The sequence below is a fragment of the Cupressus sempervirens genome, chromosome 8 (assembly GCF_028749045.1).
Source record: "Cupressus sempervirens isolate cs-2001-9-10 chromosome 8, ASM2874904v1, whole genome shotgun sequence".
In the NCBI taxonomy this organism is placed as follows: Eukaryota; Viridiplantae; Streptophyta; class Pinopsida; order Cupressales; family Cupressaceae; genus Cupressus; species Cupressus sempervirens.
The window spans coordinates 703,354,127-703,642,484 of record NC_143125.1 but is presented as its reverse complement, the minus strand read 5'-3'; positions in this window follow the sequence as shown (position 1 = coordinate 703,642,484).

Below are 288,358 nucleotides of genomic sequence, written 5' to 3'. Positions count from 1 at the left end.
TGCATCTTTGTCACCAATTATCTATTTAGCAGGGTGATGTCTCTTCACATATTTGGATAATCTTGGTTCTATCCTTATTTCCATGATTGATCTTTCAGATTTAGGGTCACTATGCACATCGTTGTTAGGTAGTTCTACATCTCTTTCATGTGTACTAATTTCAGAGTCAGAATGTGCATTTTCTTCATTATGCAACTTGGCTTCTGAATGCAGCTTGACATTACTTGGTTGTGACTCAACTGAAATTGATATTTTTTGTTGAATCCCAATTTTATTGATAGCATCCTCGTCAATAGGCATTCCTTCATAAGAATACACAAAGGTTCTATATTTATCTAATCTCTTTGGTTCTTCAACTTGAACTTCTATATGCTCATCAAAGTTTACATTTGCACTTTCCACAATTTTGTTAGTGTTAGTATTTAAACACTTATATGCTTTATTTCTAGTGGACTAACCAAGGAATATACCTTCATCACTTTTTGCATCAAATTTTCCATTTCTAGTATTTTCAAGGATAAAGCATTTGCAACCAAATACTTTGAAATGCTTTACATTGGGTGAGTGACCATACCATAATTCAAAAGGTGTTGCATTTGTACCTTTCTTGACTTGTATTCGGTTTAGTGTGTGAATAACTATACTTATAGCTTCCCTCCAATATTTCAAAGCAATAGTCTTTTCCATCATTAATGTTCTGGCATAGTCAATCATAGATCTATTTCTTCTCTTAGCAATTCCATTATGTGAGGGAGTTCTAAGAGCTGATGTTTGTCTCTTGATTCCTTTGTCATTGCAAAATATCTCAAATTCATTTGATGTGAATTCTCCACCTCTATCTAATCTCAGGAATTTCAAACTCTTTCATGTTTCCTTTTCAACTCTAGCCACATACCACTTAAACTTTTGAAAAGCATCAGATTTTTTCTTTAAGAACATAACAGTCATCATCCTAGAATAGTCATAAAAAAAAAATTATATATTTATCTCCTTCATAGCTTTGCACTTCTATTGGACCACATAAATCAGTATGGACTAACTCAAGTACTTCTTTAGATGTATAGTTTTTACTCTTGAAACTTGACTTAGTCATCTTTCCTAGTTGACATTGTTTGCACATGATGTTGTCAGGCTTCTTCAGTTTAGGTAAACCTTTGACTTTCTTCATTTTGCTGATATTGACTAGATTATCAAAGTTGACATGACATAGCCTTTTATGCCATAACCACACATCATCAAATTTTTCAAAAAAACAAGAAGCATTTTCCATATCAAGATAAACACAAGTTACTTCTTGTTTGATCTCCTTTTCCTATCAATTTACCATTAGTATCATAGATATTTGCAGTTTTGTTTCCAAATTCTACTTTGCACCCTACATTGCATAACTGCGAGACACTCAGAAAATTGTAGTTTAGTACTTCAACATAGTATGCATTATCACATGAAATTTTCTCTGTAAGCTTAATGGAGCCTTTTCCTTTGATTTGACATGGAGCATCATTTCATTTCCAAATCGAACACTATTTCCATCATACTGAATAAAGTTAACAAACTTACTTTTGTCTCCTATCATGTGATGTAAGTACCCACTATTTATGATCCATCTGTCATTCTTGTTCATGCATATTACCAGTGTTGTAGGCTCTTCTTCATCAGACTAGTCCTTCATGGCCACATAAACAACTTCATCATCATTATCATCAAAATCCTCTTCAGCAATACAACACTTCTTTCCTTTGTCTTTGTAATCTCTCTTATCATCTTCTCTTCTATTCTCATACTTGCTAGCTTCCTTGTAATCCTTTTTTTATGTAAACCTTGCAGAAATATGTCCTAATTCATTGCAATTGAAACAAATGATAGGCAACTTACCCTTGAATTTTCCTTTGCCTCTATGAAATCTTCTAGCAAGTAATGCTTTCAATTGTTCCACATCTTCCTCATCAGTGCTACTATCATTGGATACATATTTCATCTTTCTTCCCTTCTTTGATTTCACCTGTTTAATATATTTTAGTGATAGCTTGGCCTTGGAAGCAAATTCAAGATTCTTGGGTCTATAGTTATCAAATTTAGATAACTCAAATGTAGTAAGTCTACCCACTATACCTTCAAAATTTAGATTGTTTCTCAGTACACATCTTAGCTCTTGTATAGCTGATACTCTAGTAGCATAGATAGGGAGCAAGGTTCTTAAGAACTTACTATTAACAATATCATCATCTAATTGACCATTCAAACATCTTATTGCACTTACCACTTCCTTTATTCTAGAGGCATACTAAGCAACATTCTCACTTTCCTCCATTTTCATGTCATCAAACTTTCCTTTGAGGCATTCTCTTTTAACTCTTTGGACATCCTGATCTCCTCCATAAATGTCTGATAGGGATTTCCACATCTTGAATGCAGTGTTACATCCTTTGATATCATCAAATTTAGTGTAGTTGAGTGCAGAAGCAATCTCCAACATTGTTTGATTGTGCTCCTATTTTTTCTTCAAATCTTCTACAGTAAGAGTACCATTTGGATCAACATGTTCAGTAACAATTGAATTTTGGGTATAATCACCTATGGATCCAAGATGCAGCTTCATCAAAATTTTCTATGCAACAAAGTCATCTTTGTTGATCTTGGGAACTTCTCTCTTAGGCATTTTGATCTTTTCTACTTCTAGTTCCTTTAAACTAAATCAGCAACAAGGCTTTGATACAAATTGTTGGAAATGTTTTTGAATAACTGAGAGGGTGGGGGGGGGAGGGGGGGGGGGGGGGGGGGGGGTGGGGGTGAATCAGTTATCCAAGGTCTAAATGCCCTAATAATACATTTTCACTAATTATAGTGATCCCATTAAACTATTCATGCATCCAAGCTTAAAACAACCATCTTAGCAAGTTACAACAAATCAACATGCAGGAATAAATCATGCAAGATCAATGTATGACACAGTGATTTACATGGAAACCCAATTTCAAAAAAACCACCAGTAACATGCTACTCAATTTTCAATCTTCTAAAGTGATTCCATGGTAAAGGCCTACCCTATTAAAGGCTTACAACTCACTATTAAATGTGACCTTGTTAGAGGATTTCACCACACTGTTAGGAATGGGCCTGGTCAAAGGACTTTGGAACATTCATTTGGAATGTCACCCTGTTAAAGGATTTACATGGCTATTAAACCAACATAAGTCCATAGGATTTATACTAACTGTTACAATTGCGAGAGAGTAACAATAAGGGCTTTTGGTCTAATACAACTCACAACATATCTTGCAGATTTTAGATCATACTTTAGTTCAATCCTTTGCTTGGCTCTGACAGCTTGTCTTCCTCTCAAGTTCTGTCTCCTTGAGTCTTCTTTATCATCATATATTGTTTGAACATATCAATCTAAAGTTCTTTATAAAATTATATATATATATATACTTTTACGATATTTAGGTGATTAAATAATATCATGTCAAAACTCATGAGCTTTATTAGATGGGGTTTGGTTAATGCTAGGAGCAAGAGATATGGATGAAAATTGGATGGATTTGATGAATGGGAGGATTTCAATGATGGTAGGAGATGGAAGAGGTTCTATAAGAATGTTGTTAGTGTCATACGAATTAAGAAAGAATATTTTAAAGCCAACATATTATTGTACTTTTAAGAATATTTTAAAAACTTTATCTTGGGTGTTCTTGCTCCTAGCCTTGCACCTCTAGAAGAACGAGTACTCTATGGTGTTCTTGTAATACTTTTTATGCCCTACATTGCATATTGTTCACATATCAATCTAGAGTGATCTATAATATTTTTACTTTTACAATATTGAGGTGATTAAATAATATCATGTGAAAACTCAAACAAACAAATCTATGTATCCTGTCTATTGAAGACCATCACCATCAAATCATTTGTAAGTATGAAATCCCAACTTCTATTTGAATAACAAGTATGAACATAATGTACAAATTTATAATATGACACTCCATCCTGAGATGCGTCTATATCCATCCCATTACACATGTGCTAACAACTAAAACAAAATTGTTGATTAGGCCCTAAAGAATATAATGATGCATGTGATGATGATGCAAGTGGCACAAATGAGGATGACACTAGTGGTGTAGGTGACACAATAAGAGATGACACTAGTGGTGTAGTTAACACAAGAGGAGATGACACTAGTGGTCTAGGTGACACAAGTGGAGATGATATTGGTGATGTAAGTGATGTTGATGGAGCTATCATAGGTTGTGATGACCAAGGTTCCATAGGTGATGATATGGAGTTTTCATATTCCATAATTATCCTAAAGGTGTATCTAATGATGGTTTATGTTCCATAGGTGAATGGAAACCACCTAACTATGATCCATGCTCAATGAGAACATCTATCAATGATGCAGCTGCATGAAGAGTCTATAAATGAATAGACTCCTTTACAATTGATGGGAGCACAACACAAGGCATGATTTTTCATGATGTACACCACTAATAATGTTGTGGTACTACCTGACAAGTCCCATATCTATCCTATGTAAGGTCTCTCCCTCTACCCTAGAACTGACAGATGTTAAAGTAACTTGTCTTCTCACCAAGGATAAACTCACAATATAGATTTCTCAAAAATATAGAGGTACCTCATAATTATTACATGGTGGTAGGTCAAACACCATATACCACCTATCCCAAAAACATGATATCATACTAGTATGAGTGAACCAATGAATATAAATTTTTTTGGTTGTGTGTAATAGTGAGTTGCTAGATATAAGACCAGTGAAAAGAGAACGTATAGTACCTTTCTTTATGTCTTTATCTTTCACTTGTTGATATGATAACCCATCAACATAAAATGCACAACACCTATCCCTCCATGTATCCATTTTGTAACCTCCCTAGACACTTCATTTGCATTTTGGGCCATTTATTCAAGTATATTCACTAGGGTTAAGTGGTGAGAAAGTGTAGATGATCGCAACCTATTGACCATTTGGGTAACAATAGAAATATTTTGTATAAGGTAGTTTATGAGGACCTCTTATTTAGTAGTTAAATGATGTAATTGTATGCACAAAGGTTTTATAGGAGGTAGTGGTTGTTGAATGGGAACATTGCATGGAGGGTTTTGTGGTTGTATCACTATGGGTGGAGGATTTTGTGGATGTGTCACTATGGGTGGAGGGTTTTGTAGTTGTGTCACAATGGGTGGAGTGTTTTGTGTTTGTGTCATGACAGGTGGAGGGTTTTATTGTATAGGAGGTGGTCTTATATCTCTCCCTCATTTTCTTGGATTCCTTGATGCATCTATTATTGATCTCAAAATTGGTTTTGACAATTGAATATCAACACACTTAAGACATTTACTTAATTTATGCTGATCTAGTAATACACACTGAGTATAACCTATAAATACAAGACTATGCCAAGTTGTAATGAGTGTTGAGTCACACATGTGCCAAGTAATAGACCATACCAAGTGATTCAAGTGCCGAGTAAATAGTATATGCGAAGCAGTTCAAGTGCCAAGTCAAAAATAGAATTACAATGTGTGCCAAGCATCAGTAACTTCAAGTGCCAAGTAACACATACTGGACATATTATTTTGTGATTGCACAAACAACTATGTAAACCATTTTCAAGCTGACATAAGGTTAAATTTCAATTCTTTAAAGATAAGGATGAATATATTTGTAGAATCCCTATGTATTTACATGTAACCAATCAAAATATAGGAAGGATTAAGTGGAAAAAGGAATGAATCTCAACTATAGATTCATACCTAACCCTAAGCCACCAAAGTCCTTATAAGGAAGATGAAGCCCCAACAATTATAATGAAGTGAGAGAAAATGCTATAGGAGGTAACACAGGGGTGAATGATTGAATTTGTTTATAGAGCATCAAGGTGACTTAGCAGTGAGAGTGAATTGCAGAATTAGTTGGAGGAGAACAAAGAATAGAAGGATACAAAAATTTTCATATTAGATTAGAGAAGATCAGGGACACTATACAAATTTTATCTATAATTAGGTAGCCAAATCCAATCATAAGATCTATGCTAAAACATCCTAACAGGTAATTTTAGTTAAATCTCCCAGGTGGAGTAGTTTTAACAGACTATTGTAAATCTTTTAACAGGGTGATATTCCAAGTGGATGTTTTGAATTCCTTTATCTAGGTACACTTCTAATAGGGTATTGAAATCCTCTAACAAAGCGGGACTTAATATTCTTTGTAAGCCTTTAACAGTGCACACCTTTTACAGGGTAGATCATGTTTCATGGTCAAACCATTGTAACCTTAATTGGCTACACTTTATTACTATTGTAGTGAAGATTTATTGGTGTCATCCCCACACCAGTTTTACCTTCTCTTTGGAAGGATTATGGGTAATCATATCTGGTGTTAAGTGTATGTGTTCAATTTCTTACATGTGTTAGATGCATTTACTTTTCATGTTATTTTTAGTTCATCTATTACATGCATCTAATGAATGGTGAAAGTTTTAATAGGTGAAGTTTGAACTTTCAATTCACACCCCCCCCCCCCCCCTTATAAGTATATGTTTTCCATTTGTAATTCCAACAATTGGTATCATAGCCAAGTTCTCATAATAAGAAGTTATGCAACTTAGACAAAAGATCTTGAAATGGAAGTCTACAAATTGGGAAAGACCATTGAGAACTAGGAGATCGAAATGCATCTTATGCTACATCAACTAAATAAAGTCAGAGATGCTTTGAAAAGTTCCCTAAAAAGAAGGAAAGGGATTTCCATAGTAGAAAATGCCACACAATACAAAGATATTGGCACCACAAAGCTATTTGTATATGGTAACTCCAATGAATTTGATGAAGAAATTGCAAACTTAATGGATAAAAACAAAGCACAAGTTAAAGAAATTAGAAATCTGAAGTTGGAGCAAGAATCACAAGCTATACTGCGATGTGAAGTGACTGAACAAAAGAAGAAAGCTATAGAAGATAAGGCCGTGATTGAAGAAGACAAAATAATTTTGGCAAAAAAATTGGAAGAAAAGTCAATAGAGCTATCTAGGATCTCAAACATGCAATTGGATACCTTGAGCCAAATGATGAATGCTCATCATTAGTTGAATGTCAAGGACATTGAGATAACTACATTGAAGTTGTAGAATAAACAACTATAGAATGACCTAGAAAGAGGAAATAAATTTTCTAAAAGTTTCAAGAAGCCAAATGAAGTCATCAAGTACTTTGAGAAATTACTAAAATTCCCTAAGATCTAATAGAGATACATCAAGATTGGGCTACACAAGCATTGAAGAAGGAGAATCATCCAAAGCTATTGAGGAAAGGAAAAACAAAGGTAAGAACTCCAAATCCTTGTGGAAAGAAAGGGCATACCTCTAATGTGTGTAAGAGAAAGAATACAAATCAGAATGCTAAGCCTAAGCACATGGTCCACTATCATAAGTGCAATAAACAAGGTCATCAGACACATGAATGTAGAACTAGAACCATGCATACACAAAAATTTGAAGGATATTGCTACAACTATCAAAAGTATGGACATAAAGCCTTTGAGTGCAGATCCAAGTACACATGTCATAAAGCAAGCCAACAAAAGTAAGAAGCTCTAGGAATTCTTATAACTAGGATTAAAATACAAGATATAGCTATCACTATTGTTAGGAATATGGACATGTACTTGAAAAATCTATTAGGACTCACTTTATTGGTAACTACAAGATGTGGTTGAGTCAAACTACATGCTTTAGCTATTTGAAGATAGGTCACATCAGTAAACATTGTCCAACTTTTTCCAAGGCACCAAGTTGTGAATTTGATAAAGGTAAAGGAAAGGTCGATGTTGAACACATCAAGAATGAGATGAATAAGACATGGAAAAAGAAAGTGAAGAAGGGATCACTTTACCCAATGGGTCAAGTGGTCACACCTCGTCAAACTAAGAAAACAAGAGGTATGTGGGACTGATACTTAAAGTGTTGCATTATACATTACTTCCAAAAGAATTGAGTAATAAAATGATTACATTAGCATGAATGAAGATGCCAAGTATTGTGAAAATCCAAGTTAAATCTTTAAGTTTTCATGTTGCTACCAAGCATGAAAAGTTCTCTATGTATGTTGAGTAAAATAGTAGTTAGTGGCAAGCTATTATTTGAGGCCAAGCCTACAGTAGCTGCCAAGTGACGGTCATGTCAGTAGATGCCAAGTAAAATAGAATTCATGTTGATGTTGAGTTTACATCTGTACAAGCATTAAGCATTAAATGCAAAATTTTGAAAGGGTATAAGGTTGATTTTCACTCATATTTTCATCATTTCAAATTTTAAGAGATTACAAAGAGAGTAGAAGGTGACTCAAGAACCAAGGTCGAAGCATTTGCATAGATTCTAGCGATGATCCAACACAAGTTCAATGAATTTACAAGGTATTCTTCATAAGCCTAGTCATGTAGTTTAAAAATTTTTAAACCCTAGCTTGTCAAATGGCATCTAGTTCAAGGAATGTAGAGGGTCAAGAAGTTCTAAATGTTCAATTAGTTAGCAATGAAATAAAGCAACCAAATTTTAGAGCAATTCCAGACATTGCATATAAAAAAAACCTGTTAGGTTCACATTCTATGATTCCCCCGAAGGTAATAATGGCCCAAGACATCAAAAAATGCTATAACTAGAAGATAAGAGGAATAGGAGACATGGAAATTAGGTAAGCCTATGCAAAATTGTGTGAGAATGTCATTTTGAAAGAATAATTTAAGATTGTTGAAAGGAAGGGTTTGACCCATGCCCTAAATTTTCCCACAATGTTTAAAACTAAATGGATCAAGATAGTGTTGAGCATAATATATGATGGATGATTATGGCTAGAAGATGGTCCCATAAAAATTTCAAAGAGAATATTTCATAGGGTAACTAGTTTTCCAAACCTAGATCGATCGAAGACTCTACGAAGTGAGTCAAAGGAGGTTATTGAGAAAAATATAGGAGCAAAATGAAATAAACATGTAATAACTATTGGTACCATCATAGACCCACTACTTAACTTTTCTATAAGGGTAATTTATCATAAGTTTTTTCAATCAAGAAGATTGAACAACATACCCTACATTGTAGTAGATGTGGGCTACAAAATTGTGAAGAGGGATCATACCTATGATCTAGCTAAATCACAATTACAAAAAATAATGGAGAACCTAGGTGCCATTAGAAAAACCAAGAGCGCATAGTGTAATCTTGGAGAAATCCTAGTTTGCATATTTTTCTATGTTCATAACACATTTCCATCTTTTGGCAAGGTGAGTAGGAAGACAAATAAATGTGTTGTAGTTTAAGTCAATGAATACATTGAGAAAATGGGAGATAACTTTGAGACTATCATGACTAGCTATTTTGAAGACTTCAAGAAGTCTATGACACAGAGGATTAGAATACTAGTTTCTTTGGTTGAATAGTACTACAATGACATATACTTTCTTGTTGATATTGACTATACATATGTACAAGCTACTGTACCTAGGGTAAGATGGCTAAGACCCTTAGGCTATGAGATTAATGTTGATGAAGCCTCAACTACCATCACTATACTTCTTTCTAAAGAAATTGATAAGTTAGCCAAAATCTTTGGCAACTATGATGTTATGAAATCCAAAGTTGAAATGGAGTTGAAGATAGCCTCCACATTGAAGAAGAAAGAGAAATTGGTGAATAAAATAAAGGCCCAATTTGGTGAAGGTATAGGTGAAGAAGGAGAAGATGATGAAAAGGATGAAGAGGAAGAATCAGAACAAGCTCAAGAACCTCTTACATTAACCAAAGGATTGGGAGAAGACAAGGATGAAGAAGAGGAAGAAGGTGCCAAGGAAGTAGAGGAAGCACTAGTACAAGTAGAACCTAAGAAGGGAAAGGCCAAGGAACAACCTATGGCAAGGACAAAGGCAAATAAGATTGCTAAGCCAAGCCTAGCAAAGCCAAAAACACCAACAACTAGGGCAAGCACACGTGCCACTACACAAAAGACCAAGGAGAAAGCCATAGAAAAGGCTAAGGCTACAAAACAAGAAGGCCCAAAGTAGAAGAAACAAAGAAGGAAATACATTGGACAACCAAAAACTAATGATGAGAGGAAAAAATCAAAGGATACAAGCCAATTTAGAGTCGTAAGTTATCCACCAAAATCTAATCTTGAAAATATCTATGAAAATGTTAGAAATAATGTAGATTTAACTAGTTTAAAAAGTATTGATTTTGAAAAACTTGGTAGAGAAGACCAAAATTTGATTGAAGAATCAATATATGAAATTATATCTAAGTTCAAGAACACCCCACTAAGATTAGATAATATAATATCAAAGGAATTATATACTATTTTTGAAAATAAATGGCATTATTATTTAAACCTAAAGAAACAAATTAGAGAATCTATTGTAGCCTAGGTAATGCTATAATTGACTAAAGGGAAATTTATCAAGGCCAACAAGAAATATGGTGGAAGGTTTGCACTAAAATATAGGGCATTAAACATTCTTTAGAAAAATATTGAACATGTTGTGAAGAAATCCACTTAAATGTGGAAATTGATTTATGGATTGATAACTGTCAAACAAGGAGAAGAAGATCCCTTTAAGGAAAGAAATAATGGTGATGATAATAATGATAAGGAGGATAACAAAGAGAAAGATAAAGAAAAGGATAATATTAAGGAGGAGATACAAAAGAAGATGAAGACATGGCTACAGCTGAAGAGCAGTAAGAAGAATAGAGTGTGCAAGACACACAAATGCCAACTGTAAGCCATCCTCATGACACTAGTATACATGTAAAAACCATAACTATTAAGGATTTTATTGATAGTTTAGCTCAGAACATCAATCCTTTAAATACAAAAGATCTAAAGAAGATTCTTGGCCAATCAACACTACAAGCAAGATTATGTGAAAACCCAGTATTGGTCAGTGTAGATGAGCTTTAGAAGGTAGTAGCTAACATCATAAGGGATAAGGTGAATACACAAGAATTACCTTTTACCATCCCTTTAACTACTAGTGCTCAACCTTTAATACAAAAAATAGTAGACATATCTACTAAGGTTGACACAACTATTAAATAAGACACAATTGAGTAGGAGTAGACTAAAAAAGAAGAGGAAAAGGAGACAACAATAGAGAAAACATGATAGATAGACACATCCATACCTATAGCACAACAATAAAGTGCAACTCCAATCATTATGATTAATGGGAGCAGATTTGAAGAGAGAAACCATACACCAAAGGAAAAGGAGCAAGAAGCTATTCAAGCATTGGTAACATTACCAACATTAAGCACTCCTAAAAAAATTCTTCAGAAGCAAGGCACATAGGGTATACTACTATAGATTTCATCACCAAGCTAAAGCTCTACAAAAGTTGACAAGGTAACTCACTATGGTGATGTAACTTTATATGAAGAAATAGTGATACCTTAGTTTGATTATGTAACAATGACACTAGGAAAAATGAACATGTTTCAACAAGCTTTAGAAAAGAAGAAACACCAAGAAATACTTGGAAAGGAATTTAGGCAAAGCCAAGCATTACAAGACATCAAGGAAATATTCTTAGATGCATTCAGCCTACCTACACCTGAAAAATCAAAGCTTCTATTGGAACAATTGTCAAAAAAATTTGAGAAGGTTAATAATGAAGATGTTGACACTAGTGAAAAACTTCTTGAGTGGTTAGAGAAGAAATTCTAGAGTAAAGTGAACAAGAAAATATTTGGTGAGATTGTACTTACTCAAGATTTACTAGCCACAAAGGTTGAAGATGTGAAGAAGGTATTGGAGAATATTTTCTCATTGTACAATAAACTGTGTGACCCAACACTCTTCACTCAAGAAACAAGACATATAATTTTGAGCCTAGGGAGAAATCTCAATGTATTAGGTATGCAACTACCTCAAAACCTAGCTCAGATTGAGAAGCATTTTCATGCATTGCTTCAATTACAAAGTCAACTAGCTACATTAATAGTAGAAGAGGCTAATATAAGAGCCAAGTTGTCAAAAATTCAAGCCTCCCTCACCCCACATATGGAAATACTCCATAAAGAGCTAGGATATGAAGAACCTTTGTTAAAGAAAGATCCTCATCTTTCTACATCAAATGGACTAGCTCACCTAGTAGCCAAGCTATAAATCCAACTTCAAGTCACTAGATGTTGCATGTGACAATTGAGATGTAGCTCTAAAGATAATCATGGAAATCCACACATCTTTTTTGCACAAATATACTCTAAGCGTATGGACCCTTTGGCATAAGTGTCAAAAAGGGGGAGAGAAAATAATAAAAAAGAGGGGAGATAAAGAAGTAAGGGGGAGACATATTCTAGAAAGAAAGAAAAGAAAAAGGTGGATATAAAAGAACAAAAAGGGGAGAGAAAGATAAAACAAAGGGGGAGAAAATAGAGTAAACAAGGAAGATAAAGCAAGAAGAGAATAATGAAAGGGGGAGAGACATAATTGAATTAAATAGAGAAATGAAGAAGCATGAACAAAGGGGAGCTAAATCAGTTTTTGACCCCAGTGATATACATTTTGAGGAACACAATGCAAAAACCTAAATAGAGTAGAGCACATATTAGATGATAGAGCATCAATTGCAAATACATTGAAGGTAAAGACTATTAGTCAGTAGAGACAAACCCACTCAGAATGGAGAATAGGTTTTTGATACAAAACAACACATTAACTTAGGGGGAGTAATAAATGTTGAGTTATATAGGTTATTGCAAAATTTTGAAAATTTTGAAGTTTTGTATATAAGCTAAGTTGTGGATATGTTATACTCGAGAAGATTAGATTGATTATGTATAGTTAAGTGTTTTTGAAACTAATGTCAAAGGGGGAGATTGTTGATCTTAGAATTGGTTTTGAGAATTTAGTGTCAACACACTTAAGAAATTTAGTTAGTTTATGCCAAACTACTAATACATGTTGAGTATAACATGTAAATACAAGACTATGCTGAATTGCAATGAGTGTTGAGTCACTTATGTGCCAAGTCACTCAAGTCTTGAGTAGACAGACCATGACAAGTGATTCAAGTGATGAGAAAATAGTAGATGCTAAGTAGTTCAAGTTCTAAGTCAAAAACATAATTATAGTATGTGCCAAGCATCAATAACTTCAAGTGTCAAATAACATAGATTGGACATATTTTTTTGTGATTGCACAAACAAATATGTAAACTATTTTCAAGATGACATAAGGTTAGATTTCAATTCTTTAAAGATAAGGACAAATCTATTTGTAGAATCCCTATGTATTTACATCAGCCAATCAAAAAATAGGAAGGATTAAGCAACAAAAATAATGAATCTCAGCCATAGATTCATACCTAACCCTAAGCCACCAAAGTCCTTATAAGGAAGATGAAGTCTCATCAATTATAATGAAGTAAGAGATAATTTTACAAGAGGTTAAAAAGGGGTGAATGATTGAATTTGTTTACAAAGCATTCAAGGTGACTTAGCAACGAGAGTAAATTATAGGATTAGTTGAAGAAGAACAAAGAAAAAAAGGATACAAAAATTGTCATAATAGATCAGAGAGGATCAAGAAGGACACTGTATAGATTCAATCTTTAATCAAGAAAATAGAGCCAATAATAAGATCTATGCTGAAACATCCTAACAAGTGATTTTAGTTAAATCTCCTAGGTGGAGTAGTCCTAAAAAGTAGTTGTAAATCCTTTAATAGGGTGACATTCCAAGTGGATGTTTTGAAGTCCTTTAGACAAGAACACTTCTAATGGGGTGTTTAAATCCTCTTACAAGGTGGGACTTAATAGTCTTTGTGAGCCTTTAATAGCATAGGCCTTTCACAGGGCAAATCATGTTTCATGGTCAAACCATTGTAACCTTAATTGGCTACACTTTATTATTGCAGTAGTGAAGATTTTTGGGTGGCATACCCACCCAAGTTTTACCTTCTCTTTGGAGGGTTTTTGGGTAATCATATCTAGTGTTTAGTGCATGTGTTTAATTTCTTATATGTGTTAGATGCATTTACTTTTCATGTTGTTTTCAGTTCATATATTATATGCATCTAATGAATGGTGAAAGTTTTAATAACTAAAGTTTGAACTTCTGATTCACCCCCCCCCCCCCCCCCCCCCCCAAAATTATATGTTTCCCATTTGTAATTCCAACATCTATATTAAAAAAAATTAATTTAATTTAAAAACCTATAAATTACAAAACTACATTATAAAATTTGATGGAAAATTACATAAACGATAAATAAAATGAAGACCTACCTCATTTGTGGGGCACCATGGATGGAAATACAATAAAAAATAGATTTTTTTTCCTAAACCCAATCGAGTTTTAACCTTTTCCTCTGCACTCCATGTTGTTGTTACCATTTTAGGGTACAAAAATGCCCTCAAATGTTGATAGTAGATAGAACTATATACTTTACAAAAATTGATCAGGTTTTGTAAAACCTAATCATGTAAAACCCAATCAAGTTTTACAAAACCTAATTGGTTTTTTCAAAGTATAATGGCCAGGCTTGGATACCAAGCCTAGCCCACATTTCACTTTTAAATAACTCAATTAGGTTATTGAAAAATTTTCTTTTTTTAGGGTGTCTGATTTTTTGTACATGCACTCACCCAATCCATGACAATAATTTTTTAATTGTTGATCAGATGATGGAGTTATTAGCTAAAATGTAGATAGCTTTGCACACTACCAAAGTTTTACAAGAGAATTGGAACAAAACCATGTCCACAATTTTGAAGGCATATAGTGATTTCCTCTCAAATTTAGGTTTTACCTTGTAAATATGCATTTTTGTCATTTGTGTCAAAATCAAGGGGGAAATGATTATATATATATATATATATATATATATATATATATATATATACAAAATAGAAATATATGTACAATTTTGAAAAATAAAAAATAGAGTCAGAGTCTACCAAGTTGTTAGCACAATAGTGAAAACTAAGTTGCAGACCCAAGCATATTGATAGGGGGAGCTTTGACTTATATTTTTGAGTATTTAGAATTTTGGTATGATAAGTGTTTTTGTCACTAGTCCTTAAGAGGGAGATTGTTGACCTTATGGTCAAATCAATTGTTAATTAGTACCTAAACACTTAATCATTTGGTTGGTTACATTGCTACTGAGCTTCAGAGAGCCTACCAAACTTCATAGTTAGAAAGTAGTATAAGCCGAGCTTCATAGAGTCTACCAAGCTTCCCAAAAAAAAGATGGTGTTAACTAAGCTAGCAATGTCTATAGATCTAGTCATGTTAACCAAGTAGAAGGAAGGTAGTGTTGAGTGAGCTACAGTATCAATGAAGCCCTTTAGTGTCTACCGAGTTTTCTAGTATTTTCCAAGTCATTAGTGCTAACTAAGTTTTTGTCTAATCCCAAGTGATCAATGTGGACCAAGCACCAGTTTCAACCATGTGCTAGAGCTTGTTGATTTGACAATGTTTCTAAGTGTCAGGATATCACCTAAGTGGTCTTTAGAACTTGAGTATCAACATTGAGCCATTCTAAAGATTGTTTGAATTTGGTGTTGTATCTAACTCTAGAAGGTAATTAATTGGATTGATATATATATATATATATATATATATCTTGTGTGATCCAAATGTGTATGTGTAAAAAGTAAGAAGAATAATGTATGTTAATTAGAAGACAAGGGCTACAAGTAGTATATGGAAAATAAGAGTCTTATCGATCAAAAAAAAAAGATTAATTTACATCAAAGGAATCTCATTCAAAAACCAAGTTATAGATCAGAGATCTACTACTAGTTCATCCTAATAGGTGTATTACTAAAATCCTCTAACTATAGACACCTAAAAATCCTTTAGAAAATGAAGTATTTTTATTTTCTGAAAAAAATCCCTGATGACATCATCATTAATTAATTAATTAATTAATTAATTTTTATGCCAATAAATCCCTTTATCTTAATTAAAAATATTTAATTAAGGAATCCCTCCCAAAAATGTTTAAATATTATTTAAACATTATTTCCTTATTTATTAATTATTTAATTAATAAATTGACCAAAAATCCCAAAATAAATTATTTATTTATTTTTTGCCCAAAACTTGGCCAATTTCCTTAAGACCACTAACCTCTTCCAGAATATTCTAATCCTTCTTTAATTTCGATTAAAGGCTAATCCCATCATTTCCTAAACCTAATCCCAACTCAAAATATTTAATTAAGATTAAATATTAATCCTCATGTTTATTAAAAATATTTTAATAAATATCTCCTCAACCCAAACCCTTGAAATAAATAGAACTTTATTTATTTCCTAAAAAACCTTATTTATCCTCATCCTAGAAGCCTAGACTCTTCTAGAAGATGTCAATTCTAATCCTAATCCCCTCTCTAACCTTGTCACATTCCCTAAACAAGGTTAGCCAACTCCTAAGCTAATCCTAATACCTCTTCTAATCATGTACACAACTTAAGCAAGGGTTAAGACTTGCTAACCCAAGCCAAAGTCAACAATCTCATCATCCTCCCAACCATCTTTATTTATGACCCAACCATCTCTATTTGACCCAACCATCCCCATTTATGGCTCAACCTCCCTCATTACTCCTTTGACCAACCCATATCCTACCCTCTCACACCCAATCACCCTGTGACATGTGTCACCTACTAATTGGCTTTAAAAAAGCACAATCCATGTGCTCCCCTTTGAGTGCATCCTAGCCCTCCCTCACCATCTTTCCATCCTTGCATCCTGACCATCCATCCTTCCACCCCTTGGACTATAAATAGAAGCCTCTCTCTTCACTAAAATCATCCACTTTTGAAGCAAATTTATAATGCTATTTTGAGAGCCTAAAAACTACCAAAATACTATTATAATGCTGAAAACCCTCCATACCTTCATTGTCGAATCATTCATTCACACTCATATTTGATTATCACTCATCCATTTGGAGCTTGAGGACATCGTGAGCATACATCCACTATCCATTAGGGACATAGCTTCATCATCATGAGAAGCACTTGAGGAGTTTACCATCTTTGGTCTACTTTCCTCAATTTTGTCTTCTTTGGTCCTATCTTAAGTGTTTATTTGTTTTTAGTATTGAGAATGCTTTTTATAGATTAGTGTTCATTTTACTCTACTAAAATAGGTGATACACTAACAAGGTGGACTTATCAATCTTGTTCAAAATCTCCTAACTAAGTGCCTACCTAATTATATTGTATAAATCCTTTCACAAGGTGGACCTAATAGTCCTTATTACTCATAACAAGGTAGAACACAAGAAGTGATCAATTGTAAGCTTTAACAAGGTAACTTTATATTGTAGTACTAAAGCTTATAGGTATCATCACCACCCTAGTTTTGCTTTCTATTTGCAAGTTTTCTAGGTTACCAAATATTGTGTTAAGTGTAATGAATTTTTATTGCTTTTAGTCTTTCATGTATGCAATTAGATCAGATTAGATTCTAAAGGTTTAATTGGTGAATTGAAGGAAAAAGTTTTATTAGTTTTGTTGGTGTTTTTACACTACCAAGAAACAAAGTATTTGATACCAAGATGGTAAAGATCAAAATAACCTAAGGATTACCTGTTTCCCATGATTAGCTAGATGGTCTTCAAATCTGGACCCAACTTCAAAAAAATCATAAAGATTTTCTACTTTTTTGGCTCTACAAAACCAAGGTGAGTGCACCTAAGGGATAAAAAGACTTTAGAGTTTGATACTATCTTAACATTCCATTCATTCCCTACAATAGATTGGTCACAATTCTTCTAAGATCTACAAGTAATTTTGGGTAACAATAGCTAACTTAAATACATAGATTAAATGTAAACAAGTATTGACTAGCAATGCTATTCTTCATAATTTTAAAATAAAATAGATTTTGATTTTAAGATTGTGCTTAATGCTTATCCATGATTTCTTCATATGTAGATTGAACTAATTGATCAATGCCTCATCCATTAGGATTCAGAGTCTAACGAACCTTTTGACCTAATTGACTGCATTATAATCAATATTATCAGCAAATCTCACTAAAAATCATTCTTACACAAATCCCTCTTACTGCCTAGAGATCCTATCATATTCATTAAAGTATTTACTTAATACATTGAATTAAAAGAAATAATGAATTCATATACAACCTATTCTGGTTGCATTCAATTAAGAAAGGCTTTACCCCTACAACCTGTAATACCTCAAAATTGGCTCATTGCCATGATCGCCAATTCTAGTCTATTTTAATCAATCCTAAGTCCTATGTCACTCGGCAATTCTAGTTCTAATTTTTGCTACTTGACCTAAGTGTTAAATGTAGAAAACCCTAATCTGCATTAATCATGCTATTTATTTAATACCTATAGTATTGACTCATATTAGTCACATTGAACCTATTGATTAAGATTTAATTTAATTTAAATTATTTATAATTTAATTAAATTAAATTATCTCCTAAGGTAATGTACTAAGGAATTAAAAATATTTAATTTAATAACTATGCTTATTTTAATTAATTGAATGTAATTATTCAATTGAATAGAAAAGGCATTTATGAGGTCATATCTCATTTCATTAAATTGGATATCTTTCCCAATTCTATTTCTCAGTTCAAAATAGAAATTCTCAGTTAACTACTTCTCAAATTAGAAGTGACTTAATTTACTCACTCTCACACTAAAGTGAATTTGAGTTAACTATTTCTTGCACTCAGCATCTCATTCAGTTAACTGCATCTGTATTGGGAATCTTCCACTTTGAATAAATCTTGGCTTTAGTCCTAACCATTGATCTAAGTTGATCTCAATTGTTGATGGATTCTAGGAATTCTATTTAAGAGACTCTTAATTGCTCATTACAGAGGTTGGAATTTTTATGCTATTGAATTTTTGTAAAATTGAATACTCACTTTCATAGCTTTATATGTGTTTTTGTTTAAATATCTTAGTATCATTTAGATTAAACAATGCATACATCTAATTTATTTTTATTTTATACTTCAATAGAATAGATTGCATTTCATATCGATTAATTGTGCACCAATATTTTGCATAAACCCTTCATTCTAGAAAGGTTTGGTTGCATGCATCTCACTCTGAGAGCTCATAGGTAAAATCCTTCTAGATAGAAGGCAACGGGTCACATTGTCAGGTGTCTTGGATAAACAACTCCATGTTTATTCCAGGATGATTCTGCATGTAATGACTATGTTGAAGTGTGTGTGAAGTTCAAAGGCCCACAAATTCATGCATAAATTTTTGGTGCCCACTATGGGGCCAAGAAAAAAATTTTTTCTAGCCTCATTAATCTAAATTTTTGTCATTCTCATTACTATGTTGTACTGGTCCATATAGATTTCTGAATTTTTGGGTGAGAAATTTCATTTTTGCACAAACATTTGAGAGTCTCACATGTTGCTCTCCACTTTCTCACATGAAAAAGTGCCTTATTTTGAAAATCTTCATGCAACACCTCATTTTCTCATGTGGGTTTGTGAAAGATCTTGCACGAACCTACACAAGATTTCGGGTGATGTTTTAAAAAAACCTAGTTAATTTGTCATTTTTTAGCATGCTATTCATTAATGTTTACTGATATGGTTTTCTTTAGAGCATCATTATTCTATTTTTCGAGTTCTCTATAGCTTGACAATTGTCTGTAGGATTTTTGACAAAGATTCCTTATACAAACTCTCCAAACATGAACTGACTATTTATTTGCAAGGCAATTGTCAAAGATACATTTGTCGAAGAACAACATTAAAACCCACTAAACAATGTGTCTTCTTTCATGCTTTCTAAACATAGTCTAATTTGGGCTTGTGAACTTTTTAGGGTGCAAGATAGAAGAATAAGGGATTATGCTCTTCACCACTTGGAGGTCATGACCAAGGGTGAATCAGAAACCTAGATCCTTCTGAAAGATGACATTTTGAGGGAGGCAAGCAACTTAGTGATTCTCTAGTGCTAATCCTTTTCTATGATGATATGATGGTTTTCTTTTAAGGTGATCAAAATATTTAGGAAGGATGAGTCTATATTGATTAAGCTAAGTCAATAATTAACATGTTCTACATGTTTGGGTGAGAAACTAAGGTAGAGGAGTATGCTCTTTCCCCTTGAGGGAAATCAAAAACTTTGACCCTTATGTTCGAACCACCAGTCCAAGTCAATCCTTTAGAGGGCCTACTAGAGTGATCCAACCTCTGAGAATAATCCAAGTGAGCACACTCCTTTCACTGAAGATTCCAACTCACTATAATTAAGGTGCTTTATAGAGAAAAAGACTTTGAAGCCAAATTAATTTCTTTCCCTTGATTATTGATATCACTTATCAAGGGGAAGCTCTTTCTGTTGCACTAGGTAGAACTAGCCCCAGTCTTGCTAAGCAATTGTGTGCACTCTTAGATGCTAGTGTGGGATGCTAGTCTCAAATCCACTTGTGGAACCACTGGGGATTAATACAAATAGAAGCCAGGTAAAAATGTTTTAGTTAGAAGCTACCTGGTTCACAGCAGAAAGGAGGCATAATCTTTGTGTAAGGAGGGGGAAGAATCTCTCCTATAGAACTCACCATAGGCATGTTACTAGGAATCGGAAGGTGGTATACACGCTTGACCCCTACCACAAGGGTGTTCATTTAGCATATATGTTATTGAGACCTTTGAATACACCAAAAACATGGCTACCTTCTAGGGGGTGACATAGCTATGTGAGGTGCATGCACGTGCATAAGTTATGGGAAAAAGGTTTTTCCTTCTCTACCATTTTTTGTTTCTAGGGATAAAGCATGTTTGTTATCAAGTCCTAAACATGTTCAACCTTGCATAAACAAACTAAAGATTAAGACTCCCCCCATCCCTTTGAGTTTCTTTTCCCTTAGTGAGATTGTATTTGACTAGTGATTGCTTCCCACATCTTATTGAAAACACTTTGTCTTATTCAAAACTCAACGTCACTATCAAAAATCTAGAAATTAACCCTACAATTTGTTTGTTATCTGTCGAACAAACCTTCAATCTATCTGGAATAGTCCAAAACTATCAAAATCTCTTCGAAATCCAAGTCCATGTCAAAATTTCTCGCAAAGTGTAGCAACATTTAATGCAATTAATCACATCTTAACTCAGCCCTGTCCATATCCTCATATGAGAACTTTCATAGATTTGCATGAGATCTTGCTAATTGTCTTTTGCCAAACTTGTGATTGTTTTGCACTGCCTGGAGCACATTTTTGTACGAGTTTTTATTGCTATTTTGAGATTTTGCACCATCTTGTGTACTTTCTCATGCACCTCCTAGAGGATCTTTGTGTGAGAACTTGAATCAAATCTATCAAATTACCTTGTTTGAACAACTTGCGATCCATGTCTAGTGTGTTTCTTGCATTGAGTTTTCTCTTCTCTATCTATAAATGGTCCCAAATAGTGACATTTCATTTCACTAATGACTTTTGGTCTACACTTTAACTAGTCTCGTCTCTTATTAACTTGTTTCTATTTCCTAATGTTTGTTATACTCTGTGTCATGGTGGTCATAATCCTTGGTTGTTCTAGCCTTCACTTAGACTACTTGTATCTTAGTATACAACACTCTTTCCTTTTTCTTTTTGAGACTATGTTTTAGCATGATTCCTATCTTAGTTCTTGCTACTTGTTGTTGTCTATGACTATCACAACAAGAAGTGGCAAAGTGTTTTATCATCTTAGACTTATGTGAGGTTTCTCTAAGGGTCATAATCACAGAAAAGGTTGCCTTTCATTTCATACACGGTCTGCATTTGGTTCATTTAGTGAGGGATCTTCATGATCTCCCTCAACTCTCAAGTCACCTCGAGTCTAGCAAACATTCTCCATAAACTTACAACAAACCAAGAACCTAAACATACTAAAACTAAACACATTCCTACAATGGATGATCATGAACTTGAACATGGTAGTCACAATAGGCATCAAGAACCACTTAGGAATGACAAAGAGAAAGACCATGACATAGATGAGGAACAAGAAGAGGTGGAAATATTTCCTGAACAAATAGCAAAGTGCTGAAAATATTAAAAAATTCAAAAGGTCATGGAAGTCCTACTCAATGAAGAGAAAGAAAAGTATTTTCTCAAACTTGCACAAGAGGGAGCTAAGCTACCCTCTCATTTCAATGTGGAAACCATCATCACACTTGAAGAGGAAAATAAGACTTCAAAACTCCAAAAACAATTGAAAATCATGCAAAACCAACTGGCTCAGATGATGCATGAGGAAGAAAAACCTACTAAAACATACACCTTAGATGGTCTTTGTCCATTTCCATTTGACAAGAGCATAGACATGCCTCCTTTCCCAAAAGGGGCAGAACTACCTAAGTACGAAAAATACTTTGAAACCACCAATCCCCAAGATCACTTGTGAGAATTTGGTGCATTGTCCATGGAGTTTATGCATAACTAGACATATCTCATGTGTTTATTCCCTAGAACTCTAGGTGATTACGCTTTGGAGTGGTTCTCACACTTGCCTCTTGGTATCAAAACATTTGATGAAATAGCTAACTTGTTTGTCCAACAATAATCTCATAACATTCAACATCCTATTAATATTCAAGATTTATGTAACCTTAAGTAGAAGGTTGGTGAGCCCTCCCTCACATTCCTCCAAAGGTGGAGACAACTGTACACTATATATTCATGCAAGATTTTAGAAATGGAAAACCTTGACATTTTCACTAATAATCTCCTACTTGATTTTAGCTATAGAGTCCAACTTCAAGGTCCATGTACCTTTGAAGACATGATCACATAGGCCATCCACATAGAGGAATTGATGGTCAAGAAGGGTGAACTCATTCTTTAGAAGGACACAAAACAAGGCTCCACCTCCAACAAGGACAAAACCAAGTATGTCAACAAGAACTGAGAAATTGTACATGATGGGGTTGTTGACAATGTCACTCCTAAACCTACTAAGGAAGCCTTTAATCTCATAGATGTTCTCAATGTGGCAAAAAATGGTAAGAAACCTCCTCCTGACAACAAGACATTGAGGAAAAAACTAAGAAACTCATGGGCCACATGCCCTAAGTGAGATTATACACCCTTAGGTGAACCTTTGGATGTGGTTTACAAAACCTTGTTACAAAATAAGCTCATTTCACCACTAGACAACTCTTGCCCTTGTGAAATGCAACCATGTCCTCCATGGTGGAATGAAACTACATTCTATGAGTACTACCATAATAAGGGACACAAAACTAGCAACTACATAAACTTGCACCACAAAGTTTAGGACATGATTGATGCTAGTGACATTGTGGTAGATGGACATAACAAGAACTCAGATCACAAGGCCTTCAAAGAGCCCTTCCTAGCCTATGAAAATGGGGAAAGTTCAAAACCAAATCCTAACAACAAGGTCAACCATACATATTCTAACAAAGATGATGAGATAATCAATATAGTTGAAACTATAGGTTTTGAATACTGTGATGTCATTACCATTAAGGGCAAGCAGGAGATTTTGGACAATCATCTACAAATAACTTTGTTCCCATAGAAATAGGAACACACAAAGGTCTACAATCTTCCATGCTAAACATGTCCAACACAAACTTCACATACTTACTTTGACTCAACCAAAGTTTTCTATTAGACCTGTCTCTATTGATTTCCATACCCAAGATGTACCTTGCTATCCCAAGATCTTTCATCTCAAACTGTGCTAACAATTGAGATTTAAAATTAGAAATCATACCCTTGCCCTTCCTAAATAGCAACATATCATCAACATATAATGCAACAATAAGAAGGCAATCATCTCGAACACTAAAATAAATACAATGATCTAATTTTGATCTTACAAATTGAATTGAAAACACAAAGGCATCAAACTTAAGGTACCACATCCTAGGAGATTGCTTCAAACTATGCATAAAGACTTTTTTAACCTGCAAACTCAAGATTCTTTACCTTTAACAATGTAGTGCTCAGGCTGTGACATATAAATTTCTTCCTCCAAGTCACCATGAAGGAAAGCTATCTTCACATCCATCTATTCTATCTCTAAATCATATGATGCAGCAAGAGATAATAGAAATTTAGTGGATGTCAACTTTACAATAGGAGAGAATATTTCACCATAATCTATTCCCTCTACCTGTGAATACCCTTTTGCAACCAATCTAGCTTTGTACCTTTTGACACTGCCATCTACATGAAATTTCTTCTTGAACACCCATTTATAGCCAACAGATTTTCTCCCTTTAGGAAAAGGTACAAGGACCCATGTTTTGTTTTTCTCTAATGAAGCCATCTCATCATCCATAGCCTCAATCTAGGAACCTACATCTTCCATGCCCAAATCCTCTTTCACAGATATAGGCTCATCAATGTTAGTAATCAAAGTAAAAGCACAACTAGAATCTAACATAGAGTAACTAAACCTTTCTAGCTACTTTCTTTCTCTCATGGATCTCCTCAAGAGCTATGGTTGAGGTTTTTCTTCCTCTTCTTTTGAACTATCAAAGCTATTAGAGCTCTCCTCATCATTAGACCCAACATGGTCTCTTTGTTTAGTCTTCTCAAGGGTAGGAGGCAATTGAACAACATCTTTTTCCTTTTCTTTTTCAACTTGTTGTAGCACAATATGAGAAGATGTTAGCTCTCTAAAAATAACATTTTTGCTATACAACACCTTACTAGTCACAGGATTCGAAAGCTTGTATCCTTTCACACTAGCACTGTATCTGATGAAAATACATTTAACAACTTTGTTTTCCAACTTAGATATTTCTCCTTTGGAACATGTGCATAAGCTTCACAACAAAAAACATGAAGATGTCTAATTGAAGGCTTCTTACCAAACCACACCTCCATGGGTGTCTTACCAACAAGGGCTGATGTAGGAGATATGTTAACCAAATAGAAAGCAGTCGCCACAACTTCAGCCCAAAACTTTTGTTCAAGACTAGCTCCACTAAGCATACTCCTAGCCTTCTCCATTAGTTTTATGTTCTTTTTGTAACTCCATTTTATTGTGGGGTATAAGGAGTTGTCTTTTGCCTCTCGATGCCTCGTTCTTTATAGAACTATTCAAACTCTGCTAAGCAAAACCCACCACCATTATCAGTTCTCACACACTTAATCTTCTTACTAGTCTGATTCTCTATGAGAGCTTTAAATTTTTTGAATCGACTAAAGACTTTTATCTTACTTTCTAGGAAATAAACCCATATCCTTCTACTGTAATCATCTATAAAAGATACAAAAAATATAGACATGGAGATTGAAGGAACTTTAATAGGACCAAAAACATCAAAATGAATAAGATCCGAAATATTAGAAGATTTGTGAGAGCTAGAGTAAAATTGAACACAATTTTCTTTACCATAAACACAGTGTTCACAAAAGTCAAACTTGAGATTACAATCATTTAACCCCTCAATGAGGTTCTTTTTTTTCAAGGTTCTAAGACCCTTCTCACCAATGTGGCCAAATCTCATATGCCACAACATTGTCTTTTCTGTAGGAAGCTTTCCTTCCAAAATGTTTGCGCCCTTAGGTACACTTGTTGCACTACCATCAGAACCACTAACCATAGTCTTCTTTACTACTTTTTCAGATGGTGGGGATGAAGTAATAGCTGTTCTCTTCTTTGAAATAGAAGAACTATTACACTGAGAAATGCATGCATCAAGCTGAAACAAAGTACCTCTCCTAGTACCCTTAGGAAGCACCATAGATCCTCTCATCATCTTACATCCATCTTTAGAAAAAACAACTTGCACACCTACATCATTTAGCATACTTACAGATAATAGATTTCATGTTAAACTTGAAATGTGCATAACTCCATTGATTTCCTTTACTCGTCCATCAGGAAATTTGATAGTGACCCTTCCACATCCAACTATCTTTAAGTGAGAATCATCACCCAAGTACACCTTTCCACCATCAAACTCTTCATATTTTGAGAACCAGTTTTGATTAGAGGTCATGTGAAAAGATGCACTCGAGTCAACCAACCACACATCATTAGATGCATGGGCTACTAAAGCTACAATAAATGCATCACCATCTTCTTGAGATCTTTCTGATGCTGAATCTAAACCTTTCTTCTTCTTCTTCAGCTCTTTGCAATCTTTACGAAAGTGCCTAGGTTTATCACAGTTCCAACATTTTTCCTTGGACTTATTGGAAGTCTTTGACTTCCCATGGGATTTGGATCTACCCTTATTGTCAAACTTATTGTCATTTTTCTTCCCTCTTTTTTTGGATCTCCCACGAGCAACAAGGGCTTCTTTTTTTGAAACAGGAGCCTTTCTCCGCATCTCCTCTGATAGTAGTGAAGACACCACATCATCCATTTTGAAAGTGACTAACGTGCTTCCGAGAGCCATCACAAGATGGTCCCATGAATCTGGTAAAGAACAAGAAAGTGTGTAGCAACTATCCTCCTCCTCTAACTTGACACCAGCTGATGTCAACTGTGTAGCTAGTAGATTAAATGCATTTAAATGATCTATTAAGGATCCATCTTCCTCATTTTGTAGAGAGTACAACTTCTTCCTCAGAAACAACTTCTTCACCAAAGATTTGGCCTAATACACGGCCCCAAGTCTTTCCCAAAAACTATATGTGGTTTTCTCATCTAGAACATTCATAAGGACTGCATCGGTTAAATAGAGTCTTATGAGACCCCTAGCTTTATGATCTTTGATATCCCAATCTTCTTGAGCTATAGTTTCTGGTCTCGTAGCATTTGAAGTCACTTCCCATAGGTCATGATCTTCCAACATGTCTTCCATCTTGAGTTTCCACAACTCAAAATTAGTGCCATTAAATTTCTCCACCTCCATTCTTTCATATGTTGAACTCACCATCTCAATCTGCAAATAAGATTTAGGATGCTCTACACAAGACTCCCACTCAACTTGAGATTAGCTCAAAAAACCCTACCCAACAACTAGGATCAAAAGTTGATCAAGCTCTGATACCACTTGTAAGGAAACTCAAGTGCGGTAATGACTTCCTACACTAATCTCTTAAGAGAAGTATGGTACAAATCCTTTTAAAATATTTTACACTTACAAATCCAATATCATGTAAACAATAATATTTCAGCCAAGTATGCATACAAAAAGTAGATAGAAAAAGAAACACATAACACAAAGATTTTTCGGTGGGGGAAAACCTTTCGGTAAAACAACCCCACCCCTCCAGAACTTGCACAATGTATTATCTTCAACAAAAGGTTACAATACACTTGCAATGCAAGTTCAACAATGACAATAGAAGACTCTAGCAGCACCTCAGTAGCTACACACTCTCCTTTTCATCTCTCTTGCATTTACAACATGCAATACTACTTTTATGAACATCTTAAGACCCAAAAAATTGCCCATAAAGGAGTTGGGTATTTTTCATGGCTCAACCACCAAGAACCATGCACAATGCCACATGTACATGCACTATCAAGAAAAGGGCATCCATCCCTTGAATAGGCAATGATAGCTTGTCATAGAATCTGCCAAAAATAGAGGTCACAAGAGAAGTGTAAGGGAATTCGTCATACCAAACTATTTTTGGCATATTCTCTTACACACACCAACCACTCATTCTTGGGTGCTCAAATAGGCCCCATGTCATAAGATACTCTTACACCTATCATAGCTTATTCCTTAAATAGCTCTTATGCATCATAGGAATCCATCATAACCATTTCAGCCATGATCTCCTTCACACACTTCAAGATGCCGACACATGTAAGTGATCAACATGCCAACTAGACATGTACAGTCACATTTACATATTATTTGCAAAAATACATTTACAAAACAAATAATAATAAGAATAGGAATTATACAAGGTTGAGACACCTTATTCCTAACACTTGTGAAGTATTTCCATGTGTGGGATCAACATGGATTGGGTGCTAATCAATGCAACTTGAATATTTTCATTTTGAGTAGGTAGAGCTACCAACTGAACCTAGGAATTCATTAAATTCCTAAAATGCCTCTGACTTAGAGCTAGAGAATGACGTAAAGTTGTACCTATTTTCTTCATATCTCCCTCCAAATTGTCAATATGGCATTGCACTTCTTGTGTGAATAGAGTTGTACCACACAACTTAGTGTAAAGTGAGAAAATATTCTCTAAGACTTTCTTTACACTATCAATCTTGGTTGCTAACTCAACCTAAATAATGCAATAGCACTTGATATCTTTTCATTTACCTTTCCTTGAAATTTTCTCTCAAACCATTCAAGTAATTTTACACTAGAATCCAAGTCTACATCACTGATTTATTCCATGATGTTTACCTATTGCTCCATGATAGGCTTTTCTTCTTCAAGTGATGACAAGCCAAATGCTTCAAGAAATATGTCCTTGATGTCTTGCAATTCTTGCTTCTTCCTAAGATCCCTTCTGAGTAGTTCTTGTTCCTTTTTCCTTGTAATTGCATTCTTTAGTATGCCCATTTTTTTAATAGTGATAGTTGAAAGGTCAAACTTTGGTAGAACAATCACTTCATCCAAGTTTACATCACCAAATTATGTAACTTCATCTATCATGGATGTGTTAGGACTAAGCCTTGATGAATGTAGTGGGGTAGTTTCTACACTCGACCTATGAAGTACTTGACTCAGAGTAGTAGTAGCTAGCAAAGCAACCAGGGTTTGTATAGCTAATTGCTCCTCAGGCTATTTAGTCAAGTATGATTCTTTAGTCCTCTTCTCTTCTTTCCTTTTAATTATAATTGCACCTTGAACTTGTGATGTAGGTGAAATAGTATCTGCTTGACTTGTTGGAACTTATGTTGTGTCCTATTCTTCTGTAGCAACTTATGGTACTAACACAGTGTATCCCAATTTTCTGATGTTGGTCATGGATGGCTCCTTTATTTGATACACTATAAGGGGTAATTTAGGTTGTATCATAGTAAATTAAGGGTTTTTTAATATGTTTTCTATTTCCACCTCTGTAGATGTCTTCCCTACCTTAGTAAGTTCATCTACACTCACCAATATTGGATGACTACATAATTGTGCTTTGGTGGTGGTGTCTTGCAATATTTCTTGCATGTCCTCTTCTATTAGTGGATTGATGTTCTAAGTCATATTTTCATAAACATCCTTGATCTTTATAGTTTTAGTGTCTTCTTGTGTCACATGTTGTGGACTAGCACTTGGCATCTATATAATTTGCTCTATTTGTTGCTCATCTTCAATTGTAACCTATGCATTGGCATTTTTCTTAGTGCCTTCCACACGTGCAAATGTTTTAGTGTCAACTATAGTAACCTCATTTACTTCTTCATCATCTTTTCCATCACCTACCTCAACGTGTGTCTACTCAATTTCCTTAAGTCTTGTCAGCCGATAAATTACCTTCCATATTTGGGTACTCTATTGAACAACATCTTCAGTTTTATTCTAAAAGATATGAAGTGGTTGGTACATTCGAGAAAATCTTCCTACATAATTTTTGATGGAATTAGTCATCTTAGATTTATCTACATTTGGCATCACTCTTGTAAGTGTAGTCTCTCTTATATTTCTCTTTGTTATTAGACTATATTTCCATCTTTGCTCAACTCTATCATATAATTTTTTTGGTAAAGATTTGGAAATCTAAATTGGAGTCCTCTTGAATGTTGCTATCATGGCATATACTGACTCTTCTATGTTATCCATATCTAACTTTCCAAGATTATCAAATTTAATATGTGAAATTCATCTTAAATCTACATTATTCTTTATATTTCCACATAGATTATCCAAATCAAAAGAAGGACTATGACTTACCACTTTGAATTGGCTATTATCATTATATTTTTTCCTCTCCTCATCTAATCTAGCTAGAGTAACATACTTTCTCCTTGGTCTCTTCATAGACTCATCATCTTGTGTAGCTTTTATGGCCATCATCTCTTTTGGCTTTTCCATATCTTGAACTTTCTTAGCAATACCTCTTTTCTTGGTTCGAGTAGCTAGAACTCTAGGCTTAGGTTTTACAACCTTTTTTGGTTTGTTGACTGTTAGAGCTTTAGCTTTCCTCTTCTTCTTCTTTGTGCCTATAGGTGCTTCATTGGCTTCTTCTCCCTCGACACCTTCTTCAAGCTTCAATTCCTCTTCATCTTGATCTTCTCCTTGACCTTGTGCTATGGACAATGGTGCTTGAGAAGGAACATCTTATTCTTCATCATCTTCCTCTGCTCCTTCACCAAATTTTTCTTTAAGCTTCTTGACCATTTTCTTCTTCTTTCACTATTGTTGTCTTCAAGTCCATAGTTATCTTTGATTTTGCAACATCATAATTTCCAAAGGCAGTAGCCTTAGTCTACTTCTTATGTAAGAAAATTTGTAATTGTTGCAAATACCTCATCTACATTGATCTCATATCCTTGAGGTCTTAACCATCTTGCCCTTGGAACTGCAGCCTATAAATATGTAATGTCAGTATCAACTAGAAAGAAAACATCATTAAAATGTTTCTCAACTAGTGACACTAGAATCCTGTGTCTTTATTTCATAGACTTCTTAAAGTCCTCAAAATAACTAGTCATAATAGACTAAAAATTTTCTCCCATTTTCTCAATCAACTCACCTATTTGTACTTTAATAGACTTTTTTTTCTTCCATGCAATTTTTCCAAAGGAATGAAATCTATTCTACACATAGAAAAATATACATACATGTATTGATCCAAACTTGCATTGTGGACTCTTGGTTTTCCTTATGGCTCCCAAGTTTTCTGATAATTTTTGCAACTGTAGCTTGACAAGGTCATAAGTATGATTCTTCTTTGCTATCATATATCCCATGGCAACAAAAATACAAGTTATATTGTCCATCCTACTTGATTGAAAGAATTTGTGTGAAATAATCTTTATTGCAAAATCAATTAAGTGGTTTGTAATGGTATCAGTTGTCATTCTTCTTTTTTTCACACTGCCCCTATGTTTTTCTCAATAACCTCTTTTGCATCACTTCTCATGGTTTTGGTCATGTATAGGGTTGAATACCTAGTTACCCTCTACACAATCTTCTTAGTGATCTTGCTTGGTCCATTTTCTAACCAAATAGAATTTTCATGAATTATGCTCAAGACAATCTTTCTCCATTGTTTTAAAGATGTTTCAAAATTCTATGGCACGGGTTAACCCTTTTCTCTCTACAATATTGTATCCCTTCTTTAGTACTCCATTTTCATACAATTTTCCATATAGGTATTTGATTGCCATATCTCCTATGCTACCCACCGTGTATGTGTAACAACATCTCACATATTGAATCTTTAAGACTTGTGGTAGTATCATGGATAAAACATTAGATGGGTGTTGTTTATAAGAAATGTTAGGAATGGCCTTGAAAATTATTTGTTTAATTTCATTACTAATACATTGAACATCTAAAACTTCCTTTCCATCTTTGACCTTAGTAGGAGAAGAACTAGACACCATTTTAATACTTAGGGTTTGCACAAATTCAAAATAGTGTATCTCGGCACATAATAAATACCTTCTCAAATATTATCAATGGTGTCAAATAGTGGTTGAATTCACTTTGTAAAAACATGGAATGATATCTTCAATTCACCTTGAGCTCTTTGTGCTCTCTCCTATTTTGAATGATGTCAAATGAGTCAAAAATCAATCAAATAGACCTTAAAACTTTGTAATTAATGCTTAGTACTCACAAAACTATAAGCTCGGCTTTAATAGAAATTTCAACTCACTTAGCTTCCATGAATTTTCCTTTACACTTGGAGACCATTACAAGCTCGATCAATACTATCACTTATGATAGCTTGTCATTAACTATATTTTACTCGACAACCATAGTGAAACTTTTCATGCTCAACAGTAACATGAAAACTAACAAAACTTAAAGATTTCTTCCAGATTCTTAACAACACTTTGCATCTTCCTTCCTAGAAATATAATCTTTTTAGAACAAAAACCTTGGAAATATGTATAGTATGTCTTTTATGTATCAGTCCCACACATACCACTTGATTGCTTAATTGGAGGTGGTATGATCACCTGACCCATTGAGTGAAGTGATCCCATATGAACTTGATGTGTTTCAATCTTCCTTTCCCTTTCATGTCTTGTTCATCTCATCTTTGACATTTTCGACATCTACCTTTCCTTTTCCTTTGTTGAATTTATTGCTAGGTGCCTTTGACCTTGTTGGACAATTCCTACTTATGTAACTAGTCTTCAAATAGCTAAAACATGTAGTCTGACTCAACCATATTTTATAGTCACTTTTGAAATGTGTTATATTGCAATTTTCAAAAACATTTCCATACTATTTACAATAGTGACAACTATACCTATTATTATAATCTCAATTATAAGATTTTTCATTGTGCTTTAGCTTTGTCTTCTTGTTTGATGATAATTTGGGCTTGGATCTGCATTTATGTGTTGTATGTCCATACTTCTAACAGTTATTGCAGTATCCTTCAAATCTTTCTATGCTTATGGTCTTGGCTTTGCATTCATGTTTTTGATGTCCTTGTTTATTGCATTTGTGGTAGTGACCCATGAACTTCTTCTTAGGATTCTGATTTTTAGTCTTGCTCCTATAAAGATTGGCACTATGACCTATCTTACAATAATTATGAAAAGTAGGTTTTGAGTTCTTACCATTTGCATTCCTTTGTTCACCACTTTTAGATGATTCTCCTTCTTCAATACTAGTAGGAGATCTCATCAATTGCTTAAAATACTTGATGGCTTTGCTAGGTTTGTTAAAACTTTTAGAAAACTCCTTTTCTCTTTCTAGATCATTTCTCTATTGTTCGTTTTGCAACTTCAGTGTTGTGATCTTAATATCTTTACCATTCAATTCATGATTTGAAATCGTCATTTGATTCAATGTTTCCAATTACATGTGAGAAATTCTACTCACCTTTGATGTTTTCTCTTTCATTCTATTGGTTAGAATCCTTTTGTCATCATCAATCATGACTTTTTCCTCTCTAACTTTCTTTTTCTACTCAGTCATCTTACATAGAAATATTGATTGGACTTCTCATTCTATCTTGAGATTTCTAACCTCTTTAGTTAGGGTTCCATTCTTTTCCATCAGATCTACAAATGTTATTTCAAATTCACTTGTGTTTCTATCTACTAATAATTTAGTAGTGTAAATATCTTGGTAATGTGTGTCATTCTCTTCAATAAATACCATTTTCCTTATTTTTAATGATCGCTTTAGCTCATCTCTTGCTTCATTCAGCTAATGTAGTTCAAGTTGCATTTCAATCTTTTGGTTCTCGATAGTCTTTCACAACCTGTACACTTCCATCTGCATGAACTTTCCTCAAAGCTACAAAGATCTGTTGATATATGATTGAAAAGATCATTTGAGTAGAAAGATTTTTGAAAGAAGATTGTGTGTTTTCAATCATTATTTTTTCATTGATGTCAAACCTACTATATGATGGTAAGACAATTGCTTATATGTTTCAAAGACTATCACTTATTTGATTAATGAGGAAGATTTGAACAACAAGATGTAATAAAAATATTTAGAGGAAGGGTTGAGTTATGATTATGTATTGAAGTGTAAGAATTAGTTAAGACAGTGATAACATAATGTATTGATGATCTACTTTAGATTACAAAATATTTCACTACACTTAGAAAGATCAAAAGAATAAGGTTGGACAAAGTTCATTTGTTAAGCTTGACCAAGTTTATAGAAGGTGCTAAGAAAAGTTAGTGCAAACCAAGAAAAAAGTCATTTGGAGCTAACTAAAAGTAAATTTGAGTGGATGTTAAGCAAGATAGTAGATGCTGAGTGACTTTTATTTGATACTGAGCACCAATAAAATCTAGTTGTTGGTGAGTGATTTTACAATAGATTTTGAGTACCACAATATGTGTTGAGCATCAGTAAATTGTTAATGTTGAGCTGCTACATTATGAAAAAGATTGAAGATTCACCAAATAAAAGCCGACAAGTTTATTTTCTTGGAACTTACAAATCAGGTGGAAGATGAGATTGACGAGCTATAGGTACAAAATATTATGTATTGGAGGCAAAGTCAAATGGATTCTAAGAGAAGTTTGAAGAAAAGATAAGATATGGGGTAGATACATTATATCCTACCTAATCCATTGAAAACCCTAATTTTTGTGATGGATAATGAGTAGGAAAAAGAGTTCTAATTTCCTATATGTAGGGATATTTAGTCATGAGGTAGAGAGGTTAGAGAGTTTTGAATGCAAAAATCTAACAAGGAGAAAGAAGAGGGTTTGCTTCATCAAATGACTCAAGACAAGAAGTTTGCAATGGCAAACTAAGCAAGAAGGCTTAAAGTGGATGAATGCTTGAAGGGTGAACAAGTTGTTAGAGCTGTAAAGATTGTAAGCCAAGTAGAGTTGAGTATTGAATAGTGTTCTATAATCTACAAGTAAGGTTGTAAGTTGTATTAGATCAAAGCTCTACTATTACTTTCTAACAACTATATCAAATTAGGGTAAATCCTTTGGAGAAAGGTTGACTTAATAATCATTGGAAAATCCTTTAATAGGGTGGTATTCAAGTGAATGGCCTAAAGTCCTCTAATAAGGCTCACTTTTAATAGGGTGATTGAAATCTCTTAACTGGGTCAAACTTAATAGTGTGTGTTGTAACCGTTAATAAGGTTGGCCTTTAACATGGCATCACTTTAAAAGAGTGAAAAAAGAGTAGCATGTTATTGGTGGTTTTTCCCAAATTGGGTTTTCACGTTAAATCATTGTGTCAAGTGTGCTAATGGATATGTTGTGTTTTATTCTTTACATTTCTACATGTTAATTTAATAGTAACATATTAGTTTTGGTTAACACACAATGAATGCATGCATGGTTAAGATTGATATATGGGTTCACTAAATTTTGAAAAGTTTTATTTTGTACATCTGGATCTTGAATAATCGATTCACCTCCCCAGTTATTCTAAAAGAATTCCAAAAATTGGTATCAGAGTGTGGTTTCTTAAGAGGATTAGTTTTAAGGTACTAAAAGCATAAAGATCAAGATGTCAAAAAGGGAGGTACCCAAGCTAAACAGAGATAACTTTCCTACATGGCAAAGTTTATGAAGCTACACCTTGGAGGATTTGGAGATTATGTACAATCTTGCATTTTAGTAGCACATATTGATCCAATAGGAGCCCTAACTATTGAAGATTTGAAGAAAATAAAAGATCACAATCAAGGTATGTTGGAAATTGCCTCTACCCTTAGCTATGCTAAGTTTGATGATATCAAAGACCTTAAAAGTACAAATCAAATGTGGGATGCCCTAGACACCATCTATGGAGGAGACAAAAATGTTCAAAGAGCCAAGTCATTGAGCCTCAGAGGTAAGTTTGATGACATGAGAATGGAAGAAGGTGAAAACATTGCTCAATATGTTGCTAGAATAAAAGAAGTTGTTAGTGCAATAAATGGTGTGAATGGTAAAATAGATGATGAAACTATGCTAAGTAAAGTCTTGAGAAAAAATTTCCTGTGTATGCCATTAGATTGTCTAAAATCCAAGAGTTAAGATGTATGCCAAGAAATGATCTAATCCTTGAAGGTTTGGTAGGAAGACTCACTACTTTTGAGTTATATAATTTTGATTATTATAGACTAGAGAGTATTGAATCAGCTATCAAAGAAAAATTGTTATTGAAGGATTCTAAGGAGGTGAAGCCAAAGAAGAAGAAAAGAAAAATAAAGTATGCATCTAGTGACAGTAGTATAGATGAGGAAGACATTGAAAATTTGGAAGCATTACCAGCTAGAAGATTTCATAGAGGAAAAGGTAAATTCAAAGGTAAGCTACCTATCATTTGTTTTAACTGCAAAGAAGTTGGCCATATTATAGCAAGATGTACACAGAAGAAGAACTACAGAGAATGGAACAAGCACAAAAAAAAATAGAAGATGATGGAAGAGACTATAGAGATAAATGCAAGAAGTCATGCTACATTGATGATGAACATGACTCTGATGAAAATGATGATAAAGTGGTATATTTTGCAATGAAGGATGAATCAAATGAGGATGAGGCTACTGCACTTATGACTTGTGTGAACAAGAATAAAAAATGGATCACTGACAGTGGATGCTCACATCACATGACTAGAGACAAAAGTAATTTCATTACCTTAACCTATTATGATCAAAATAGTGTAAGATTTGGTAATGATGAACCATGTTTAATAAAAGGAAAAAGGTCTATCAAACTCACACACAAGATATCATGTGACAATGCTTATTATGTTGAAGGATTAAATTATAACTTGTAGTTGTGTCATGATTGAATAATTTGAGGTGCAAATTTGAGTTTGAAAATAAATTAGCCAAGATATATGATACAAATAGAAACTTGATTGGAAAAGGTGATCAAACTAGGAGTAATCTATTCTATTTGGATATAGAAGATGCTACTTGTCTTATCGCAAAATTTAATGATGTATGGATTTGGCACAAAAGAATATGTCATGTTAACTTTGATAATCTGATTAGTATCAGTAACATGAAAAAAGTTAGAGGTTTTTCTAAGTTGAAGAAACCCAAAAATCTAATGTGCAAACAGTGTTAGCTAGGCAAGATGACCAAGTCAAGCTTTAAAAGAAAAGCTTATACCTCTAAGGAAATACTTGAAATTTTTTATACTAACTTGTGTGGACCTATTGAACTGAAAAGCTAGAAAGGAGATAGTTATATAATGTTTCTTTTTTATGATTATTTTATAGTGATGACACCCATGTTTCTAAAACAAAAATTAGATGCTTTACAAATGTTTAAATGGTACTATGCAAGAGTTGAGAAAGAAACAAGTAAGAATCTGAAATGCTTGAGATCAGATGGAGGAGGTGAATTCACTTCACATGAGTTTGAGATATTATGTAATGATAAAGGAATCAAGAGATAGACATCTACACCTAGGACCCCTCCACAAAATGGAATTGCTAAAAGAAGAAACAGGTCTATAATGGATTGTGCCAAAACACTCATGATGGAGAAAAATGTTGCTCTAAAATACATGAGAGAAGCTATAAGTACTACTATATACACGTTGAACCATATTCAAGTAAAGAAAGGTACTCACTCTACACATTTTGAACTATGGTATGGTAATCCATCCAATGTGAAATATTTTAAGGTATTTGGAAGCAAATGATATATTCTTAAAGATGTTAGAACTGGAAAGTTTGATGCAAAGATCAAAGAAGGTATATTCTTTGGTTACTCCACAAGAAGTAAAGCTTACAAGTGTTTAAATACTAACACTAACAAAATTGTGGAAAGTGCAAATGTGAGTTTTGATGAGTTTATAGAAGCATATGAGGCTGAACCTACAAAAGAAGTAGAAGATTACAAGACACTTGTATACTATTATGAAGGAATCCCTACTAAATAAGATGCTATAAATCATGCAACAAACCAATAGCAAGTTTCAACAACTACTGAGTCACATCCTATGAATGTCAAGTTGCATTTAGATGCCTAGTTGTAGAACGAGAAAAATGCACAATCTAACTCTAAGATTAGAACACATGAAAGAGATGCACATAGTGATAGTGAAGCTAAGAGATAGAATGCAACCACAAGAACTAAGCCTAGACTATCCAAATATGTCAAAAGACACCATCTTGAAGATCAAATAATTGGAGACAAAGATGCAAGGCCAATGACAAGGAATAGATTGAGAAGTGAATCATGCTTGTTAAGCATGAAGGAACCTAAGCTAGTGAGAGATGCATTGGAAGATGATGAGTGGTACAAGGAAATGGAAGAGGAAATTCAATAGATAGAAAAGAACAAGACTTGAAGTCTATTTCCTAGACTAGAAGACAAGAATCTGATTGGCACAAAATGGGTATTTAGAAACAAGCTAGATGAGAATGGTGAAGTGAAGAAACAAAGAAAGACTAGTTCTCAAAGGGTATGCACAAGAAGAAGGAATAGACTATGGTGAAACAGTTGCCCCTATTGCAAGAATGGAAGGAGTAAGAATTCTACTTGCTGATGCTACATACAAAGGTTTCAAAGTTTATCAGATAGATGTTAAGTCTACATTTTTGAATGGCATATTAGAAGAAGAGGTCTACATAGAACAGCCATAAGGATTTGTTGATAAAAGTAATAAGAACATGTTATGTACACTGCACAAAGCCCTATATGGATTGAAACAAGCACCAAGAGCATGATATTAGAGACTTCATACTTATCTTGTTAAGATTGGATTTGAAAGGATGGATGATAACAACAATTTGTACATGAAGATAGATAAAGAAAAAGGTATACTATTATCTAAAATATTTTTTGATGACATCATATTTGGAGGACAAGATGCCTTGTGTAAATATTTTGAAAATTAGATGAAGCAAGAGTTTGAAATGTCAATGTTTGGTGAGATCAAATTCTTTGTTGATTTACAAGTCTATCAAATAAACTATAGTGTATATATCACTCATTCAAAATATGTCAAGGAGATATTGAAGACATTTGCACTTGAGGATTTAAAACTAGTAAGTACACCTATGGTGACAACACTCAAGCTATCAAAGAATGATGATTTAGCTAAGGTCAATCAAACATTATACAGATCCATGATTGGCAAGCTATAATGTGTAGTACACAAAAAACTTGATATTGCATTAGCTATATGGATAGTTGCTAGATTCTTTGCTAATCCTAGAGAGGATCACTTGATGGCTATGAAAAGGATAATGAAATATTTGAAAGGAACGAAAGATTATGGTTTATACTACAAGAAGAATGAAAATTTTGAACTAAAAGCCTACATTGATGCTGATTGGGCTGGAAATATTGATGATAGAAAGAGCACCAGTGGAGGAGCATTTTTCTTAGGTAGAAGACTTGTTACATGGATAAGAAAGAAGCAAAGTTATACTTCCAATTTAATGCTAAAGTAGAGTATGTTGCTACTGCTATTAATTGCACAAAAATTGTATGGATCAAACAGTTACTAAAGGGAATGAAGGAAGAGATCACTGAACCAGTGACACTTTATTGTGATAATACAAGTGCTATAAATATATCAAATAATCCTATAATGAATACAAAGACAAAGCACATTGCAATAAAGTATCATTATGTAAGGGAGTTTGGTTCAAGACAAAGAGGTGAAGATAGAATATATCAACACAAAGGAGAAAATTGCCAATATCTTCACCAAAGCATTACCTAAGGATTCTTATGAGTATTTGAGAGGTAAACTAGGGGTGATACCCCTATCAAAGGCTATGTAAAAGACAAAGGGAATACCCAGCATCAAACAAGTTGACATTCATTTCATACAATTGATGCAATGGATCTTGCTTTAGGAACTAACTAAAGTAATTACAGAGATGGAATTACAAATCAGTCACAAGAAAGGTGATAGAGGGAGAGAATTGAAGAGCCTACAAAAGCCTATGTTTTCATATACCAAAGATGCCAAGTGTTGAGTATATTTCTTTGGCATTGTTTTAAAAGAGGGAGAAATTACATTAAACTAATCAAGTGCATACTGATCAAGAGGGAGATGATCAAAACAAAAAATCAAGGGAGAAAGTACATTAGCAAAAGAGGAACAATGAAGTGAGATTACATAATTAGAAGATCAAAAGACTGAAAGAAAAAGAGAGAGATATTCTAATATTCTACTAATCCATGACAAAGGAGAATCAGAAAAGAAGGAACTCAGAGGGAGAAGTTTTGAGTTATATTTTGTAACCTAAGAGGGAGTTGTTGATAGAGGGAGAAGTTTTATTCACAAGATTCATTTTTGGTATTGACTTACTATTTTGATCCAATTAGTTTGATGGAACAAGATGTTTATCATTTGTTTGATTGGTTGATTAGTTTGGTTTTCCAGTAATGCCAAACAAGGAGACTATTGATATACAATTGAAAAGATCATTTGAGTAGAAAGACTGCTAAAAGAAGATGGTGTGCTTTCAATCATTGTTTTGTCACTGATGTCAAACCCACTATACACTGGTAAGACAATTGCTTATATGTTTCAAACACTATCACTTTGTTGATTGATGAGGAGGATTTGATCAACAAGATGTAACCAAAGTACCTAGAGGAAAGGTTGAGTTATGATTATGTATTGAAGTGTAAGAATCAGTTAAGATAGTGATAACATAATGTAATGATGATCTACTTGAGGTTACAAAATGATTGGCTACAATTAGAAAGATTAGAAGAATAAGGTTGGACAAAGTTCTTTTGCTAAGCTTGACCAAGTTGATAGAAGGTGCTGATCAAAGTTAATGCAAGCCGAGAAAAAGGTCAGTTGGAGCGAAGTGAAAGTAAATTCTAGTGGATGTCAAGCAAGTTATTAGGTGTTGAGCAAGATAGTAGATGCCGAGTGATTTTCATTTGATACCAAGCACCGGTAAAATCTAGTTGATGTCGAGTGATTTTACAATAGATGTCAAGTAACATAATATTTCTCAAGCATCAGTAAATTGTTAATGTTGAGCTATTGCATTATGAAAAAGATTGAAGATTTTCCAAATAAAAGCTGACAAGTTTGTTTTCTTGGAACTTGAAAATTAGGAGGATGATAAGATTGATGACCTGGAGGCATAGAATCTTATGTAAACTATTTTGGAGGTGAATTCAAATAGATTCTAGGAGAAGTTTCTAGAAAAAATAAGATATGGGGTAGGTACATTGTATCCTACCTAATCAATCAAAAACACTAATTTTTGTGATGGATAATAAGTGGGAAAAAGAGTTCTAATTTCCTATATGTAGTGATATTTGGTCATGAAGCAGAGAGGTGAGAGAGTATTGAATGCAAAAATATGACAAGGAGAAAGAAGACGGATTGCTTCATCAAGGGAACCAAGAGAAGAAGTCTACAATGGTGAACTAAGCAAGAAGGGTTGAAGAGGATGAATACTTGAAGGGTGAAAAAGCTATCAAAGCTACAAAGATTGGAAGCCAAAAAGACTTGAGGACTAAATAGTGATATATAATCTACAAGTAGGATTGTAAGTTGTATTAGATCAAAGCTCTACTATTACTTTCTAACAATTGTATCAAATTAGGGTAAATCCTTTGGAGAAAGGTTGACTTAACAGTCATTGGAAAATCTTTTAATAGAGTGGCATTCCAAGTGAATGGCCTAAAGTCCTCTAACAAGGTTCACTTTTAATAGGATGATTTAAATTCCTTAACTAGGTCACATTTACCAGTGTGTGTTGTAACCTTTAACAAGGTTGACCTTTAATAGGGCATCACATCAGAAGAGTGAAAAAGGAGTAGCATATTATGAGTGGTTTTTCCCAAATTGGCTTTTCATGTTAAATCATTGTGTCGAGTGTGCTGATGGATATGTTATGTTTTATGCTTTACATTTCTGCATGTTAATTTAATAGTAACATATCAGTTTTGGTTAACATACAATGAATACATGCATGTTTAAAATTGATATATGGATTCATTGAATTGTAAAAATTTTTATTTTGTACATCTGGACCTTGAATAAATGATTCACCCCCCCTCTCAGTTATTCTAAAATAATTTTAGAAAGATTTACTTTCCAAAGAACTATGCTTTGATACCAACTATTGGAAATATAGTAGGGAAAGTAACCTAAAACTGCAACCTTAAAATCATTCACCACACATCCATCTCACAATCTATATATGTAAACTAAAATACCAAATTAAGCATATACATCCATAGCATGAAAGTAAATAAACATTCAACACATGTATGACACAAGATATTTGGTTACCTAAAAACTCTCTAAGGAGAAGGTAAAATTGGGGTGGGGATGACACCCACAAATCTCCACTACTATAGTAATAAAGTGCATCTAATGAACGTCACAATGTTTTGATCATGAAACATGATCTACCTTGTGAAAGGGTTGCCTTATTAAAGGATTACAATATTGTTAGATCTTACCCTATTAAAGGATTTCAATACCCAGTTAGAAGTGTGACTGGTAAAAGAACTTTGACTTATAATGAAGTAAGCACTCTATTAAAGGATTTTTAATATCCTATTAAGACTACTCTATTAAGATATTTAACTGATTCACATATTAGAATGTCTCAACAATGATCCTTCAGATAGCACTTTGTTTCTTGATGATATATCACCTCTTTCTTGATGTGTACTTGATCCTCCATAATTAGATGTACCTTTGTTGTCTTCTAATTCCTTTCCTCTGTTCTCCTCTAACTAATTTTGCAATGTATCTAAATTCACAATTCCTTAGTCACCATGAATGCTCTATTTATGGATGGAAAACTTTACTTATTTTCTCCTTCCACATTCATAAAAAATTTAGAGTTTTTCCTCCTTAAGAAGACCTAGATGACCAAGGGTTAGGTATGAATCAATGATTGTGATTCATCCATATTTCCACTTAAAATTTCACCTCTTTTAAATGGCTACATGTAATGCATAGGGATTCTTAATTAAGATTTTTCCTTATCATCTAAGATCACAAAAAATCGTTAAGTCAACTCAAAAATAGTTTACATAGAATTTTGTACCATTACAAACAACTATGTCAAAACTGTATTACTCGGCACTTTAAGTCTCTGATGCTCAGCAGCAACCACAACTTCAATATTGTAACTCAACCTCTAAATAACTCAACATCCATTGATCACTTAGCATCCAACTAACTTAGCACTTACTATCTACTTGGCACTTGAGTGACTTGACACTTAGTAGTTACTTGACACTTACTAAAAATCTCTCGCTTGACATATACTATCTGAAAGCTTATGCTCAACATGTATTACTTGTTTGGCATGAACTAAGTAAATGACTCAAGTATATTGTCACTCATATGTCAAAATCAGTCTAAGATTAACAAGATACTGATTCTTAGGTGCACAAGTTTGTGTTCTATCTTGCTACTTTTGCACTAATTCTCTATTTGCAAGTTTAGAGCAACAAACTCTAATTTGTATTTATTTTTGTATTGAAAGTGATCCTCTAGTTGTAGTTATAAAGTTGTGAGCTTTTATCATCTTTTATAATTAGGTTATTCATATATGTGAACTATTGCTTCTATTATTTACTTTCTTAATGCTTCATGTGGTGAATATTGTTAGTGTAAATAATTATTATTTACACTTTACTTAAGTTCACATAGGATAAATACTTTATTTTATTATTTATTAGGTTATACACTTAGGAGTTTGTGTACTCATATGAGTTTTCACTTTGACAACATAGGAGTAAGCAACTCTATTTTAGCACATGGTGTCTACAACACTTGAGTTTTCATAATTAACTGAGTTGTCATGTTTACAAAATAGTTATTTGCACATGTAATTATGCGCATGGTGCATACAACATAATTTTATGTGACACACTTTGTAGGCTTATCCTCTCATCATCGCACTAACTCATATGCTTAATGGAGGATAATCCACTCCTAGTGGACATGTGTTTGGTTGTAAGACTTATTAGTGCGTTGACTCCTAGTTAGTCTAGAGGCATTTATATATAGGCACTCCTAGTGTGATATTATATCAATTAAATATCATATTCTTATTCTAATCATACTATGTTGTTCTATTTTGTGCTAGTTATTGTGCTTCTTGGTCATGGGTGATTTTTCCCTAAAAAAAAATTCTTACATCGTATTAGAGCCATAGAGGCATCATTTCATAGCCATTGGAGACCATTCTTTCTTCACCTCTCTGAGGACACTTTAATTGGGATCTGAAGTATCCACAGTTATTTGGAGCATCTATAGCCAAAACAGACCTCACCATTGCATCCAGAGCATTAATTTAGTGAAATTTGACTATAAATTTTCCTATGTTGGGCCATAGTCAAATTTGAGGAAAAATTTATTTGCAGATTGGCACCTGAAGGCCCAATTTGTAGTATTCAATATGGTCATTTTTTAGGTGGTCAAATCTTGGCCCCTACAGGTAGAATATTTCTTAGAATTTGGCATATTCCATTACAATCCAAATCACATAACCTAGTGGTTCACATCATATTCAAGTGAATATTCTACATAATATGATGGTTACACAAATTTTGGCCAACGCACTACTCACTAGCCAAACACTTTGTTGACGCTCAAAATTGCATTCTCATTTTGAGCATCTATTTCAATTTTGATTCAAATCAAGCCCCATAAATGATGTGTACCCAGCTATACCTTGGCCTAAGAGGCATTCAATGCTTCTGGCACCTTCTATTTAGCCTATCTAAGCATTCCATGAAGTTAAATCATCATTCTAAATCATTTTTTTAAGTCTCGTTAAGAGCTAGCCAAAATTCACATTTTCAAGGGACAAAAGAGCTAGCATAGACCATACTTCAGAGGCTATGCCCATGAATTGAAACCAAGAAGCCTCATACCAAGAACTTGAATGCCATTTCATGGTTAGAAGTCTACAAAGTTATAAACAAGCCGCAACCTGGTCTTCTACAATAGTTCCTTCGAGTAGATAGCACCATGAATCAGTTCCCCAAATCTACATACAGATCTCTTATTCTTGAATTTGATTTGTTCAAAATAATAAAAATTAGCTTGGATCTTTTGATAAGGGTTCATCGGGACCTTGGAAGAAGACGTAGAGCAATATTTTGTATGAAAGGGCATCCCATATGCAAAGACATTTATCCCACATCAGTTGTGGGGTAGGCCATTTTAGTCTTTAAATATTAAAACACACACCATGTGTTATGTCTAAATAAAGATGCCTTTTGAAGAGATGTGGTTGCACGTGGGTCCCAATTGATAGTTGGAGGTGATGTCACCCAAATTTTAACTGAACAAGCAAACAAGAACCTGATTACATCAACAAATTTAAGCCATTGAAAAATCTAAAATTTGGCTATTCGCTACCTCGCTAGCTAGAAAATCATAGAAATCTAGCTAACGACATAGCGAGTCATCAAAAAACCTCCAAATCTGGCAAGACAATCGCAGGTCCCATGTGGGAGTGATGTGGTAGTGTCAACGAACCAAAATTTGACAAGTGGCAGCCAGAAGGATGATGAGAGCTGATGTGGAATTCAAGTGCTGAGATCATGACACATGGTGGATCTTGCGATCGTTGCTAACTCACTATAGGAAAGTTGTAGGGAAGTTAGTATAGCAACATAGCAAGTGCCTAGGTGGTGGGACTAGCTGGAAATGAAGTGGCGATGAGGTGGCACCATAGGTCCAAGTAAATATTGATGCATAGGATGTTGCCATGTGTCCAGATCAATGGATGGTGCAATTCTACAAGAAGAAGATGCTTGCCAGTTAATAAAGCATGAATGTGAGCATGTGACACATGGCATTGGGCCTAGAGTAGATGGTGACATGGCAAATGATGTAGATTGAGTGACTAATTAGGAAGTGCCACCTAGTGGCTAGTTGTATCATCAAAGAGTGAATTTTAGAGGCTTAAGCCATTACGACAAAGGCTTGAGTATAAGGCATAAAATAAAGGCTTCCAATGGTATGCTAGTCCCTACATAGACGTAAACAAAATTTTTGAGATTTTTGGCACTACGAGTAGGATTTAACTAATATTAATTTATTAATTAAAAATATTTCAAGATGGGTCCAAGCCAATAGGGACCTACCATGTGGCATCATAAGAGGGAAAGTATAGAACATATAAGTGATTCTTGATCATCAGATCACCTCAAATCAATAGTCGTCACTAGCTTGCTATAGAAAGGTGCTCAGAGGATATGCATAGTGAGGTAGCGAGTTGATGACATGTGTCCTTAGTCATCCGTGGGCCTAGTCTGAAGCACCAACATTTAAAGGAATAGTATAGATGGAAGCATTTTATTAGGTTGAGTGCTAGCATGTTAAGAAGAAGGTGGGTCAGCCCACTTTTCATTCTATAATCATTGATCTTGTCTTGATCAATGGTTGGTGCTTACCGACAATTTTAAGGTGTAGGAAATTTAAGGAATGCAGGTAAGTGGTAATGAGATATGTGGCCCACTATTAAGGATATAGATTTGTTGCCTTTTGAATTAGAACCACTCGATGTGGTGAAAATCTACGAGTAAAATTTAAAGCTGATTGCAATTTGGAGATAATAGCTATTGAGAGTTAGATGTGGCATGGAGCTCAAAGCCAAGGCACAAATTTTTCATCCAGTGATCTGGAGAATTGTGATAGGATTATACAGAGGGGAGGTGCAAATTTAATGTTGTAGATGAAATTGCAATCAGATTTGGATACATTTTCATCTAATTTAACTCCTTCAACCTTTGTAAGGATGAATTGAATGTTTTGGAGGTAGTAGCAATTTTTTTTTTCCTGGCAACTACACAAGTTGATCTTCATGGAAAAGTAGATATGACAAGTAAACATCAAATTTTTGGATCAATAGTGTAGATTGTAAGCTTTCTTGATATTCCCTCATGAGATATTTGCATATTTTAAGTGGAGATATATCAGATTTTTTGGCACCATTTATGGTTTTCAAAGTGTAGGTAGATGAGGAAGTTCAGTTTCAACAACTCTAGATTGAAGACTCTTTTAGTGGGATAAATGTCAATTCCAGATTACAATTCCTGAAAGATTTTCTCTCCTATATATCTTCCTCTTCTGCTTATTGTAAGGGTTCCAATCCTTTGAATTTTTTATGAGGATTGTGAGACCAGCCTAGTTCCAATTTTTAGGACTTGTGAGACCACAAGGTTGGCTCTAGTTTTTAGAGTTGTGATATCGATTTTCCTAGTGTTCCTCTATTATGAAAAACATATTGTATTCCTTTTGAGGCATTCCATATTACACATTCATTCTTTGTGTATTTTCTAAGTTTTGATATGCAGATTATGCATTGGTTTCAAGGAAATTAATGCAAAGAGTTTAACCTTCTTAGTTTCATTTTAATTCTCATCTCCTTCTTCTGTTATCTATAGTGTTTTGTGTTTGAGAACAAAGAGCTTGAACTTAGTTGCAATCCCTTAAGGTTGTATATCAGAATAGATTTTGTATTGGAACAAAGAGCCAAGTAAATGCTTATTTATACTGATAGGGTTACATGTTACACCAGGAGGATATTATCATAAGTACGAGAGTTGTTATGAAGATTGATGTCTGTTTGCAAGTCAAATAGATAAATTAGATGCCTAAATATATGAGTATGCTTTAGGTATCCATCTGCATGTTAAGGTTTAGTTGATGCCCAATGGATAAGGGACTGGCCAGCTTGAAGGATGCATGTTCTCTGTTGTTGCATACTAGGGTTATGCTGAGAAAATCAAATCTTTAAATCAAAATCAAATTTAAATCATCTTTACATTTTATGTTGAAGAGCTATAATAGCATGCCCTCACTCAACTTATGAGATTCATAGATTTGCATTTAGTTGTTGTAGATCTATTTTGTTTCATGAATTGTTAGGAGATAAAAGGGTCATAATCTACTTTGTTAGATCCAGGGACATGTTTTGCACTAGTACCATATTAATTGGATCTAAAGGTTCACCCACCTAGGTCTAGTAGAGCCTGAAGTGAAGAAGGATTTATTCTTATAGTTGGCCTTAGACTACAGTTAGGTGCATTCATCATAGGAATTTGCTAGCCTTAGATGCATCTGTTTGCTTTCTTGGTTATTTCCAAAACTATTAAATCAAGAGCCAACACACTTCACAACATGGGTGGCTTTATGTTTGTTTAACCCCCATGGACTTTTGTATTTAAAACACCCGCAAGGTGTTCCCATAGTGCATGTGGGATAATACCGCCCCTCACTGGCAATTGTAACCCTCTTGCTAACATTGTTAAAATATTCATGCTAGCCATGTTTCAAACTATTCTCCTACCATTTTTTCACCACTCACTAGCCATGTCAAAGCTTGCACCATCTATCTCGACTTCTAGTGATTGTCTCACTGAATAGGTTTCTAGTGACTGCACTGAGCACGCTTTTTCATCACCATAATCTCTTTGTTAGCTCATGTCATGTTTCCTCCTCCAACAAGGCCATGTCTATGCCCTCCATACAATGCTATTTGCTGATGTCGTGCCAATTAGCACCCCTACAACCTAAACACATCAGCAAGGACCTAAGACACATATCTTCCCACTCACCCAACATGTCAGGTGCCAAGTAGACCTCCACATCAGCTCACCTGGTTATAGTCCAATTCAACCTACCACATGTCTAATCAACCTAGCATGTAAGTAGCCAGCTCATCATACACATTAGCTATATCTATACAAAACACATCATAATTCGTATGGTTCGTACAACTAGTCATCTACCACATCATCTAGGGATTGCCTTTTTGTTGACGTCAGCCAGTCATGCAATTAAAATTGATGGCTATTTGACTATCACCTACAAGTCAAATTACACTACTATGATAGCCATTTGAATGTCAAATTTAACCTCATAGTTTTTTGATCAAATCCCTCTCCTGATTTAGTTTTGATTTGATAGTCCCACTTTGGGAAGCCATATCTCAAATATTCAAGCTCCAAGTCAGGTGCAATTTTTTTGATTTTGGGTAGAATTTCCTAAATTTTTTAGTGGTGCTATTATTTTCTAGTTTTAGTTCACAGATTTATCAGAAATTGTAGTTTTTGGTGACTATACCTATCCAATCCTGCATTTTTCAACTTCAATTGCTCTATACAGGATCATCTGGACTCCAAATTAGGTTTCATTTGTTTGAAAGTGAATAATTTTTTGTCTGCTTTCTAGATCTGTAATCAAATTATAGTCTTGTGTGGAGAAAAATACCACTTTCAAAATTAGGTCCTTTTTTGCATTGTAATGCTTTGATAAAACTTTAGAATTGTTGTATATCTAAGATACATTGTAAAGTTCTAGAATTGAACTCCAAAAGGAGGTTGTAAAAAAAAAATTAGAAGACCACTAAGGCTGAAATTAGCAAGTGGCTATTGTAATCGCACTAAGTATAAAGTACCAAAATCTTTCATTTGGGGGGGGTGTCTATTGGTGTTGTGTTCCTCTTTTCCTATTGTTATCTTTCATTTCTTGCATCATGGGAAATCTTAAGATTCCAAAATTAACACCACATAACTATGCCACACGGTCTATTAAAGCATGGTGTCAATTGTTGCACAATGAAGTTTCTCAATATGTAGATGATTGTCTTCCTAAACCAATAGGTGATAAAGTATCTCAAAGTAATATCAAAGCTTGGGTAGAGGTAGATAGGAAAGCCCTAAGTGTTATTATGTCTAGGGTTGAAGACAAGATCCTCTATCATGTCATGAAGTATAATACATCCAAGGAAAATTGGGATGCCGTCAAAAACCTGTATGGTAAAGTGATTGAGGAGGATGTTTACAAAATTGAAGATAAGCTTGTCTTCCTAGATCCTAAGACCTTTTATTCTATATAGGATTTTATCACTAAGGTGAATGAAATAAGAACAAAGCTTGATCATTGTGGTAGTTCTATTAAATATGACAGGTTGATCTATCTCATTCATAATAAGCTACCATCTGAGTACTCCACATTTGTTTCTTCTTTCAACACCACAAAGACTACCTTAGGAGCTTCCTATAAGAAAATCACTTTTGATGATTATGCTCAATGATTAGAGCATGAAAAAAATCATGAACAAACTAAGTTGACAGCAATGGGAATTTTCAAGTCTTCAAAGTCGAAGGCATTGGTGGCTAATAATGAGGGTTCTCAAAATTCAGCTAGTCAAAGTTCAAACAAAGGAAAGGGAAAAAAGAAGTGGAAGAATAAAAAAATAGAGGGTACAAAAAGGTCAACACCAACATCAAATCAACAAAAAGCGACATCTTCCCCAAATACAAACAAAAAGGGGGACACTACTCAAGAGAAGGAAAACTGTGCCTATTGTAAGAAGACGGGTCATGATGAACATCAATGTTATCACAAGTAGATTGATGAGTTGAAGAACATCATGAAGAAACACAATGTTCCACTACCTAATGCTTATAAGGAGAAAGGATCTTCATGTTTAGATTCTAAGGTCAAAGGGCATGCTTTACTCATAAATATTGTTAGTCAGAGAGAATGGATCATTGATTCTAGTGCCACACATCACATGGGTGTGTCAAAGTGAGATTTTTCTTCCATCACACATTTAGAGGTACCACACATCTTTCTAGGTGATGATACTAAGGTGGAAGTTGAAGGTAAAGGTGAAGTTGAGATGAACAATGGAGTGTTCAAGGATATTCTATATGTTACTAATCTTACCTCCAACCTTCTTTCAGTCTACGAAATGACTCATTATGGAGGTGGAAATAAAGTTGAATTTCTTCTAGATTTAGTGTTAGTGAAAAGCATTAAGGATGACTCTATGATCACAATAGGTGAAGCAAATCATGATTTAAGGCTTTACACTTTCTCCTCCTTTGTGTCAAAATCTAATGCACAAGCCTTGTTATTACATTCAAATGTAGAAAGCAAACTGTGGCATAAGAGATTTCAATATCTCAACTACAAATATCTTCAACACCTTAGCAAAAAGAAAATGGCCAGTTGTCTACCTCAAGTCTAGTTTAGAAGATGTTTTTTTAGGTTGCTCACTTGGAAAACATCTAGAAAAATTGTATGAAAAGGGGAAGTCTTGGAGAGCATAATGTGTTCTTGAATTAGTCCATAGTGATGTGGCAAGATTATTTCCATTGCCATCATTTGGCAAGGGTCTCTATGTACTCACCTTCATAGATAACTACTCTCACTTTACTTGGGTTTTCTTCATGGCTCATAAGAGTGAAGAGTTTGAAAAATTTCTCAACTTCAAGGCTCAAGTGGAAAAGTAGTCAGGGAAAGCCATCAAAGTTCTTCAAACAGATAATGGGTGGGAGTATGTGAACACAAGACTTATAGACTTTTACACTCAAGAGGGAATTGAACTTCAACATTCACTACCATATATGCCATAGCAGAATGGTGTTTCTGAAAGAAAAAATAGAACTCTCAAAGAGATGACCACTTGCATTCTACTAAGCAAGTCTCTTGATCAAGTCTTCTAGGTCGAAGCTATGAATTGCGCTAACTATATATAGAATTGAAGTCCTCATAAAGCTTTGGATGGTGTAACTCCTTTTGATGCATGGACTAGTAGGAAATCTACAATTAAGCACTTTAGAGTCTTTGGTTGTCCAGCATGGGCAAGAATATCTCCATAGAAATACAAGGCATTAGAAGCTCAAAGAAAACCTTGCATCTTTGTTGGATATGCAAACTCACATAAAGCCTACAAGTTAATGGATCCAGAGACACATGATATATTATATGAGAGGAGAGCACATTTTGAAGAAAGTTGTCCAAGATTTACTTCTTCAACTCCTCCTTCTTCCTCCTTTATTGAAGAGAGTGATAGTGAAAATAGTGACTTGGAAGATGTTCATCCTTGACCAACATAGTAGCATCAACTAGTTCAAATTGAAGATACTCCCACTACATCTTATTCCACTAGACCTAGATGGGCTAAGAAGACATTGGATGAAACAGGCCCATTGGTAGGGAATCCTTCAAATTCAAGGAGGACAAGATAATAGCACAACTCACTTCCACATGCTTATATATATTGTAGTTGCTTCAGATCCACAATCATACAAAGAAGAATTAGGTATTCTAGAATGCAATAGAGCAATAAAGGAAGAATATAACTCTCTCATGAGAAATGATACATGGGACTTAAGTCTCTCTTCCTAAGGGAAGAAAATTGGATCAGTGTAAATGGATCTATCTGACCAAATTCACAGTAGGTGGAAGTGTTGATAAAAATAAGGCTTGACTCATTACAAAAGGTTTTTCTTAGGTACCTAGCATTGATTACATTGAGACCTTTACACCAATGGAAAATATGAATTCCATTTGTTTGATACTAGCTAAAGCAGTAACTTAGCAATGGGTTGTTCATCAAATGCATCTGAAAAGCACATTTTTGAATGGGTATCTTCATAAGGAGATATATATGGAGCAGCCATAGGGATTCATACAAGATACTACCTTGGTTTACAAATTGAAGAAATCTATCTATGGACTTAAACAAGCTCCAAGAGCTTGGTATGTCAAGATGAATTCTTTTCTTCTCTCAACAGGGTTCACCAGATGTCATTCTAATCTGAATGTCCACATTCTTTAGAGGGATGATTCACATTTTCTTCTTGTGCTTTATGTTGATGACTTGATCATTATAGAGAGCACAACATCCATTATTGGTAGTGTTAAGGCTACCTTGCAGGATAGGTTTTCAATGAGAGACTTGGGTCTACTACAGTATTTCCTTGGTATAGAGATACATTAGTCTTCATTAGGGATAACATTATCAAAACCCAAGTATGCTCTTGAGCTACTTGCTCAGTTTCACATGAGTGACCGGAAGGCTTCATCGACCCCATTCCTTTTAGGTGTTAAGTTAGAAACAAAGCATTCCACTCCACTTGTTGATGTGACTTTGTATAGATAGTTGGTTGGAAAACTTATCTACTTTACACATACATGCCCTGACATCTCATTTTTAGCTGACATGGTTTCTCACTTCATGCAAGAGCCACATGAACTTCATTGGAAGGTAGCCAAATAAATCTTGCACTATATCCAAGGTACACATACACATGGGATACACTATGCAACTGGTACTGAACTTCACTTAGTGGGATATATAGACTTAGACTATGTAGGGGACCTTGATTCTCGCAAGTCTACTTTAGGATATATTTTTCATCTTGGTTTTGGTCCCATTCATTGGTAGAGTAAAAAGTAGAACACCATTTCTCTCTCATTGATTGAGGCTGAGTATCAAGGAGCTATGACTATGATTATAGAAGCTATTTGGTTGCAGCAGATTCTAAAGGAGTTTTCTTTTGATCTACCCAAACCCATAGTCATCCATTGTGATAACCAAAGTGCTATTGAAATATCAAAACATTCAGTGCAACATCAATGCACCAAACATATTGAGGTTTACATGCACTACATTAGAGATTTTATTCATGAGCAGGGCATTGCATTGTAGTATTATCCCATATAGTAGTAGGTAGCTAACATCTTCACCAAGCCCTTCACAGAGGTCAAGTATATTCATTTGAGAGATCTCTTCAGGGTGAGGGATTTTTCACAAGAGGGGGTCACATAATCCTTCTCTTCTATATTGTACATATCTCTCTTTTTGGGGGAGGGTTTTTCCCATGATTTTTTTCCCTCTTTCTCCATTTTCAAAGATATTTTATTACATTTCAACATTACATTTGTACTTGGGTACCTAACATGGCCTAGTATCCAAGACCCATTATGAATTTAATCATAGCTTTTGTGAGCTTAAGTGCATTCCCCTATGTTGCACTTAAAGGGGGGTGTTTTTGTAAATAATTATTATTTACACTTTACTTAAGTTTACTTAGGATAAATTCATTATTTTAGTATTTATTAGGTTAGACACTTATGATTTTGCATACTCATATGAGTTGTCATGTTGATAACATAGGAGTAAGAAAGTCTATTTTAGCAAATGGTGTCTACAACATAATTTTATGTGACACACTTTTGTAGGCTTATCCTCATCATCGCACTAACTCTTATGCTTAATGGAGGATAATCCACTCCTAGTGGACATGTGCTTGGTTGTAAGACTTATCAATGTGTTGACTCCTAGTCAGTCTAGAGGCCTTTATGTTACTCCGTTGGTCTATTATGTGCTAGTTATTATGCTTCTTGGTCTTGTGTGATTTCTCTATAAGGAAAATTCTTACAAATATACTAGTTAAGTTATACTAGTTTGTTTAAAATGTTGATTTGACCCCCTCTAAACATTTGAATAGTGAGAACATCAAATCAAAAAAGATCTATTCAAATCCAATTGTCGATCTTGTTACTATCCAAAATCTAATATTACTGGATACTTATTGAATGTAGTTCCAATTTTGGTTATATTTGTAAATGTGTGTTCATCCTCATTGTTATAGTTATAAATAATTTAAAATGCTCCAAATTAAGAACTTAACTTATTTAATCCATTTTACATTTTGATCAAAGGATGAGTTTGTACAAATCTTCATAATTAATTTGGTTTTATATTTTCATGAATTAAAATACTCATTTGTATGATATGACATAAAATATCTTACAATTGATTCATTGGCATATGCAATCAAACAAGGTTAATAATCTAGTATTTTTAGTCATATTCATACTAGCACATGTAAATAAAATAGCAATCATTCCAAAATTTGTGTGGATAATAAAAGCTATTTATTAATATGTAATTAAATATCACTAACCTGATTGAAAACCCATAATTTAATAGAAAAAATTGTTGTCCAATAATCTACTTTTTAATAGTTCACAATTGGTCTTTATTTGAGTACCTTTTCCAACTGCTATTCTTAGGGAAATGGACTAGTTGAGTCATCCAATAAGAATCTGATCAAGATAATGAAAAGAACCATAGATGATAACTCAAGGTGTTGGCATCAAAAGTTGAACACAACTCTATGGGCTGATAGGATAACACCTAAGAGAGTCATAGGAAATTCTCCTTTCATGTTGGTTTATGGAAGAGAAGCTAGGCTTCCTACATCCTTCGAATTTCCTGCTCTTGAATTGGGTCATCAACTTGAGTTAAATGAAGATGATGCTATGATAGTAAGAATAATAGAATTGATGGAGTTAGAAGAGAAGAGACACCAAGAAATGCAAACCTTGGAAACACATCAACAACAAATGAAAAGGTCATTTCACAAGAAGCCTAAAGTAAGGAATTTTGAGGAAGGTGATCTTATGCTAAAATGGGATGTAAACAGAGAAAAACTAAGGAGACATTCAAATTTTAATGCAATATGGACTAGTTCCTATGTGATAATAAGTTGCAAGCAATCAAATTCTTTCCAATTAAGTAAACCTTATTGTTAAATTTTGCATATTCCAGTCAATGGAATATATCTTAAAGCTTATTTTTGATAAAGATGAATTTTCTTGTATATAGTTAGAGTAGTATCCTCTTTTTTTTCCCTATTTTCCAAGAAGTGCAAGGTGCACATGGTATTGTTCCTCAGGAATGACTAGTTTTGAAGAATTTTTTATGCAGAAGGCAGAGGCAAAATTTTTTGAGCTTTACAATTACAGGGAGTCATAGTTCTTTAATATTTCTAGTTTTATAGAATGGATCTTCATCTTTTTATAACTCTAGGGTCCAATGGATGCTAAAGGTCACTGGTTGTATGCATAGTAGGCTTGCATCCCCCCTGAATTGCCAGAATTGTTAGTTATTTTTGCCTTCCCACCAAACTAAAAGTTTTGAATTTGAATACCCTTAATTTTCATATATTTGAAATATTTAAATATTAGGGCATGTGGAAAATACATTTTAAAATGACCTTAGGATATATCTCATTTCCTAAGTGATCACATATCTTATATTTCAGTGGGCCTATATCTTGGTCATCATTTGATCTTCCATGATCTACAACTATCACTTTTTCAATTCCTAGAAGTGTGTAGACTTTATTCTATGTGACAAGGAGACAACATGCCACATAACATCATGGTCCCCTTCCTCTTTAGTTAGTGTAGTCATCAACAAGATTTTTATCCATCATCAAATCTAGCAACATCAAAGATCATCACTATGTTTCTATGCAAAAATGTACATCCTTTTGTCAAAGTGAGATAGTGATAATGGGACACATGGAAAGTGGGTCCTATTTATTTTTTTAGTCATGGGTGAGGTGGACAAGGTGTTAGATGAACTGGAAAAGGGAAACATTCTCATTGGTCCAAGTACTGACAGGGTTAATGTATCTTTGAGACTGCCAAATGAAGTAAGATCTACAGTTGTTGCTTTGTTGTTATGTAGAGTTGCTCAATCTTTATTTCCTATGACATAGTGATAGGTTGATATGTATCTGGGTAGTGTCAGTTTAAAGTTAACAATCACAATAACATCATATTTGAGTTACAATTTTATAGAGCAATGATGGTTAAGTCTTAGAAGGTGGTGTGGTTAAGGTGATGGGGCTATCAAACTTATGAAGACCTTGTGAACTAGTGAAAGGAAATTTTAGGAACACAAAAAAAGGGGGAAAAGGGAAAAAATGTAGAAAAACTGAGTTTAGAACCTCCACACCGAGGAGTACCAAATCCACATAGATCAAGGAGCAAACACTCAAGTGCATAAACAAAAAGATGCCATGATCAAGAAGGAGATACATCTATCAATCTAAAACTATAGTAGAAAAGAATGTACTAAAACCAACATTGCAGTGTATAGAAATAACATCATAATAAATGAACAACCAAACTAAGTACATGGTTCCTCCCAACCATCAATAGCATCATAAGACCATCATGGATCCTAGCCATACCCCATGCATAACATCCTAATCTACCGATCAAATCGTTGGTACTATTGTAATAGGGACATCACTAATAAACATGCTAATAACCAAAAGCATAAGGAAATCTAACATGCTAGTAGTAAAGTATAAGATAATCCTACTAGTAGATAGCATCACCTATCACATGCTAATCAACATAATAAGAAAATCTAACATGCTAACCAATAAGCGATAAGCAATAGATAATCCCATACAACAATTCACATCATCAAGTCATATGCTAAACATCATAATATGGGAATGCATCAAATAAACTAACATTAGCTAAACATAATATCCAAGCATTCCAATGAAAGCATGCTCTAGAACTTGAAGCATCAAGTGAAGACATCTAGCAATAGTCGCACTAGGATAAGAGACTATCTGTATACATTGCTCCCTAGTAGTGGTAGAGGTAGCTATGCTCCCAACCATGTGGCACCTATAGGTCCACACCTACCATGTTGATGGAGATAAAGATCCAACCACAAACACACAAAAAAACATCCATGGCTAACACTCATGCCAAATAGTATGATGGTTGTAACCAAGAACCTAAGACAATGCAAGGAGTATAGGTCCTAGTTAGGCACTCAATAGGCTACTAAGTAGGGGCTGACATTATGGAGAGTCACTTGGCATCGACAAGCCCAAGCTTGGATTATGTGTGGAAACTCTCGCAAGGTACTTCCCTCTCAAGGTACTCCCTTGGAACCATCACATGAAGTTTTATTATCTTAAGTTTTATTACCATTAACACATTTTCTTTAGTTATCACTTAATCAAGCTCCTCTCTACCATACCCATGGCATCATGATCACCAGGCTATGAGATAGAAGCCCCCTCCATATGCTACCCTACCCTACCCATGTTCATCCAATGATAAGTGCCCATGGGTATGCATACTCCTATCCCAACCCCAATGATCATAACTTTTGGAAGTACCACAGAAGGTTGGGCCTCGCAAGTCACCCGACAAATATATGTTCATGTACTTATGTGTGGCACACCACCATCATGAAGATCAAAACACAAGGACAAGATGAGAACATAATGTAAAAGATAACACCCAACTAAAAGCAACACAAGAAGGATAGGTTCTACACAAATCCCAAAGCCAATAAAACCATACATCATGAAATCACTCAACCAGCCTCAATCCAGGAGTGTGGATTCTTCATGAATCCCAATGATGCAACAAGACCAAACATCATGAACTCACTCAACCAACCTCAATCCAGGAGCATAGATTCTACACAAATCTTAGTGTCTATGAAACAATAACAAAGGTCCAAAAGAAATGATAAAAACTAGGTATAAAATCACTCAACCAACCAAAGTGTCAGGAGTATGGATGCAAAATGCATCCCAATGCAACATAAAAGTGTAATAGTGGTCTAACTAATATCCAAATAGATCATCAAGGTCTACGACCCACATTGTGCCAAGAAAATCTGAGAAAATAGGGTGGCATGCAAAACGAGGCAAAAACCCCCAAAACTTCAAAAACTTCAAAGTTAAAACCCATTTGGGCTTTGGGAAAAAAAACCCCAAAAATCCAAAAATAATCAAGTTCAGACATCGTATACAAAAATAGCCATCATAACAATGTAAAACTCCAAACCCTCATTCCAAAAAATAGGGAAATGTTCATACCTACCCAACTAGGTAGAACTAGCATACAAAAATGGAGGGGAACACTAGTTCTCAGCCTCCAAAAAAATGACTACCAAAAATAGAAGCAAAAATGGAGTAGAAACAATAAAATAGGAAAGCCCTACCTCACAGGAAAAAGGGCAAAATGGGAATCTGAACCATAAAATAAATAACCCATAGAAGTAGCTAAAAATCATGGCAATCCAAGGTTTCCCTGAGTTGGATCCAATGAGCCCAACCTCGTGATGATCCCACACCCATAGCTCCCACAATGAACAAATTAGTAAATCCTCATGAAGAGGATTTTTGATTTTACTCTCCAACTTTCTAATTCACAAGTGAGAAGTGAGGAATTAAATTCCTTTTTTGATACTTATTCACTTTTCAAATGAATAATTGATTAGGGAAAATAACTAGCCAACCTAGTTAAACCCTGAATCGACCCAAACAAAAACAAGCTATTCTTAAAAATAGGAATTCATCTATGGAAAAGCTGGCAAAAATCAAATTAAATTAATTAAAAGCCCAAAGACCCAAAAACACCTAAATTTCTTTAACAACTTTCATGATAATGCGAACTTCTAAATGCATAGACATGCTTACTAGTCTAATCACATAATGCAAATGAGTTCGGATTTAATAATCACTGAAAGGTTTAATAAAATAATTAAAATAAGGATACGTCGACCATACAAGGATGACATTGGTAAAATATGAATGGTTGAACCACTAACTCCATGTGCTACTGCCATGGATATAAATCTTGCACACTAAACAACACAATCAAGTGCAATTGCATATAATAACATAGCAAAAGAAATAAATGCATTAAATCACCTAATTTAACCATTTATTTAATTATATTAAAATAATCTATTTACATCACTCACATTCACATAAAGCATAACAATGTAGGAATGAAGTAAATAACCATAGCATTAAATCCATCACCTAACATAATAAGAGGTATGTCCAAATACCAAATAACCAACTATCATCATAAAATACTCTGTCATCGCAAAATGGCATCATCATGCAAAATGATCAACTGAACAACATAGCAGTCTAAAATCTATAATATTGAAATCAAAGTGTAACATCTGACCCTTAGGTCCTCTCAAATATAAACATCACATAAGTAACAGATATCTCTCAGATCAAAATATAACAAGGTAAATGTCTGTAGCACATAACCAAAGAATCCAACATAGACAATCTATTTCTAATACTTAAGCATTTAATAATGATTGTTTAAGAAACATTAAAAAGGCATTTAAAACACATAAGTGAACACAGTCATAAACATGACTATCCACTACTATAGGAACCTAGTCTAGTGTAGCATCATAATAGTACATAGTGAAATCTTTGCACACATCTCAAGGTAATCATGGAACAACCTCATGATACCACATCAATCCTAGTAAGCACTAGCACAAACCTCAGTGAACCATAAATCATATCATAATCTCCTAAATCAGTCAAAGCATAATCAAAGCAACTGATGAAGAAACATAAATCCAAACACCTCAATGGTGTAGACCACTCATGGTCACAATCATGATCCATCACAACAAAATATCAACAAGGTTTCATCCATTAGGATAACTAAAAAAAGTCAAATGGGAGATGCACTAAAAATGTTTTGATTATATGGAGATGCATGGTTAAGGACATGTTCCATAACGTGTCTTCTTAGCAAGGTCAAGTGTGTGTAATCTAAGTTGAATATATACATAAGTTATATGTTATTTATAGATAGAAGTGATGAGATAGAGTGCCTGGAAAGTAGTTTCTAATGATCCTATTATATCTTCTAACAAAGATATAATCTGGAGATGTGCAGTTATATAGGGATAAAGAAAATCTTGATGATGACATCACTAAGTGCATAAGACTTGAAGTTGTACATGTGAAAATTTCTATAGACTTTGGGCAAAAAGTTCTATATGGTTACCAAATAATTAATTATCTTATTGTTATCCTATTATAGAAACCCTCAAGGTTAACTCAAGGAACTTTTTTGGGGACTTGGTATAAAGGAAAAATTATTTGACTTGTTTGTAATGATGAAGATGTATGTGAAGTAATCAAAGAAGTGTGAATTAGAACAAAGTATTTGGTAAATACAAGTGATCCAAGGGATTATTAGATGCAAAGTTCATGATCTAGTATTCAGATCAAAAGGAGCATAGGTCTAGTTGATAGGATAGAAAAAGAGGAAGGAGTAGTACAATACAATTATATTATTCTATAAAGAATAATATAGAGATCACTTGGACAATGGGTCCATCTAACATCCACAACTCCTAATAGGGTTCCAAAGTCTCCTAACAAGGACATATATGTACTAAATATATTTCATAGACTCCTAACATGGTACATCCTCTGAATATTTATATTAGTACATAATCTTGTGGGTAATATCCCCATCGAGGGTATCCCTAGATAACATATCTGGTGTTATTGTGCATGAGTTTCTAGTTGTGGTTTCTGATTATATTGATCATATAGTTAAGATTTAATAAGGTTGATAATTGTGATAAAAGTTGGATAACTAATTCAACCCCTATTAGAGTGTCAAGTCCTTGAAGAGAAAGCTTAAAACCTTTGGGAGATTAGTGACAAGTCATTTCAAAATAGATAGTCACAAGTCTGATGGATTAAATTTTGAGACCCAGAAGATGGAGATTCTTGGTGAGTTATCAAATTTGTGTAAAGAAAAGAGCATCAAGTTTCTAGATCTAGAATTCTTTTGTTGCATAAAAAAGAATAGTAGAACAAGTAAAGATAGATCTATATTTGAAGAAGATAATAAGATCAAAGAAGGTATTGATCTTCTTATGAAAAGGAAGCCATGAGGTATAGAAATTTTTTGTTTGTTGGACATGTAAAGAGTTTGGTCATTTTTTCTCTAGATGTCCTAAGAGAGTAAGAAGAAGATAAGAAGATCAAAGTAGCACAAGGAAATTTTTAATCTTATTGGTACACCAATGATAACTGGTCACAAGTTATCTAGAAAAGATGAGACATGTACAATTGAGCAGAAGAAATATATGATAGATCAAGTGATTTCACTCTATGTGCTTATACTAATATAGATTGGGCAAGATGTATGGATAATAGAAAAAGAACCAATGGTGGAGCATTGTTTCTTGGAGGAAGATTGGTTTCTTGGCTAATTAAAAATCAAGATTGTATTTCACAAAGTATAGCTTAGATAGAGTATGTAGCAAAAACAAATAATTGCAATCAAGTCATATGGATGAAGTAGATGCTGAAGGGTATTGGGATAGAATTATTAGAACATGTTGTCATATATTGTGATAATTCAAGTATAATAAGTATGTCTAAGAATCATGCATTTCATTCTAAGACTAAGCATATATCCAATGATAATAAAACCTACATATGGGGTCAACCATGTCACTGAGATATTAAATAATTTAGGTCAAAATCCAAGGCTAATCGCTTATTATTTTACACATAATTGGTCCCAAATTCTGATCCAATCGCCAATGTAATCTACATTTAAAACACAATTATTTTAAAATTTTTGCCAACGTTTCTATAATGTTTTCTTATTGGACAATATTATTTCGCCCTTAAAATAAGATAATATTTTCCCTTGAGTTGAGCATCACCTACAATTTTGTTAACATATGTCTCTAACTATCCTCGTTTAGCCAACTATTTTATGTTTTGGTCTTTGGGACACATGCCCTAATTCTGGAAAGATTCAAATTTGATGGTTTGCCATTTAAAATTGGGCCTGAAATAGAGCTAAAGCCATTGATCTATATTGTATCAATGGTCCAAATTAATTCCTTTCACCATAAAATGACAACATTAAAAGTGATGACGACCAAGTTGGCAATAAAAAAGGGCACATTATTAATTGAATCTTAATGGATTAGCATACTACAAGTACATTGTATAATGTACACTTGGCATGTAGACCATGGACCACTTGTGACTATAAATTCACCAAAAAAATAAATAATCTCTCTTTGGAAACTGACATATTATCCAATTATATTAATATTTTGTGTTATATGAAATAATTAATTCGCCTCTTACATTATAAAAATATTTATGACCAACAAAAAGAATCGCCTACATTTATTTGCATACCAAAAAAACAAATTTAATTTGCCATAGTTATTATTAAATTTTGATACGGAAAGGAAAATTTCGCCAATAGAAAATAAATTTCTCCCTTTTCTCGAATGAAAAAATCATCATCAATTAGAGATTTTTCATGCATATAAAATGTTGAATTCACCAGCATTTTACATATTTTTCTCAAGAGGGGTTTCTTAAAGTTATCCCTTCATATATCTATTAAGTATTATGTTTTGAGATGGAAGGTAGCAAAAAAAGAAACCAAATTGGAGTATGTTAGTACTAAAGAAAAGATTGCAGATGTCTTTACAAAGCCCTTACCTAAAGATAAATTTAACTACCTAAGATGTATGTTTGGGGTTATGCCTCTACCTACTTTAGATTAGATGATGTAGAGATTTCATTAGCCCTTTGCTATAGAGAACTATTGTTTGACTAGACTGAATGTTGATGCTTCCTATATGTGGGAGTATTTGTGATGAGAAGAGTCGTCAAGGACTCTTGGTAATTGGTCTTGTAATAGTGTCTTTGGACACTTGAGCTAGTTGAAGACTTGGAGTAGAGAATTCAAATAGTAAGTGCTTTTTCATTGATGATGATGGGGGAGATATGTACATGAAAAAAATCTCTACTTTATTAGGGAGATTTAGAAAGATTCATGCAAGGAGAAGGAATATCTCTATGGGGAGATATATGGTATGAAGATTCCTGATGTATGGGGGACAAGCTGAGAGTTGTTTAGTGTGTGAACATCTGATGCTAATCCTTGAAGATGTAGAATAGAGAAGTGTTCCAAAGGATCTCAAATTTGATTGATGAAGAGGATTTGGAAAGATGAGAGTAGTAACAAAAACAACAAAGTATTGTTTTGAATTCTTGGAACCTAGATGATTTTCATCTATGTTGCCATAAATTTCAAAGGGGCAGATTGTTAACATGAATGCTCATGGTATTCCTTTGGGGGAGTATCCTAAGAATTGCTAGAACACTTGGGGAGATTGTTAGGATGATTGACATGTTTTATTTGAATGAACATGTTTGTCATTGATGTCAACATAGCAGTAATTCTTTGAAGATTGGTAGAATAGCAAAAAGAGATTATTTTCATATAGACAATGTTTTGATTTAAAGATGTGCAGTTAAGGACATGTTCCATACTGTGTCCTAATAGCAAGGTTGAGCGCACATAATCTAAGTTGAAGATATAAAAAAGTTATATGTTATTTACAAAGAATTGTGCAAAGACATAGTGTCTGGAAAGAAGTTTTTGATGATCCTATGATATCTTATAATAGATATATAATCTAGAGATGCATAGTTATATAGTTATAAAGGAAAGCTTGATGATGATGTCAGTGAGTGTACAAGCCTTAAAGTCACACGTGTGAGAATTTGTATACAGTGTGAGCCAACATTGCTATATGGTTACGAAATAAATAATTATCTTATCATGGTCTTATTATAATTAATTGGGAATGCCTAAAGGATGACTGAAGGAGATTTTTTGGGGACTTTTTTATAAAGGAAATTATTTTCCTTGTTTGTAATGATGAAGATGCATGTAAAGTAATCAAAGAAGTGTGAATAAGAGTACAGTATTTGGTAAATGCAAGTAAGTGATCCAAGGGATTATTGAATGCAAATTTTATGATCTAGTAGTGATATCAAAAGGAGCATAGGTCTGGTTGACATGATAGAGAAAGAGGAAGGAGAAATATAGTACAATTCTATTATTTTGCAAGGAATAATAAAAAGATCATTTGGACAGTGGGTTCATTGGTCATTCCCTTGAAGTTGTTTGGATATTGGGTCCATCTACCTTCTACAACTCCTAATAGGGTTGGCATAACTTTGAATAGGGTTGGAATATCCTAACAGTGATTCAAAGTCTCATAATAAGGACTAATTTGTATTGAATTTATTTCACATACTCCTAATAGGGTCCATCCTCTAACAAGGAATATTTATATTAGTACATCATCTTGTGGGTACCATTCCCACTAGGATTTTTCCTTTAATCAAGGGCTTACCTAATTAACATATCTGGTTTTATTGTGCATGAGTATTTGGTTGTGGTTTCTTATTATATTTTTCATATGATTAAGATTTAATAAGGTTGATAATTGTGATAATAGTTGGATAATTGATTCATCTCCCCTCGCTCTTAGATATATTGGTGGACTATATATTATAACACAAGATATTCATGAGGATGAACCTACAATAAATTATTTAATTCAAATTTTTAAAAATGTTAATAATGAGGATATAGAGGCTATTGAAAAATTGATAAAATGGTCTAGGAAGATATTTGAGCACAAAGATTTGGAGAAAGTTTCAATAGAGATAACAATAAAATAGGTTGAACTTTCCAATCTTGTAAATGACTTAGAAGGAGTTTTGCAAAATGTTTATTCTTTATATAGGAATATATGTGATGTAGAATTCTTTACAAAAGAAAAGAAACAATTGGATGATAGACTTCAAGCATAGTTGAAGTTAGTAGAACATTCATTGAGTATGGATGCAAGTTTCACCTCTACTCACTTTTAAAAATTAACTTATACCCAAGGGAAGTTAGCAAAATTGATGAATAAAGATGGTCAAGTAACATCAAAATTGATTTCTATTAAATCAATACTCCTACCTCATTTGGAGGTAATGCAGAAGGAACTAAAAACTACAAAATATTTAGTAGAGAGAGATCCTCATCTCTCCATTGTTGACACTTTTATTTCTCTAGCTGCTAAGCTAGAAATAAAAATTCATGCTTCAAAATCTATTAGATCTAGGTAGGACAATACTCTATCTATGATCCTCCATATTCATAAACTATTTTGGACAACTTCTACACATGTTTAGATAATAAAGGAGTAATTTAAGGAGTTAATCATTCATTTTGTCAAAGATCATTGATCCCTAGGAAGATGGTGTATCCAATTAGAAAAAAGGGAATGGTTAAGTGGAAAAAGGGATGAATCTAGATCATTTATCCTAATCTAGAAGGTTCATCAATTGGTTGTTTAAGGAAGGGAACAACCTTAAATCAATATAGACATGAAGAGAGATGAAGATATAGTGAAGGAGGATATGTTTCGATGTTAATAGAGAAGAAACTAGATAGAGAAACCTAGAAGAGCAGTGAAGAATTATTATTTTTATCATATAGAAGATCAAGTTGAATTGGAAAGAGGAGATCTATAATCTAGTATCAGAGAGCTAATTGAAGAATCAGGTATTGGTACATTCTAGAAAGTGAATTAGGGTAAATCTCTTAATAGAGTCATCTTAACATGCCTATGCAATGCTTACAATTTCATTGTAATTTTTAAATCCTTTGATCAAGGTAGACTGGATAATTGTTGTAAGCTCTAAGTATGATAGACCCCTCAAATGGTAGATCACTAGAAGTGATAAAACATTATAGCCTTAACATGTACATTTTATTGTTGTAGTAGTCAAGATTTGTGGGTGTCGTCCCCACCCTAGTTTTACCTTCACCTTGAAGGAGGTAACCAAATTGTGTGTGCTATGTGTTTACATTTACTTTCATGTTTATGGATGTGATGCACACTTAGATCTATTTCAACATTACAATTTATATATATATGGTTTATGATCTAGAGATGAGATGGGTTAAAGGTGAGTACAATTGATTTGTTACTTGTTTCAAGTAGTTAAAAGTTTTTGTAGATCTTGATTCATCCCCCACCCTTAGTATCTTACATTCCTAATAGACTTCCAACAAGATGTTCTTTGGATAATGTGACTACATATTTGTGAAGTCGCTTTAGTAATAATAGATGTGGCATTAGGTTCTGTAGCATGTTAGTGATTCCTCTCCCTCATTCCTTCCCCCCCTTCCCACCTCTCTAATGAAGAGGCTTAAATGAACCCTCAATATTTTAGACCAATAAGAAATTGTAACTTCAAATATCCACAAATTTCTCAATGTTCCCAAACATTGAGTATGCTTCTTTGAAGGACACAAGTTGTGCCCTAAACCTAAATTAACCTTTACAATGGATCCTAGGGTCCCAAAACACCTTAATTTACTTAAATAAACCACCTTTCAAAACCCAAATTTCAACCTTGTACCCAAACTTCAAACTAGGTACCCAAACAAGCCTATTCCCTTAACTAGACCTCAAAAACTAGTTTTTTTCCCTTTTCTTCAAATTTTCACAAAACAACCCAAAATTTAATGATGGGTTAGGATATAGATTTCTAATTTACTCAACATATTTAAAAACTAGATAGATTTTTTTTGGAACATCAAACCCAAAATATAGTGCTTTCACTTTCCCAACTAGGCCTAAAGTGATCAATTTACAAAGCAACTATAAGATTTACTTATCCCCTGATTTAGAAAAATTGTAAAGTCACTCCTTTTTTCTAAAAAGAAGGATATTTAAGGTCTTAAGTCCCCAAACAATATGACAGTGAGTGAACCCCAAAACCCCCCTCAAATGGGCTTAAAACTAGGGCCCTCTCAAAATGACTCAAAACTCACTTCCCAAACTCCTCCTTCAGGATTCACCACTAATTTCTCATATAATTTTTTTATTTTACATAAAATAATACCATCCTTTAGATGGATATGCTACTTCTATACTTATGACATCAAATTCAATACAATTTCATGCACCCAAACACTCCCAACTTGCCCAGTTGAACGATCATTTGCATTCTCAAAATTTTTCCTAGAATGGTATTCATAATTATATATGTGATACATGTTAATAATCCACCTCCAAGTCATAGTTATAATAGATAGGGGATGGTTACATCATTTTGCTTCCAGGAAACAATGTGAAAATGACTATCTACAACACTTTGTCTAAATAAATGAACACTTCAAAATGTAACCTTGATAAATTGGATCAAAATAACATCAAATACATCATCTAATACATGAAAATGATCAAAGAAATAATTAAATACAATGAACTAGTCCGAATATGCAAGAAACTATGAGTTTTTATTGCATTTTCAAAATGAAGTCTATACAAATGCTTCATCAATCCGTACTTCTTCTTCTTCCAAGCATTCAAGGATATTTTTATGATTCTTGGAAACTTCCACAACTTAAAACAAGTGGTTACAAAGTGTTTTAAGCCCCTAAAATCATTTTCCCTCCTAAATGCACCTAATTGTTGGATTTCAAATATTTGAATTTCTAACTTTTGTTTAATTATATTTTATCAAATTAACTCCTCTAATTGCATGGATTTAATCCTTAATTACTCATAGGACCTAATTGACTCCTCAAATCAACTTAGATCCCTTGTTGGCATTATTGATCACCCATACATTATTTTTTGTTCTAAATCCTTTATTAGGACTTCTAGGAATTTTTACATTTAAACCAAATTGCTCATTACATAATTTCATTATTGGTTTCAAGATTTTCTTATTAACATTCAAAGATGATTTTGATCCTCTGACTCCATTTGGTTTCAAGGTCGATTTATACCCCCCCACCTGTGTGTGTGTGTGTGTGTGTGTGTGTGTGTGTGTGTGTGTGTTGTATTATGATTCTATATTTTAGTTTTTTTATGTATTTAATAATTTTAATCTATCTAGATGAGTTGACTATATATGTGGCTATGTATTTAATAATTATCTCTTATCTGATTGAGTTCATTCTATATTTTGGTGTAGATTCTTTTGGCATATGACTTTGTTGAAGTTTTTAATTACCTTAGCTAACTTGAGTTGTAATATCTCTTTGACATGGTTGATCTTGTTGCAATCTAATGGTCTATATTGTTTGTAAGTACTATCTGTTCTTTGAAAAAATGAAAGGTGGGGAGCAAGTACATGGTGTGTGAACTAGTGAGGATCTATAATAGAGTTCAATATAGTGCCAGAGAAGAAAAGCCATTAAATATGTACCACTAAGGTTGAAAATGTTGTGCATATCAATTGTATTAGTATGAGAATCTCTCTTTATCTATGTAGAGAGTTGTGTGTTCCTTGTCCCTGAGATGGTGATTCTTAGGTGCACAAATTTGTGTTGTATCTTGCTAGTTTGGCATTAATTCTCTATTTGCAAGTTTAGAGCAGCAAACTCTAATTCTTATTTATTTTTCTATTGATAGTGATCCTCTAGCTATTGTTATGAAGTTGTGAGCTTTTATCATCTTTTCTAATTAGGTAATTTATATCAATGAGTTATTATTTTATGGACAAGTGATGAAAATCATTTTTCCTAATTTGGATTTTCCACATAAATTTGTATTCATGTGGACTATTGGTTCTATTATTTACTTGCTTAATGCTTCATGTGGTGAATATACTAGTTAAGTTATACTATTATTTTTTACCTAGTCGCTGCCAAAAATCTAATATTATTGGATATTTATTGAATGTAGTTCTGACTTAGGTTATATTTTTTAATGTGTGTTCATCCTCATTGTTATAGTTTAAAATAATTTAAAATGCTCAAATTTAGCACTTAACTTATTTAATCTAGTTTACATTTTGTTCAAAGGATGAGTTTAGATAAATCTTCATAATTAATTTGGTTTTATATATTCATGAATTAAAATACTCATTTGCATGATATGACATAAAATATCTTACAATTGATTTATCGGCATATGCAATCAAACAAGGTTAATAATCTAGTATCTTTAATCATATCCATACTAGCGCATGTAAATCAACTAGCAATCATTCCAAAATTTGTATGGATAACAATAGCTCTTTATTAATATGTATTTAAATATCACTAACTTGGTTTAAAACCCTTTATTTAATAGAAAATATTGTTCTACAATAATCTACATTTTAATAGTTCACATGGTAGGATATAGATACCATAGAGGTTGAATTCATATAAATGGAATAAATTTGTAATCAAGAATCTAATTTGAAATTCTAATGTTGATCTAGTGCAAAGAAACAAAAAAATCTCTCTATTTTAATTAAACTATGTTACTATCTATAACATCTTCAAATTCTAAAACATATAAATCTTGTTACTTCTAACAAAAATACAATTAATATGCAATCACAAAGCTAAGTAATCTCTTTCTTAATTTATTATTATTAATAAAATGATTATTCATTTCATTTGATGTTTCATGGTCTAATCTATTATAATCCATTTAAACTATTCCCTACATTTCCATCCTTAAATTAATTTATTGCATGCATGCAGGGGTTTAGGCCATGCATTATTTATTCATTAATTAGCTCAAAAACCTTGTTTTTATGAAAAGTTCATATAAAACTCATACAAGGGTTATCAATTATAATGTAGTGTTATCAATATTTTTAAAGAAGGTGTCTCAAAGAGATTTTAGTCGATTTTTCAGTACTGATTTAAGATATTAATGATCATGTGTGGTGGCTTTTAAGATATTATCCTTAGCAAGACATGATATCTAATAAATTAGCTCAAATCATTGAATACCATAACAGCATTCCACTATGTAGCGAAATAGAAGTTTCTTTGAATGATTGTAACGCCTCCATCAAACTAAACAAACTGAAATAACAAGAAATAATAGCCATAAATTCTTCATACTTGTTTCAATGCTTCTTGGAAGTGAACATGTGTAAGAAGCTCCTATTGAAAGAATGACTGCACGGGGCAATTAGGGTGATATTACACTGTGCCAAATGACTAGAGCTCCTGCCAAAAGCTTGTACAGTGAAATTTGTAAGCTACACAAATGGCAAAATGTCCTTGGCAAAGGGATGTTGTGAGTACGAATGTCCTTGGATGTCTTTCAAGGATAGGCTTGGTCTTGTTTGATTGTACCAACGTTCTGATAAACGTACTGTTGCATTGTATTGTAAACCACACATGAGAAGGCGCATTAGAAAGGGAAAGAGGGACCATATTTAGCTCCACATCTTCATTCTCGGCCCCCGCTCCAACATTCAGAAAAGTAGGGATTGATATTTGGCTTTATGTTTTTCTGATACCTTTGTACAGCCCCACAAAACATTAATACCAATTCGAATCACAAAACACTTATCTTGACTTCACATTAAGGGACCCAAAATGGGTAAAGTTGTTGACGATTTTGAAAAGATTTGCAGCTTTCAATAGATGTGTGAAATCCACTTTGTTAGAGAAACGGATTGTACAAAAGGTTTGTCTGTAACTTTGTGAATGGTTGCACCTCAAATCTCCTTGGCATTAAAGTGGTTTTGGAGGCAGCAGTGACACCCGTGTACCCACTTTTCGAGGCACCATTCATCACTAAAATCAAACTAGTTGCCTTATTTGGTCAGAGCGAAAATGGTATTTTTAGGGTTTTGCTTGAAATGATAGATTACCGTATATATGGGATTGGCCTGCAAGAAAGAAAACAAGTTAAAAAGCCAAGCACCTTTTCTCCTTAATAGACAAAATGATGTGAATTTTGAAAGTAAATCTGCAATCTTTTTTTTAGTTCGTACGGCTTGCATTGTGAATCTAGAGGCAATCTTGTTCATGGTACCATACTTACACATTTACCTAATTAGGATGGTTGAAACAAGTTTGAACTAATAGTCTTACAAATCTCAAGTATTATTCTTAGATCCAAACAAAAACCAATCAATGACAACTATTACATGGTTTTATATTAATTTCTTTAGGTAGATTGTCCAATCTTTATAAGGTTTAAATTTTAATTTGTTTAAGTGTCCTAAATTATAAACTAATAAGTGATCTCTATTGAATAAGTCAATGTAATTTTGTATGGACCACCAAAATAATTAAAGGCATGTTGATTTAAGTCAGATCAATTTTGAGTTGACTCTAAAATGTTAAGGTTTTGCATTTTGTCTCATTTCTCTATAAATACAAACACCCAACTACTCTAACTTTGTCATTGATACAATTAGGTTAGAGGATCATGGTGTGATATCCTTTACAATTATAATTAGTGTTTAGTGGAGTAACTTGTAGTATAATTGGCATTCTCTAAAACTACAAATATATAATATTACATTTCAATTTTTGGTTTGAGATATTTCAATGCCCTCTAAACTGTGTAAAGATTGTTTTTGAATTTTGTGTAAGTTTTAAGTGAATATTTTTCTTTTGAAATGAAGATCATTATACCAAAAGGTTGAAGGTCAATAAGTTGGGTATAATTGGTTTAAAGGTGACTATATGTTCCTTCTTTACACCATCTACAAAGGTTTAAACCTTTCGAGGTGTGATATAAATATTATAAATATTAAGGACACATATATACTAAGGTTGGGGGAGAGATTGATATTAGTATATGAATAAATTAATTTATGAGCTAATTAGTCATTATCATCCTTACCATATCTCACATTATCATTAAACCATCTATGTATGTATGATAAACATAATGATGCATCAACACACAAGAACACCAAATATATATGGAAATAGATGAGTAAAAAAACATGATGAGAGAACTACATGGATACCTTCGAAATCCATCTTGAACATGATAAAATGAGCTTATAATATGTTTTAGCTACCAACCCTATAGGAATTACAAAAAAGATGGACAATGCAATATCTAATCAAATTTGCATGCACCAATGTATGTATGATACCAATCTTGTAGTACAAACAAGTGAGCAAAAAAATAGATTATGAGAAACCAATATTATTACGAAAAATATATTAAAGGTATGTCATGCAGAACTTCAAAGCATAACCTTCAAAATCCCCCTATTTTAATCAACTTTACACCAAAAACACAAAACATATGATACAAAATCCATGTATCTCTCTAAATTAAGTAGAGTTTACAAAAAATTCACCTCTTGTTCAATAACCACAAGATATACTCATTGTAATGAATCTAGTTATCATTATATATGCATTCCAATGTTAAAGTGATTCTCAAGTTAACCTAGAACATATTTACAATGTATGTGTGTCACTCACAAGAATAGTTTTTAAACCAAGCATGCAATCATCTTGGTCCTTAATTCACCATGTTGTCTATGCATTACCTAAAACTTACTCAACTAGTCTTGAATAACCCCTTAATAATTTTTATCTAGCTAGTGCATGTTGTTATTTTTTATGATATCTATTAGAATCATTAACACTATTAGCAACCTAGGGCAAGGGAGGTCAGATAATTAGGGCTAGAGGAACACCTAACTATCAAACCAACTTGTTGAGTAAACACAACATAATCAAAACATAGAGAACAACACCAAGGAGAGAGAAACGATTGTATATGAGCAATGTTAGTATGCTAATAGAAACCAAATTTAAATAAAGCTTCTACAAACTAAACAAAATTCATAAACTTCAAGATAGACTAAGATGAGCTCTCAATTGAGAATATGAGCCATTAATGGACTCTCTCAATAAGAAGCTCTCTTGTTGAGTGGCTTTGTCTAAATAGATAGGATGTATGCTCAAGCTTATGCTTCAAAAATGGCTTCAAATGGAGTTGGAATTTGGGTGTGAGTGTATGGTTTTGATGTAAAATGGCTTCTTAAAATGGCATTATGACTTTACTTCATGGATTGTGTTGTTTTGCAAAGGGGAAGGATCCAATTTATAGGCAAGAGGCTTGAGGGATTAAGGGCTAAGATTCAAGGATGAGAAAAAGCTCATGGAGGGCTCAGATTGCATGAGAGGAGAGCACATGGACTGTGCTTCCTTACAGCCAATCAGGGAGTGACACATGTCACAAGGTGAGAGGATGGAGGAAAGGGGAAGGATGAGTCAACAAAGGAGGCTCAAGGGATAAAATCTTCATAAAGACCCTCATAATGGCTTATAAGAGCAATAAAAGGGCTTGGAAGAGTCATTTATGGCCTAGTGGGCTTCATAAAGTTTTATGGTTGGGATATTTTGAAGGAGATGAGAGGAATTTTGACTTCAGCTTGATTAGGAAGGTTTTAAGCTTGCTTAGGCTTGTGCAAATGATTAGAGGATGGATTAGGATGGTTTAGGATTAGTTTAGGGATAGGCAAGTGGATGGCATTTAATGAGGGTGGGTGAAGGAGGAGATATTTGTTAACTTTGGCTTGGGTTAGTAAGTCTTAACCCATGTTTAGAGAATGTGACAAGGTTAGGAGGGGATTAGGATTAGGTTTAAAGACATCTTCTAGAAGAGTCTAGACTTTGGATGAGGATAAAGACTTTCTAGAATAGTCTAGAACTTCCTAGGATGAGGATGAAGACTTTCTAGAAGAGTCTAGAACTTCTTAGGATGAGGATAAATTAGATTTTTAGGAAATAAATAAAGTTTTATTTATTTCAAGGGTTTGGGTTGAGGAGATATTTATTAAAACTTTTTTAATAAACATGAGGATTAATATTTAATCTTAATTAAATATTTTGAGTTGGGAGTAGGGGTAGGAAATGATGAGATTAGCCTTTAATCAAAATTAAAGAAGGATTAGAAGATTTTGGAAGAGGTTAGTGGTCTTAAGGAAATTGGCCAAGTTTTGGGCAAAAAATAAATTTTTTATTTATTTTGGGGTTTTTGGTCAATTTATTAATTAAATAATTAATAAATAAGAAAATAATGTTTAAATAAGATTTAAACATTTTTGGGAGGGATTCCTTAATTAAATATTTTTAATTAAGATAAAGGGATTTAATGGCATAAAAATAAATAAATAAATTAAATAATTAATTAATTAATAAATGATGATGTCATCAGGAATTTTTCAGAAAATAAAAATACTTTATTTTCTAAAGGTTTTTAGGTGTCTACAACGATAATATCTTATAGATTCATCAAATGAATTGAAAACATGCCCAATTGTGAGTTCTTCTGGATTGGGGCCAAAAAAATGATTTACAAATCATAAATCAAGATCTATAACCTCACTATTGATCTAAATCTATACTTGACCCTTTTGACTAATTGCTTCTCTAAAGAATCACTCACACTCACTACAACACTCTTAACCTAAGCCTAGACATCTTGAATTATACTTGCCAAAAAAACTTACAAAATATTCTAGATATTCAAATTAGAGAAGGTCAACCACATAACAGTTTGCACACATTCCAATGCATGATGTGTATATTAAATTTAGGAGTAAAAATTAAATACAAAGGTCACTCAAAAAGGAACTAACACATAGAGAAACTCGACCAAAGAAAGACTTAGACAACTGAGCATCAGGCACAATGACCACTGAGAAAGATTGACCAATATAGTACTCAAAAAATACTAAAGCTCAAAACACAATGGAGCTCAGCATGAATAATAACTTGACACACACTAGAACTTGGCATGAATAACAACTCAACTCTCACAAGAACTAAGCATGAGTAGAAACATGGCACATGCTGACAAAAACCCAAAACTTTGAGAAGGATAGAAAGACAAGCCAAGATGCTCCTGCATCAGATGAGTAGGGTTGAAAAGAGATGATTCCCCTAAATCATGAAGGTATCACAATCCAAGTTGAATCCAACTCAGATTTAGAAATCCATGTAGCATCTTCAATTGGCATGTTCTTCCACTTTACCAAATACTCAAAGTAATTGTTTCCTCTTATTTTCTTGCCAACTCTTTGGTCCAATATCTATTCAATCTTATTCATAGGATAATCACTTGGTACAACAACTTCATCACCTAACTTATGATACTCATATAAATCAGCAACATTGAATATAGGAGATATATCCATGTCATCAGGTAACTCAACTATTGGAAGATTGGGAAGATTGTTGGAAGCATGAATGCTGATGATATTCCTATGGGGGAGTACTACTATGATGATATGTTAAATTCATGACTAAGTTTGTCATTGATGTCAACAAAGAAACTTTCTATGGTATCTGACAAAAGAACAACGAAAAGATCAAGTTGGTACAGATGGCTAGTTGAGCAATATAACCACCTGAGGTTATGGGAGATACTTCTAAGTATCTGGTATATGTAGATAACATTGGAAGAAGAAAGGATAAGTCTAGAAGAAGTTAATATAATTTTTGGTGATTTTTGTTATGAGATAGAGTTTACAAAGGCATGCTATGGTAAACTTGTTATACCTCTTAGCAAAGTTGATATCTTGAGGATCGAGGTTGAGGACATAGAGAAGACATGTTGAATATGACATGGCTATGCTTGATCATCATAATATTGTGTGTACAAAAAGTTATTCAAGTTGCAAGGTGGAAGATTAATGTTATTGCTAAGTGTAATGTGTTCTTAATGTGATCCTATAATAATTAATTGAGAAGGTCTAATAGCCAACTCAGGAAATTTTTCTATGGACTCAATATAAAGGAGGGACATTTTCCTTTATCATGTAATGTTGATGAGATGGTTTTATGATTGATGATAAGCAGTAGAGAGTATGGAATGCGAAGTTGAGCAGAGAAATGTGGAAGTGGAGGAAACTTCATTACCGAGGTTTTGCTGAGTGATCCAAGGTTTGGTATTTAGATCTAGGGTTCCTGATCTAATCTAAAAGGTCTAATAGTGATTGGTCTAGTTGATAGGATAGAGGAAAGAACAGAGAAAAGGAGAAGACAATAGTAAATTACATTTTTGTGCAGTGATATCTTCTTGTAGTTGAAATTGCATGTTTGGCTAGTGGTCTCTTCTTGCATAAATTGTACCACAACTCCTAATAGGGTTGGAATCTCCTAATAGGGATTCAAAGTCTCCTAAAAAGGACTCATTGTAGTAAATATTGTAATAGACTCCTAATAGGGTCCATCCTCTAACAAGGAATATTTATGTTAGTACATCATCTTGTGGGCATCACTCCCCTTAGGGTTTTCACTCTGATCAAGGGTTTCTCTAGTCAACATATCTAGTGTAATTGTCTATGTGTATTTTATTATGGTTGTTGTTTACTTTGGATGAATGGTTAAGTTTGGTTAAAGAAGATAAATGTTTTAATTTTTGGATAACTGATTCACCCCTCGCCCCACCCCACCCTTCATTATCTTGGTGGACTATTGTTTCTAACAATTGGTATCAGAGCCTCAGGTCCTTGGATGAAAAGTTTAACAACTTTGGGAGATCCATAGAAAACGTATTTAGAGAAGATAGTCCTACATCTAATAGAAGAAATTTTGACACCTGAGTGATGGAAATTCTTGGTGAGTTATCAGATTTGTGTAAAGAGTAAAGTATTGATTTTATAGATTTAGAATCCTTCTATTGTATACAATGGAACAATAGCACAATCGAAGATAGATTCAGATTAGAAGAAGACATGAAGATAGAGAAAGGTATTAATCTACTTACAAAGAGAGAACCTAAAGGTATGGAAATTTTTTCTTGTTGGATATGTAATGAGTTTGGTCATTATGCATCTACATGCCCTATGAGAATAAAAAAATCTAGAAAGAGTTTTCTTTCTAATGAAGATGAAGAATTTAAACCAAGTATGGAAAGATTCTTGAAAGATTGTGAAAATGAGCTTGAATTGATTAAAGAAAGGGAAGTAGTAGAAGAGATAGCTTTGGTAACTATTGTTGATCCTAAGGCTAACTGTGAAAATGTGGAAGTTATCATTAGCAATGATTTATAAAATGGAAATCAGATTGAAGAGAAAAGATTCAATCCTAGAGTAGAAGAAAGAGTTTGAGTTAAAGAACCCTGAACCGAATGACATTATAGAGAGAAGGAACATGCTAGTTATAGAACTTGCAAGAGCTATGTTAGCTGAGAATGATGTATCCAAGGAATTTTTGAGAGAAGTTGTGAATATGACAGTCTACACTATGAATAGAGTGCAAGTTAGGAAAGACATGTTATGAACTATGGTTTGGTCACTCACCTATAGTTAAGTATTTTAGAATATTTGGAAGTAAGTGTTAGATAAAGAGAGATGATGACATTCATAATTTTGATGCTAGAAGTGATGAAGGTATGTTTCTTGGTTATTCATTGAAAAGAAAGGCTTATAGATGTTAAAATTAGAGAACTAAGACTATTATGGAAAGTGCAAAAGTAAGAATTGATGAGAAAATCAGAATACAAGAGAGAATAATTGATTACAATTTAGATGATGATGTTGTTACTAAGTCAAGGAATGATGAGGTACTTCTAGAGACTAACAATGATTTGCAGAATGAAGGAGAGCCAAGGTAGGAACAAGGCTCAGAATCTTTAGTAGATCCAAGAGTTGAGATAACAACTCCTACTTCAAGAAAGAACACGATAAAGAATCACCCATTGAACAGATCATCAGAAGTAAAGACAAAGGTGTGATGAAAAGAAGTAGAGTAAATGAAGAACAATGCTTGATATCTCAAGTTGAGCCTAAGAATTTAGATGAAGCATGTAAAGATGATTGTTGGAAACAACCTATGAAAGAAAATTGGATTAGATAGAAAAGAATGAGACATGGGAATTGGTTTGTAGACCAGTAGACAAGAATGTGATAGGAACTAAATGGGTATTTAGGAACAAGATGAATGAGGAAGGATAAATTGTAAGAAACAAACAAATATTGGTATGTAAAGGTTACTCACAACAAGAAGGGATAGATTATCAGGAGACTTATACTCCATTGGCTAGAGTAGAAGCAGTAAGATTATTCTTAGCCTATGCAGTACAAAAGAAATTCAAAGTATATTAGATGGATGTCAAGTTAGCATTTCTAAATGAAGAATTTGAAGAAGAGGTATACATTGAGCAGCTTGAAGGATGTCCTTTGAGAGATGAAAAGGACATAGTGTGCAGACTAAGGAAAGCATTGTATGGATTAAAGTAAGCACCCAAAACTTGGTATGCAAGGTTAGACAAACATTTGACAAAACTTGGATATAGCAAAGGTATGGCAGATAGTAATTTGTATTGGAAAGAAACTAATGATAGTTTGATGATTTTGGTTATGTTTTTTGATGACATTATATTTGGAGGAAATGATGAAGAAAGTAACAATTATGTAGAAGAAATATAGAAGGAATTTGAAATGAGTATGATAGGACAGATGAAATATTTCCTAAGATTGCAGATTGTACAGAATAAGGAAGGAATGTTTATTTCTTAGACTAAGTACTTGAAGGATTTATTGAAAAGGTTTGGTTTGGAAATATGCAAACCCATTGGAACACCTATGGTAACTAGGCACAAGTTATCTATGAAGGATGAGACACCTAATGTTGAGTAGAAGTACAAATCTATGATCAGAGAATTGTAATATCTGACTCACATAAGGCCGGATATAGTAAATATAGCTAGAATTATTGCAAGACTCTAGGCTAATCCTAGAGAAGCACATTATGTAGTAGTAAAAATGATATTTAGATATTTGAAAGGAACATTAGAGTATAGATTGTGGTATGACAGATCTAATGATTTCACTCTACATGCTTATACTAATGCAGATTGGATAGGCAATATGGATGACAAAAAGAGCACTAGTGGAGGAGATTATTTTCTTGGAGGAAGATTGGTTTCTTGGTTAAGCAAGAAGTAGGATTGTACATCTCAAAGTACAATAGAAGTAGAGTATGTTGTAGCAAAAAATAATTGCAATCAAGTCATTTGGATGAAGCAAATGTTGAAGGATATATAGATAGAAATTAGTGAACCTGTTGTTATACATTGTGACAACACAAGCACAGTAAATATGTCTATGAATCTAGTGTTGCATTCAAGGACTAAGCACATTTCTATTAAGTATCATATGTTCAGAGAATAAGCTGTAGAAAAGGAAAATAGATTAGAGTATGTGAGCACTAAAGAGAAGATTGCAGATATATTCACTAAGCGTCTTCCCAAAGATAATTTTGAGTATTTGTGAGGTATGCTTAGGGTTATGCCCCTTCCTACATCAAAGTAGAAGATGCAAGAGTGCATTAGTCTATGGTCAAAAAGCACCATTGTTTGTTTGGACTGAATGCTGATGATTACTATATGGGGGAGTACTTGTGATAGACAGAGTCATCTAGGACTCTTGTTGGATGTTCTTTTGAACAATTTATTTTGACACTCAAGCTAGTAAGTATCAATTTTTGCAGACTTTGATGTAGTAGAGTAGGTTAACTTTGACATTGATGTCAATGGGGGAGAAGTTTGGCATGAAAAATAGTATGCTAAGGAAGAGTTCAGCATAAGCACAGCATGTGGAATAATAGTTTGGTATAGAGCACATTGAGGTATATCAATGGGGGAGAATGATTGATGAAGAGGATTTGAAGATGAACAATCTTTTATTGGTATTCTTGGAACTAGATGTTTTTCATCTATGTTTCCATCAATGCCAAAGGAGGATATTGTTGGAAGATTGGGAAGATTGTTGGAAGCATGAATACTGATGATATTCCTACGGGGGAGTACTACTATGATGATATGTTACATTCATGACTGAGTTTGTCATTGATGTCAAAATAGAAATTTTATGTGGTATCTGATAGAAGAACAACACAAAGACCAAGTTGGTATAGATGGCTAATTGAGAATTATAACCACTTGAGGTTATGGGAGATACTTTTAAGTATCTGGTATATGCAGTTAATGTTAGAAGAAGAAAGGATAATTCTAGAAGAAGTTATGTAAGCTTTCGTGATGTCTATTCTGAGATAGAGTTTACAAAGGCCTATTCTGGTAAACTTGTTATATCTCTTAGCAGATTTGATATCTTGAGGATCAAGGTTGAGGACATAGAGAAGACATGTTGAGGATGGTGTGGCTAAGCTCACTCATCATAATATTGCATGTACAGAAAGTTATTCAAGTTGCAAGTTGAAAGATTAATGTTACCACTAAGTGTAACATGTTCTTAATGTGGTCCTATAATAATTAATTGAGAAGGTCTAGCAACCAACTTAGGGAATTGTTTTATGGAATTGGTATAAAGGAAAAACATTTTCCTTTATCATGTAATGTTGATGAGATGGTTTTATGATCGATGATAAGAAGTAGAGAGTGTGGAATGTGAAGTTGGGCAGAGCAGTATAGAAGTGAGGGAAACTTCATTGTCAAGGTTTTGCTGAGTGATTTGAGGTTTGGTATTTGGATCTGAGGTTCCTAACCTCATCTACAAGGTCTAATAGTGATTAGTCTAGTTGATAGGATGGAGGAAAGAATAGAGGAAAGGAGAAGATAAGAGTAAATTACTTGTTTGAGTAGTGAGTTCTTCTTGTACTTGAAATTGCATGTTTGGGTAGTGGGCTCTTCTTGCATACATTATACCACAACTCCTAATAGGGTTGGAATCTCCTAATAGGGACGCATTGTACTAAATGTTGTAATAGACTCCTAACAGGGTCCATCCTCTAACAAAGAATATTTATATCAGTACATCATCTTGTGGGCATCATTTCCACTGGGGTTTTCCCCTTGATCAAGGCCTTTCCTAGTCAACATATCTGGTGTAATTGTCTATGTGTATTTTATTATGGTTGTTGTTTACTTTGGATGAATGGTTAAGTTTGGTAAAAGAAGATAAATGTTTCAATTTTTGGATACCTAATTCACCCCCACCACCCCTCTTAGTCATCTTGGTGGACTATTGTTTCTAACATCAACATTATATGCATTACAACTATCAAACTTCCTCAAGATTCAACTAGGACAAAACTTCTTCATTTTCAACTTATTGTATGTACCAACATGAAATCTACCTCTTTTAAAATAAACCATCACCTCATCACTAACTTCAACATGCTATCTTCTATATTTATCAACATTTTTCTTATACTTATGATTACTTTGTTCGAACCTCAATTTTACTACCTCATGCAATGACCTCGTGACATCATCAAACACTTCTCTTTCAAAAATTCTCTTCTATCACTAGTAATATGCCTTAAATCTTATATACATGTAAATTGCATTCTATTAAAAATCTAAAAAGATATTTTCTGAGTATGCCTATTCACATAATTATTATATGAAGACTTGGCTTGTGCTAATAACATATCCTAGTTACTCAATTTATCCCCAACTAAGTATTTAAGAAAATTACCCAAGCTTCTTGATGAAGGGTGCTCCAATTAATATCATAAAAAATAATAGAAATAACGAACAACATAAATTTCTAGAACAAAATATGGACTTCTTATTATCTCCACAAATGCAAAATTACATAATGACAATATGCAAACCCACATGGGCACCTTCCTTGCAATAGTCTACATGAAGGAGCTATGACTATCACCCAGAACTTTCCTAGATAAACTATGGGCCTTCCTTACATAGCCATTTTTAACCGCTTAGGAAGGTTCTAGAGAATAAGCCCTAACCCTTGAGGTCAACCAACCTCATATTATATTATTTCATTATACTTTATTACATATGACCGAATCAAGACAATTGCAAATTAAATTTTTGGAAGGGTCCACTTGTGGAGACCATAACTAGAAAATCATTGACTTGATGGGCTATTACAAACCCATTATGGAATCCTTGTCTAATGTTCTATAGGGGTTAGTCATGCAAGCATTCATTAAATAAGGTTTCACCTCACTGTGGATCCATTTATGTCTTCTTCACTAGACCTAAATTTTGGATAGTCAAATTCATACAAAAATATGTAATAATTACACCAATACATATGACATGAGAATAAAACTCAATTGGCAGACTGATATGTCTGATGATCTCCATATGTGATATTAAAATAATCTGATCACATGGTACCAACTTACTAAAAAATAGAAAACTCTCACAAATAACAACTTTATATAGTCATATCCCTTTATTGAAAACACAAAAACTACAAAACTAGAAATAGAAATATTTATGGGTGATACACGATTGCCCTTACTCCCAGAGTAATTTGAGAAGTGACCCTACCATGTCTTAGGTAATCAAAGGAAAACCAAGACAACCAACCTCCTCCCCTACTAGCCATGGTGAGTCCTCCATTGGCCTCCCTTTCCATTTTATGAGATACTCCTCATATATTTTGTTCCTTGTGCTTCTTTCCACATGATTGTCTAGTATCTCCTCAATCTCCTTTATAGCTCAAGTAGATGATGTCAAAATAATCCACTAAGCTTCTACAACTCCATCTCCATCACCACCCTCATAATATTCTATCAAATCTGAAATACTAAACACTGGTGAAATTTTTAATTCAATAGGAAACTCTACTTCATTGGCATTTCTAGAATCATGTGTTTTCACTATCTTGCATGGTCCAAACTTCTTCATTTTAAGCTTATTATATGTACCCACTAGAAATCTCTCCTTCCTCAAATGAACCATGAGTTCATCACCAATCTGAAATTCCTTATACCTCCTTTTCACATCAGCCTTAGCCTTATAATGTGTATTCACCTTTGTAATGTACTTCTTCACCTCCTCATGGATGTTCTTCAAATGTTCAACAAAATCCTCTACTTCAGCACTACTTATCTCTCCTTTATCCATCTATCTCAAGTCAAAAGCATTTTTGGGACTCCTTCCATATACAATCTATGGAATGGAAATTTACCAGTACTCTTTTTGATAGAATTATTGTATGCAAATTCTACCTATAGTAAAATTAGATCCTAACCTCTTGGTTTATCTCCAACCAAGCATCTTAGTAAATTCCCCAAACTATGATTCACAACTTCTGTTTGCCCATTAGTTTGTGGATGGTGTGATGAACTAAAATCCAAATCTATCTTTTATTTCTTCCACAATGTATATGATAAATACCCAATAAACTTGGTATCTTAGTCAGAAACAAAATCTTTGGCAAACCATGTAGTCTCACCACTTCTCTAAAAAATAACTCTGTAACATGAACATCATTGGTCTTCTTGCAAGGAATGAAATGTGCTATCTTTGAAAATATGTCAACCACCACAAATATAGAATCATGCCATTATTGTGTCCTTGGTTACCCATAAAAAAAATCCATAGGTAATGACTGATACAACCTAATATTGTGCTTCACTCCCTTTGTCATCTAACAGAATCTGCAACTCTATAAATACTTCTTAATATCTTTCTACAACTATGGCCAATAATAGTTATGAGCAACCAAAGTAATGGTTTTAGTGCTACCAAAGTGTACAACTAGCCCTCCACTATGCTTCTCCTTCATGAGATTATCTCTCATGGAACTTTTGGGAATGTACTACTACCTTCCCTTGAACATAATACCATCTTGGATTATAAAATCAAACCACTTTTTCCTATCAAGTGTAACATGTTCCATACAAGCCTTCCAAGCCTCACAAAAATCAAGATCCTCTATATAAAAATTATTTAGTTCCTTTAACCTAACCATCTCAATCAACATTTTAGTCAGCAAAATTTGTGTTCTACTAAAAGAATTAGTAACTCTGTTAGACTTTCTGCTCCTCTATTTCAAAACAACTACATAACTCTTCAAAAACTCAACCAATTTTAAATGCCTTTGATTTAATTATCCTTGATTATTCAAATATTACATATCTTAATGATTAGTATACAAAAAAAATTCCTTAGGGAGAATATAGTGTCTACACCTCTTCAATGCCTGAAATAGAGCATAAAAAACTTGATCATAAACATAATACCTCATTTTGGCATCATTCATTTCACATAGAAATAAGAAACATCTCTACCTTCTTAACTCAAAACAACTCCTATTGCACTACAAATAGCATCATAGTCTACTTGAAACACCTTGTTAAAATCTGGAAGTGCTAAAATAGGTTGTTCGATAATTTTTTTCTTCAACAGGTTAAAAATCTTATCTTCTCCAACAATACACTTAAACTAGTTTCTATCCCCTCTCATTTTTCAGTCAAGGGAGATACATATTTCTAAAACCTTTGATAAAATTTCCACAAAAATAAACCAATCCATGGAAAGATATTACCTCTATTGCACTCGTTGGAGTGGGTCATTTGAGGATATCCTTCACTTTCTTAGGGTCTATTTTTAGTCCTACTAATACAAGAAATGTCAAGTACACTAACTCCTTCAGAAAACTACTTTTCTTCAAATTTATTAGAAACTTCTCCTCCCTCAACTTATCAAACACCTCACAAATCTATATCAAATGATCCTCCAATGTCTTACTAAAAATCAAAATATCATCTAGGTATACATTAATGGAAAACTTACCAAGAAAATCATTCAATACCTCATTCATAAGCCTCATGAAAGTTTTTGGTTCATTGGTTGTCCCAAGAGGCATGCCTAACCACTCATACTATCCTTCCCTTGTCTTGAAGGCATTCTTCCTCTCATCTCCTTCTTTGATGTGAATCTAATGGTAGCCACTCTTCAAATCTATCTTTGTGAAATATATAACTCCACTCAAACAACCCATAATATCATCCATTCTGTTGGAAAATTACAATATGAAAGGTAAACTCTGGGGGGGGGGGGGGGGGGGATTCAATGCTTCAAACATTTACTCATAAAAGCATTCACCATACATCCATCTCACAAATTAACAAGTAAACTAAAATACAATATAAATCATATACAACTAAAGTAAGTAAACAAGTAAGCATTCACACATGTACGACACAAAATATGATTACTCAAAAATCCTCCAATGAGAAGGTAAAAATGGGGTGGGATGATACCCACAAATCTTCACTACTATAGTAATAATGTGTATCCAATTAAGGTTACAATGTTGTATCATGAAACATGATCTACCCTATAAATATTTTGCCCTATTAAAAGCTTACAAAGACTATTAGGTCTTACCCTATTACAGGATTTCAACACTCTATTAGAAATGTGCCTAAATAAAGGACTTCAACTCATAATTAAATAAGCACATTGTTAGATGATTTCAATATATCCTATTAGGACTATTCTATTAAGAGATTTAATTGATTCACCTATTAGAATGTCTTAGCAATGATCCCGTGATTAGAACTCTATTTCTTGATGATAGATCACCTCTATACTGATGTGTACTTGATCCTTTTTTATTAGATGTCTCTCTATTGTCTATTATTTTCTTTCTTTGTTCTCTTTTAACTTATTCTACAATGTAACTTAAATCATAATACCTTGGTCACCATGAATGTCTTGTTTGCACATGAAAACTCTCTTTCAATTATCCTTAATCATTCATAAAAAAGTTTAGGGTTTGTCCTCCTTAAGAAGACCTAGGCGACTAAGGATTAGGTATGAGTCAACGATTGTGACTTACCCATATTTCTACTTAAACCTTCCCAATTTTTTATTGGATGCATGTAATACATAGGGATTCACACTTAAGATTCATCCTTATCAACACAAGATCATAAATCAATCCTTAACTTGGCTCAAAAATTAGTTTACATAATAGTTTGTGTCAATACAAACAACTATGTCAAAATTGTGTTAATCATCATCTAAAGTCCCTGGTGCTTAGCACAAGCTATGAATTCAATGTTGTGACTCAGCATCTGAGTGCATTAGCATGAACTACTTGCTCAACTCCTAAATCACTAAGCACATACAATCTACTTGGTACTTGAATGACTCAGTACATAAGTGACTCAATACTTGGTATGCTCTAACTTACATATTGTGCTCAACATTTTTTACTTGTTTGGCATGAACTAAGTAAATGACTTAAGTGTATAGACACTCACTTGTCAAAACCAATTTTAGATTAACATTTTCCCCCTTTGACATGAGTGTCAAAAACACTTGGTCATGCATTAATGATCGTATCCTCATGAGCATAAGATAGATATTTATTTAGCTTCTATACAAAATTTCAAAATATCAAAATTTTGCAACACATGACTTGTACATCAAAATTTATAAATCCCCATTAGTTGAATTTTTAGTTCAGTTTTGTATTCAATATCAAAATCTTTCTTCTACTAAGTAGATTTCCATCAATTGATATTCTTTCTCTATGCCTATCTGAATTGATGCATGCTTTAGTTCTTCTCTTATTCCCACTTTTTTCTTACTCCCCCTTGATTATAGATGTCTCTTTTCTATGCTTGCTTGCTCACTTCCCCATTGCTCTTACTCCCCCTTTTTGACACTAATGTCAATGGGTCATACACTAATAGTGTATTTTTCCAAAACATATTTATGGACCTCAATTATAATCCTAAGAGTGGCATCCCAATTACCACAAGCTACCTCTAAAGACTTGATTTGTATGGCTAGATTGGCAGCAAGGTTTTCTAAGCTATCTAATGTAGAAAGATGGGAGTCTTTCTTCATAAGTGTTTTTGCATAGCCTAGTTCCTTGTGTAATATCTCCATGTAAGTGTTTCTGCATAACCTAGTTCCTTTGTCTTGGGTGTCAAACTTGTCTCTTTAGTCTTGTCCTTTTCTTCCTATATAGTTCTAGTTGCACCTTGATCTTGTGTTGGAGGTGCAGGTGTATCTACCTGATGTGTTTAGACTTGAGTGCCATCATTCTTTGGTATTTCTATCTTGTCTCCTCCAACTTTCTCATCCTTTTCTTTTTAGTTTCTAGTACATTCACTAAGACTAGAATGTCTTACATTTGTGTACGAATAGTGAAACTTGATGTCTCCTTCCTTTGATATATCACTAGAGGTTGTGAAGGCTATAAACTTGTGACTTGAGGAGTGATTATAGATGTTTCTTGTGTTTTCACTTCCTCCATTGCAGTTATTGTTTCTATCTTCTAGATTTTATCTATAGTCACTAGTACAGGGTTGTCACACAGTTTGGCCTGAAAAGTGGATTGGAAAAGTATCCTTTTTAGATCATCCTCTATAATGGGATTGATATTCTAAGCAATAGTCTCAGAAACATGCTTTACTTTGACAATTTCAATATTTTCACTTATCTCATGTAGAGGGCTAGCACTTGGTATTTGTGTATCTTGTACATTGTTCTATTTGTTGCTCTTCCTCTGCTACTACATGGTTGTTTGTATTCATATGTGTGCCTCCCTCAACTATGCCTTGTTTAGTTTCATCTTTTTCGTCCTCTCCTACCTCAAAAGGTGTTTGGTCAACATCTCTTCATGTTGATAGTCCATATGTTAACTTCCACATCTATTTGGACTTTTGTGCAACATCCTCTAAGTTGTTTTGTAATATGCTAAATGCCCTATATTTTAGTACAAATCTTAAAACATACTTTTTAATGGCTTTAGAAATTTCACCTCTACTAAGTTATGGTATAAATTGAGCAAGGGATGTCTTACTAATTTGATTTTTAGTGTTTAAACAATAATGCCATTTTTGCTCAACTCTATCATATAAAATTTTAGGTATGGAGTTGGAAAGTTCTAGAGGTACCTTTTTAAATGTATCCATCATGGCATATACTACCTCTTTAACTTGGTTCTTCTCAATCTTCCCAAGATTGTCAAACTCAATGTGAGAGAAACTTGATAAATTAGCATTTTTTCTAATGTTCTCACATAAATTATCTAAATCTGAAGAGGGAGTGTGACTCACCACTTGAAATTAGATGTTGTCATCCGATTCAGTCTTCTCTTCATCATACTTAGCTTGTGCCACATACTTCCTCCTTAGTCTCTTTTGAGTTTCAAATTTCTTCTCCTTAGGCTTGGCTACTTCTTTATCCTTTTGTATAGTGACTCTAATACTAGCCCTTGTGGTAGGTGTTGTGGGTTGGGGGTGATTAGGTTTACCAACCTTCTTTGGTTTGTTCACTACTTGAGCCTTTTACTTTCTCTTTTTATTCTTAGTAGTTGTAGGTGCTTCATTGGCTTCTTCTTCCTTGGCAGCTTCTATAGTTTCTACCTCCTCTTCTTGCTAGTCTTCTTCCTGACCTTGTATCAATGCCACTGGTGCTTAAGCTTGTGTATCCTCTTCTTCTTGTTCATCTTCCTCTTCTTCTTCCTTAGCTCCTTCACCAAATTTTTCTTTCAATTTCTTTACTAGTTTGTTCTTCTTTCTTATCACTGAAGTACTCTTCAATTCCATAGTGACATTTGGTTTGGCCAAGTCATAATTTCCAAATAATGTTGCTTCTTTTTCCACTTCTACTACAACTAATGTTGTGATTTTTGTAGAGGCCTCATCAACATTTATTTCATATCCTTATGGCCTTACCCATCTCACCCTAGGAATTTTTGCTTGTAAATATGTGAAATCAGTATCAATTAGGAAGAAAACATCATTAAAATGTTTCTCCACTAGTAAGATTGGTATCCTTAATCTTTTCTTCACTATTTGTTTAAAATCTTCAAAATAACTTATCATTATAGTTTCAAAGTTATCACCTAATTGCTCAATAAATTCATTTATTTGAACTACAATAGGTCTATTCACCTTCAATGCAACCCTAACAAAAGTAAGAAATGTATTCTACACATACAAGAAAATAAATACAAGAATAGATCCAAATTTTCATTGTGCACTTTTGGTCTTTCTTATAGCTCCCAAATTCTCAATCAATTGTTGCAACTGTAACTCGACAAGATCATAAGTATAATCCTTCTTCACAATTTTGTAATCCATATCAATTGCAATGTAGGGTACACTGTTTAATCTACTAGATTGATAAAACTTGTGTGCTATTCTATGGTTTCATAATAGATGAAGATAATCACACCAATGTCTCTCTCAAGGATACTATATCTATTCTAAAGATTACCTACTCCATCATGAAATACACTTGAATTGTCAACCTAGGGATAGAGGACTTGAAATGGGTAAGCACTATATGTATACTAAGTTCCTTTAAGAGTCTTAACACCTATGTTGTAGGAAACTAAAATGCATGTAAAGAATCTATACTATCATTAAAAAATAGTAAACACACTTGGGATAACAATAGATAATTGTAGAAAGCTTTGGAAAATAAACCTAAACTAATTAACAACTCAAAACATCCACCATGATCATTTTTTGCAAGTGTTGCAGGAACTTTCATAGTAACAATGCTATAGGACTAATATAGTAAATCAATCTTGAAAATAGGAAATGTCAAATAATGAATCTACTCTACCTATATCTATTCCACCTCCCAAGTGGACCCCCTTGGTCAATTTCAAATAACTATTAACACAATGAGTATTCCAAAATCACTCTTTCATTAGAATCCTTCTTTGATTACATCAACTGAATAATTCATGAAGAACAGAAAAAGAGTAACTTCTAAATTTTAAACTAGCATCATTTATATTCTCATTAACTTACTAAGAAAATCCAAATCCATTATATAGAAGATTGGATACTTATTAAAAATATGACATAAAAGTCTTGAACAAACATCGCCAGAAAAGAAGGCAAAAGATCAACCATGATATAGTACATTTATTACTAAGCAATAGAATAACAACTTGTAGGAAATATAGCAAGTTGTGTCTCCTAAATTTTCTAGAATAATAACTTTTCTGTAGGTGCGGCTTATCCATAGGAACTGAATTGCACTTTCCTTGCCATGATCGCTCTCCATCATCCTCTTCCTTTAATGTAGTAATCACCACCCTTTGTGTCGCTCTTCATTTTCCTAAAAGTTAGAAACATCTGGAACATATATGCAAGATAACATTCCTACTCTTATTCAATTATTAGAACATAGCTTAAGATATTTATATGAAATACTACATTCTATGTATAATATTAAGCAAAGTATGTCATAGACACTAGCCATAGGTTTAGTAAGTTCTATCTGTCTCTAGCATAAGTTGACAAGATATTTACACAAATTTTTTGGAAATGTTTTTGATAAAACACAAAGAGTAAGTCCAAACTATGAGAACTATATCAAAATTAATACACTAATATCCCTCATCATCTACCCCCCACTATTCAAATGATTGTCCTCAAGCATTATACTTCCTTGCCATAGCTCTAAAGTCTCCCATTGTAGTTTTCCCTTTCTTTCCACTTCTAAAAGTGTAGAAGAGTCCTCTGGTGCACTTCCAATGTTCACCCATGTGTTCCTCAATCAATGGATCTAGTCTAGTAGCATCATTACCATAAAGAGGCCAAAGAAGGGTAGGAGGTTGAAAAGCCAATGACATCCATAGTTTCTTTCTGATTTGTCTTCCTAGTTGTATATACTTGGCCACCCTATTAATAGCTACCTTATAATTGATAGAGCTATGTGGTTCTACCTTTTTGAAAGCTTCTAGTAGTTTGTTCCATTGGTTTCTTAGCCCTGCAATAGCTCTTTGGTGTGTAAATTTTGGAAGTGTCTGGTAATCTCTATAAACCTTTTCTCTTTCTGCAAACACTTTCTCCCTGATCACTGGTTTTAGTTTCCCATAGGTTAGTCTGAACCAGTCTCTTAGAAGGTCATCATGCTTGTGTGATTAAGCCCATAGTGGTAATGGTTTAGATTTCTCAAGATCTTTATATACATTTAACTACCTATCATAGTTTGTCTCATTGTGCATCTAGGACATTAAAGCTTTCAGGTGAACATCCCCTATGTAAAGTAGAGGGTTCCACTCTATCTCATGTGAAATTATGTAAATAAAGTTCACACAACAAATTGTTTTGCCATGAAGGAAAATTCTGATACATATTGTAGAAATCTTAAGCATTTTTAAATTCACAGTCAACATCCCTTATTGTCAGCATTAGTTTAAATAGCGGAAACTGCTCTCTTAGGCAAATGAAATACACCCTTTGTGGTGGCCTACATGCCATTACCTAGTTAGCTAACTTTAAAGCCTTATTCAATTATTGTTTCTATTTCTCAAGTTTCTCTTTTAGTGACTCAATTTCCTCATCTTTATCAAATATTACTTTATGCATTTGGTCTCTTTCTTGCCTCCACAAGGCCTTTTGAAAAATGAGGTGATTGTACAAACCAAATAATATAGATTGAAATGTAGATGAAGGGAATTCTTCAGCCATATATTTCTTCTTTTGTTCCTTAGCAATTTTCTAGAAGTAATGGTTATACCAAGAGGATCTATAAGACATGATAGAAACTTTAGAATATATAGGGATTGGTGGTGAAGTAGGTTGATCATTTTCAAGGGATTTTTCTAAGAAAATAGTAGGTTGACTCACACATTTCCTAATTTTCATGTGGCATTTCATTAATAGGCTCATTTTCATTTGTTTCCACATTTTGGGGTTCCAATCGTACAAGAGAGTCATCTGGAATATTCTCAACCACTAATTTTGTATTAGATTTGGAAATTGAGCATTTAGGTTTTTAGTGGAAACTGGGGATACTTGACCTCGCATAGGAGGGCTTTGACTTATAGGAACCTCTTTAACTTCTACTATTTTGCAAGTCCACTTTGGTTTAGGTGCTATTGGAATAGACATTGTAGTAGTGCTTGTTGTAGGAATAGACCTTTTTCTCTTTGTCACTTTAACAAAAGGGTTTTGGGCTTTCTTTTCATGATTAGGGCTCTCTTTACCAACCTTAGGCTTGCCTTTGTCTCTGGAAGAGGTAGGTATATCACCCTTTGAAATAAGCTGAATAGGTTTATCAAGAGAGAGTAATGCTAGTTCTTTCTCTATTTCAATTGGATTCTAACTAGGCTTTGTAATTTCTTCCTCATTCCCTAAATTTTGTAGAATAGGGTTGGCTTGAGGCTACAAGGTTTTAATTTCAACAAATTTCATCCACAATATAGTGGAGGAATCCCTAAGAGACCTTTCAACTCAAAGGTTGATGAGGGCATGATGAGAAATAGAATTTGCATTTCCTTTCAGAGTTCTTTAGTGTTAATACACAACATATTATAAAGGAAATTGGGGACATTAACTTGAATGTTATGTCTTACACAACTGAGGAGATTAAAATGGTGAGTGTGCAAGTTTTAAAACCTACCTCCAAAGGTCAAATAATTGATGATAGAGGTTTCCAATTCTAGATATGGAGCTAGGGGAGAGAGTCTTTTACACCCTTGCTTTGAAATTTCCAGTAGAGGGTCACCTGACTGAGAGAACTGCACCTACGATGACCTGGCATCATGTTTATTTAGATAATGCTCCCCATTAGCTAGTAGTCCTATGACTTCTACTATTTTCTCCCCAGTAGAAATTATTGTTAATACTCATAATGTGGCTTCCCCTTCATCAAATGTCCTCATAAAATCCATTTCTACTTCTTCACTGAACTTAGTTAATTGCAAGAAGTAGCCAAGCCATCCACAGGCATTAAATCATTAAACTACTTCCATGTCTACAAGTAAAATACTATAAATTATTGGCTCATGTCTTAGCAACTATCCTTCCATCTTCAAAATTCCTAGCCTCCAATTTCTCTATTCTCACCACCCTGATAAGTTTTACCCCTTTAACACTTCTACAAATACCCTCTTCTTAGAATTTCAAATTGATCTTTCTGAGAAATGTTGACACCACATTCTCTTAACAAGACTCCATTATGTTTGGCATGTAAAGTAATGATGCAATTGATTATGAAAGATATCAAGGTTTAACTATAATTTTTCTCATAATAAATCATAGTCCTTTTCAGTCATGTCAAACATGGGAGATTTTTCCCAAAATCATAATAAAAGGTATGCCAGATATAAAAAGATTTTAAAATTAAAACTAGATTGCCACCAAAGTACAACCTATAACATGGACATGACTAGGGTGACATGGAGATGAAATTTGGAAATTAATACACTTTCTTGGCCTCCCACTAAATTTTGACAAGTGTCCACACTTAAAAATTTTGGCATAGGAATAAGAAATTGGTTTAAGGCTTGTACGATACATTTAATCTAGTGTTATATATAAATATCAAAACCTATGCACTAAAAATGAATAAAGAGTAAAAATATTATACCTGAAAAATTTAAAGTGTACTTCCACATGAAAATTGATGAGATGGCAAAGTCTAGTGATCGTAGAAAAGGTGTTGATGATATGTTTTATTGAAAGCGATAAAAATAGAATTTGTGGGTGATGTGGAGTGTGAGTGGATGATAGATAACGAAATGAGATGAGTTGATATGAAGAAAAAGAAAATTGAATGAAAGAATGGGCCTTAGATTAAATGAGGTCTTATTATGAGTGCTCATTAAAGGCTTGTCATGGTATGGCTATAGGAAGAAGGTTTGCACCCTTTGCTTAAGGAACTGTGCCTATAGGAGCTAGTAAACTATTTGGTTGGAACTACTATGGGAACTCATCTTTGGTTTGTGGTTTTTTATAGATGCACAACCTATGGCCATTTACAAGAAATTTTAACTAGATAGGATCAATGGTTGTTAGTTTAATTGCTCCATTCTCGAATACATACTGAATTTCATAAGGCCCTAGCCACTGAGTCTGCAACTTCCCTGGATTCTCTTTGAAATAAGAATTGTAAAGGAGAGCACAATCTCCCAATTGGAATTGTATATTATTGATATGTTCATCATGCCACTTCTTTTGCTACTGTTGAATGATCTTTATTCTTTCCAAAGTTGTCTTTCTCATTTTATCAAGTGAGTTCAAGTGGAGAAGTCTCTCTTCTTATGTTGTAGGAAGATTGATGTTTAATTCTAAAGTAGTGTGTAGTGTTTTATGTTCAAATTCAATAGGAAACATTGCTACTTTTCCATACACAAGTTCAAATGGAGTGAATCTAGTTGTTGTCTTCCATGTAGTTCTATATGCCTAGGTAGCTTCAGTTAACCTGCTACTCTAATCCTTCCTCTATTTTTGTACTGTTTTGGTCAGAATGGCCTCAATTTCTCTGTTGGTAACCTCTACTTGCCCATTTTTCTGAAGGTGATAAGGACTAGATTTTTGGTGCCTTATGTTGTATTCTTTCATAAGTTTAGTGATCAAGTTTGATGTGAACTAGGTGCCTTGATCTATGAAATTTCTCTAGGAACTACATAGCATGTGAATATTTCCTCATATAAGAATTTATCTACTTTCTCATCTCTTGCATTCTTCATTTCCCTGACTTCCACCCATTTAGTTAAATAATCTGTACATACTAAGATGTAGGATTTTCCATTTGATGGTGAGTCAATTGGACCTATGAAGTTCATGCCCCACTAGTCAAAGGGTATTACAACAATTTGTGGATTGAGTGGCATCTCATCTGACCTAGTTGGTCAGCCCATCCTTTAACATTCGTCACACTTGGTTGTATAATTTTTTGCATCCTTATGTAATGTTGACCAATAATATCTAGTTGTAAGTACCTTCAGTGCTGTTCATTTTCCTATAAATTGACCTCCACATGGTTCATCATGATAGTCATATAGTATGTCATATATCTCATCCTCCTTGACACATCTCCTCATGAGTTGATCTAGTCTAGTATAGAAGAGATTGTTACCTATCCATGAATAATGAATTTTTTTCTTTACTAGCTTCCTCCTATCTTTGTGAGAGAAGTGTGGGGGCATTCTATTTGTAGCAAGATAGTTTTCTATGTCTACATACCATGGTGTATGGGTTGCTATGTGGAACAAATACTCATTTGGAAAGGAATCTTCAATTCGAGTCATATCTTCATCAATAATGTGCAGTCTAGACAAATAATCAGCAACTACATTGGACTTCCCTAGCTTATCAACAATGGTAATATCAAACTCATACAACAACAAGAGCCATCTTGCTAATCTACCAATTATAGCAAGTTTTTTCATTAAGTAATTCATAGTTGACTGGTCAACATGAACAAAAATAGGATATCTAGTTACATAATGTCTGAATCTATTCCATGCATAAACTACAACTAAAAGTTATTTCTTAGATACTATGTAGTTTAGTTTAGGACCATGGAGGCTTTTACTAATATAATAGATTGCATTTTCAAGGTTAGCAAGATTTTGTCCTAATATAGTACCTACAACATAGTCTAATGCATTAGTATAGATATGAAATAGAATTAGCCAATCTAGTCCCTTCAGAACTAGTGTTGTGGTGTGGAGTTTCTTAAGCTACATGAAGACTTCATTGCATGTGGGTGTAAAAATAAATTCAGCTTCTTTAGTCAAAACTGTATATAAAGGACTAGCTATTTTACTAAAATCTTTTATGAAATGCCTATAATAGCTAGCATGACCTAAGAAAGATCTTACATCATTTGGTTTTGTAGGTATGGGAAATGTTAGAATTACCTCTATCTTAGTTGGGTCCACTTGTATCCATGCAACTAATATAAAATGACCAAGCACCACTCCTTCCTACATGAGCATGAAACATTTCTCACTATTGAGTGATAGATTATGTTCTTTACAATGTACAAGAACCTTTTCAAGATTAATCAAGGCTTCCTCAAAGGGGACTCCAAATGTTGTGAAATCATCCATGTATATTTCAATGTAGTCATGCGATATATTAGCAAAAATGTTGATTACAACTCTTTGAAATGTCATAGGAGCATTACATGGACCAAATGGAAAGATAGAATATGCAAAAGTACCACATGGGCATGTAAATGTGATTTTATCTTAATCTTCTGGAGCTATACGTATTTGATTATAACCACTGTACCCATCAAGAAAAGAAAAATATTTTTTACTAGCTTGAGTGTCTAGAACTTGATGAATAAAGGGTAAAGGAAAGTGGTCCTTCTTGGTTGCCTTATTCAATTCTCTATAATCTACACAAATTGGCCATTTCCCTCCATTTTTAGGTACTATAACCAGAGGTGAGACCCATCTAATAGCATATATAGAGTATATAAAACCAACATCAAGCAACTTTTGCAGTTCAATTTTAGCTATTTCCATGAGTGCTAGATTAATCCTTCGATGGGTTTGACAGAGTGGTAGGCATCCTTCATTGATATATATTCTATGAGTGCACAATGTAGGACTTAACCCTTTCATATCCTCATTGTCCCATGCAAAAGATTTTTCATGTTTTTGAAGAAGCTCTGTTAACTATTTCATCTGTATGGGAGGTAGTTTGTTATTGTTAAAGTATCAGATTGAAAAACTTATATTATTTAGAATAACTGCTCAAGGCAAAGATATAATATAATACTGAAGATATCCGCTACTCTGTAATGTATTCTTTAAGACTTATATTACTTATGTGTTTGCTGTGTATTAGAAAGTTAGTGGTTTACAATATCTTATATGTCCATGGCTTTGTTTAGGAGTCATGACTGATAGCCGTGACTCATATTTGAGTCATGTCTATTGGACATCACTTCACATAAACTAATGTTTGACAAACATCGAGACACATAACTAATGTGATAATGCCAATATCTAAATTCATCAATGAAGGAGATTATAATATAACGATGATAGGTGATTAGATTATTTGCAACTTGTTTATGTATTCATATATATATATATATATATATATATATATATATATATATATATATATATATATATATATATATATATATATATATATATATATATATATATATATATATATATATATATATATATATATATATATATATATGTAAGTATATTAAATATCTCAACTATATAGAATAACATGAATCGATATAAGAGTTATTAATAACTCTTCAACTAATCTATACATTAACAGTTATTGACATGGAGATTATGACCCGTTGAAAACTCAATAGTAGTTGTGAGATCAACCATAGCAACTTCAAAGATTGAACTTATATCTAGTTCACATGATGAAAGTTGATGGATAATGTCTGGCTCCTTGGGTAGAAAACAATTCTCATTACATTCCTCATATGTAGTTAGTTCCAACACAAAATTGACAGATGCATCCTTTTCTACCACACACTTGTATTATTAAGAATACTCTAAATTACCAAATCCTCCTCCTACAAATTTAGAAAAGATTGTGTATGTAACATCATAAGCTTTTCTATAGATTTTAATTCTTCCTCTCCATCACCTAAATCTGGCCATATAGGTGTGCTTAAATCTAGTTGGGGTTGTGCTAGAGGATACAAGAAAAATTTCTTTATTGCCTATCCATCTAATATGGTCATACTCCGTGACCTATAAATTATATTTGTATTGGTTGTACCTAACCACGATTATCCTAAAATGATAAGGTAACTAGCTAAGTTGACTTTTGGGGACATAATCATGAAATCTAAAAGGTACTAAAGAGAGTCTAGGGTTACTACTACATCTTCTATCATCCCATTAGGAGTGATAGTAAAACTATCTACAAGTTGCAAAATTGTTTGAGTAGCCATTAAACCTTCTATATTCATCTTTTTCATAGTATCCTTGGTCATAATATTTATAACAGCACCAAGATCAATCAAGACATTTTTAATAGACTGACCATTTATAATCACATTCATAATTGGACTTCCTGGATCAGAATATTTATAAATAACCAATTTTCCTATCATAATATTAACCAATTGTCCTATAATGTGGACTGTGATTGAATCCTTTGTCTTTCTCCCAAGATTTTTCAAATAGCCTTCTCTAATGGCTTTGCCATAAATAGGAACATCTTTAATAGGTTGGAACAAAGGAATATGGACATGTATGTTCTTTAACTCATCAATTATGTCAAAGGACTATTCCTCTAATTGTGCAGGTTTACTTTGTATGAGCTTTTGTAGAAAAGGAGGTTCAACTACTATTTGAATTTGAGCTGAGCTAGTTACATTGGTTGGGTCAACCATTTTGTGATAGAGAATTTTTTGCTACTCATGTTGCAGGAATATTTGGTATTTTAGTTATAAGAGGTAGTCCAAGCATTGGCCGGGTTGTACCAAATCTCAAATGTATATTGACAACATTTAGAGCATAAGCAGGATATTTCTAAGCATCAATAGAATACATGCGTTGTTGTGGTTGTGTAGGAAACTTAGTCTGCTTTTGAGGTCTAAAACTTGTAGGTGGTGGCATCAGTGTAGGCATATTTATTGGAGGTGGTAAAGGTAGATATCCAACATTGTTAGGCCATTGTCAAGGCCCTCTCCATTGGTTTGTAGACTACCAATTCCCTTGGGGTGGTTGCTATTGGTTTGGGAACTACGACCATTGAGGTTTTTGTGGATTATTTTGCTAAGCACTATTCCAATTAAGTTGACTATATTGTGGAAGACCTTGGACACTTTGGTTTTGCCATTGATTACCTTATGGATTTGAATTTTGTAAATAGTCTTGAGGAATATCTTGATGTGGGGCACATGTTTAGAATTGAGCAATGAAGAATACTTGCTCATCCTCTCCTTCTATCTTGAGGTACTCCATTGGAAGATGCTAGTTCTCCACAGTAGTGACCACTTTCAATTGACAATCTTTCTTCTTCATTTAGTAGTGTGGATAGTACTCACCTAACTACACCTTAGCCTTTTCATGATTATTCATTGCATTCATTGTGTTGATATGTGTAGCAACATCATTTATGATGTCTTTCTTGAAATTTGAGAGTATATATTAGATATCTCAAGCTTTGAAATACCCTAGCTAATCCCTTTAGTGGCTGTGGACCACTATCCTCTATCTTTCTTCATAGTTGACCTTGAGTAGTTAAGATAGAATTTCTTTAGGTCATCCTAAGAGGATTGATATAGATCACTACCATCCATCAAGTCTAGTGCTTCTAGACAATTATCGTTTACCTCTCTCAAGAAGATTAGTTTCTGTGAATCCTTTGCTAGTACATGCCGAGGGTTCTTTTGCAGTGTATACAAGAAACATGAAACATAGTCTTCCAATGTTTCATCATCCTTTTGTGATATTCTAAAGGTATCATCTCCTCTTGGATCACTTCATTTGCAAAAGTCTTTGTATTTCTCTAGAAATAGAGTTTGCATTTCATCCCAGGTATTTGTTGCATTGGCTCCTAAGCTCATGAACCATTGTAAGGCTAATTCTTTTAGTGTTCTTGGAAACAACTTGAGCTTATGAACATCAGTGTTATAGTCAAAGCTATGACAAAGTATGTCAAACTCAAATAAGAAAGTATTAGAATCCTCAATTACAAGGCCATAAAAATTTAGAAGAGTAGTTGTGGGTTTATTTTTGAAATTAGAAATTGTTATGAGTCTTGAGAGAGGGAATGGAAAAGTAGGTTGTGCCATTACTAGAGGTGTTTGATTATGGGGTTGCTACTAAAAAGAAGTGTTGGGTACAATATTGTTAACAATAGGTGGATTTGGACCAGAACTATTAAGAAAGCTAGGAAAAAATTCAGCAAAAGGCTAAAGACCACTTGTGTCCAAGGTTTTTGCTCTAGAGGAAGATCCTTTAGGAAAATTAGGGCTTGCATCCTCAAAAGGAAACTCAACTTCTTCTTCAATTTCTTCATTCAAATTAATAGACTCCCATGAAAGAAATATACCATATTCATCTCATTTTATTCCTCTTTGATGCATGCAATTGAATTGGTGACTTGTTAATCAAGCCCACAACTTTGCATTTTTTAGCTAACAAACTAATCTGAAAATAAAGGACTCATGAAGGTTCCTAGTTTGACACCATCCTTGGAAACGACACCAAAAATGTATAGTTTCATAATAGATGAAGATAATCACACCATTTTCTCTCTCAATGATACTATATCTTTTATGAAGAATACGTACTCCATCATGAAATACACTTGAATTGCCAACCCAGGGATGTAGGACTTGAAATGAGTTAGCACAGTATGTGTGCTAAGTTCCTTTAAGAGTCTTAACACCTATGTTGTTGAAAGTAAAATGCATGAAAATAATCTATATTACCATTAAAAAATATTAAACACACATTTTCTAAGAATAGATAACTATAGAAATCTTCAAAAAATGAACCTAAACTAGTTAACAACTCAAAACATCCACCATGATCATTTTCTATAAGTGCTGTAGGAATTTTCACACTAACAATGTTGTATTACCAATATAGTAAATCTATCTTGAAAATAGGAAATTGCAAAGAATGAATCTACTCTACCTAAATCTATTCCACCTCCCAAGTGGGCCTCCTTGGTTTTAAATAACTATGAACACAACAAGTATTCCAAAATCACTCTTTCATTAAAATCCTTCTTTGATTACATCAACTGAATAATTCATGAAGAACATAAAAATAGTAACTTTTTAATCTTAAACCAACATTTTCTATATTATCATTAGCTTACTAAGAAAATCCAAATCCATTATATAGAGGATTGGATGCTTATTAAAAACATGACATGAAAGTGTTGAACAAACATCGCCAAAAAAGAAGGCGAAAGATCAACTATGCCATAGTACATTTATTACTAAGCAACATAATAACAACTTGTAGGAAATATAGCAAGTTGTGTCTCCTAGATTTTCTAGAATTGTAACTTCTCTATAGGCATGGCTTATCCATAGGAACTGAACTATGCTTTCCTTGCCATGATCAGTCTCCATCATCCTCTTCCTTTAATGCAGTAATCACCACCCTTTGCATTGCTCTTCATTTTCTTGAAAATTAGAAACATCCAAAACATATATGCAAGATAACATTCCTACTCTTATTTAGATATTAGAACATAGCTTAAGATATTTATATGAAATAATTCATTTAATGTATAATATTAAGAAAATTATGTCATACACACTACCCATAGGTTTAGTAAGTTCTAGCTATCTCTAGCATAAGTTGACAAGATATTTATAAAAATGTTTTGGAAATTTTTTTGACAAAGCACAAAGAGTAAGTCCAAACTATGAGAACTATATCAAAATTAAGACATTAATATGCCTCATCAGCTATGACCCTTACTATAAAAGCTATCAGAGGATATGTGATAGTATCAATTGTCATTCCTCTTTTATTCCACACAAACCCTGTTCTTTGTTCAATTATATCCTTTAATTCACTTCTCATGGTCTTTGTCTAATCTAGGGTTGGATACCTTATTACTCTATGAAAAATCTTCCTAGTGATTTTTACTGGCCCATTTTCTAACAATACAAAGTTATCATGAATTCTACTCAAAAAAAAAATTATCCACTTTGTCTTGAATATGTTGGGGAAACCTAGGGCACGAGTTATCCCTTTCTTCTCAATAATTTTAAACTCTTCCTTCAGCACTTTTTTTCACATAGTTTTACATATCACCTATGATTGGACAATTTTTCATGTGTAACAATTCCTAATATCCTAAATCATCAAAACTTGCAGTGGTATCATGGATAATGCACTGGAGGGATGCTAGTTATATGTTATATCTGGGATAGCCCTAAAAGTAGGTTGTTTGATTTCATTACTTATCAATTGAACATTTATAACTCCTTTTCCCTAGATACACCTTGGCTGCTAATGAACTAGATGCCATTACATGAAATGAGGGTTTGTGGAATTTAAAATTGTGTAGCACGACACATAGTACATACCTTGTGAATCTTGTTGGAATGATGTTGAACAACCTTTTAAATGTCTTGTAAACACTCAAATAAAATTATCTACATCACCTTTAGTTCTTCATGTTCTTCTTCACATTTGAATAATGTTAAATGAAAAGAAATTGATCAAATAGCCCTTAAAACACTGCATTTAATGCTATGTTCTTACATAGCTATAAGTTTGGCTTCAATTGAATTTTTGGCTCACATGACATCCATGTGTTTTCCACACGCTTGGAAACCACTATGATCTTGGTCTTAACTAATAGCCTTGTTATCTTGACATCAACTAACATTTTACTTGGCAGCCATATGAAACTTTTTACACTCAGCAATAACATGAAAACTAACAAAACTTAAAGATTTATTCTTGATTCCTAACAATAGTTTTCATCTTTATTCATGCATATGTAATCTTTTGAAAACTAAATCTTTGGAACTAATGTATCATATATCCTTTTAAATATCAGTCCCACATACCTCTAGATTTCTTAATTTGATGAGGCATGATCACCTGATCCATTGAGTGAAGTGATCCCATCTACACTTAATGTGTTGTAACCTTCCTTTCTCTTCTATGCCTTTTTCATCTCATCTCTAAAATTCTCAACATCTTCCTTTCCTTTTCCCTTATTAAACTCACAACTTGGTTCTTTTGACCTTGTTGGACAATATAGTCTTATGTGACCAGTTTTCAAACAACTAAAACATGTGGTTTGACTCAACCATCTTTTGTAATCACTTTGAGTTCTAATAAAATTTTCAAGAACATGTCCATACTCTTGATAGTAGTGACAACTATACCTTGTATTATAATCCAAATTATAAGACTTTCCAATGTTCTTTACTTCTATTTTCTTATTTGATGACCACTTGGGTTTGGATCTACATTAAAAAGTTTTATGCCCATACTTCTAATAGTTATAAAATTATCCTTCAAATCTTTGAGTGTACATGGTCTTGGTTTTTCATTCATGTGCTTGATGACCTCTTTTTTGTACTTATGGTAGTGACCTATGTTCTTTTTCTTAACATTCTAATTTATAGTTTTTCTCCTATAAACATTAGCAGTATGTCCTTTCTTACCATAATTATGACAAGTAGGTTTGGAGTTCTTACCTTTGTTACTTCTTTCTTCAGCACGTTTGGATGATTCTCCTTCTTCAATACTAGTCCATCCTAGTCCAAATGTATCGTTGTTAGATCTAGGGGATATCATCAATTGTTCAAAGTAATTGATGGCTTCACTAGGTTTATTGAAACTTTCAACAAACTCCTTTTCCCTTTTCAGATCATTGCTCAACTATTCATTCTACAACTTCAGTGTTGTGATCTCAATGTCTTTATTATTTATTTCATGATTAGAAATAATGACTTGATTCATTATTTCCAATTACATGTGAGAAATCTTATTTATCTCTAATGATTACTCTTCTAGTCTATTGTTCAAAAGTCTTTTGCCATCTTCTATCATGACTTTTTCTTCCATGGCTTTCTTTTTCTATTTGGTCACCTCACATAGTAATATGGCTTGTGATTCTTTCTCTATATTAAAATTTTTGATTGCTTTAGCTAGAGTTCTAATCTTTTCCATTAGATCTACAACTACTGCATCAAATTGTTTAGGGTTTCCATTTGCAAATAGTTTAGTAGTGTCCATCTTTTGGTATTGTGTGCCATTTTCCTCAATAACAATTTCCTTCCTTCTTCTCAATCATTTCTTTAGATCTTCTCTCACTTCATTCAAATGACGTAGAATGAGTTGTATTTCAATCTCCTAGTTCTAAAAATGTTCACCATACATCCATCTCATAATTTAACAAGTAGACTAACATACCATATAAATCATATACATCTAAAGTATTTAAACAAGTAAGCATTCACACATGTATGACACAAGATATGATTACCTAGAAATCCTCCAATGAGAAGGTAAAAATGGGGTGGGGATGACACCCACAAATCTTTACTACTATAGTAATAAAGTGTATCTAATGAAGGTTACAATGTTTGATCATGAAACATGATCTACCTTATGAAAGGTCTACCCTGTTAAAATCTCACAAAGACTATTAGGTCTTGCCGTGTTAAATGATTTCAACACCCTATTAGAAGTGTGCCTGATTAGAGGACTAAAACTCACCATTAAGTAAGCACCTTGTTAGAAGATTTCAATATAGCCTTTTAGGACTATTCGATTAAGAGATTTAATCAATTCACCTATTAGAATGTCTTAGCAATGATCCTGTGATTAGAACTCTATTTCTTGATGATAGATCAGCTCTATATTGACATGTACTTGATCCTTTCTGATTAGATGTCTCTCTGCTATCCACTATTTCCTTCCTCTATTATCCTTTAACTAATTCTATAATGTAACTCAAATCATAATACCTTGGTCACCATGAATGTCCTCTTTTCCCATGCAAACTCTCCTTCAATTCTCCTAGATCATTCATAAATTTTTTTATGGTTTATCCTCCTTAAGAAGACCTAGGTGACTTAAGATTAGGTATGAATCAATAGTTGTGATTTACCCATATTACCACTTAAACCTTCCCTTTTTCTGATTCGATACATGTAATACACAGGGATTCATATTTAAGATTCATCCTTATCAAGAAAAGATTGTAAATCAATCCTTAAGTTGGCTCAAAAAATGGTTTACATAGTAGTTTGTGCTAATACAGACAACTATGTCAAAACTATGTTACTCAACATCTAAAGTCCCTGGTTCTCAGCACTAGCTATGACTTTAATGCTATCACTCACAATCTAAGTGACTCAGCATGCACTATTTGCTTGGCTCTTGAATCACTTAGCACATACTATCTGCTCGACACTTGAATGACTTGACACTCACTATATACTTAGCATGCTCTAACTTACATGTTGTGCTCAACATATGTTACTTGTTTGGCATGAACTAAGTAAATGACTTAAGTGTATAGACACTCACTTGCCAAAATCAATATGAGATTAACACATTTGTGGAAATGGAAATCTATACTCAATTACAATCTTGTTGATATCTCTAGAATCTATACCATCCTCCATTTTCTATTCTTCTTTGGTGCTAATATTGCTGGTACAACACATGGACTTGGAGTCTCTCAAATAAACCCCTTCTACAACAACCCATGAACTTGTCTATTCAACTCCTCACTCTCTACTAGTTTCATCCCATGTATTTTCTTATTTGTAAATTTGACTCCTTGAATAAAGTCTATCTGCTAATTGATCTTCCTCACTAGGAGTAATCCATTAGGGACATTATCCAACATAATATCAAGAAGCTCTCCCAAAAAATCTACAACTTTTGTAGTTACCTCCTTGACTTCCTCTTTACCATCTTTTGGGATTACCAAGAAACACACATGCTCATGCCCCATACTATTGAGAAACTCATTTCCATCAACAAAACATATATTTGTAGCACTACATACCTTCTCTTCTTTCTCCTTCAACAAATTCAACTTGTGTTTCAATCCATCTTTTGTCAGAACAAAGGTATTTATATGTCCATCATGTACACCATTCATGTCAAACAAACATGGTCTACCCAACAACATATGACATATGTTCATAGATATGATATCACAAAACACCTAATCTTGGTAGCTTCTAATCTTAAACTTCACTAAGCATTTCTCATTGATCGTGAACTTGTGGTCATCCTGCACCTAGTAAATATGGTATGGACATAGGTGTTTCTACCTCTTGATACTTAATCTTGTGACCATCATCACTAATACCAAATTTTTAGTTCTTCTACCATTAATGATCACCTTGCAATACTTATCTTCACATTTTTACCTAGTGCAAAACAAGCTCTTACTTTGATCAGGTTCACTCTCACCACTCAACATGACTCTTTTTTTAACTAGGACTTATCCTCTTTCAACATCTATAGAATGTGATTATTTAACACCATCAACATGTGCCACTCTATTCTAGCCTTTTGTTCTTCTATGATTTTTTCCTAAGTGCTCAATGCCCTTCTTCTTTGCAATGCAAATATTTTCTATGGAAGCCTCCTCTTCCAACTCCTTGCCCTCTTCCTCTTCCTCTCTGATCTCTATTATTCTAATAATAGAAATAATTTGAAATATTTTTCCTTTGGATGCTACTACTATACTTATCCTTGATCTATTGATAATCATTTCAGCCTCTATGAGACTGTTTGCTAGATCTCCTACCTCAACCTCTTCTGTTATTTTTGTTATCAAATTTCTTGTTCAAATTTTCCTCATCTCTTAGGGAAAACTTGTATGCCTTTTCAATAATGTTCATTTTGACTAGACTAGATTCCTCTTGTATACTTGGCTGCAACCTATTAAGGTAATGGGAAACTTTCTCCTTATCAGCTTATACAAGGCTTCTTCTGAGGAGAACTCAATATAACTCCTCAATATACTCCTAAACAAATATCCTCTCTTGCTTCAACTCATGCAATTTCTTTAGAAGATCAAACTCATAATCCACAAGAATGAATTGTCACTTCAAATTAGCTATCATCTCATCCCATCTAGTGATTTTGTCCATTCCTCTTTTATTTCACTCCAACTAAATCTCTTGCCACTACATCTTTGCATGACCCTTTATTTTGTTGTTTAAAAATTTGACCCTATCTAGATCTTCAATATCTTCATAATCAAAGTATTACCCTAACTCATTGATCCAATTAATCATTTCCTCTAGGTTAACATTTCTTGAATATGTTGGAACCTCAAATAAGGTCTTCTTCCAATCTTAGAAATGACCTGAAAAAACATCTCTTCGTATAGGTTCAAAATGAGATCTTCTTCAACATTTGATTCTTCTTCTTCTTCATCATCTCCACTTTCATCTCTCATGACAAGATTTATCCCCCCTACTCATCTATTTTTCCAATGCTTGTATTTGCCTCTAGAGGGCTCTAAAATTTTTAGGTGTAACACATGTAGCTCTTTAACCAAGCTCTCTTCATGGAGCCATTTTCACACTTCAACCAATACATATGATATGACAATAAAAAATGAACTAGTAGACATATATGTCTAAGGTGAACCTCCACATATGAGATTATAAAAATTTGAGCACATAGTACCAACTTACTAAAATTAGCAAGCTCCCACAAATAATAACACTGCACAAGAATAACCCTTATTAAAAACACAAAAACAAGAAAAATGGAAATATTTTTGGGTGATGCAAGAATGCCCTTACACCCAAGATTCTCTTGCATCACTTGTATTCACAAACTCTATCTATCCATCTATCTGTTGATGAAATGTAGAACAATACTTTAACTTAGTATCAATTTTCTTCCACAATGTCTTGTACAAATAACCAACAAACATGCTATCTCATTCAAAGATAATGTTTCTTGACAATCCATGCAATCAAACAACCTTTTTGAAGAAAAAGCTCTACAACATGCATTGCATCTAATGTCTTCTAACATGGTATGAAATGAGTCATTTTATAAAATCTATCCCCAACAACAAATATGGAATTATATCCTCTTGTTGTCTTAGGTAGGCCAAGAACAAAATCCATACAAATGACACTTCAATTTTTCTTAGGAACATAAATAGGTGTATATAAACCAATATTCTAACTTAATACTTTTATAACTTGAGAAATTCCACAAATCTTTACAAAAATTTTAACATCCTTATACATGTGTGGCTAATAATAACTATCTTTAAGAAAACTCAATGTCTCATTAATACCAAAGTATTCAACCAATCCACCATAATATTTTTCCTTAATCAAATTAGCTCTCATAGAACCTCTTGGTATACACAACTAAATTCCTTTGAAAAAAATACCTTCTTGATTAAAATAATCATCAATATTGCTCATTTGATTTGATAGATTTAGTGCTCTACACTCTCCCCATGCTTTAAAAAAAAAAAAATAGTGTCATACGACTCCATCTCATTAAATCCAAGAACTTCAACCTTCATCTTGGTCAACAAAGAACATCTTCTTCTTGATACATCTACAGTATGATTAGTGTTAACCATATTTGCCTCCCTCCCAAATATTTAAATTCAAACATCTAGGCCCACCCAATGGTCACTTCCATATTTAAATATTCAAATGATAATGGAAATATGAAATAAACATATAATAAATATTTAATATACCTTATATATGCCTAATTTTATTTCATAGACCCCACAACTTTCTCTATTGTTAGATCTTGCATAGATCTACGACAGTTGCTTTCCAACATTATTAACATTTCCAAACTTTAATGAATGCAGGGAAGTGACTTTGCACCATGTGGCATGTGGATCCTATTTCTTATGGGTCGTAGACAAGGTAGAAGGTGTGCTAGGGTTGATTTAGCATATGGAAATCTTTTGGTTCATCAAAGTTCTAACATATTTTAGAGGGTGGACCACATGTTTCTAGACCATCAGATCAAAGATGATCAATGACATGCACTTTTTTGCTTTATCAAGATGCAAGGCTTTTAAGGAATGTGGGCAAGTGACTTTCCACCATGTGGACTTCATGATGTCACGTCCCTATTAGAGTTACAAAAGGAAGTATGTTAGAATAGCATTGAGATGTCAGGGTGCACTTGCAATTTGGTGTCTTTTCATTAGCCAAGATGCTAACTTGGATACGAGGTGGGCCAATTTATGTTTTCACCATGAGATTGAAGATGATCTATGATTGGTGGTTCCCCAATTTTTGAAGTTGTGAGGATTTTAAACAATATAAGGAAGTGGCATTTCAATGTGTGGCCATGTGGGGTTAGTTACTTTGAAGGTTGACATGTCTACAAAGGTGGATGTTGAGTGTTTAGTGGGCCCAAAGGTTTTAACGGAAAGCACAATAATAACTAGGGTCTTTCATGATCATCAATCTTGTGAAGATTGATGATTATCACTTTCCCACATTATAGAAATGACTTACAAAGACGTATCCTTGCAAGCCTCATTGGAGGCTAAAAAGCTAGTGATGATAGTTGACTTTTTAGTTTCATAAGTAGAAAATTGTTAAGTTTGAAAAGGTGGAAAGGGTTATATGATGAAGCAGTCAACCTATGAAGACTTTGCAAGCCGGAAGAATGAAATATGATTATTGGTCCACACAACACTTTATTATTGCAAGATTCATCCTGACTGGTAACCTTCTTGATTTGTTGAACCAAGAATAAGCAAAGATATGGTTTCTTGCACAATCTAATGTTTTCAATTGATTGTAACTACTCTAGAGTTATTGTTGTGCTAGAAATGATGCAATAGTGTCCCTTCCACTACCTAATTATCCATTTTGAGATATTTTGGCATCAATTGACATTATTTCTATCAATTGAAGGTTACTCCAGTCAAAATTTCCATAATTTTATTGTCTTTGCAAGTGTATTGGATCAGATCTTTTGCTTGGATTATCTTAATTGTTCTCAAAAGACTTAATAACAGTGGTTGTGGAGTAACTTTCATTTGAAGCTATCTCTATTATACTTGAACTATAAGAGCAAGGTTGTAATTATTTTCTTAGGGTCAACTCTTCACTATTTTCCTTGGCATTTCTCTGACATGCTCATTGTAAATTCCCTCTTCCTTTGGACCTAATGACATTCTGCCTTATCTCCTTTAGCCATTGATGACTGTGCAAGATCTATTTGCCTCTCTTCAATGTTTTGTGGCTATCTACAATTTGCATAATTGTATATCATTTGACCTATGAATGATATATAAGTGAATTCTCTCTTCCTTATATTATTCATTTTGGTTGTCTGATCTACATGTGATTATTGGATTTAAACATGTCTAAATCTTTATATTTTTAATGCCATAATATATAATTTAACTATGCATGTATAGACAAATATTGGTTTGAACACTCTATTTTGGTGCATTTCCTCCTTAGAGTAGATTAGGTAGTTTTCTTTCATGTATTCCTTCTCCCTTTTCTTCTCCATCTATAGTTTAGGTGTATCGTGATAGCAAAGGAAGCTAGGCTTCTCCTGAGACTCAACCTCATAGTTCAAGTCCCACAGCTTGGAGGTTGTTTCCATGCTTCACAAGGTTTTCCTTAGGTAAAAAATTTGGACAATGGTGCAAGCTTTTGTGACAATAGTTAGTGGATCCACTTTTATGCTTTATCACAAATGTGAAACTTTGAAAGTACCCAATCCACTTCATATGTCTTAGATTCAATTTATGTTGGCTTCTTAGGTACTATAAATCCTTATTGTTAGCATAAAACCCAATTTTTTTAGGAAGAAAAATATGTCTCTACTTCTTCAAGGCTTGAACAATAGCATATAATTCTTGATCATACACAAAATATTTCCTCTCAGTGTCATTCAACTTCTCAATAAAGAAAGAAATAGGTTTACCTTCTTGACTCAACACAACTCTACTTGCACTACAACTTGCATCCAATGAAATTTGAAATACCTTATTGAAATTAGGTAAATCAAATACAAGTAAAAAAAAGTCTCAAAAATCTTATTAGAACCATGTGTCCATTTGAAATCATTTCTATCTCCTCTTATAGTTTCAGTCATAGTATTGCAAACATAACTAAAATTTTGAATGAACTTTCTATAGAGACTAGTCAAACCATGAAATGATCTTACCTCACCAACATTCTTAGGTGTAGGCCATTCAAGAATTACTTTAAACTTCTTAGGATCTATCTTCAAACCATCAATTAAAATCACACATCCCACATACACAATCTCCTCTTGCATGAATGAACAACTCTTCAAATTAATCAATAATATATCATCTTTTAATCTCAGCAGCACTTCTCTAATGTGTTTTAGATGTTCTTCCTTAGTCTTACCAAATATTAGAATGTCATCCAAATAAACAATCACAAAATTTCCCTAGAATCTCTCTAGAATCTCATGTAAGTACTTAGATCATTAGTCAAATTGAAAGGAATAAATAACCATTCATACAAACCATATTTTATTTTCAAACTAGTATTCCACTCATCACCCTCTCTAATTTTGATATGATGATAGCCACTCTTCAAATAAATATTGATAAAGTATTTTTCTCCACTCAAATAATCCATTATGTCATCCATCATTGGCATAGGAAACCTTTATTTGACTAGTATCTTGTTAATGGCTCTAGAATTAGTGCACATTCTCCATTCTCCAGTCTTTTGAGGTGCCAATATAGCAGGTATAACACATTAACCCAAGCTTTCTCTGATCAAACCTTTCTACAATAACTCTGATACTTTCTTGTTGAGTTCTTCATTCTTGGTAGGTGTCAATATATATGGTTCTTTTTTAGAAAAATCTCTCTTGAAATCAGATCCATACAATGACTTATACTTCTTGATAGAGGTAAACCATTAGGTATATCTTCTACAACAATCTCCTTATACTCATTAAGAAATTTTTTAATTTCTACTGGCACTTAGTTAACATTGTCATATTTTTCTGTCACTTGGTCAATAAAATCCTCTATCACTCAGTTAATACCACCCTCTACCATTTAGTCAATACTACCACAACTCAATCCTCTAGGAATAATATAAATTTTTGTATGCTCTTCTTCATGTCTTCTTCAAATTGTTTACCATTAACCATTTAAACTCTAACAATAGTTCAATTAGCCTCATGTAAAACTTTAATCAAAGGCAATCATGTTTTATTTATTTATTATATAGTCAAGCAAACCATGCAATTCGTCATACTACCAAGGTCCCGCCAATAAAATATTGTCTTTGTCTTCATTTTCCACTCAGTTTTACCCCTATTTGGTACTTTATTGTTAGATCTGGTATTTTTTTGCATAAGATATACCTATGCTTATAGGAATTCTCCTGCCTCTACCTCTTTTTCTTTTCTCATGCTTGTTTTCCAAGATCTCCTCAACTTTCAAGGCATATTAGTATGCTTCTTCCATACTGTTCAATTTCACAAAATTGATCTCATCTTGAATTACAGATCTGAAACCATTCAAGTACCTTGCAAATTTCTCAACTCGTCATCAATATTTCAATATCTAATTTCAAATCTATAGAATTCCTTAGCATACTCCTTCATACTCATGTCATTTTGTCTCAATTTTTGAATCTTCCTCAATACTAATAGATTCACTAAATAATCAACAAGTAGGAGCTTCTTCTTCAATTTATTCACCATCCTCAACCAAATTCTTATCCTTTCTTTTTTCTTCCTTTGTCTATTAATTTTTAAATGCTCGCAACAAAGTGAGGCATGACCTTTCTATTTGAATAATTTAAAATAATTCAATACTCAACAAATACATGTGCATGCATTGACTAGATCATCCAATATATCAAACCTTATTATATATTACTATCCTAAGTCAAATGAACTTTGCATAAATTTAAACATGAATTCCTCAAATTCAATCACACAATTTGATACAAGGATTTTATGTGGAAACCCAATTTGGGAAAAATAACCAATAACATGCTACCAGTAATGCCTCGCCTAGAGATCCTTGGAACACAAGGATAAAACATGCACTGAATATTTTTTTTTAAAGATAAGTTACTAAGAAACATCATAAAGTAACCATGTGCAAGAGTGAAGCATCAATAAAAGGTGATGAGAGTAGGGAACATGGCAAGACTCACATGTTCACCTACACCAACAAAAGTCTTACAAACACTTCCAAAGAACTCCAAGCTCTAAACTTCACCTCACAAACCAAGACCACACAAATCATGAGAATATACTAAGGGGACTTTCTCTTTCAATCCCAAAGTAAAAGCTCCTAGCATGGTTAGACATACAAGTCCATATCCACTAAATATATCATAATCATGAATCACAAGTAGAGACCAACAATGGTCATGTAGAATATGAGGGCTCAAAGTTACATCCACTCATCTACTAGACACAATGTTAAAAGTTAAATGTTAGTTCCTAAAATTTTCTAAGTCTGAATTCCTAAAGCCCTAAAATTTCCTAGTGTCTTTATCTTAACTCAGAGAGGTCTAGAACCAATCTTAAATGAAAAGTCATAAAAATTGAAATTTAAATGATATATTTTAAACCCCATAAAAATATTGTTTAAAATAGGAAAGGTGTGAAATCCAACAAGGTGTCCAAAACCAACTTTCAAAGTTTCCTAGGCCAATGCTAAATGTTCCATATTTCTTGCATGAGGAAGTATGTCAATCTCCAGTTTCAAGTGAGGAACTGCATCACTACACATGAGGAAGTGCATTACTCTATGCAAGGAAGTGCATTACTCCATGCAAGGATTCACATCACATTTTGTGGGGAAGTACACACTCCATGCGAGGAAGTACATTCTTGTATGAGGGAGAATGTAAATCTACATGAGATAATACATTCTTGCATGAGGAACTACCTTTCTCATGTGAGGATTTCCAATAGCACAATAACGAGACAAGATGAAAAAGCATCAAAACATAAAACCTCCACACTGAGGAGTACTAGATCCACGTAAATCAAGGAATGATCACTCAAGAGAATAGAAGAGAACAAAAATATTTAACATCTAATCCAAAATGTCTAATGTAATCATACGAAAAGAACATCACAATGTATATACATGGTTCATAAACCAAACATCATATAAATAAATCATAAACATCTAAGCACCAACACAATCAAAACTCATGCGTAGTTCCTCCTAGCCATAATAGCATCATGAGACCTCAAAGCCCCTAGCCATCCCCCAAACATAACATCCCAATCTTCCAACTAGATAGTCAGAGCTATCTTATGAGGTAATTACTACTACAAAAGTGACTAACATCATAAGAACAAGAATATCTAACATGCTAATCCATCAAAGCATAGATACTCCAACTAGTAGTGAATCACATTATCTAACCATATGCTACAACATCATAATAAAGGAATGCACCAATGAAACTAACATCATCTAACATGGTATCCATACATTCCAATGAAATCATAAATCACGAGGAAGCATACTTTGAAAACACAAAATGCCAAGAGAACATCAAGCATCAGTCTCAATTGGAAAATAGACCATCTCTATACACCAGTCCCTAGTAGTTGTATAGGTAGCTACATCTCCCAATCACATAAAACTCATAGATCCACTCCCACCATGTTGATGGAGATAATGACCAACCAAAAAAATGCATAAAGAAAACATACATGGCTAACACTCATCCTAAACAATAAAGATGATTGACACGAAGATCACGAGACAATGCAAGTATAATAGTTTGTGGTCAGACACTAAATGGGTCAACTATGTAGGAACTTGCTAGAGGGTAAATCATTTGACATTACATAGCCCAAGCTAGTATCATGTGACTAAAACTCTGTAATGGAAGGCACACAAATTGTATCCTTAGACTAACATTGGGTGCTCACATATCACACAAATCCTAATGATGCAACAAAACCAAACATTATGAACTTACTCAACTAACCTCAATCTAATAGTATGGATCCTACATGAATCCTAGCATCCATGAAATAACAATAAGGGTTTTATTAGAAACAATAGCACTGGATACAAAATCACTCACCTAAACACAAAGTCGGGAGTACATATGTGCATTGCAAACATAAAGATGCAACAATGGTCAGATTGACATCCTATGGATAATCTAAATCTATGACCAACACCATGACAAAAAAATTGAGAAAAATGGACCATACTCAAATCAACATGAAAACCTCAAAACTCAAAACTTTAAAATTAGAACTCATTTGGTCTTCGGACAAAATAGCTAAGAATATCAAACAAAATCTAGGTTTGGAGCCTATATGCAAAAACAACTAGCATTATGGTGCAAAACCCCAAACCCCCATCCTAGAAAATAGGGAAATGCTCATACCCTCCCAATCGAGTAGAGTTAGTATACAAAAATGAAGGGGAACACTAGTTCTCAACCTCCTAACAAATGACTACTAATGATGAAAGCAGAACCAAAGCTAAAATAATAAAATGGGAGAGCCCTACTTTGTAGCCAAAAAGGAAAATACAAAAACATGATCAATAAAATATAAACATCATGGAAACTACTGAAAGTTGCAACAATCCAAGGTCTCCTCAAGTTGGATCCAATGTGACCAATCTTGTGATGATCCCATGCCTATAGCTTCCACAACTAAGAAAACAACATTACCTCTTGAAGAGGATTTTGGGCTTTACTCTCAAACTTTCTAATTCAAAAGTGAGATGTCAAGAATAAAATTCATTTTTGGATACTTATGCACTTTTTGAGTGAATAATGGATTAGGGTAAATAACTAGGTCACCTAGTTAAACCCTAAATCCACCCAAATGAAAATAGGCTACTCTAGGTAATTGGAATTCAACTATGGCAAAGTTGCTAGGAATAAAATAAAATAAATAAAGCCCTAAATTCCCTTACACCAAATCAAATAATTGCTTGTTACTTTCACAACAAATGTGAACCTCTAAATGCACAAACATGTTCATGGGTCTAATCACATAATCAAAATAAGTCCAAATTTATTAAATCACTTAAAGGTTTAATTTAAATAATTAAATAAGATACGTTAACCATACAAGGACAAAATTGGCTAGATATGAATAGTTGAATCACTAACTCCATGTGGCACTGTCGAGTATAGAAATCCTACACACTAAACAACACGATCAAGTAAAATTACATATAATAATACAAAAAAGTGATAAATTCATTAGATTACACTAATTAACCATTTTACATAAATTACCAAAATGAACAAGGTAAATATCCATAGCACATAATCAATGAATTCAAAATAGACAATTCATTTATAATTATTTAAGCATTTTATAATGGTTTTTTAAACAACATAAAAAAGGAACTTAAAACACATAAGAAAACAAAGTAATATGCATGACTAACCATTACCACATCAACCTAGTCCAGTGTAGTAGGATAATAATACACAATGCAATCTCTGCACATATATCAGGGTAATCACAAAATAACTTCATGATACCACATCAATCTTGGTAACCAGTGGTAAAAATCTCAGTGAGCCATCTAACACATCATAATATCATAAGTCATCCATAAGTATAATCAAAGAAACTGATACAATAACATTATTTTAATTACCTCAAGGGTGTAGACCACTAATGGTCCTGATCATGCTCACTTCCCAAGGAGAGATCATCAAGGTTTCATCCATCAGAATGACTTATGAAAATCAATTAGGAGAGACACTACACTACCAATCTTAACTCTTCTAAAGTGAGTCCTATAAGGAACCAACCCTATTAAAGGTTACAATGCACACTATTAAATGTGACCTTGATTAAATGATTTCAATCACCCTATTAGGAGTGAGCCTTGTTAGAGAAATTTAGAACATTCCATTAGAATTTCACATAGTTAATGGATTTATACATGACAATTAGGTCAACCTTAATCAAAAGGATTTATCTAGACTAATATAATTTCTAGAAAGTAATAGTAGGACTTCATCTGATAACAAAATAACTCACTTGAAGATTACAACTTTTATTCAACTCTTCATTTTGCTCGGTAATCATTCCTCTTCATCTCTATTAGTTTGTTTACCCTTCAAGCCTTTACCTCATTAAGTTGTCATGCTTAGTATTCCAACTATAGGTTTATTCCCTTAGCCACCAAATGAAGCAACCCCTCAATACTTCCTATCTTTATCTGGTTCACACTCTAGCATTTTTCTTCTATTCTACTATCTCCTTATATAAATAATTTTAATCTTTTACTACTTTATCACAATCACCATGTTACGCTTAGGTCAGATTCATCATATCTACCCTCTTTTCCATTTTTTTCCCTTCTAGAAACTTCTCCTTAAATCCTCTTCAAATTTGTTTTAAAATGGTTTATATTGAATTTTTTGCCACCAGCTCATCACACTTATCTTTGATACACTTCACATAATTTAGGAAATTAACTTAGTTGGCTCAAATTTTTCAAATCTTTGATAAAACTCTCTATACTATCACTCAACAATAACATGTTTTCTCACCAATAACATGCTTTTGATGCTCAGTCAACACTAGGTTTGTCAACACAAAGGAGATGAAGGATGATCATGGCCCCAAAAAATGCACAAGGAAAAACACAAAGAAGATAGAGGTCATGGATAATAAAGAGATTGTTGAATTGAGGGCTTCTAGTGTGAACATGAACATTCTGGATTATTAGGCTACTGACTTTTTGAAGACTTTATAGTTGTTCTATTGCTATCTTTCTACTATTTTTTTGTTGTCTTTAGCTTTTGCCTGTTGTTTTAGGTATTTCTATTCTAGCTTGTTTATCTTTTTGGCACCGATGTACCATTTCTCTAGGACTATTATCATTACTTTTCTTTTCTCTTTGTAAAAGGTTTTAGGTCCTTTACATGTTTCTACTTAATCAAAATACTAGGTTGCTCCGCATGAACTAATTCTTCACTTGTTCGGTCATTACTTCCATTATTGTAATGCTCAAAACATACTATATTTTACTTTTCTCAACACATACTAAACTTCCTCTCCTTGGCACATATTTAACTTCTATTTCTTGGCCATAACAAAATTTTAGCTCAGCCTAAACTAAATTTCTTAGCTTCCACTATTTTCTCAGTTAGGCTTGATAGACACATTTATTTGCTTAGGCTTCTTCTTGTCTTTTTTTAAGTATCCTTTCATTATAGCATTAAGTAGATGAGAAATAGACTATATCATCAAATTCTTACTTGGTCTTAGTGCACCTTTTATACACCATACAACTCAACCTTTATCTCAATACTCTTGTTATCCTTTCTTTTCAAATCCTCTTCATTAATCAATAAAATGATAGCATTAAGACCAATGTCAGAAATTGTCTTACTAGAAAGTAGTAGTTTTGACATTAGTAACAAAATAATAATTTTTCCATGATAGGTTTCATCAATCTCCTCATTTCTATACTTTATCAATCTTCTTTTTCAGCAATCTCCTTGTTTGGTATTGATGGCAAACCAATACCAACAATAATAACAAAAAGATACTTAATACCTTGTATTGAAATCCATCCCTCTATCAGTATATGTCTTTCTTCTATATATTCTACAATCTCTCTTCTTCTTTAGATATTTAATGTAAATGCTTCTTCTTTAACTCTTTCTCCTTGACAACAATCTTTCTCCCTCTTTCTTAGTACTGCTATATTTCTCCTTGTATATTCTCCTCTTTGGAAACAATGCCAAATGCTTGTCATCTTGTCATGTAGCTATCAATAATTCAAGTTCTACCTCTGTCACCTTATATGTGACTATAAATATTTTGTTTTAGTTCCTTCCTTACTTAATGTAGTTCCTAAAGTAAGATCTAGTGCATAAAGTTGTAAAGTATGTCATTCAACTTAGTTGATATAGGGCAATACTCTTTCTTCTTAAGTATCTTTGGATAGGGGTATCAACCCTTTCTTACTTCTAAGATATTCATGTGCATCCTTAGGTAAATACTTTGTGAATATATTAGCTATTTGTTCCTTCATATCCACATATTCTATTATCACTTCTTTGTCTTGAACCAACTCTCTCAAGTAATGATACTTCATTACAATGTGATTTGTCTTTGTGTGCATCACATGATTCTTAGATATGTTTATAGCACTTGTATTGTCATAGTAGATTACCATAGATTTAGTGATTTCTTCCTTTATTCCTTTAAGTAACTGTTTGATCCATACCATGTTTTTGCAATTCACTATAGCAGCCACATATTCAACATCAACAGTAGATTGTGAACTACAATTTTGTTTCTTGCTAGTCTAGGTAACCAACATTTTTCCTAAGAAAAATGCTCCAATACATTTATTTTTCCTATCAATATTTCTAGCCTAATCATCATATATATAGGCTCTCAATTCAAACTTGTCATTCTTCTTGTAGTATAGACCATAGTCTTATGTACCTTTTAAGTATCTCATAATCCTTTTAAAAACCATTAAGTGATTCTCCTTAGGATTTTCATAAGATCTTGCAACAATCCCAACAACTAGTGTAAAATCAAGTCTTCTATGAACTACATATTTCAATTGTCTAATCATAGACCTGTACAATGTTTGATTTACTTTGGTAGAATCATCAGTTTTGGATAGTTTGTGTCCTATCACCATGGCAGTACTAACTAGTCTTGAATCCTCCATACCAAAAGTCTTCAAGATTTCCTTTACATACTTGGACTGGGTAATGTAAACACAATATTTTATTTGACATACTTGTAATCCAACAAAGAAATTTATTTCTTGAAACATAGACATCTCAAATTCTTTCATCATTTCATTTACAAATGTCTTACACAATGCATTCTTTTCCTCCAAATATAATGTCATGAACAAATATTTTAGCTAGTAAAATTTATTTACCTCCTTTTTTCTTCAAGTACAAATTGTTGTTGTCATCAGTCTTCTCAAAACCATTCTTTACAAGATAGTCATGAAATCTTTCATACCATGCTTTGGGAGGATTTTTTAAAGCATATAGAGCTTTTTGCAATCTACACACCATGTTTTTATTGTTTAGATCAAAAAATTCTTTAGGTTATTCAATGTAAACCTCCTCTTCTAGTATACAATTCAAAAATGGTTACTTAAGTAACATCCATTTGATAAACTTTGAATCCTTTATAAGTAGAATAAGCAAGTAGAATTGTTACTCCTTCCAATCTTGCAATTGGGAAAAATGTCCCTCTAGAGACAATTTTCTCCTCTTATGCATAACCTTTTCAAACTAATCTTTCCTTATTAATTGTTACTTCACCATTCTCATCCAATTTGTTTTTGTACACCCACTTTGTTCCAATAACATTCTTGTCCTCTGGTCTTGGTACTAGTGTCTATGTTTTGTTCATCTAAATTTGATCAATTTCTTCTTTCATAGGTTGAAACCAATCTTCATTCTCTAATGCATCCTTCATTGCTATAGGTTCATGTATGCTTAGAAATCATGTTTCATTCCTTAATCTATTCCTTGTCATTAGTCCATCCTCTTTTCTCAAATGATTTTTTTAGTAGGCTGATGTCTTCTAACATATTTTGATAGTCTTGGCTTTGTTCTTCTTTTTTCAACAATAGGTTATTCATGAAGTTTAATCTCATATTCCCTCTGTAATTCTTCATTAGGTAACTTGGCATTCATTTCCTGCAAACTAATATTAGCATCAGAATGTACCTCAACTTCTATTGTAACTTGGCTCCTAAATACAACTCAACATCCATTGTATGCGACTTGACAGTCACTAATTCTTGTTGATTAGAATTTTGGTTCACAATATTGTCAGCATCAGTAGACATTCCTTCATATTAGTACATAAAGGTTTTGTAATTCTTAGGTTCCTTCTTTTGTTAATCTTCATGTATTTCTGTATATTCATCAATTTTTACATTTGCACTTTCCACAACATTGTTAGTATTAGTATTTAAACACTTATAATCTTTAAGTCATGTGGAATATCCTAGGAATATACCTTCTTCACTTTTTGCATCAAGTTTACCATTTTTTTCATCCTTATGAATGTAACACTTGCTTCCAAATACATTAAAATATTTGACATTGGGTGAGTATCGATACCATAATTCAAAAGCTATGAGATTTTTACCTTTCTTGACTTATTCTAAATTTAAGGTATAGACATTTATATTGACAACTTCTCTCTAGTATTTCAAAGCAACGTTCTTCTCCATCATTAGTGTTCTAGCACAATCCAACATAGATTTATTCCTCCTTTTAGCTATCCAATTTTGTGGAGGGGTTATAAGTGTAGAAGTTCATCTTTTGATTCCTCTATCATTATAGAAGTTATTGAATTCATTCGATCTAAACTCTCCACCTCTATCATATTTTAGACATTTTAATATTTTACCAATTTCCTTTTCAACTTTTTCTATATACTGCTTAAAATTTTAAAAAGCATCAAATTTTTCTCTCAAAAACATCACCATCATCATTCTAGAGTAATCATCAAAAAATAGAATAAAATACTTGTCACCTTTGTAGCTTTGCACATCAATTGGTCTACATAGTTTAGTATGACCTAATTCCAAAATTTCTTTTGAAGTATGAGCCTTACCCTTAAAACTAGATTTTTTCATCTTGCCTAATTGACATTGTCTGCAAATCACATTATCAAGTTTTTTTAGTTTTGGAAATCCTATTACTATTTTCATTTTACTGATACTAACCAAGTTGTCAAAATTTACATGACGTTATCTTTTGTGCTATAGCCACACATCATCAAATTGTACAACAAGAAAGGTTTCTTTAGTCACATCAAGATAAAATATATTACCTCTTGTTTGATCACCATTTCCAATGAGTTTACCATCAACATCATAGATCTTATCCTTTTGATATTCAAATTCATCTTTTCACCCTAAATTATTCAATTGTGACATACTCAACAGTTTATAATTAAGTCCTTCCACATAGTAGGCATTGTCCCACATGATCTTTTTTTTCAAGCTTACTAATCCTTTACCTTTTATTGGATATGGTGCATTATTACCAAATCTAACACTATTTCTATTATAATGCTCAAGGCTAATGAACTTACTTTTGTCACTAGTCATTTGATGAGAACAACCATTGTCAATGATCCATCATTCACTTTTGGTTACATATGATAACAATGCAGTTGCCTCATCTTCATTTGAATCATCTTTCATAGCAACATAGACAACTTCATCATCAAGATCATCTGACTCATCATTAGATTCTTCTTCAGTAATGTAACAAGCTTTCTTTCCCTTGTCTTTATAGCCTTTGTTACTCTCATATTATCTATTTCTAGATTTGTCTTTATTTCTATTATTTTTCTTCTTAGGAAACCTTGCTACAATATGACCAACTTCATTACAATTAAAATATATAATGGGAAAATTACCTTTGTATTTTCATTTTCCTTTGTGAAATCTCCTAGCCAACAATGGTTCCAACTCTTCTAGATCTTCATCATTTCTTTTACTATTACTAGCAACATGTTTGACCTTTTTCTGTCCTTTAGGTTCTTTCACTATCAATTTATTTTTGAAAGCATAATCAATATTATCAGATTTGAAATTATCAATATTTGAAAGTCCAAAAGTAGTAAGTCTACCAACCAGTCCTTTAATGGTTAGCTGACTACCGGGAGTACACCTCAATTCTTGTATAGTAGAGAATCCAATAACATAGATAGATAGCAGGGATGTCAACACTTTGTTGATCATAGTCTCATCTTCAATAATTCCATTTTCTCCTCTGATTGTATTTACAACATCTTTGATTCTTGCACAATACTAGACTATAGTTTCACCTTATTATATTATCATTTCATAAACTTTTCCTCTTAGACTTTCTACTTTGGCTCTTAGCACATTCTTGTCTCCTCCATAGATCTTTTGTAGGGCATCCACATTCCTTTAGAAGTGGTACATGTTTTGATGTCTTGAAACTCTAAATAGATTAGGGAAGATGCAATCTTCAACATTACCTAACTATGTTCTTTCTTGTATTTTAGTTGTCCAATAGTTATGGCTCCAACTACTTCAACATGTTCAATGGTGATAGTTGTCTATGCATAATCTCCAAGTCCTCCTAGATGTAGCTTCATCAAAATTTTCCATGTAGGAAAGTTTTTTTTGTTAAACTTGGGCACCTCCTTTCTATACATCTTGATCTTTAGCTTCAAGTAGCTTTAGAATTTTTCCTTCACAAGTACCAAATGCTCTGATACCTATTGTTGGAATAATTTAGAATTTTATTTATTTATTTTGGGGGGAGGGGTGGGGGGGTGGGTGGGGGGTGAATTAGTTATCCACAATCCAAATGTATAGATAAATCTCTTCAATACTTAGCAAATACATGTGCATGCATTGATTAGATCATCCGATATCTCAAACCTTAGTATATCACTATCCTAGGTCAAATGAACTTTTCATAAATATAAACATGAAATATCACAAATTTAATCACATAATTTGAAACAAATATTTTATGTGGAAACCCAATTTGGGAAGAGCCACTAGTAACATGCTATCAATTTCACTCTTCTAAAGTGAGCCCTATGAGGATCCAACCCTATTAAAGGTTATAGTGCACACTATTAAATGTGATCTTGATTAAAGGATTTTAATCACCCTATTAGGAGTGTTACTTATTAGAGGACTTTAGAACATTCCATTAGAATGTCACCCAATTAAAGGATTTATACATGATTGTTAGGTCAAGCCTAATCTAAAGGATTTATCCAAACTAATACAATTTCTAGAAAATAATACTAGGACTTGATCTAATAACAAAACAACTCACTTGCAGATTATAGATCTCTCATTCATCTCTTAATTCTACTTGACATTCATTCCTCTTTATCTCTAGTATCTTATTAACACTTCAAGCCTTCATTCTTAGTATGCCAACTATAGGTTCATTCCTTTGGCCACCAAATAAAACAACACCTTAAGACTTCCTATCTATCTTTAGTTTGCACTCTAACATTTTGGTTTTGGACTATTATCTCCTTATATAGAGAATTTTGATCTTTTGTGGCTTCATCACAATCATCCATCTTAGGGTTGGGTCAAATTCATCAAACCTACCCTCTTTTCAATTTTGTTCCCTTCTAGAAACTTGTCTTACAATCCTCTTCAAATTCATGTAAAAAATGTTTATCTTGATTTTTGTGCCACCAGCTCATCATACTTATATAATCTTGAACACCTTTCACATAACTCAATAAATCAACTCTTTCAACTTAGATTTGTCAAATTTTGATCAAACTCTTTATATTGTCACTCAGCAATAAAATGTTGTTTACTTGACAATAACATTACCATGCCCTAAATTTATGAGGAAAAAAAAAAACAATTTTTTTTTTGAAGGGTGAACTAGAGATAATATGTGTAAATCTATGCTTGTTATGAACATTCTATTGAATGGAAAAAAATTGTCCCCTCGAAGGTGTTGGAAATTTACAAATACAATTATTGAGATGGAGATGATATAGTTAGTTATGTAATAGAATTTTCTTTCATTGAAGTCATGCACTTTAGTTTGCCATAGCAGTGCCAAACTATCTCCTAAGATTTACTTAAGATCTAGGTTATGACACAAGAGGTGAGCTAGATTATCATTTGATTTCACATCCAATCCTTACAAAAAGACACTTCGTGTATAAATGTGAAGCACAAGTTCAATATCCATGAGGTTGCAACAATCCCATCACTTTCAAAATGACTATACTTTTTCAATTGTCCTAGACGTTCCTATTTTATGTCATGTAACCTTACTTGCTACATTTTTGGGATACTACATTCTATCCTTCATTAATTTTTGATTAACTTACTGTCTACCACCTAGGTATTATTGTTATTCCTCCTCATTTCTATATAATGATGCCCTTTAGCAACTTGTTTATCCAAAATTAATATTTCTATTTTATTTTACTACTATTATTTTTATCATTTTATTTTACTTTATAGTTTCATCAATTTACTTGATTTTATTTTAGTTAATTAGTTATTTATTTTTTATTATTATTATTTCTCTTTCGATTTACTAATTACAGCCCACAATTCCATGTCTATTCCTTTAATAAGAATTTTCTAGGCTAGATATTCTAAAAATACCAATTAATAACATACATTACTAATTTAATTAATCTCTAATCATAACTTCAATTTCTTAAGTTCATTATCAACCAATCTGTATATCCTAACCTTTACCTCTAATCCAAACAACTCATGACTCAATAATCATTCACCTCTAAACCTCTTAATAAAGAAAACCCACTTGATGAAACAACCACATCCACTTTCCTACACATAACATGAAATAATCAAACAATTAAAATAAGACAACTTACTTAAATATCCTACTTTCCCATGAATTATATAATAATCTATTTCTAAAATATTAACCCACAAGTATGGTTTTCCTACCTACCAACTACACCTAGAATAAAGTAACCTACTTTAATATTTCACTATCCATCAGCCCTCTAACACCTAGAACCATCTTAAATCTGCATTTTTTTCTCCCCAAGCAAAATTCTAACATTCAAATCTATAGACTCATGTGCCCTTATCTCTCCCACCAAGGAATTAGCAATAATGTTGCTACCTTCGCCAAAAAACACCTATCTGCAAGGGCAAACCACATAGATCCCAAGATGTCATAAACTAACATGGTTAAGTTTTCTAACCTTTATTTCCTCCCCCACTTTTCCCAATGCCTAACTCCCTTTCTCCTAGGCATGATGTGGTGGGAGAAATCCAAATTTACTTTTTGCACAATTCCAAATGTGCTAGGTGTCTAGGAAGGGGAATGCAAATGGAAAATCATGTCTAAGGGTCTCCATCATTAACTCATTTCATAGGCTCAAGGGGAAACAAGGACAAGTCACCTAGTGGGGTCCATTATTCTCTTCTTCCTTGGTAAGGGTTTTTTTTTAATATTTGAATATGGTGTCCTTCCTTCTTAAAAGGTGATTCCTAGGTATTTAGTGATAAGACTTGCATATAGGATTTAACTTCATCCTAACATATGGCCCTCCTTTTTAATAAATATTAGGTTTTGTTTATTCTTTTATTTTATATTTTTTTCTTTTGTATTAAATTTTAGGTAGGGAAATGTTTCTAGGATTTTACATATTCTATTGTGTTTAAATTTTTTTTATTAGTCTTTTTGATTAGCATGATGGGCACATGAAAGTCACGTGACTCACTTGTATCTCCATTTGTAATGCTTATACAATGGTGATTTGATGTTGTAAAGTTCCTTCCCCTTAGGATGAATGTTATGCTTATAATATTTAATGTACTAGATCCTAGGGTATATTTTTTATATTATTTAAATGCTCTGTATTTTCAGGGAGGACTTATTTTGTTCCCCATACATTTTCCAGAGAGAAAACATATACCTACAACAAGACTTTTCATAGATTTGGAATATGCATTTTCTCTTCTCGAGAAAATTTTCTTTTATTCCTACCATGCAATTTTAGTACATATGTTTGATGGTGTGATGGTGTCACCTAAAACTTTTATTAGAACTTGAAATCCACGTGACCTAATTCTTCATACACATGAATGAACTATCAAAATATGTTAACTTTCCTCCATCATATTGTATGCATAACATATATATTTACAATACAACCATTATTACATTTAATAAAATCGAATATATCAAAAGAATGCAACCACCATGAAATATTTATACTAATTAAATTTTCAAGGAGAAGTGTTTCAATTACATGATTCTCCATTTTGCATCAATTTACATAATGTGAAAACTCACAATGAATGTGTCCTTAAAAGTAAACTATATAAATATTTTTCAATCTTTCCTTACACATTTTCAACAAGATACAATAATAAGAATATCCCTCTTTACATCACAATGAAATGAACATGGAGACTTAACATCTTGACATGTTTACAATGAAATAGAGGATTTGTATCTATACACACACTTGGTTTCCAACATTGCCAAGAATAAACCCTAATATCTCCAAGGAATCCATCTTCAAAAAACATACAACACATCACAAAACTTGGAACCATGGAGGCTCACCTCCCATCCTAGGCTTCTATGAAGCCACCCTCCAAGCAGGGGAAACAAGATCCAAATGAGATAGAGACACATAAAACATATTATTATGCATAAGAAAACTTACAAGACACCACATAATACTCCCTTCCAAGGTTTACACATTGATTCACCATTGGAATCATAAGAACATTGGGTGAAGGTGGCCTCTTCAAGAGGATATTTTCCATGTCAATACAACTCACACACATTGAATTTCACCATGCCTCTACAAGGCTTGCATCATACATTCTTCTCTTCACAATTTCTACTTATCACCCCCAAATTCATATTTCCACTTATCACCCCCAATCATAATAGCAGGACAATGGCTTCAATGAAGCCCATACTCCATAAAAATTTTCCCCTTCTCTCCAAGAGAAAAGGCTCAATACTACATTTTTGAGCCCAACTAATCCCTTCACCCAATGGTGAGTGAAGCCTTCACACCCATGATCACATTCAACATACAAATCAAGACAAGAAAATTAAGAAAGAAAGCCAAGAAATTTACATGAACACAAAACACATTCACATTTTTACAATATAATGCCAAAATCTACAATACAAAGATCCATTACACAATGCATGATTCCATGACACATACTCCTTGCTTGCAGGTTTGTTTTGCAATATTAAAAAAAGGAAAATGAACATGGTTTGATTAACCAACCTTAGTCCAAACTAAAGGCAATGATAGTTGTAGTAGACCTCCCTTAATCTCCCTCCAAACCCTAACTATCTCTAAGCTTAGAGAGTGGGTGAACGACCCACTAATTTAACCAAGACTCTCTAATAAGGCCTTCTCACCAACTATTTTAGCAAAGACACCTAGAAACTTCCTCTTAAAAACTTGTCCCCTCTAAATTTGCTATATTTGTCTTAGTGGGAACATGGGGGAAACACATGTGACAACTCCAATTTTGAATTGATGGGAAAATAGATGGGTAAAGGGGGCCCCTAGGCTATCTGGTCATTATCATGGTCAAAATTAGGTCCCTAACATGTTATACGGGCATATGCATCGAGTTGTGGTGCCAAAAAGGTGACAACAAATTTTTTTTTTCCTATTTTAAACAACGCGTACGCGTTATAGCATGCACGCACACGTTATGGCTTGGGCAACCCAAGCCATAGCGCGTGCGCGCTATATTGTGTACATACTATAGCGCGTACGCGCTTTCTAAAAAATAAAAAGTATGTATGATGGGCTGCAAACCCGCAGCCCATCATTTTCATTACCATTTTCTTTTACTCCTACAGCGAGCAGCGCGTACGTCAGTTGAAGACTCAACATTTGCACCACCATTTGCCAAAATGCCTCCTCGTCGACAAAATCCAAGACCACAAGCGCACTCATGATGATGCCATAAGTGATATAAACCTAACTTTGCATTGTTTGATATATTTTTCATATTGTTTTGTAAGTTTTTTATATTCTTTTGTAGGGTTTATACAAATTTCATTTAGATTTGTTTATTTATTTGAATTTCAATTGATTTTTAATTAGGAAATGTTCATAATCAACCAGAAAATCCACAAGAACATCAAAACCCTCAAGAACCCCAAAACCAAAACCCTCCTCAAGAAGAAGAACAAATTCGACAACCCGAACCAATTGCAAGACCTCCACTAGGCACACAAGAAAATCTAAGAAATGAAATAGACAGAGGCAAAACTGAATTAGATGGAATCATTTCTTGGTTGAAAGAATCTAGACAAACCAATCCAATGAGGGCTCAATTGGCATCATCCCTCGAATCCATTAACACTCAGATAGCCTCAGTTAGTGGTCAGTTAGATATTTGGCGGGCTAAGAGGGATGAACAAAAAAGATTTTATGCAAATAAATTGTCATATGAGGATGTTAAAAAAAAGGAAATACCAAAAGGTAGTATATGTCCATTATTTAGAAAACCCAGTGAGCAAAATACTATTAGAGAGGGTACTAAACGATTCCCCATCCATTGGTGCATACATGATGCTATTAGAAATAATTTTTGGGATAGATGGTGGATGGTTTTTGATGCCCCTCCTTGCAACAATCACAAGGTCCCCATGTATTTTTTGAAGAAATTATATTGTGAGTTTGTCCTTAGGGAGATCCCCAATTATTTTGATATGTTAGACTCCTAGGGTAGAAGTGGGGGGTCATCATTTGAGAGGCCCGGAGCACGTCATGACCCTAATGTAGTTAGGGCACCCATGGTCCATCCACAACATGAGCATGTGATTATTCCTTTAGTTGTGAAGGAACCTATAGAGGCCAGCACTCTAGGGACCATTAATGCTTTGACACAGACCCTCATCCATTCTACAAGCCCATTATTTGAGGGGGAGCCTTCTATATGTCGTGGTCACATGTGCACTTCATGTGGATCCCTATGCACATTTGGCACTCATGTCGGAGATGGTGCAGATGATGGGCTTGTCACCGATCAGTTCCTGAATGAGACATTTGGCATTGACACATAGGTAAATTATTAATTTGATCACATTTCATATGTATAGTGAATGACTAATTAATTAGGATTTATTGACATTGTTAAAAATTTAGGGTCAAAGTGTTCCTGGGCCTAGCAGTGATCCTCCAGGCCCATTTTTTGTCCCTTCGACGAGTCCTGAGGTATGTATCAATTTAATCATTTTAATTAATACATATATTTATTACGTAATCATATTAAGGATTGACCAAAAAAAATATGCATGTGCATCAGTTCTCCACAGGACCCTCAACCTTTACCACAGACGCAGAGCAGAGACATCATACAAGCTTCACATAGGTACAATTGTTTCATGTTAATTTAATTCATTTGATTATATTTATTCCATGTTTCATGTTAGATATAACATGTATTGTATGACGTGCAGCTCATGATGTCGGACACACCTCCTCATCTGCAACAGTCTGTTGATAGTGGAGTGGCTGCAGCTGTGGCTAGCTCACAGCCACTGACGGAGGTATGAAAGAATTTTCTTCATTTTAGTTGTTGTTTATAATACTTAATCTCAAAATTTCTAATGTTATTTATAAGTGATTATATTTATTGGATTGTTGTAGGGTCTTGTCATGCCTGATCGTCCACGAGCATTTGAGGTGGACTTACAGAGTGACTATTTGTTGGCGGTAAGAAAATAATTGATTTTGTGAGTACATATATTTGATTTCAACGTATAATAAATATTGATTCATATCTACTTTCTTTGTATTAGTTGGACCTGGGGAAGAGCCTCAACAAGAGGTCAAGTGAGCATGTCAGGAAGGCCCCGTCATCTCCACTGTCTCTCTCCACATGACGGCATAGGACGTTGAGAGACTTGTTTCCTTCCCCTCGTGGGAAGGAAAAGATGTAGTTGAGATATTTGATACATATATATAGAGACTTGTTTCCTTCCCCATGTATATATATAGGCATCTGAGAGACATATTCGATACACATTTGATGTACATATGACATTCTATATTTGATGTATGACATTATTGGTTAATATATGATATGTTTGTTCATATATGACATTATTGGTTATCATAATATATTATGTGTTTGTTAATGTATATGCCATTATTGGTTATCATTTTATATTATATGTTTGTTCATGTATGAAGTTAAATTAGATATGTTCGTGTATGACATTAAATTAGATATGTGCATGTATGAAATTAAATTCAATTGCTAGAGAGTTGCCATTATGTCTACCAACTAGTAGATGTTCTTTTTTGCTTTATTAGTATTTCTCAAAAACTGCAAAGAAGCTATTTCTGGTAGTATCTACTATAGTCCTACTCAAATATGTTTTCAAAAATACTTAGTATGGCAAAGAAATGTCTATGGAAAGCTTGTCAAATAGGATATTAAAGAACTAAATGTGGATATTCATTAGTACCCATCAATAAGAACACAGACATCTTTCTCAAGCAAGCCATATGACATTAGCAAGTAATTTATAAATTTCCTTTGCAAATAACTAGAAGATGCTATGAATCTTAATACAAAGTTAATCATGAACTCATTATTCCATCCAAGAAGCATATATCACCCTAAGCCAATTAACCTACAGGATAAAAATTAATTCAATTTCAACAAAATTTTGTGTATAACAAGCATCTTAGGGATTCTTACAAGAATTAACACAATGTTCACAAGAGCATTACAAGTTCTTGTAATGATATTTCACATATTGTAATCATATTCAGTTTTGAATGGCCATTTGTGTTACAAGCATAAATGTTCTTTAAGGTCTTTTAATTCTAGACATGAATTTTATTATGAAGCTTTTTTATGACAACCCACTCAATGCATATATTGTTGTTCCACATTATGCTAATTTGACTTTCATTGGTTGATTTGGGTCTAGACATGACATTATTCACTACCTTTTTTATATATTATTTTTTTGTAGTGAGGTTCTGGCCTGAATGAATGTATTAATCATCGAAGTTTTGAACCTTGGTCGAGATCCTTACAAATATATTTTCAAATTGGACCTCAAATAGTTTTCTCAGTCACCCCCTGTACATAGATACTGAAATTGTAGTTAATTACAAAATTAATACTGAATTAACACAAGTTTAATTGAGAAGTATTATGTACCTCAATAGGCTAGATTATTATTGACCGGGAAGCTTTATCTTAGAGCAGTTGGTTTCCTAAATCTTTAGTGCAATGATAGTCTTATGGAATGTGGAATTAGGTCTGCTAGCTAAGGAACGTTCTTTAAAAGGTAGAGGAAACTCAAGACTCACATGTTTCCAATCAATATAAATGTTTAAATCACTTCTCTAATTTTTTCTATTTATGATCTTCTTCAAACTTAACTTTCTAAATGCATTGATGGGGAAATAAAGATCTTCTAGGAACTAAAGGCTAATCATGTTTAATACTTACAATTCTCTATTTTTATCTAATAATTTAAAAAAGATTGTACAAGTGTTTTCAAAGAGCAACACTTGTCACTAACATCATAAGAAGGAATATCCAAGGAGTCTTACCACTGATCCCCCACCACCAAATTCAAGAGAAAAAAACATTCCACTACTAAAGAGATAGTAACAATGATCATCCCTAGTCTCTCCCTTATCACAAAATGATTACCATCAAAATTTGCATTTCCAATTGCGTCATGTGCGTTGAAGTGATAGTAACATTTTCACTCTCTTACCTAATGTCTCCCATTTCTGAAACTCTTGGGGAAGGGCAAGGCCATCTTCTTAGTACTTCAAAATACAATGAGTTCCATTTTTTCACATATTGATAATCGTTGACTTAAAGTATAGTCGAAGTATTGATAGCCCATAGATATGCCCCGTCAAAGATTGTAGCCCTGTGGCATTTAGTGACCCTTAGGGACATTCTAGTTCAGCATGCCTGAGAATGTTTGAGCACTGAAGGGGATAGGAAGAGGTTGGGGATAGGGTTTACTCGGCCACCCAGAGCTAATGGAGCAGACAGTTTGATCCCATGATGAAAGATGAGAGAGATTTGGCAGTTGGCAACTTTGTATTGGCCAACACTACAAGTTTCAGCATCACCCGAGATGGCATTGTAGAATAAAAATAGAATGTGATCTCCAAAAAGTGAGAGAGGTTATTGTAGGTCTCTGAAACACAGTCCTGTAGGAATTGGAATATCATCCATATCTTGCACAAGCTTCAAGATATGCCCCGTCAAAGATTGCAGCCCTGTGGCATTTAGTGACCCTTAGGGACATTCTGGTTCGGCGTGCCTGAGAACATTCAAGTATTGAAGGGGACAAGACAAGGTTGGGGATAGGGTTTAATCGGCCACCCGGAGCTAATGGAGCAGACAGTTTGATCCCACGATGAAAGATGAGAGAGATTTGGTAGTTGGCAACTTTGTACTGGCCAACACTACAAGTTTCAACATCACCCGAGATGGTGTTGTAAAATGAAAATAGAATGTGATCTCCAAAAAGAGAGAGAGGTTATTGTAGGTCTCCGCAACATGGTTCTATAGGAACTAGAATCGCATCCATACCTTGCACAAGCTCCGAGATATACCCTGTCAAAGATCGCAGCCCTATGGCATTTAGTGACCCTTGGGGACATTCGGGATTGGCGTGCCTGAGAACGTTCGAGCACTAAAGGGGATAGGATGAGGTTGGGGATATGGTTTACTCGGCCACTTAGAGCTAACGGAGTAGACAGTTCGATCCCACGAGGAAAGGTGAGAGAGATTTGGCAGTTGGCAACTTTGTACTGGCCCACACTGCAAGTTTCAGCATCACCCAAGATTGCATTGTAAAACAAAAATGAAGTGTGATCTCCAAAAAGTGAGAGAGTTTATTGTAGGTCTCCACAACATGGTCCTGTAGGAACTAGAATCACATCCATACCTCACACGAGCTCTGAGATATGCCCTTTCAAAGATCACAGCCCTGTGGCATTTAGTGACCCTTAGGGACATTCTGGTTCAGCGTGCCTGAGAACGTTCAAGCACTGAAGGGGACAGGAAGAGGTTGGGGATAAGGTTTACTCTGCCACTCAGAGCTAATGGAGCAGACAGTTTGATCCCATGACGAAAGATGAGAGAGATTTGGTAGTTGGCAACTTTGTACTGGCCAACACTACAAGTTTCAGCATCACCCGAGATGGAATTGTAGAATGAAAATGGAATGTGATATCCAAAAAGAAAGAGAGGTTATTGTAGGTCTTTGTAACACAGTCCTGTAGGAATTGGAATCTCATCCATATCTTTCACGAGCTCCGAGATATGCCCCGTCAAAGATCGAAGCCCTGTGGCATTTAGTGACCCTTAGGGACATTCTGGTTCGGCGTGCCTGAGAACATTCAAGCATTGAAGGGGACAAGACAAGGTTGGGGATAGGGTTTACTCGGCCACCCGGAGTTAATGGAGTAGACAGTTTGATCCCATGACGAAAGATGAGAGAGATTTGGCAGTTGGCAACTTTGTACTGGCCAACACTACAAGTTTCAGCATCACCCGAGATGGCATTGTAGAATGAAAATGGAATGTGATGTCCAAAAAGTGAGAGAGGTTATTGTAGGTCTCTACAACACAATACTGTAGGAATTGGAATCTCATCCATATCTTGCACGAGCATCGAGATATGCCCCGTCAAAGATTGCAGCCCTGTGTCATTTAGTGACCCTTAGGGACATTCTGGTTCAGCGTGCCTGAGAACATTCAAGCATTGAAGGGGACAAGACAAGGTTGGGGATAGGTTTTACCCGGCCACCCAGAAATAATGGAGCAGACAGTTTGATCCCATGACGAAAGATGAGAGAGATTTGGCAGTTGGAAACTTTGTACTGGCCAACACTACAAGTTTCAGCATCACCTGAGATGGTGTTGTAAAATGAAAACAAAATGTGATCTCCAAAAAGTGAGAGAGGTTATTGTAGGTCTCCGCAACACGATCCTATAGGAACTAGAATCGTATCCATACCTCACACGAGCTCTGAGATATGCCCCGTCAAAGATCGCAACCCTATGGCATTTAGTGACCCTTGGGGACATTCTGGATTGGCGTGCCTGAGAACGTTTGAGCACTGAAGGGGATAGGAAGAGGTTGGGGATAGGGTTTACCCAACCACACGGAGCTAATAGAGTAGACAGTTCGATCCCACGAGGAAAGGTGAGAGAGATTTGGCAGTTGGCAACTTTGTACTAGCCGACATTGCAAGTTTCAGCATCACCCGAGATGGCATCGTAAAATGAAAACGGAGTGTGATCTCCAAAAAGTGAGAGAGGTTATTGTAGGTCTCCAAAAAGAGTGTTTAAAAATACAAAAATAGTGGGGGGTCCTTTGTATGGTTTGGGAGTTTGACCATTAAAACTAGAAATTGTCCTAGTAGTAAGTGCTGGTAATAGTTTTGAAATTTGATTGTTGAGTGTTGAGAAACCTCAAGTTTGGGATTTTTCTTGTTGTTTTGAGTCTATAATAACCATTTCCATCTGAAAAGTTGAGTGTTGAAACCATTTAAGAAGTATTTGCATAGTTTTCCCTAAAATTTGAGTGCATAAAAAGGGGTATGTGATTGCTCCCAAGGTGGATTTAGTGTTTTCTCCAAACAAGAGTTGAATTCTATGTTTGAAGTCATCTAATATAACCAAAGTGAAGGTGGTTGAACCATTTTGGGGTTCTAGAGATGTTGCAAAGTAAGAGTTCTAGAAAGCCCTAGGGTAAAGGGGCTAGAAAGGAGGGTTTTGTAAAAACCATTGTAAAGTTGATCATGAGACCAAAAAAATAAAAGAATCCTTGCATTTGAGTCATGTCTTAAGAATTTTTTGGGTCATGGGAGTTCCAAAAGTCAAGGGATTGTGAGTTGCTTTGTAAATGGCCTCAAACTAGGCCTAGTTGGCAGACTGAAATAGCCAGTTTTGAGTGATATTTTACAAAACAAGTGTAGTTGGTTTTGGAGTATATTTTAGAGTGAGGAAAAGGGTATTTTAATCACCCAATAGTTTAGGACTAGCAAGGGCTAGTTGGAACAAGCCTAGACGAGGCAAAATTGAGAAAGTGTAAGAGATGAGTTGCAAGAAACAACTACTGTAGATGATGCAAATATTGATGAGTTGTAAAGCGAGGGGGAGGAAATCACTATTGAATCCTTCCTAAAAATCAATGGCTTATTATATGAACCAATTAACACTTTGTTGAGGAGTTATGGACAAAATATGAAGGGACTAGGTACAATTGCACCTAAAAATACCCAACCAGAAAACCTGAACCAGCCAGTGGACTATTATAGGAGATAAAACCTTGAGCATACAACAAAAATTGATATTAGATTAAGCTTGCTAATGCAAGATTCACAACCAGATTGGTTGTAGGAGGTTGTCACAAACCTTGGGTAACCAAATACTTGTGGGGATGAAAATGTTTCCCTTTTAATTCCATCCCCACCACATGTTGACCCCAAGGACGTCATCTAATGCTTTGAAAATGGTGGCAACCATGATGAAATAAATATTTAACAATTTTTAGATACCCAGGCCCAAAATGACTATGATGGAGATGATGATTTTATACATTACATGCCACTAGACAGAAAAAAACATAGTGGTTTACCCAGTAGATTCCTATAGCTACCAAAGAAAAGGATACAAAATTCTAAGGAACAAGAGAGACTAAGAAGTTATTTGAGGCTAATGCACTTTACATGAAGGAGAAGATCAGGGATAGGAAAGATGGGAGAGAGGAAAAGATTGCAAGAAATGAGATCTTATATGCTATAGAGAGGGGAAAATGAGTTGTGGAGAAGGTTGCACTAAAGGAATAGAAGAGGAAAGAAAGAGAGGATAATCTAAATGTTTGAAAGAGATATAGACCAAATATTGGAGGTGCACCTTCAAAAACTATAGAAATTATATTTACAAAACTAGTGGAAGGAGATGTAATTGCACTAGCCCTAGAATCAATTAGTATGCCCAACATACCTCTTCTCCCATAGCATAAATCACATTCTGATATGTTCAATGCTCTAATCCCTAGATTAGGAAATATTCTTACTTAATAAGTGTAACCCCAAGCATTGTCACCATAGTTGGCAACAAATGGTGAGAGTCCCAATCAACTAGTGAAAAAAATGACTAAGTTGATGGAGCTGAATCCTACATTACACACATCTCCTAGTAGTGGACAGGAGGATGTTGGGATTGGGAGCATAGCACCTATTCCCTTTCCTAGTTTAATGGACAATTGATGGGAACTCAAGTAGATGGGAGAAATTCGAATTTTTTTGAAGCAATAAAGTTTTGTGATGTATTTAGAATATCTAAGATAGACTTATTTTTTATGTGAACTAAACCATTCTTACATTACTATTTAAATGTATTTGTATTGTTATAATAGTTTGATTGTTGGTCATGGCGTAAAATATGTAAAGTTTAGAAATATAAATAGTTCATCATAGAGATATTATAGAATTAATTTATTTTAAATAATAGAAATAATCATAAAAAATAGATAGAAATAAAAAATAATAATTTTATACAAAAAGTTTTAATTTATTTTAAATAATTAAATAATAGAAACATCGTAGAATTAATAATTCAGTATAATCATAACAAATAGACACTAAACAATCCCAAATTCAAACATACGAAGGTCCAACTAGAATAATGACTTTAAATAACCAAATACCAAAGCCAAACAAAGGAAATGGGAATTTTACCTTAAATGAATAAATTACATGAAGAAGGGTGGCTGGCTGTTTGGAAATCTACTTATTTTTCTTCTCTCCCTCCTGTCATCCAAGAGAACATGCAATGAAAGAAAAATATCGTCACAATAAGAAAATATGAAAAATATTGTTCTAGCTTTAAAAAAATTGGAGACATCAAAACATAAAATCTAGATTCTAAACAAATCAAAACATAAAATCTATGATTTAAACTAAATCTCATCACTTACGCATCATAACAATACGGTCCACCTTATTCATGTGGACAGTCTTGGGGAAGAGGTTGCAACAATGTATTTGGATCCAGTTGATCACTCTTTCTCTCTCTCGCTCTCTCTGTATTCAATCTAATGAGCCAACTAGATCTGCTCGACATTTTAATGTCTCAAGTATTGCCTTGTGGTCTGACTCGCAAACTCTCCAAAGATTCTTATTATGTGATTTTCCACCATATTTTATCAAGTGGACATTTGATGTGACAACAAGATTTGAATAATGAAGAATCTTCCTCTCTGTTTGCCAATCCTCGAATAACCACAAGTTAGGGTTCTGCATAGAATATCGTCTAAGCCATGTGCTGGTTGCAACCACCGCACCGACATGGTACTCTAAACCTTCACCATCTATAACCGAGTGATCCAATTTTTGTTTGGCTTGAACACAATGACACAAATAATAATCTGTCCCTTCTTCATTTTCTTCAGGTGCAATAACAACAAAAACATGGCCTGCAGTGACAAATGTACAAAATGCGGTCATTAATTCAAAAAATACTTGCGTAAAAGTTATAAAGTTACATATTGAAATTAAAAATATATATAAATATATATATTACCAGGTTGCACTAGATCAGACAAGCAGTCAAAGCCAATAGACGATTCCATCTGTACCATTTCTAGTGCTTGTGGGGGACGATAGGTGTCAATTGGGTCCAAAACTCGTATATCCCATTTGTCCACCCATTCAGTCGACTCACAGTCATCCCAATTTTCCTCTGCACATGATGGACAATAGCATGCCATTTTTCGTGTGTGGATACTCTATGAACCTGCATCAAAGCTTCTAAAAGAGTGCAACTCACTGGATCTTGTTAGTGTGCAACAATCCTGATATGGTGCAATGTTAGTATTATCTATCAACCAAAAAAATCTACGAACCATAGACTCACCTTCCTTACCTGGACCCATTGTAGCATTACACCACTAGATGATGGATTTTGCATCTATCAATATTGCTCCATCTTTGTACTTTAGTTCTTCACGAGCTAAGGCTCTTTTGATGCATGTGCTTGCACCATCATGCTCTCCCTTTCCATGACTAGCCTCTATGAAATTTCACATGTATTGAATTCTACACAACTTGTGCATCCTGCTCAACCAATAGAACATCCATGCATTCTTGAATTGAGATGCACAATTGTCTGACCAAATAATGTGCTGATGATATGTGATGCCCCTGTTAGCCAAATCTCCATAAAATAGTTTAAAACAACCATGTACAAACTTCATAGAATGTGATCGATCATTGCTGATGTAAAAATGGTACTCCCTCAAAATCTTCCTGTCATCCTCTGTACTTGTAGGTGAATGCATGAATGTTATGTGAATAAATATGGAAACCTGTTGAGAAGTATAATACTTTGCTTGCACCTCATTTTTTGGTTGTAGTGTGTAGTTCTCTGCGAAATCTACAACCGAAACAATGGTATCCAGTGGAAACGTATCCTTGTACAACTTGAATTGTAAATCCATCCATCAAGCTCTATGGGTATGCCTTGCATACTCGTAACTAATGTTTTCACAAAAAATCTTCATGAACTCATACACTGGAATCTTTTCAATGACTAAATCACATCTTTTACCATGTTTCCCATCTTTTAGAGCATATGTCACTGTCTTAAATTTTGCATAATCTACTATTTCATTTTCAATTGCATGTGTACTATCCATATGTTGACAAGTTGATAAAAGTTGCAAAGAACCACAAAATAAGCACGTACCATCCAAGCATGATGTCTTGTAAAATTGTTGGTCATCCCTTATTTCACATAAAATATTGGATATGAATTCCCTTGAAGATCTTGGGGGCTCATTTATGTCACAATCCTGCAAAACAAATTGAGAATGCAAAATTATGCATATATGCCTTAAAACATCAAAATGGTTAAAAAATTCAATATGTATCCTACAAAAACAAGTTGTGCGTGTGTGATTTATCTTCAGATAAAAAGGTTTACCCATCTCAAAAAATCTTTGACTTATTCGAATTTGAGGATACATACCAATAAATTTTGCAAAAAATTGTGTCTGAGTTGTGTCCAAAAAATGTTTTGCATGTGGCTCACGATTTTGGCTACCAATCCTCCTTCTTACAACATCTCTTTGATTAGGGGAAACACGTGTGTTATTTTTCCAAAAATCTTCGATCAATGATTTCAAGGCTTCACTAATTTTTTTATCCTTTCGCAGTAGTCTACTGCTAAATGTCCATAACTCATTTTTTGTTGGATCTTCCAATCTCTCACGCCTTAGCATGGCTCTCCTTAGAGTACCTCTACCAATTTTTAATGTTTTGCTTTTCTTTCTCATGAGTCGAGCTTTCTTCATTTGGCTACTTACTATTGTCGATATAAGTACTCGTCTTGCGATATTACTATCTTTGGTGCGTGATTTAGAACCCACTTTGTCATAAGCATTCATTAGATTCTTTACAATATTTTTTTCATTTGAATCATCCATCGTTCTTAGCCAAAGAATCTTCATGATAGGCCTAAATTTCAAATTCCTCATCATTTCAACAAATAATTGGCATTGACCTGTAATATTTAATTCATCAAAAAATAATCTCCACATACGATTAACTTTTCTTTGACAAGTACGCTTGCTAATCTTGTCAGGCATTGATTTGAAAATGTTACTATCAATATCAATCAAATATTTTGGTCTTCTAAAATGAATTCTAGAAGGTGTTATAATCTCTTCAATTCTCTCAACATTTTGAACATCAACATAAGGTCAAGTGTATTGCATACCTTGAACCGAAGATGATGTGCCTTGGCAATAAGATGCAAAAGATGGAATATCACCTACTTGATGTGTTGATGTTGTGCCTTCAACATGACATGATGGAGTGTGTATATCGTCGGATCTACAAATCGGTGTCTCTTCAATATGAGAGGATGATATGACTTCAACATTGGAAGATGGTCTAGTAGACGATATGACTCCAACATTAGAAGATGGTGTAGCTTCACAATTCAATTGTCTTCTTGAGCGTAACAGTCTCATTCGTTCTCTTTGTCTTTCCAATTCTTCCTCTTTGTTTCTTGGTACCAGTGGTTCTTGATCCTCTTCGAAAGTCAATTCTTCATTATTGCTTTGCAATTTTCTTTGCTCACGTAATAATTTCATTTTATCTCTTTTAATTGCCAAATCTCTCTCCCTATCTTTATTTGTTTGATTTTTTGGGTTCTTCCTTGGCATGGTGATGATTTCTACATGTCAAATTATTCAAACATTTGAATTACTTAAAATGTGTAAATTACAAATTATTCAAATACATATAAAAATTATAATTATTTGAATGAATACACAATATATATATAAAATGACTTGTCAAATTTCTAACCATTTTGAAATAACATTTCATTGAAACATACAAATTTCAATGAATTCACTATATATTAAACATGTCAAATTATAATCAAATTTGTATCTATATATCAACAAACAATATTTAAAATAGATTGCACTAACCTTTTCTATACAAGGAATATTCAAAAAGTCTTCAAATCGTGTATCCAATGATTGAATTTGGTGTTTGTTAGCTTCCAAAAGTGTTTGCCACCTTGAAATAGTGTTTGTTAGCTTGAAATAGTGTTTGCCACTTTGAAAGAATGTTTGCTGTGTTGAAACCCGCGATTTCTGTCAGGATAACAGAGTGCAAAACAGAACAAAAGCAGAGAATAAATGAAACGGGCCCCAAAGTTGCTTTTTGACCATTTTTAGGTGATTTCACATAGTGTGTACATGCTATAGCGCATACGCACTATAGTGCGTACGCACTATATTAGAACACATCACTCTCCACCCTCCCTACTCTCTCTCTCTACCTACTCTCTCTCTCTTCCTACTCTCTCTCCCCTCTCCCATCCCCTACAGTCTCTCTCTCTCCCCTCTCCCATCCTTTACTCTTTAGATCTCTCACACACACTCCCATCCTCCCTCTCCCACTTCTTACTCTCTCTCTCTGCCACCTCCTACTCTCTCTCACACTCTCTCCCATCCCCTACTCTCTCTTACACACACTCCCATCCACTACTCTCTCTCCCCACTCCCATCCCCTAAACTCTCTCTTTTGCAAATACACACTCCCATCCCTCTCTCTCTCTCCCCTCTCCCATCCCTTACTCTCTGGATCGCTCACACGCACTCCCATCCCTCTCTCTCCTCCTCTCCCACTCCCTCTCCCACCACCTACTATCTCTCTCTCTCTCAAGTTTTCTCTCTCCCTCTCTACTCTCTCTCTCTCTCTCCCATCCCCTACTCTTACTCTCTCTCTTTCTCCAATCCCCAACTCTCTCTCATACTCTCTCCCATCCCCTAATCTCTCTGACAATCTCTCTCATCCTTTCACTCTGTCTCTCTCATCTCGTACTCTCTCTCTATCACCTCCTACTCTCTCTCACACTCTTTCCCATACTTTCACTCTGTCTCTCCCATCTTGTACTCTCTCTTTGCCACCCCCTACTCTCTCTCACACTCTCACACACTCTCTCCTATCCCCTACTCTCTCTCTTTCATAGACACACACACACACACACACTCACACTCCCATCCCCCTTCTCTCTTCTCTCCCATCCCCTACTCTCTAGATTTGTGACACGCACTCCCATCCCTCTCTCTCCTCCTCTCCCACTCCCTCTCCCAGGTCACCTACTATTTCTCTCTCTCAAGTTCTCTCTCTCTCCCTCTCTACTCTCTCTCTCCCATCCCCTACTCTTACTCTCTCTCTCCCATTCCCAACTCTCTCTCTCACACTCTCTCCCATCCCCTACTCTCTCTCACACTCTCTCCCATCCTTTCACTCTGTCTCCCCCATCTCGTACTCTCTCTTTTCCACCCCCTACTCTCTCTCACAATCTCACACTCTCTCCTATCCCCTACTCTCTCTCTTTCATAGACACACACACACACACTCACACTCCCATCCCCCCTCTCTCTTCTCTCCCATCCCCTACTCTTTAGATTTTTCACATGCACTCCCATCCCTCTCTCTCCTCCTCTCCCACTCCCTCTCCCAGGTCACCTACTATTTCTCTCTCTCAAGTTCTCTCTCTCCCTCTCTACTCTCTCTCCCATCCCCTACTCTTACTCTCTCTCTCTCTCCCATTCCCAACTCTCTCTCACACTCTCTCCCATCCCCTACTCTCTCTCACACTCTCTCCCATCCTTTCACTCTGTCTCTCCCATCTCGTACTCTCTCTTTGCTACCCCCTACTCTCTCTCACACTCTCACACTCTCTCCTATCCCCTACTCTCTCTCTTTCACAAACACACACACACACTCACACTCCCATCCCCCCTCTCTCTTCTCTCCCATCCCCTACTCTCTAGATTTGTCACACGCACTCCCATTCCTCTCTCTCCTCCTCTTCCACTCCCTCTCCCAGGTCACCTACTATTTCTCTCTCTCAAGTTTTCTCTCTCCCTCTCTACTCTCTCTCTCCCATCCCCTACTCTTACTCTCTCTCTCTCCCATTCCCAACTCTCTCTCACACTCTCTCCCATCCCCTACTCTCTCTCACACTCTCTCCCATCCTTTCACTCTATCTCTCCCATCCTGTACTCTCTCTCTCTCTCTCTCTCTCTCTCTCTCTCTCTCTCTCTCTCTCTCTGCCACCCCCTACTCTCTCTCTCACTCTCTCCCATCCTTTCACTCTATCTCTCCCATCTCGTACTCTCTCTCTGCCACCCCCTACTCTCTCTCACACTCTCACACTCTCTCCCATCCCCTACTCTCTCTCTTTCATAGACACACACACTCTTATCCCCCCACTCTCTTCTCTCCCATCCCCTACTCTCTACATCTGTCACGCACACTCCCATCCCCCCTATCTCTCTCCCTCTCCCTCTCCTACCACCTACTAGATCTCTCTCTCTCTCAAGTTCTCTCTCTCCCTCTCTACTCTCTCTCTCTCTCTCCCATCCCATCCCTTACTCTCACTCTCTCTCTCTCCCATCCCCTACTCTCTCTCACACTCCCATCCCCTAATCTCACTCTCTCTCTCCTATCCCATATGAGCTCTCTCTTCCACCACCTACTCTCTCTCACACTCTCACACTCTCTCCCATCCCCTACTTTGTCTCTCTTACACACATTCCCATTCCCCCTCTCTCTCTCTCCCTCTCCCACTCCCTCTCCCCCATCCCCTACTCTCTCTCTCCCCTCTCCCATCCCCTACTCTCTAGATTTGTCACATAGACTCCCATCCCCCCTCTCTCTCCCTCTCCCACTCCCTCTTGCACCACCTACTATCTCTATCTCTCTCAAGTACTCTCTTTCCCTCTTTACTTTCTCTCTCCCATCCCCTACTCTCACTCTCTCTCTTCCATCCCCTACTCTCTCTCATACTCTCTCTCTCTCTCTCTTACCCCCATCCTGTAGAAGCTCTCTCTACCACCCCCTACTCTCTCTCAAACTCTCACACTCTCTCCCATCCCCTACTCTATCTCTCTTATACACATTCCCATTCCCCCCCCTCTCTCTCTCACTCCCTCTCCCATTGCCTACTCTCTCCCATCCCCAACTCTATCTCTCTTACACACTTCCATTCCCCCTCTCCCTCTCCCTCCCACTCCCTCTCCCATCACCTACTATCTCTCTCTCTCTCTCTCCCTCTCTCTCCCATCCCCTACTCTCACTCTCTCTCTTTGCCACCCCTACTCTCTCTCACACTCTCTCCCATCCCCTACTTTCTCTCTTACACACACTTCCATCCCCCCTCTCTCTCCCTCTCCCACTCCCTCTACCATTTCCTAATCTCTTTCTCCTCCATCCACCCTCTCTCTCCCTCTCCCACTCCCTCTGCCATTGCCTACTCTCTTTCTATCCCATCCCCTACTCTCTCTATCTCTCTCTCCCCTCTCTCATTCCCTACTCTCTCTCTTTCACACACACCCGTCCCCCCTCTCTCCTCTCCCATCCTCTACTTTTTTTCTCACTCGCTCTCCCTCTCCCACTGCCTACTCTCTCTCTCTCTCTCTCTCTCTCTCTCTCTCCCTCTCTCCCTCTCTACTCTCTCTCTACTACCCCCTACCCTCTCTCACATTTTCACACTCTCTCTCTTTCTCTCTTACACACATTTCCATCCCCCCTCTCTCTCTCCCTCTCCCACTCCCTCTCCCATCGCCTACTCCCTCTTCCATCCCCTACTCTCTCCTCCATCCCCTACTCTCTCTCAAGCTACTCTATCTTACCCCTCTCCCATTCCCTACTCTCTCTCTTTCACACACATGCACTCCCATCCTCCTCTCTCTCGTTCTTCCTCTCCCACTCCATCTCCCACCACCTACTCTCTCTCTCCCAACTTGTACTCTCTCTCACACTTCCTCTCTCTCCCATACCCTACTTTCAATCTCTCTCCCCCATCCCATACTCTCTCTTTGCCACCTCTACTCTCTCTCTCACACTTCCTCTCTCTTGCATCTTGTACTCTCTTTTCCACCCCTACTCTCTCACATTTCCTCTATCTCCTATCCTATACTCTCTCTGCCACCCCTACTCTTTCTCACTTCCTCTCTCCCCTCTCCCATCTCCTACTTTCTCTCTATCTCTCTCACACACACAAATAGCCATTCCCTCGCCCCACCCCCCAGCTCTCTCTTGGTTTTGGTTTGCAATTTAGGTCTCAATAGTGTGTGCACACTACCTCGAATTCAATAGCATTTTAATAGGGTGCACGCGCTATTCAAAGCTTTGCATTAAAACCAAGCCTAAGGCTTGGTTTTGCCTTGGAGATCCAACCCAAAGGTTTGGAGTTTATAAACAGGTCTGAGACGTATTTTCCAACAAACATACAAAAAATGATTGATTTTTCTTGTGTGCTCCCCTTCAAGATTCTTCATGGTTGGGTATCGATAAGATCAGGTTACATAACATTATAGGTCTCTGTGTTAGCTATCTAACCATATAATTTATTTTTAATTTGAACTATTTTAAGTCTTTCATCTATAATTTCTTTTGAATGTATGTTCATTTTTTGTCAAAAACCACCATGTACTAAATGGGTTGTAGATTTTAGCTCATTCATCAAATTTTGTAACAACTTAGTTTTTTAGAAACTAGACTCCATTCTACACACTTTGAAAAAAAGAAGTTTTGATTTTAGATTAGTTTTCAATCATTTCTAGGGGGAGCACACAGATATTTCACATTTTTGGGATGGGTCTAATTTAAAAATTCATTAAAAAAAAATACACATTATAAAATTACCCGAAAAATCTGGATAAACTACATAGTGTTAGGTAACTTTTGACCAAAGCGATTAAAGAATTTCAAAAAAAAGGTTAAAATTTTAGGGGGGCCACACTTTGTACTATGTTATGTTTTTTTGGAATAAACAGTACAACTTTCTGTGGCCCCCTTTTTTGAGGACCTAAAACTAAACCATTTTGAAAAAAAATTAGTAGTTTAGAAACTAGATTCAAAGGACTGCGACTTTTGTTTTTGTCATATCTTAAAATTTTGAGCATAACTTTCTTCAAATTCTTGTTGAAGTCCAGAATTTTCTGATTTTAGGAAAAAGGTGTCCACTTATACCCCCCTTTTGGCACCACAACTTTGTGCACTTACCCATACTATAACATGGGTAGCTCATTTTAACATAAAAGACACTTTGGGACCACCCAATGACCCCTCAGAACCCTAGGCAAGTCCAAATTCAAATTTTCTTTGATAGTGACCCATCTTATTCCTTGTCAAGTGGGTTTGCTAACTCATAAATAAGGTAATTAATTTTAGGTTAAAATGCCACCATAACTAAAAACCCTAGATGATATGTCATTGCACACAAAATTAACAAGTGTCAAGTGACACATAAAAACACATTCCACATCACCATGACATGTCCCTAATGCATCTTTATGATTAACATTTCCACATACAAGTACACTTACATTTACAAAGAAAAATATTTTCACAACAAGGCTTTTGAATCTTCCAAAGATTCACCTTGGTTAAACTGTGTTCACATAGGTTTGGAACTTGTTACCCCCAAGAATTTCCATGGTTCCACTTCCTGCACATTAAACTCAAGCATCGTTAGTCCAAGGAGGTCATATAAGATATATGTCATAAATGCATCGAATTTCAAATTTTACAAAATCCCTATTAGCATAATTCAAATTAAATTCCCTTTCCTAATAGGTTCAAATAAATCATTCAAGGTGTTACAATATCAAATCTACATATCATAAACCATCATAATAAATTTAACTTACATTTTCATATCATAAATCATCATAATCAAATAAACATTTCACATCGCATTATAATCTAATATTATCCTATCATAAAGTTGCATCCATATGTGTTCGATCATTCCATCTACAATATTAGGTTTATAGTACATATCATAAACATAAAACACCACTAAAATATCAAAATCAATAGATAAAGCAATCCACTGTCTATCTAAGTCTTGAATAGTGATCAAAATATCAATCTCAAATATCAAAATTCTAGTAACATGTCTATGCTATGATGGGTCAGGGTGAGGCCTCACAAAAATTCTTCTGATGCTAGGTCAACAGTAGATTTCTTGGCATGAACTAAGTCTTTGTTCACTCAGTCATTATTTCCATTCATCTGATGCTCGACACATACTACATTTTACTTTTCTTGGTACATATTGAACTTCCTTTTCTTGGAACATATAGAATTTTTCTTTTCTTGGCCACAACTAACTTTATGGTCGACCTAAACTAAATTGGTCAACTTCCACTAGTTACTTGGTTAGGCTTGGTAGACACATTTCTTTGCTTACACTTCTTCTTTTCTTTATTTAAGTATCATTTCATTATAGCCTTAGGTAGATAAACAATACACTATATCATCAACGTATTATTGGTCTTATTTCTCCTTTTATACACCATACAACTCAACCTTTCTCTAGGTACTCTCTTTATCCTTTCTTTTCAAATCCTCTTCATCAATTAATCAAATGATAGAATTCAAACCAAAGTTATCAATTATCTTACTAGCAAGTAGCAGGTTTGACATCAATGACAAAATAATGATTGTTCCATGATAGGTTTCAACAATCTCCTCTTTCTATACTTCAAGAATCTTCTTTCTCATAACTTTCAATTTAGTAAAAACTATATTCACCTTCCTATTATTATAAGTGCCTTTGAATTTATAGAATTTTTCCATCTCAAAGATCTAATCCAACAAAGTGTTGGTCTCCAACCTTCCATCATACCTTGTCACTTCAATAATAATCTTTGTATTTTGTCTAGACATTACTCCCAATAATCTTTCCTCATCAAATTCCACCTCAGGTTTAGGATTAGGGTTTGGTGCTCTAGGTGGTTGTTCTTCATCACTAACATCATCAATATGTACTCCTCTCCTCTAGGTTATCACAACATCTAATTTGGTTGCAATTTGTCTCAACATGTCCATAATAGCATTTTCAATATTTCCTCTACCAAAAACCATCTTGAATAGGCTCTCTCAAAATTGTATTCCTCTACAGTTTATTGGTCAAACTCAAATCCACCATCCTACAACCAAGATCAACTAGGGTTTTACATAATTCAATCTCCACAAGGACAAACATATGCTCTAATACCACCCAATACAAGGGAGGATGGCTAATTTGGTTCAAAGGCACACCTAAATATCAAACCACCTTGCTTAGAAAATACAACAAAATAAAAAAAAATTAGAAAAATACTAGAGAGAGAGAGAGAGAGAGAATAATATCTTATTGATTTGTAAAATAACATGTAAACATGCCCAAGTGTAATTCCTTCCACGTTGTAGCCAACAAAATGATTTACAAATCATAAATTGAGATCCATGATCTCACTATTAATCTAAATCTATACTCAATCCTTTCGAATAACTACTTCTCAAAATACTCACTCTCATTCATTACCACACACTTAACCTAAGCCTAGACATCTCAATTTATACTTGCCAAAATGAATTACAAAAGATTCTAGATCTTCAAATTAGAGAAGGTCAACCATGTAAAGATATGTACATGCCCCAATGCATGATCCACACATTAAATTTAGAACTAAAAATTAAATACAAAGGTTAGATCACAAAGGAACCAACACATAAAGAAACTCACTCAAAGAAATACTTAGACATGACCAAGCATTAGGCATAATGACCATTAGAAAAAATCAACCAATATAACACTTGGTGAATACTAGAGCTTGACATATACTAAAACTTAGTGTGAATAAAAACTTGGAACACACTAGAACTCAATGTATATTGAAACTTAACATGAATATCAACTCAACATGCACTGACAGAATTTTTTTTTGAGTAGGATAGAAAGACAACCCATGATTCTCCTATATCACAACCTAAAAGAGTGGAAATGTTTCACTTACAAATTTCTTTATGCATATGCTCCATCTTTGAATTTCAAGAATATGACACATGATATGTAAAGTTAACTTATTTTTGAACCATATGTTACGAACATAAATTGCAATAGAATGTGGTACCAAACAAAAAAGATTGCAACTAGGTACATATATTGTCTCTATGAAATAAACCTTAGGAACGTACCATAGTTTCTTTTGAACCTCCAGATTATGGTAGATGATTATGAATAAATTATATCATAATATCATGATATAATTAAGAAAGATAACAAGCATGCTTGATTACATCTATCAAAATATCTACATGTCATAATAGAACTAATTAAATCTTCGACAAGATTCTTGAAGTCATTACAACCCTAACAAATCATTTGATGTCCACAATTTTTTTAACAATAAATTATTTGAAGCCTAAGTCAAATTATGGGATTGAGTTTTATATTTTGAATGAAATATTTTAGAGTCTATAAATGGACTATATAAAAGAGATGGCTAATTATATGTAGTTTAATAGTTAAGGTATATAATAATTAATAAAAAAATGATTTATTGCATATTGTGAATATCTAATGATTCAATTGATTTTATTCTTTTATGAAAAGTAAAATTTGTAAGATGTAATGAAATTGTGTATTTTTTTGGAAATCCATCATTAAATTATATGGTTTATATATATATATATATATATATATATATGTATATACATATATATATATATACATATATATATATATATATGTATGTATGTATATACATATATATATATATATATACATATATATATACATGTATATATATATATATATGTATATATGTATATATATATATATATATGTATATATATATATATGTATATATATATATATATGTATATATATATATATGTATGTATATATATATATATGTATGTATATATATATATATATGTATATATATATATATATGTATATATATATGTATGTATATATATATATATATGTATATATATATATGTATGTATGTATGTATATATATATGTATGTATGTATATATGTATGTATGTATGTATATATATATATATGTATGTATGTATGTATATATATATATGTATGTATGTATGTATGTATATATATGTATGTATAAAAATATAGGTTTTTATGTAGTTTAATAGTTAAGGTATATAATAATTAATAAAAAAATGATTTATTGCATATTGTGAATATCTAATGATTCAATTAATTTTATTCTTTTATGAAAAGTAAAATTTGTAAGATGTAATGAAATTGTGTTTTTTTTTGGAAATTCATCTTTAAATTATATGGTTTATATATATATATATATATATATATATATATATATGTATGTATATGTGTGTATGTATATATATATGTATGTATATATATGTATGTATGTATATATATATATATGTATGTATGTATATATATATATATGTATATATATATATATATATATATATATATGTATATATATATATATGTATGTATGTATATATATATATATACATACATATATATATATATATATGTATATGTGTATATATATATATATGTATGTATGTATATCTATATATACATATATACATACATATATATATGTATGTATGTACGTATGTATATATGTATGTGTATATATATATGTATGTATATCTATATATATGTATGTATATGTATATATATATATATATGTATGTATATATATATGTATGTATGTATATATATATATATATATGTATGTATGTATGTATGTATGTATGTATAGGTTATATTGTTTCATTGACTCTATTGTATACCTATTTTATAAATTACTTTTCCTATTTGTAAAACAAAGGTTGGAGCTTGACATTATTTTTCTTTATGTTTTAGATGACTACAAAAAAGATGTCTCTTACAAGGCTTAATGAATTGATGAAAAATAAACATAGTAGGACTTGATGATCTATGTTTTCTTTGAATGGCATTTAAAATAATCATCTACTAATACATGACAAATCATACATTCCTTTTAATCTAATAATTTATTTTGGTGTTGTATCATTTGATAGTAATTAGCATATGCAAAGTGATCTAAATAGAGTTATAATATACTTTAGGAATACTACATCTATTAGAAGCCTCAAAGTTTTTTTGTCTAATTTGAATATCTAACTATTTTAAGTCCCAAAGTTTATATGTTAATATCATCAACCTATATAACATTTACCAATATATTTTTACCATGGAAAATTTATGCTTATAGTACCTTACTTTGGATGAGAATAAAATATTTTGTTAGACACCGTGAAAGAATGTCTCAATATATGCATATCTTACCTAAAATAATATAAGATTTAAATAAAATACTTTTGATGAGACTTTCTATAAAACTATTATACTTTCCAAAATAACTTAAATACATTACTTTGGATTGTTTTACTTAATATAGATTCTTATATTATCTAGAATTCTAAAGATAAAAGAGATATTAAAAGAATTAACTTATGGTAAAAACATGAGAAGGTTAAGATTTAAAGTCATTCAAGATGCCATTACTATTGTAAGTGGTTAATTTATGAAGCTATTGAACATTCATTAAGAAATTACATCCAAAAGGAAAGAACAACTAGAAAGTTTCCTTCAAGGAAAATATATTATTGTTTAATATGAAATTTACTACTTGGATGAGTGAATACTTTTTCTTTGGAATGACATAAGTTTCCACTGCAAACATGAAGGGGAGATTTTCAAGTGGTTGAAACTTGGATTGGATTCTTTTGTTTCACTCTTGATAGGTATTTTATTGATGTCAACATATATGTGTTTGAGTTCCTGTCAAACAAAGTTTACACACATCACAATGGAAAATTTGATCAACAATGATGGGGATGGGTTATAGAAGGTTAATCTATGTGGGTATTCATTCATATTTAGGGATATGTTCATATGCTAAATCCATGTTTGCACATGTTAATATGAAGGATTGAACTAGTTATAATTAATCGAGTGAACATTTGTTGTAGGCTGGTGTATAGGAAATAGGTTGGTGTTATTTTAGTTATATCTAATGAGTGAGATGGAATTAGAGTGAGACATCTTAAATCATGGTTGAAAAAAATTTGTAATGATATATTTTTGAAAAAAGAGGGGTAAAAATTTATTCTTTCAAAGATCAAGAACAAAGCAAAGGCCTAAGGCCCAAAGGAGTGCTACAAACTCATGTCCTCTAGAAGCATCTGATCAATAATCTCACAATACTCAATGGGTAACTCATCTCTACCATTAATATTCCACTCACCCACATTCTCCGTGATGCAGGAGCATCCAGAGGTATAAGGGCAATCGTGTGTCACCCAAAAAATATACTTAGACTTAGTTTCTGTTTCATGTCTTTACATTTTTGGATACCCATTTGGCTCAAATAAAGGTTCCAACTCTCATAGTTCAACTATCAGTGCGTTTGAAAATATGAAAAAATTAGGAGCATGTATTTGGGCCATCATTTCGGTAAACTAGAAGGTGTGAATTGGCTAGATGAATGTAATCATGATTTAGAGCATTCCAAAAAAAGAATCAGGTCAATAGGCCCCACGGTTTGAAAGTTATTGCAGTTTTTCAGGTTTTGGAGACCTCCTAAGAATGCTTCAAAGTCAGGTTTGGGGCATTAAATGACCTTGAAAAGGGTCAAAAAATGGGGGATGAGCAAAGCTCATCCATAAGGCTATAGAGCACTTTGAGAGCTTTTTGAAAATGTAAACGGTTCATCAATCGAAGCTACGGTTCAAAAGTTATGCCTCTCAAAAGTTTGGTTGCCATTTCTGGATTCTTCTAGATTTGCACTGACTTCTAACACAGCTTCTGGAACCTTCTATTTCGTCGGTGGATGCCTACTAGTACTTTCTAGAATGTACTCCTAGTCCTTAACCCTCTAGGGTCTATTTAAGGAGATTTCTGGCATTGTAAAAGGCAGTTCGGAGTGGAGTTTGAGAGGAAGTGCTAAAAGGAGAAATATTCTCCAGATTTATGCTATTGTAAGCCCTTAGGGCATGTTTTGAAGCTTATTTTCTCTATACTATTTGTACTAGCTTATTTTCTCAGTTAATATAATTTCCCTTTTCTGTTGTGTCCATTCTGTTCTTGGGTAGTCCCCATCACTTTGAGGCCCACTTAGCCAAACAATCAGCCACTCTATTCCACTCACGAGGAATATGACAGAAGGAAACAGAGTCCACTGACCTACAAAGACAAAGAATTTGTCTGGCTAAAGAAGAAAGTTGCCAACTAACATTATTCAACTTTTGGTTATTCAACATATCCACCACAATCTGTGAGTCAGACTCACATATGAAATTTTTCCATCCTAAAGCACAACCTCACTCGATAGAAACCTTAATGGCTAGGGCCTCCATCAGGTTATTAAAATGCATACCCTTGTAAACAGAGAGGAGAAACATGGTATCTCCAGCATCACTTCTACCAATAGCCCCAATACCGGCATGCCCAGGATTCCCCCGAGAAGACCCATCTGTATTGATCTTCAAGAACGGGCAGTCAGGGGAGAGGACCACCTTCCATCTCGACACACCCACGGCTTCCCATGTCTCAGTCTATTGTTGGGACTACCTCCCCACCTACTATCTTTTAAGTTCATGTTTTTCACAATGTACCAAGGATCAATATTAATAGACATATCACACTTTGCATATATCATCTCCTAAATCCTATTAAGAATCACCTTCCACAATTGAGAGCTGCTAGATTTGGCATCACAAAAAATCTTGTGATTCCTTTCCAGCCAAAGATTCCAGAGAATGAATACTGGACCAACCCACCAGGCCACCTATAAGAAAGAAGTCTTCACAGGAGGTCTGCCCAAGCTCTCCTAGAATTTGATAAGAGAATTAGCATGAACACAACCATGACCCCAAGCCTCCCACCATCTATGCCATATCTCTCTTGAGAAGGGGTAGAGGAAAAATAAGTGTGAGACACACTCCTCATTATGCCTGCAAAGAAAGAAAATTGAGGGGCCCTGAAAGCCTAATTTGCAAAGGTTATCCAAAGTAAGACATTTCTTCTGAGCCAACACCCATAAGAAAAATTTACACTTGGGCCATGAAAAGCTGCTCCAAACTTTCTTCCACCAATGCACTTCAGATTGCCCATGAAGGTTCCTATCAAGAATAGCATAGCCTTCAGCCACTGTAAATTTGTCTTTTGGACTTGGACTCCAAGCCAAGTTGCCCCTCCCCTTGAGAGAGCTACACAACCTACCCTTTAGAACCCAAGAGAGGAGAGCCCGGTCCTCAACATATCCACCCATTGGCCACTCCTGAGGAACCTTCCAGCAAGTTATCTCAACCTGATCTAGGCACTTAACCGTCTTAAATTGCTCCACCTTAATCCACCCAACATTAGAAAAGCTTTGGGAGAGGGGAATAAGCTGGGGAAAAATAGAAAGAATAGGAGGATGGCCATCCCAAGAATCCTACCAAAATAGAGTTTTCAAGCCTTTGTTACAAATCCAGAAGAGCCCCTCCTTTAAAATTTGTGCTCCCCTCTTGAGAGTATTCCAAATATAGGAGCCTTTACCTACCAAGGGAATCCGCGGAACCTTAGAGAAATTTGCACTGAGAAGGTACTTGTGAGTGATAATCTTGGCCCACTCTTGATCTTGACTAATACACCAATGCCAATATAATTTGGCAGCCAACGCAGTGACAACAAGATCCATTGAACGAAGCCTGAGGCCACCTACATGCTTTGGCCTACACACAGTCTCCCACTTGACTAAAATCCACTTCGAGGAAAGAAGATTGCCAGACCAAAGGAATTGCCGAGATAAAGCATCAAAATCTCTCACAAAACTAGGAGGGATTAGGACACCACACCTGTAAATGGGTAGAGACTGCATCACAGTCTTAAGTAGAACCAATCTCCCAGCAGAAGAAAGCCATCTATAAGTCCAATGACTAAGCTTACTTCTGAATTTATTCAAAATCCCCTGCCAATACTCTTTTCGCTGAGCACCCAAGGATAAAGGGACCCCAAGATACATCAGGGGGAGCGATCCAATCTGGAACCTAAGAATTCCAACAATCCTATTCTAAATAAGCCTCAGAGTATTAAAGAAAAAGATAGAAGACTTATCATCATTAATTTTTTGACCTGAGGCTTTCAAATAAATACACAGGGCTTTCCTGATGTTAACTGCCTCGCTAATACTAGCCCTACCCAGAAGTCCAGTGTCATCCACAAATTGAAGATGAGAATATGAAGGAAGGTTATTGCTTCAACTCCACCCTTGGATAAACCCCTGCTGAACCTAAGCTGATAAAAATCTGCCAACCCCCTCAGCCATGATAATGAATAAATAGGGAGATAAAGGATCGCCTTGCCTAAGTCCTCGAGAGGCACCAAATAGCTCTGAAGATTCTCCATTAATGAGAACAAAGAAGGAGGAAGAGGACAAGCAGCTAAGAACCCATTCAACCCATTCCACTACAAACCCAAAGTTCAAAAGGATTTTTTGTAAGCACTCCCAACTCACCCAATCATAAGCCTTGGCCATGTCAAGTTTTATAAACATAGCTTTCTCCTTAGAATTGGCCATAGAATGGACAACCTTCATTGCTATCACAACTCTATCCAAGATTCGTCTTCCATCCACAAAGCCACCCTGTTCTGGAGAGATTAAAGGACCAAGGAATGGTTTGAGCCTCTGAACAATCAGCTTGGTGATGATCGTATAGACCACATTGCACAAAGCTATGGGCCTCAACTGATCCAACCTAATAGCACCTTCCTTCTTAGGTATAAGGACCAAGAAGGTTGAGTTCAAAAAATTCAACATCTATTTATTCCTGTGTGATTCTTGGACCACATCTAGAAGATCATACTTTATTACCTCCTAGAATTCTTGGAAAAATTCAATTGGAAACCCATCTGGACCAGGGGCCTTACCCTTCTTCATATTGAATAAAATTTTCTCCAATTCTGAAAGAAGGATAGGAGCTAGTAGGGCTTCATTTATGTCAGTAGAGACAAGATGAGGAATGCAAGCCAAAATGTCACGTTCCTCATGCCCACTTGTAGGCTCCCCCCTAGAAAAGATATTAGAGAAGTACTTGACTGCTTCCCTAGAGATAGCTTCACGAGAATAAATCTGAGTTCCATCTGATGATACAAGAGAGGGAAGAGAATTCCCTTGCTGTCGTGCCTTAACTGAGTTGTGGAAGAAGGCAGTGTTCCTATCGCCCTCCTAAAGTGAATCAATTCAAGATTTTTGCTTCCAAAAAATTTCCTCCCGAAGCTCCCATTCTTCTAGCTCTTTAAGGGCTAGAGTCTCAGCTTCACTCATCTTAGAGCTCAGCCCATGGTCTTGAATCTGCGGGGTAATGCTATCGAGTTTGGTTTGAACCGCAGTCTTCTGAACCTGTAGATAGCTGAAACACTATTTATTCCATCTCTTAAGCCTGTACTTCACATGTTGGAGCCTCTTGATGAAAGTATACATTGTTGTGCCATGATCTGGCTTCCCCTCATACCACCAGTCAACCATTAGATCAGGTAAAGATGAGTCACATAACCACATCAACTAGAATTTGAAAGAGGGATTCTTTTTAATCCTATATGAAATGATGGAAAGTTTAACAGGCTAGTGATCTGATCCCCTCCAATCAAGAATTTTAGAACTGGTAACCCACCTATTGTCCATCCAATAGCAAGAGACTAGAAATCTATCAAGCCTCTCTAAGATCGCCTCACCACCATATCTCTGATTATTCCATGTAAAGACTCCATTATTAGGCTTCACATCAATGAGGAATAATAAGCCAATCATATCTCTGAGTAGATTAGAAGAATGGTCTAGCTTTGCTAGCCCACCTCTTTTCTCCTCCAAGCTAACAACAACATTGAAGTCCCTTGCCATAATCCATGGAAGAAGAGGTTCCAAAGATTGAATGAATCTAATATGGGCCCATAATTGGACTTTACCTACAAAGTCTGTAGGAGCATAAATATTGGATAAGAAGCACCTTTCACCATTCTCAAAACTAGTAGCTATCAAAGAAATGGATGACCGACTGGAGAACCACCATAAAGGGGAGACTTTCCTAGGATCCAAGAAGCAAGCCACCCCTCCAGCACTTTTCAAGGCCCCCATCCCCTGCCAAGAGCCACGAGGCCAAATATACACATCACACTTAGCCAAACCATGCAAAGAAAGTTTAGTTTCCTGAATAAAAACCATAATAGGAGATTGGGATTCAATTAATCTAAGAACAACCTTTTGTCTAGGGATGCTATTCAACCCCCTTACATTCCATGATAGCACAATCATTTATGAGACTAAGAGAAATGAGAATCAATAGGGCGTACTGACCCAGATTCCACCAAATTTTCCCCCATCAGCTTCACTTTCTCCTGATCAGTCTTCCTACCACTTTTTATTGGTTTATCTAAAGACCCCTTTTTGAAAGACTTCTGTTGAATGCCTAAAGTGAGAGAAGCCTTATTACTCTTAATAGAATCAGATGCCCCTTTAGGCCTGAGGATTCATTAGGAACCCCTGCCGATCCCTGTGAACCCTGTGCTCTACTAAGATCCCCCATATTCTGAACAAGAGGAGGCCCATCATTATCCCACTGCTTGCCCTGTAGGTCCCCTGTATCAAGAAGCTGAACCTCTCTCTACATATCTCCTTCATGAGTCTCCAGCTGAATGATGGCTTCCGGGGAGAGCTCAACTGGGATACTTGCCTCTTGGTCCATGTTTTTAAGAGCATCAAACCTATTAAAGGTGTCTTCCATCCTCCTTTTTTCCCAGGCTCTTTTCTTTCCTTTTCCCTTATTGCAAGGTTTAACTTGAGTAAATCCCTCACTATCAACAGGTCTAGTAGAAGCTTTAGCCTTTCCTTTGTCCTCCCTATGGGGGGTCTGAGCATCCACGGAGGGGTTCGTATATCTGGGACATTGGCGTAGTAGGTGACCATACTCATGGTAGTTTCTACATTTGAATGGGAGGGTCTCATAATCCAACTACTGGATCTAGGAAACAGAGCCCATACAAATCTCCATAGAGTCTGGCAATGGGTTATTCAAATCAACCTCAACACAAATACGAGAAAAAGAGATTACCTTATGATCTTGCGTCTGTGTAGAAGATCCCACAGGTGTTCCAAGAAGCATTGAAATTGAGTGAAGAATATCCTCCCTCCAAAATTCCAAAGGAATTCTTGGCAGGCGGACCCAGACTGAAACTCGAGAGGGAATCTCCTCAGCAGAATTAAAGCCCGTGTGCCAAGGCTTAATGAATAGCCCCACCTTGTTAAAGAAATAAGGGATGCCTTCAAAAACCTTATTCCTATCTGACATGTAGGAGAATATAACCATAAAGTAGTTATTAACTACTAATAGAATCACCATATCTCCTTCTGGATTCCACACGCGACGGGCCCAAGAATCCAACACTAGCAATGGAAGGCAAAGGCTCAAAAATTTACATATAAGAGCATGTTTATTCCAATACTCAACATCTTCTAAAACCTGTTTAGGTTGAACTACTAGAATAGGATGAACCTCGGCATTCTATAGAGACCCATTAATTTTTTGAAGTCAGAGTTTTCCATTTGAAGAGGACTCTCCTTCCTTTGATTGGAAGTTATCCTTCGTACCCTTGCTACTATCATGCATCCCCAAAAACAACTCCCCCATCACCAAGTCTTCTCCCGGAGGCTTGCAAGGGGTGGCCCCTAGATCACCCATTAAACTCGAGCCTGGGCTTAGCAATCTAGCAAGGTGCAAAAAGGGGGTACGAGCCCCTTCAACCCCCAACACCACAGCCACGTACACCCCATGCAGCAGGAGAGAGAGAAACCCTGGCTGTAGCCCCTAGACCGTGGCCAAAGAGGTGACAAAACCCCACACCCTAGAAAGATCGCACACCAAACCGCCCTCAAGTACGCAGCACAAGCACTCAGCTCGCCCAGAGCCTGACAGGACACGAGGAGCAGAGCAGGCTAGGGCACGTAGGCCCTAGCAACGAAAAGCAATTCGCCCATCGCCGTCCACGTTCTTCTCTGCAACCCATCCTCGATTCTTCACCTCTTTTCATTTGTAATGATATATTCATGTTAGAAGATGGTAGAGATTATTTTGTGGAGGTAGCAAAGTGTAACTTGTGATATGTTCACTAAGAAATGATTCTTGTATTGGGATTAATTTTAGAAGTTCTAAATTATAATGTAGCATGTAGAACTTTATTGTAATATATTAATGTTGTCTTATATAATTAATTATTTATTGAGAAATATGAAAAGGATGACTCAATTAGGTTTTAAGATAGGGTATAAATGAAATGTTGTTTCTTGGTTGTAAGTATCACATTGTTTTGTATGAATGTAGATGTGGTTAGAGGATAGGATTTGATTAGAGAAAGAAGAGGATTAAGTAAATATTTGTTTGAGAACTTCAAAAGAATTTTCTTGGAAACTAAGTCATAGGTTTGGTCATTTCACTACTTGGATTTATTATCCTAAAGATTTTTTTGTATAACATTGTTGAAGAAATTTGGATAGTGGGTTGAGTTGTCTTCCTTCTACTCCTAACATGGCTAGAATATTTTGAAAAGGATTCAAAGTCTCCTAAAAGAGACTACATGTTAGAAATAGGGAATACAGAGAAGGGAAGATGGGATTAATTAGTATTCAACCACTTTCTTCCCAAATATAGATATCAAAATTAATGTAAATATACAGAAACAAATAAATTGAATAATAACAATTAGAATCCTAGAGAGAAACTCATAACACAATATTTTGTTGACTAGGGAAACCTTGACCAAGGAAAAACCCTTGTGGGGATGGTACCCACAAAATGATGCACTAATCAAACATAAATTTTGGAAGGTATTGAACCTATTAAAGAGTCTATTATATATATATATATACTTGTTAGAGAACTATACCTTATTAGATGCTTTAACCCTATTGTTGATCTTAGATTGGTTTTGACAATTGAGAGTCAACACACTTAAGATATTTGCTAAGTTCATGCCGAGCTAGTAACACATGCCAAGTATAATATGTATAGATGTCAAGTTGCAATGAGTGTCGAGTCACTCATGTGCCAAGCAATTCAAGTACTAAGTGAATAGATAATGCTGAGCAAGACAAAATTATAGTAAGTGCCAAGCATTAGTATTATCAAGTGCCGAGTAACACAAAATGCACCTAGTTGTTTGTAATAGCACAACCAACTATGTAAACTATTTTTGAGCCAACTTATCGATAGATCTCTAAGCTTTGAAGATAAGATCGAATCTCTTTGGATTCCCTATGTGATCAACATGCATCAAATCAAAAAAATGGAAGGAATTGAGTGGGAAAATGAATAAATCCCAATTGTAGATTCATACCTAACCCTAAGCCACCAAAAATCTTTTAAAGGGAGACAAATACCCATAATTTAGTATGAGTGAATGTGTATGCATACGAAGTGATACAAGCAAAGATTTGAATGAAGTGAAAGGGGTAAATTGTCCAATGTGACTTAGAAGTGTGAAAGAATTGTAGAATCTATTTGTAGAATAGAAGAGAAACTATACAAAAGTGATACAATAGATCAAGAGGATCAAGATGGATAGAATTATGATATGAAATTAGCAAGGAAAAATTTGTAAGTGTATTAATCAAACATTCTACTATTACTTTCTAACAACTATATCAACAGAGTGAAATCCTTTGGACTAAGGTTGATTTAACATTGTAAAATCCTTTAACAAGGTGGGATTCCAAGTGAGTGTTCTAAAGTCATTTAGCCAGGCACACTTTTAACAGAGTGTTAAAATCCTTTGACAGGGCAAGATCTAACAATGCTTTGTAAGCCTTTAATAAGGCAAATTAGGAGAATGGTCAAACTATGTAACCTTAATAGGTGAACTTTATTGCTATAGTAGCGAAGAATTGTGGTTGTCATCCCCACCCCAGTTTTACCTTCTCATTGGAGGGTTTCTAGGTAATCACATATAGTGTCAAGTATTTATGTGGATGAATTTAGTTTACATGTTATTTCAATATGTTTATGCATGTATTGTTTTAAGTTTAAAAATGTATTGGTTAAAGACTAGTACTTCTGATTCACCCCCCGCACCCCCCCCCCCCCCTCTTAGAAGTGTATATATTTCCCATTTGTATTTCCAATAATTGGCATCAAAGATAAGTTCTCATTAGGAGAAGTCTTATAGCTTGGAGAAAAGATCTTGAAATGGAAGTTTACAAGTTGGGAACAACCATTAAAAATCAAGAGATTGAGATACATCTCTTACTACAACAACTGAATGAACCAAAGATGCTTTGAGAAATTCACTGAAGACAACGAAAGATTTTTCTATGGCAGAAAATGACACACAATACAAAGAGATTAACACCACAAAGTTATTTGTAGATGGTAACTCCTATGAATTTGCTACAACAATTGTAGATCTCATGGACAAGAACACAACACAAGCTGAGGAAATCATAAATTTCAAGTTGGAACAAGAATCAAAAGCTATATTGCTATGTGAGATGACTAAACAAAAGAAGATAGCTATAGAAGACAAGGATATGATTGAAGAAGACAAAAGAGTTTTGGCAAATAGATTGGAAGAAAAGTCAACAGAGTTATCCAAGATCTCAAACGTGCAATTGGACAACCTAAGCCAAATGATGAATGCTCATCATGCATTGAATGTCAAGTAAATTGAGATAACTACATTGAAGTTGTAGAATGAATGGCTGCAGAATGACCTAAAAAGAGAAAAGGAGTTTGCTAAAAGTTTCAACAAGCCAATGAAGCTATCAAGTACTTTGAGCAACTATTGAAATCCCTAGATCCAATAAAGAAACATTAGGATTGGGATACATAAGCACTGAAGAAAGAGAATCATCCAAAGCTATTGAGGAAAGAAACAATAAAGGTAAGAATTCTAAACCTACTTGTCATCATTATGGTAAGAAAGGACATATAGCCAATGTTTACAGGAATAAGAATGCTAGTCAAAATGCTAAGACAAAGAACATGACTCATTGTCACAAGTGCAACAAACAAGGTCATCAAGCACATGAATGTAGAACCAGAACCATGCATGCTCCAAAATTTGAGTGACACTGCTACAATTGTCAAAAGTTTGGACACAGAGCCTTTGAATGTAGATCCAAGTCCACATGGTCATCAAACAAGCCAAGAAAGGGAAGAAGCTATGAAAACTCCTATAACTAGGATTACAATACAAGACATAGCTATCATTATTGTCAAGAGTATGGACACATCCCTAACAATTGCATAAGAACACACTTTAGTGGTAATTACAATAGATGGTTGAGTCAGAATACATGCTTAGTTGTTTAAAGACTGGTCATATTAGCAAGCACTACCCAACAAGGACAAAGGCACCTGACTTAGAGTTCAACAAAGGAAAAGGCAAGGTACATTTTGAATGCATTAGAGGAGATATGAATAAAACATGGAGGAAGAAAGATGGATGCAACACATCAAATGAAGGGATCACTTCACCTGAAAGGTCAAGTGATCACATCTCATAAAATTAAGCAAAAGGAGGTATGTGGGACTAATATTTAAAATATTTTATCATACATGAGTTCCAAAAGAATTTAGTACTGAAAAAGATATATTATCATGAAGAAAGATGCAAGGTAATAAGGAAAGTCCAAATTCAAATCTTTAAGTTTTCATCTTACTGCCAAGTGTGAAAAGTCCTCTTCAATTGTTGAGTAAAATCCTAGTATGTGTCGAGCTATTAGCCAAAGTCAATTGAAGCTAAGTTAGTAGTAGTTGCCAAGTGAAGGAAATTTCTATAGGTTTTGAGTAAGGGTAATTCTTATAGTTGCTGAGTGATGGTATAACAATTGAATGCTGAGTGAAATAGAAATTGCATTGAAATTGAGTTTATAGTTGTACATGTGCTATGCAATAAATGCTATATTTTGGAAGGGTATAAGGCCAAATTTCATATTTTTTCATCATTATGGACATAGATCAAGAGCAAGTAGAGTGAAAAAGTGATTGAAAAGCAAGAACATAGCATTTGCATGAATCATAATGAAGATCGAGTGTAAGTTCATCGATTTCAAAAGGTATTCTTCACTTTCCAAGCTACACAATTTTCATATTTGTTAAACCCTAGTTTGCACAATGGCCTCAAGTTCTAATAATGTAAAGGAGAAGGAACTATTTGAAGTTCAATTAGTTAACAACAAGGTTAAACAACTAGGTTTTAGGGCCATACTGAAAGTTGCATATAAGAATGATCCAGTAGGTGCATTATCTGTTATTTTGCCTAAGGTTGATATGGTCCAAGATGTGAGGAAATGTTATAATTGCAAGGTAGGATAGATTAGAGATATGGAAATCAAAAAAGAATATGATAGATTATGTGAAAATGGGCTATTAAAGGAGGAATTCAAAATTGTAGAGAAGAAGGGCTTAACTTGTGCCCTAGATTTTCCAACTGTCTTCATAACTGAATGGATCAGAATTATCCTGAGCATAATACATGATGGATGTTTATGTCTAGAAGATGGACCCATCAAACTTTCAAAGAGAATTGTACATATGGTTATAGGATACCCAACCCTAGATCAGCCCAAAACATTGAGAAATGATTCTAAAGAGGTAATAGAGTGAAATACATGAGCCAAGTGGAACAAGAAAGGAATGACTATTGACACTATCAAAGAACCACTTCTTGATTTTATAGTTAGAGTTATATTACATAAATTCCATCATTCAAGATGACTAAACAGTGTTCCCTGTATAGTAGTTGATGTAGGCTACAAGATAGTCAAGAAAGATCATACTTATGATCTTGCAGAACTACAGTTGTAGTAGATAATGGAGAACCTAGGAGGAATAAGGAAGTCTAAGAGTGCTCAATGTAAGTTTGGTTAAATACTAATATGTATATTTTTCTATGTTCAAAATGAGTTCCCATCTTTTGGTAGAGTAGGATGGAAGACCAATAGGTCAATTGTTGTACAAATCAATGAGTATATTGAAAAAATGGGAGATAATTTTGAGTCAATTATGACTAGTTATATTGAAGACTTCAAGTAGTCCATGAAATAGAGGTTGAGAATTATTGTTTCCCTAGTGGAGAAATATTACAATGATATTTTCTTTCTAGTAGACATTGACTGCACCTTCATCCAAGTTACAGTACCTAGAGTTAGATGGTTAAGGCCTCTAGGTTATGAAATAAACATTGATGAAGCTTTAGTTTCTATCATTGCACTTCTTGCTGAAGAATTTGATAGAACTGCTAAAAGTTTTGGTAATTATGATGCTGTCAAATTAAAGGTTGAGATGGAATTGAAGATAGCATCATCTTTGAAGAAGCAAGACAAAATGGTGAAGAAAATCAAAGCCAAGTTTGGAGAAGATAACAATGAGAAGATGATGAAGAAGTAGAAGAGGAAGAAAAGGTACAAGGTCAAGAACCTCTTGCTTTGACCCAAGGTATGGGTGAAGATCAAGAAGAAGAAGGTGTAGAGAGAGATGGTGCCAAGGAAGCACCAGCCAAGCCAAATACAAAGAAAAAAAAAGTAAAAACATAGCCTATTGCACAACCTAAGGAAAATAAGACTACAAAGCCTATAGCTCTAGCAACAAGAGCCACTACAAGGGAAACTACTCAAAAGACCAAGGAGTAGGAAAAAGACAAAACTAAGGCAATAGAGCAAACTGGTACTCTACAAAAGAAACCCAAAAGAAAATATGTAGCACAACTAGAGTTAGATGATGAGAAGACAAAGTCAGAGGACACAAGCCAATCCAGAATGGTAAGTCATGCTCCTAAATCTGATCTTTAAAACATATGTGATGATGTTAGGGACAATGCAAATTTGACTAGTTTGAAAAACATTGAATTTGGTAAACTGAGTAGAGAAGACTAGAAAATGGTTGAAAAATCTATGTATGCCATGATGGAAAAATTCAAGAACACCACTCTTGAATTTGATAACACAATGCCAAAATATTTATATGAAATTGTTGAGAATAAATGACACTATTGCCCAAACATGGAAAAGGAAACAAGAGAATCTACATTGGCATAAGTGATGCTAGAATTGTCAAAAGTACAAATAACTAAGGCTAATAAGAAATATGGTAGGAGATTTGCACCAAAGTACAAGGTATTTAGCATTCCATAGAATAAAATTAAGGATATTTTTAAGAAATCCACACAAATGTGGACGTTAATATATGATTTGACAATTGTAAAGGAAGGAGAAGCAGATCCCTTTGAGGGAAGGAATAATGAGGAAGAAGGTGAGGACAAGGAGGAAGAAACAAAAAAAGAGAAAGAAGACACTACAATGGAGGAGATAGAACAAAAGAAAGATGAGATAGCAACAACTGAGGAGCAACAAGTAGAACAAAGTAGTGAAGACTCAAAATTGTCATCCATGAGCCCTCCACATGACACAAACACAACTGCAAAGACTATAACTGATGCAGGAGCATCCAGAGGTATAAGGGCAATCCTGTGTCACCCAAAAAAATGTACTTAGACTTAGTTTCTATTTCATGTCTTTACATTTTTGGATACCCATTTGGCTCAAATAAAGGTTCCAACTCTCATAGTTCAACTATCAGTGCATTTGAAAATCTTGAAAAAATAGGAGCATGTATTTGGGCCATCATTTCGGTAAACTAGAAGGTGTGAATTGGCCAGATGAATGTAATCATGATTTAGAGCATTCCAAAAAAAGAATCAGGTCAATAGGCCCCACGGTTTGAAAGTTATTACAGTTTTTCGAGTTTTGGAGACCTCTTAAGAATGCTTCAAAGTCAGGTTTGGGGCATTAAATGACCTCAAAAAGGGTCAAAAAATGGGGGATGGGAAAAGCTCTTCCATAGGGCTATAGAGCGCTTTGAGATCTTTTCGAAAATGTAAACGGTTTGTCAATCGAAGCTATGGTTCAAAAGTTATGCCTCCCAGAAGTTCGGCTACCGTTTTTGGATTCTTCTAGATTTGCACCAACTTCTAACGCAGCTTTTGGAACCTTCTATTTTGTCAGTGGATGCCTACTAGCACTTTCTAGAATGTACTCCTAGTCCTTAACCCTCCAGGGTCTATTTAAGGAGATTTGTGGCATTGTAAAAGGCAGTTCGGAGTGATGTTTGAGAGGAGGTGCTAAAAGGAGAAATATTCTCCAGATTTATGCTATTGTAAGCCCTTAGGCCATGTTTTGAAGTTTATTTTCTCTGTACTATTTGTACTAGCTTATTTTATTAGTTAATATATTTTCCCTTTCTATTGGTTCCATTCTGTTCTTGGGTTGTGTCCCCATCAAGTGGTATCAGAGCGGGTTTTTCTGAGTGTGTAGACAGAGCGCCGACTGTGAGGCAGTTTGCACCTGGACTGTGTGGTTGTGGGATCGAGTTAGAAGATGCCTCCATGAAGAGAGCATGGTGGAAGGGCTAGAGCTATTGATCTTGAGGAGGTTAGAGCCCTCCAAAGGCAGGTACAAGCATTGCAAGAGGAGCTTCGTAGAGGAGCAAATGTTGCCGCAGGTGACAACAGTGAGGATGACAATGAAGAGGAAGTAATGGGACCAGAAGAGGAAGAAGACGGGGAAGTTTTGAATCCTGTAGAGGAAAGGCTTTTTAGGGCCATTACTAAGTTTTGGAAAAGACCTACAATTGAAGTGGGTATATTTTCAGCAAATCTGAAACCAGATGAGCTGATCGATTGGATCAATGAACTGGAAGAATACTTTGAGTATGAGGATATAAGGGACCTAGATAGGGTTAAGTTTGCAAAGGCCAAACTGAAAGGCCATGCCAAAATCTGGTGGCAATAGGTTCAACTGGAAAGACTTAGAAGAGGAAAGGAGAAGATCACAAGATGGGAGCGCATGGTGGACAAATTGAAGAAGCAGTTCATTCCTGTGGACTACGAGCTTGATCTGTTTAAGAAGATGCATGGGTTAAAGCAAGCAAGAAGATCAGTCCAAGAATATACAGAGGAGTTTTACCGAGTCTTGATTAGAGCAGGGCATGCAGAAGAAAATAAGGAGAAGGTTGCTCATTATATCAGTGGGTTGCGACCAAGCATCCAGGAGGAATTAAGTCTGGTAAGAATGACCAGCGTTGATGAGGCATACCAGTTTGCCCTACGAGTTGAAGAGAAGCTGAATAAAAGGTTTGAAGGAAGACAAAGAGGGCATGGTCAAGGAGGAAGGGGAAGCGGTAGATCATCTGGAGGCCGTAATGAAACCCAAAAGAAAAATGAAGATGTGGGCACTAGCAGAAACCAGAGGAATGAGGGTTTCAACCGCTCCCATGATCAAGACTTTGGAAATCAAAGAGGAAGAGGTAGAGGACATGGACAAGGAAGAGGAGGCTTCCATGGAACCTATTTCCATTGCAATGAAGAAGGTCATCGTGCCTTTTAATGCCCTCAATGACAAGAAAGGACAGATAGGAGATCTGAGGGCCAAGCTAGGGTTGCTCATGTGGATGAGGATGCACAATCATCACATTCAGAGGATGCAGAAAGAGGAGAGACCTTGGTAAATGAAAGAGTCCTACTAAGTGGTGAGAATGAACCAGGACAACGAAGGAGTTTATTTCGTACCAGATGCAAGTGTGAGGATAAATGTTGTGATGTGATCATTGATGGTGGTAGCACTGATAACCTAGTATCAGAAGAGATGGTCTCTAAGCTGAAGCTCAAGAGGGAGAAACATCCCCAGCCCTATCGGATTTCTTGGGTAAAAGATGATCATAAGGTCTTGGTAAGTGAATAATGTTTAGTAAAATTCAAAATTGGGAGTTACCATGATGAAGTTCTCTGTGATGTTATTTCGATGGATGTTTGCCATCTATTGTTGGGTAGACGATGGCAGTTTGATAGACATGCAATATATGATGGACATGCAAACACATACTCTCTGAAAAAGGATGGAGTTTGCCACAAATTGAAGCCCATGAAAAAGGAAGGTGAAAAGGTATGTAGCAGTGCTAGGATTTGTCTTTTTGATGGAAGGAAGTTTTTAGATGGCATGAAACATCAGCGTATGTGCTATGCTTTGATTCCTAGGAAAGATAAAGAAGGTAGTAGTGAAATACCATTTGAAGTTTCAAATTTACTAGGGGAATTTGGAGATATTATCTCTGATAATGTTCTAGATGGATTGCCACCAGTAAGGCAAATCAGTCATCAGATAGATCTGATTGCAGGAGCTAGTTTGCCTAACAAGGCTACTCACAGGATTACTCCTACTGAAACAGAGGAGCTAAATAGACAAGTTCAGGAGCTATTGAGGAAGGGCTTGATTCAAGAGAGCCTGAGTCCATGTGCAGTACTTGCAGTACTTGCACCAAAGAAGGATGGACAGTGGAGGATGTGTATAGATTCTCAAGATATAAATAGGATAACCATCAAGTACCGGTTTCCTTTACCAAGGACGGATGATCTTATGGACTGCTTGAGTGGAGCTCAGTACTTCACAAAGATAGATCTGAAGAGTGGCTATCATTAGATACAGATTCGAGAAGGAGATGAGTGGAAAATAGCCTTCAAGACCAAGGAGGGTCTTTATGAGTGGTTAGTCATGCCCTTTGGATTGACAAACGCCCCAAGCACCTTCATGCGGCTCATGAATGAGGTACTTAATAAGTTCTTGAGAAAATTTGTTATTGTCTATTTGGATGATATTTTAATTTTCAAAAAGATTTTGGAAGAACATTTAATGCATATTCATAGGGTCCTTGAAAGGCTAAGGGAAGATAAATTGTTAATTAATCTAAAGAAGTGTGTTTTTGCAAAAAGGGAGTTAGTCTATTTGGGATTTGTTATATCACCTGAAGGTCTCAAAATGGATCCACAGAAGGTAAAAGCCATCTTGGAATGGCCTACTCCAAGGTCTGCTACTGAGGTAAGATCATTTCATGGTCTGGTTAGTTTTTATAGGAAGTTTATTAAGAATTTTAGTGGCATATGTGCACCCCTAACTGATACAATAAGAGGGGATAGAAAAGAGTTCAAATGGACTGTAGCAGCTGCAAGAAGTTTTGAATTGTTGAAGAAGAAGGTGATTGAATAGCCTGTGTTGGCACGTCCAAATTTTAGAAAAGTATTCCAGGTGGACTGTGATGCTAGTGGTAGCGCTATTGGGGCTGTATTAAGCCAAGAAGGTAAGCCTATTGCATATTTTAGTGAAAAATTGAATGATGCAAAGAAGAAGTATTCTATTTATGATCAAGAGTTCTATGCAATAGTTCAGGCCTTAAAGAAATGGAGGCATTATTTATTGCCAAAGGAATTTGTTTTGTATACTGATCATCAGGCATTACAGTACCTAAATAGCCAAGGTAAATTGAATCAGAGGCATATGAAGTGGGTAGAATTCTTGCAGAGTTATACATTTGTGTTGAAGCATAGAAGTGGAAAATCTAATAGGGTTGCAGATGCACTAAGTAGGAGACAGTCGCTGCTTACAGTAATGTAGGTTGAAGTAGTTGGGTTTGATGAACTCAAGAATTTGTACCCCGAGGATCCTGATTTTTGCTGAAGCATGGAAAGCTTGTAAATAACCTATTGATTTAGATAGAACCAAGTGGTTAGATTATTTGATTCAAGATGGCATGTTGTTCAAAGGTAGTCAATTGTGCATTCCAAGGAGTTCCATGAGGGAAAATCTAATTAAGGAGAAACACAGTGGAGGGATGGCAGGACATTTTGGTCGAGATAAGACCATTTCCATTCTTAGAGAACATTATTTTTGGCCTCAAATTTCACAAGATGTGAAGAAGTTTGTACAGAGTTGCCAGGTTTGTCAAGTTGCCAAGGGGTTTAGTCAAAATACTGGCCTATATCAACCATTGCCGGTTCCATCAAGGCCATGGGAGGACATAAGTATGGATTTTGTTCTTGGATTGCTAAGGACACAAAGGGGTAATGACTCAGTATTCGTGGTGGTTGATAGGTTCTCCAAAATGGCACATTTTATTCCATGCCAAAAAACTCATGATGCTGTCCATATTGTAGACTTGTTTTTCAAAGAGGTGGTAAGACTACATGGTCTTCCAAGGAGTATAGTTTCTGATAGAGATACTAAATTTGTGGCATATTTCTGGAGGACATTGTGGAAGAAGTTGAGAACAGACTTGAAATTCAGTTCCATGCATCACCCACAGACTGATGGCCAAACAGAAGTGGTAAATAGAAGTCTGGGCAATTTGCTGAGATGTTTAGTTGGAGATAAGCCCAAGGGATGGGATTTGATTCTACCACAGGCAGAGTTTTCTTATAATAACTCTGTAAATAGGAGTACTAGAAAATGACCATTTCAAATTGTATATGGGAATAGCCCAAGGACTGCACCAGAATTGAGGAAGATAGAACAAGGGGAGAGGACAAGTGCTGAAGCTGAGGAATTTGTTGAACACATCAAGCATCTACACGAGGAGGTTCAAGCACACATTATCAAGATGAATCAAGAGTATAAAGCTAGGGCTGATCAAAGGAGAAGACATAAGGAATTCCAAGTAGGGGATCTAGTCATGGTGCACTTACGAAAAGAAAGATTTCCAGTTGGCACTTACAACAACCTGAAAATAAAGAAATTTGGCCCCTGCAAAGTTTTGAAGAAACATGACTCAGGAAATGCATATGAGGTGGAGCTTCCAGATGGTATTCACATTTCTCCCATTTTCAACATTGCAGATTTAACAGAGTATCATGATGATGGTGCAGATGAGGAGCTGGTTTTAGAGCCATGTCCAATTCCTGCTTCTAAGAAGGAGGAGATAGAAGACATTCTAGATCATCGTGTGGGTAGGAGTACCAGAAACAGGGAGTATGAAGAGTATTTGGTCAAATAAAAAGGATGGCCGATCGAGGACTCAACTTGGATTTTAGTAGCTGAGGTTTCCCATTTGGGATTTCCTCTACCATCCATAAAGTGACAGGGTCACTTTTCAATCTACCCTGGGTGTCTGATGCAAGAGCATCCAGAGGTATAAGGGCAATCCTGTGTCACCCAAAAAATGTACTTAGACTTAGTTTCTATTTCATGTCTTTACATTTTTGGATACCCATTTGGCTCAAATAAAGGTTCCAACTCTCATAGTTCAACTATCAGTGCATTTGAAAATCTTGAAAAAATAGGAGAATGTATTTGGGCCATCATTTCGATAAAATAGAAGGTGTGAATTGGCCAGATGAATGTAATCATGATTTAGAGCATTCCAAAAAAAGAATCAGGTCAATAGGCCCCACGGTTTGAAAGTTATTACAGTTTTTCAGGTTTTGGAGACCTCCTAAGAATGCTTCAAAGTCAGGTTTGGGGCATTAAATGACCTCGAAAAGGGTCAAAAAATGGGGGACGAGAAAAGATCCTTTGTAGGGCTATAGAGCGCTTCAAGAGCTTTCCGAAAATGTAAACGGTTCGTCAATCGGAGCTACGGTTCAAAAGTTATGCCTCCCGAAAGTTCGGCTACCATTTTTGGATTCTTCTAGATTTGCACCGACTTCTAACGCAGCTTCTAGAACCTTCGATTTTGTCGGTGGATGCCTACTAGAACTCTCTAGAATGTACTCCTAGTCCTTAAGCCTCCGGGGTCTATTTAAGGAGATTTGTGGCATTGTAAAAGGCAGTTCGGAGTGGAGTTTGAGAGGAGGTGCTAAAAGGAGAAATATTCTCCAGATTTATGCTATTGTAAGCCCTTAGGCCATGTTCTGAAGTTTATTCTCTCTATACTATTTGTACTAGCTTATTTTCTCAGTTAATATATTTTCCCTTTCTGTTGGTTCCATTCTGTTCTTGGGTTGTGTCCCCATCAATAACATTGAAAGTTGTTCCTAAAAAAATCACCTTAGAACATTAATCCATTAACTATAGAGGATTTGAAAAAGATACTTGACCAATCCACATTATAGGCAAGGCTATGTGAAAATCCTACATTAGTCAATGTGGATGAACCACAAAAGGAAATAGCTAACATAACAAGGGAAAAGGTGAACACACAAAAAACACCTACTACCATCCCTATAGCTTCTAGTGTTCAACCATTAATAAAAATAGAGGATAAATCTACAAAGGTTGACACTACTACAAAAGTTGATGAAATTCAAACTATAGAAGTAAAGGAACCTACAAGAGAACATGCAAGATAGATAGATGATTTTGTACCTAATGCACAAACACAAGGTGCACCACAATTGATCATAATTGATCAAGGTAGATCTGATGAAGGGAAGGACATACCCAAAGAAAAGGAGCAAGAAGCCATTCAGACATTGGTAAACTTACCAACAACTGACACTCCTACTAAAGTTCTTCAGAGGCCAAGCACTGATGCAATACAATTGTAGATTTCAACACCAAGATATATCTCAACAAAGGTTGCTAAGGTATTTCATTATGATGATATACTTTTAGATGAAGAAACAGTGATACCCAAATATGATTATGAAACCATGACCTTAGAATAGATCAATATCATGCAAGAGGCATTGGAAAGAAAGAAGAATCAAGTGATACTTAGGAAAGAGTTTTAACAAAGGCAAGCACTTTAGGAGATCAAATATATCTTTCTACATGCTTTTAGCTTGCAAACACCTGATGAATCAAATCATATATTAGAACAATTATCAAAAATTGTTGAATAGGTGACAAATGAAGACCAGGAAACCAATGTTAAACTCATGGAATGGTCTAAAAAAAAATTTTCAAGGGAAAGTAAATGAGAAGCTATCTAGTGAGATAACACTATCACAAGTTGAACTAGCTAACCAAATTGAGAAAGTGAAGAAGGTACTTGAGAACATAGTCTCATTGTACACAAAATTGTGTGATCCCACACTCTTCACACAATAAATGAGCAACAAAATTTTGAGTCTAGAAAGGAATTTGAGGATTTTAGGTATGAAATTGAATCAAAATCTAGCTCAAAGTGAGAAGCACTTTCATTCAATGCTTCATACACAAAATCAACTTGCTATGTTAAAAAAAGATGAGGCTAACATAAGAGCCAAGTTGATTATTATACATACCTCCCTTACCTCCCATATGGAAACACTTCAAAAGGAACTAGCATATGAAAAGATAGTATTAAAGAAAGATTCTAATATTTCAACATTGGATAGACTAGTTCATCTTGTAACCAAGACAACCATCCAGATCAAGTCCTTCGATGTTGTATTAGACAATTGGGATGCTGCTTTGAAGATTATAATGGAAGTCCACAAGAACTTTTTGGACAAATACACAATCAATGTATAGACCCTTTGACATCAATGACAAAAAATGGGGAGAAATATTCAAGGGGAGAAATATTGAAAGGGGGAAATACCCAAAAAAGGGGAGAGAAAACAAAGGGGTCCAGCAACCAGCCAAAGAATATCAGATAGAAACAAAGTGTTAGTAATTTTGAAGACAAAGAGTATTAACATGAAGCGAATCTACTTAGAGAACAGAAGAAATTTTGAATACAAAATGGGCACATTAACTCAAGGGGACTTACAAAATTTTGAGGTATATGAGTCTATTATATAATTATAGAGTTTTAATTTTTTTGAAGTTTTGGACATATGTCAAACTGTATGTAAATTATACTTGAGGAAATTAGATCTGTTATGTATAGTTAAGTGTTTTCACCACTCATGTCAAAGGGGAAGATTGCTGATCTCAGATTGGTTTTGACAATTGAGTGTCAACACACATAGGATATTTACTAAGTTCATGTTGAGCTAGTAACACATGCTGACTATAATATGTATAGATGTCGAGTTGCAATGGGTGCCAAGTCACTCATGAGCTGAGAAATTCAAGTGCTGAGTGAATAGTTGATGTTGAGCAAGTACAAGTGTCAAGCAAGACAAAATTATTGTAAGTGTTGAGCATCAGTATTATCAAGTGCCAAGTAACACAGAATGGATCCAGTTTTTTGTAATAGCACAAACAACTATGTAAACCATTTTTGAGCTGACTTATGGATAGATCTCTAAGCTTTGAAGATAAGATCGAATCTATTTTGGTTTCCTATGCAATCAACATACATCCAATCAAAAAAATTGAAGGAATTGAGCAGGAAAATGAATGAATCTCAGTCATAGATTCATTCCTAACCCTAAGCCACCAAAAGTCTTTTAAAGGGAGATGAAGCCCCTTAATTTAGTATGAGTGAATGTGTATGCAAAGGAAGTGATGCAAGTGAAGATTTGAAGGAAGTGAAAGAGGTGAATTTTCCAAGGTGACTTAAAAGTGTGAAAGAATTACAAAATCAATTTGCGGAATAGAGGAGAAACTATACAGCATTGATACAATAGATTGAGAGGATCAAGATGGACAAAATTGTGATCTTAAATCATAAAGGAAAAATTTGTAAACATATTAGATCAAACATTCTATTGTTACTTTCTAACAACTGTATTAGTAGGGTGAAATCCTTTGGACTAAGGTTGATTTAATAGTCATTGTAAAATCCTTTAACAAGGTGGCATTCCAAGTGAGTGTTCTAAAGTTCTTTAGCTAGGTGCACTTTTAACAATGTGTTAAAATCCTTTAACAGGGTGGGATCCAACAATCCTTTGTAAGCCTTTAACAAGGCAAGCCTTTCATAGGGTAGATCACGAGAATGGTCAAACTGTGTAACCTTAATAGATGAACTTTATTACTATAGTAGTGAAGAATTATGGGTGTCATCCCCACCCCAGTTTTACCTTCTCATTGGAGGGTTTTTGGGTAATCATATTTGGTGTCAGGTGTTTATGTGGATGGATTTACTTTATATGTTATTTCAATATGTTTATGCATGTATTGTTTTAAGTTAAAAATTTTATTGGTTAAAGACTAGTACTTCTGATTCAACACCCCCCCCCCTCTCAGAAGTATATATATTTCCCATTTGTATTTCCAACACTTTTTAGGAGTTGTATTAAAAAATGGTGAGCTCACTATTATTACAATAGTATACAACTTTACAATTAGTATAAGGAAATACAAAAACTTTGACTATGTTTATATCTCAAATATCATATTAGTTTCTTGTTATTCCTTACATCTGATCATGCCCATTACCTCTTGTCCACTTTGATCATCAAAACAAAATCTCTCCAACTTAAATAAAGCTTGCACATAGAAATCATAACTCAACATAAGTATTGGAAACTTCACATATTAAAACATTCTACATTTATACCTTTTTATTAAGTTTCTTATCCATTCAACCTTATACATTATCAACACATTATCAAAAATTAATATTTACATCTTCTAGGTAAGGGTTAACATATATGATGTATTCCCTTCATTCCTAACTCCTTTAATTGGCAAGTTAATTCAATTCCTTAGCCAAAATGATCATGTTGACCCATGTACTTTATATCTGCAATGTCAAATAATCAACTAGATTTCTATGCATGTAAATTGTTCCAAGAGAAAAATTAATATAAGAGGCCTTAGATATGTTATTTATAATCTTCATAGTTCCATATTCCAAAATTTTAGCCTTGTAGGTGCTCCTAGTGAAGCTTGGAGATGAAAAAAATATAATTGTGCACTATTTTGATGAGTTAGACAATTTTCTTCATGCTATCATACCCACATCATATATTTACCTTAACCAAACTTAACCTTGTATAATTTTTTCATTAATTAAAATATTCATGTTATTGCCTCATCCTACTTGACACTAATCTCACTATTTGGTGTTGATGGAAACATTTTTGAGAAACATACTTGATCCTTATACTGCTCAATCTAAAAATCAACAAGCCACTCCTCCCTTACTTCCAAATCATGTTCATCTTGTAACAAACCAACCCTATAAGGGCAAGGATGTTGCATTCTCTTCAAAAAAAGTTTTGGAACCATCTCCCCAAGAAAAAGTATATTGGTACTACAACCATCCACAATCATATTGCAAATTTTACTTACAGACTTACAATGAGTCCTAAATAAATCACTCCTTTGAAAAGGTTCCAATACCTTTTTACAAAATAGTATTGAATGATCCAGCAAGTTCTCTTCTCTCCTCTTAGGTTCATTTAACAAGTCTTCAACCTCATTCACAACAACACCTCCTCTATCACCAACCTTTTGGGAACATTCATATGCTCTATGCCCTTCTTTACCACAACAAAAAAAATTACCTTTAAAAGGAAACCTTACCCATCCTCTTCCTTGGATCTATATCTTTTCGCTCATCTTCTATGCCCAGTTTATCCTTTACTAGGTGATCCTCATTCTAATTTCCTTAGGAACTATATTGATGTCTCCTCTTCAACTTATCTTCCTCCTTTAGAGCATATTGATAAGCATCCTTAACCAAATAAATATTTACCATACCAACTCATCCTAAGTGACTAAAAGCACAGATCTATTTCATCGTTTGTGATATCAAAACCTGTTTTGGTCAAATTTCATTTCTCTATCAAGACTCAATTTTATTCAAAAACTAAAAATACCCTTTTATAGATCTTAGATTTAATATCATCATTATATAAATTTTTGAGTGTTTTGATTAGTTATGATATGTTAGAATTTCAAAATATTATAAGTCGATATTTCAACATTTCAGAAGATGCTCACTTCAAAAAGGGAAAAAAATAGTAAATCACACCAAAAAAATAAAAAAATTATATTTATCTCTAGAGGAGAGAGTCCTCTTCATGAATATGTATTTTTTTCTCAAGAAGGTGTAGATTTGATTGGGAAGTTTTGACGGGAGGAAAAAATTGTTGGCTTCTGAGAAGGTCGAGCTTGAGTACTTATAACAAAGAAAATATAGATAAAAAATAATTATTTCTTTTTTTGTGCACTAGATATACATGTTATCTATAAGATATTTTCAAATCAAAACAAAAAAAGATGATTTGCATTTTATTTTTTGATGGGAACTTCACCCTATATTTTTTATAGTTAAAAAAGGGACTTCAAAATAAAAGAAATGAATAAATCCTTACTCAAAAAAATTTAAAAAAATGATAGGCATAAATTTCATCCAATTCTACACATTTCATCAGTTTACCATATTTTCAAATTCTAAACACAAATACCATTTTTTTTGTCATTAATGTTGAATTGTCGCATTCTGATATCACGTTTCTTCATAAAAGGTGACATAGGTTTGTGCTTTTACCCAAGTATTAAATCTTAAGCCATTAATGTACTAAGCCACCTTCTCCTTAGAGAATTCTCTATGTCTAGATGGAATAGCTAACTTGTACAACTCCCCAATTTAATCTTTCACAAACATATTCTTCATTTTAGATTATGAAATCTCTTAAACAACTCATGATGTTCTTAATTGTTGAGCTATCATTTTGCATGATGCTGAACAACATGAATCCTTTTGAACTCCTCCCTCGAAGAGCTAATATAGGATCAACTCCAAGGTTCTAGGCAATCTCATGACCCACTAGAATCCAATCAATTGAATATAAATGTGTATGTTTATGATGAGGCCTTTTTTGATTCAACCGATTTTGGATAAGTGTTTGATCTTCTATTTTTAAAAGTAACCAAAAAAGAGATATTATTTTGGTATTTTCTATTTTATGATGAATCTAATTTATTGATACAACTATATGAATTCCTATTTTAACCAGGTATTAGAAAAGAAAATAACAAGGATAAGGTGAAAATAAATTAAATAAAATAACTTGGAAGGGAAGTTCCTAATAGACATAAACCATGATAACAACATGTGCGTAAGTTAAATCATTGAAAAGATTGGGTAGGAAAATAATGAAAATACGAGTTGCACTTCTTTAATTCTATTGATGCAATCATTGATGGGAACTCAATAATAACCAAAAGATGTTTTACTTCTCATCAAACCACAAGGCCATGGAAAGTGTGCTCATGCAAGACAAGAAGATATGTAGGAACAATAGGTGATATTTTCTTTGGCTCTGTATGTGAATAAAATTTGTTAACATGAGACAAACACCAAAACTAAAAGATCACACGATCATAACAATACCATAAAACCAGTGGCTCCATTATTATTCATAAACATGAATTCACAAAAATAACACACTCTAGCAAGAATAATTACACTCAGAATGAGAGCACCAATAACATATATTATTGCATCAAAATAATGGCCTAGAGTACATATTTCATCCTTGTATTTATAAGAAATCATTTTCTCATTTTTCTGTTGGGAGAGAGAGCTCTTAAAATGCAAAATCATGCTAAAAACTAATTTAAAAAATATAATTATATACAAACTAACTCTCTAAATGGTGATAAGTAGGTTTCCACCCTTGTTTATATCAATTAATGGGTGCATGAGCCTTTACATTTCTTAATACAATAAAATATTGAGAAGATAAGAATATAGAAGCCATGAGATTATATGGGAGTCTCTAGGAGCTCTAAAAATGGAAGTATAGACTTCTCTAGGTGTTTCTGGGAGTTGAACTCTCATTGAAATGTATTTTTGGTACATGTAATTCTCTAAAATAATAACTAATAGTTAACCATCGGTGCAACTCTACAAAAAATGCACCTACGCACCACCTTTTGGGCTTTCTTCCCTTTAAACTTTTGGATTGCAGAGGTGATTTATTAAGGATCTAATATGTCTAAAGCTTCATACATTACCATCACTTCCCTATGGAAATCATGAATTGTGACTTACTTGCGCATTTTGTGGAAGTTGAAAGTCATGGGTTTGAGTGTGATCTTAGTTGGTACAGAAGATAAGGAAACCATTGAAATATTCAGGACCTTGGGGGACCTGCAGATGTTTTAGATATACACACTTGCATGCCTTTAGAGATAATTCATTCACCAAATCTTCAAATTACACACCTATGCACCTATGCACCTTCAAGGAATTGTGCAAGATGCTCAATTCACCAAAAAATCAAAGTTCTCAATTTTGAAAATAGTTTATGGGTTTTGCTCAAATAGGGTTTTAGATCACTCTTGTGTACTTACTTTGATATTTTTGATGATTTAGGCCTATTTTCACACTTTGAAAAGTTGTGTACTTTCCCCTTCTAAACTTGTAAAATTGCCCATCCATGCACCTTCAAAAATGTGCACCTTCTGACAAAATCCAAAAACCAAATTGCACAAGGTGCTCAATTCACCAAAAAATCAAAGTTTTTAGTTTTGAAAATGGTTTCTGGGTTTTTCTTAGATGAGGTATGAGAGCACTCTAGTGTACTTATTTTTCCATTTTTAATGATTTATACCCTCTTTATAGCCCAATATTTTCATAGAGTTGAACATTTTCTACTTCTTCTATCTTACATCCCAAGGCGTCTATTTTGAAAATGTATATGTAATACAATGGATTTTTTTGTGCTATGGATAATGAGGATTCATGGGGTATGTAATAGAGTGTACCCCTATGGTTTCATCTCATGGTACACAACTCTATGCATAAATCAAAACCTAGCATCAATGATGTAATATAGCTATTAGAACAAGACCTAGAAGATGGAACACTATTTTTTTGGTCCTTATTATCACCATCATTAGCCTTAAACCATGATTTTTCACCTTGAGGCTCCTTGGGACTACAAAACTCATTCATAAGCCTTCCTTTCAAATTATAGGATTCATTAATGTCATTAATCAAGGTGTTTCCTCCCTGATGTCCCAAAGAAGGATGTTAAAAATCATACTTACCCTCTATTACAATCTCTCAAGCTAACAAGAAATTAGGAAAACTTATTTCCAAATGGAACCCAAATGGATGGATTCTACATGAATTTTTTATTGTATAGCTTGATATAGGCATAGAATACCCACAAATAGACATTTCCTTAGTCAAGCTTGAGACCAAATTAAGCATTCTATCCATCTCTTCTAATGACATATCTTTTTTTGAGGGAGGTATCTTATCATTATTCAATGGGGAATCAATATCAAAATAGGAAGCATTTGTATCTTCTTCTTGATGACTTCCTGATTTAGAAATATCACCAACCTTGGGATCTTCTACATTTCCATCATTTTTTGCAACTCCATGGAGTTTTGAAACTTCCAAATTTTCTACGTCATCAAAATTTCTTGGGATATCCACACTTATTACAACATCAAAACATGAAACAATTTCATTACTTCCAAAAATTTCAATAGGATGTTATGTCTGCACTAACACATTAGATATTTCATCTTGGAAAAGTTAGCACATTCCAACTCTAAATGAATCCTTTGCTAGAAGCAACAATAGTTAGGAAGCAAAAGGATGTTTGGATTCTGATATTCTCCAAGATACTTCAAATTTCTTGTTATGTGATCCATAAAACCTTTCAAAAACTCATCCTTTATATGTAAATCCTTTTGAACTATTCAGGTAATGTTGGTTGGAGCCTCATAATGCATTGGAGTATTATAGACCTGCATGTCTAGAGGAGTGTGATGTAACCATTGAGAGACATCATCCATTAGAGATTCTTCTCTACTTTTCAAAATTGGTGTGTTCATATTATTGCTGCAATAAAAATGTATCACAAATGGTCCATGTTCTTTCTCTTCATTGAATGGGAATAGAAAATCCCCTTGATCATTTTCATTATTTTGTCCTACAAATTTATCATATGATTCAAAAAACATTGCACTGGACTAAAAAGGTTTTTCCTCCATGATTTGGGGAGGCTAATCCAAAACATCATTGTATCCTTATCCATTTCCACTTGGACTCATACCTATAATACCATTATTCTCATTGTTGATGTTACCATAGGGGCCAAAAAAGTTTCTCTGATTTTGACAATAATTTTTTTGGGCAACAAGTTGTCTTAAATAATTGCCTTGGTTTGTTGAGGAATTCAACTTTATTTTGAATATTTCATTGGATAAAAGAGATATTTTCTTCTTCATGGCCGTAACCTCACTATTGATATTGTTCTCAAGTTGGAGAAATCTTTTTCTCATTGAATACAAACTTTTGGGGCTCATACCCTAAATATGTAATTGTTCCCATTAGAGTAGTATTAAGCTATTATAGTAAAGGTACTAGATTCAACAGGGGCATTTGATTGGGTATAGTTGATGCTCCTACAATAAATGATGTTATGGCTATTGTATTATTCAAAATGAAGAAAGGCACAAAGTTTCCTCCACCATAGATATCTACTTGCTTTGTGAATATCTTTGAACAACTTTTCAATGGTATCAATGTCTCTGGGTGGGATCCTTCTTTTAAAAATAGAAGTTAATGAATCCATCTTTCCCAAATAGATATGGATGGTAGCCTCTTGTGGTATAGTGTAAGGAAACTCCATTCTCTCATACATCCTATTGAAGTGATGATTAAATTGGGAAATAGTCTGGTGGGGATCCTTGTTAATTGAGATGAATTGATGATGTAGGATAAATGGATCAATATAGATCTTGAGTTGTTCCAAAAAATTTCTCACAAAAGAATTCCTATCCCTTATTGATGCTAGTGGTAGATTGAGTTACCAATTGAATTTTGGTGCCCCCAAAGTATAAGGGAAAAGGTGATAGACCACTTCCATATGTTGAATCTAGTTTTGATTACAAATCCCCTTAAAAAATTCAATATGGTATTCTATTTTTTGTGGTTCTTCATAGATGAATCATGGGAAAGACTTTTTAGGATTTTTTGGAAAGTCATGTAATGGACCAGTTAGATTCAAACGTGAACTGTGGGCATTGAAGAAGGACATGGTGCATAATGATGTGAGTGTGTGAAGTAGAATGTAGAGTGGATGATGATGATGTAATTTGTATTATGAATGGGTGGAGTTATTGGTATCCTTTTATCATTGCACTTGTGAAAGTGACTCGGTTCTAGAAAATTGTGTTTATTCTAGAAAATTACACCTTTGAAAAGTGCACCTTTGAAAAGCACACATTCAAAAAGTGAACTAGATCACCTAAGAACCTTTTGACAATGAAAAACTTGGAATATATATATATATATATATATATATATATAGAACTTCCAAAAATTGAAGAATTTTCAAACAATAACTTGGGTTTTTGAGCTAAATGGTTTTCAAGCTCTCCTTCTATTGTCAGTTCTATTGAGTTGTCATTTTGCATGATGTGATGATAAGAATCCTTTTGAACTCCTCTCATGAAAAAATAATCTAGGATCAACTTCAAGGTTCTAGGTGATCTTGCAACCTACTAGAATCCGCTCAATTAAAGATAAATGTGTATGTTCAGAAGGAGGCCTTTGCTAGTTTGACTGATTTTGGATAAGATATTTGATCTTTTTTTTTTGAAAAGTAACCACAAAAGAGATATAATTTTGATATTTTCTCTTCTCTGATGAATGCAATTTATCAATGCAACTATACGAATTCCTATGTTAACCAAGTGTTAGAAAAGAAAATAACAAAGATAAGGTAAGAGAGATTAACACAAATAACTTGAAAGGGAAATTCATAATGGATATAAATAATAGTAACAAAACATTTGTGAGTTAAATTCTCAGAAAGATTAGGTAGAAAACTAATGAAATAGGTTTAGGGATTCCTCAATTCCATTGATGCAATCATTGATGGGAACTTAATAATAATTGAAAGATGTTTCACTTTTCATCGAATCTCAAGGCCACAAAAAGTTCCCTCATGTGAGAAAAGAAGCTATGCAAGAACAATAGGTGATTTTTTCTCCAACTGAGTACATCAACAAAACTCGTTAACATGAGACAAACACGAAAACTAAAAGATCGTACAATCATAACAACATAATAAAACCATTGGCTCTATTATTATTCATGAACATGCATTCACAAAAATAACACACTCTAAAATGAATAACTACACTTAGAATGAGAGAACCAAAAGCATATATGATTGCATCAAAATAATGGCTTGGAGTACATATTACATCCATGCATTTATAAGAAATCATTTCCTCTTTTTATGTTAGGAGAGAGAGCTCTAAAAATGCAAACTAAAACTAATAAAATAAATCTAATTTTATACAAAATGACTCTCTAAATGGTGCTAAGTAGGTCATCACCCTTATTTATATCAATTAATGGGTGAATGATTCTTTACATGACTTAAGACAATAAAAGAATGAGAAGATAAGAAGATAGAAGCCATGAGATTATCTGGGCATGTTTGAGTGCTCTAAAAATGGAAATTTGGCCTTCTCTAGGTGTGTCTAAGAGTTGAACTATCATCAACATATGTTTTCATTGCATGGAATTTTGTAGAATGACAACTACCATGTAAGGGTTTCATAATAGATGAAGATAATCACACCATTTTCTTTCTCAAGGATAGCATATCTATTTTGAAGATTACCTATTCCATCATGAAATACATGTGAATTGTCAACCCAGAGACATAGGACTTGAAATGGGTTAGCATAGCATGTGCACTAAGTTCTTTTGAGAGTCTTTTAACACCTATGCTATAGGAAAGTAAAATGCATAAACATAATCTATACTACTATGACAAAACAAAAAACACACTTGGACTAACAACAGATAACTATAGAAAACTTTAGAAAATGACTTCTAAACTAGTTAACAACTCAAACATCCACCATGATCATTTTTTCCAAGTGTTGTAGGAACTTTCATAGTAACAATGCTGTAGGAGTGATACAGTAAATCTATCTTGAAAATAGGAAATTGCGTGAAATGAATATACTCTACCTAAATCTATTCCACCTCCCAAGTGGGCCCCCTTGATTGGATTCAACTAACTAAGAACACAATAGGTATTCCAAAATCACTTTCTCATTAAAAACCTTTTTTGATTACATCATTGAATAATTCATGAAGAACAGATAAGGGTAACTTCTGAATCTTAAACTAGCATTGTTGATTTTCTCTCTCTACTACCATGACAATCCAAAAATCCATTATATAAAGGATTAGATGGTTATTAAAAACATGACATAAAATCCATGAACAAACATTCCCAAAAAAGAAGGTGAAACATCAACCATGACATAGAACATTGATTAAGCAATAGAATAATAGCTCATAGGAAATATAGCAAGTGTGGTCTTCCTAAATTTTCTAGAACAATAACTCCTCTATAGGCATGGCTTATCCATATATAAGAACAGAACTACACTTCCCTTGCATTGATCAGTCTCCATCATCTTCTTCCTTTAATGTAATAATCACCACCCTTTCTGTGTCGCTCTTCATTTCTTGAAAGTTAGAAAAACCTAAAACACATGTGCAAGATAACATTCCTACTCTTCTTCAGATATTAGAACATAGCTTAAAATATTTATATGAAATACTACATTCTATGTATAATATAAAGCAAAGTATTTCATACACACTAACCATAGGTTTAATAAGTTCTAGCTATTCTAGCATAAGTTCACAAGATATTTAAACAAATATTTTGGAAATGTTTTTAGAAAAAGTACAAAAATTAAGTCAAAAATATAAAAACTATATGAAAATTGAGACATTAATATGCCTCATCATTTGCACCCCACTATGAAAATGCTTGTTTTCAAGCATTATACTTCTTTTTCATTGCTCTAAAATCTCCCATTGTAGTTTTCCCTTGCTTCTCACTTCTAAAAGTGTAGAAGAATCTTCTAGTGCACTTTCAATGTTCACCCAAGTGTTCCTCAACCAATGGATCTAGTCTAGTAGCATTATTATCATAAAGAGGCTAGAGAAGGGTAGGAGGCTGAAAAGTCAATGGTATCCATAATTCTTTTTTGATTTGTCTTCCCAATTGTAGCTACTTAGCCATGCTATTAATAGTTGCCTCATAATTGATAGGGCTACGTGGTTGTGTCTTTTTGAAGGCTTCTGGCAATCACTTCGATCAGTTCCTAAGCCCTGCAATAGATCTTTGCTATGTAAAGTTTGGAATTGTCTAGTATTATTAATACACCTTTTCTCTTTCTGCAAACACTTTCTCTCTGATCTCTAGTTTAAGTCTTCCAAAACTTAATCTAAACCAATTTCTTAGAAGATCATCAGGCTTATAGGATTCAACCCATAGTGGTAATGGTTTACATTTCTCAAGATCTCTATAGGTATCCAACTGCTTATCATAATGTGTCTCAATGTGCATCCAAGACATCAAAGCTCTGAGGTGAACATCTCCTATGTAAAGCAGAGGATTCCACTTCGTCTCATGTGGAATTATGAAATTATGTAAGTATAGTTCATGTTGGTATTTTTAAAAGGACAAAAACTACTAAGCAACAAAATGCTTAATACCAAGATGATAATACTCATATAATCTAAAGTTCAGCCAATTCTTGTTAACAATTGCATGTGTAAAGCATTTCGACCCAACTTCGACAAAACCAAAGGTGGTTTTCTACTCTTTTCGCTCTACAAAACTAGTGTGGGTATACCTAGGGATGATTCAAGAATGGGAAAACTATATGAGGATTATTTTTAGTTTCATTTTGATTCTCATTTCAAAATCTTGAAACACATACATAATTCTTAATAACTTGATAAACACATCCCATATAATAGATATGGCAAAAAATTCTTCTATAGATCTATAGATGTTCTTAAAATTAGTGGCTAACTAAAGTTAAAACATTCCATGCAGACAAGTGCTGGCCAACTTTGAAGATCTACAGGAAACAAAAGTAAAATTGATTTAATTCTGTATTTTTTACAACCATTTGTGACATACTCCTCCTTCAACTGAATCAATTTGATCAGTGCCTAATCCATTGGGGTTCAAAGTCTATAGCAAATTCTTAGATCTAACTTGTTTCCTTACAACAAATTCTATCAGCAATTCTTATCAGAATTCATCATTCAAAACCCTTTCCACTACTGAAGAAACCTTATCATATTCATCAAAGATTTTATTTAATCTATTGAATTAATAGCAGTGATAAATAGATATACAACCTAACTACATTGCATTCAATTGCATAAGCCTTTACTTATACAATATCAAGATAACCAAGTAATAAAAAGGAGACAAGATTCAGAAAAGAATGATATGGGAACAGTTCACAATTTGTATTTATTTTCTTTGAAAATGGTATATCATTTACAACAGACTCAGAATGACCTTTAGAAAGAAACACAGTTCATTCTATATTCATGTATTCTCAGATAATTGACAGAGAAAATACATCATAAACTTGCTTTCAAAAATTTGGACCAAAAATAGACTAAGCATATTAAATAGAAAAATAGAATTCAAACCATTCTTTAGCCTTGGAATCTCACTTAAATAGTGTGAGATGTGACAAACTTTAGGCTAAAAGAAAGTGACATGTGTCCTTTTACAAAATTGGGTATATTACCCCTTTTCAAAAGAAACCAAACACCTTAACTCAAAAAGGAACAAATAAAACAGTAGCAGATGATAGCTAGAGCATAAAATCTTCAATTTTGTCTTTTTCTTTAACTACTCCCTATTGGTAATGCTTTAATCTCTGCAATTGTTTCCCAAAAAAATACTTCTCTTTTGGTGGGCCATTCACATTCCTTAACTATCGTTAGTTCATCAACAGTTTTCTACCACCTGGCATCAGTAATCACCCTTCCTTCTATGGTAAACCTATTCATTTTAGTTTCAATCTTGAAAAGGGTATCAATTAGTTTGTTGAAGAGACATTCATCAATACCATCTTGGAAAACATATACCACTTGTGGTGAGTCTATAATGTGATCAAAAGAACTAGACCAATAATTAAAATCTTTTAGCCTACCATCAGAATTAATAACAGAAAGAATTAAAGAATAGAAACCATTATTTAGCACTTTCAATTTGCTTTGAATTACTGCCAGCTTCCCTATGAAGGTTTGTAATAAGTCTTTCACTTTATCCATGCCTTCCTTCATAGTAATAACTTTATTTGGGAGATCTGGCTTTTTAGCTAACAATGGTATCAACCTGTCAAAGAATTGCATATATGGCCCCCATTGTTGAAAAATAGTCTCAAGCCATTTGATTGCATCCTTGCATACCTATTCTACATATTCAAGATTGATGAATGTATTATAAGCATCTTGAGATATTCTTTTCAAAATTCTTATTCTATGATTTAATACATTCATCAAGGCATTTTTCTTGGTGTCACTATCAGATTGGGACACTTCTTTTTCCACACTAATCACTGGCACTGGCACTGTTACCCCTATAGGTATTTCTTCTATTTGGGCCTCTACTTCTACCATGTGCCTTCTTTCTTCCTCTTGCCTTGGCGCATGTTCTACCTCTGCTAGTACCTTGAGTTGTTCTTTGAGGGATTTTGTTTTTGTTTCCAGAATTTTAATTTTTTCCTCCAACTCTTCTATTCTTTGTTTCTGTACATGGCTCATTTTGAGCTCTTCTTCATATGTTCTTCTAATATCAAGGCATTCATTTCTCATTGCAGCTAACTTATCCTCAATCTCATCAACCTTTTCTTCATTCATGAGAGCAAAATGTTTGACCAAGTTGGAGATCTCCTTCCTAGTAGTGCTCTCCAATGTCCACACAATCATTTTTCCCTAAGCAATTTCTTCTATATCCATCATCTTGGGCTTCTTAGTGTCAGGGGCCACACTCCATACTACTAAGATTTTTGTGTCCACATTAAAACTTGACCCTCTTTTAAAGCCTTCAATGCTAGTGGCTTCATAACTAATGGCCTTGTCTTGTCTTCTCATTTGATGCAACACAAAGGCCTTCTCAATTTCCCAATGTGGTATTAGAATCATACCACTCCTATGTACCAATTCTCTGGGTTCTGCAGCAGTCCTTGTTTCACTCTCAAGATCATAAGCCAATGATTTTTCAACTAACTCCTTATTTTTCTCTGGATCTTCTCCTGGCATGAGACTCAATATGAGTTCATTTTGTTTGATCTTATAGAGAAAACTTTTAAATTCTGATGATTTAATGAAATCATCATCTTCCATTAACTTTTCAGATTGAATGAGCCTGTCATCCAATCTTGATGCTGCAATTTGTAAATCAGTAGAAGCCTTCCCTACTTTAGTAGCCCTTTGGTGAAAATAATTTTGCTTAATATCACCAAAATACTCACTATTTCTAGACATGACTTGTATAGCTCTGCTTACCACCTTTTTAGGGATGTGCATTGTCTTTTGTCTCTTATTTCCTTGTGGTACCCAGGCTGAAGTTGATGGTTACTCCTCTTCTAACTCAATTTCCAATTGTGTATCTGGCTCAAGAGATTCTCTATTTATAGTGCCTTCCTCTCCCTTTGGCTCATGAGGCATTTCTGACATAATATGGTCAAAATTATCAACCATCTTTCTCAAATTATTAGGATATGGAAATTCTATATAGAAACCCTTAAAATAAGAGTTATTCCTCTTCAAAGTATTTTCCACTCTCCTTATTTCCTCATATTTCCTTAATAACTCATTTGCCTCCCCTGTTGGTACTATGTTGGCAATTAGGTCCTCTATAGGGATTGGCTTGTTTAGAGGCAAAATAAAACCCATAATGGTCTTAACCTAATTTGCAATATAACTATTAGGGTCAGACATCCTATAGGGCCTAGTAGTAAATTTGTATTGACCTAAAAACTCACTTAATTCCTCAAATGCATTTTTTCCTATCTCAAAATCTCCTACTTTAAAAGTTCTGCATACAAAAGTAGGCTTATGCAAAGAGGGAGGGATCATTTCTCTATTCATCAATAGGAATTGCCAAAAGAATTCAATAATGGCCAGCCTAGGGGGTAAATATTTAGGTAGTAGATGAGGAGGCTATGGGCATGCAAATACTCTAATTAACATACATTCTTTAAACAAAAATATACTCCCCCAGTTATGATCTAATTTTGTTTTTTCATCTAAGAAAGAGGGCCTAAGCAGAGTCCTCAAAACATTGGGCACCCTAAAGAAAGTATGATCTAGTTGCTTCATGATAACATAACTAAACAAATTAAAAAACACTAGGGCATTTGAATAAAAGAAATCCTTATGCCAAATATGAGTCCAGAGTTGCACACGTAACTCACCAAATTCATCAGAAGTTTGATCAATGAAGTCTCCACTGATGTACCCAATGTTGCTATATAGGATAAGGTGCATCAATAATGAATAATGGTGGAACTTAAAGGCTTTCATCTCTCCTTTCTTAGCATCACAAATTTGCATCTGCATACTATCAATGATAAAGGCCACATAATCATACTCCTTATGATGAAAAGGATCCTCTATGTCACATGCCATAAGAAAAAGAGAACCATATACACAATCCTTTGCACCATCACTCCCCAATACTTTGTGCAACCCATACATTGTGTTTTTGAAGTAATTCTTGAACCTAGTCAAAGGTAAAAAGTCTCCCACCTTTCTTGGAATTAACCCTGCCTTCTTAACTCTATAAGGAATATGTGGCAACATGACATTGTTTACAAAATAGGTTTTCTTCCTGTCAAATTTTCCTTGTAAATCTGCAATGTCAATAGGTACATCCATTTGTCCCATCAATGCAAAAGCCTCAACAAAAGAAGTTCTATCCAATGTACATAATACAATCCAATTATGCTTGTAGAAAGTCCTGTTTACTAGATTGTAGGAGTTTATTATGGATTTTATCAAATCAACATAAATGAATACTTCTGTAAAAATTAATTTTGCCATATTTCTATTCTAGGGGTTACACACTGGTACATTTTTTGTTCTATTCTGATAAAAGTAAATAAAAAGATCATAACCAGTCATTCTAGGGCATTCAGTAGCTTGAACAAAAATATAAGAGTCTCTGAATATATGATCATTTGCAAAAATTGCATTTGATGACCCTGGAAGAAGTTTTAGCCATTCTTCTACATGCTTGTTCGATTTTCTAACCCTTGTCTTCTTTTCTATCTTAGCAGCAGATTATTTCTTTTTCCTTTTGGTGTGACTTCTACAACATCATCACCCTCATCTTTGATTTCAACTTCTTCTTCATGTATCTCTTCAAATTCTTTGTCAGCCATATTTGCGTTCAAACTATATTTTGGATTCTTTGACAGTAGCACAGAATACACAGAGCTCTAAAACTTTTAAATTTCAGAATGGGATAGAAAAAAATCTTCTTCATAGTAGTAAATACGCTGACAGTTAATCAATCTTTGATGTTTTAATCATACATCTATCAACGTTTTCAATAAATTTAGCGTGCATGACCTTTAAAACTATGAACACAAGTTTCCATTAGGGTATATCAACCACAAAATTTGATTTTGATGTACTTTTCAAAGCTTTATTTTACTTGGCTATAGTAATTTTGTCTTTTTTTCTTACCTGTAGTGACACATCAGCTATTTTCTCTTTAAATGATTGTCTTTTGTTCTTATGTTGAGTCAAACCTTCAATCTTTGTAATGTCGAAAGAGCCCTCAATGGATCTCTACGTTCACTTGGAGACACTTTAGTATGCCCTAATCGTAAGAACGTAATGACACCTTGGCACTTTGAAAATCCCTTTTATGTTCTTACGACGCCTTTTACCCTAAAGGATCTCAAACCTTTTCACTGCATTCTTCCATTTTTATGACTTAGACCTTCGTCGTATAAGCATAAAACCATTATGTTATCCTTCTTCACCTTTTATGCTTATACACAGCCCTTCACACCATAGGATCAGAAACCCTTTGACTCTCACCTTCGATCTCACGATTCAACAATTCTTCAAATGAGCGTAAAGCTCTTACCTCTTCTTTCCTTTTTTCCTTTTATGCTCACATGTCCTCGTATCAGTGAAAAACTTGGAAATTTCTTCTACGTCGCTCCACTTACTTCATTTCTTGGGACATCGTAAGACTTCAAAACTTACCTTCCACTCTTATGATTTAGCTTTTATCATAAAAGCATAAAACCTTATGGCTCTCTTTCATTAATCCTTTACACCTTCATGAAATCCATTTACCTCATATACTCAGAGAGCCTTCCAAACTGACAGCGCACTCTTATGTTTACCTTTTATCGTAAAAGCATAAACCCATCTCTTTTATCTCCACCTACTTACCATTTTATGCTTACATGCTGAGACTGAACTCGTAACTACAAAGAGAAGATAAAAAATCCCTTCATTCATACGCTTACCTGGCAAGCGTAAGGGTGTAATGACAAAAACTGCCCTTCTCAAATATCAACGATCGAGATTTGATCTTACAAAATTTAAAAATAACACCACCGTTGATTTTGTGCACATGCAAAATTCATTCTTTAAGTCATATGCCACACGGGCTGGGCCCATCTGACATAAATGTTGTGCCTTCATCTAATTCGCTGCAACTAGGCCCTTCTGACACTTCAACAGGTCCCACTCGATGCCTTCACTGCTAGAACAAGGCTTTACAATTGTCCGTAAACTCAAGAACGTATGCACATAATCACATTTGAACCTTACTTTAACTCTTACGTTTACCCTTTTACTCATAGAACTGTAAAACTTTTTCATGCACCTTTCAAATAAAGCTTTACGCCATGCCAAGGTATTACGCCTTTACACTATTCATTGAAATGTATATGCACAGATCACAACTCAATACCTCTTCGCCCCTTGGCTCAAACTGCTTACTCGTAGCCCTGTAACAAGATCATCCAAAGTGCAATAAACCTTTACGCTTCTTCGCTTACAAAACCATTCGTATGATCGGGAAGCCTCTAGCCAAGCAATTTCGCTACTACAAAAAACAAGAGTGTATCCCCATAGAACATGAAATCCTTTATGCTTCTTCATTGTGCTATAAAATGCTACCATGGAAACAAAAGAGAAAGGCATTCCACTCTTACGTGAAACCTTACACCGTAAGATCGTAAAGGACAAACTTAAAGAATTTCATAACTCCTCTTCAAAAATTCAAAGGGGAACTTAGGATTTTTAGATTTAGGGAATTTTCATGGCTGAATTAAGAGACCAACTTTCAAAAGTTAATAGAATCTACCATCACAGGAAGTTGGACACAACTAGGGCAACCTTAAAATTTTCAAAAATATGAGGAGTGAAAACCCTGATCTGCTTAAAACAAAAGACCTAAATGATTTTTCACCAAAATTTCTAGAAAATTTTCATAACTTTTTAACATTTGAAAAATCATACCAACAGTGGCTCTGTCTGGGGATGATAGACTACTTGAGTCTATGCAAGAAATCAAAATCCATGGGAGAGTAGACCACATACTTCGTAAAAATGACAACTTCTTCAGAGAGCACTGAGCAACATACATAAACAAGGAACCAAACTGCACAAGGATACTAACAGAGATTTATAGAATATACAGAATGTATAAAACAACAGGAAACCCTAAAACTACTATTCATGGATAAAATAAATATTTTTCAAGAAAAATACCTCTTCAAGAACTATCCATGAACTGGCAATTCAAGAATACTGTCGAATACATCTTTGAGTATATAAGAATCCTCACCCCAAGTAGTTTCAATCAAATAAGGGCCTAACCAGATAGGATCAAATTTGCCATGTTTTCCTTTATCCTCAATTCTGGCATTCCACATTAAGACTAAATCTCCATCTTCAAACTTTCTGCTTATAGTTCCAAAATCATAGAGTGTCTTAACTTGCAATTGCAACTTTTGGTTCTTTAGAGATGCTTCTCTTCTGGTTTTTGTCAATCCTACCAATTCATCCATTCTTTCTTGCATTTCATCTATAGTATCTTCATCATACAACTAGATGTAATTGTAGAGTCCCATCAAGTTGTTCTAAGGCATTCTGGCTTGAATTCCATACACTAAATAAAATGGAGCTACACCAATGGCTTTTTTCACAGTCACTCTGTCAGCCCATACTGCTAATTGTAACTTGGAATCCCATGCCTTTTTGTTATCATCTAAGGTTCTCTTAATAACCTTCAACAAGCTCTTATTTGTGGATTTAGCTTGTCCATTCCCTTGTGGATGATAAGGAGAAGATGATGACCTTGTTATTCAATATTTATCACAAAATTTAATAAATTCCTTAGATCTGAAACACATAGCATTGTCTGTAGCAATTTTCTGAGGACAACCAAATCTAGAGATAATATTATTCACTAAGAAATTATTGACAACTCTACATGTTGCATTTCTCGTGGGGATAGCTTATACCCACTTAGTAAAGTAATCAGTAGCCACTAGAATCCAAGAATAGCTAGTGCTAGACTTGGGGAAAATCTCTCCTATGAAATCCAGACCCCATTGTTGAAAGGGTTCTTGAACCTCTACTGGATTCAATGGAGTATTACCCGAGAACTTCAATTTTCCAACAAACCTCTGACAAGGGTCACATTTTCTAATCATAATGTGAGCATCCTTGAAAAGGGAAGGCCACCAAAATCCATCCCTCATTATCTTATGTGCAGTAGTTTTGGCCATATAGTGTCCCCCACACACTCCAACATGCATTTCCTTCAAGACCTCTTTTTCCTTTTCTTGATCAACACATTTCAACAATACTCCCTCAAAATTTCTCCACCATAGATTTCCTTGGACAATTATATATCTGATGGCTTGTAATTTAGTACTCCTCTTTTCATTTTTAGGAAAATGAGGGGGAGCTTCCATGTGTTGTAGATAATATATAACATTGGTGTACCAATCACACTAATCCATGTCACATAAGTCAGCTCTGAGATCATCACTTACTAGATTTATTTGATTTGCCTCTAGATTAGCTTCAGTCATGAGTTTGGCCAAACCTTGACCTCTTACCAACTTAGTTATCTGTATGTCAATATTGAATTCCTGGATCCTGTTGAGAAAATATATCCTTCACTGTAGCACTAGGTACAAAGGCAATGACAATAGCACCTACTAGGTAGCATCTAAAAGCTTTTATAGCCTTTACTAAAGCATATGCCTACTTTTCATTTATCTCATATTTTAATTCAACTGGCTGTAGTGACTTACTAAAAAAGGCAATGGGCTGCTCATATCCTTCTTGATTTTTCTGCAATAAAACTGTAGCTATAGTGTGAAAAGATGCAAAAGAAAAGATATGCATAGGCTTTGTGTAATCTAGGGTTCTTAGTATTGGAGCATTTTTTATTGTAGTTTTAATATCTTGGAATGCTTGTGAAGGTTCACCATTCCAATCTATAGTGGCTCCCTTCTTGAGCATCTCTGAGATAGGTCTACTGATCTCAACAAAATTAGAAACAAATCTCCTAAGAAATTGACTTGACCAAAGAAGGATTGAATTCATTTTATATTTTTTGGCTTGGGGACTTTATCAATAGCTGCTACTCGTTCAGGGTCTATTTTCACCCCATCTTTAGACACTATATGTCCTAGTAATTTGCCTTCTGTCACCCCAAATGTGCATTTCTTTGGGTTCAAGGATACTCCATATTCCAGAGCTTTGATAAAGATTTTCTCCAAGTGTTTGTAGTGCTCCTAAACCTTCTTAGAATATGTTGTAAGATCATCCTAGTACACAACCATAAATTAATCAATATAATCATGAAATGCTAGATCCATGGCTCTTTGCAAGGTAGCTCCTGTATTAATTAAGCCAAATGGCATCCTCACATATACATATGTTCCCCATGTGGTTGTGAAGGCTATCTTGAACGGTTCACTTTCCTTTACTAGAACTTGATTATATCCAGAGAAACCATCCATCATTTGTTAGAATTCTTTAGAATAACTAAGAGGGGGGGGGGTGTGAATCAGTTATCCAAGGTCCAAATGCCCTATTAATACCTTTTTACTAATTTTAATGAATCCATATACTTTTCATCCATCCAAATTTAAATAAATCATATAAGCAAGTTATAGTAAATCAATATGCAAAGATAAAACATCCAAGATCAACACATGACACAATGATTTACGTGGAAACCCAATTTGGGAAAAACCACCAGTAACATGCTACTTGATTCTCACTCTTCTGAAATGATGCGCTGTTAAAAGCCTACCCTGTTAAAGGCTTACAACACACTGTTAAATGTGACCCTGTTAGAGGATTTCACCAAACTGTTAGGAATGGGCCTGGTTAAAGGTCTTTAGAACATTCACTTGGAATGTCACCCTATTAAAGGATTTATCTTATGGCTATTAAACCAACCTAAGTCCATAGGATTTAAACTTACTGTTACAATTGCTAGAAAGTAACGAAAATGGTCTTTTGATCTGATATAACTTACAACATACTTTGCAGATTTCATATCACACTTTCAGTTCAGTCCTTATGCTTGGCTTCAATCACTCAAGCTCTGACTGCTTGTCTTCCTCTCAAGCTTCATCTCCTTGAGTCTTCTTACTAATTCTTCCAATGCAATCATCCTTGTGGTCATCTATCCAAACAGAGTTCCTATGCTTTCTTCTCCTTAGCACCTTCTTCAGTACTTCATGCTTTTATGCTTGACAACCTCTCTCTCTTTTTTTTCATTAACTTATGTCTTCTTAAATAGAAATCTGATTTTCCTTTGCTGCTCAATTCTCACTCTCCAATTTTAGGGTTTCAAAATGGATTAGGTAGGATACAATGTATCTACCTCATATCTTGTTCTTTTTTAGAAACTTTGCCAGTTGTATGCTTAAAAATGTTCTACATGGTGTTCTGCGCCACCAGCTCATCATTCTTATCTTCCTTTTAATTCACAAATTTCTAGATAACAACCTTGTCGGCTTAGATTTGGCAAATCTTCGATCTCCAAAATAATGCAGCAACTCAGCATTATTGAGTTACTGGTGCTTGGCACCTCTCTGTTACTCGGCACCTATACCTGCTCGACACTTGGTTCTGCTCAGCACTTGATAAACTCTGTGTCACTCGGCATCTGAACTTGCTTAGCATCTAAAGTTTACTTGGCATCTGAATTTTACTCTACATTAACTAGGAATTTTCTTAGCTCTTACTAGCTTGCTCAGCTCCTTCTCTCTAATGAACTTAGTTGAGCTTTACAAAAGACTTCGCTAAAACCTTAAATCTTTGATATGTTTCAGTGTGCCCATTCTTTGTATCTTATAGTATGTCATCAAATACACTTTTTCATCAATGGCTTAGCTGATCCTTGTACTTCATTACAACATTATAACTTCAAACTTTCTCTAGGTGTTCTAGTTACATCTTATTGATTGCCTCCTCCTTGACAATCAATTAATTGATAGTATTTAGATCACTAAAGCAATTGTCATTCCTGCAAGTAGCAAGTTTGACATCAATGACAAAAAAATGATTGAGGATATTATTTACCAGTTCCATAAATTATTCCAACAACTTTTCTTATGATCAATTCAATCATTTCCAACAATCTCCCTCTTTGGCATTGATGGCAAACCAAACTGATCAATTAATCAACTTAGTTACCACCAAGATTGTATACGTTGTCTTGTTGTATTTTTACTACTGATTTCATATATCTCCCTCTTTCATATATATATATATATATATCCCTCTTTCTTTCTATTGATCAGATTTCTGCATATGTCTCCCTCTTTGACATAAATGCCAAAGATGTAGCATCTTTATCATGCAAAATATAAGCTTTGGCTTCTTGTTGATTTTCTCCCTCTGTCGCCATGCTTGTGACTGATTTGGAGTTTCTGCTCTTACTGTCATCCTTTACATGAACCTATTAATATTTCAATGATTTATTCCTATTGATGTAGGTTAGCTTCCTTGTTGCCTTTAACTAGTTGAGTTAGGGGTATTACCCCCAACTTGCCTCTAAGATATTCATAGGCATCCTTGGGCAATGGTTTGGTGAAGATATCTATAGTCTGTTCCTTTGCGTGAATGTATTCCAACTTTACTTGTTTGTCTTCTACCTATTCTCTGACATAATGATACTTGATTGCAATATGCTTGGTTTTTGCATGCATCACTAGATTTTTGGATATGTTTATAGCACTTGTATTATCACAATAAAATATTAGGTTTTGTTACTTCTTCTTTCATTCCATTCAATAGATGTGTGAGCCATACAATGTTTGTGCAATTGACTGTAGCTACCACATATTTTGACTCTGCAGTGGATTGGGATGTACATGTTTGTTTCTTGCTAGTCCATGTGACCAGCCTTTTGCCTAGAAATAATGCACCTCCACTTGTGCTTTTTCTATCATCAATGTTTCCTCCCCAGTCTGCATCTGTATATGCATTGAGCTTAAATTTTCCATTCTTTTTGTAGTATAGACCAAAGTTATCAGTTCCTTTAAGATATCTCATTATTCTTTTTACTGCTATGAGATGATTTTCTTTAGGATTAGTAGAGAACCTAGCCACTATTCCAATTGCTAATGCTATGTCTGGTCTACTATGTACAACATATTGTAGTTTTCCAATCATGGATCTGTACATTTTTTGATTGACTTCAGCTAACTCATCATTTTTGGACATCTTATTTCTTGTTGCCATTGGTGTGCTAATTGGTTTGGATTCCTCCAATCCAAATGTTTTAAGAATTTCTTTGATATATTTTGATTGTGTAACAAATATTCCATGTTTGAGTTGATGTACTTGCAACCCAACAAAAAAATTGATTTCTCCAAACATAGACATCTCAAATTCATGTTTCATTTTGTGAGCAAAGCCTTTGCAAAGTACTTCCTTACCACCAAATACTATGTCATCCACAAAGATTTCAGATACAATAATGTCTTTACCTTCTTCTTCTTTGATGTACATGTTGTTGTTATCATCAGTTCTTTCAAATCCAATTTGCACTAGATACTTGTGAAGTCTCTCATACCATGCTCTAGGTGCTTATTTCAAACCATAGAGTGCTTTATGTAGCTTACACACCATATCCCTATTGTTTTCATCAACAAATCCTTCTAGTTGTTCAATGTAGACTTCTTCTAGTATACCATTTAAGAAGGAAAATTTTACATCCATCTGATAGACTTTAAAATCTTTGTAGGCAGCATATGCAAGTAAAGTTCTTACTCCTTCCATTCTAGCAACGGGGGCAAATGTTTCCCCAAAGTCTATTCCTTCTTCTTGAGCATAACCCTTGCATACTAGTCTAGCTTTGTTTCTGGTAATCTCACCATTCTCATCTAGTTTGTTTTTGAATACCCATTTGGTGCCAATCACATTCTTGTTAGTTGGTCTGGGAACCAAACTCCAGGTTTTGTTTTTTCTTATTTGATCAATTTCTTCTTCCATAGCTTTATACTAGTCATCATCTTGTAATGCACCATATACTGTCTTGGGTTCAGATTTGTTGATCAGACATGATTCATGTCTTAGTCTGTTCCTTGTCATTGGTCTTGCATCTTTGTCACCAATTATCTGTTTAGCAGGGTGATGTCTTTTTACATATTTGGATAACCTTGGCTCTGTCCTTTTTTCCATGTTTGATCTTCTAGATTTAGGATCACTATGCACTTCATTGTCAGGTTGTTCTTCATTATGTGTACTATCTTCAAAATCAAATTGTCCATTTTCTTCATTCTATAACTCGACTTCTAAATGCAACTCGACATTCACTAGTTGAGACTCGACTGAGACTGAAATTTGTTTTTGAGTTTCAATTTGATTGACATCATCCTTATCAACAGTCATTCCTTCATAAGAATACACAAAGGTTCTGTACTCTTCCATTTTCTTTGGTACTTCAGCTTGAACTTTTATGTGCTCATCAAAATTTACATTTGCACTTTCCACAATTTTGTTAGTGTTAGTATTCAAGCACTTATATGCCTTACTTCTAGTGGAATAACCAAGAAATATGCCTTCATCACTTTTTGCATCAAATTTTCCATTTCTAGAATCTTTAAGGATAAAGAATTTACAACCAAACACTTTGAAATGTTTTACATTGGGTGAGTAACCATACGATAATTCAAAAGGTGTTGTATTTGTACCTTTCTTGACTTGTACTCAATTCAGTGTATGAACAACTACACTTACCACTTCTCCCCAGTATTTTAGAGCAACAATCTTTTCCATCATTAATGTTTTGGTATAGTCGATCACATATCTCAACAATTCCATTCTGTGGAGGAGTTCTAGGAGCTGAAATTTGTCTTTTGATTCCTTTATCATTACAGAACATCTCGAATTCATTTGGGGTAAATTCACCACCTCTATCTGATCTTAGGCATTTCAACCTTTTTCCAGTTTCCTTTTCAACTCTAGCCACATACCACTTAAACATTTGAAAAGCATCATATTTTTGTTTTAAGAACATAATAGTCATCATCCTAGAATAGTCATCAACAAATAGAATTATGTATTTATCTCCTCTATAGCATTGTATTTCCATTGGACCACATAAGTTAGTGTGAACTAACTCAAGTATCTCTTTAGATGTATAGTTTTTGCTTTTGAAACTTGATTTTGTCATCTTTCCTAATTGACATTGTTTGCACATGATATTATTAGGCTTCTTCAATTTTGGTAAACCTTTGACTTTCTTCATTTTATTGATGTTGACTAGATTGTTAAAGTTGACATGACATAATCTTCTATGCCATAACCATTCATCATCAAATTTTGCAAATAAACAAGAAACGTCATCCATATCAAGGTAAAAAAAATTACTCTTTGTTTGATCTCCTTTTCCTATCAATTTACCATCAGTATCATAGATTTTTGCAGTTTTTTTTCCAAATTCCACTTTGTAACCTATATTGCCTAACTATGAGATGCTCAATAAATTGTAGTTTAATCCTTCAACATAGTATGCATTGTCACATGAAATTTGTTCTATGAGCTTAATGGAACCTTTTCCTTTGACTTGGAGCATCATTACCAAATCTAACACTATTTCAATCATACTGAGTAAAGTTAACAAACTTACTTTTGTCTCTTGTCATGTGATGTGAGCATCTACTGTCTATGATCCATCTGTCATTCTTGTTTATACATGTTACCAGTGTTGTGGGCTCTTCATCATCAAATTGATCCTTCATGGCTACATAAACAAATTCATCATCATTGTCATCAAAATTTTCTTCAACTATATAACACTTCTTACCTTTTTCTTTGTAATCTCTCTTGTCATCATCTCTTCTATACTCTTATTTGTTTCCTTCCTTGGAATCCTTTTTCTATGGACACCTTGTAGCAATATGACCTACTTCATTGCAATTGAAACAAATGATAGGCATCTTACCTTTGAATTTTCCTTTGCCCCTATGAAATCTTCTAGCGAGCAATGCTTCCAATTGTTCCACATCTTCCTCATCAGTGCTACTGTCACTAGATACATACTTCATTTTTCTTCCTTTCTTTGATTTCACCTATTCAACATCTTTCAGTGATAACTTGGCCTTAAAAGCAGATTCAACATTTTCAGTTCTATAGTTGTCAAACTTAGATAACTCAAATGCAGTGAGTCTACCTATTATACCTTCAAACCTTAGATTATTTCCTGGTATAGATCTTAGCTCTTGTATTGTTGATACTCTAATAGCATAGATAGGGAGAAAGGTTCTTAAGAATGTACTATTAACAGTATCTTCATCCAGTTGACCACTCAAGCATCTTATTGCACTTACCACATCCTTCATTCTTGCACCATACTGAGCAGCATTCTCATTTTCTTCCATTTTCATGTCATCAAACTTTCCTCTAAGACTTTCTCTTTTTTCTCTTTGTACATTCTGATCTCCTCCATAGATATCTAATAGGGCTTTCCACATTTTGAATGCAGTGTCACATCCTTTGATATCATCAAATTCAGCATAGCTGAGTGCAGAGGCAATTTCTAGCATTGTCTAATTGTGTTCTTGCTTGTTTTTTATGTCTTCTACAGTAGGAGCACCTGTTGGATCTACATGTTCAGTGACAATTGAATTTTGGGCATAATCTCCTATGGATCCAAGATGTAGCTTCATCAAACTTTGCCATGCAACAAAGTTGTCTTTGTTGAGCTTGGGAACTTTTCTCTTTGGCATTTTGATCTTTTCTCCTTGTAGTCCCTTTAAACTTAATCAGCAGTTAGGCTCTAATACCAATTGTTAGAATTCTTTAGAATAACTGAGGGGGGGGGGGGCGGTGGGGGCTAAATCAGTTATCCAAGGTCCAAATACCCTATTAATACCTTTTTACTACTTTTAGTGAATTCATACACTTTTCATCCATCCAAACTTAAATCAATCATATAAGAAAGTTACAGTAAATCAATATGCAAAGATAAAACATCCAAGATCAACACATGACACAATGATTTACATCGAAACCCAATTTGGGAAAAATCACCAGTAACATGCTACTTGATTCTCATTCTTCTGAAGTGATGCCCTATTAAAAGCTTGCCCTGTTAAAGGCTTACAACACACTGTTAAATGTGACCCTGTTAGAGGATTTCACCAAACTGTTAGGAATGGGCATGGTTAAAGGTCTTTAGAACATTCACTTGGAATGTCGCCCTGTTAAAGGATTTATCTTATGGCTATTAAACCAACCTAAGTCCATAGGATTTAAACTTACTATTACAATTTCTAGAAAGTAAAGATAATGGTCTTTTGATCTGATATAACTTACAACATACTTTGCAGATTTTAGATCACACTTTTAGTTCAATCCTTATGCTTGGCTTCAATCACTCCAGCTCTGACTGCTTGTCTTCCTCTCAAGCTTAATCTCCTTGAGTCTTCTTACTCATTCTGCCAATGCAATCATCCTTGTGGTCATCTATCCAAACAGAGTTCCTGTGCTTTCTTCTCCTTAGCACCTTCTTCAGTACTTCATGCTTTTATGCTTGACCACCTCTCTCTCTCTTTTTTCATTAACTTATGTCTTCTTAAATAGAAATCTGATTTTCCTTTGCCACTCAATTCTCCCTCTCCAATTTTAGGGTTTCAAAATGGATTAGGTAGGATACAATGTATCTACCCCATATCTTGTTCTCTTCTAGAAACTTCGCCAATTGTATCCTTAAAAATGTTCTACATGGTGTTCTGTGCCACGAGCTCATCATTCTTATCTTCCTTTTAATTCACAAATTTCTAGATAACAACCTTGTTGGCTTAGATTTGGCGAATCTTTGATTTCCAAAATAATGCAACAACTCGGCATTATTTACTGGTGCTCGGCACCTCTATGTTACTCGACACCTATACATGCTCGGCACTTGATTCTGCTCGGCACTTGATAAACTCTGTGTAACTCAGCATCTGAACTTGCTTGGCATCTAAAGTTTACTCAGCATTAACTAAGAATTTTCTTGGCTCTTACTAGCTTGCTTGGCTCCTTCTCTCTAATGAACTTAGTTGAGCTTTACAAAAGACTTAGCTAAAACCTTAAATCTTTGATATGTTTCAATGTGCCCATTCTTTGTATCTTATAGTATGTCATCAAATACACTTTTTCATCAATGTCTTAGCTGATCCTTGTACTTCATTACAACATCATAACTTCAACCTTTCTATAGGTGTTCTAGTTACATCTTATTGATTGCCTCCTCCTTGACAATCAACTAATTGATAGTATTTGGATCACTAAAGCAATTGTCATTCCTACAAGTAGCAAGTTTGACATCAATGACAAAATAATGATTGTGGGAATTCTTTACCAGTTCCATATATTATTCCAACAACTTTTCTTATGATCATTTCAATCATTTCCAACATCATTGACATTAACTCAGAGCCAGTTACTTGCTGCAACATGGCTTCCATATTTGGCAACCCATAATTGTCCTTCAAAGATGCAATGTTTAAATTTCTAAAATCCATGCATAGCCTAATATTTCCATTCTTCTTCCTGACAAGAACCAAGTTTGAAACCTAGTTGGAATGCCTAATTGGTTTGATTATCCCAGCATCCCTTAGTTTCATCAGCTCTTCTTGCATTTTTGGGGCCAGGGTAGGATTCACTAGTCTCTATTTTTACCTGAAAGGTTTTACATTGTCTTTTAATGGTATGACATGCTGGAACAAATCCTCCCTATAAGCCTTAAGGTCATCATATGACCATGCAAAAATATGTCTATATTTTGTAAGTAGGTCAATCAATGTTTCCCTGATTTTAACAGGCAAATTTTGGCCGATATAAACCATTTTGGGAACTTCATCAGTACCTAAGTTTATCTCTTCTAACTCCTAAGGTTTGGGGTCATTGACTCCTGATTTTACTCTGTCTTGGTTATCAAAAATATTTTCCAAGACTACTAACCCCTTCGACACCTTATTTTTTTTCAATTGCATAATCTCTTGACTAGAAATGGTTTCCTTTCCATTTATGGTTTCAATTAGTTCACTGCAATCCATTTCCTGACCGTGGTACTTGTCTTCATTTAACAAAAAATTTGTAATATCTTTGTCATCTTCAAAGACTTGCCAATTTACAATGTTATTAGGTATGGAAGGTCTATTTTGTACCTCAATCTGAGAGATTCCTGCAAATGATATCTCTTTTGGCTTGATTTCTACATTCGCTAACAAATCAACCATCTTATTTTGAGTCCTATCTCTCCATGAGATCCCAAATGCATCAAAGAATTCTATTTGATACCAAACTGCATTTCTATATTGCTTCAATCTCTTATTCTTGGATGAGTAGGTTCCTTTCATCTGAGAGATAATTATTTTAGAACCCCCCATGACACATAGTTTCTTAATTCTATGATGTGTGGCAACTTTTAGTCCTAACAACAATGCTTCATATTCTGCAATATTATTTGTGCAGGAAAACTTCAAAGTGAATGAATACTTAAAAGTGTTTTTTTTAAGGGACACAAAAACTACACTTGCCCTTGCACCCTCTTTAGAACTAGCCCCATCAAAAAATATTTTCCATAATTTTGGTGAGTTCATGCAACATTCAACTTCATGTTCAATGATAGCAGGTAAATTTTCAACTTCTTGAATAATTAATTCAGCCCTGAAAGCATTGATCCCAGTATCTAAGAACCAAGTGGCATCTTTGTCAATTTCTTCCCCTAAAATGTAATTAACCCTTGGCTCTCTATTTACCTTGACAACTTTGTCCCCTGTGTGGAAAGTGGCATAAGCTAGATCACATTGCAGGCTTCACCCCATGGTAGCACTCCATTTCCTAGAGAGTAACATTCCATAGTGTGGAGGTATATCTACCACAAGGACAGACATGGTTAATTTTACTTCAAGATATGCAGCCAATTTGAATGGTAAGGCATTTATGGTACCTATGATTGGGACTTCCCTAGCATCCATTCCTCTGCATCTGCCTTGCTTGATATCCACCTTCAAACCTAAGGCTTCCATTACTTTGAAAGGCATTATGGTGTTGGAAGCTCCTGAGTCTATCATACAATTTTTTAGGGTCTTCCCTTTTATGATTAGACTGAGGAAAAAAGGATCAATATCTTCTATAAATGCCACTAAGGAATTATCTAAAAAAATTTGAGGAATCTGGGATATGATACCACTATCCTCTATTACTAATGGGGTTTGTTGGGAAAGAGTTTGATCTACAATAGTATTATTGTTTCCTATTCCACCCAACCATGACAAAGCCTTGTTCTTATGCTCTTCAATTCTAAGAAGTTTAGATAGGGGTACTTTTATAGTAATTTGGGACAACATAGATATCATATCAACATGTTCAATAATAGTGGGTTTTACAAGAGTACCTCGTGTTGGAGTCTTTTGAACAGCAGGCACCACTATTTTCTTGATAGTATCAATTTTTGATTTCTTAGGTTGCATCACTAGTTTTGTTGTTTCATTTATTTGAAACTAAACCTTCTTTTTTGGTTCACACTTCTTACCCTTGTTGTCCTTGATCTTAGGAACATCTTCATTGACTCTCTTATTTTGAACATTCATCTTATGAGTGATATCTTTGATTAATACACTGGAGGGCTTTCCTGCATCATTATTTACTGCTCTATTTCTCAAATTGTAGTTACTATGGACTTGTGAAATCATTTCTTCTGTAATTCTGTCAATCTCCTCTTTGGAGGGCATTCTTAAGCCTGTGAGACCTACATCAGAAAATGTATTGCATACCTTATCTGTATCATACCCTTCATCATCTAAAAGCACTTGCTGATGATGTAAATGATAAGCAATTCTCTGACTGGTAATATCATTTTTAGGCTCTTCTAAATTAGAATCTATCAAATCATCACACATGCTTACCATATTGCAACTTATATCATCATGGCTTTTCTCTTCACTTTCTTATTTAGGTTGTACTCCTTGACCTTGGGCAAATGACTGATAAATAGTACAATAATCAGTAGAATGAGGTGATTGACATATAATGCACCATGGTACATCATCATTCATATTCACAGTGTTCCTTTGTAGGGGATCTAGAGTACCCTTATCCTTCACATTGTGGGTCTGGTTGGGAACTGGCTTACCATCTTTCCACTGAGTGGTGTAAGGGTAATTTTGCATTCTAGGCTACTTATTGAAACTGTTGTTATTCACAGGGGTTCTCTCAAAAACATTTAGCTTATTAAAATTAGTGGGGTTCATCTTTTTGAACAATTCTAAAACCTGGCCTATAGTAGGTTCTTTTGGCAAGCAAGAAAATACTAAGCAACAAAATGCTTAGGATTGAAAATACTAAGCAACAAAATGCTTAATACCAAGATGATAATACTCATACAATCTAAAGGTCAGCCAATTCTTGTTAACAATTGCATGTGTAAAGCATTTGGACCCAACTTCAACAAAACCAAAGGTGGTTTTCTACTCTTTTGGCTCTGCAAAACTAGGATGGGTATACCCAGGGATGATTCAAGACTTGGAAAATTGTATGAGGATTATTTTTAGTTTCATTCTAATTCTCATTTCAAAATCCTCAAAAACATACATAATTCTTAATAACTTGATAAACACATCCCATATAAAAGATATGGCCAAAATTTCTTCTATAGATCTGCAGATGTTCTTAACAATAGTGGCTAACTGAAGTTAAAACATTCCATGCAGACAAGTGCTGGCCAGCTTTGAAGATCTACAGGAAACAAAAGTAAAATTGATTTAATTCTACATTTTTAACAACCATTTGTGACATACTCCTCCTTCACCTGAATCGGTTTGATCAGTGCCTAATCCATTGGGGTTCAAAGTCTATAGAAAATTCTTAGATCTAACTTGTTGCCTTACAACAAATTCTATTAGCAATTCTGATCAGAATTCATCATTCAAAACCCTTTCCACTACTGAAGAAACCTTATCATATTCATCAAAGCTTTTATTTAATCCATTGAATTAACAATAGTGATAAACATATATACAACCTAACTATATTGCATTCAATTGCATAAGCCTTTACTTATACAATATCAAGATAACCAAGTAATAAAAAGGAGACAAGATTCAGAAAAGAATGATATGGGAACAGTTCACAATTTGTATTTATTTTCTTTGAAAATGGTATATCATTTACAACAAACTTAGAATGACCTTTAGAAAGAAACACAACTCACTCTATATTCATGTATTCTTAGAGAATTGACAGAAAAAATACATCATAAACTTGCTTTCAAAAATTTGGACCAAAAATAGACTAAGCTTATTACTTAGAAAAATAGAATTTGGACCATTCTTTAGCCTTGGAATCTCATTTAAATAGTGTGAGATGTGACAAGCTTTAGGCTAAAAGAAAGTGACATGTGTCCTTTTACAAAATTGGGTATATTACCCCTTTTCAAAAGAAACCGAACACCTTAACTCAAAAAGGAACAAATAAAATAGTAGCAGATGACAGCTGGAGCATAAAATCTTCAATTTTGTCTTTTTCTCTAACTGCTCCCTATTGGTAATCCTTTAATCTTTGTGATTTCTTCCCAAACAAATATTTCTCTTTTGGTGGGCCATTCACATTCCTTGACCGTCGTTAGTTCATCAACAGTTTTCTGCCACCTAGCATCAGTAATCACCCTTCCTTCTATGGTAAACCTATTCATTTCAGTTTCAATCTTGAAAAGGGTATCAATTAGTTTTTTGAAGAGACGTTCATCAATACCATCTTTGAAAACAGATACCACTTGTGGCGAGTCTATAATGTGATCAAAAGAACTAGACCAATAATTAAAATCTTTTAGCCTACCATCAGAATTAATAATAGAAAGAATTAAAGAATAGAAACCATCTGTCAGCACTTTCAATTTGTTTTGAATTACTACCAGCTTCTCTGTGAAGGTTTTTAATAAGTCTTTCACTTTATCCATGCCTTCCTTCACAGTAATAACTTTATCTGGGAGATCTGGCTTTTTAGCTAACAAGGGTATCAACCTATCAAAGAATTGCATATATAGCCCCCATTGTTGAAAAAAAGTCTCAAGCCATCTAATTGCATCCTTGCATACTTGTTCTATAGATTGAAGATTGATGAATGTATTATAAGCATCTTGAGATATTCTTTTTAGAATGCTTATTCTATGATTTAATACATTCATCAAGGCATTTTTCTTGGTGTCGGTGTCAGATTGGGACACTTCTATTACCACACTAATCATAGGCACTGGCACTATTACCCCTATAGGTATTTCTTCTATTTGGGCCTTTGCTCCTACCATGTGCCTTCTTTCTTCCTCTTGCCTTGGTGCACATTCTACCTTTGCTGGTACCTTGAGTTGTTCTTTGAGGGATTTTCTTTCTGTTTCTAAAATTTTAAGTTTTTCCTCCAACTCTTCTATTCTTTGTTTCTGTACATGGCTCATTTTGAGCTCTTCTTCATATGTTCTTCTAATTTCAAGGAATTCATTGCACATTGCAGCTAACTTATCCTCAATTTCATCAACCTTTTCTTCATTCATGAGAGCAAAATGTTTGACCAAGTTGGAGATCTCCTTCCCAGTAGTGCTCTCCAATGTCCACACAATCATATTGCCCTGAGCAATTTTTTCTATATCCATCATCTTGGGCTTCTTAGTGTCAGGGGCCACACTCCATACTGCTAAGCTTTTTGTGTCCACATTAAAACCTAACCCTCTTTTAAAGCCTTCGCTGCTAGTGGCTTCATAACTGATGGCCTTGTCTTGTCTTCTCATTTGATCCAACACAAAGGCCTTCTCAATATCCCAATGTGGTATTAGAATCATACCACTCCTATTTACCAATTCTCTGGCTTCTGCAGTAGTCATTATTTCACTCTCACGATCATAAACCAATAATTTTTCAACTAACTCCTTATTTTTCTCTGGATCTTCTCCTGGCATGAGACTCAATGTGAGTTCATTTTGTTTTATCTTATAGAGAAAACTTTTAAATTCTAATGATTTAATGAAATCATCATCTTCCATCAAATTTTTAGATTGAATGAGCCTATCATCCAATCTTGATGCTACAATTTGTAAATTAGTAGAAGCCTTCCCTGCTTAAGAAGCCCTTTGGTGAAAATAATTTTTCCTAATATCAGCAAAATACTTACTATTTCCAAACATGACTTGTATAGCTCTGCTTACCACCTTTTTCAGGGATGTGCATTGTCTTTTGTCTCTTATTTCCTTGTGGTACCTAGGCTGAAGTTGATGGTTGCTCCTCTTCTAACTCAATTTCCAATTGTGTATCTGGCTCAGGAGATTCTCTATTTATAGTGCCTTCCTCTCCCTCTAGCTCATGAGGCATTTCTAACATAATATGGTTAAAATTTTCAACCATCTTTCTCAGATTATTAGGATATGGTAATTATGTATAGAAACCCTTAAAATCAGGGTTAGTCCTCTTCAAAGAATTTTTCACTATCCTTATTTCTTCATATTTCCTTAGTAACTCATCTGCATCCCCTGTTGCTACTATGTTGGAAATTAGGTCCTCTATAGGGATTGGCTTTCGTAGAGGTAGAATAAAACCCCTAATGGCCTTAACCTCATTTGCAATATAACTGTCAGGGTCATACATCCTATAGGGCCCAATAGAAAATCTTTATTGACCTAAAAACTCACTTAATTTCTCAAATGCATTTTTTCCTATCTCAAAATCTCCTACTTTAAAAGTTCTACATACAAAAGTAGGCTTATGCAAAGAGGGAGGGATCATTTCTCTATTAATCAATAGGAATTGCCAAAAGAATTCAATAATGGCCAGCCTGGGGGGTAAATATTTAGGTAGTAGATGAGGAGGCTATGGGCATGAAAATACTCTGATTAACGTACATTCTTTAAACAAAAATATACTCCCCCAGTTATGATCTAATCTTGTTTTTTCATCTAAGAAAGAGGGCCTAAGCAGAGTCCTCAAAACATTGAGCGCCCTAAAGAAAATATGATCTAGTTGCCTCATGATAATAGAACTAAACAAATTAAAAAACACTAAGGCATTTGAATAAAAGAAATCCTTATGCCAAATACGAGTCTAGAGTTGCATAGGTAACTCACCAAATTCATCAGAAGTTTAATCAATGAAGTCTCCACTGATGTACCCAATGTTGCTATATAGGATAAGGTGCATCAATAATGAATAATGGTGGAACTTAAAGTCTTTCATCTCTCCTTTCTTAGCATCACAAATCTACATCTGCATACTGTCAATGATAAAGTCCACATAATCATACTCCTTATGATGAAAAGGATCCTCTATGTCACATGCCATCAAAAAAAGAGAAAGATATACACAATCCTCTGCACCATCCCTCTCCAATACTTTGTGCAACCCATACACTATATTTTTGAAGTAATTCTCGAACCTACTCAAAGGTAAAAAGTCTCCCACCTTTCTTGGAATTAACCCTGCCTTCTTAACTCTATAACGAATATGTGGCAACATGACATTGTTTACAAAATAGGTTTTATTCCTATCAAATTTTTCTTGTAAATTAGCAATGTCAATAGGTACATCCATTTGTCCCATCAATCCAAAAGCCTCAACAAAAGAAGTTCTATCCAATGTACATAATACACTCCCATTATGCCTATGGAAAGTCCTAGTTACTAGATTGTAGGAGTTTATTAGGGCTTTTATCAAATCAACATCAATGAATACTTCTAAAAAAATCAATTTTGCCATATTTTTGTTCCAAGGGTTACACACTGGTACATTTTCTATTCTATTTTGATAGAAGTACATTAAAAAATTATAACCAGTCATTCTAGGGCATTTATCATCTTGAACAAAAACATAAGGGTCTCTGAATATATGATCGTTTGCAAAAATTGCATTTGACGACTCTAGAAGGAGTTTTAGCCAGTCTTCTGCATGCTTGTTCGATTTTTTGACCCTTGTCTTCTTTTCTGTCTTAGCAGTAGATTTCTTTATTTTTCCTTCTGGTGTGACTTCTACAACATCATCACCCTTGTCTTTGATTTCAACTTCTTCTTCATGTATCTCTTCAAATTCTTTGTTAGCCATGTTTGCCTTCAAACTATATTTTAAATTATTTGACAGTATCATAGAATACACAGAGCTCTAAAACTTTCAAATTTCAGAATGGGATAGAAAACAATCTTCAATATTTTTATCATACATCTATCAACCTTTTCAATAAATTTAGCATGCATGAGCTTTAAAACTATGAACGCAAGTTGCCATTAGGGTATATTAGGCACAAAATTTGATTCTGATGTACTTTTCAAAGCTTTATTTTACCATGCTACAGTAATTTTGTCTTTTTTGCTTACCTGTCATGACACATTAGTTGTTTTCTCTTTAAATGACTGTCTTCCATTTTTATGCTGAGTCAAACCTTCAATCTTCATAATTTTGAAAGTGCCCTCAATGGATCTCTACGTTCACTCGAAGATGCTTTAGTATGCCCTAATCGTAAGAACGTAATGATGTCTTGGCACTTTGAAAATCCCTTTTACATTCTTACGACACCTTTTACCCCAGAGGATCTCAAACCTTTTCACTGCATTCTTCCATTTTTATGACTTAAACCTTCATCGTATAAGCGTAAAACCATTATGTTAGCCTTCTTCACCTTTTACACTTATATATAGCCCTTCACGCTATAGGATCGAAATCCCTTTAACTATCACCTTCAATCTCACGATTCAAAAATTCTTCATATGAGTGTAAAGCTCTTACCTCTTCTTTGCTTTTTTGCTTTTACGCTCACATGTCCTCGTATTAGCGAAAAACCTAGAAATTTCTTCTACATCGCTTCGCTTACTTCATTTCCTGAGACACCGTAAGACTTCAAAACTTACTTTCCACTCTTATGATTTAGCTTTTATCGTAAAAGCATAAAACCTTATGGCTCTCTTTCATAATCCTTTACACCTTCATGAAATTCATTTACCTCGTATACTCAGAGAGCCTTCCAAACTGACATCGCGCTCTTAAGTTTACCTTTTATCGTAAAAGTGTAAAACCATCTCTTTTATCTTCACCTACTTACCATTTTACACTTACATGTTGAGACTAAACTCGTAACTATGGAGAGAAGATAAGAAAGCCCTTCGTTCATACACTTACCTGGCAAGCGTAAGGGCGTAATGACAAAAAATGTCCTTCTCAAATATCAACGGCCTAGATTTGATCTTAGAAAATTTAAGAATAACACCTTCGTTGATTTTGTGCACATGCAAAATTCATTCTTTAAGTCATATGCCATGCGGGCTGGGCCCATCTAACATAAATGTCGTGCCTTCATCTGATTCGCTGCAACTGGGCCCTTCTGACACTTCAATAGGTCCCACTCGATGCCTTTACTACTAGAACAAGGTTTTACAATTATCCATAAACTCAAGAACGTATGCACGTAATCACATTTGAACCTTACTTTCGCTCTTACGTTTACCCTTTTACTCATAGAACCGTAAAACTTTTTCATGCACCTTTCAAATAAAGCTTTATGCCATGCCAAGGTATTACACCTTTATGCTATTCATTGAAATGTATATGCATAGATCACAACTCAATACCTCTCTGCCCCTTCACTCAAACTGCTTACTCGTAGCCCCATAACAAGATCATTCAAAGCACAATAAAACTTTACGCTTCTTCGCTTACAAAACCATTCGTATGATCGGGAAGCCTCTGGCCAATCAATTTTGCTAATATGAAAAACAAGAGCGTGTCCCCATAGAACATGAAATCCTTTACGCTTCTTTGTTGCGCTATAAAACATGACCACAAAAACAAAAGAGAAAGGCATTCCGCTCTTACGTGAAACCTTATACTGTAAGATCGTAAAGGATGAACTTAAAGCATTTTATAACTCCTCTTTAGAAATTCAAAGGGGAACCTAGGGTTTTTAGATTTAGGGCATTTTCATGGCTGAGTTAAGAGACCAACCTTCAGAAGTTAATAGAATCTAGCATCACACGAAGCAAGACACAACTAGGGAAACCTTAAAAATTTCAAAAATATGAGTGAAAACCCTAATCTGCTTAAAACAAAAGACCTAAATAATTTTTCACCAAAATTTCTAAAAAAATTTCATAACTTTTTAACATCTAAAAAATCATACCAACAGTTCACACAACAAATTTTTCTACCATGAAGGAAAACTTTGATATACATTGTAAAAATCTTTAGCATTCTCATATTCACAATCAACATCCCTTATTGTCATCTTCAATTGAAATAGTAGAAATTGTTCCTTCAAACAAAGGGAATACACGATGGGTGGTGGCCTGCAAGCCATCACTAGGTTAGCTAACTTTAAAGCTTTATTCATTTGTTGTTTCTATTTCTCAAGTTGCTCTTTTAGTGATTCAATTTCCTCATCTTTATCAAATATTGCTTTCTGTATTTGGCTCCTTTCTTACTTCCACAAAACTTTTTGAAAAATAAAATGATTGTATAGACCAAATAATATAGATTGAACTATTGATGAAGGGAATTCTTGAGCCATTGATTTCTTCTTTTGCTCCTTAGCAACTTGCTAAAAGTAATGGGTATACCAGCAGGACCTATAAGGTATAAGAGAAACATTAGAATATTCAAGGACAGGTAGCATGGTAGGTTGATCATTGTTAGGGGCCTTTTTTGGAATAGTAGTGGGGTTTGATTTACACATTTCCTTACTCCCCTATGGTCTCTCATTAATTGGATCATTTTCATTTGTTTCCATTTTTTGGGGTTCCAATTGCATAGGAGAGTCATTTGAAATATTTTCAACTACTGATTCTATATGAGACTTTGAAATTGGGGCATTTAGTTTTTTAGTGCAATCTTGGGATACTCAACCTCACATAGGAGGGCTTCTATGAACATGAAACTCTTTAGCTTTGACCATTTTGTAGGTCCCCTTTCTTTTAGACATGAATGGAGTAGACACTATAGGAGTAGTTGCTATAGGAATAAAACTTTTTCTCCTTGTTACATTAACAGAAGGGTTTTGGGCTTCCTTTTCTACATTAGGGCTCTCTTTATCAACCTTACGCTTGCCTTTGTCTCTTGAAGAGCTAGGTATATCACTTTCTAAAATAGGCTCAATATGTTTACCAAAAGTGGGTAAGGCTGGTTTTTTTTCTATTTCAGCTAGATTTTCTTCCTCATTCCCCAAATTTTGCAGAACAGGGTTGGCTTGAGGTTGCAAGGTTTTAAATTCAATAAATTCTACCCATGACATAGGGGAGGAATCCCTAAGAGGTCTTTCAAATAAAATTTTAATGAGGGCATGATGAGAAATAAAATTTGTATTTCCTTTTTTATTTTCCTTAGCACTAATACACAACATGTTTTAAAGGAAATTAGGGACATTAACTTGAATGTTATGTCTTATACAACTAAGAAACATAAAATGGTGAGCATGCAAGTTGAAAAACCTACCTTCACATGTCAAATACCTCATAATATGGGTTTCCAATTTTGGATATGGAGCCAGAAGAGAAAGTCTTTTACACCCTTGCTTTGAAATGTCTAGTTGAGGGTTAGTTGGCTGAAAGAACCGTGCTAGTGACGACCTAGAATCATGTTCATTTGGATCATTCTCTCTATTTTTTGGTAGTCCTATGACTTCTACTATCCACTCCTTAGTAGCAATCACTCTTAATCCCCATACTATGGCTTTCTTTCATCAAATGTTCTCATAAAGTTAGTTACTACTTCTTCATTGAGCTCAGTTAACTGCAAGAAGTAGCCAAGCCATCCATAGGCATGTAATCACCAAAATTCTTCTATGTCCACAAGTAAATAACTATGAACAACTGACTCATACCTTCGCAACTATCCTTTCATCTTCAAAATGCTTAATTTGATTTTTTTTTAATTCTCACCACCTTGATAAATTTTATCCCCTTTAACACTTCTACAAATACCCTCTTCTCAGAATTTCAAACTAATTTTTCTAAGAAATGTTGATACCTTATTCTCTTAACAAGACTTCATTATGTTTGGCATGTAAAATAATGATGCAATTAATTATGAAGGACGTCAAGGTTTAACTAGAAGTGTTAGTCATGTCAATCAGAAAAGATCTTTCCAAAATTATAATGAAAAGGTATGACAAATACAAAAAAAAAAATTAAAAATTAAAATTAGACCACCACCAAAGTACAACCTATAATATGGACATTACTAATATGACATGGAGATTATAGTTGGAAATTAATACACTTTCTCAGCCCCCCACTAACTTTTCACAAGTGCCCACACTTAAAAATTTTGGCACAGGAATGAGAAAACTAGCTTAAGGCTTAAATGATACATTTAATGCAGTATTATATATAAACATTGAAATTGATGCACTAAAAAAGAAAAAAGAATAAAAAATGTTGTACCTAAAATTCAAGAGTGTACTTCTTTATGCAAACTGATAAGGTGGTGAAGTTTGATTATTTCAAGAAAAAGGTGTTGATGGTATGGTTTATTGAAAGTAGTAAAAATAGAATTGATGGGTGACATGGAGTGTGAGTGGATGATAGATAAAGAAATGAGATGAGTTGATATGAAGAAAAGGGAAAAGGAATAAAAGAATGTATCTCAAATTAGATGAGGTTTTATTATGAGTGTTTGTTTGAGGGTTTGTTATGGCATGGCTAGAGGAACAAGGTTTTCAACTTCTACTATAGGAACTATGTTGGGTAGGAAACTATGTAGTTGGAACTACTACATGAACTTATCTTTTGTCTATGGTTTATGGTAGAGGTGCAACCTATGGGTATTTACAAGCAATTTGAACTAGATAGGATCAATGGTTGTCAGCTAGATTGCTCCATTGTCAAATACATACTAAATTTCATAAGGCCCTAGCCATCAAGTCTACAACTTCCCTAGATTCTCTTTGAAAAAAGAATCATATAGGAGGCCCCAATCTCCCACTAGGAATTTTTTATTATTGATATGAACATCAAGCCACTTCTTTCATTGCTTTTGAATGATCTCGGTTCTTTCTAATGTTGTCTTTCACATTTCATCCAATAAGCTCAAGTGGAGAAGTCTCTCTTGCTGTGCTGCAGGAAAACTGATGTTCAATTCCAATGTAGTGCATAGGGTTTTATGTTCAAATTCAATAGGAAAAATTATTTCTTTTCCATACACAAGTTCAAACGGAGTAAATCTAGTGGTTGTCTTCCATATAGTTCAGTATGCCCATACATCTTTAGTTAATCTGTTCCTCCAATCCTTCCTATGTATGTGTATTGTCTTAGTCAGAATAAATTCAATTTCTTTGTTGTTGACCTTAGCTTGCCCATTTTTCTAAGGGTGATAAGGACTATATTTTTTATGCCTTATGTTGTATTCTTTCATAACTTTAGTGATCAAGTTTGACATGAATTGAGCACCTTGGTCTATGAAAAGTTCTCTGGGAACTCCATAGCATGTGAATATTTCTTCAAATAAGAATTTAGCTACTTTCTCATCTCTTGCATTTTTCATTGCCCTAACTTCCACCCATTTAGTTAAATAATTTGTGCATACTAAGATGTAGGATTCACCATGTTGGAGTTCTTTTGGGGAAAAGAACATACCAGGTAGATTCAAACCTAATACCAAGAACAAAGAGCATGGACAAGCCTAAGGATGAGCTAAATTCTATATTCAGCGAGGCTTTATCTAAGTTATGGGGCAATTAACAAAGTCATATCAGGAATCACTTCACTTTAGGCTCTGCAAAGCCAAGGTGGGCAAACTTGAGGGATTTGTCTAATTTATCTAGATACTTCTTCTCCAAGACTACCCTTTATAGCAGATATGGTCAATATTCTTCTTCAATTTTTTGGTAAACCTCCTGATTACAGTAGCTAATTATAACCAAGGAAAGTAACCACAAATAAGCCATGAGCTACACTTCTAGTTCTTCAAAACATAAAATGGGAAATTGATATTCATTTTGATTTGGTTTCTCAGCATAACCAGGGTATGCAACAACAAATATCATGCATCCTTCAAGCTGACCAGTCCCTTATCCATTGGGCATCAACTAAACTTAAACATATAGATGGGTACCTAAAGCATGCTCACATATTTAGGCATATGATCTATCTGTTTGACTTTCAAACAGACATCAGTCTTCATCAAACTCTCATGCTTATGAAAATCCTTCTAATGAAACCAGCAACCCTATCAGCATAAACAAGCATTTACTTGGACCTTTGTACCAACAAAAAATCTATTCTGATATAAAACCTTAAAAGATTGCAACTGAGTTCAAGACCTTGGTCCTGAAGCACAAAACATTGCAAATAACAGAAGCAGGAAACGAGAATCAAAATGAAACTAAGAAGGATGAAGTTCTTTGTATTAATTTCCTTGAAAACCAATACAACATCTGCACATAAAACTCAAAAAATACACAAGGAATGACTGTGAAATAACTATGCTTCAAAAGAGATACAACATGTTATTCATAATAGGAAAGATACTGAGAAAATTGGTATCACAACTCAGGAAAACTAGAGCCAACCTTGTGGTCTCACAAATTCTAGAAAATTGGAACCATTACAATGAGTAGAAGGAGATATATAGGAAAGAAGATATCTCAGGAAAAGTGATCTGCCATTGACATCTGTCCCACTGAGAATGTCTTCAATCTGGAGTTGCTGAAACTAAACTTCCTCATCTACCTACATTGGATCAACCATAAATGATGCACAAAATATCGAATATATTTCCAATTAAAATATGCAAATATCTCCTGGAAAAATATCAAAAGATCATCAAAAATCTATACTAAGGCCTAAAATCTTATCTCCATCATGTCTCAACCTATTTTGTCAGGCAACTCAACTTGCTTTGCCATGAAAATCAAATGTTGTTGTTACCAAAATTCATAATTGCCCCGACAGTGTTTAGAAACCATCAAATCATCTTGGAAATTGTTGGAGAAGCTAAGAATGATGAAAAATCTCGAAATTTGGTTACAATTTCATCTGCAACATTAAATTTTCACATCTCACCATGAAGACCTTGAAATCAGAAAAGCTCTTGTAGCTACCACTGGCTAATACATGTATAAAAACTAATCACAAAAATGGAAAGTTCGTTTCCTGCCAATTCTGACAGTATATAACACTTCATATTTTGGACAAAAATAGCCCCTTGAAGATCACTCTAAAAATCCCTTCAAATTTGTGGTCAACTAGGTTTGACCAAGTGCCACATGGCACTCCCTGATTGGCCTGTTTGATCTACATCATCAGCCACATCACCATCTACTCCAAGCTTGATGAAACATATCACAATCTTTCTTGCCCACATTTTTTAACCAACGTGCATCTTTCTTTTGCGGGTGTTCACCATCTATCGGATCGTGACACGTGGCAACATCTGGTAAATCTACATCATTCTAAACCTACAATGCCACCTCATCATGCACTAGGCCCACTACCACTTGTCAAAATCTTGCATTCCCGCAATACATATCTCTCACGCAATCTCGCATTCCCGCAATACATATCTCCCATGCATCTCCATCTTGTGGGCTTGTGGACGTCATCGATCTCACTGCATGTCACTGTCTGAGCACATCTCAGAATTTGACGCCATGTCAACACGCGTGTATTTTCGTTCAAAATTTAGTACTCAACCTGCTGATGTCATCCAATCGGGTCCCACACATTATGACCTGCGGCTTCACAACTAATGTGTCATTTGAAGACAAGTGCATATTGACTGCTTGGGTACTTAAACTATTGTTAAAACCACATCCTAATCAATATGGGATATTAACACTAGAACAAAATTTTCATCCTGCATGGAAATCATGCATTGTTCCATTGTATGGATCATGGCTTTCACTCAGACGTGAATTGGAAAATTGCCTCCCTCTGTTTGCAATTAGATGCTCCTGTCGTATTCTTTATGATGTGGATGCCTCAAAATGTGGGGTTCTTTTGCATTACTTCCCCTATTGGACGTGATGTGAGCTACACTTATTTAGTTTTAACCTGGCATCTCAATCAAAAACCTGGAGCTCCAATGCCATCCACTGTGGCTTTCAATGTGACATCCTCTGTTGCATTCTCTTTAATGTGGGATGCACACAAAAATTTCATTTTAAAAAAAAAAAAAAAAAATAGACTTCTTCCTTTATTTTCTACCATGGACTGTCAATACCACTGTAAAAAACTTGGATACTCCTGCTGTTTACATATGATGCTTGATTAGATAAAAGATTGTTTGTAGTGTCAACATTAGGGAAATTTTCCATCTCTTCAAATGCCTGCTACATTTTCTTTGGGTAAAATTTAAAGGGGGCTATTTGAACCTTGTAAGGCTCTCTCTTAGAACATGAGAAGCTTTAAAAGCTTTGTATGCTGAATAAACAATCAATGTTGGTGCAGACTATGCACAGAATGGTTTCCACAAATAAAGTAGATACTCAAGAAAAATAATTATTCATTGGAAAAATTTGCATGCTGCCTCTCACATTTGATTTTTTTTTTATTATTATTATAAAACATTATATCATCAAAACAAATAGCCCTCTGCATTTATTTAATTCATTTATCCCTAAAAACGTCCAATCTCACTCATTTAGTGAATTAAGATAATGGAAATGAATATGGTGAAGCATTGAAATGATTGGAATTAAAATGATCACTGGAACATCACTTTAAAATTCTATTTTAATCATCTCCGCACCATTGTGAACTTTGTGTCTGGAGGCCCGCCAGCTGGCCATAAAAACTAACTTAATCAAGTAACTAGGCCATGAAAATCGACATGAGTGTTCCATATTGCATGCTCTCTCATACAAAAAAATTTCAGCCCATGATGAATCTCCAGTCATAATATTTTAATTTCCGAACATCGATACTTCAATTATCTTGCAATCAAACAGTGTTAAAAAACATAAACTGGGCTCGGGTTCGGCATTATAAACTGAGTTATTGATCACTTGGGGTTTTGAAAACCTGGATATAAGTTCTTTTCCATGAGGAGAATGTAATTCTATGGTTTGGGCTCATGAAGAATCACAGGACGCATTTGGTGAATTTCAAAAAATAGGCACTTGGAAAATTTGACTGGGAAATGTGTCAAAAAGTGATTTTTGGTAAATGGTCAGACATAAAGAAGTATGTAGATGGATTCATCATGACTTTAGAATTGGCATAGTTCAAGGATTTTGAGGACACAACAGGATGGTACAATCTGTTTAGGCTTAAAAGTCACAGGATCAAAGTTATAACATTCCGAACAGGGGTACGGATCAATCTAAATACCTTAGCCATAACAAAACAATGTAAACTAGGTTTTAATCATGGTGCAAAAGGAATTTCTTCATTTGGGTCAATTGGTCAAAAGTTATAGCTTGTCAAACAAGGCTACTCAAAATTGCGAACAATATGCAAATTTGTAACAGAGATAACTGACCAACTTTGAGGGGTTCAAAACCTAGTCAAATGGATTCAAAATAACTTGAAACTTGGAACATAGGTTCTTTGATATACATATTGAACATCCTCAAATTTGTGGGTCATGAAACTTATCCGGGTAAAAGATATTCAAATGCAAACATGGCTCTGTGTTGTTTGACACTTGGGCAGAAAATGGAGAACTCACATCAGCTCAAAATGGGACTTCACCGAATGGTTCAAAATGGAAATTTATCTTCATAGAAAATATGGATAGGTTGAATGAAGGGTGTTAGAAACATAAAACACCATTAAGCATTAAAATCTACAGTCGGGTACATATGCATGAAAAGCATTCATAGGGGCTCAAAGCAACTCAAAATTTGGAATGGGCACTCAAAATGGGAATGCAACTTTGAGCATCAACACACCATTTCATGGTGGGTGAATTGGACCTATAAATTCCATACCATACTTATCAAAGGGTATTACAAGAATTTGTGGATTGAGTGGTATCTCATCTGACTTGGTTGGTTGGCCCATCCTCTGACATTTGTCACACTTGGTGGTATAATTTGCTACATACTTATGTAATGTTAGCTAATAATATCTAGTATTAAGTACCTTTAGTGTTGTTCTCTTTCCTACAAAATGGCCTCTATATGGTTCATCATGACAAGCATGCTATATTTCATATATCTCATCCTCTCTGACACATCTTCTCATGACCTAATCTGGTCTAGTATAAAAGAGATTGTTATCTATCCATGAATAACAAAAACATTTCTCTGCTAACTTCCTCTTTTCCTTGTGAGAGAAGTGTGGGGGCATTCTATTTGCAGCCAGATAGGTTTATATGTTTGCATACCATGGTGTATGAGTTGCCATGTGGAACAAGTGCTCATTTGTGAAGGTATCTTCAATTGGAGTTGGATCTTCATTAGCAATGTGCAGTCTAGATTAATAATTAGCAACTATGTTAGAGTTTCCTAGCTTATCAATAATGGTAAATCAAACTCCTACAACAACAAGAGCCATCTTGCCAATCTACCCATTACAACAGGTTTGTTCATTAAGTACCTTAAAGCTAAGTGGTCAATATGAACAAAAATAGGATATCCAATTACATAATGTTTGAATTTGTTTAATGCATAGACTAAAACTAAAAGTTCCTTTTTAGTTATTGTGTAATATAGTTCAGGACCATGAAGGCTTGTACTAATATAGTAGATGGCATTTTCAAGATTAGTAGGCTTTTGTCCTAATACAACACCTACAACATAGTCTGATGCATTAGTATGGATATGAAATGGAGTTGACCAATTTGGTCCCTTTAAAAATGATGTTGTAATGAGGATTTTTTTAAGCTGCAAGAAGGTTTCATGACATGTGGGTGTCCAATTGAATTCAACTTCTTTAGTCAAAACTATATACAAGGGACTAGCTATTTTACTAAAATCTTTAATGAAATGCCTATAATAGCTAGCATGACCTAAAAGAGATCTTACATCCTTTGGTTTTGTAGGTATGGGTAATGTTATAATTACCTATATCTTAATTAGATCCACTTGTATTCTTGCAATTGATATAATGACCAAGCACCACTCCTTTCTGCATGAGCATGAAACATTTCTCACTAATGAGTGATATGTTATGTTCTTTGCATTAGACAAGGACCTTTTCTAGATTCATCAAGGCATCCTCAAAGGTGAATCCAAACACTATGAAATCATTCATGTGTATTTCCATGCAGTCATGTGATTATCAGCAAAAATGTTGATCCCAGCTATTTGAAATGTTGTACGGGCATTACACAAGCCAAATGGCAAGAAAAAATATGCAAAAGTAACCCATTGGCATGTAAATGTGGTTTTATCTTGATCTCCAGGAGCTATACTTATCTAATTATAACCACTATACCCATCTAGGGAAGAAAAATATTTCTTACCAACTAGAGTGTCTAGAACTTGATCAATGAAGGGTAAAAAAAAGTGATCCTTCTTGGTTGCCTTATTCAATTCTCTATAATCTACACAAATCCTCCATTTCCCTCCCTATTTAGGCACTATGACCAGAGGTGAGACCCATCTACTATCAAATCTAGGGTATATAAAACCAACATCAAGCAACTTTTGCAGTTCACTTTTAATTATTTCTTTGAGTGCTAGATTAATCCTCCTCTAGGGTTGATGGAGTGGCAGACACCCTTCATTGATATATATTCTATGAGTTCATAATGTAGGACTTAACCCTTTCATATCCCCACAATCTCATGCAAAAGCCTTTTCATGTTTTTGAAGAAGTTATGTTAACTGTTTCATCTATTTGGGAGGTAGCTTTTGATTGACATGGAGATTATGACCTTTTGACAACTCAACAGTAGTTGTGAGATCAACCATAGCATCTTTAGAGATTGGACTTGTATCTAGTTCACATGGTAAAAGTTGATGGATAATATCTAGTTCCTTAGGCAAAAAATAATTCTCATTAAATTCCTCATATGTAGTTAGTTCCAACATAGAACTATCAGATACATCTTTTTCTACCACATAAGTATTATTAAAAATACTCTAAATTACTAAATCCTCTTCCAGCAGCTTTAGAAAAGACTCTCTATGTAACATAATAAGCTATGCTATAGAATTTAACTCTTCTTCTCCATCCCCTAGATCAAGCCATATGGATGTACTTGAATTTGGTTGTGGATGTGCTGGAGGATACAAATCAAATTTCTTTGTTTCTTGTCCATCTATTATGGTCATACTCCCTAACCTACAACTTATATTTGCATCAGCTATAACTAACCATGGTTGTCTTAAAATGACACGATAACTAGATAAAATAACTTTTGGGAACTAGATCATGAAATCTATAGGGTACTCTAGAGAGTATAGGGTTACTTCTATGTCTTCTATCATCCCATCAGGAGTGACAGTATAACTATCTACAAGCCACAAAATTGTTGGGGTAACTCGTAATCCATCTATATTCAACTTTTTCATAGTATCCTTAGTCATAATATATATAGCAGCACCAAGATTAATCAAAGCATTTTTAACAGACTAACCATTTATAATCACATTCAAAACTGGACTTCCTCGATTAAAGATTTTAGGAATAATCAATTTTTCTAACATAATGCCATCCAGTTGTCCTACAACATGGACTATAGTTGGGTCATTTTTCTTTCTCCTAGGCTTTTTTAGATAGGCTTCTCTAATGGCTTTGTCATAAATAGGAACATCTTTAATGGCTTGGAATAAAGGAATTTGAACATGCATGTTCTTTATTTGATCAATGATGTCAAAGGATTGTTCCTTAGATTGTGGAAGTTTACTTTTCATGAGCTTTTGTAGAAAAGGAGGTTCAATTGCTATTTGAGTTTGAGTTGAGCTAGTTATATTGGTTGGGTCAACCACTTGTGGTTGAGAAGTTGTGGGTTCTGATTTTGTAGGAGTATCTAGTATTTCAGTTATGAGAGGTAGTTTAGGTGTTAGTAGGGTTGTACCAGATCTCAAATGTATATCTACAACATTTAGAGGATAAGCAGGGTATTGTTGAGCATCAATAGAATACATGGGTCATTGTGCATAATAGTTATTTAGATTTTGTTGATGTTTTATAGGCAACTAAGTTTTCTTTTGAGGTCAAAAACTTGCAAGTGGTGGCATTAGTGCAGGTTGTTGGACTAGAAGTGGTAATTGTGGAATACTAGTATTTTGGTTAGGCCATTGCTAAGGTCCTCTCCATTGGTTTGTAGACTGCCAATTCCTTTAAGGTGATTTCCATTAGTTCTACTAATTCTACCATTTATTATTTTCTTAGTTAGAGCACTTGTTTTTTTGGTTTGGCTAGGAAGGTTGGAAATTCTAAGGCCATTGAGGCTAGTGTAGATTATTTTTCCAAGAATTATTCCAATTAGGTTGACTATATTGTGGAGGACCTTGGGTACTATGGTTTTTCCATTGATTATCATATAGATTTTAATTTTGTAAAGGGTTTTTAGGCATACCTTCATGTGAGGCCCATGGCCAACATTGAGCAACAAAGAATACTTGCTCATCTTCTCCTTCTATCTTGATGTACTTAGTTGGAAGATGTTGGTTCTCCATGATAGTGACCAATTTGTACATACAATCTTTCTTCTACTTCTAACAATTAGGATAGCACTTAGTTGATTGTCTGTTAGCCTCTACATGGTTCTTCTTTGCAGACATTATGTTTAGATGTGTTGCAATATCATTTATGATGTCCTACTTAAAATCTGAGAGTAGATTAGATATCTCAAGATTTGAAATACGTTGATTGATTCCTTTAGTGGCTATGATTTAGTGTCCTCTGTCATTCTTCATAGTTTACCTTGAGTTGTTAAGACATATTTTCTTGAGGTCATCCCAAGAAGATTGATATACATCACCACTAGCCATTAAGTCTAGTGCTTGTAGACAATTATCATTCACCCCTCTTAAGAAGACTAGTTTCTATAAATCCTTTGCTTGTACATGTTGGGGGTTCTTCTGCAATGTATACAAGAAATGTGAAACATAGTCTTTCAATGTTTCATCCTCCTTTTGTGATATTCTAAAGATATAATCTCCTCTTGAATCATTTGTCTTTCAATACTCTTTGTATTTCTCCAGAAAAAGAGTTTGCATTTCATCCCAAGTACTTGTTGCATTGTCTCCTAAACCCATGAACCATCATAAAGTCGATTCTTTTGTGTTGCTGGAAAAAACTTGAGCTTATGGGCATTAGTGTTATAGTCAACGCTATGATAGAGTATGTCAAAATTAAACAAGAAAGTATTAGGATCTTCAGCTACAAGGCCAAAGAACTTTGGAAGAGCAGTTGTAGCTATATTTTTGAGATTAACATTAGTTATGAGGCTTGGGAGAGGAAATGGAAAAGTATGTTATGCCATTACTATAGGTATTTGATTATGGGTTGCTGCTGAAAAGGAACATTGGGTACTAGATTGTTAACAACAGGTGGATTTTGAGTAGCAATATCAAGGAAATTGGCCAAAATTTTAGCAAAAGGTTGAAGACCACTTGTATTTGAGCGTTCTACTCTAGAGGATGATTCTATAGTAAAAATAAGGCTTGCATCCTCAAAAGACAACATTGCTTCTTCTTTAATTTCTTCATTTAGATTAATAGACTTCCATGGAATAAATCTCCCATATTCATCTTGTTGTATTCCTCTTCGATGCATGCAATTGAATTGGTGACTTGTTAATCAAGCCCACAACTTTGTAGTTTTTAGCTAACAAACTAATCTATAAATAAAGGACTCATCAATGTTCCTAGTTTGACACCATCCCTCGACAATGGCACCAAAAAAATGTAAGGGTTTCATAATAGATGAATATAATCACACTTAAGATACCATATCTATTTTGAAGATGAATTATTCCATCATTAAATACATTTGAATTTTCAACCTAGGGACGTAGGACTTGAAATGGGTCGGCACATTATGTGCACTAAGTTGCTTTAATAGTATGTTAACACCTGTGCTATAGGAATGTAAAATGCATAAATAGAATCTATACTAATATGAAAAAAGAGTAAAAACACTTGGACTACCAATAGATAACTATAGAAAACTTTAGAAAATGAATTCTACACTAGTTAACAACTCAAATATCCACCATGATCATTTTCTGCAAGTGTTGTTGTAGACACTGAAAAATGGTTCACATCTATAGTTTCACTACATTTTCATAATAACTCATTCCATTTTATCATTCCACTAATCCTGATCTTTTGGCCAACTTGATGATATCCCAACAATGTCTTCCATCATTCATATCCTCTTTTACATCAATTTCATATCATTTTGAAACCATTTCAAATCAACTCAGATCACCCCAAATCTACTCAAAATCACCTGAAATCTATCCTAATAATCCTAGAATGTGTCAAACATCCCAAATCAATAATCATTTGTCCAATCTTAGGCATTTTTGTGTCTTTTAGTAATTTGGAAACCTATCAATCTATCAAAACTTATCAATCTCACCTTAGTATTGTCATGGCTCTTAGTGCTAGGTCAAACTATCATTTACATAATCTAATCTTTAACATTTTTGAGTCTCTTAGTGTTAGATCATAGCATTTTCAACCATTTAATAACATTGATAGTGTATGTCAATGTTATTATGATCAACCCTATCAACCAATCTTGATCCTGTAGCATTTTCAATGGCTATTAAATGTTACATATCTTTAATTCATGTCATGTGTCCTTGGCATGTTATCAATTTCATAAATCAATCAATTTGACCATGGCTTTGGTCTACTATCATCATCCTAGTCAATCTCCATTATCATCACATTTCATCAAAGCATACTATTGTACTTATTTAATCAAACTGGCCAATTATCTACTATTTTTTTTATAGGATTAAACAACCCATAATTTAATCCTGTGCCAATGCCAATCATTTTTCATCTCACATTACTAATTATTCTCCTTAACTAACCTCCTCAATTAATTGATATTTTATTAATTAATTGGTTCATCATTCACAAACCATGGAAATTCTCAATTTCCTAAGTTATATTTTTCCTCGATTACTTCCAATTTTACTAATTTCTTTTTGTGTGGAATAATGGATTTTTTAATTCAAATATTATATAGAATATTGACATCATCGTGACACATGGGTGTAACACCTCATGGATTCTCCATTAACACTTGGCTAAGATATTTCATATTCCATATATTCTTATTCTCTTACACACATCCATATTTTGCTTCTATCATCATAAATTCTTGGCTTTAAGTGGGTTTGAGGTGTCATACAATGTGTCATAGATCCTCTTCCATCTTTAGCCAAGTTTGACTTCAAGGCATCATACAATCCTACATTTGGCATCATGCATCATGTGTGTCATGGATTCTCAAAGGAATCTCTTGCCAAGTCACATATCTAAGGTGATAATTCTAGTCCTCTCATCTTCCATGTTGATTATAAAATGAGCATTCTTCCTCTCATTTCCAGTCCCTAAAATCTTGAGTCCTTGAGTCCCTAGTTTTTAGTCTTTTCTCTCTCTTTCTCTCTCATGCTAAATCACATCTTCTAGTATTCTCATATAATTATCACCATCTTAGGATTTTGCTTCAACATTGTGTGCACTATAAACAATTTGGAGCAACATCATATGGAGAAGAAAGGACATGGGAGCTACAAATGAAAGAGGGGGTTTTTAACATTGTGTTTCTGCCTTTTGTTTATTTGGATTTCATGGTAGACTAGAGAGTGTTAATGTATGTTTATTGAGTTGGTGATTTTCTCATAGTATGTTAGACATTAGCCCATTTTTTGGCCCTACAGCAATAGGAACTTTCATAGTTACAATGTTGTCGAAGTGATAAAATAAATATATCTTGATAGAATGGGAATCATTGGCTACTACATGAGGTAATACATGTTCCAAGGCTAAGTAGGAATTCAATTTTAGCAAGGAACCTTAGTGATGAGGGTTGTGTATGTTAGGATTAAACCACATATAGAAGTAACAATTACATGCAAATATAACCAATAACAAAAAATAATAGATCACACAAAAAAGAATACAAGACACCAAAATTTAACATGCTTCACCCAATCCTTGGGCTATGTCCACCAAATAGCAAGTATTATATTATTATAATCCAGTGAATACAACCTGATTACAATCCATAATCCCTTACAGCTCAATACCGTCGCAAGAACTAATTTTGCATCACAACTTAATCAAAATACCTAACCCTAAGCCCTTTTATACAAGTAATTTTATGTCACTTTAGGGTTACAACATGTTGTCCATATGTCACCCACAATGTCAACCATGGCCCAAAATTTTTTTTTGAGGTGATGACTTGAACCCTAAAGAATTTATGAATTATCTACAGTACTTTCCTTGCTAGTCACCACAATCTAATACTGTAGTTACTTTTAATGATAAAAATTGGAAGGTTTCAAAAGGTTCCCTTGTAGTAGCAAAAGGTGTGAAAGTAGGTAGCTTATATCTTTGTACAGGTAATATTGTTCCTTCTACTTTAATTGTTTCAGAGAAAAATGAATGTTCAGGAACAATTTTTGTGGTTGAGCTGGGAGAACAAATAGCTGCTATAGATTCTAATACAGCAATGTGGAACAATAGACTTGGGCACATGAGTGAGAAAGGTATGAAAGTACTTCATTCAAAGAAAAGTTACCAGGTTTGAAATGTGTTAATATGGATTTTTGTGAAAGTTGTGGGTATGGAAAACAAAAGAGAGTGAGTTTTGTGAACATTGGGAAGGAAAATAAAATGGAGAAATTAGAGCTTGTGTATACAGATGTATGGGGACTGGCTCGGGTATCTTCCCTTCGTGGCTCTCATTATTATGTTACATTCATTGATGATGCAACTACAAAAATATGGGTTTATTTCCTTAGAGAGAAATGTAATGTATTTCAAACTTTTAAGAAATGGAAATACTTGGTTGAAAATGAGATTGGTAAAAAATTAAAATGTCTCAGATCTGATAATGGTGGTGAGTATTGTAGTCATGAATTTGAAGAGTATTGCTCCACTAATGGCATTCCTAGACAAAAAACTATTCCAAGGACTCCACAGGAAAATGGACTAGCTGAACACATGAATAGGAGTATAATGGAGCGTGCAAGGAGAACGAGGTTGCATGCTGGGTTGCCCTTACATGTGTAGGTAGAGGCTATTAATATTGTTTTATATTTGACTAATAGAGATCCCTCTACTCCTTTTGGTTGTGGTATCACTAATACATTAGGGGTCAATTTGCGACGGCAGGCAAATGTAATGTGTTTTTGCCTTTTTTTTTTCAATTATAGCTCGACAACATCGCAATTGTAATGCTAACAAGATATAAGAGAAAAAAAAAATTAAAATGTTGCTCATTTTTTTGAGGGCAATGTTGATGGATGGAGGCAAGGGCAAGTTTGAGGGTGCAAGTCTATACAAGATGGTCGCATGAAAATTGGGGCAAAGTATAGAAGAAGACCAGCCATCGGTATGAGTACAGTGTAGATAGCTTAGTTGGATGGGGTATCTAAGGGTGGGGCACAAAGAACTGGCAGAGGACAGAGAGAAGTGAATGTAGGTTTGATGTAAGTTGTGACAGTTTATGGTCTGTTGACTGCTCATTAATTGTACAACTATATGTTTTCCTATTTTATTTTTAGTAAATGTTATAACTTATGTATGAATTATTATATCTACTATAGTTTCTGAAACCCTCCAATATCAAAGCATTTTCTTTACATATTTTTATTTGTTTATGAAAGACAAATTTAGATGGAGTTTTCATTTAATTTATTGTTTGAAACCATTGAGAAACAAGAAGTCACAATATCCACTTTATTGCATCATATGGTCTGACTGGTTACTGTAGTTTCTTGTCTTAAATCAAAGCTATGCCATTTCTAAACTAAAAGAGTGGTTGGAGTTATCTTTTCTCACATGAAAACAACCAGGTGATTTTTGCTATATGCAAATATGAAGGGATTCTACACTTGAGTAGCATAGAAAAAGTTGTAGCAAATCTCAAGGGAACAATTGTAGTGTTAAACAAGGAGTGGAACATGGAGGGGGTATTTTGGGGTTTGACAGTTGTTTCTTCTAGTTTAGTTTTGTTCCTGCTCAAGATTGCAATAACAATATGGTGGAAGCCTTTGCAATTCAAAAAGCACTTTGAAGCCCAAGGAATCAAGCGTCCTCCATACAAACTATTCCATGGGAATACCATAGATATATCTAGGCTCATCGATGAGAAGAGAGAAAAACCCATGTTTGCACTCTCACATGATATAGTCCCTCATGTTCTTCCCCATATTTACTAGTGGACCAAGACCTACAGTACATTTACTATTCTCCATTGAATAAAGAACATAATGCTGACATTACACATGAATACATAAACTAATATGCACTTTTAAGCATTATTTCAAAAAAAAAAACCACATTGATTTAGAAGAAACCAAGTTTCTCCATAAGGAAGAATATTATTGCAAGTGGAAATTAAGAGGTATTGTTGAAATTAATAGGCATTTGCATAATCCCAATAGAGACGAATGGTGAGGTTTAAGTTACTCCCAGCAACCTATTGTAAATTCTCTCAAATAAAGTTGTACACATTCATTGGTTTCTTCTTCCTCCCAATTTATTGCAATCTCTTGGCTTTTTTTACATAATTTTTTTGTACTTATTAATGCACCTTACCTTAAAAACACTGTATCACACACTTGTTTTTTCTTGCAATGAACTTTGGCATTAGCAATTATAAAGATTTTAGCTGTGATAGAAATCTTCATCTCTGATTTTTCTCTATGTATTGAAATTGAGATAATACCTATGGATTCTGTTTATAGTTGGATATTTGAGATAATATTATATGAAGTGACATGTGTATATTTCTAATTAAAGATAGCAAGCTTCCACAATCCACATTGAATTTTGTATTATGTTTCTGGAATTTGATTGTGTAACATTATTTTTATAATTAACGTTTCAAATCATACACCATGATCCAATTTTTGGTTCATTGAACTCTTTCATCCTAATGATGGATCATGGAGTATGATTCAAATGGTAGAGAGCATGTTTTGGAGCTAGAGGCTGCTATCTCAGTAGTATGAGTAGCAAAGTAGCTAGGAGCCAAGAAACTTCATGTTGAGGGTGATTCACAAATCATTGTAAATGCGATAATAAAAGGGACATGGTGGCTTAGCACTTGTAGAACTACATAGATCAAATTAATGTAGAATTAGCTTCTTTGGATGACTCCAAATTATCACATTTGAGAAGACAAGGCAATAAAGAGGTCAACACCATGTCTAATTGAGCACTATCAACTTCATCCATTGTGATTATTTCTTTCCTTTCTTTTATTGGCCACCACCAACTTCATCCATTTAATGAGGTATGCAGGCAATGATAGTGATGTGATGGGAGTTCTTGGCAATCGTTGCCAGAAGTGCCATGTAAGTACCATCAATTAGGTTGATAATGATTGGGAATATTTGTCTTGTGTGCTCCCAGAATTGAATCCTCGATACAAGCTAGATTTGGTAACCACATTTTTGTTTGAGAGGCTTTTTGCAATTGGAGTGATGAAAATTGCTTTCACTCTCACTTGCACCAAGCAACAAAATTCTTATCATGGGAAGAGTAAGAAGACTAGGGTTGATAAAATGTTCAATTTTATGGACAATAAATTAATGGAGAGTGTTTTTCTTTTGCTGAGGGAGCTATTCCACCAAGTTGAGAAATGTCACAAAAAAAACACCGATATCCATTCCAAGATGATGGTATTGGCTCTGCAGTTGGGCATTGGGTGGAATGGAGGAGCTTTTTACAAAGTCCATTCCAAGAATTGGGCTAAATTTGGGTGAAAAGAAGAGTGGACTGCCGAGGATTAAGGTACCAAGTACATGTCATTTTTGGTGGTTTGATGAAAGATTCAGAAATAAGAGGTTTATAGAGGCCAGAAAGGGATAGTTTACAATGAAAATGGCAGTAATGGTCAAGTCCCTGGATGAAGATAGAGAGAGCTTTGTTTTTCACTTTGTGTCACATTTTCCGTATCATTCAACATCCCTGAACTCTCAAGAATTAGTGCTCATAAATTATTATGAGATTAATCTAGAATTTGAAGATTCTTGAACGTAAACAACTTTGGTGAGAGAATGTTTTACAACTCATTAAAAGACAAGCTGAGAAATTGTAGCTCTGCTAGTTCTCCAATCCAAATTGAGATACACCCCTAAATTTTGTTTTGCAAGTCAAATACTTGAAGTTTTATGCAATTTGCAATAGGAGGAGGAATAATATGACCTCCATCTTCACTGCTAGGCGGCCTTTCCTGGCTTTTCTAAACCTTTTGTTCCATAATTTCATCAAAACACAATACAAATGGTGAGTACTTTGTGGCCTCAATTTTCTCAAGGTCATTGTACTTGTCCCCCAAATTTATTCCTAATTTTTGGATGGATTTCGCTAAGATTTCATCAAATCCTTCCAGTGCCTCCCTACGAACAATTGTTTCCAAAATTAGCCTTATGATGGCTTTGTCTTCACCCAGCCGCAACGCCCAAGCCATAATTATGAAGCAAACATCTATGTTGGTTTTGTGTCTATCCTCAACTTGGTTTAACATTTCCCCCTATAGAACCAAGATTTTGTTTATTATTCACAAAATTGAACATGATTATCAAGTCTTAACCTTTTGCTCTGCCCATGGAATAGGTTTTTCTACTTAATGCAAGTGAGAGTAAAGGAAGTTTCCATCTCTTCAAGTTGTAGAGCACTTCACAATTGGGATTGAAAGAACCAAAAAAACACTCACAAAGTTTTTTCTTGAGGCACTCAAACCAATTATTCCCCATCATAATCAATCTGCTTGTCATTGATCACTTTTCATCATAGCATAGATCACAATGAACTTACATCACATCTCTAGTGTCACCAGCTGCATTAAATGGTCGTAGTTATTTGTGGCCAAAAGAGAGGTGAAATTATCATGGAGGATTTCCCATATCCATCCTTAAATCTTGGAAATCTTCCAGAATGATTTCATGTACCTTGAGAGTTAAGGCCCAATTTGACAATTTACCAACTTCCTTATTGCCTTGCCTTCTTATTTATTTAGAGCATCTACACACACCAAACTACCAATCAGGGGTATCAATTCAACTTGTTTGCAAAGTTTTCTCCATTCCCAATTCATCAACACCTTTCCCTTTCAGGGCTTTCTAGGAATCTATCCTATTCTCCAATCCCCTCAATACATGCCCACTGACTCTTTAAACATATCTGATCCACTCTAACTCATGGCAACTTTTGATCCATCTATTCCTTTTAACTAAACACACACATTCCCTCACAAAAATAATGGCTCCCTTGACTCCTTATAGCACTTAATTGACTTCTAATTAGACTCATTTCATGGGAACTTTCCATTCCTTCACAAGACCTTACAAAATCTATAACTCTTCCAATACTCTAAACTGTTGGATTGACTGCGACTACCCCATCATACACTTTTGAAATTGACACCTTATATTTATCCTTATAAATTGGATTCTCAATTTCTCACCCGCACAAAGGAAATTCCTATATCACTTGATTCATTATCTTTTATAACCTTCAACAAACTAGCCAATCCAATCCTTTGATCCCACTTGAAACATGTAACATCAGTTCACTATCAAAGTGTGATAGGCATGCATTATTCCATTGAGACAGTCACAAAGTGGTCCAGAGACCCTCTGATTCCCAGCCATTAGGATATAATTAGGATTCATCCTTGCATGTGCTTATAGCCATTATACCTTCAATAAATTCCCTATGTGAGAAAAATCATGACTAATTTATCATATCTCTATTTTATGCAATCTGAGACAACTTTTCATGGTTTTGTTTGATCAAATACACATGGATTCTTGTCCATGGGTAAGAATCCATGGGTTCCTACAAAGAAGAGGGAATATAATACACCTTTTTCCCCACCACCTATTTGAATTTGGGGTCTTGGTCCACATTTTATATTACAAATTTATTTGTACAAAGTTACAGATTACCCTAGTAAGGGTTTGGACAGCTTACACAAAAAGTTGAATATCTTTTCATCCACATAATAAAATTGAGTGCTTCACAAACCAAAATAAAGTAGATTTTACCCTCTATCATCTACAACAAATGGATCATCAAATGGGTACCAATATTGCTAGAAAAGAACATAGAAATCAAACTTCTTTTTTACTGGTCAAAGTAAGGATTATGCAGGAAACCTTGTTTGCATTGATTATCAAACTTCATGTATCAATTTGGGTCCCTTTGTTTGCTCATTACAATATTATTTAAACTTTGGCTTAAAAATATTATTTTCCATTACATCATTGGTCTAAATTATTGATGTAATTTATTATACTTATTATGCCCTACTAGGAACTTAATTAGTTTTGGCCTTTAATCTAAGCTTGAGGTGTTTTTGCATGATACTCCCAAAGAGAAGAAGTCTAGAGTCCATCCTTTCCCAGGATCCTGCAGTGACTAGTATTTCCCATTATAATCTTACCCTAACTATCTTTGGAAATTCTTTCCCTATTCAAGTGTATCATTGTTGTATATCTTTTCTCCTAACATTTTGGTTGGTTGTAAACACTTCCATAAATTAGCTCTCACCTTTTCATGAACCTCTCTCATTGCTTCTACTATATCTTCATCATGAGAACTCCTCTTATCCATAATCTTCATATCCCTCAATTTAAAATATCCTCTATCTTTTTTGATATACTATCTTAAAAGGACTAATACCATTTCTCCTATTTGTCCATTCATTATAGGCATATTGTTCCTATGGTATTAATGCATCCCATTCTTTCCCATGATCCTTTGTTGGACACCTTGACATGTTTTTGTTAAATAACTAAGGAGGGAGGGGGGCTAAATTTTCCTTTGCTATCGAATAGGGCATTAAAAAACTCTCAGCATCTTACAAACTTAAACTTTTCCTATATCAACTTGGTAACTATATTAAAACTTCATAATAATTGTTTCGAATCTTGGATTCATAACCTATATGTCCATTATTTGCCTCAGTTTGTGGGTGCATAAAAGTGACATCTCCAGTCACAGATCTAATCCCTAAACATGTAAAACTAAATTTCACAGATCCAATCTCTAATCTCTAAACTTTTAAAATTTAATAAAATTCATATTCTGACTTGTTTATTATTTGATAGGTTGTTCCTGGAATCATGATTGTAACTTAGTTTCATCACAATGATCCTTATGAACTTACATGTACATTCACTAACAAGTAACTCTAGATGAAACTTTAAGTTTATTTATCACATTTCAACATTCTCACCAAAATTTGAACTACATTATCTCATGATTGTTGCAGAGTACCACTGTTCACTTGTGAAATAGGCATCTAGATTATTGAACCCTTCTTAAAATTAGTTTCATTGAATTAATATATGTTATGCTATCACTAGGTGTGTAATTTGAGCATGAGAATAATGTCATATCTATCTACATATTTTTCCTAACAAACTTTAGAAATATAATTTCTATAAGTTTCTAAAATTAGAGTAGATGAATTATTCTATAGGAAAAGGTGTTGCATTTAGGCATTTATTGATAGGTTTGGACATGACCAATTTTCTATTTCTAGTAGATTATAATGATGATAGTATTGGATTTTTTTCCATGTTTAATTTTTCTCATGATTCGTGAACTTTCAGGTTGTTGCTTCACAACATTGGCCTAAACTTATAAAGGATGTAGGGTTGTTCTATGTATGCTCAAGCATATCGAAAAGAATTGACTCAAGAAATAGAAAGATCATGTCAAAGGCACTGTATCTGGGGGCATGATGAAGTATGTGTTGTCTTCCTTATCCATCCCTTAAAGGTTTTGACATATCCTAAACATTTATTCTATATATAAATTGATTATAACATCTCAATATGTAATACTAGATAATATAAATATTTCCAAACTTTTAAGGTGTATAAAATGTTAAATTAGTATGAAATAATTGTTTAGAGTAGGTTATTGTGTGTTACTCTTTTGTGTTGTTTAAAATACTTCTATTGTATTGAATAAATGATTGCTTTGGGAGGTAGAGTAGAGGGAAGACAAATATGAGTCTTTTAACCATATGAATTACGATTATAGAAGACATTATAGTCTCCTTTCTTCTTGAGCATAGTAATAAAAAGTAAAACAATGTGTAATATGGGGTGGTTATCTGACACCTGAGGCATTTGTTCAATTCTTGGATGAGTTTTAGGAGAAACCTAGGGATTCAGTCCTGGAAAAAAATGAACATGAGATTGGATGGCTTGAAGTTGGGAAGCCTTTCTATCCAACAATGTTTGATCTTGTACTTTAGATTTTTAGTCATGACCAACCACTTAGTTGTCTAGGAAGACGCAGGTATGTAATTGCATTGTATTAGATATGGTTTATGTTTTTGTCAAGATTCTATTACTACAAAAATATTGTATAGTCTGTAACTTCTAATTGTATGGTGTTTTAACATAATTTTTGTTTTAATTTGATTTAGTTAGATTGAAAAATGTCTACATAGTTACTCGTAGAAGCTCTTTCAATTTTCACCTGATGGAATGTAGAAATCTCATGTCTTCAAACATTTAATAGAATATTTATATGAATTTTTCTCACTTTCTTTTATTGCAAGTCAATTATTCAACTAATTTTTTGGGATCGACATTTGAACTTCCATTTTCAGAGGTTAGAAAGTTAGGCTTAGAAACTCAAGTTATGCTGAACCATGCCTGGACATCAATGTTTGGTTCAAATAATAGTAAATCTACACATGAATCTCAATCTAAAGCTCTAAGGTATTATTTTGGTCAATAAATAAGTTTGGTTCTTGAATTGTGTTCATCATTGAGGTTGTACTAAGATTTGAAATGATCTATTGTTTTAAGTTCTTTCTATCAAGCTTTTGAGTTTTCTCTCGAATTCATGCCTTTTTGGATTTTGGATTTTTTGGACTTTGGTTATGGTAGTTTTTATAACCTTGTGAGTAAAGGAAAAAATAATTGGTTCTAGTTTTTAGGATTGTAACAAGTTCAAGCAGGTCTACATTCCTCATTAATAGACTAATAGTTTATGTTAAATCTATTTATGCTAAAAACAAAAGGCTTCTAGGCACATCAATGTTAACTACACTACATAGTATATTGATTGTTCCTACTTCAAAATATTTTATTATGATCTTTGAAGAAATTTAACAAGCTTAGATTATTTTTGTCAGAGAAGAAACACAACCCATTGAAATTCTTGCCACCAAAGCTTAAGACATTCTAATTTCTTCAAGCATATCCACTAAATAAAAATTTCATTTTCCACAAGCCCAACTTAGCTATTTTTATTCTTCAGTTGTACTAATTTTTTAATCCCAAGCTCTTCAAACTCCAATGCAATTCTTTTAGGCCCATATCCACTAAATAAAAATTTCATTTTCCACAAGTTGAACTTAAGCTATTTTTATTCTTCAGTTGTCAAGTACATGAAAGAATACTTGATTTAAAGATTTCCACTCCACAAATTATTAGCTGATAGGCAATCTAGGGGATCCTCCATAAAAAATTATGCTGTTTAGATCGAAAAAACAAAGCAGTGGTTCAATTGTCTTGTCCAAGTCAAAATCTAGTTTTTGCAATTAATAAAATATAATTTTTGATGCAGTAAAATGTGCGATACAGAGTTATATAGTGGGGAAAGTGTAAATGTGGGCACCAACAGCTTTTGTGGCCACCTGCTCTAGTTTGGCTTGGCTGGAAATTAACGAGGCATTTTATTCAGCAATATTGTGCTCTATTCCTAAGCTCCCAACATGGTGCAACAAAAAAAAAAAAACTAAGGTAGGATGTTGAATCTAGCAAGTATTGTGGTTTTTATTCACATAGAGATTATATCAAATGCACGATCACTATTACCTCTGAGAACAATACAAGCCCATCTCTATAACTATGTTTGCGGTCAATTAGTGAACAAAGGATTTCCAGTCCCTTCTTTACTCATATGTGCATATTTCCCAATAGAGGATAAATGAAACCTCATTGTAGGTGCACATGCACTGTAGGTGCACGTTCATTATAGGTGCACATGCTTACATTCTCTATGTGGCTCACCCAAGGGATTGAAGCTATTTCTACTTTCCTTTTCTTTTTGTTATTGGGATATGTCTATTGGTGTCCTGAGTTAACAAATCATACATGAAAGAGAGAGTGACTTCTAGCCAGATTTCTTCCTCCTTATTTTTGTAATATAATTGTCTTGGTGCATACTGTTTTCCTCATGTGTATGTTGATTGAGTGAAAATCTAGGTTTCACATATAAGAAGCAACAATTGAATTGATAGCTTGATCCAATTTATCTTTACTGCAAGATGGTAGTCCATTAGCACGATCATCAATTTTTTTGGGCTTGGTAGGAATAATATAGTTTATCAATATTTCTATATGTTTATATTCCTGATTTACTGTCAATTGTTGCTGATATCATTCATAGGGCATATTGTAGGGTTCTTTGGAGCTATACCTAAAACAATATTATGATAGCTTTATTTCTTTTTAGACTTCTTGCTTCATTCATGTAAGTGATTCCTGCAAACAGGTTATTCATGAGTTGCTCACGGTACAGGGTTCTGAAATTTAAAAAATTTAATCATTTCATTGATTATATGGTTATATGTGGAATTTGTGTATCTTTTTTCTGTATGACAGGCAACTAGCTTCATGGAAGAGCAAAATTGAGAAAAAAACAAATAACACTTACATACATGCATATACTTGGTTTTGTGTCATTTGTTGCTGGTTCCTGATACTAGTTTAAGAGCATAGGATGGTTTAGTGTAACCTTGATCTTATAGTTAATATGGCTCATTAGATCTACTTCCTATTTCCTTTTTATTTTCTCTATCCCTTGATTTTAACATGGTGTCAACAAAAATTAATGGATTCATCTGAGTTGTGGTTTTGATGTCATTTTCAATTTATCAATTCTCTTTTAGGTCATATGCATAAATTATTAATGTTATATTTGTGTGGGTATTGCTATATAGTGGACAAGTGACCTCATGGAAGAGTGAAAATGGAGAAGAGTTACTTTTCATGAGCAGTAAGGTGACTGTGACATCACTAATGAATTCATTATTTATTCCTTAGTTACTAATTAAGAAACTCGTAAATTTATGAAACTTGACAAACCCAAATTTGACTTGGACTCAACAGTCTAGCCAAAACTCAACAAGATTTCCAAACATAAAAAAAACACATTTAACAACATTTATAAAATTGATATCAGAGAACAAATAAGTGGTTTTTCATTCATTCAAAAACAATAAAGAAGCTTAATACAATCACGGTGTTATATGATAAAAAATTGTAATTATAATTAATATTTTACAAATTTCTTCTATGAGTAGAACTTCTTAGTGGCTATGTGGATGCTCTTGAAGTTGATGATATTGATTCAACTTGAGAAAAATTATCTCTTTAATAGGCATATTGTAGGCAGCTGCTTCCATTCACATACCTTCTTCCCATTCTACTACTTCTTTATTAATTTTAGTTTTACCTTCCTTAAAAAAGAGTGTCTCTTAGGCTCGTCCATATCATTGACAGTTGAATTTAAATATGAAAGTATGTCATGAAGGTCAATGAGAAATAGATGCTAAATGTATTGCACAAGAACAAGGTTATTTAAGTACTATTGAGTCAGTATTTTGCACTTCTTGGTGTGGAGGGCTTCAAATGTGCTCAAATTCCACTCACAACTAGAACTGCTACAGGGCTAGCAAACTTCAAAGATTGTGCACCACAATCTTCTCACTACAAATCTACAAAGACAAAATTTAGAGATTCAAAAGATGGAAAATAAATTGAAAGTTTTAGTAAATGATTGATTTATTTATTTATTTGTACAAAGTTGTTACTTTTCTAATTTATAAAGGTGAAGATAACAGCCTTATGTCTGTGTCCTTGTAAACTTCTTCAGAATTTTGTCATTAAGGTCATTGTGAGCAACCATCCTCTATATTCATGTGTTGGGACCATCCACGATGGTAACTTTCAAATTGTGTTTATTTCTATTTTTCAATTAATTTCCTAGAGGAAGGCATATTCTTCCTTAATATATGTGGGTGGTGCCTTGTCACCAAGGGACACCACTTTGTCACACACACATATAATTATTGTCAATTCAATAATTATATTATCAATTAAACTATCACAACCTCTATGTTAGCTTGAAGGAACCAAACCATAGCTACAATAACATCAATACTCCCTCTTAGATAGGGAGTAATCCTTGTTGATTAAAATTAAGTTATGATCATTTTGGATATATCTACCACATGTTATGCTCATGGATATCACCTTATGTGATATCCACCATAGTGGCTTTAGAAGACTACCTTTATGGCATGTCCTTGGATACCACATGTTATCCACTGTAAATGATTTTGAGATATCTACCATTATAACCTTGGATACCACTGTATGTGCTATCATCCATAATGAATTTATATGTACCATTAGGCATGTCCTCAGGTACCATTACATGCACTAGCAACCATAATAACACCAACACATGATGTCTTTATTAGCCTTGAAGCATTTATTGAAAAATTACAAAAACTCCATATTCAAATACCGAGGATCAACATGGATGTATTGATGGGCTTTTTATTCCACCTCCTATTAATAATGTCCAAATGGGTTTATATTTTCTTTGGGTTGATGCATAAAAGTGTTGTATTTCCTTCTTGACCTTAACAATGGTCTCATATAAATAAACCCATGTTGTTTTTCTTCTCATATCTACCAACTGCAGAACCCTAACCAAAGCCTTTGCCACCTACAAGAAACCAATAAATTTGAATTGGAAAGACCAGGAAGAAAATAGTAAATTAAAATAGGAAAAAACTATTTATAAATTATCTTGTGGATCTCTTCCTTATTTTTAGCAAAAATTCTTTATCAAAAAGAGGCTTGACTACAATCATCATCCCTCTGGGCATATTGGAACAAGCTACTACCATCCACCTAGATCATACAAACATCTGCTTGGGAGATGGTAGTGGAGCTATTGTGCTTTACGAAGTAATAAATTCGTAAAAATATTGCATGATAAGGTTGCACAAGCGCCTTACTATTGTTGTGCTTTCTCATCAAATTAAGCACTCAAGGGATGTCTTTAACTCATGAAAATTTGCTGATGTCCTCGAGGACTTTGAAAGAAGCAAGGTGGCTTCTCATGAGTTGCCTACTAGTTGACAGATGTTGCATCTTATCTTGGACAACATCTTGCACATGCACCTCCATAACCACCTCATTCAACATGTTGCATTGTGTATCAATGTTTTTTACTGCATCTGAGGTTTCAATTGACTCAAGAACATCACTAGATGACTTTGAGTCATGAGAAGTTAATTAAGGTATAGTTCTTGCCATTCATTCATTTATTAGACAAACTAGTGTAGCCTAATTTTGATGAAACTATCTTCAATTCTTCTATTGTGCCCTTCAACTGTCCAACAACATCATCCAACAATAGCCCACTTAAATCATAATAGGTTGGTGACTTATACCCTTTTCTTACTATGACAACTGACACCCAATCAGGGTTGCCTATAATGTGAAAGATATGGTAATGAAATATTAAAATTTGGCAAAAGTTTCATTTGGAACAAAGGAACCATGAATATCTAAATGAGATATAGGTAGCTAATTAGAATACTTGAGGTGGAAGAGCCCTATATGTGGGATACCAGATAACACAAGAGCTCACCACTTTGATCTTCACAGAGGGACCTGTTACAGTTTACATTGTTGTTGCAATGCTTTTTTTATCTAATTTCCTCTTCTTGTATGGAGTATAGGGAATATTAACCTCTCATATAACCTAATGCTCTCACAAAGTGAAACATCTCTTCCAAGAACCCTTGCATGATGCACTTTGAGCTAGTTGACACCTCTTGGCATCTTCTATCCACAATAATTACAAATTATTATTCATACTTCTCCCCCTAGGGTTCCATGTTTCTGAGTAGAATCCTTTGCCTAGCCAGCTACTTTACTTCCCAACACCATTCCTTACAAAAACAATTGAATATCAAACCCTTTTTAAAACATTTGTAGGCTGATTGAGTGAAAAGCTAGGTTTCACATATAAGAAGCAACAATTGAATTGATAGCTTGATCCAATTTATCTTTATGAGGTGTCAAAAGCCTTGGTAGGAGAGGCCCAGACTGAAGGAATTAGGTGATGATCATCTGAAGTAGGATTGTGATGGTGGTGATGATAATCTAAATTAATTGGATTTTTTTTTTGTTTTCCTTTGTATGCGTCACAATTGCGACATCCACCCTAGAATTGCGATGGGGATGCTATAGCAGTGATGCCATCCCCCATCGTAATTGCCTAGATGTCTGTCGCAATTGTGATGTCCCCCACAAGACTTATGACAGGGTTGTTGTAGCTACGACGGAAGTTGCCATCACAATTTCTTGGGTTTTGATCGCAATTAAGATGTTGACCACGAGAATTGTGATGGTGTTGATGTCACAACAAAGTGGTCAACCACCGTCGCAATTTCTAGCATTTCTATCACAATTGCAACATTAGACACTAGAATTGTGGTAGTGTTGATGTCACAATTAAGTGGTTGCATAGCGATGAATAGGCGCCATAATTGCAACGGTAAAGGATAGAGGTCATAATTTCTAACTAAAAAACAACAATGTCTATTACTATCATAGTGGCGACACATTTCTTTCATAATTGTGACAAATAGTCGTTGCAAATCGATGCCAAATGTATTAGTTTATTCTAGAGGAAGCATGGACTGGTAAGAAGGTGAGTTATTCTTTTCTCAAAACCTTCAGTTTTGAAGCATTTGCTCACATAGATTCTAAAAATAGAACCAAGTTGGAAGCTAAGTCAAAGAAATGTGTATTTCTTGGATATGGCATTAATGAATTTGGTTATAGGCTTTGGGATTTTGAAAAACATAAATTTGTAAGAAGCAACGATGTCATATTCAATGAGAAAGTGATGTACAAAGATCTGTTGCAGCAACATGAGAAGAATGAAGATGATTATGTAGTGCTAGATGATACTCCAAAAGATGATGTTCCAACCATTCCTCATGATGTGCAACAACCCCAACAACAAATACCACACACAACAATGAATTTTAGATGGTCAACAAGGTAAATTAAACCTCCAAAAAGATTTTATCCTTCTTTGTATTCTATTTTACTTACCAATGCTATTGAACTCAAATGTTATGATGAAGCTATGCAGGTGGATACTAAAATTCAGTGGGAGTCTCCAATGAAAGATGAAATGGACTCTTTGCTGAAGAATAAGACATCGAATTTATGCAAATTTCCTATAGGTAAAAAGGCTTTACAAAATAAGTGGGTTTATAGGTTAAAAGAAGAGGAAGGAGGTAAGAAAAGATTTTAAGCTAGGTTAGTTGTAAAAGGATTTCCATAGGAAAAAGGAATCGATTTTGATGAGATATTTTCTCCTATTGTTAAAATGACTTCTATCTATCCTATTTTAAGTATTGTGACTATTGAAGATTTACATTTGGAGCAGCTTGATGTTAAAATAGCATTCCTTCATGATGAGTTGGATGAAGAGATATATATGGCTCAGTCATAGGGATTTGAGGTCAAGGGTAAGGAGAACTTAGTGTGCAAATTGAAGAAAAGTTTATATGGCTTAAAGTAAGCACCTTGGCAATGGTATCTAAAATTTGATAGGTTTATGCATGAGCATGGATACAATAGATGTCATTCATATCATTGTGTTTACTTTAAGAGGTTGGATGATGATAGCTACATTATTTTATGTTTATATGTTAATGATATGCTTGTAGTTGGGTCTAACATGGATCATATTAAAGGGCTGAAATGCTAGTTAGCACATGCATTTGCTATGAAGGATTTGGGGGTAACAAAACAAATCTTTGGTATGAAGATTTGTAGAAATAGGAAGAATAGAAAATTGATTCTATCTTAGGCTTATTATGTTGAGAAGGTGTTGCAACATTTCTCTATGGAGAATGCTTAAGCTATCAGCACACCTTTACCTAGTCATTTGAAGTTGACTTAGGAGATGTGTCTTGAGACACAAGAAGAGGAGGTTAAGATGCCCAAGGTACCCTATGCTTCAACTATAAGAATCCTAGTGTATGCTATGGTATATACTAGGCTAGATATTGCACATGAAGTGGTAGTCATTAATAGGTATATGAGTCATCTAGGAATTGAGCATTGGAATGCAATCAAATGGATTCTCAGATATTTGAGAGGAACATCCAATAATTTTTTACACTTTGGGGGCTCTACTACTGATTTATAGGGCTATGTTGACTCAGATTTGGTAGGGGATATTGATACTAGGTAGAGTACTATGGTTTATGTCTTTACTATTGGTGGGGCAACTATGAGTGGGTTTCTAGGTTATAGAAGGTTAATGTATTATCCACTACAGAGGCAAAGTATGTTGCTACTACAGAGGTAGCCAAGGAGATGATATGGCTTCAATTCTTCTTGGAAGAATTGGGACATCCTCAGAAGGATAATTATTTTTTTATAGATAGTCAAAGTGCCATTCATCTTGTGAAGAATTCATCTCTACATTCCAAGACCAAACACATACAATTATTGTACCATTTCATTCAGTTAGTTTTGGAGGATGGATAGTTAAAAATGGACGAGATACATATAGATGAAAATCTAGTAGATATATTTACCAAGGTAGTGATAAGGGAGAAGCTAAATTCCTCTTCAACTTCAATTGGTCTTCTAGACTACATAGAAATCAATGAACAACACAATCCAAGGTGGTTTGATTTAGTGGGAGCCCCATGTGGTAGCGGTATTGCTATAGGATCAGTCTCCAAGTGAGAGATTTTTTTTCTAGTGTGGAGTCTAATCAATTCCCAAGTGGGAGATTGTTAGTTTGTGGTGACTAATTAGGGAAGTATTATACATGCTTCATAAATTCTTTTGGACTCAGGGCATCGCCCAAAAAAAAAAAATCGGGCCCTATTTTATCAAGATTTTGGGCCAAAATGTAATTATTAATTATAACCCTAAAGCAATTTAATACTTGTATAAAAGGGCTTAGGCTTAGGGATTATTTTCGTAAGGTGATGTGAAAATTGGTTCTTGCAGTAGTATTGAGCTATAAGGGATTATAGATCGTAGTCAGGTTGTAATCACTAGATCATAAAAATATTGGACTTGCTATTTGGTGGATGTAACCTAGGGTTTGGGTGAACTAGGTTAAATCTTGGTGTCTTGTGTTCTTTTCTATGTGATCTATTATTTTATGATATTGTTTATATTTGCATGTAATTGTTTTTTCTATCCATGGTTTAATCCTAACACAATGAACACATGTGCACCTTGAACGCTTGACCACCTTTGCACCTGGGCACCTTCTAACAGGATCCAAAAATTCAAAGTGCAGAAGGTGCTCAATTCACCCAAAAATCAAAGTTCTCAATTTTGAAAATAGGTTTTGGGTTTCTCTCAGACAAGGTCTAGGAGCACTCTAGTGTACTTATTTTTCCCTTTTTTTTAATGATTTATAGCATCTTTATAACCCAATGTTGTTAGAGACTCAAACTCCTTCTACTTCTTCTATCTAAAATTGCAAGGCACATGTTTTCAAAATGTACATTAAATATGATGGATATTTTTTATGCTATGGATAAGGAGGATATCATTTTATCTACAAAAAGAGCTAAAAATTAGTAATCTTATGTTATAAACAAGAAAATCATACAAAATATTGAATTTTTCCTTCTATAAGGAAGTTTTGCACACCAGTGCACCTTGGTAGGTGGGCTAGTCTAGTAATTTTTCCTTGGAAATGGAAAATTATGTAGCAACACCCAAGCACCCATGTGCACCTTGACAAGGTATGCATTGTGGGAAACTATGCACATGAGCATTATAGCATTGTACAAGTGGATGGGATCTTATATAGGCCCTTGGGGGGACCAGAGTGTACACCTTTAAGGGTGCACACATGTGCATCCCTAGAGCCGAGTTAAAGTGTGCATGTGAGCATGTGCACACTTTAAGCACATTAAAGTCTTAAACTTGATCTTTTTATCTATTTTTGACCATCTCACCCTCCCCAACTAGAGACTAGGGTTTGACCTAGACCTAGGGGAGGATCCAAAATGACCAAGGTTTCAGACTAGATGCCCCATAGGGAATTTTGAAACTAGGGGGTCACCATTTTGTTACTTAAAATAGGGCATGCATTATGAAGCCACAACAATAATCAACATATATTGAACATAGCCTTCAATTTTATCACCATCAATCTTCATCTAGTGATCTTCATTTCACTTTCCTCTTCTCTGTTTCTTTGTAAATATTTTCACCAAAAAGTAGCATGTCCTTTCAACTTATTTTTTTCCAACCTCACTCTGAGCAAGTCTCTAATATCCTCTAAGTCAAAGTAGTCTTCTCTCTCACCAATATAATCAATTATCTCTTTAGGATTTGAAGTACATTGGAAATTAGAAACATCCATATTGTGCTTTAGCTTTAGTCGAGTGTCAAATTTATCCAACTAACAAACTTTGTCTTCCATAGGTTTCTCCATGCGACTAGTTATATCTTCGCCACTTGATCCAAAAACATCAAAGTCTTTAGTAGCTTCCTCATAACCATCTTCAATACCTACATTCCTAGGCACACCACTAATATCTCTCATGATATCATTTCTCATCTATCCATCTCAAATCTAAAATCTGATCTAATCTTCTAAGAAATTATGGTCCCCATAGAATCATAGAGATCATAAATTTTCTTAGGGTCCAATCTTCTTAGAGACATCTTCCAAGATCAGCCAACTCTAATACAACCTAATGTAGTACTAGGAAGGATAATCCCCAAAGGAGATGTCCTAGCCCATAAAAACTAATCACAAACCATTCAAATCAATTACAATGTCTATTCTCATAATAAAATCATAATATCTTCATCCAACATGTCTGACTATGAGGCCCTCTAGGTTACAACTAATTACAAATAAATTACAATAATAGTTATGTAAGAACTCACAAGATCACTAGCTAGCCCAAAACCATAATCTATAGAAAACCACAAGAAGAATTGAAACTTGTGCTTATAGGCTACCAATAAACCTTCTTGTTTTCCCAAGCCCACACTTAGCTACTAGCTCTACTTAATGTCAATCCTTCTCAGCTACTCCATCTCCATGTTGCATGATAATGATCCAAGACTCTAGAGACCATTTACTTATACCCAAATAAGCCATAAGTGTTCCTAACAAGTTACCATTTAAATAAACCCTTACATTAAATATATATTTGAGACATAAGTTAGCCTCCAATAGATATTAAATACAAAATGCCTTAGTCAACTTACAATAGCTATTAAATGTACCTATAACAAATATCAGAGGCCTAAATAAGTCCATATTTTAATCTCACATTATGTACATTGAATGCATCAATTTGGCCAATCTAACCCCCATAAACACCATTCAACAAACTATATTGTCGAGCATAAAAAAAAACTCTAACCAAATAGTGTTGACCTCTTTAGGTGCTAAGTTCCTTCAATGAATGATTTTTTTCAGGGTTTACACAAAAGAGACTGATCATCTACCCTCCCATGATCGAGTCTACCAACTCCAAGTTCAAAAAAAACTCTAGCATGAAAATTTGTGAACTTCTCTAGGATACCGCAACATCAATTTAAGATTAAATGAATGCACAAAAGTAGACACAAAAATGTCATTTAGGTATAAGTTCATAGGCAAGAAACTATAAAAGAGATTTAGAGAGGATTTTATAATAAAGGATAGTCTTGAACTCAAAGATTCAAGAAAGACATCTCCTCTTGGCATAAAGAAGTTCTCATTGAAGAAAACAACACAAATATTCAAATATTTTAAAAGAAATTAAATTCCACAAAATTATGAATCTACACTTTTTCTTCTTCCTATATTCTCAAAAATGAAGAATTGGTTGCCTACAAAAAAAATGTAAATTAAATCAAGATTTCTCTTTCTTTCCTTGTAGTTTCTCACTTCCCATTGCAATCAAAATTAAAACAAAGCCCCCTTCCTGTAGCACAAAGACTTTTGGAAAGAAGTGGAACCCCTTCATCCAATACTTTTTTCAAATAAAATAACACCTTCCCTTTGCCTTTAGATACCAATGATCGATTCTTTAAAATGTCTTCACTTGAATCCCTTTATCTTTTAATTTCTTCCAAACAACTTTCCTACCTTGAAATTTAACATATTTTATCAACCTTTGAAATAAAAGTGTGTAATAATATTGTTTAACAAATGTAATTGGATTGGACATGTGGCACTTATTGGTGATGAAAATATTTATTTTGAATTACTAGTGCAAGTATTCCTTTTAGTAAATCCTTTGGCTATGATTTTTCCTTATACTTAACGAATCACATAAATTTTAATTCATTGATCAAATGGGTAATTTTTCTAGAGCGTTTTCATCATTTGGTAACTATCATTGATAATTTCCATAGTACTACACTTAATCATTCATACCTTTCAATGCCAATATAATTTTGCAAATCACTTCAATGATAGTTTGGAAAAGTAAGTTTTCAAAAACATATCCAAAATTTAGGCTAATCTAACGATGGAATTATGAGCCATGCCCCTAGATAGAGTCATATAATTTGTGTTCAAAAAAATCATAGTTATGGGTTCTTCCAAATCTTATCTTCTACACAATCATTTCATGATTATATTGATATGCTTCTTTCATTTTTCAATATATTCAATATCTATACCAAGTGCATTACCAATGTTAATTTTTGTTATATCTTAATTTTCAACATTTTAAATGTGCTTGTTGTTCCATAAGTGAATTATACCAAAAAAAAGTATTGAGGGGCTAAATGATAATAATCATCACACTTCTAGCAATCCCTCGCATGGTGTACAAAATAGTGGATCATATAAGAAGTATTACGAGCCTTTAGAATTCTCTTTACTAAGTATTTTGTAGGGAAACTTTCAAGAAAAAACACTAACATTTCCACATAACCCATAATAGATATGAAACACATATGTAATTGAAATCCACATGTAATAAAATAGATAACATACCCACAAAAATGTGACACAAGATATACCTTCGGAAACCCTCATTGAAAGAAAAAACCAGCCTCCAAAAGCATCCATCACCATATGCTATTCAACAAACCACCATTGCAATATAACCATGGAAGCCTTCAAAGCGATAACCACAACTAAGCAATCCATGTGAAAAAGAATGAATTCACACATCCCAAGCTATGCTTCCAACTTTAAAAATTCTTCCTTGGCTAATTTCTCAAGCCTTGTCTTGCTCAACTTTTCTTTTTGCCCTTTTTTCCTTTTTCCCTTCTCATGCAACAACTACCATTGTGGTTTCTTATATAGTAAAAAGCTCCCCAAAAACCACCATATGACATTAAATAAATGATATCTTAACTAACCCATTGAGGTCTCACATTTAATATTGTACATTTAATTATTTTCCCCAATATTATATAATTACATCAAATATTATCATAATCCTAAAATATAACTCATCAAATATATCCCATGGAAATATTTACATGTTGGACATCCATCTAGGTGATCCTAGATACAATATTACTTAATAAAATAAAATAAAATAATATTAATAATATTATGCAATATGTGAAACACGCATCCTCAACAATATCCCACTTGTTTTATACATTGCATAGGGTCAATCTATAGTCACATAAATGAACAAGAAAATAATCCCTCCTAGCATGTCCACCATCATGGATAAAAATACACTGTATGCTCCATCTGGGCATTCACAACAACATCAAAGCATCCAACATCTCAAACCATAATGATCTCACCCCCTACTATGCCACTACCACCAAACATACATAGAATCCATCCAAAGAGAAAGCCACCCAACCTATAACATAATAATCATAAAATCCTAACCAATTGAGATGTCAAACGCAAACACCTAATCCAAAGGTAATCATATGTATATTTAGTTGTCAAAATCCATAGGTGAAATAGCATATGCAACAAGTTCCAAACCCATCCAACTATCAATACCTAAAAAGGTGTACCAAGTGAATCTTACATAATCAACATATCCAATATGTAACCTAGAATCATAGGCCTCAAGAAGAATACTTTTCACACATACACCAAAAATCTCCCACTACTAAAGATAATGTCAAAACTATAACCAATCCACTCAAAATATCGCAAAGAATTGAATCCATGTAGTATCAAGGACATCCACAACACATAAAATAATAACCTACAAGAAAAATTCTCATAACAACTCTCCAATACTCTTCCAAGATCTTCACAACCAAAAAAGGAAAAACCATGTCATCTCTCACATGACATACTTGAAAATAAAATAATGATCAAAATCTCCAACCAATCTCAAATCCAATGTAAGTAAAACTGAACATCTATAATGATAACCAAGACCAAATAGAAACCATGGAAATCATAACCTATATCATGTCCTTATACACATACCTCTAGATCTAAACTATGCCAAGTGAGAACTCCTCCATAAAACCCCAACCAAGAAGCCACAAAAACACCCAACCCATACCATATAACTAATCATGGATGTAAGCCTTTCACAAGAAGATATTTATCATAAACCATTCCTAAACCAAGGAATAACCCTTCCTAATGAAAGGAATGTGCCCAATATAAAATAGTCTACTAAAATCAACTAAGTAACAACATATGCACATTGAGATAACTAATACTAAACCATCTCTTAAATGAACCCTCCACAAATACCTCATGTACCATTTCTCAAGATCAATATCAATGAAAGACACACATAAACATAATGCACCTGAGAGAAATAATGGGATATACCTCTTAATTAGAAAACCAATGAGTAGATAAAGAGAGGGTAATGAGAATGCTCATCAAGATATCCAAGTCTCCAACCAAGACTTATCTAAGAAAAATCTCTTCTAAATTTCATGTCAAGGGAATGCCCCTAAGATTTCCTACTAAAACCATCAACTCTCCTAAAAAATACATCTCTAATCTAAGAGAAATCAACATCACCACTATCTATAAGTACCAATGAGCACATGTAACAATATCATGAAATATCTAACAAATAATCAATGTACTCAATACCAAGAATCTAAATCAAGATAAATGTCAAAATTCCAACCATGGACACATGAACACAAACATGACAACATGATCTAAACCATCTCAACCAAAGAGACAACATGCTCCATATAAATGTACCATAACATGTCAAAGCTCTAAATGTGTATTAAGAATATACCATGACACAATAATGAATCCATCCTAACACCAAGAATAAAATGTCAAATAAAATCATAAACTATAACTTTACCAAGGACCCCATGAGTTCTCAAGATGAAACAATCTGTTCACACCATGAAGAACCATCTCTACACACCATGAAGATAGTGAGTGCACCATGCAAATATTAAAGAATCTTCTACAACAATGGGATCTAAGACATCCTTCAACATCTATAAACACTCAATAAATGTATCAATGCCAACAACTCCCACTCAACCATGTTCCTAAGTCAATTGTGATATCATAACATCTATCTCCTATATGAGGGTCCTCCAAGTCTACACACAAATAATAAAAGTGTCAATAGCAAGTGAAGCCAAGTTCTCCAAGCCAAGAAAATACAAACCAAACTAGGACCTAATCTTGTATTGCCACCTCATCACTATCACTATCTCCCACTAAATTGTGTATCCAAGCTATCCATGACATCATAATGAAAAACCTTCCTCTAATAATGAGAATCAACAAAGGTATAAAAACATCAAGAACTCAAAGTGCATATCATGAGCTCCTCAAAAGAAACCCAATAAACATGATTCTCAACCAATAAAACATACCACCATAAAAGAATAGGAATATAAATGAGTGCATACAATGAAATACACATATATCGAATCATGTAATGCCAAAATCCATGGCACCATGATCACATCCATCAACCAAGCACCTACCTCTCGAAGTGTCCAACCTATTAGTATAAAATAGTCAAGAACAATCCTCCACCATGACTATACCTGGTAACATCTCATCTCTTCTACATGAAATCAAATCAAAAATTCATGTGACTAAGGGAATATAAAACCCAAATATAAGCAACCACTCTAAATATGCATCAATAATCAAAGATCAGTGGGCAAAAATAACCGATATCTAAGTCATAAATGTAACTTATAAGTATATGCCACGTAAAACACGGTACAACTTGTAGACCCAAAAATTCATCATACATATCCAAACAAAATAATGATAACCATATCATCATGATACCAATTTGAAATATAAGATGAGTATACAATGACATCAAATCTCAAATCCTCAAAACATACAATGCCCTAAACTCACAATGTAACCACAATCAATATATCAATAGACCATACCAAACCTACACCAAATTTGTAATAATGTACACACCTCTCCAAGATCTTTTTAGTGACTACAAAAAGTCCAAAATCTAACTTTGTATGCCCAAGTTATGCCCAAATCTGTGCTAAAAATAAAGAACATCTAACTTTATAGGTCTTAAAAACTCATGAAATGTCAAAAAAATAGAATCAAACCTACACCAAGTTTTAGTTCTCTAAATTAGCTTCCCCAAAACTATAAGAATTCAAAAATTTGATGTCCTTAGTGAATGTTCTAGTCATTTTACCCAGACAACTTTTTTACCATTTACACTACGATCTTTTTTTTTTTTGGGTGAAGATTTTGATGAGATTAAATTTGATGGTCATCATAGGATAAAATGAAAAATCTTTTGCATTTTCTATCAACATGGAAAAACTATGACATATTAAATTTATCAAAATTTATGGAAAATCTAACCAAGATCCAATTGAAAGGTCTATTTTTTCCTAGGAGGTAGTTTCTGCAAGCTCCTCCATAACACTCTTGATTAAATGAAAAATCCAAAAAACTTATTTGACCATAAATTTCACATGCCTGAGTTATGCCAACAACCCATCATAATAGAAAATATAAAATCCTCAGATCTCCAATAAACAACCTATGAAACTCATATATCTTGCAAAATCTTTTCATCCATTCTTGAATTTCCATGGATTCAACCTAGAGTTACAACAACAAAATGATAGCTCTTATACCACTTATAAGAAAACTTGGATCCAACAAATATTACTCTTTCCACATAACCCATAATAGATTTGAAACAAATATGTAATTGAAATCCACATGCAAGATAATATAGACAACATACTTAAAAAATTATGACACAAGATATACCTTGGGAAAACCTCATTGAGGGAAAAAACCTAGCTTCCAAAAGCATCCATCAACATGTATTATCCAGTAAAACACCAATGTAATACAAATATGGAAGCCTTCAAAGCCATAGCCACAACTAGACAATATATGTGAACAAGCATGAATCAACACATCCCATGTCATGCTTCCAACCTTCACAAATACTCACTTGTCTAACCTATCAAGCCTTTGTTGATATATGATTGAAAATATCATTTCAGTAAACTATTAAAGAAGAAGTGTTTCAATCATTGTTTTTTCACTGAATGTCAAACCTACTACATGCTGGTAAGACAATTGCTTATATGTTTCAAGCACTATCACTTAGTTGATTAATGAGGAGGATTTGATCAATAAGACATAACAAAAGTACCTAGAGAAAGGCTGAGTTATAATTATGTATTGAAGTGTAAGAATCAGTTAAGACAGTGATAACATAATGTATTGATGATCTACTTTGAGGTTACAAAATGATTGGCTACACTTAGAAAAAGATTGGACAAAGTTCATTTGCTAAGCTTGACCAAGTTGATAGAAGGTGCCAAGAAAAGTTAGTGCAAGCCAAGAAAAAAGTCAGTTGGAGCCAAGTGAAACCAATTTCTAGTGGATGTCGAGCACTAATAAAATCTCGTTGATGGCTAGTGATTTTATAGTAGATGTCGAGTAATACAGTATTTGTCGAGCATCAATAAATTGATAATGCCAAGTTGTTACATTATAAAAAAGATTGACGATTCTTGAAGTAAAAGTTGACAAGTTTTTTTTCCTAGAACTTTTTAATCAAGAGGAAGATAAGATTGATGAGCTAGAGGCACAAAATCTTATATAAATCATTTTGAAGGTGAATTCAAATGGATTCTAGGAGAAGTTTCTAAAGAAGATAGGATATGGGGTTGATACATTATATCCTACCTAATCCATCAAAATCCCTAATTTTTTAGATGGATAATGAGTAGGAAAAGACTTCTAATATCCTATATCTAGGGATGTCTGGTCATGAAGCAAAGATGTTAGAGAGTTTTGGAAGTGAAAATCTAACAAGGAGAAGGAAGAGGGTTTGCTTCATCAAGTGACCCAAGAGAAGAAGTCTACAATGGAAAACTAAGCAAGAAGGCTTAGAGAGGATGAATGCATGAAGGGTGAACAAATTATTAGAGCTGCAAAGATTGGAAGCCAAGTAGAGTTGAGGGCTAAAAAGTGATCTATAATCTGCACGTAAGGTTGTAAGTTGTAACAAATCAAAGCTCTACTATTAATTTCTAACAATTGTATCAAATTAGGGTAAATCCTTTAGAGAAAGATTGACTTAATAGTCATTGAAAAATTCTTTAATAAGGTGGCATTCTAAGTTAATGGCCTAAAGTCCTCTAACAAGGATCACTTTTAATAGGGTGATTGAAATCCCTTAATCAAGTCACATTTAACAGTGTGTGTTGTAACCTTTAATAGGGTTGGGCCTTAACAGGGCATCACTTCAAAAGACTGAAAAAGTAGTAGCATGTTATTGGTAGTTTTTCCAAAATTAGGTTTCCACATTAAATCATTGTGTCAAGTGTACTGATGGATATGTTGTGTTTTATGTTTTATACTTTTGCATGTTAATGTTATAGTAACATATCAGTTTTGGTTAACACATAATGAATGCATGCATGATTAAGAAAGTTTTATGGGTTCATTGAGTTGTGAAAAGTTTTGTTTTGTACATCAAGACCTTCAATAACTGATTCACCCCCCCCCCTCTTAGTTATTCTAAAAGAATTCCAACAATTGGTATCAGAGCATAGTTGCTTAAGAGGATTAGCTTCAAGGTACTAAAAGCATAAAGATCAAGATGTCAAAAAGATAGGTACCCAAGTTAAACAGAGATAAATTTTCTACATGGAAAAGTTTGGTGAAGCTACACCTTGGAGGATGTAGAGATTATGCACAATATTGCATTTTAGTAGCACATGTTGATCTAGTAGGAACCCTAACTATTGAAGATTTGAAGAAAAAGAGCAGAGAACAATCAAGCTATGTTGGAGATTTCCTTCGCCCTAAGCTATGCTGAGTTTGATGATATCAAAGACCTTAAAAGTGCAAAGCAGATGTGGGATGCCCTAGAGACAATCTATGGAGGAGACAAAAATGTTCAAAGAGCCTCAGAGGTAAGTTTGATGACATGAGAATGGAAGATGGTGAAAACATTGCTCAATATGTTTCTAGAATAAAAGAAATTGTTAGTACAATAAAAGGTGCTATTGGTAAAATAGATGATGATATTGTGCTAAGTAAAGTCTTGAGAACATTGTTTCCTACATATTCCATTAGAGTATCTACAATTCAAGAGTTAAGATATATGCCAGGAAAAGATCTAACCCGTGAAGGTCTGGTAGGAAGACTCGCTACTTTTGAGTTATCTAATTTTGACAATTATAGACCAGAGAGTATTGAATAGGATTTCAAAGCCAAATTGTTACTAAAGGATTCTAAGGGGGTGGAGCCAAAGAAGAAGAAAAGAAAGATAAAGTATGCATCTAGTGACAATAGTACATATGAGGAAGACATTGAACAATTGGAAGCATTGCTAGCCAAAAGATTTTATAGAGGAAAAGGAAAATTCAAAGGTAAGTTGCTTATCATTTGTTTTAATTGCAATGAAGTTGGCCATATTGCAGCAAGATGTACATAGAAGAAGAACTTCAAAGAAGGGAATAAGCAAAAAAATAGAAGAGAAGATGATGGAAGATATTATGTAGATAAAGGCAAGAATTCATGCTACATTGTTGATGAACAAAGCTCTAATGAGAATGATGATGAAGTGGTATATGTTGCAATGAAGGATGAATTAGATGAGGATGAGGCTACTGCACTTATGACTTGTGTGAACAAGAATGACAAATGGATCATTGACATTGGATGCTCACATCACATGACTCGAGAAAAAAGTAAGGTCATTACCTTAACTTGTTATGATGGAAATATTGTAAGATTTGGTAATGATGCACCATGTTTAATAAAGGGAAAAGGGTTTATCAATCTCACAGACAAGATTTCATGTGACAATGTTTATTATGTTGAAGGATTGAATTATAACTTGTTAAGTGTGTCACAATTGAATAATTTGGGGTGCAAAGTTGAGTTTGAAAAGAAATCAGCCAAGATATGTGATACAAATGGAAACTTAATTGGAAAAGGTGATCAAGCTAGGAGTAATCTATTCTACTTGGATATAGAAGATGCTACTTGACTTATAGCAAAATTTGATGATGTATGGCATTGACACAAGAGATTATGTCATGTTAACTTTGATAATCTAATTAGTATTACCAACATGAAAAGAGTTAGAGGTTTTCCTAAGTTGAAGAAACTCGAAAATATAATGTGAAAACAATGTCATCTAGGCAAGATGATAAAGTCAAGCTTTAAAAGTAAAGCTTATACCTCTAAGGAAATACTTGAAATTTTTCATACTAACTTGTGTGGACCTATTGAAGAGAAAAGCTATAAAGGAGGTAGGTATATAATGTTGTTTGTTGATGATTACTCTAGAACGATGACAACCATGTTTCAAAAAAAAAAATCAAATGTTTTTCAAATGTTAAAATATTATTTGGCAAGAGTTGAGAAAGAAATAGGTAAGAGTTTGAAATTCTTGAGATCAGATAGAGGAGGTGAAGTCACTTCACATGAGTTTGAGATGTTCTGTAATAAAAATTTGAGATGTTCTATAATAACAATTTGAGATGTTCTGTAATAACAATTTGAGATGTTCTGTAATAACAGAGGAATTAAGAGAAAGACATCAGCACCTAGGACACCCCCACAAAATGGAATTGTTGAAAGAAGAAATAGGTCTATAATGGACTGTGCCAAAACACTCATGATGGAGAAAAATGTTGCTCTAAAATACTAGAGAGAAGTTGTGAGTATTGTAGTATACACCTTGAATTGTGTACACATAAAGAAAGGTACTCACTCAACACCTTTTGAACTATGGTATTTTCATCCACCTAATGTGAAATATTTTAAGATATTTGGAAGCAAATGCTATATTCTTAAAGATTTTAGGAGTGGAAAGTTTGACGTAAAGAGCGAAGAAGTTCTATTCCTTGGTTACTCCACAAGAAGTAAAGCTTATGAGTGTTTAATTACTAACACTAACAAAATTGTGGAAAGTGTGAATGGGAATTTTGATGAGTTTACAGAAGCACATGAGGCTGAAACTACAAAAGAACTAGAAGATTAAAAGATATTTGCATACTATTATGAAGGAATTCCTACTACAGAAGATGCTACAAATCATACAACAAACCAAAAACAAGTTTCAACAACTCCCGAGTCACATCTTGTGAATGCCAAGTTGCATTTAGATGCCGAGTTGCAGAATAAGGAGAATGCACAATCTGACTTTGAGATTAGCACACATGAAAGAGATGCTGAAACACTTGATAGAGATGCACATAGTGACACTGAAGCCAAGAGATAGAATGTAGCCACAAGAACTAAGCCAAGACTATCCATGTTGGAAATAATCAAGACTAGCTAAGTTACTAAGAGGGGAGGGGTGAATCAATAACTTTAAAAACTTTAAATCAATTCAGCACTGAAAGCATTAACCATTTATTTATCTAATTTACTGTATGCATGGAAAGATAAACATTCTTAACACATGAACACAATGATTTGGTGACCCAGAAACCTTTCAATTAGAAAGTAAAACAGGGGTGGGGATGATGCCCACAAAACTTCAATACTACAACATAAAGTTGGCCTATTAAGGCTTACAATGATCACTTCTAGTGATCTACCCTATTAGGAGCAAGTAGGACTACTCAATCAACCTTGTTAGAGGATTTACAAACATATAATGAAGTATGCACCCTGTTAGGAGATTTACAAAAAGACTGTTAAGTCTACCCTGTTAAAGGATTTATATATTGATTCACCTGTTAGGACGAAGCAATGGATCTACTTATAACTGATTGCTAATAAGATCCCCTTTTGTACTGATCACCTGATGTGATAGATATAATTGTTTTTCTCCTATGTTGACCTTGTTGTATTCCTTTTACTCTATTGTTGATTCGCTTTCACTATTCTCAAAATATAGCAAAACCTTCTTCGCATGTGAACATCGCCCTTTTTTTTCATATATTCATACTGCAAATGATATCATACATTACATATATACCATTCCAATATTTACAATTGCAAGGTCAGCCAAAACTAAGTGAACAAAATATTACAGAGTCGGCTAGATAGTAGAAAACTCAGGTTCCTCAAGTTGACTTGGTGACCTTCTAATACACAGCATCCACTATGTTACTCAACACCATCATGCACTCGGTAGAAGTAGAGGCTTGGTCCATACTAGCCACACAACATTGCTTGAAATTCGATAACCATTGGTGACTTGGTAGATATAGTTTCACTCAGTAGAAACTAACTTCTTCATTTACCGTGCTTCACTTGGTAAACATTGAGTCCTTTGTTTACCTTCTTCACTTAGTAAACACTACATCATTCATTTACCTTCTTCACTCAGTAAACACTACTAAACTTCCCATTCACTCGGTATCCTCTGGAATGCTTGGTGAGATCTGTTTACCTATTGAACTTACAAGGTAACCACTGAATGCACGATATACAATGTGGACTAAGTGATGATCTTAGTAAGCATTCAGAATCGAATAAGTGTTTGCACTAATGAAAAATATATCATAATTCCAACAGTCCAAATATTTCAAAAGACACTATCTTGTAGATTAAAGCATTGAAGACAAAGATGCAAGGCCAATGACAAGAAATAGGTTGAGTGAATCATGTTTGTTAAGCATGAAGGAACCTAAGACAATGAGAGATGTGTTGGAAGATGATGATTGGTACCAGACTACAGAAGAGGAAATTTAGTAGATAGAAAATAACAAGACTCAAAGCCTACTTCCTAGAGCAAAAGACAAGAATGTGATTAGCACAAAATGGGTATTTAAGAACAAGCTGGATGGGAATGGTGAAGTGACAAGAAACAAAGCAAGACTAGTTTGCAAAGGGTATGCACAAGACAAAGGAATTGACTATGGTGAAACATTTTCCCCTATTACAAGAATGGGAGTAATAATTTTGCTTACTTATGTTGCATATAAAGGTTTTAAATTTTATCAGATGGATGTTAAGTCTGCATTTTTGAATGGCATATTAGAAGAGGTCTACATAGAACAACCAGAAGGATTTGTGGATAAAAACAATAAGAACATGGTATGTAGACTGCATAAAAGCCCTATCTAGATTGAAGCAAGCATCAAGAGCATGGTATGAAGGACTTCATACTTATCTTATTAAGATTGGATTTCAAAGAACAAATGTTAACAACAATTTGTACATGAAGATAGATAAAGAAAAAGGTATATTGTTATCTAGAATATTTGTTGATGACATAATATTTGTAGGACAAGAAGCTCTATGTAAAGCTTTTGTAAATCTGATGAAGCGGGAGTTTGAAATGTCAATGTTTGGTGAGATAAAATTCTTTGTGGGATTACAATTCTATCAAATGAAGTATGGTGTATATATCACTTAGTCAAAATATGTCAAGGATATATTGAAGACATTTGGACTTGAGGATTCAAAAATAGTAAGTACACCTATGGTAACAACACTCAAGCTATTAAAAAATGATGATTTAGCTGAGGTCAATCAAACATTATATAGATCCATGATTGGAAAATTGCAATATGTAGTACATGGAAAACCTAATATTGCATTAGCTGTGGGGATAGTTGCTAGATTTTTTTCTAATCCTAGAGAGAATCATTTGATGGCTATAATAAGAATAATGAGGTATTTGAAAGGAACTAATGATTATGGTTTATACTATAAGAAGAATGAAAAGTTTGAACTGAAAGTCTACACTAATGTTGATTGGGTTGGAAATATTGATGACAGAAAAAGCACCACTGGAGGAGCATTTTTCTCAGGCAAAAGACTTGTTACATGGACAAGCAAGAAGTAGAGTTGTACTTCCCAATCTACTATTGAAGCAGAGTATGTTGTTGCTACTATCAATTGCACAAATATTGTATCGATCAAATAGCTACTAAAGGGAATGAAGGAAGAGATCACTAAACCAGTGACACTTTATTGTGATAATACAAGTGCTATAAATATATCAAAGAATCCTGTAATGTATACAAAGACAAATCACATTGCGATAAAGTATCATAATGTAAGGGAGTTGGTTCAAGATAAATAGTTGAAGATGGAATATATTAACACAAAGGAGAAAATTGCATAAATCTTCAGCAAAGCATTACCCAATGATGCTTATGAGTATTTGAGAGGTAAATTAGGGGTGATACCCCTATCAAAGGCTATGTAAAAGATAGAGGGAGTATCCTACATCAACCAATTTAACATTCATTTCATACAAATTGATGCAGTGGATCTTACTTCAGGAAATTGCCTAAGGTAATCATAGAGTTGGTATTTCAATGAGTAAAAAGAAATGTGATAGAGGGAGAAAATTGAAGAGCCTACAAAAGCCCATGTTTGCATGTACCAAAAATGCCAATTGTTCATTATTTGTCTAGTAAATTGATTAAGCACATATTGATCAAGAGGGAGATGATCAAAGAAAACAATCAAAGGAGAAAGTACATAGAAAGTATAATGCACATGAGGAGCAATGAAAAAAGAGTACATCATCAGAAGATTATAAGACTAAAAGAAATAAAGAGCAAGAATTAGAAAAAAACAAGGGAGATATTTAGATATTCTATTGATCCATGGAAGAAGAAAATGTTATATTTTGTAACCTAAGAAGGAGTTATTGATAAAGGGAGAAGTTTTATTCACAAGCTTTCTTTTTGGTATTGTCTTACTATTTTAACCTAGTTAGTTTGATAGAACAAGGCATTCATCATTTCTTTGACTAGTTGATCAGTTTGTTTTACCATCAATCATAAAGAGGGAAATTGTTGATATATGATTGAAAAGATCATTTGAGTAAACTATTGAAGAAGAAGTGTTTCAATCATTGTTTTGTCACTGATGCCAAACCTGCTACATGTTGGTAAGATAATTGCTTAGACATTTCAAGCACTATCACTTAGTTGATTAATGAGGAGGATTTGATCAACAAGATGTAAAAAAAGTAGCTAGAGAAAGGTTTAGTTATGATTATGTATTGAAGTGCAAGAATTAGTTAAGTTAGTGATAACATAATGTATTGATGATCTTCTTTGAGATTATAAAATGATTGGCTACACTTAGAAAGTTTAGAAGAAAAAGGTTGGACAAAGTTCATTTGCTAAGCTTGACCAAGTTGATAGAAGGTGCCAAGAAAAATTAGTGCAAGCTGAGCAAAAATTTTGTTTGAGAAAAGTGAAAGCAATTTCTAGTGGATGTCAAGCAAGTTAATGGATGCCAAGCAACTTAGTAGATACCGAGTGATTTTTAGTTGATGCCGAGTGATTTTATAATAGATGCCAAGTAACACAATATGTGCCAAGCATCAATAAATTGATAATGTCGAGCTACTACATTATGAAAAAGATCAAAGATTCACCAAATAAAAGTTGACAAGTTTGTTTTCTTGGAGCTTGTGAATAAGGAGGAAGATAAGATTGATGAGTTGGAGGTACAAAATCTTATGTAAACCATTTTGAAGGAAAATTCAAATGGATTCTAGGAGAATTTTCTAGAGAAGATAGGATATGGGGTAGATACATTGTATCCTACCTAATCCATCAAAAACCCTTATTTTTGACATCGATAAAGAGTAGGAAAAGAGTTCTAATTTCCTATATGTAGGTATGTCTAGTCATCAAGAAAAGAGGTTAGAGAGTTTTGAAAGCCAAAATATGACAAGGAGAAGGAAGAGGGTTTTCTTCATCAAGTAACCCAAGAGAAGAAGTCTGCAATGGTGAACTAAGCAAGAAGTCTTAGAGAGGATGAATGCTTGAAGGGTGAACAAGCTATCAGAGATGCAAAAATTGGAAACCAAGCGGAGTTGAGGACTGAATAGTGATCTGTAATCTACAAGTAAGGTTGTAAGTTGTATCAGATCAAAGGTCTACTATTACTTTCTAACAATTGTATTAGGTTAGGGTAAATCCTTTGGAGAAAGGTTGACTTAACAGTCATTAAAAAATCCTTTAATAGGGTGGCATTCTAAGTGAATGGCCTAAAGTCCTCTAACAAGGCTCACTTTTAACAAGGTGATTGAAATCCCTTAATTGGGTCACATTTAACAGTGTGTATTGTAACCTTTAACAGGGTTGGCCTTTAACAAAGCATCACTTTAGAAGAGTGAAAAAGGAGTATCATGTTACTAGTGGTTTTTCCCAAATTGGATTTCCATGTTAAATCATTGTGTCAAGTGTACTGATGGATATGTTGTTTTTTATGCTTTATACTTTAGCATGTTAATGTTACAATAACATATCAGTTTTGGTTAACACACAATGAATGCATGCATGATTAATATTTTTTTATGGGTTCACTGAATTGTGAAAAGTTTTATTTTGTACATCTAGACTTTGAATAACTGATTCACCCCCACTCTCAATTATTCTAAAGAATTACAATAGCCTTGTCTTGCTCGACTTTTATTTTTTCCCTTTTTTCTTTTTTCCTTCTCATAAAACAACTACCCTTGTGGTTTATTATATAGTAGAAAGATCCCACAAAACCACCAAGTGGTATTATATAAATCATGTGTCACCTAACACATTGACCCCACATTTAATATTGGACATTTAATTCTTTTACTTGATATTAAATAATTAAATCAAATATTATCACAATGTTAAAATACAACTCATCAAGTATATCCCATGGGAATCTTTACATGTTGCATGTCCATCTAGGTTCTCCTAGATGAAACATTACACAATTAAATTCAGTTGAATAATACAATATTATGCAATGTGTGCAATACACATAATCTTACCATATCTGACCAAGAGAATAAATTTATGTACTAGCTCCATGAAGTCTAATAGCCCAAGAAAAACTTGCATTATTCTTATCCCAAGATTGGACTATGAGATGTCATTTATCAAATGATAAACTAGAGAATAATATCTTAGTAAAATATTAGAAATTCACCAATTCAATGCAATGTGACCACCTTTTTAAAACTTTAATTGTTGAAATTGCACCTTTGAAATTGAACATTGAACTAGAGAACTATTGAACCTATATATGTACGCCATCAAACCTACACTAACCTTTGTTAACTAGTGTGAAACTGGTTGTACCTAAATGAACTTCCAATTACTTGTATGAGCTTATTTAGACCATCTTGAGGGTATGTGTAGGATCATGGTTTGCCAAAAAGTGACGATGTGAAAAAAATAGAGTTTGAAAATGTCTAAAAGCATTTCAAAATCCGCTCTAACTTTTTTCCACCCATCCTGATGCCAAAGCTAAAAAGTTAGGACCAAGCCTTATTGGGTATCTAATTTCATATCGGATACTAGATAATATCAGGTATCCAATATGAAACTAGATAGCCGATACCACGACTTTGATTTTAAAAAAAAAAATTGAGTACTATTTTAGATTACATTTTTTGTTGTTGTTTGAAGCACTTGTTTCTAGTATCTGACCTCAAAATGAGTATACAATATCTGTGAGTATTTTTTTTTTTTTTTTTTAAATTTCAAGGAATTTTATTATAAATTAGTTATTTTAATTGAATTTGTTAAAAATTAGTTTTTTTTAATAGAAATTATTGAAATTTAGGTTTTTTTTAATAGAAATTATTGAAATTTAGGTTATTTTTTAATAGAAATTATGTTTTTTTGACTAATAGGTATGGCTGACCGAAATGATGATACTTAGGCAAGAAATAATGTTCCTCATAATCCCCCACCAAACAATCTAGTGTCCCCTCAAAACCATCCACCAAATGATCCCCTACCCCCTCAAAACCCTCCTCGAATTGAAGATTTGATATTTGAAAATCTTGTTGAATTGAGGGTTTTACAAACCACATATAATACTATACCCACATTGGCTCCTATGTTATCCACATTAAACACCATAGTGGATAATATTAAAACACTTCCCAATCAATGAAATGCTTCTCTTTGTTGGTGTGACAAAATGCATGCCACATTTGATGATGGTTTGGACTATGATGAGTTTGTGGCCCTCAATATAAGTAAAAATAATTTGGTTGCCCTTTTTGTGAACCTAAAAACTAGTATACAAGTCGACCACAAAAAGCCCAAACTAAAAATTAAATGGTTCACAAATGACACTATACATGAGAACTTTTGGGATCATTGGTAGATGGATTTTGATATCCCTCCACATAGCAATTTAGAGGTGCCATTTTATTTCCTTAGAAAATTGTATGTAGAATTTGTGTTGGGCCTCAAGGTGAACTATTGGAGCATGAAGCCCAACATGGGTGTAGGAGGAAGAGCTCCTTAGGATAGACCCTTTTGCCAACAGAAGAAAGCTTGCACTTTTTTCCCCCCTACTGATGTCTCCCCCCTCCTTGAGTGCAACATCCTGATATCATTGTACAACCTAGCTATCAGACTATTAGAGCCATCCATAAATTGAGTAGCCTATTGATATCCTAGGCTAGGTCAGTGCTACCTCCCAATGTTGATGATGCTAGTGCGAGTTCATCATCAACGAGCTTATCACATGTTTGTGTTTCCCATACTTGTGTAATATGCAAGAATATTTATCTAGGTCCCATAGATGATCTTTCTGAGTATCAATTTGTATTTGATGAGGATACACTAGATGCACATACAAAGGCTACACACCCTGATGTGAGAGAGGAGGAGCATGCAAAGGCATGGACTTCTTCTATGTCAGTATTTCTATACATTTTTTTGTTACAACATATGCGATTTAAAGTTAATCTTTATAATAGAGTAGTTTTAATTTTTAACCCATATTGACTTATACATGTATGTAATCTTCATTCATGTTTAGTTGATGACTGGGGAGCAACTCAGAAAGGTTGATGATGCCACACTCTTGGATATTTCATTTAACCTTGAGACATCTATGGTACATTATGTTGCATTGTCATTATTTTTTCTATTTGATATTGCCTCATATATGGTTTCTAATCTTTCTTTTTTCTTGCAGGTATCACCTATCAATGGGGGACAAAGTGTGGGGGATGACGCAGGACCCATTGACAAGAGAAAAGTAATTAGTTGCTTTCTATTTGATTAAATATTGATGGATTCTTGTAAATTTTTTGTGAAAATGAAATTTAATTACATTATTTATTGTATAGGGTGTGGCTACTAGTGATGAGCCCATGTAGATCACACATCGTAGATGTTATGTCATTTCCATTCACACTGAGAGCCCCATTGTATGTATAAGTATCATTTATTTTTTATTTTCCTTATTTTCATAAATAAATTCAAAACTAATTTCTATGATATTAACAACTAGTATTTTGTATCTCATAGGAAACACCTAGTGCATAGGAGGTTGGATGGTAGACTTTTGTATCTTTGTTGATGCAACCATTATATCTTGAGGAGGAATTGACAGAAGTAAGTTGTAGTTTGAATTCTTGATTATATGTTATAAATTTAGCATGCTATGAATTACAATGTTATATTTCAAGTTCTAGATTCATCTGACAAACATATTTGAACATACGCAGGCCATAATCAGCGAGGTACAAGCATTGTCAAGGACATATGAGAGGACTCCCGACTACTGCAGGAGGTCAACGAGAGAGGTATTTATGATTAAATTTTAATACTATAAGTCTTCATTAAATAAATATCATTGTGCATTTGAGTAATTCAATGTTAGATAAAAAGAATCATATAAATTTGGTAGTCTAACTTTGGGTTTTCCTTTTTTGTTTATGTAGGAGGCATCTGATCCACCTAGTGCAGCAAAGAGGCTACATTTTGATCATCCACCAGCAGCCTAGGATAGTATAGTTGTCATAAGATACATCATGAGAAATTTTGAGATGGAATATGCTACATTTTTTACAAAAAACATTGATATTATACACAATCTGATGGCATGATCAGCCACATTTCGTATATGAATCTATGTATTTTGATATATATTTGTGTAATTTGTCTATGGATACATGAACTTTGATATATATATTTGTGTAATTTGTCTATGGATAAATGTATTTTGATATATATTTTTTTCATTTATGTGCACAATGATATACATATTAATTTAGTATAGTATTATTCAATTTATCGTGGATCATGTGTATTGTTCATGTTTATGGAATATCATTCATTTTGATCATGTTTGTTATATTCAATTCAAATGCAATAATTTTTGAATAACATTTTAACAACCTTTATTATTAAATTTTAATGCAATTTTTAATTTAAAATGCTATCATATATGTTTAATTTGAAATAATCTCTACAATCCACCTCCTTCACCCTGGTACATCAACTTTATAAAGAAAAATGAGAACAAGTGCTATTATGAGACTTTTCTACACATTTGGCTTACCAAGCCCACATGAAATTTTGGCAATGCAAGAAAGATTCAAGGCTTCCATTAGCATCATGAGATTGATATTTATGAGTTTGGATCAACCAACAGCTTTAAAATAACTAAAAATCAATATCTCAAACAAATTTCAACTAGATTTTGTTGTTAGCACATTAAAATCATAGTAATAGAAAGGTAATTTCACACTTTATATAGGTTTTTCCAACCTTTTATGGTTGTTATCAAACCCCAAAATAACTCTTTGAACTCATTTTCACTTTGCAAGAAAAAGTTGCAAAAGTTACAAAATTGCAATTTTGAGCAATTTTTGCTATAACTTAAAATTCTTAATTAGACCAGTTCACCAAACTTGGTAAAGGGTCCTATTAGGTTGATTTAGACATTACAAGATGGTTTTTGACCCTTGGTCAACTTTTCTACCACTTTGGTCAACCTAACCCCTATTGAGCAACTTATAGGCATAACAGCAACCTAGGAGCAAAAACCCACTTAGCAACTAAGTTAAACTTACCAAAGGACCTAATAGGTCTTATTAAACCACAACTAATGTGGCTAGGATAAATACAAGCCAAAATGATAAGAAAAAAGCACTAGGTATAAAATATACTACCTAGGTGCTCCTATAGTAGGGTGGTCACAGATGATGGAGGCTCTCCACGGTTGAAACAAGCATGTCAATAGGGTTCACCTACCCATCTAGAGCTAATGGCACTGATGATTCGATGTCAAGATCACCAGTTTCAAAGTTACGTTGTGATGCACCTATGAACTAAGGTACACTACGAATTTTGGCATCGAGCAAGATTGTTGTGCTGAATCCAAATAGAATGTGATCTCTCAAAAATGAGATAGGTTATTTTAGGCCTTAGTATGATCGTGATGTAGCATTTGATGTTTCATCAATAGCCCTCATAAGCTCTAAGTTATGACCCTCAGAATATTGACCTCGATACGCACTTAGAGCACATTGGAAACTCTTTGGTATAGGGTGGTCGTAGATGATGGAGGCTCTCTGTAACGAGAAAAAGGGTGTCACTAGGGTTCACCCACCCATCTAGAGCTAATTGCATTGATGATTCAATCCCAAGATTAGTATTTTTAAAGTTACATTGTGATGCACCTATGAATTGAGGCATATTGGGAGCTTTGACATTGAGTGAGATCGTTGTGCCGAATCCAAATGGAATGTGATCTCTCAAAAAAGAGATAGGTTATTTTAGACCTTAGCATGATCATCGTGTAGCATTCAACATTTAATTAGTAGCCCTCACAAGCTCTGAGTTATAACCCTTAGAAGATTAATCTCGATACACACTTAGAGCACCTTGGAGACTCCTTGGTATGGGGTGGCTATAGATGATGTATGCTCTCTACGTCTAGAAAAATGATGTCACTAGGGTTCACCCACCCACATAAAGCTAATGGTGTTGACAATTCAATGCTAGGATCAGTGGTTTCAAAGTTATGCTAAGATGCACCTATAAACTAAGGCACACTGTGAGTTTTGGCATCAAGCAAGATCGTTCTGCCCAATCCAAATGAAACATGATCTCTCAAAAATGAGATAGGTCATTTTAGGCCTCAATATGACCATCCTATAGCATTTGATGTTTCATTGATAGCCCTCACAAGCTCTGGGTTATGACCCTTAGAAGATCAACATTGATACACACTTAGAGCACCTTGTAGACTCTTTGGTAGAAGGTGGCCGCAGATGTTGGAGGCTCTCTATGGAAAGAAAAAAGGTGTCACTAGGGTTTAGCCACCCATCTAGAGGTAATGGCACTGACAATTTGATGCCATGATCAATGGTTTCAAAATTATGCTATGATGCACCTATGAACTGAGGCACATTGTGAGTTTTGGCATTGAGCATGATCACTATGTCAAATCTAAATGGAACGTGATCTCTAGAAAATGAGATAATTTATTTTAGGCCTTGACATGATTGTCATGTAGCATTTGACATTTCATCAATAGCCCTTACGAGCTCTAAGTTATGACCCTTAGAAGATGGACCTTGATATGCACTTAGAGAACCTTGGAGACTCTTCAGTGTGAGGTGGTCATGGATGATGGAGGCTCTTTGTGGCTAGAACAAGGTCACCTGCTCAGCAAAAGCTAATGGTGCTGATGATTTGATGCCAAGATCAATGGTTTCAAAGTTATGTTGTGATGCACCTATGAATTGAGGCACACTGTGAGTTTTGGCATCTAGCGAGATCATTGTGCTAAATCCAAATAGAATGTGATCTCTTGAAAATGAGATAGGTTATTTTAGGCCTTGCCATGACCATCATGTAGCATTTGAAATTTAATCAATAGCCCTCATAGTCTCCAAGTTATGACCCTCAAAATATCAACCTCGATACACACTTAGAGCACCTTGGAGACTCTTCAGTACAGGGTGGCCGCGAAGGATGGATGCTCTCCATGGCTAGAACAAGGATGTCACTATGGTTCACCCACCCATTTGCAACTAATGGAATTGACAATTTGATTCCAAGATCAATGGTTTCAAATTTATGGTATTATGCACCTATGAACTGAGGCACACTATAAGTTTTGGCATCGAGCAAGATTACTGTGCCAAATCCAAACAGAATGTGATCTATCAAAAATTAGATAGGTTATTTTAGGCCTTTACATGAATGTACTATAGCATTTTATATTTCATCAATAGCCCTCACGACATCTGAGTTATGACCCTCAAAAGATTGACCTCGATACACACTTAGAGCACCTTGTAGACTCTTCAGTACGAGGTGGCTGCAGATGATGGAGGCTCTTCACCAACCAAAACAAGGGTGTCATATGGTTCACTTTCTCATCTAGAGCTAATGGCATTGATAATTTGATGTCAAGATCAATGGTTTCAAAGTTATGTTGTGATGCACCTATAAACTAAGGCACATTGCAAGTTTTAGCATCGAGCAAGATAGTTGTGTTGAATCCAAATGGAATGTGATCTCTAGAAAATGAGATAGGTTATTTTAGGCCTTAATATGACTATCATGTAGTATTTGAAATTTCATTGATAGCCCTTACAAGCTCTGAGTTACGACCCTCAGAAGATCAACCTTGATATGCACTTAGAGCACCTTGGAGACTCTTTAGTATGGGGTGGCCACAGATGATGGAGGCTCTCCATGGCCAAAGCAAGGAAGTCACTAGGGTTCATTGGCCAATCCAGAGCTAATGGCACTATAAATTTGATGCCAAGATCAATAGTTTCAAAGTTATGCTTTGATTCACCTATGAACTGAGGCACACTGTGAGTTTTGGCATTGAGCGAGATCATGGTGCCAAATCCAAACATAATGTGATCTCTCAAAAATGAGATAGGTTATTTTTTTCCTCGCCATGACCATCCTATAGCATTTAACATTTCATCAATATCCCCCACAAGCTTCAAATCAAGATGCTTGGAAGATCGACCTTAATATGCACTTAGAGCACCTTAGAGACTCCTCAGTATGGGGTGGCTATGGATGATGGAGGCTAGATGTGGCTAGAATAAGGGTGTCACTATAAACATTATTTTTTACCTCTCTCAATTTTTTGGCATTGGGCATAGTGCAAGTTTGGTGTTAGTATGTATTAAAATCATCATTTTTTAGGTCCCTCCATAAATTTCATTAAGTAAAATCATCTTTGTTTCTTACATTCAATCAAAAATTTTACATTTACAATATCTCAAGTGTTTCATCATTATTACAACAATAAAGAACTACCAAAATTTGTAGTGTTAAAAATAAGAGTGTCAAAAATCATAGTGTCAAAAATAGAATAGAATTTTCTTCATTTTACTCCTTATTTAGTTTTTTATCTTCATGCATGGCTACTCTTCATGATGTACCTACATTCCAATATCATAAAAAATATTAGCAACTTATTTTATTAAATAATATAATCATAGGTTCATCAAATCATTATGAACAAAATAACATAAGAAGTAAATATAACTAGTCAAGTGTTCCAGTAGGGTCTTCTCTCTGTTTTAGGGTCTCCAATAGGGCTTCATGATCAGCATTAGTAATAGTAAAAAGTTCTTTTACTTTTGGTTTTCCTTGATGCTTCAATAGCTTTACATTTGTTTCTATAATAAGATGCAAATATATGAGAATTGTTTGTGCTTATGATAGTCTTTGAATGCAGGAATTCCATTCCCTCTAAGCATATATGTCAACAGCCATGTTCTAGTGAGAACCACTAAACCAGTAGGACATGTGAATCCATCATCATTTGTGATTAGTTGTGCAAGCTTTTTTTCACCTCTTACACAATGTGCTAACCAAAAATCTGATTTTTCATCATTCTCTTCTAGTGCAACAAATGCAAAGACATGTCCTAGCTGAAGAAGATTTGATAGATGGTTATGCTCAAGTCAACTTTCCATGTCATCATTTTTGATAGAGGGTATGATAGATGATGGAGTAAGATAATGTGGAGCCCATTTCTCCACCCAATCACACTGAAAATAACTAGGACAAAAGCAATTTAGTTGTCATGTCCAAATGGTCCATGTACTAGAATCAGAGCTCCAAAATGAATGTATTTTTTATGAGTCTCTCACTGTAGCACAATCTATTCTATCACCTATGGACCCTTCCTCAACCAACCAAAAGAACCTATGTATTACTAAATCAAGAGTCCCCCTTATGATAATGCTAAACTACACCAATCAACAATATTCCAAGCATCAAGAAGCTCTACTCCTAAAATCTTCAATTGCTCCTTAACTAGAGCTCTCTTCATACATGCCCCTACTCCATCATTTTCCCCTTTCCCATGGCTAGACTCAAAAAAACTCCAAATTTGAGGCACCCCCTTCTCTACGTGCATCCTACACAACCAATAAAACATGTGCACATTCTTGAATTGACCTGTACAATTATCTGACCAAATGATATGTCTATCCATAGCAATTGCATGCTTTTGTAAGAAATGAAAATAATTCTCAAAATAATGTTGCACAAATTCATGAGAGTGAGATCCATCATCACTCATATAAAAATGGTACTCTCTAATAATGTTCTAATTATCTTCCACACTATTAGGGGCATATCTATATGTTATGTAGATGAAAATAGCAATCTAAATTGAGTTGTAATACTAATATTGTGTCTCACTTTGAGGCTGTAATGTGCAGTTCTCAGCAAAGTCAACAACTAATATAATAGTGTCAAAGGGAAAAGTCTCCTTCCACATTTTAAATTATTGATCCAACCACTAATACCTGTGACTATGTCTTGCATACTTGTAGAAAAGATTTCTCTTGAAATCTAAAATAAAACTAGCCACACTAATTTCTTTTGCAACCAATTCACATCTAGAGCCCTCACCCCTACTCTTCAATGTGTATTTCATGGTTTCATATACCATTTCTTTTACTATTGTCTTCCAAAGATCTTGTTCCCACCCCTCATGGAAACATGTGTCAAATTTGAATAAGCCACCACATTCTGAACACTTCTCATTTAAGCAAGCATTTCTATAAAAGAAACAACCATCAACTCTATGACATAAAAATTGATCTAGCAATTCTCTTGATGATTTTGGAAGACCACTAGCACCACCATTCTCCAACATTTCTTTACTATGCAAAGTAGAATGGATGGAGTGTAATAGTGCATGGTGCATCGAAAACTCGACATGATATTTGCAACAACATGTATTTCAAATTTTAAGTGGCAAACAATAAAATGGCTTCAAAGATTCAAAAGCCCTTTTTGATATATGCAAACTTGGATGACTGTCGCTAAATTATTTGAACAACATAGTTTGACTTACCTCCAAATAATTTTTAGGATGTGGCATGTAGTCTATGATTTCAATTCTCAACTTTAACACATCTTTAGCATTGGGTAATACTCTTGAGCTAGAGTGTCAAAATTGTGTAATTTCTTCCTTCACATCATTAGATAGCTTCTTATCAAAACATGGAAGTCTCCCACCAAAAGCCAATGTTTCATTTTGAAGAGGATCATCAATTCTCTCTTGTCTACTAAGTGCTCTTTTCAAAGTAGTACGATTTAGGTTCAAGTCAATACAAGTTTGTCTCATATATCTACCCTTTCTCAAATGATGACTTACCAAAGAGGTTGTAATAATGATTCTAGCAACTCTCTTATCCTTCTCCCTACTATTTTTACTAGTGTTGTTGAGAGCATTGAAAAGATTCTTCACAATAATAGCATTTCTTTCCAATTTTTTTATGGGCACAAATCTTCAATTTGGAAAGCATAGGTCTCATCTTTTGCATTTTTAATAAGTGCATAAAAAGTTAACATTACTCCACCACTGTCTTCTTGTCGAAAAACATCTTATATAGTCTTGAAGCCCATAACCGAATGGTTCTTTCTAATTTTTCCTTTCCAAATTGGTAATAATCATTTCGTAAATTTCAATTACACATTTTGGTGTTCTAGAAACTTCATGTTTATTATAATTAGGAGATATGTAAGGTTCCTATGCATTGTCATTTTCAACATGGTCAATCACGCAATTTACATTATGACCTAGTAGTATTTTATTGTCCAAATTTTCATTCCCTAAATTTTCAATCTTAGCATTACTGTTATCAATTGGTACATTCCCATTCCCCAACTGCAAATGTTCATTATATAACTCTATGATTTCGCCTTCAACCAATACATCGTAAACTTGACTCACATTTAATATACCTTGTCTCTTCCTTCGATGATTTAGCTTGTCCCTTTCCCTATATGTTGCAATGTCTTCGTTTGATACCTGCCTTTCGCATTTGGCCTTTTGATGACTACTGGTCCCCATTCAAAAAACAATATCAGACACCTAATCATATATTATCAAACCTTTTTTGATCGTATGGGACCCAAAAAATATAGTTTTCTCCAAATCCATAAAAATGGCCCTCAAAAAGTGTGATTGTTGGGTCTACAGTGATAGGGAATATGTTGGGAAAATCATACTATTATTGTCAAGTACCCAATCTCATATTAGGGATCTGATATCAAATCGGATACTTGATATGAGATCGGGTACCCAAAATTGATTCCCAAATTTTGGAGGGAAGTGAAAAAAAATTATGGGCAATGTAAACAAATTTCACTATTATATATGATTATTATATTATATTATTATGATTTTAACTATTATTATTAAATGTAATAACGTAATATATGTTATTATTGTTATTATTATTATAACCTATAAATATTATATATATATATATATATATGATTATTATATTATATTATTATGATTTTTACTATAATTATTAAATATAGTATAGTAATATATATTATTAATGCTATTATTATTATTATGACATATGATCCATTTGGTTGGTTCAAATGCATCAAGAGGGGCCATAGGTTAACCTATGACCCCTCTCAACACATTCAAACCAACTAAATGTGTCCCTAAGGGTCCTAGGGTCCCTAGGGACATACTTTTTCATGAAATCCATCAAGAGGGGTCATAGGTTAACCTACGACCCCTCTCAATGTATTGGAACCAACCAAATCGATCTCTAGGGACCCTGGGACCTCTAGGGATATACGCTATCATGAAATACATCGAGAGGGGTCATAGGTTATCCTATGAACCCTTTCGATGCATTGGAACCAACCAAATCAGTCCCTAGGGGCCATAGCACACCTAAGGACATATGTTGTCATGAAATCCATTGAGAGGGGTCATAGGTTAATCTATGACCCCTCTTGATGTATTTCATGATAATATATTTCCCTAGGAACCCTAGGACACCTAGGGAAACATTTGGTTAGTTTGAATGTGTCGAGAGGGGTCATAGATCAACCTATGAACCCTCTCGATGCATTTCATGACAACATATGTCCCTAGGGGCCCTAGGACCTCTAGGGACTAATTTGGTCAATTCCAATGTGTCAAAAGGGGTCATAGGCTCTCCCGACACATTTCTTGACAAAATATGTCCCTAGGGCCCCTAAAACCCCTAGGGACACATTTGGCTGGTTTGAATGCATTGAAAGGCTCTTGACACTTTTCATGACAACTTATGTCCCTAAAGGTCCTAGGGCCACTAGGGACCCATTTGGTTGGTTTGAATGTGTCAAGAGGGGTCACAAGTCAACCTATGAACCCTCTCAAAGCATTTCATGATAGCATATGTCCCTATGGGCCCTAGGACCCCTAGGGATGCATTTGGTTGGTTTTAATGCATCAAGAGGGGTCATAGGTTAACCTATGACCCCTCTTGATGCATTTCATGAAAACATGTCCCTAGGGGCCCTAGGGGTCCTAGGAACACATTTGGTTGTTTCGAATGCATCAATAAGGGTCATAGGTTAACCTATGACCTTTCTCAATGCATTTCATGACAACATATGTCCCTAGGGGCCCGAGGACCCCTAGGGCTACATTTGGTTGGTTTGAATGTGTCGAGAGGGGTCATAGATTAACCTATAACCCCTCTCGACACATTTCATGACAACAAATGTCCCTACTAGCCCTAGGGTCCCTAAGGAAGCATTTGATTGGTTTGAATGTATCGAGATAGATCATAGGTTAACCTATGACCCCTCTCAACACATTTCATGACAACATATGTCCCTAGGGGCCCTAGGACCCCTAGGGATGCATTTGGTTGGTTCAAATGTGTTGAGAGGGGTCATAGGTTAACCTATAATCCCTCTTGACTCATTTCATCACAATGTATGTCCCTAGGGGCCCTATGACCTTGAGAGACACATCTAGTTGGTTCAAATGCCTTGAGAGGGGTCATAGATTAACCTATGACCCCTCTCGATGAATTTCATGACAATGTATGCCCCTACAAGTCCTAGGGCCACTAGGGACCCATTTTTTTGGTTTGAATGCATTGAGAGGGGTCATAGGTTAACCTATGACTCCTCTCGATGCATTTCATGACAACATATGTCCCTAACAGCTTGAGGGCCCATAGGGACCGATTTGGTTGGTTGCAATGCATCGACAGTGGTCATAGGTTAACCTATGACCCCTCTTGATACATTTCATGACAACCTATGTCCAAAGGGGTCCTAGGACCCCTAGGGATGCATTTTCTTGGTTTGATTGTGTCGAGAGGGCTCATAGGTTACCCTATGACCCCTCTCAGTGCATTTCATGACAACGTATGTCACTAGGGGCCCTAGGACCCCTAGGGACACATTTGGTTGGTTTGAATGCATTGAGAGGGGTCATAGATTAACCTATGACTGCTATCAATGCATTTCATGATAACATATGTCCCTAGGGGCCCTAGGGCCCCTAGGGAACAATTTGGTTGGTTCTAATGTGTCAAAATTGATCATAGGTTAACCTATGACCCCTCTCAATGCTTTTCATGACAACGTATGTCACTAGGCACCCTAAGGCCCTTAGGGACTGATTTGGTTGTTACAATACGTCAGAAGAGGTCATAGGTTAACCTATGACCACTCTCGACATAGTTCATGACAACATATGTCCCTAGGGGCCCTAAGACCCCTGGGGATGCATTTGGTTGGTTCGAATGCATCAAGAGATGTCATAGATTAACCTATGACCCCTCTCGATGCATTTCATGAAAACAACTGTCCCTAGGGGCCCTAAAGCCCCTAGGGATGCATTTGGTTGATTCAAATGCATCAGGAGGGGTCATAGGCTCTCGAAGCATTTCATGACAATGTATGTCGCTAGGGGTCCAAGAACCCCTAGGGATGCATTTGATTGGTCTAAATTCATTGAGAGGGGTCATAGGTTAACCTATGACCCCTTTCGAAGAATTTCATGACAATGTATGTCTCTAGGGGCCCTAGGACCCCTGGGAACACATTTGGTTGGCTTGAATGCATCAAGAGGGGTCATAGATTAACCTATGACCCCTCTCGATGTATTTCATGACAACATATGTCCCTAGGGGCCCTAGAGCCCTATGGACCTATTTGGTTGGTTTGAATGTGTTGAGAGGGTTCAAAGGTTAACCTATGATCCCTCTTGATGCATTTGATGACAATGTATGTCCCTAGGGGCCTTAGCACCCCTAGGGATGCAATTTTATGACAATGTATGTCCCTAGGGGCCTTAGGGCCCCTAGAGATGCATTTGGTAAGTTCAAATGTGTCGAGATGGGTTATAGGTTAATCTATGACCCCTCTCAATGCATTTGATGATAACATACATCCCTAGGGGCCTTAGGATAGCTAGGGACACATTTGGTCAATTCAAATGCATCAAGAGGGGTTATAGGTTTACCTATGACCACTCTTGATGCATTTCATGACAACATATGTCCCTAGGGGCCCTAAGACCCCTAGTGATGCATTTGGTTTGTTTGAATGCATCGAGAGGGGTCATAAATTAACCTATGACCCCTCTCAACACATTTCATTACAACATATGTCCCTAGGGACCCTAGGGACCCTTGGGAGCCATTTTATTGGTTAGAATGGGTAAAGAGGGTTCATAAGTTAACCTATGATCCCTCTCGACACATTACAAGACAACGTATGTCCTCAGGGGCCCTAGGGCTCCTAAGGACCAATTTTTTTGGTTCTAATGCGACAAAATGGGTCATAGGTTAACATATGACCCATCTCTATGCATTTCATGACAACATATGTCCCTAGGGGCCCTAGGACCTCTAGGGACACATTTGTTTGGTTCAAATGCATTGAGAGGGGTTAAAGGTTAACCTATCACCTCTCTCAACACATTTCATGAAAACATATATTCCTAGGTACCCTAGGACCCCTAGGGACACATTTGGTTGGTTCAAATGCATTGAGAGGGGTCATAGATTAACCTATGACCTGTCTTGATGTATTTCATGACAACATATGTCCCTAGGGGCCCTAGGGACCAATTTGGTTGGTTTCAATGTGTCAAAAGGCATTATAGGTTAACCTATGACCCTCTTAATGCATTTCATGACAACATATGTCCCTAGGGGCCCTAGGACCCCTAGGGATGCATTTGGTTGGTTTGAATGCGTCAAGAGGGGTCATAGGTTAACCTATGATCCCTCTCGATGCATTTCATGACAACATGTCCCTAGGGGCACATTTGGTTGGTTTGAATGCATCAAGAGGGGTCATAGGTTATCCTATGACCCTTCTTGATGTATTTGTTAATGCATCAAGAAGGGTCATAGGTTAACCTATGACCCCTTTTGACACATTTCATGATAACCTATGACCCCTTTTGACACATTTCATGATAATATATGTCCCTAGGGGCCTTAGGACCCCTAGGGATGCATTTTGTTGGTTCAAATGCATCATGACTCATTTCATGACAACATATGTCCCTACCAACCCTAGGACCCCTAGGGATGCATTTTATGACCATGTATGTCCCCCATTTGGTTGGTTTGAATGTGTCGAGAGAACTTATGGCCCCTCTTGGCACATTTCATGATAGCAAATGTCCCTATGGGCTCTAGGGCCCCTAGGGATGCATTTGGTTGGTTGAAATGCATCAAGAGGGGTCATAGATTAGCCTATGACCCCTCTTGACACATTTCATGACAACATAAGTCCCTAGGCACCCTAGGACCCCTATGGTTGCATTTGGTTGGTTTGAAAGCATTGAGAGGGGTCATAGGTTAACCTATGACCCCTCTTGACACATTTCATGACAATGTATGTCCCTAGGGGCCCTAGAACCACTAGGGGCGTATTTAGTTGTTTAAAATGCATTGAGAGGGGTCATAGGCTTAATGCATTTCATGACAATGTATGTCGCTAGGGGCCCTAGGGATATATGTTATCATGAAATGCATACCCCTTTTGATGCATTTCATGACAATATTGTATTTAATAATAATATAATACTATATATTTTAATATAATAATAATGTATTACTGTATATTTTATTATAATAATAATATTTATCATATATAATACTCTATTATATTTAGTTACAATAATAATGATATATATAACTATATTATATTTAATAATAATTATATATGAGCAATGTTAGTATGCTAATAGAAATCAAATTTAAATAAAGCTTCTACAAACTAAAGAAAATTCATAAACTTCAAGATAGACTAAGATGAACTCTCAATTGATAATATGAGCCATTAATGGACTCTCTCAATAAAAAGCTCTCTTGTTGAGTGGCTTTGTCTAAATAGATAGGATGTATGCTCAAGCTTATGCTTCAAAAAGGGCTTCAAATGGAGTTGGAATTTGGATGTGAGTGTATGGTTTGGATGTAAAATGGCTTCTCAAAATGGCATTATGACTTTACTTCATGGATTGTGTTATTTTGCAAAGGGGAAGGATCCAATTTATAGGCAAGAGGCTTGAGGGTTTGAGGGCTAAGATGCAAGGATGGGAAAAAGCTTATGGAGGGCTCAGATTGCATGAGAGGAGAGCACATGGATTGTGCTTCCTTATAGCCAATCAAGGAGTGACACATGTCACATGGTGAGAGGATGGAGGAAAGGGGAAGGATGAGTCAACAAAGGAGGCTCAAGGGATAAAATCTTCATAAAGACCCTCATAATGACTTGTAAGAGCAATAAAAGGGCTTGTAAGAGTCATTTATGACCTAGTGGACTTCATAAAATTTTATGGTTGAGATATTTTGAGGGTGATGAGAGCAATTTCGACTTGGACTTGATTAAGAAGGTTTTAAGCTTGTTTAGGCTTGTGCAAATGATTAGAGGATGGATTAGGATGGTTTAGGATTAGCTTAGGAATAGGCAAGTGGATGGCATTTAATGAGGATGGGTGAAGGAGGAGATATTTGTTAACTTTGGCTTGGGTTAGTAAGTTTTAACCCATGTTTAGGGAATGTCACAAGGTTAGGAGGGGATTAGGATTAGGTTTAAAGACATCTTCTAGAAGAGTCTAGATTTTGGATGAGGATAAAGACTTTCTAGAATAGTCTAGAATTTCTTAGGATGAAGATAAATTAGATTTTTAGGAAATAAATAAAGTTTTATTTATCTCAAGGGTTTGGGTTGAGAAGATATTTATTAAAACTTTTTTAATAAACATGAGGATTAATATTTAATTTTAATTAAATATTTTGAGTTGGGGTTAGGGGTAGGAAATGATGAGATTAGCCTTTAATCGAAATTAAAGAAGGATTAGAAGATTTTTGAAGAGGTTATTGGTCATAAGGAAATTGGCCAAGTTTTGGGCAAAAAATAAATTTTTTATTTATTTTAGGATTTTTGGTCAATTTATTAATTAAATAATTAATAAATAAGGAAATAATGTTTAAATAAGATTTAAACATTTTTGGGAGGGATTCCTTAATTAAATATTTTTAATTAAGATAAAGGGATTTAATGGCATGAAAATTAATTAATTAATTAAATAATTAATTAATTAATAAATGATGATGTCATCAGGACTTTTTCAGAAAATAAAAATACTTTATTTTCTAAAGGTTTTTAGGTGTCTACAATAATAATATAATATTACTATACATAATAATAGTTATAACCATATATAATAATAATAGTTAATAATAATGTTCATAATCATATGTAATAATAATAATAATAATGCCCACACTTCCCAATTTTTTGTTTCAGTCTAATATGGGTCATTTCCCTCCAAAATTTCCAATGTGGGTGGTTCCCCTCTAAATTTTTGGCAATTGGAAAATTTGGACTTTTCAGGTACCCGATTTCATATCGGGCATCTAATCTGTAATCAAATACTCGATTTGAAATCAGGTACCTAATTATGCTTGGTATTTACCCAACCTATTTGGCCAACTCAAAAAACATGTTTGAGAAGGGTTTCACTAACACTCAAACTTCAAGTAGCCATTTGACAATATTATTTTCATCAAAATTCAATGAAACAAAAAGAGTTTTTTATAACACTCTCAAGATTCTATCGATATAATCTCTGTCAAATTCTAAGCTTGATAAGTATTTATTAATTAATTTTCAATGAAGATGATTGTAAAGTGTTGATTCAGATACTAATTGAAAAATAGCTATAACTTTCAAATGGTATAACATTTTTGAAATCCAAAAGTTGCATCACATTTTACACTTTTCCTAGTATAAGGAAAAAAAAAATTTGGTAAAGTTTTCAATTAGTTAAGGTGGTCAGACATGGGAATTTTTTTATTCTGAAAATGTTATAGTAGAAAATTTATATTTAATTATTTATTTGGAATAAAAATACACAAAAATATGTGCCACATCTGGGCATGAGTCTACTTTTTATATCTATAATTATATTAAAAAAAATATTATCATTTGATTTTGATTAAGGTGGTTAGACATACACCTACTTTTTATTTTTGCCCTGAAATTTTTGTAGTACTGCATTAGAATCCAAACTTTTGACAAATCAAATATTTTTTTCTCTAGGTAAGGCCTAGTAGTTTAGAAACTACATTCAATTTTCTATAGATTATTTTCTTACAATTTTTGATATAAAGTCCAAAACCACTTTTAAATTATGTGTCAAGTTGACATAACCCTAATTTTGTTGTTTTTCACTACCACTTAAGGCTATAGTTTGGTTGACCATGATCCTGCACATACCCTTGAACTAGTTTAAACTTTGTTATACCTTAATAAACCACCTTCAACATGGACAAACCAGTATAAATCATCTTAAAATAGTTTGAAGGAGTTCAATAACCATGCTCATAATTTATGGTAACGAGCATATTTAGAGGTAAAAAAATTATCAAACAAGCCATGCAAGTAGGTCAATTTGATTTTTTTTTAAATTAAGTCTAGGGTTAATTAATGGGCTAACAAATGGGTCTACCTTGGGGTCTAGTTTTTATGAAAAATGATGGGGACACAACCCAAGAACGGAATGGACACAACAAAAAAGGGAAATTGTATTAACTAAGAAAATAAGCTAGTACAAACAGTATAGAGAAAATAAACTTTAGAACATGCCCTAAGGGCTTACAATAGCATAAATCTGGAGATAATTTCTCCTTTCAGTACCTCCTCTCAAACTCCACTCTGAACTGCCTTTTACAATGCCAAAAATCTCCTTAAATAGACCCCGAAGGGTTAAGGACTAGGAGTACATTCTAGAAAGTGCTAGTAGGCATCCACTGACCAAATAGAAGGTTCCAAAAGCTGCATTATAAGTCGGTGCAAATCTAGAAGAATCCAAAAATGGTAACCGAACTTTTGGGAGGCATAACTTTTGAACCATAGCTCTGATTGATGAATCGTTTACATTTTTGAAAAGCTCTCAAAGTTCTCTATAGCCCTCTGGACTAGCTTTTCTTGTCCCCCATTTTTTGGCCCTTTTTGAGGTCATTTAATGCCCCTAACCTAGCTTTGAAGCATTCTTAGGAGGTCTCCAAAACTAAAAAAATTGCAATAACTTTCAAACCGTGGGGCCTTTTGACCTCATTATTTTTCTGGAATGCTCTAAATCACAATTACATTCATATGGCCAATTCACATGTTTCAGTTTACCAAAAAGGTGGCCCAATTACATGCTCCTATTTTTTTAGGATTTTTTAGCACACTGATAGTGGAACTGTGAGAGTTGGAATCTTTATTTGGCCCAAATGGGTATCCAAAAATGAAAACACATGAAATAGAAACTAAGTCTAAGTACATTTTTTTGGTGATAGAGGATTTCCCTTATACCTCTAGATGCTCCTGCATCAGACACCTAGAGTAGATTGAAAAGTGACCTTGTCACTTTATGAATGGTAGAGAAAATCCCACATGGGAAAACTCAGCTACTAAAATCCAAGTTGAGTCCTCGATCGGTCATCCTTTCCATTTCACCAAATACTCTTCATACTGCCTATTTCTGGTACTCCTACCCACATGGTGATCTAGAATGTCTTTTATCTTCTCCTTCTTAGAAGCAGGAATCAGACATGGCTCTAACACTAGCTCCTCATCTGCACCATTATCATGAGACTCTGTTAAATCTGCAATGTTAAAAATGGGAGAAATGTGAATACCATTTGGCAGCTCCACCTCATATGCATTTCCTGAGTCATGTTTCTTCAAAATTTTGCAGGGGCCAAATTTCTTCATTTTCAGCTTGTTGTAAGTACTGGCTGGAAATCTTTCTTTTTGTAAGTGTACCATGACTAAATCTCCTACTTGGAATTCCTTATGTCTTCTCCTTTGATCAGCCCTAGCTTTATACTCTTGATTCATCTTGGTAATGTGTGCTTGAACCTCCTCATGTAGACGCTTGATATGTTTAGCAAAGTCCTTAGCTTCAGCACTTATCCTCTCCCCTTGCTCTATCTTTCTCAATTCTGGTGCAGTCCTTGGGCTATTCCCATATACAATTTGGAATGGTTATTTTCCAGTACTCCTATTTATAGAGTTATTGTAAGCAAACTCTACTTTTGGTGGAATCAAATCCCATCCCTTAGGCTTATCCCCAAATAAACATCTCAGCAAATTGCCCAGACTTCTATTTACCACTTATGTTTGGCGATCAGTCTGCAGGTGATGTGTAGAACTGAATTTTAGGTCTGTTCTCAACTTCTTCCACAATGTCCTCCAGAAATAACCCACAAATTTAGTATCTCTGTCAGAAACTATACTCCTTGGAAGACCATGTAGTCTTACCACCTCTTTGAAAAACAAGTCTGCAATATGGACAACATCATGAGTTTTGTGGCATGGAATAAAATGTACCATTTTGGAGAACCTATCAACCACCATGAATACTAAGTCATTACCCCTTTGTGTCCTTGGTAATTCAAGAACAAAATCCATACTTATGTCCTCCCATGGCCTTGATGGAACAGGCAATGCTTAATATAGGCCAGTATTGTGACTAAACCCCTTGGCAACTTGACAAACCTAGCAACTCTGTACAAACTTCTTCACATCCTGTGAAATTTGAGGCCAAAAATAATGTTCTCTAAGAAAGGCAATGGTCTTATCTCGACCAAAATGTCCTGCCATCCCTCCACTGTGTTTCTCCTTAATCAAATTTTCCCTCATGGAACTTCTTGGAATGCACAATTGACTACCCTTGAACAACATGCCATCCTGAATCAAATAGTCTAACCACTTGGTTCTATCTACAGCAACAGGTTCTTTACAAGCTTTCCATGCTTCAGCAAAATCAAGATCCTCAGGGTAAAAATTTTTGAGTTCATCAAACCCAACTACTTCAACCTGCATTACTGTAAGCAATGACTATCTCCTACTTAGTGCATCTGCAACCCTATTAGATTTTCCATTTCTACGCTTCAACATAAATGTATAACTCTGCAAGAACTCTACCCACTTCATATGCCTCTGATTCAATTTACCTTAGCTATTTAGGTACTGTAATGCCTGATGATCAGTATACAAAACAAATTCCTTTGGCAATAAATAATGCCTCCATTTCTTTAAGACCTGAGCTATAGCATAGAACTCTTGATCATAAATAGAATACTTCTTCTTTGCATCATTCAATTTTTCACTAAAATATGCAATAGGCTTACCTTCTTGGCTTAATACAACCCCAATAGCACTGCCACTAGCATCACAATCCATCTGGAAAACCTTTCTAAAATTTGGAAGTGCCAACACAGGCTGTTCTGTCACCTTCTTCTTCAGCAATTCAAAACTTCTCGCAGCTGCTGCAGTTCATTTGAACTCTTTTCTATCCCCTCTTATTGTATCAGTTAAGGGTGCACATATGCCACTGAAATTCTTAATAAACTTCCTGTAGAAACTAACCAGACCATGAAATGATCTTACCTCAGTAGGCCATTCCAAGATGGCTTCTACCATCTCCAGATCCATTTTAAGACCTTCGGGTGATATAACAAACCCCAAATAGACTAACTCCCTTTTTGCAAAGATACACTTCTTCAGATTAATTAACAGTTTCTCTTCCCTTAACCTTTCAAGGACACTATGAATATGCAGTAAATGTTCTTCCAATGTCTTGCTGAAAATTAAAATATCATCCAAATAGACAATAACAAATTTTCCCAAGAACTTCTTAAGTACCTCGTTCATGAGCCGCATGAAGGTGCTTGGGGCATTCATCAATCCAAAGGGCATGACCAACCACTCATAAAGACCCTCCTTGGTCTTGAAGGCTATTTTCCACTCATCTCCTTCTCAAATCCATATCTGGTGATAACCACTCTTCAGATCTATCTTTGTGAAGTACTGAGCTCCACTCAAGCAGTCCATAAGATCATCCATCCTTGGCAAAGGAAATTGATACTTGATGGTGATCCTATTTATAGCTCAAGAATCTGTACACATCCTCCACTCTCCATCCTTCTCTGGTGCGAGTACTGCAAGTACTGCACATGGACTCAGGCTCTCTCGAATCAAGCCCTTCCTCAATAGCTCCTGAACCTGTCTATTTAGCTCCTCTGTTTAAGTAGGAGTCATCCTGTGAGCAGTCTTATTAGGCAAACTAGCTCTTGGAATCAGATCTATCTGATGACTGATTTGCCTTACCGATGGCAATCCATCTGGAACATTATCAGAGACAATATCTCCAAATTCCCCTAGTAAACCTGAAACTTCAAGTGGTATTGCACTACTACCTTCTTTATCTTTCCTAAGAATCAAAGGATAGCACATATGCTGATGTTTCATGCCATCTAAAAACTTCCTTCCATCAACAAGAAAAATCCTAGCACTGCTACATACCTTTTCACCTTCCTTTTTCATGGGCTTCAATTTGTGGTGAACTCCGTCCTTTGTCAGAGAGTATGTGTTTGCATGTCTGTCATGTAATGCATGTCTATCAAACTACCATGGTCTACCCAACAATAGATGGCAAACATCCATTGAAATAACATCACAGAGAACTTCATCATGGTAACTCCCAATTTTGAATTTTACTAAACATTGTTCACTTACCAGGACCTTATGATCATCTTTTACCCAAGCAATCTGATAGGGTTGGGGATGTTTCTCCCTCTTGAGCTTTAGCTTAGAGACCATCTCTTCTGATACCAGGTTATTAGTGCTACCACCATTAATGATCATGTCACAACATTTATCCTCACACTTGCATCTGGTACGGAACAAACTCCTTTGTTGTCTTGGTTCAATCTCACCACTTAGTAGGACTCTTTCATTTACCAAGGTCTCTCCTCTTTTTGCATCCTCTGAATGTGATGATTGTGCATCCTCATCCACATGAGCAACCCTAGCTTGGCCATCAGCTCTCCTATCTATCCTTCCTTGTCATTGAGGGCATTTAAAGGCACGATGACCTTCTTCATTGCAATGGAAATAGGTACCACAAAAGCCTCCTCTTCCTTTTCCACATCCTCTACCTCTTCCTCTCTAATTTCCAAATTCTTGATTATGGGAACGATTGAAACCCTCATTCCTCTGGTTCCTGCTAGTACCCACATCTTCATTTTTCTTTTGGGTTTCATTGCGGCCTCTAGATGATCTACCGCTTCCCCTTCCTCCTTGATCATGCCCTCTTTGTCTTTCTTCAAACCTTTTATTCAGCTTCTCTTCAACTTGTAGGGCAAATTGGTATGCCTCTTCAACGCTGGTCATTCTTACCAGACTTAATTCCTCCTAGATGCTAGGTTGCAACCCACTAATATAATGAGCAACCTTCTCCTTATTTTCTTTTGCATGCCCTAAGCTAATCAAGAGTCGATAAAATTCCTCTGTATATTCTTGGACTGATCTTCTTGCTTGCTTTAACCCATGCATCTTCTTAAAAAAATCAACCTCGTAGTCCACAGGAATGAACTGCTTCTTCAATTTGTCCACCATGTGATCCCATCTTGTGATCTTCTCCTTTCCTCTTCTATTTCTTTCCAATTGAACCTCTTGCCACCAGATTTTGGCATGGCCATTTAGTTTGGCCTTTGCAAACTTAACCCTATCTAGGTCCCTTATATCCTCATACTCAAAGTTTTCTTCCAGTTCATTGATCCAATCGATCAACTCATCTGGTTTCAAATTTCCTGAAAATACACCCACTTCAATTATGGGTCTTTTCCCAAACTTAGTAATGGCCCTAAAAAGCCTTTCCTCTGCATGATTCAGAACTTCCCTGTCAAATTCCCCTTCTAGTTCCATTACTTCTTCTTCATTATCATCCTCACTGTCGTCACCTGTAGCAACATTTGCTCCTCTTGCAATGCCTGCACCTACCTTTGGAGGGCTCTTACCTCCTCAAGATTAATAGCTCTAACCCTTCTGCTATGCTCTCTTTGTAGAGGCATCTTCTAACTTGAACCCACAACCACACAGTCCTGGTGCAAACTACCTCACAGTCGGCGCTCTGTCTACACACTCAGGAAACTCAGCTCTGATACCACTTGATAGGGATGCAACCCAAGAACAAAATGGACACAATAGAAAAGGGAAATTGTATTAACTAAGAAAATAAGCTAGTACAAACAGTAAGAGAAAATAAACTTCAGAACATGCCCTAAGGGCTTACAATAGCATAAATCTGGAGATAATTTCTCCTTTCAATATGTCCTCTCAAACTCCACTCCGAACTGCCTTTTACAATGCCAGAAATCTCCTTAAATAGACCCCAGAGGGTTAAGGACTAGGAGTACATTCTAGAAAGTGCTAGTAGGCATCCACTGACCAAATAGAAGGTTCCAGAAGCTGCGTTAGAAGTCGGTGCAAATCTAGAAGAATCCAGAAACGATAACCGAACTTTCGGGAGGCATAAAATTTGAACCGTAGCTCCGATTGACGAACCGTTTACATTTTCGGAAAGCTCTCAAAGTGCTCTATAGCCTTATGGACCAGCTTCACTCATCCCCCATTTTTTTTTCCCTTTTCAAGGTCATTTAATGCCCCAAACCTGACTTTGAAGCATTCTTAGGAGGTCTCCAAAACCTAAAAAACTACTATAACTTTCAAACCGTGGGGCCTTTTGACCTGATTCTTTTTTTGGAATGCTCTAAATCACAATTACATTCATCTGGCCAATTTACACCTTCTAGTTTACCAAAATGATGGCCCAATTATATGCTCCTATTTTTTCAGTATTTTCTAGCACACTGATAGTGGAACTGTGAGAGTTGGAATCTTTATTTGGCCCAAATGGGTATCCAAAAATGAAAACACATGAAATAGAAACTAAGTCTAAGTACATTTTTTTGGTGACACAGGATTGCCCTTATACCTCTGGATGCTCCTGCATCAAAAAAATAGGAAACTCCTAGAATCTCTTGTTAGGGAAATATTCTTAACATCATTGGGAAAGAGTCAAAACATCACAAGGGATAGGGAGATTATTATAAGGAGGCTAGATGCGAGTAGGGCTAAGACAATAGGCCAAAATTAACACCACAAAAACTTAAATACACACAATAAATACTTATGTACAAGTATAAACATAGGAAGGTAAATCCTACCTCAAGAAGAAGACAAGAAAGGCTCACACATAATCATTGACAAGAGATGACAATTACAAGCCCAGTGTAGACAATTATGCCTAAATGGAGTAGCCCACAAACACTTCCCTTTTTAGGCTTCTTTGATGTTGAATGAAAAACTAATAGTTTGTAGAGATGTTGCTTGGTCAAATTAATCAAATTGGAAACTAAAGAAATTCACCCTCACTTATGGATTGACCATCATTAAGTAGTAACCAAATGACCTTTTAGGCTCATTTTTATGTCAAACTAGGGATGCAAACTTGAAATGGTAGCTGCAAATTATATACTCCATAGCATGATAATTATCATCACTTATTCTAGGAAATGAAATTATTGGAAATTAACTATTGAACTTCAATTCTATCTTGAAAATTAGAAATGAATACATCTATACTATTGAAATTAATTCAATTACAAGAAGGATTTTACATTGTTTCCCTTTGTTGTGGGAACAACTACCAAATTGTTTACTATGTGGTTGGAGGAACAACAAAGTTATAAGTTATTTCTATGAAATAAGGAAAGAGAACTAATAGATTTCACCTTCCAAGTGGTCCCCCTTGGAAGAGTGAATAAGAAATGTTCTCAAGAAATACTAATGGAGATCAACACTATCATTATATTCACTCTCAAGGCATTAAGAATACAAACTAAAATATAACTAAAAAACTAACTAATGTTGTTTAGATGAAAAGCAACTTCTTGAGTGACTACTGACTAACTAAAAGAAGTCCAATGAATTCCTTGTTTATAGAAGACTACTAAAAAAACTCCCTAAATCTATGTTCCTTTCAACAACAAAGATATAACAGAAATCTTTAATGATTTTATAATAATTAAGATATTTTTTCATTCAACAAACAAGTCTTTCTCAAAAGAGATAAATAACCAAAAATATAACGCATTGTAACAATAGATTCAAGCACAAGTAGCCACTTTCTATTTTTATTAGGTTACTTGATAACATTTTTTGGTTAAATGTCTTCCTTTATGTAGTTATTGCTTAAATCTATCAACTCCATGTTTTTTGGTGCTCCAATGCTTTGTTATTTTTTGATTTAACATATTTGCATTTAATACTAAAGAGATAAAAAATAACATAATACCTAGGGTTTAGCTACTTCCCATATTTGGGATATCTTATTTGGGCTTGAACCAATTGAACAAAGCACTTATGCTTTCTACACGTTAAGCTCTGCTAAACCAAGGTGGGCCAAACTAAGGATTTGATACTTTTTATGAATAATGCATTTGCAATACAAACCCTTCACAATATATTTATCCTTGAAACTTCTTAAAATTGGAAAATAAGTGACAACACAATAATAGAAAATAATGAACTTGACATATCTATGCAATAAGTAATGACCAAATCTACATTCCATTTATGACAACAATTCTTAATGATTTTTTGTATTCTAAAAACTATTTTCATGCTAAGATAAGATTTTCATTACTTGATTTATTTGACCAAAAGACCAATACCTTAATCCATTATCAAAATAGAGTCAAATCAGTTAACATTTAGATCTATTTAACTATCTTGTAATTAAGTGTATCAACTGTTGACTTCCAAATCATATACTTATCATATCCCTTTCATACCCTAAATGATGTTATAATTCTATTGAATTAGTTACTTAATTCTTTGAACTAAAAGAAACTCTCAAATGATATACAACTTATTAAATTGCATTTGAATAAAATGAAACTTGTTTATTCATTCTCAAAATCACAAAAGCATAAAAATGGAGATAGAATTTTGAGATACAGATATCCTACAATACTTCCTATATTAATCTCTTTGAGAATCATACTGTAGACACCTAAAAAATCCTTTAGGAAATAAAGTAATTTTATTTTCTGAAAAAGTCCCTGATGACATCATCATTTATTAATTAATTAATTATTTTATTTATTTATTTATTTTTATGCCATTAAATCCCTTTATCTTAATTAAAAATATTTAATTAAGAAATCCCTCCCAAAAATATTTAAATCTTATTTAAACATTATTTCCTTATTTATTAATTATTTAATCAATAAATTGACCAAAAATCCCAAAATAAATAAATAATTTATTTTTTGCCAAAAACTTGGCCAATTTCCTTAAGACCACTAATCTCTTCCAAAATCTTCTAATCCTTCTTTAATTTTGATTAAAAGCTAATTCCATCATTTCCTACCCCTAATCCCAACTCAAAATATTTAATTAAGATTAAATATTAATCCTCATGTTTATTAAAAATATTTTAATAAATATCTCCTCAACCCAAACCCTTGAAATAAATAAAACCTTATTTATTTCCTAAAAACCTTATTTATCCTCATCCTAAGAAGTTCTAGACTCTTCTAGAAAGTCTTCATCCTCATCCAAAGCCTAGACTCTTCTAGAAGATGTCAATCCTTATCTTTGACCCTAATCCTAATCCCCCCCCAACCTTGTCACATTCCCTAAACATGGGTTAAGACTTGCTAACCCAAGCCAAAGCCAACTAATATCTCCTCCTTCACCCACCCTCATTAAATGTCATCCACTTTCCCATCTCTAATAAGCCTAATCTAATCTTAACCCAAGCCTACTCCAAGCCTTAATCATTTGCACATTCCTAAGTCAAGCTTAAGACTTTCTTAATCCAACCCAAGTCAAAATATCTCAACTCTCTCACAAATATCCCAACCATAAAAATTTATGAAGCCCACAAAGCCATAAATGACTCTTACGAGCCCATTTATTGCTCTTACAAGCCATTATGAGGGTTTTTATGATCTTTGAGCCTCCTTTGTTGACCCCTCAACCCCTCTTGCTCTAACCAATGACCCTGTCACATGTGTCACTCCCTGATTGAC